Raw genomic sequence first — 288,358 nt, forward strand, 5'->3', positions numbered from 1 at the left:
TGTACCGTTTTCAGTGTGCGGTCAGCGTACAGCATCTTACCTGTACCGTTTTCAGTGTGAGGTCAGCGTACAGCATCTTACCTGTACCGTTTTCAGTGTGCGGTCAGCGTACAGCATCTTACCTGTACCGTTTTCAGTGTGCGGTCAGCATACAGCATCTTACCTGTACCGTTTTCAGTGTGAGGTCAGCATACAGCATCTTAACTGTACCGTTTTCAGTGTGTGGTCAGCGTACAGCATCTTACCTGTACCGTTTTCAGTGTGCGGTCAGCGTACAGCATCTTACCTGTACCGTTTTCAGTGTGTGGTCAGCGTACAGCATCTTACCTGTACCGTTTTCAGTGTGCGGTCAGCGTACAGCATCTTACCTGTACCGTTTTCAGTGTGTGGTCAGCGTACAGCATCTTAACTGTACCGTTTTCAGTGTGCGGTCAGCGTACAGCATCTTACCTGTACCGTTTTCAGTGTGCGGTCAGCGTACAGCATCTTACCTGTACCGTTTTCAGTGTGCGGTCAGCGTACAGCATCTTACCTGTACCGTTTTCAGTGTGTGGTCAGCGTACAGCATCTTACCTGTACCGTTTTCAGTGTGCGGTCAGCGTACAGCATCTTACCTGTACCGTTTTCAGTGTGCGGTCAGCGTACAGCATCTTACCTGTACCGTTTTCAGTGTGTGGTCAGCGTACAGCATCTTAACTGTACCGTTTTCAGTGTGCGGTCAGCGTACAGCATCTTAACTGTACCGTTTTCAGTGTGTGGTCAGCGTACAGCATCTTAACTGTACCGTTTTCAGTGTGCGGTCAGCGTACAGCATCTTACCTGTACCGTTTTCAGTGTGCGGTCAGCGTACAGCATCTTACCTGTACCGTTTTCAGTGTGCGGTCAGCGTACAGCATCTTACCTGTACCGTTTTCAGTGTGCGGTCAGCGTACAGCATCTTACCTGTACCGTTTTCAGTGTGCGGCCTTTATTTCATTTGTGGAAATAAAGATAAACTAAGGCCTGGATTTAATCTGTATCACGGAAGAGCCGCACAATAGCAAAATTTAAAAGCAATGTTTCCACGTTTACGGAGACTGCATTCACGGTATACGCTGCATATGTCGGCTCAACCGGAACTTACCTTTACATTTCAATTGCGCTATAACGCGGATCTTCCGCGATATGGATTGAATCTAGCCCTAGGTTAAAATCATTGGGGTTCAGAGATCCATGCTCACATGATGAATAACCAGTCATTACTGTGAGCCCGTCCTCCCCAGTTAAGGTGCAACCAACCTCCTATGATGTCAGACATAGAAGATTCAGGTCAAACCCAGTCGTCACATTTCCAAGTGGTTTGAACCTTAACATCTACAACATACAGAAAGCCTTGTCAATCAATCAACAGCTTGCCACACATTACAGGAGGTAGGTGGCACCTTAATTGGGCAGAACAGGCTCGTGGTAACGGCTGGAGCAGAATGGGTGGAATGGTGTCAAATAAAATCAAACACATGGTTTCTATATGTTTGATGCCATTCCATTTGCTCCGTTCCGGTCATTATTATGAACTGTTCTCCCCTCAGCAGCCTCCACTGCCATTCAAGTATTCCATTCAAGTATTCCATTCAAGTATTCCATTAATGTATTCCATTCATGTACTCCATTCATGTATTCTATTCATGTACTCCATTCATGGCCACCGGAGTATTTATATGACCCCCCCACCTCTCCATTTGTTTTGACACTGCTGCTACTCGCTGTTATTATCTATGCATAGTCACTTCACCCCACCTACATGTACAAATTACCTCAACTAACCTGTACCCCCGCACATTGACTCGGTACCGGTACCCCCTGTATATAGCCTCATTATCGGTAAATATTTTCTTAACTCTTCTTGAACTGCACTATTGGTTAAGGGCTTGTAAGTAAGCATTTCATGGTAAGATCTACACTTGTCGTATTCGGCGCATTTGACAAATAAAGTTTGATTTGGTTTTGATTTGATTTGATTTGTAAGTATACTGTAAATAAGGTCACAGATGGCCTTTTACAATCTAATCTAATGAAAGTAATCTGAAGAAACAACAGTTTGTAAACAGAGTACACTGAGAATAATACATGTTCTAAAATGATAGGGTCTCAGAGTGAAAGGTTTTGAAACACAGGGTGCCCTAATGAAGCAGTATGGTTGATGGATGGCCTGCCCTATGAGCGCAGTGCTTTCTAAAGGCTGCTCCAACATTTGTCAACGGACATGACGCATGGGGCAACACCTGCTAACGGCCTTACCCATTCATCAGAACATTTTACGAGTGTGTCTCGCTCTCCATTGTGTGTGTGTGCGCGTTGGTGTGTGTTTGTGTGTGTGAGAGCGTGAGTGCATGTAAGGTGTTAAACATGATGCATGCTTCCATGCCACCCATGTCACGCTGTGTGATGACTGAGTGACGCTGGTTTTCTGGTTGCAATGTACAGTATGTGCGTGGCCATAGCGCTACACAGAATAGCCTGTAGCCAAAGGGTTTTGGTTATCGTCCAACCCATCTCAAAGTCTATCCCCAGGGCTGAGAAACAACAGAGGCGTAAAGCATTGCTCAGAAAGATTCACGCAGCCATAGCCTCAACATTTCTCATTGTGCTGCAGTTTTTGCCAGCCCAAGGGCACAGGTGGCCTTAGTGTGGGGATCGATCAGTCATCTGCCGTGGACGGCTGCTCCGAGGGAGAGAGCTTCATAGCTACTGTGTGCTTGCCTTGAGAACATAACATGGGTGGGGTAGGAGACTGGTGATTGATTCATCAGTCATCTAAAAGTATAATGATCAACGTGTTATGCAGCTGACTGATACTGACAACCAAAAGGGGTTTAAAACTAAGACAATGGTTCAGGGAAGTTTAAGTGGGGAGGCAGAGGTTAAAGGCTCTAACTGTCTGGCTCTAACTTTGATCCTGCTGTAGTATTTACAAGAACAAACCCTCCTTGCTCTGGGAATGAGAATTGGGGTTTATTGAGCTGAAAAATCCCTGTTTCACATTCAAAGGCAGGCAGGGAGCTGTCTGGGGTGATTCAGTGACGTGCGGGGTAATGAGAAAGTCATCCATCTATAGCTCACACAGATTGAGTTGCTGCTTGAACACTGGCGAAACACATTGAATGCGACAAATCTTAGTGTTCTGGTATAACGTTTTCACAATGTTCTATTAACGCTGATTCCCCCCTACTGAGACAGACCATATACTTTTGCTTATGCCACTCACCTGTACAGCTTGACGTTGGCCTCTTTCTCCAGCTGAGACCAGAGTTGATAACACTCCTCCATCATGTGGGTGTAGTAGTCCTCGTCATAGGCCTTGCGGATGATGCATGTCTGGCCATGAGAGCTGCCACTAGAGTGCGGAAGGACAAACTGAGAAACAAGAAATTCAGAAACAGAGTTGGAGTTGCCATTTTCATATTCACAGGACATTTTTCCCTAGCCTTTTGGGGACCCTAAAGGCATAGAGAAAATGTTGCTGTTTTAAAGCAAGTTTCCTGCAATTCTACACATTATGCCATGCATGGGGTGGAGAGAAGATTTATCAATGTTATCAATCATGCAATTCTACTCATTGTGCCATGGACTGGAAAGAAACTTTGGCATTTTCACAGGAAATGTTCTGCCATTTTAAACATTTTGCCATGCTAATATGATATCTGAGTGAGTGGCTAACACAATCATTGGGGGGCCCCCTGGAGGTCAGGGCCTCTGTCACGTGCCCTGCATGCCCTGTCAGTAATTTGAACATGATTACTTCAAGTTTAGATAGCTGGCTAGACTAATTTACCAATCTAAAAAAAGGTAGGTGACATGTGTGACTGTCAGTTATTGACAAGAGAAACAAGAGAAAAACTTGTGTCTTCTAATATTTTAACTAATATTTTAACGTTCAACAGTATTTTGAAAACCAACTTTGTCCCCCCCCCACACACACACACACACACAAAAAAATACATATAAAAAATGAAGGAGCCTATGCTTATAGCCGGACCTGCATGTTCACATGGAAGTTTGAAAGATGCTGAAACTATAGCTAGGCCTACTCAGCTGTAGGCCTACATAATTGTCTCGTGAGCTGTCAGTGCTCTAAACAATTGCGGCGCGCTTGTGAACATGGAGAACCATGCGGCGAGGGAAATTCTAAAAACTCTGGATTTTTTTTGCAGACTAAAGGTTTGGTCTAAAATAAAGTAATATTTCAAATACAATGAAAGATCATAATTTCATACAATTTCCAAAATGTATAACTTCCAACTGCCAGAGGAACATATGTTACTTTATAAGAGATGTCAAGTTTGCAACCCTCTTTGTCTTCAGCGTTTTCAGACTGTCAATCCTGTTGGCCAAATACATGTGAAACAGTGGATTCTCACTCATTTTAGATGGATGCAAAGTCAAATATATCGAGGGTTTAGTTAGCTCAGAAAGAGCCATAGATAGCCTATCTAGGATGGTTGATACTGTTCAAGTTGCCATGGTTATATGAGGTCCCCCTTCCCAATTTTCTATGAGGACACCTCCATGCTCCAATTGTCCTTATGGTTACAATAATTGCACTCCATTTATGGGTTAGTGTAAAAGTAAAGATAGTATCTTCCAACTCAACCAACAACCTGCCACAAACAAATTGTGCGTATGTCTTTTTCATTAGCTTACTTAATTCCCAATTTCACAACTTTATTTTTGACATAGAGTCACCTCCTGACCAATTTGGCATCCTAAAATAACAACAAAAAATGTGTTTTATTGCCACATACACCAGATAGGTGCAGTGAAATGTGTTGTTTTACAGGGTCAGCCATAGTGGTATGGCATCCCTGAAGCAACTTACGGTTAAGTGCCTTGCTCAAGGGCACATTAACAGATTTGTCACTTTGTCAGCTTGGGTATTCAAACCAGCGACCTTTAGGTTACTGGCCCAACCGCTAGGCTACGTGCCGCCTGCTATCTGAGAATCATATTTGTAAATGCACACAACCTCCCATTCGGCAGCTTAGAATTGGTCTGGCTGTGACATGTATTGAGAGGAGACTCAAACAGCTCATTGATTTTCCCTCCCTCCCTCCCTCCCCCCTCCCTCCCTCTCTCTCGCTCACACTCCGTGGACAGATGGCGCTTTTCCCTCTGAATGGCTCTCATTCAATCGATCAGCACACAGATAGTTCATCCCCATCAACCCCAGACAGACAGACAGACAGACAGACAGACAGACAGACAGACAGACAGACAGACAGACAGACAGACAGACAGACAGACAGACAGACAGACAGACAGACAGACAGACAGACAGACAGACAGACAGACAGACAGACAGACAGACAGACAGGAGAATAGAGGGACCATAGGGCGGAGGTGAGGCACAATCTCATTTAAATACACAACAGCACCCAGCACATTCTCCCTTGCAAACTCACACCCTGACACTTTTGACCAAAGTATCTTCTTTTCAACACACTTTTTGGAATAAAGACTTTAATTTGAAATATACTAATCTCAATCTCCTGCACTGTAATATGATGAGACCTGTTGAAACTGATATCGATCCCCTCTCATGTTTAAGCGCATGAAGTAGTTAACCTACCGGTGATAAAATAGTCACCAACTCGGTCATGAGTTGGATGGAGTTAGAGCTATTGAGGGTGTTATTAGCCTGTTATTACCATATATCTGCAACCTGTACATTAAGAACAGCTTTAGGAGGTGAAAAGATGGAGGGATGAGTATAGGAGGACAGTGATGGTGTAATAATAAGAGATGGGTGGAGGACGGTGGAGGGCTGACCATAGCAGTGGCTCTGTGTGTAACGGGTGGTTGGGGATGTGGGTGGAGGAGGTGGAGGGCTGACCATAGCAGTGGCTCTGTGTGTAACGGGTGGTTGGGGATGTGGGTGGAGGAGGTGGAGGGCTGACCATAGCAGTGGCTCTGTGTGTAACGGGTGGTTGGGGATGTGGGTGGAGGAGGCGGAGGGGTGACCATAGCAGTGGCTCTGTGTGTAACGGGTGGTTGGGGATGTGGGTGGAGGAGGCGGAGGGGTGACCATAGCAGTGGCTCTGTGTGTAACGGGTGGTTGGGGATGTGGGAGGAGGAGGCGGAGGGGTGACCATAGCAGTGGCTCTGTGTGTAACGGGTGGTTGGGGATGTGGGAGGCGGAGGCGGAGGGGTGACCATAGCAGTGGCTCTGTGTGTAACGGGTGGTTGGGGATGTGGGAGGAGGAGGCGGAGGGGTGACCATAGCAGTGGCTCTGTGTGTAACGGGTGGTTGGGGATGTGGGTGGAGGAGGCGGAGGGGTGACCATAGCAGTGGCTCTGTGTGTAACGGGTGGTTGGGGATGTGGGAGGAGGAGGCGGAGGGCTGACCATAGCAGTGGCTCTGTGTGTAACGGGTGGTTGGGGATGTGGGTGGAGGAGGCGGAGGGGTGACCATAGCAGTGGCTCTGTGTGTAACGGGTGGTTGGGGATGTGGGAGGAGGAGGCGGAGGGGTGACCATAGCAGTGGCTCTGTGTGTAACGGGTGGTTGGGGATGTGGGAGGAGGAGGTGGAGGGCTGACCATAGCAGTGGCTCTGTGTGTAACGGGTGGTTGGGGATGTGGGTGGAGGAGGCGGAGGGGTGACCATAGCAGTGGCTCTGTGTGTAACGGGTGGTTGGGGATGTGGGTGGAGGAGGCGGAGGGGTGACCATAGCAGTGGCTCTGTGTGTAACGGGTGGTTGGGGATGTGGGAGGAGGAGGCGGAGGGGTGACCATAGCAGTGGCTCTGTGTGTAATGGGTGGTTGGGGATGTGGGAGGAGGAGGCGGAGGGGTGACCATAGCAGTGGCTCTGTGTGTAACGGGTGGTTGGGGATGTGGGTGGAGGAGGCAGAGGGGTGACCATAGCAGTGGCTCTGTGTGTAACGGGTGGTTGGGGATGTGGGAGGAGGAGGCGGAGGGGTGACCATAGCAGTGGCTCTGTGTGTAACGGGTGGTTGGGGATGTGGGTGGAGGAGGCGGAGGGGTGACCATAGCAGTGGCTCTGTGTGTAACGGGTGGTTGGGGATGTGGGAGGAGGAGGCGGAGGGGTGACCATAGCAGTGGCTCTGTGTGTAACGGGTGGTTGGGGATGTGGGTGGAGGAGGCGGAGGGGTGACCATAGCAGTGGCTCTGTGTGTAACGGGTGGTTGGGGATGTGGGTGGAGGAGGCGGAGGGGTGACCATAGCAGTGGCTCTGTGTGTAACGGGTGGTTGGGGATGTGGGTGGAGGAGGCAGAGGGCTGACCATAGCAGTGGCTCTGTGTGTAACGGGTGGTTGGGGATGTGGGTGGAGGAGGCGGAGTGGTGACCATAGCAGTGGCTCTGTGTGTAACGGGTGGTTGGGGATGTGGGAGGAGGAGGCGGAGGGGTGACCATAGCAGTGGCTCTGTGTGTAACGGGTGGTTGGGGATGTGGGAGGAGGAGGCGGAGGGGTGACCATAGCAGTGGCTCTGTGTGTAACGGGTGGTTGGGGATGTGGGTGGAGGAGGCGGAGGGGTGACCATAGCAGTGGCTCTGTGTGTAACGGGTGGTTGGGGATGTGGGAGGAGGAGGCGGAGGGGTGACCATAGCAGTGGCTCTGTGTGTAACGGGTGGTTGGGGATGTGGGTGGAGGAGGCGGAGGGGTGACCATAGCAGTGGCTCTGTGTGTAACGGGTGGTTGGGGATGTGGGTGGAGGAGGCGGAGGGGTGACCATAGCAGTGGCTCTGTGTGTAACGGGTGGTTGGGGATGTGGGAGGAGGAGGCGGAGGGGTGACCATAGCAGTGGCTCTGTGTGTAACGGGTGGTTGGGGATGTGGGTGGAGGAGGCGGAGGGGTGACCACAGCAGTGGCTCTGTGTGTAACGGGTGGTTGGGGATGTGGGTGGAGGAGGCGGAGGGGTGACCATAGCAGTGGCTCTGTGTGTAACGGGTGGTTGGGGATGTGGGAGGAGGAGGCGGAGGGGTGACCATAGCAGTGGCTCTGTGTGTAACGGGTGGTTGGGGATGTGGGTGGAGGAGGCGGAGGGGTGACCACAGCAGTGGCTCTGTGTGTAACGGGTGGTTGGGGATGTGGGTGGAGGAGGCGGAGGGGTGACCATAGCAGTGGCTCTATGTGTAACAGGGTTATGGTCTGTGGCATGGACAGTGGGCAGGACAGCAGGCTGAGCAGATGGGTTCTGTGGCACATCGGGCCTGCAGAGGGTCAGCTTGTCACATGCCCCACTGTTCTGCCCTGTCATGCACAGAGGAAATGTGAGCCTCCCCACAGATCTGGGCTGCCATAGCACACTTCATTAACCTGGCAGAGAGCACATCCTTCCTCTTTATGACTGTCACACCCACAGTGGATTGCTGCTAGACTGATAAAAATATTTGATGTTTTCTGATGAGACTTGCTGACATTACAGTATATTTATACAGACTATATTAACCATCTGCATTTAACCCTATTTACACTGTAATCATATTACCATATAGTCAATGTTCAAATGCTAGATTAACTGTTTCTCTGCTATTATTTAATGTTGACGCCTGTGTGTCCTGACCATGTGTACACTGCCTGCTCATCGTGGCATTGCTGGTCGTCATGATTGTTCCCAGCCAGAGAGTAGCTAGACTGCTAAACTCCGCAGTGAGAAACAAACGAGACAGATTGTTGTTTATGACTGGAGAGCCTTACTGGGACACTGAAATCACCATCTGCCGGCAGTGAAAGTTTATTCCCTGCGAGCGCAAGTCAGAGGAGTGCCGCTGAGACACCAGCGAAGCACAGCAGTCCTGCCTCTCCCCCTGCTGTAATATGATGAACAGCATATTACCACTTTACTTTGTAAAGTCTGCTCCTCTTGCTGCTCTGCCTGCAGCTAGCAGCATTTAAAACTGCAATGTCAGGACATTCTATTAACATGTCTCAACATCAGGAACTGTTTGAATGGATAAGGATGATGTTGTTGAAAAAGTTTCAGTGACTCAAGGGAAAAAGATTTGCAGTTAACATTTCTTTGATGTTGGGAGCTACTCTATTACGTAAACTGTTCACATTTTCCACTTAGAACTTTCCAGAGAAAATTTGCAAGTTGTCTTTTTGCAACCTTTACAATTTAGACAAAAAATATCAATACTTTCCAGACTTTTGGGGTTAGCTCTAAATGTTTAATGTTTGGCTACTGTCATGCTTCTAGACTTCTCCCCATTTTTGCTATTTGGTCACCTGGATAGATTGTTGCCCAGACAATGGTGGAAACAAGATGTACTACAGCTCCATATTGGAAAAGGTCAGGCTTGAAAATAACATTCCGCACCAGTCAGAAGCTCAAGTAACATTCTAGCGCTGTTTACCTGGCATTTACTGCCAGCTATTTATTGCAAGTCATGTTTAAATATAAAGTACCTGGTGCATAAATTCATGATTGCCCAGGCCAACATTACAGGAGGAGGCTCAGGTCTGTCTAATGAATAACTGAAGACCCATGAATAATAAATAGCTTGCGCTTTACCCCCTCCGCCTCGCAGACTGAGTATCTTTCAGCTGGTAGCTGTGCCCGTAGAGGTAAGAGAATATAAGCACCAAACGGGGGTAGTTTGTTGTCTTATAGGCTATGTGATGGTACACTATAATGTAGACAGAGCAAATGTTTTAAAATGTCTCCCAGAATACATCTGTTCTGTTTGACCCAAATCATTCCCCCCTTCCCCCTACTTTATGTCTCCATTGGGCTAATGATTCCACTGGAGTGCTCATCTCCTCTCCTCTGTACATGAATGGGTTGAGGATTAGATGGGGAAGGTTCCATCTCTCCATGGCCCTATTGCTGCCAATTGAATTTCTGCTCTTTGGTGCACAGATAGATTTGTGATCACTCAGGGAGAACGGGATTACATTTGCTTCTGGAGTGTGTGTGTGTGTGTGTGTGTGTGTGTGTGTGTGTGTGTGTGTGTGTGTGTGTGTGTGTGTGTGTGTGTGTGTGTGTGTGTGTGTGTGTGTGTGTGTGTGTGTGTGTGTGTGTGTGTGTGTGTGTGTGTGTGTGTGTGTGTGTGTGTGTGCACATGTTAATGTGTGACCTTGCATTTATAAAACCAGTGATCTACCATTATGGAACCTGCCCTGACGCTGATCATGTATATTAGGTAACAGTGATTGTTCTGTAATACTGTTTAAAATGTTCAACCTTTATTCTCTGTCATACACGAGAGGCTGATGATTATGGGCATCAACAGAGACACACACAACTATATTTTGGAATATGTTGTTTGTCCGTTTGGAATATTTATTAAGCCAGCCGTTTCAAACCTGCATTCATGAAACATTTTCTGGAGTAGTGTACACTTCATCATTAAATACCATATCTCTGGGTAGCCTGGGTCTCAACGGGGGAGGTAGGGACAGCTGTCGATATCTCTCCCTCTGGAGCTGCCAGACAAGCAGAGATTCACTAATGAAAAACACGGGGACAAAGCCCAGAATCATCCTACAAAGGATAGTTTAATATTTAGTAACATACATAGGTAATTTCTATTGTTCAATGGAATTGTGTTGAAAATGTCAAGGCTATGTTCATGATACACATTGTGTTGAATTCCCTCTACTTTGAAACCCTTTATCACATAGAAAACAACCTAAAACACTTCATGGTTAATGTCTGTGAAGCTGCTTCCTCATGCAGGCCTAAATCTCTAGTGATATAGTTGACTTGATTCGAGGTTCCAGGGGGTCCACTTAAAAGGCTTCTTGAACATTGTTCCTCGAAACGAGTAAAAACTGTACTCAAAGTACCTTCTGCATGCTGTGGTGGTTTTGCCCCCAGGCTGTGTCCAAGACAGTACAGATGAACTTTGCCCTTTAGCTTTTATTTGGGGATGAGGAATGTCAGTGCAGAGGAGATTTGCTGTAGGCTCTGCAGCGCACTGTGAAAATTTAACTCCTGGTCTGAGAAAGCAGGAAGCTGTGACGATATGTAGAGCAATGAGTCTGTCAGGACTTTACCTGGTAGAATGCACAACAGTCTTGGAGATACTAAGGATACATCATATGAAGCCTGCATCATTTTAAAGAAGTAATATTATATGATGTGTTAAGCTATTTGAAACATCAGTTAGCTATACCTGAAATACAGGAGATTTTGTTAGATTTTTGATCACATAATAATGATACTTTTTTGGCATCTGGGAAGCTTTCAGTTCAAGGAGATTACCGGCTCACCTGAAGAGACTGTCAAAACTGGTGTCCATACAAAATTAAACTTGAAAACGAAAGACAAAGTGTATTTATTTGAAACAAATGAGTTTTGAGAGAGAAGTTGCAGGTTCAGTGGTTTTCATCCTCTACCAACCAATTGACCATTTTTTCTTCTATGTTTTGTTGTTGAACCAGTCAGCATACATAGAAGCGCCATGTGAAACAATTATTCTTTGAGACAGGTGTCGCCATGGTGCAAGGCTCTCCATTCCCCCAAGCTAAATGGTTTCTGCTTCCCGTTGCATTTATCTGGGAGACCAAGCACACGGACGTCGGCAGAGCAAATATCTGGCCAGTGGAGATGTGTCCCGGGGAAGAAGGGTGGAGGTGGTGGAGATGAATGTGGTGGAGGTGGTGGAGATGAATGTGTCCCCAGGGAAGGAGGGTGGTTTAGTTTAGTTTATTAGGATCCCCATTAGCTACTGCACATCAAGTAGCTACTCTTCCTGGGGTCCACATAAAACGTACAAATACATGACAAAGTACAGAACAGTAATAGACAAGAACAACATAAGATATTACATTAAATTCCAAATTAAAAAATTAAATAAGAGTTGGGGGTGGTGGAGATGAATGTGTCCCTGGAGAAGGAGTGTGTAGGTGGGGGTGGTGGAGATGAATGTGTCCCTGGAGAAGGAGTGTGGAGGTGGGGGTGGTGGAGATGAATGTGTCCCTGGAGAAGGAGTGTGGAGGTGGGGGTGGTGGAGATGAATGTGTCCCTGGAGAAGGAGTGTGGAGGTGGGGGTGGTGGAGATGAATGTGTCCCTGGAGAAGGAGTGTGGAGGTGGGGGTGTTGGAGATGAATGTGTCCCTGGAGAATGAGGGTGGAGGTGGGGGTGGTGGAGATGAATGTGTCCCTGGAGAAGGAGGGTGAGGTGGGGGTGTTGGAGATGAATGTGTCCTGGAGAAGGAGGGTGGAGGTGGGAGTGGTGGAGATGAATGTGTCCCTGGAGAAGGAGGGTGGAGGTGGGGGTGGTGGAGATGAATGTGTCCCTGGAGAAGGAGGGTGGAGGTCGGGGTGGTGGAGATGAATGTGTCCTGGAGAAGGAGTGTGGAGGTGGGGGTGGTGGAGATGAATGTGTCCCTGGAGAAGGAGTGTGGAGGTGGGAGTGGTGGCAGGAAGAGAGCCAGAGGATGAGGATCTGTGTCTGAGGCCTTGTGTCTTTCCCTTCTCTTTCCACCTCTGAATCAGAGACAGGGGACTCCAGACAGTTCCTCTCTCTTGACTGATAGTAGTGTGACAACGGGGTTGGTGAGGGGAGTCTTGGTTATGCAGCTCACACCTGGTCAAGGTGCAGTCTGTCTGCCTAACGCTGAGAGAGGGAAGAATTAGTAGAGCTCTTCACTGAGCAGCACGTAGTTGGACTGGTCAAGGTGCAGTCTGTCTGCCTAACGCTGAGAGAGGGAAGAATTAGTAGAGCTCTTCACTGAGCAGCGCGTAGTTGGACTGTTCAAACAGCTAAACATTTTTGACGAATTGAAAACTAGTTGTGGATATAGCATACAAATTGTTAGAATATGTAACTTTAAAGTCTTTATTTTATAATCTATAAATGGATGAATGGATGAACAACATAATAAAAGGAATTGGTACATGATTTGCTATGACCAGAAACATCAACATCTCAAAAACCCTACTGATTCTCACTGTCTCACCTTGATATGTTATGTACATACTTCGTATTCCACTTAGAAAGCTGGCCGTGTCTGTATTGAGGCATAAAGAAAACGAGTTATTTATACCACATAGCATATCATGCCGAATAAAACCTTGATTAGATAGTTTTTTTGTCTCTTTTTTCCTTATTCCCTTGTTGTGCCAGACAGACTGCGCAGCCAGAATACCTTCATCAGGAAGGAAGCGACTGGGATCTATCCTTGGGGCAGAATGGAAATGTATTCAAGGGATGGATGTCTAATAGAGCTGGCAAGGACACTTTTCCTTATTAAGACAAATAGGCCCCTGAAGGTGGAGAGATGCTTTAATATAGGAGGAAGGGAAGAGGGGAGGGAAAGAGGAGTGGGGAGGGGGAGGGGGAGGGGAGGGGAGGAAGGGGGGAGGAATGGAGGGGAGGAGTGGGTAGGGGGTATGGGAGGAAGGGAAGAGTGGAGGAGGGGGAGGGGGGAGGAAGGGAGGTAATGGAGGGAGGGAGGGGAGGAGTGGGTAGGGGGTATGGGAGGAAGGGAAGAGTGGAGGAGGGGGAGGGGGGAGGAAGGGAGGTAATGGAGGGAGGGAGGGGAGGAGTGGGTAGGGGGTATGGGAGGAAGGGAAGAGTGGATGAGGGGGAGGGGGGAGGAAGGGAGGTAATGGAGGGAGGGAGGGGAGGAGTGGGTAGGGGGTATGGGAGGAAGGGAGGAAGGGAAGAGTGGAGGAGGGGGAGGGGGGAGGAAGGGAGGTAATGGAGGGAGGGGAGGTATTTGGTGCCAGTATTACTCCCATTTTGCATTCAATTAAATATAATGAAGCCAATTGGGTGAGTTAATTAGTGTTACTTGCAGGATGAGTATAAGGATCTGATTTATTTATTGGACAATATAACACAAGGCCTACTTTTGTAGTTGGTCACCCAGGCGTTGGTCAACCCTATGATCTAAAAAGCAATTACGTCCAAAACCTTGGATATTTACTGTGATGATTTTCTGTATCCTAGCCTTTTGCAGCCTTTCACCAAAGCACACAATGAAGAGCTTTGGTATGTGATTTGATTTTCTGTATCAATGGCTGCTGTCTACGCTGGGACAGTGAGTGACAGTGTGACTGGCAGACTTTGAGTGGAGAGCGTGGGATTTCAGCAGAACCAGAGCAGAGCAACCTCTAAAGACAGCTAACTCCCTGAGCTCAGAGCTAAACCATGACTGGCACAATGCGATGTTGGGCTTATTAGATTCCTCAAGACATTACACAAATTGACAAAGAGAAAACTATTGTTGTGGAGGAATGAGCATACAGGAAAGGATTGTAGAAACTGCAGTATTTAAATGTATCAGATGGTGTGAAATAAGATTTAACTCTTGCGCATAATTTGAATATAGTTTGAATACAATTATTCATAGTTCCATCTTTTGAGTATAATCCTATTGGTACTATTTGAGTATGTATGAGCATATTTGTTTACAATGTGTGTGTGTATGTGTGTGTGTGTGTGGCTACTGATTTTGTGGGCAAGGCCAGCATTGAGAATGTAAATCTAGTTTCTATGCCAGAGGCTAGTTTGAGACACAGCATAAATGTGTTAGTTTTTGGAGTCTAATGTTGTCTCAGTAAAAACACCATACCATAATCATTCTCATGGTGAGACAATCGATAGCTGAGGGTCGACACATACAAACTAAGACAGTAGCTGCGTCTGAAATGGCCCTCTTTTCCCTATAGCGCTATATAGTGAATAAGTTCCCATTCAAACACAGCCAGTGAGATCAGTTACCCAGAGTACTCGGCTGCTCTGTGTACGCACAGCATGACACTCTCGCTCAGTGCTACATTTAGCAGCACCCTCCGTTGAAATAAAGCAAGGCATACACATTTTACATTACATTTACGTCTTTTAGCAGACACTCTTATCCAAAACAACTAGGGTTAGCTGCCTTGTTTAAGGGCACAGCGACAGATTTGTTTCACCTAGTCAGCTTGTGGATTTGAACCAGTGACCTTTTAGTTACTGGCCCAATGCTCTTAACCGCTAGGCTACCTGACAGCATTGAGACCATAGTCTCTTTCGCAAAGGAGTCCTGCATACACACAATTTACAAAATACACTGAACAAAAGTATAAACGCAACATGCAATAATTTCAACGATTTTACTGAGTTACAGTTCCTATAAGGAAATCAGTCAATTGAAATGTATTCATTGGGCCCTAATCTATGGATTTCAGATGAGTGGGAATACAGATATGCATCTGTTGGTCACAGGTACCTTTAAAAAAAAAGGTAGGGGTGTGGATCAGAAAACCAGTCAGTATCTGGTGTGACCACCATTTCCACTCCTCTTCGTTGGCTGTGCGAAGTTGCTGAATATTAGGAGGAACTGGAACACGCTGTCATGCACATCGATCCAGAGCATCGCACAAATGCTCAATGGGTGACATGTCTGGTGGGTATGCAGGCCATGGAAGAACACAGACATTTTCAGCTTCCAGGAATTGTGTACAGATATTTGCGCCATGGGGTCGTGTATTATCATGCTGAAACATTAGGTGATGGCGGCGGATGAATGGCACGACAATGGGTCTCAGGATCTCGTCACGGTATCTCTGTTCATTCAAATTGCCACCAATAAAATACAATTGTGCTCGTTGTCCGTAGTTTATCCCTGCCCATACCATAATCCCACCACCACCATGGGGCACTCTGTTCACAATGTTGACATCAGCAAACCGCTCGACCACAGAACGCCATACAAGCTGTCTGCCATCTGCCCTGTACAGCTGACAACAGGATTTGTCACGTCCTGACCATAGTTCTTGTGTGTTTTGCTTGTTTAGTGTTGGTCAGGACGTGAGCTGGGTGGGCATTCTGTAACGATGTTCCTCCTCTTCATCCGAAGAGGAGGAGCAGGGATTCGACCAAAACGCAGCGTTGTGAAATGACATGATTTTTAATTAACAAAACAGAAAACACGAACGAACACTTGAATAGTTACAAAACAATAAACGACGTAGACAGACCTGAACGACGAACTCACATGAAACACGAAGAACGCATGAACAGGAAAACTGACTACATAAACCGAACGAACAAACAAAACCGAAACAGTCCCATGTGGCGTAACATAACACAGACACAGGAGACAACCACCCACAACAAACAATGTGAAACAACCTACCTTAATATGACTCTCAATCAGAGGAAACGCCAAACACCTGCCTCTAATTGAGAGCCATACCAGGCAACCCATTAACCCAACATAGAAAACACATAACATAGACTACCCACCCAAAACTCACGCCCTGACCAATTAAACACATACCAAACAACAGAAAACAGGTCAGGAACGTGACACATTCTATGTTCTGTGTCTAGTTTGTCTGTTTCTGTGTTCAGCCTAATATGGTTCTCAATCAGAGGCAGCTGTCAATCGTTGTCCCTGATTGAGAATCATATATAGGTGGCTTGTTTTGTGTTGGGGATTGTGGGTGGTTGTCTTCTGTCTTTGTGTTCTGCACCAGATAGGACTGTTTTCGGTTTTCACATTTCTTGTTTTGTTGTTTGTAGTGTTCTCATATATTCTTTATTAAATCATGTTGAACACTAGCCGCGCTGCGTTTTGGTCCTCTCCTTCATCCCAGGAAGAAAGCCGTTACAGAACCACCCACCAAACTCGGACCAAGCAGCGTGGCTACGGGAAGCAGCGGCAGCAGCAGCAGCAGCAGGAGCTAGCAAGGCAGAGTGGCTGGAAGCCCGAGAGGCTCCCCCAAAAATGTCTTGGGGGGGGAACACGGGGAGTGTGGCTGGGTCAAGTGGGAGACTTGAGCCAGTTCCCCGTGCTTACCATAAGGAGCAGTTGGCTAAATTGAGGTACGAGTCGGAGAATGTGGAGGAGTTATTGGACAGATTGGAGGAAAGTGAAAGGATGGGAGATTATGCCGTCTGCCCAACGCCGTCTGCACTGCTCGTCTGCTCAACGCCGCCTGCACTGCCTGCCTGCCCAGCGCCATCTGAGCCATCCGTCTGCCCAGCGCCATCTGAGCCATCCGTCTGCCCAGCGCCATCTGAGCCATCCGTCTGCCCAGCGCCATCTGAGCCATCCGTCTGCCCAGCGCCATCTGAGCCATCCGTCTGCCCAGCGCCATCTGAGCCATCCGTCTGCCCAGCGCCATCTGAGCCATCCGTCTGCCCAGCGCCATCTGAGCCATCCGTCTGCCCAGCGTCATCTGAGCCGCCCGTCTGTCCCGAGCTGTCAGAGCCGCCCGTCTGTCCCGAGCCATTAGAGCCGCCCGTCTGTCCCGAGCCGTCAGAGCCGTTCGTCAGTCAGGAGCCGCTAGAGCCGTCAGTCAGTCAGGAGCCGCTAGAGCCGTCCGTCAGTCAGGAGCCGCTAGAGCCGCCAGCCAGTCAGGAGCTGCCAGAGCCGCCAGCCAGTCGGGAGCTGCCAGAGCCGCCAGCCAGTCGGGAGCTGCCAGAGCCGCCAGCCAGTCATGAGCTGCCCTCCAGTCATGAGCTGCCCTCCAGTCATGAGCTGCCCTCCAGTCATGAGCTGCCCTCCAGTCATGAGCTGCCTTCCAGTCATGAGCTGCCTTCCAGTCATGAGCTGCCCGCCAGTCATGAGCTGCCCGCCAGTCATGAGCTGCCCGCCAGTCATGAGCTGCCCGCCAGTCATGAGCTGCCCTCCAGTCATGAGCTGCCCTCCAGTCATGAGCTGCCCTCCAGTCATGAGCTGCCCTCCAGTCATGAGCTGCCCCTCAGCCCGGAGCTGCCATTAGTCCGGATCTGCCCTTCAGTCCAGAGCTGCCTCTCTGTCCTGAGCTGCCCTTCAGTCCGGAGCTGCCCTTCAGTCCGGAGTTGCCCCTCTGTCCTGAGCTACCTCTCTGTCCTGAGCTACCTCTCTGTCCTGAGCTACCTCTCTGTCCTGAGCTACCTCTCTGTCCTGAGCTGTCTCCTCTATCTAGGGGGGACCTTTGTGAAGGTTCCTAGACCAGGGTCGGGGGCGAGGGTCGCCACTCAAAGGACGCTAAGGAGGGGGACAAAGACAATGGTGGAGTGGTGTCCTCGTCCTGCGCCGGAGCCGCCACCGCGGACAGATGCCCACCCAGACCCTCCCCTGGAGTTTTAGGGGTGCGTCCGGAGTCCGCACCTCAGTAGGGGGGTACTGTCACGTCCTGACCATAGTTCTTGTGTGTTTTGCTTGTTTAGTGTTGGTCAGGACGTGAGCTGGGTGGGCATTCTATGTTGTGTGTCTAGTTTGTCTGTTTCTGTGTTCAGCCTAATATGGTTCTCAATCAGAGGCAGCTGTCATTCGTTGTCCCTGATTGAGAATCATATATAGGTGGCTTGTTTTGTGTTGGGGATTGTGGGTGGTTGTCTTCTGTCTTTGTGTTCTGCACCAGATAGGACTGTTTTCGGTTTTCACATTTCTTGTTTTGTTGTTTGTAGTGTTCTCATATATTCTTTATTAAATCATGTTGAACACTAGCCGCGCTGCGTTTTGGTCCTCTCCTTCATCCCAGGAAGAAAGCCGTTACAGGATTCATCCGTGAAGTGCACACTTCTTCAGCGTACCAGTTGCCATTGAAGGGGAGCATTTGCCAACTGAAGTCAGTTATGACACCGAATTGCAGTCAGGTCAAGACTCTGGTGTAGGACGACGAGCACGCAAATGAGCTTCCCTGAGACGCTTTTCTTCGGTTGTGCAAACCCACAGTTTCATCAGCTGTCCGGGTGGCTGTTCTCAGACGATCCCACAGGTGAAGAAGCTAGATGTGGCGGTCCTGGGCAGGCGTGGTTACACGTGGTCAGCGGTTGTGAGGCTGGTTGGACATATTGCCAAATTCCCTAAAACAACTATGCACTCCCTCAAAACTTGAGACATCTGGGGCATTGTGTTGTGTGACAAAACTGCACATTTTAGAGGCATTTTATTGGCCCCAGCACAAGGTGCACCTGAGTAATGATCATGCGGTTCAATCAGCTTCTTGATATGCCACACCTGTCAGGTGGATGGATTATCTTGGCAAATGATAAATGCTCACTAAAAGGGATTTAAATACATTTGTGCACAAAATTTGATAGACATAAAGCTTGTTGTGCATATGGAAAACTTCTGGTATCTTTTATTTCAGCTCATGAAACATGGGACCAACACTTTACATATTGCGTTTCTATTTTTGATCAGTATACAATACACACACACACACACCCGCACACACACACACACACACGCACACGCACACACACACACACACACACACACACACACACACACACACACACACACACACACACACACACACACACACACACACACACAAAGCCTGGAAAAACAAATCCAACATGAGGCAAGATATACTTTTTAGCAAGAATCTACTACACATCAAGAGCTTTAGAGATTAAGGTCTTCAAAAATGTCCTTCTATTTAGCCTAAATTGCTAGTTTCATTAACAGGCTTTGAATGGTTATGAATCTGAGGCAGTGTACCCAGTGTATGGTCCCACAAACAGTAAACAGGTTTCAGGAGAAAGGACATTCCCCCAGAAACCGATACACTCCTAGAAGAAACACACAGAAGAATGGCAACCTGCATTACCATTCAATTAATACCAATCCCAATACCTTAGCACTGCAGCATCACAAAACAATTCTATATTATTTCCATAAACCCATCCGTCTACTGTCTCTTTCTCTCTCTCTCTCTCTCTCTCTCTCTCTCTCTCTCTCTCTCTCTCTCTCTCTCTCTCTCTCTCGTGCAGATTTATCTATTTCCAGAGTGCCACATACTAATGAGAAACTCGAAATACTAATACTTTTTCACGAATAACATGAACAACGTATTTACAGTTCTACAAATAGGAGCAACATGATGTTTTCATTGTAATGCTAGTGCTACATTGTGCCTGTTAACAAGACTGTTAGCGTTCACAGTAATTGTGAGTTTGTAATCGATTGAAAACGGGTGTAGTCGATTTGTCAATTGATGTTGCAATCAAAGGTAATGAACTAAACACAGCCATTGTCATATGGAGGTAATTTACACGAGGGTAGTATTACATTATGTATGGTAACGGCACAAACTTTCCATGGTTCTGAATTCAGTTGTTCCAGTTGCTGTCGCTAGGAGCTGTCCGCAGTGCTGAAACGACGGTGGTGCGCTGACTTGAAGAAAGAGAACGGCATACCCAACGATCTATCTATCGATTTAGCGAACGTTGAAATTGAACAGTCTCTGTCTATCAGCTGATAACGACTTGAGAACATAGCTCTCAGTGGAGCGCCCGTGCTGCGCAGTGTGCGATCCCGAGGTCTCACAGCAAGTGGCTTTTGCGGTGCACGAGCAGTCTCTATTTCATTTGAAGGAAAAGTGTTGATCCCAAGGACATTCCTTTCTATTAGCAGAGGACCACTACTGAAAGCAAGTATGAGCGCCGCACGAGATTACATAGTCGTTCTGATGGTTCTCTTTGCAATGATGACTGACATAGGCGCTAAAGGTAAGAATCTCAATAATATAACGGAAGGCTATTTGGTCGCTTATGCACATGTGTATTGCAATGCAATTCTGTTCCCGACCCGCCGGTGTTATGGTGCCACTGTACCCAATTATGTGTGAGCCTTTTTGTTGGTAGGTTATCTGGGAAACTAAAGATGAAGATGTGTTTGTGGGAGGTCAGTCGGCTAGCAGTCGTGTTTCCACCTTTAATGAGGTTTAAATGGTCCCCTCCACCGTTATGGCAATTATTCTAAAAATAATTAATGTGGAGGAGAGGATATAACGTATACATATCGTTCTATTAAAGGCAGATGTTGTAGCCCATTACTTTCTGTAGTATTAGGATATTTTATAGTGTTGGGCGATACAGTAGCCTAGTTGTTGCCTGCAATGAAGAATTCACAACAAGCCATACTAATTGCAATCGGCTATAAGGTTAGTTAAACACATTAATTTAATTTAAAAAAGTTATACATTGACTAGTGATTGTAATTTAGCAAATTCCAAATCCAAACTTTACATAATTGTAAGTATTGTAATAACTGTTAAACAAACTTAGGCTAATAAAGTGTGGTAAATGTATCTTAATTAGTCTCAAAATATCATCCTTTTGAAGTGTATTTTAATCGGTAATTATTATAACCTACATGGATGGAAAATATAATTAATTCTTGCCACACAGTGGGCCAATCATTTTGAATAATTCATGAATAATGTGTCAACTTCTATCTCATGTTTTAAAAAATCTGTTCAAAGGAGATCTAATCATGAAAGAAGATGTATTAGTTTTAAGAACATTGGAATGACATGCACTGACGTGCATTGGTTTTACAGCTGGCTGCACTATACATGCTTTTGATTTGACGACATTCATTTATTAAAGTACTATCTTATCTTATTGAGAATCCTGCTGCGCACTGTACGGGTAGGGGGGTTGGGATAGTTAAAGTGGAATAAATAAACCTATGAAGACAACCAGACAACATTTTCTCGGCCTGCATCTGATAATTCTACCCACATAAATATTTATTAAAAGGTTTGGTCTTGACTTGCACCCATGGTGTACTTCACATGAGTCTCACATAAACATGCATGTCACACAACGTCCATCATGGCGGACCCATCAGACGTTTCTGTCCAATCTGCTGAATTTGTTTTATTCTGATTTGTTCCCATATTTTAGTGACCCTGTGTAAACTATTACATTTCCGTTCATGTCATATCAGAAATGATTGAAATTCAAATTAAAGAATTGTAAAATCCTCATTGAAAATAAATACTGTAGAATATTTAAAAAATTGGTCATTCAATTGAATTGACTTTTGAGGAGATGTTTGATAGAATAGAACAGGAAATTAGCAAAGGAAAAAAACGGAGGGTATCTATGTTGTGGGATGAGATGTCAGACTTTGGAAGAATCATGCACATACAGTATTTACCTGATAAAGTAACACATCAACCAATTATAACCCCAATTTACACAGATTTTTAGATCCAAGTGTTTTACTAATAGGTATTCGATATTCCATAAAACTAATAGCTATTACGGCTTCTTCATGCCTGCGGCTGGGAAAACCTGGCTCCAGAGAGAATGTTGCATCATATTCTGCATTGATCCCAAGTCATCAGCCTGACCTTATGATCTCAGAGGTCCGTGGGCCTCCCTGTCCTTATCAGTCACCTTCTATTGAACCTCTGAAGCTGCACTTTACTGCAGAACAGAAGCACCTGTAAAAGCACTCTAGCTAATGTGAGGCTCCATCAGTCCAGATTGAGCACTGAGCGAGAGGTTCAGTGAGCTAAAAGCAGGAGCCCATATTAAATTGCTAGCATTGTGCTGTGCTAAAAATGGGTGACAAATTGATGAGGAATGGGTGAGTATAGGTTCCCTTGGGTGAGTATAGGTAAATATAGGTTGACTTTAGGTTGGTCAGTAATCCTCCATCTTTTTTGTTGTTGTGTCAATGTCAATGAGTGTACAAAACATTAAGAACACCTGCACTTTCCATGACATAGACTGACCAGGTAAATCCAGGTGAAAGCTATGATCCCTTATTGATGTCACCAGTTAAATCCACTTCCATCAGTGGCGATGAAGGGGAGGAGACAGGTTAAATAAGTATTTGTAAGCCTTGAGACAATTGAGACATGGATTGTGTATGTGTGCCATTCAGAGGGTAAATGGGCAAGACAAAATATTTAAGTGCCTTTGAACGGGGTATAGTACTAGGTGCCAGGCGCACCGGTTTGTGTTTGTCAAGAACGGCAACGCTGCTGGGTTTTTCACGCTCAACAGTTTCCCGTGTGTATCAAGAAGGGTCCACCACCCAAAGGACATCCAGCCAACTTGACATAACTGTGGGAAGCATTGGAGTCAACATGGGCCAGCATCCATGTGGAATGCTTTCGAAACCTTGTAGAGACCATGCTCCGACGAATTAAGGCTGTTCTGAGGGCAAAAGGGGGTGCAACTTAATATTAGGAAGGTGTTCCTAATGTTTTGTACACTGTGTGTGTATACAATCTGTCCATAGATATAATTTATCTCATAGGCTGCATTAATTGAGGGCGGGATGCATAAGCCTGTGTAGTTGTGTGTCATGGGCTCTAATGTCAACATGCTGTTTCAAAGTACATTGTGTGTTTCTACTGGTTTTATGTTGTGTTTTTGAGAATCATAAGGGAGGTGGCCGTTTGTGTCTGTTCACAGCGAGAATGCATACCCCCTACTGCTCCTCTCTGATAATAATGAAAATTACAATACAATCTCAGAGCTATCATTGACACTGCAGAGTGCTGTGTCTGTATTGGCCGTTAGGGGGCGCATGAGGCCATTGATGCTGCCGCTTTTGAGCATCCCCTCTTGGTAATGGTTCTCGGGGTGGACTGTAATCATAATGGGGACAGGAGAGAATCAGTTCCCTCTCCCAGGAACATCCTATTCCTCTCTGCCCCTTATAATGTCCGTGAGAGACGTCTCCCTGTGCTCGGACACCTCCCACAACTCTCTGGCACCACCATGACGTATGAGTGGGGGGACAGTGGACTGGAAAGGGGAGTTTTGATAATGTCTGAGTTTTGGGGTCACGCTCCGTGTTTATTTTCTCTAGATTGAGGCCCTGATTTAAAAAAAATGCCTGGCACTGAACTGGAGGGATGGAGGGCTGGGGGTCTGGAGGACTGGGGGTCTGGAGGACTGGGGGTCTGGAGGGCTGGGGGTCTGGAGGACTGGATGTCTGGAGGGCTGGGGGTCTGGAGGACTGGGGGTCTGGAGGACTGGGGGTCTGGAGGGCTGGGGGTCTGGAGGACTGGATGTCTGGAGGACTGGGGGTCTGGAGGACTGGGGGTCTGGAGGGCTGGGGGTCTGGAGGACTGGATGTCTGGAGGACTGGGGGTCTAGAGGGCTGGGGGTCTGGAGGACTGGGGGTCTGGAGGGCTGGGGGTCTGGAGGACTGGGGGTCTGGAGGGCTGGGGGTCTGGAGGACTGGGGGTCTGGAGGGCCGGGGGTCTGGAGGACTGGGGGTCTGGAGGGCTGGGGGTCTGGAGGACTGGATGTCTGGAGGGCTGGGGGTCTGGAGGGCTGGGGGTCTGGAGGACTTGAGGGCTGGAGGGCTCGGGGTCTGGAGGACTGGGGATCTGGAGGACTGGATGTCTGGAGGGCTGGGGGTCTGTGGGGCTGCAGGGCTGGGGGTCTGGAGGGTTGGAGGTCTGGAGGGCTGGGGGTCTGGAGGACTGGGGGGCTGGGGGGCTGGGGGTCTGCAGAGCTGGGGGTCTGGAGGGTTGGAGGGCTGGAGAGCTAGGGGTCTAGAGGGCTGGAGGGCTGTGGCTCTGGAGGGCTGGGGGTCTGGAGGTCTGAAGAGCTGGAGGGATGTGGGTGTGGAGGGCTGGAGACCATGGGGACTGAAGGGCTGGAGGGTTGGGGGTCTGGAGGTCTGGAGGGCGGGAGGGTTGGGGGTCTGGAGGATTGGGGGTCTGGAGGGCTGGGGGTCTGGAGGGTTGGAGGGCTGGAGGGCTGGGGGTCTGGAGGACTGAAGGGCTGGAGGGATGGGGGGTCTGGAGGGCTGGGGACCTGGGGGACTGAAGGGCTGGAGGGCTGCGGGTCTGGAGGCAACTCCCTGCATTGCCACCTCTGTCATCTACTGACACAGATCTGATGGGAGATCAGCATGGCTATTTGAGATAGAGAGGGAGAGAGAGAGAGAGAGAAAGAGAGGGGAGAGAGAGACACAAACGGCTGGTGCAGGAAGACTGGCAACAGCTAGAACAACATCAAACACATGCACACACACATAGATGAGCACCCTTGGAGTACACACACACACACATGGAAACACACACGCATGTACATAGAAATCAATCCTCCTGTTTTAACTTATTGAATCGATTAGAATAGAACATAGGAAGTATGCATGTAATGTAGTGAATTGAACAAAAGCTCCCGCCTGTAATCCCTGTTCTGTGTGAGCTCAGAGCACAGCTTTAATTTTGCAATGATAAATCACCCCAGACACCCAGAAGTGGGGGGAAGGGTAGGTTTGAGAACGAGCTTGTGTGTATGTGTGTGTAAAAGAAAGAAAATCAGTGTTAGAGATTATACATTTTTCAGATTTGAAGTCATTGTCAATCACTCTGTATTGGAATATCAGAACAAACTACATCAATCTGAAGCCAGGTCTGATGTCCGAGGCTTGGCACAGTGTCCAATTATGAAGCCCTCATTTTTGCTGTCTTTGATGTTTTAGTTTAGCTTCCCATGTCGGAACTCTGAGCTTGACCTGAATATGTCACAATCAGTAATCTCTTCTAATTGTAGTGGTTGTTTTTCTCCATATAACACGCAAACACTTTATCTGTCTGTGTGTGTGTGTATGCACGCAAACACACACACACGCATGCAAAAATAAATCATAATCGAGCTCTGCTCAGCTTTTTTAACTTCCTTCCCCCCTAATTACTGGCTATTAAAAATCAGTGTGAACTCACAATGTGAACTCTGGCCGCAAGTGCTGCAGAAGCCCCTTCTCAGCCATTCCACTGATATTCTCAGAATAAACTCACCATTATGGAGCCCCTGAGATAAGCGATAAACTTACACCCAGCTTCCTTCCTTCCTTCCTTCCTTCCTTCCTTCCTTCCTTCCTTCCTTCCTTCCTTCCTTCCTTCCTTCCTTCCTTCCTTCCTTCCTTCCTTCCTTCCTTCCTTCCTTCCTTCCTTCCTTCCTTCCTTCCTTCCTTCCTTCCTTCCTTCCTTCCTTCCTTCCTTCCTTCCTTCCTTCCTTCCTTTCTCTCTCTCTCTCTCTCTCTCTCTCTCTCTCTCTCTCTCTCTCTCTCTCTCTCCCTCTCCCTCCTCGTTCCTCTCTCCTTTTCCCTGCCTCAGATAAAAAGCTATTTGCTCTGGGTGTCAATGATCCGACGGAATCAGCATTGCTTAATGGCGAAGGAAAGGAAAAGCTGGAAAGAGGGAACATCTCTTTTAATTAAACACCATAGATGCTCTCGAGATCTGATGAAAATTATATAATTTGGGAGAATTGAAAATGTTCAACACATGCTTTTCTATTACGGGTGATTAACCTGTCCCAATGTGCTTCTTGCTGTGCCATCAGAGGCTATTCAGACCGTGTATACCCTCCAAATTGTGGGGAGTTTCCCTTTTGACACACTCAATTGGAAATGAGTGTTATTGTAAAGCAGCCGTTGGTTCCCGTCTCCCGGGGAAGGAAGAGGGCTCCGTCTGATCCCGTCTCCTGGGGAAGGAAGAGGGCTCAGTCTGATCCCGTCACCCGGGGAAGGAAGAGGGCTCCGTCTGATCCCGTCTCCTGGGGAAGGAAGAGGGCTCGGTCTGATCCCGTCACCCGGGGAAGGAAGAGGGCTCCGTCTGATCCCGTCTCCCGGGGAAGGAAGAGGGCTCGGTCTGATCCCGTCTCCCGGGGAAGGAAGAGGGCTCGGTCTGATCCCGTCTCCCGGGGAAGGAAGAGGGCTCAGTCTGATCCCGTCTCCCGGGGAAGGAAGAGGGCTCAGTCTGATCCCGTCTCCCGGGGAAGGAAGAGGGCTCAGTCTGATCCCGTCTCCCGGGGAAGGAAGAGGGCTCCGTCTGATCCCGTCTCCCGGGGAAGGAAGAGGGCTCCGTCTGATCCCGTCTCCCGGGGAAGGAAGAGGGCTCGGTCTGATCCCGTCTCCCGGGGAAGGAAGAGGGCTCGGTCTGATCCCGTCTCCCGGGGAAGGAAGAGGGCTCCGTCTGATCCCGTCTCCCGGGGAAGGAAGAGGGCTCCGTCTGATCCCGTCTCCCGGGGAAGGAAGAGGGCTCGGTCTGATCCCGTCTCCCAGGGAAGGAAGAGGGCTCAGTCTGATCCCGTCTCCCGGGGAAGGAAGAGGGCTCGGTCTGATCCCGTCTCCCGGGGAAGGAAGAGGGCTCGGTCTGATCCCGTCTCCCGGGGAAGGAAGAGGGCTCGGTCTGATCCCGTCTCCCGGGGAAGGAAGAGGGCTCAGTCTGATCCCGTCTCCCGGGGAAGGAAGAGGGCTCAGTCTGATAGAGCTTTTGACACGTCCCAGGCGGTGCGGTGAGGTAGTGAGAGGACGGTGGAACCAAACACTCTTTCTCTTCTCCTCCGTCTTTTCCTCTCTGCATGATATATACCCCAGCTGCTGTCAGTCAAAGCAGGTTTTCTGAAGGCTGTGTTGATCTGGTTTACTATATACCCATCTTTGAATGGAACATTATGTCCCGTTTGTGACAAAAGCCCTCGAGTTATACATCTGAGTAATTCTAAACTCTATCCATTTATGCTCCATTACCGTGAATGCAGCCCCCTGTCATCTTCAAACATAATTTCTGCTCTGGTGTATTTCTACATGGCTTGTACCATCACAAAAAAGAAACAAAATTCTTCCTTTGTTGTCCTGCCTCTCTGTTACATACTGCACAGTACCACCCTGTGTTTCTCCAGTTCTTTCTTTTGTTCTACTTGAACACTCAGTACCGTGGGTCTGGTCTGAAAGACCAGAGCTATAGAACATTAACACTATTTATGTGTGAATGACTGGTGATGTCACATAGCAGTCTTTGGTTTCTCTCCCGGCTAGCTGGCTGCTGAGAGGCTTGGGGACATTTATTACAAATCAATGGCCAATCTAGTCTGCACTCTGGCCCATGTCCTCATGCATTACTCTCCAGGCTGTCTCCATAATGTAAATAAATCCTGCCTCCCATTTGCATTGTGTTGCTTGGGCAACTGACCTGACGCACACAGTCAGTAAGAGACATAACATCATGTGACACACAGTCAGTAAGAGACATAACATCATGTGACACACAGTCAGTAAGAGACATAACATCATGTGACACACAGTCAGTAAGAGACATAACATCATGTGACACACAGTCAGTAAGATACATAACATCATGTGACACACAGTCAGTAAGAGACATAACATCATGTGACACACAGTCAGTAAGAGACATAACATCATGTGACACACAGTCAGTAAGAGTCATAACATCATGTGACACACAGTCAGTAAGAGACATAACATCATGTGACACACAGTCAGTAAGAGACATAACATCATGTGACACACAGTCAGTAAGAGACATAACATCATGCTTGAATTGAAATCCACTAGATACGTTTCCGGAGCTGGACTGTTTTCTTTTTTTAATGTTCTTATTAAGATTAAGTTTGTTGTTTATTTTTTTCACACACTCCTCAGCTGCTGTCCTATTCCCTCCTCCCTCGCTACCTCATCCGTCCTCACCATGAAGCTCGGTCAGTTTCAGCCTCCCTATCTCAGACCTGTGGCTCTATCGATCTGACCACTGAGGAGGAGAGCAAACATTAGTGCAGGGAATCAGTACCAACCCATTCGCTCCCTCTCCTCTCCCTCTCCTCTCATGGATTGGCACACTGTGTACACCTGGCTAATTGGGGCTGGCGTGTGGTGAGCATGCAGAGCTGAGGACCTCTCTGGAACCATTAGGCCCTTGGACAGCTCTCTTCCTCTTCCCCACGTCTGGTTCACACTGCCAACTCCTGTCTGGAGGGCTCTTCATCTAGATGGGCAAACCAGGATCAGGCCAGACCAGACCTGGAGGATATCAGAGCTGGTCGTGTGCTCAGGCAGCAGGTCAACACTTCCATAGTCAGCAGGCCAACACTTCCACAGGCAGCAGGTCAACATTTCCACAGGCAGCAGGTCAACACTTCCACAGGCAGCATTCAACACTTCCACAGGCAGCATTCAACACTTGCCTAACTCGTCTGAAAGTAAACAAGACACTTTGTTTCTTCTCATCAGACATGTTTTGGACCTTCATGTTTTATGCAGGAGGGGTCAAGTAGATAGGGGTGACAGTGCTGTTTGTTTGTTCTTAGTTGGTCAACTCCAGTCATTTTTTTGATTTACTATGTTGACTGTCCCCAATCCATTTGGTGGAATATGGGGCCTCTACCACTTCTACTGTAATTGTAATTTCCTACCATCACACCCACTTCAAACTTGTCTTTAACCATAAAGTCTCTCAGTCCCCATAAAGATCTGATTGATGTGTTGCATCGCCTCCTCCGTTCAGTCGCTTTTGCTTGACTCCAAAGAGTCAGCGATGTTGATGATGGTTGGTTGGTAACCCCTACACCATAACACTCGACATTTCAAATGGAGGTGCAAGCAGAGGGCTTCAACGTAGGCCTATGACTCCTTTCTTGTCTGCACATCCTACTAGCTCTAGCTGGCACGTCCTTCCTCTTCAGGACATAGAGCCACTTCTTCAAAAGTTGTGGGTCCTTGGTCAGCAGATGGTAGTTTACCAAGGGATTTTTTGGGGAGCAAATTCATACAGCCTGGTGCTATACAGTTCATGTTTGAATTACTACTTGTTGTTGCCATCTTCGTTGACCGCACCTAACCTCACTCTCTTCGAGTCACTCTCCGCGCGAAACTCAATACCACAGACAATTTGCTGATACCTGCCAGTGACGCACTGGCGTCAGTGATGACCATGGCAATTTAAAATGGCACTGACCATAGCTTAAATAAACCCTGTTGACGATCAAAATACTAAATATAGAGATGATTTTATGTTAAATGCACATGTTTAGAATTAGTAGATTGAATACATCTCTTTGCTTAGATTTACTTCCTAGTGTTTCCATTCCCCTTTAAGGCATAAAAATCCTATCCAGTCCTCAGTCCTACTCAGTACAACTCAGACATCCATGTCTTATGTATAGGACATCACATTGTTACTAACAGTAGGCCGAAACCCAAAAAGATTGTTAGTTAAAGCTGTTACTAGATAACAAGAGACCTTCCTCCCTCTCCATTCTTTCTTCTCTGAATGAGCATTTTTAATGAGCGTTATTAGGCAGCTCTGTTCATGCCTTTGTGGAGATGCATACAGCTCTGACAGACTTCAACTATAGATGATGTGGAACAGTTTGTGTAAAGTTCCAGTAGTGTTCTGTTGAGGTTATTGTCAGTAGCCCTCTGTTCATTGCCACATATGTACGTACTTTGTAGTCATGCTGTTTCACATGCTGTTTCACAGCTTTTGCTTATTAACAGTTAGCCAAGCCATTATGCTCTCCTTGATGTTGGTATGAAAGCAGAGACTGTCAGGCAAGCTGCTGTGATGAGATGTTGCCATATAAATAGAACAGACTCTTTCTCTCCCCATTTTCTGTTTGCAACTACTGTATGTACATCACAGTCATGAAACATGTTTTTATTGTACATGGTTGTAAATAGTTTAGTGAAAGAAATGGTGAGTTTAAATGCATGCTTTGCGCCTGTGAATTTGATCCTTCACAACTGATATAGTGAACATAACACTGAGGTTGTGAGTGAATGTTGGCCCTGAACCTTTTGAAGGATATTATTTTAGGAGAAATCACTCTGGGCTTATCAAGATTAGCTTTGGTAATGATATAAGTAGAAGAGGAGCATAAATGTCCATTCTCCCGTGCATGTAGAGCAGAACGGTCTGTCTGTCATTAATGAACTGACCATGTGAAGAGCCCCTGTCAGGTATCCTTGGAGCCCTAGTCTGCGGTAATAAAGATGAATAATGTAAATCCTCGGAAACGGCGGCAGATCCCATCGGAATGTATCAGCATCATTGTTATTTACCTTGTTGTCAGGCTGGCTGCAGCGCAGCACAGAGAGGGAAACAGATGGAGATGCATAAGTAAGAGAAATGCTGCAGCTCAGGGTTTAGGTTGTAATCTTACGGCATACACTCTCAGCTCAGGGTTTAGGTTGTAATCTTACGGCATACACTCTCAGCTCAGGGTTTAGGTTGTAATCTTACGGCATACACTCTCAGCTCAGGGTTTAGGTTGTAATCTTACGGCATACACTCTCAGCTCAGGGTTTAGGTTGTAATCTTACGGCATACACTCTCAGCTCAGGTTGTATACAGAATAGTGGGGTTTTATACAGAGGCATTCATAGAGACACCTGAGACTGTACTTTTAGCCTGTTCATTGTGCATAGCTTACCTAATTTAGGTAATGTGAGGTGTATTTCAATGGGTAAAGGTTATTCATTGTAATCTTCCTTTTCAAAGTTTACACAGAAGCCGGCACTGCTAGTTAGGTTGGGAACACTGTGCTGTGATGCATTCCACGTCAATAATAGTGGAATTCAAACAAGTTTTTTCATAGGCATTTCTGAAAGTCAATAAATAGGGATTATTTAGCCAGTGTGCAGGACAAATTAACTCTGCAGGGAAAATGCTATGTCTCGAGTGGCTAGAGGATGTGAGTAAGCCCCCCCCCCCCCCCACACACACAGAGAGAGAAAGAGAGAGAGAGAGAGAGAGAGAGAGAGAGAGCCCTACTACAGTGACAGCCACCTGCATTCATCCACAGAGCACCGAGTTCTATTCCTATGTTGAAAAGCACAAGCTGTGCTCTCTCAACATAAAGACTGAAGCAGCCATTTCAATCAATCTTCCATTTTCGCTGCACCACCTGGACATGGATGGAGCAGAAAGGCAATTGAAACACACTTAGTTCAACCCCAAAACACTTATTAATTTTTAAATGTGGGTATTTGAGGATATTTATATTGCTAAAGCAGGCAGGGAGGCCTGAGGTTGGTTCTTTGGACATGGGTCTATGTGTCTTTCTGCCTTGGTCAAACACCCTGAACAAAAGACAGGGAATCTCTATTTTAGAGTTTGTTTTCTTCCCTGAAAGTAGTAATTTGAGGTATACAATTAATCTACTACTGTAATTGAAAATCACAATGGTGAGGTTGCCTGTTTGGTGGTTTATCCAACCCCCTCAGCAATCTGAAGCTTTTCAGGGCTTTTCATGGTTCTCTCTGTAGCCTGGTTCATTTCCTTCCTGAATATACAGTGCATTCAGACCCCTCCCCCTTTTCTATTTTTTTTAACATTACAGCCTTATTCTAAAAATCCTCATCAATCTACACACAATACCTCATAATGACAAAGAAAAAACAGAAATACCTTATTTACATGCGTATTCAGACCCTTTGCTATGAGACTGAAAATGTAGCTCAGGTGCATCCTGTTTCCATTGATCATCCTTGAGATGTTTCTACAACTTGATTGGAGTGCACCTGTGGTAAATTCAATTGATTGGACATGATTTGGAAAGGGACACACCTGTCTATATAAGGTCCCACAGTTGACAGTGCATGTCAGAGTAAAAACCAAGCCATGAGGTCAAAGGAATTGTCCAATAGAGCTCCGAGACAGGATTGTGTCGAGGCCTGGGGAAGGGTACCAAAACAATCTTAAATGGAAGAAGTTTGGAACCACCAAGACTCTTCCTAGAGCTGGCCGCCCGGCCAAATTGAGGTGACCAAGAACCCGATGGTCACTCTGACAAGGCTCCAGAGTTACTCTGTGGAGATGAGAGAACCTTCCAGAAGAACAACCATCTCTGCAGCACTCCACCAATCAGACCTTTATGGTAGAGTGGCCAGACGAAAGCCACTCTTCAGTAAAAGGCACATGACAGCACGCTTGTAGTTTGCCAAAAGCCACCTAAGGGACTCTAAGACCATGAGAAACAAGATTATCTGATCTGATGAAACTAAGAATTAACTCCTTGGCCTGAATGCCAAGCATCACATCTGGAGGAAACTTGGCACCATCCCTACGGTGAAGCAGGGTGGTGGCAGCATCATTCTTTTGGATGTTTTTCACCGGCAGGGACTGGGAGACTAGGCAGGATCGAGGGAAAGATTAACGGAGCAAAGTACAGAGGAATGCTTGATGAAAACCTGCTCCAGAGCACTCAGGACCTCAGACTAGGGCGACGTTTCCCCTTCAGGAAAACGATCCTAAACAGGAAAACGACCCTAAGTACACAGCCAAGACAACGTAGGAATGGCTTCAGGACAAGTCTCTGAATGTCCTTGAGCGGCCAAGCCAGAGCCCGGACTTGAACCCAATTGAACATCTCTGAAGAGACCTGAAAATATCTGTGCAGCGATGCTCCCCATCCAACCTGTTAGAGCTTGAGAAGATCTGCAGAGAAGAATGGGAGAAACTTCCCAAATACAGGTGTGCCAAGCTTGTAGCGTCATACCCAAGGAGACTCGAGGCTGTAATCGCTGCCAAAGGTGCTTCAACAAAGTCATGAGTAAAGGGTCTGAATACTTATGTAAGTGTGATATTTCAGTTTGCAATTTGCAAAATATCTAAAAACCTGTTTTGGCTTTGTCATTATGGGCTATTGTATGTAGATTGATGAGTAAAAAAAAAATTCAATCCATTTTAGAACAAGGCTGTAATGTAACAAAATGTGGAAAAAGTCAAGGGGTCTGAATACTTTCCGAATGTACTGTACACATCCATCCCATAGGAGACAGCTACTGACATACAATATGAGATATAGATATTGATTACTTAGCACGGGACAAATTGCTGTGCCCCTGTTAACCTCAGACTTCTGGATGTCTCTGTGAAGCCTGTATTTCAGAGAACTGCTCACCCAAAATAAGTGCTATATTTCCTCCAGCTCAGTCACCATCAATGTGGGAAAAACATTTCCTTTGATGTGACAAGCCATTTCAAAGCACATAAGGGAATACAGTGGCTTGCGGAAGTATTCACCCCCTTGGCATTTTTCCTATTTTGTTGCCTTACAACCTGGAATTAAAATAGATATTTTTTTGTGGGGTTTGTATCATTTGATTTACACAACATTGCCTACCACTTTGAAGATGCAAAATAATTTTTATTGTGAAACAAAAAACGGAAAACTTGAGCGTGCATAACTATTCACCCCCCCAACTCAATACTTTGTAGAGACACTTTTGCAGAAATTACAGCTGCAAGTCTCTTGGGATATGTCTCTATAAGCTTGGCACATCTAGCGACTGGGATTTTTGCCCATTCTTCAAGGAAAAACTGCTCTAGTTCCTTCCAGTTGGATGGGTTCCGCTGGTGTACAGCAAGTCATACCACAGATTCTCAATTGGATTGAGGTCTGGGCTTTGACTAGGCCATTCCAAGACATTTCAGGTTTTCCCCTTAAACCACTCGAGTGTTGCTTTAGCAGTATGCTTAGGGTCATTGTCCTGCTGGAAGGTGAATCTCCGTCCCAGTCTCAAATCTCTGGAAGACTGAAACAGGTTTCCCTCAAGAATTTCCCTGTATTTAGTGCCATCCATCATTCCTTCAATTCTGACCAGTTTCCCAGTCCCTGCCGATGGACAAACATCTTTGGTGGGCGGCCCTCTCTTGGCAGGTTTGTTGTGGTGCCATATTCCTTCCATTTTTTAATAATGGTTTTAATGGTGCTCTGTGGGATGTTCAAAGTTTCTGATATTTTTTTATAACTCAACCCTGATCTGTACTTCTCCACAACTTTGTCCCTGATCTGTTTGGAGAGCTCCTTGGTCTTCATGGTGCCGCTTGCTTGGTGGTTCCCCTTGCTTAGGGGTGTTTCAGACTCTGTGACCTTTCAGAACAGGTGTATATATACTGAGATCATGTGACAGATCATGTGACACTTAGATTGCACACAGGTGGACTTCATTTAACTAATTATGTGTCTTCTGAAGGTAATTGGTTCACCAGATCTTATTTAGGGGCTTCATAGCAAAGGGGGTGAATACATATGCACGCACCACTTTTCCGTGTAATTTCTTTTGAAAAAGATTTTTTTCTTCATATTTCTTCACCAATTTTGACTATTTTGTGTATGTCCATTACATGAAATCCACATAAATATCAATTTAAATTAGGTTGTAATGCAACGAAATAGGAAAAACGCCAAGGGGGATGAATACTTTTGCAAGGCACTGTATAATCATCAAAGCACACGACCATCCATTTGAGATAATATCTATGAATAAAATACACAAATCAATCTGTGGTTAAAAGGCAAAGGCATAAACTAGCAGTGCTCTGGGTCTTTAGGACCAATGGAGCTTGCCACCCTTGATCAAAACATCTAACATAACTGTTAGATCTATTAGAATACACAGTTTGAAAATCAATTAAATGAAAGGTAACAGAATCCTTCTTCCTCTTCTGATCCTGGACACCTCTCATCTCCTCTCTGAGTGTAATCACACCATTCAGTTGACCCAGGGATCTCCTCTGGAAACTCAGGGTCTGAACTGTTCAGCTCCCAGGGAAATTGGCCAGCTGCTCACTGCAGCCCTGCAACCCTGCCCGCGGTGGAACCTCAATTAAACAACATGTCCATCCTCAACCCCCAGCATGCTTCATTGTGTCATGGCCACCGCAATGCAATCTACTGCCTCCGCAGTGAGTTGACCGTACTGAAACTGTCCCTAACCTCTGTCAGAAAAGATTGGAGGCTTGTACGAGGGCCTTCTATACTCTGATTTAAAGGGTTCTCGAGTGGAAAAGGTGGAGAGCGTTGGATAGATCGGTCCTCTTGTGTTAAGGCCATGGTTATCGATCTTGACTAGGTCCACTGCATTCGTTGTGCAGAGTCATGGTTTAGCAAGTCACACAGTGAGTCAAGCATGCATGTATGGCTGTCAGGAAACTCTCCTATCCAATCAACTTTTCTGTTAACTTTGGTGCTGGTAATATCTTATTCAATGTTGGAATGCATTTTTTTACTCCCGTAGCTCATGGAAGTGGGTTGACCAGAACTTTTAGATTTAGGTACTTGAAATTAGTGCTTGAAATGTTATTCTAGTGCACAGTCATTTCCCAACAGAAGATGCAGCTTCAGCTGTCAGTGTTTCATTTGTTTTGTGGTGATGGTGGACCCCACCGTGCACCCTGTGATTTAAAAGGCAATCTGATCATCAAACTTACAACATCATCTAAACTTCATTGACAGGTTTAATTGCAAAATCTGATTTCTTGGACTTTAGTCCCCATGACAACACACCTGGGCACAATCGTGCACAGTTATCCTCCTGGGCAAGTGAAGTTAAATCACTGTGGGCGGATACTATTGTTCAGAGGGATAGAAACAACTTCGAAACGACTGACAGGCACCCTCATGCCATGGAGAGAATGAAACAAGGATGTTATTGCTCTAAGGACAAATCCAATCAAATTATATTTGTCAATTGCACTAAATAGAACTGGTGTAGACATTAGTGAAATGCTTTCTACCTAACCTTTTCCAACGATGCAGTAAAAAATATATATATATATTTACACACACAGTACTGTGCAAATCTTTAGGCAGGTGTGAAAAAATGCTGTAAAGTAAGAATGCTTTCAAAAATAGAATGCGTTCAAAATTAATAGATTATATATATCAATTAACAAAATGCAAAGTGAGTGGACAGAAGAAAAATCTACATCAAATCAATATTTGGTGTGACCACCCTTTGCCTTCAAAACAGCATCAATTCTTCTAGGTACACTTGCACACAGTTTTTGAAGGAACTCGGCAGGTAGGTTGGCCCAAACATCATGGAGAACTAAGCACAGCCCCAGGTGCTTCTCTCTCTTCATGTAATCCCAGCCAGACTCGATGTTGTTGAGATCAGGGCTCTGTGGGGCCATTTCATCACTTCCAGGACTCCTTGTTCTTCTTTATGCTGAAGATAGTTCTTAAAGACTTTCGCTGTATTTTTGGGGTTGTTGTCATGCTGCAGAATACATTTGGGGCCAATCAGATGCCTCCCTGATGGTATTGCATGAAGGATAAGTATCTGCCTGTACTTCTCAGCATTGAGGAGACCATTAATTCTGGCCAAATCCCCAACTCCATTTGCAGACATGCAGCCCCATACTTGCAAGGAACCTCCACCGTGCATCACTGTTGCCTGCAGACACTCATTCGTGTACTGCTCTCCAGCCCTTCGGCGAACAAACTCCCTTCTGCTACAGCCAAATATTTCAGATTTGGACTCATCAGTCCAGAGCAACTGCTGCCATTTTCTGCACCCCAGTTCCTGTGTTTTCGTGCATAGTTGAGTCGCTTGGCCTTGTTTCCACGTCGGAGGTGTGGCTTTTTGGCCGCAAGTCTTCCATGATGGCCACTTCTGACCAGACTTCTCCAGACAGTAGATGGGTGTACCAGGGTCCCACTGTTTTCTGCCAGTTCTGAGCTGATGGCACTGCTGGACATCTTCCGATTGCGAAGGGAAGTAAGCATGATTTGTCTTTCATCTGCTGCAGTAAGTTTCCTTGGCCAACCACTGTGTCTACGGTCCTCAACGTTGCCCGTTTCTTTGTGCTTCTTCAAAAGAGCTTGGACATCTGGAAACCCCTGTCAGCCTTGAAATTTCTGCCTGGGAGAGACCTTGCTGATGCAGTAGAACTACCTTGTGTCTTGTTGCTGTGCTCAGTCTTGCCGTGGTGTATGACTTTTGACAGTAAACTGTCTTCAGCAACCTCACCTTGTTAGCTGAGTTTGGCTGTTCCTCACCCAGTTTTATTCCTCCTACACAGCTGTTTCAGTTTCAGTTAATGATTGTGTTTCAACCTACATATTGAATTGATGATCATTAGCACCTGTTTGGTATAATTGTTTAATCATACACCTGACTATATGCCTACAAAATCCTTTGACTTTGTGCAAGTGTACCTACAATAATTTATGCTTTTTTGAAGGCAAAGGGTGGTCACGCCAAATATGGATTTGATTTAGATTTTTCTTCTGTTCACTCACTTTATTAATTAATTAATAATTAACTAAATGCAATCTATTAACATGTCCATTTTTTAAAGCATTCTTTCTTTACAGCATTTTTTCACAACTGCCTAAAATATTTGCACAGTACTGTATATTTTGAATAGTAACTGACACGAGGAATAAAATAAAATACACAAGAATGGAGCTATATACAGGCAGTAGCAGTACCAGATCAACTTTAGAACTGAAATGAAGATGAAACCTTTGTGGCTATCCAAGTTTGCACTGGTCCTGCTGAATAGAGGACATTTCAATGAAATGTGTTGTTGCCAAGTGACTCTGTGTCTCTTCCTTCAGCCTTATTTCATTTTGTGTGGAATTAATAACAGTCTTGCTTTATACCTGTTGTATGGAAAAAGTTGAGACAAAATGTGTTGTGCATCGCATCCACAAGACAGTAGCTGCCAAGCAGTTAATAGGTAGTAACTGATTAAAAAACCAACAGGAATGCAGAATCTCATCCATGATTTACAGCTTAGACAGTCTTGTGCATTCATGCAAGAAATCGGTGCATCAGTCCTTCGAAAAAGGCACGTTTTCATTAATGAGCGAAGGGCTATAGCAATCTCCCTGTGAACAATAAAGCAGGAGCCCTTTGTAAGGAAGGACAGGGGGAGAATAGAAAAGGAAAAAGAGAGAGTGGAATATTTGAAGGAGAAGCGTTGCAGCCACTCTCCTCAGGAATTGCTTCATTCCATCCATGTAATTGTCCTTGGTTCCGTTTGTTGTTGTGGGGATGGAGGACTGTGACATGCACGCACGCACGCACAGACAAGTGTTTAGATTTCAAAAACAACCCTGCCTTTGACCTCCCTCCAACCCACTCTGGGAGCAGGCAGATTACATTGATAGTGTTGTAAAGCTTTCCTTGATTTGCTTTAATTCACAATATGTCCCTCATCTGTGTTTTACTGGGCGCACTGAAAGCTGTCCAGGGAATACAGTGGTGGACCAGTGGCCCTCAGCAACAACACAGCCTGGCTTCAGCTCAATTACCCACAGTTAATTAACAGTCCTCCCACGCCAGTCAGAGCTGTCACTCTGCTGTTGGAACCACTGTGAACACAAGTGACGAATACACTGTTTATGTTCTGTACTGGATGAATGTTTAGGACTTACTATGGATGTGGGATTTTTGAAAGCATAATACTTCTGGACTATTGAACATAATCGATTTGAGGCATTCGTGTGCATCAGTGTACATTAGGCTGGAAATTAAATTAGAAACTGTATGTCTGAGGCATACTTAGTTGGTGAGTTTAAGGTCTGTAGGTAATGTATTGATTTAAAAAGTAAGCATATAAAGCCATCCTTTTCCCCTTCATATTTTTTCCCTCCTTCCCTTTTCATGTGTAGTATCTGGCCCTCTCAGTCCTCTCATCTGCCTCTATTACATGACCTCCTCACCTCTCTCTTCTCCTTTCCTCTGCCCCATTACATGACCTCCTCACCTCTCTCTCTTCTCTCCTCTGCCTCCATTACATTACCTCCTCACTTCTGTCTCCTCTCCTCTGCCTCCATTACATGACCTCCTCATCCCTCTCTCCTCTCATCTGCCTCCATTACATGACCTCCTCACCTCTCTCTCATCTGCCTCCATTACATGACCTCGCTTCTCTCTTCTCCTCTCCTCTGCCTCCATTACAAGATCTCCTCACTTCTGTCTCCTCTCCTCTGCCTCCATTACATTACCTCCTCACTTCTGTCTCCTCTCCTCTGCCTCCATTACATGACCTCCTCACCTCTCTCTCCTCTCCTCTGCCTCCATTACATGACCTCCTCACCTCTCTCTCATCTGCCTCCATTACATGACCTCCTCACTTCTCTCTCCTCTCCTCTGCCTCCATTACATGACCTCCTCACTTCTCTCTCCTCTCCTCTGCCTCCATTACATGACCTCCTCACTTCTCTCTCCTCTCCTCTGCCTCCATTACATGACCTCCTCACTTCTCTCTCCTCTCCTCTGCCTCCATTACATGACCTCCTCACTTCTGCCTCCTCTCGTTTGGCTCCATTATATGACCTCTTCACCTCTCTCTCCTCTCATTTGGCTCCATTACATGACCTCCTCACCTCTGTCTCCTTTCCTCTGCCTTCATTACATGACCTCCTCATCCCTCTCTGCTCACGTTTGGCTCCATTACATAATCTCCTCACCTCTCTCTCCTCTACTCTACTCTGCTTCCGTTATATAACCTCCTCACCTCTCTCTCCTTTCCTTTCCTTTGCCTCCATTACATGACCTCCTCATCCCTCTCTCCTCTCCTCTGCCTCCATTACATAACCTCCTCACCTCTTTCTCCTCTACTCTACTCTGCTTCCGTTACATAACCTCCTCAACTCTCTCTCCTCTCCTGTCCTCTCCTCTTCTCTCCTCTGCCTCCATTACATGACCTCCTCACCTCTCTCTCCAACCTTGATAGAAGAGAATCTACAAGGAAAGGGAATTTGGAGCAGCATTAACCATGGCTTGACCTCTGACCCTGCTACATGCTGTTAAACATTCTACAGTAATGTGCTGTTGCTGTCCAACACACACACACACACACACACACACACACACACACACACACACACACACACACACACACACACACACACACACACACACACACACACACACACACACACACACACACACACACACACACACACACACACACACACACACACCTAACCCTGGGAAGTTCTTCACCTGCTGACCTCAAACAGAGACAGGGATTATCCCAGTCTGTGGGAGGAATGCCAGAGCAGAGAAACAAACTGCTTTTGCTGTAAAACTTTGCTCTAAAATCTCTGATGGTGATATGGAAATACTCGGTATACATATACCAAAATAAATAAATAATCTCATTGTGACGCACTTAAGCGTAGTGGGTGCGGAGTCAGGCACAGGAGGCAGAAAGTACTGAGTAGTGCTTTATTAGGCACAGGGGAAATACGTGCGCGCCAACACTCACGGGCGCAAACAAACACGATACCCAAAACCAGGACCTAACAAGTCCAGAGGGATAACCCCAAAACGAAACACGCTACCAAAACACTACCACACACAAACACAGTGGAAAAAATAAGCCCGCACAAAGAGCAGGCGGGCTGACCAGCTTAAATAGCCCAACTAAACGTAAACAAGAAACAGGTGTTACTAATAAGACAAAACCAACAGAAAAGGAAAAAGGGATCGGTGGCAGCTAGTAGACCGGTGACGACGACCGCCGAGCGCCACCCGAACAGGAAGAGGAGCCACCTTCGGTAGGAGTCGTGACACTCATTCCAATACATTTTTATAGAAAGTTATCTAAAATAGATAAGATATTGCTACCATGGAAAGGTAAATACCTGTCTATTTGTGGAAAAATCCCCCTGATTATTAACTCTTTAGTCATATCCCAGTTGACATATTTGCTTATGGTCTTGCCTACACCAAAATTAAACGGGCCTATTTATACAATGAATATGAATTCGGAGGGCAGAAATGATTAAATATTAAAGCATTAAACCTCTCACCTCTCACTTCAGTTATACAAAAGTTATACTTAAATCCAAACTGGTTCTCTAGCAAATTAGTCTCACTCTATGTTCAAGAAAGGCCTTTTCCCTTTATTCAGATTACAACCTCTCCCTTTATTCAGATTACAATCTCTCACTTTATTCAGATTACAATCTCTCACTTTATTCAGATTACAACCTCTCCCTTTATTCAGATTACAACCTCTCACTTTATTCAGATTACAACCTCTCACTTTATTCAGATTACAACCTCTCCCTTTATTCAGATTACAACCTCTCACTTTATTCAGATTACAACCTCTCACTTTCAGTTATTTACAAAGGAAATCATCTCCCAAATATCGCTATTTTTAAAACAAGACATTGAAAGTTTGTTGCAATCTCAATTTAATCCACCAGAAAAGACAGAACAAATAATACAACAAATCTTGTGGTTAAACTCAAATATACTTATTGATAAAAAAATCATTATCCTTTTTTAAAATTATTATTTAAAAAATAATCTTTGTAAATTATATCATAAATAGGACTGGTGGAGTTGTTACACATGCAGCTAACAAAGACATATGGAAATGTCTGCTACCCAAAATTACAACCAACTAATTGCAGCATTACCGCAAAAATGGAAGACGAAAGTGGAAGGGAGAAAAAGTAAGGAACTTTTCTGTCGGTCCTGCATTAAAGACATAATTGGTTAAAGAAAAGTATTCATTTAAGATTCTTGACGTACCGATTTCATTGCACATGGCTTATGAACTCAAAACGATGCCGGATTCAAAACTTAGAATTTTTCAATTTAAATGATTATACAACATTCTTGCAACCAATAGAATATTATTTATATAGGGGATACAACATTCACAGCTCTGCAGATTTTGTTGCGAAGAGACAGAATCATTAGATCATTTGTTTTGGTACTGTCCATATGTAGCTTGTTTTTGGTCACAGGTCCAGGAATGGCTGAAGAATTGCAACATTTACCTGGAGCTAACTCTGCAGATAGCACTACTGGGCGATCAAAAAAGTCACAGTCAATCGATAAAAATATAATAATACATTTAGCAAAACATTTTATTTTCAATTTACAATCTGTAGAAGCAATGAGAATAGAAAGGTTCAGAACTTTGTGAAACATCACAGCAAAGGTGAAAATATATGGCAAATAGAAATCCAATATGGATTTTGATAAGCGATTGATGGGAGGCGTCGAATGGAGCTGAATGTTGGGACTAAAAACAACTAATAACAACAAGATAACTAATGTAAAACATACTGTGTTCGTAAAATGTATATAGGTTCAGAACTTTTGTGAAAGAGCACAGTTTGAAAGATATGGCTAATAGAAATCAAACCAGATGGACATCAGAAATAGATGGGAGAGGTTGAGGGTAGAGGAAGAACAGGAGTAAAAACAAACAAAATAAAACTATTGTAAAATAGAGTGTGTCCATAAAATGTATATAGTATGTATAAGCTGAAAGTAGAGGCCTAAGCGATGTTGTTCACTAGTTTACTCCAATTAGAGGAGGGGTGGTAGGGTTAGAAAGTGTCACATGTGCTCCCTCTCCGGTCTCTAGGTCACCAGGCTGCTCGTTATGGTGCACACCTGTCACCATCGTTACACGCACCTGCATGTCATCAGACTCACCTGGACTCCATTACTTCCCTGATTACCTGCCTTTTATATGTCAATCCCTTTGGTTCCTTCCCCAGGCATCATTGTTTCTGTTCCAGTGTTAAATCTGTGCGTTGTTTGTTTCGTTAATTTATTAAAATACTCACTCCCTGAACTTGCTTCCTGACTCTCAGCGTACATCGTTACAGAAAGTAATAAAGGAAAACATATTTTTTTAAATATGTTTGTATATCTGTATGTATTTATATGTATACAGTATCAGTCAAAAGTTTGGACACAACCCCTTGAATGAGTAGGTTTCTTTATTTGTACTATTTTCTACATTGTAGAATAATTGTGAAGACATTACAACTATGAAATAACACACATGGAATCATGTAGTAACCACAAAAGTGTTAAACAAATCAAAATATATGTTATATTTGAGATTGTTCAAAGTAGCCACCCTTTGCCTTGACAACTTTGCACACTCTTGGCATTCTCTCAATCAGCTTCACCTGGAATGCTTTTCCAACAGTCTTGAAGAAGTTCCCACATATGCTGAGCACTTGTTGGCTGCTTTTCCTTCACTCTGCAGTCCAACTCATCTCAAACCATCTCAATTGGGTTGAGGTCAGGTGATTGTGGAGGCTAAGTCATCTGATGCAGCACTCCATCACTTTCCTTCTTGGTCAAATAGCCCAGCCTGGAGGTGTGTCGGGACATTGTCCTCTTGAATAACAAATGATAGTCCCACTAAGCGCAATGCAGATGGGGTGGTGTATAGCTGCAGAATACTGTGGTAGCCTTGCTGTTTAAGTGTGCCTTGAATTCTAAATAAATCACCAACAGTGTTACCAGCAAAGCACCCCCACACCATCACACCTCCTCCATGCTTCACGGTGGGAACCACACATGCAGAGATCATCCGTTCACCCACTCTGCATCTCACAGACATGGCGGTTGGAACCAAAAATCTCAAATTTGGACTATCAGAGGCAAGTGTTTTTAACAGAAACCAAAGGAAGTGCGCTGACAGGAACCTCAGTAACCTCTGGGTTTTTCACTTTCTTATGAACTCCAACTGCTTTCACTGATGCTCAGCTATGTTTATTATTCTTCCTCAGTTTCCATCGTGGCAACAACATCTCAAGGATTCTGTAGTACTATTTCAAGGTTTGCTTCATTGCTGCTTTTCGCAATCAAATACAATCTTTGTCAGGGAATGCACTTAAGCCACTGAAAAGTGAGAAACGCTTACTCCTCTAATTCAGTGCACTAGCCTCGGCCTCAAAATGTCTCGTTTATTATTATTGGCCTAGTGCTGAATTAAGGTAGAAATGTCAAGAGGAACCACCCATTGCTGGCTAGTTTGTGTGCAGGTCTGGAGCATGTTTTTTCCAGGGTGTTCTTTAGCTTTTAATAAAAGACTACCAGCTTGTTTCAGGTACCTACTACCTATAAATAAACAAAGCTGTGCTTCTGAATGATTCACACCGTGTCATGATTCACAACATGGTGGTGCAAACATGTTGGTGCAAACATATAACGTCTATGATTACTCCTCATTAGTCTACACTTAGTGACTGACTTTCATTAATATCCTAACCTGCTCATCCTGTCCACTATCATGGTAGATGGTACGCCATAGTTGTATCTCCTATCATAAGACGTATAGCAGAGGCCCCAGTCAGCCCCGTGCTGAAGAGAAGGCAATGCCGTGTTAAAATGACTCACACCCAGATCATATGAAGTAAAAACTGTAATTAGCATGTTTCTCATGGCTCATTGACTCCGTGCTCACTCTGAGGTGGACTCCATTGAAATACGAACTGAATCTACTGAGGCTTTTCTTCAACAGTCTCCATCAGTTCCCCATGAAAGTGTTATTAGGCCCAGGCTCACTGCACTGTCTCGGTCTCACCTGGTTCACTATGGCTGTTACCACCTACACATCATAATGACAATTCCACAGAGACTACAGCCGTATGAGTAAACACTAATCTTTGCCATGACGTTTAATGACACTGCCAGTGCCAACACAGTAGGGTTGTAGCCAACATCTGACTAGCTTTTACATATCTTAGGCCTTCATATTTGGCACTCAATCCCCTCTATTTGCCCGGAGTCCTGCGAAGCACATTATGTTGTATCCTTGAAAAATAAGTCTTTGACCTCAAGAGCACTACCTGGTATTGTAAGAAATCATATTGTTTCCATGGAGATTTAGGGTGATGAAATGTAATGGAAAGCAATAGGGAGGTACAACATCAGACAGACTTCAATGGGAAATGAAGTTCTGACCCGTGATTTCAAAGTGATTCTGCTGATACAGGCTCAGGCTCTCTCTCTAGCTGTTGCATCTGGTGGTTTTCCAGCTAAATCATGCTTCTTGATCTCAGTTTACAGAGAGGAGTAGAGGAGTGGGCTCCTAACAGGAGAGAGCCAGTTGGCTGGGAGATCAAAGGATGCTCCCCCTTAGACAGAGAGCTGAGGAGGCAGTGAGTAGGTGAGGCTGCTGTTTCTCTCTGGGGCTGGTCTAGCTGATGGGCTGGGAGGGAAGGTGGGCTGGGGAGGTGGGGCTAGCTAGGGAGGGTGCTATGTACATATTCATTACGGACACATCCAGTACTAAATGTTTTCTCACCAACTAGGACCTGTTGGAATCACTGTTGAGTCCAGGCCTACCAGCCTCTTTGCTATGAGGGAGACTCTGCCTTCTCTGCTCCTGCTAATTCAGTCCGCTCCAGTTGAATGGACCGTTCTCTCAGTACATAATCAGTTTCTCCAGCAGAACGAGGGAGGGATGAATGTTTTGCTAGGCTGATTCTACCATCCCCTTCTGGCATTACATGTTTTTACTGCTTTAATGGTGTGAATTAGATGTGCTCTGTTTCTGTTTGTCTTCCTTCTTAGGGACTTTCACACCAAATTGTTTTGGACCGGTTTTTCCTAAATCTGGTGTGTTTTCCCCCTCAGTTCGGTTCTATCTGCACTCGGGAGCACACTAAACAGCATACCGTGGTTCACTCAAAAAGGGTGGTCTCGGTCCGATTTCATTCGTACTGTGGTGTGTTTTTTATTTGTTTTATTGTCACACACCGGATAGGTGCAGTGTGTTGTTTTACAGGGTCAGCCATAGTAGTATGGCACCTCTGGAGAAAATTTGGGTTTACATGCCTTGTTCAAGGGCGACAGATTTTACACCTTATCAGCTGGGTATTCAAACCTTTCGGTACTGTCCCAATACGCTAAACGCTAGGCTACCTGCCGCCCTACCAGAACTAGAGCCGCACAGTATAAGGCCTATTGGTTGTTTGACTGTCAGTATGTGATTAAATGCATGCAGTACCATACCTTGATTTCTCTGAAATATTATGTGAGTAGCACGAGCAGCACATTTATGAGTGCATCCGATGCAGATTAGTGGAGACAAGGGCTATACCGCGGAAATAGGCTACTGCCTACTGAATATATTTTTGGAAGACCAACGTGAAAGGAATATGACATTTGTGACACACAAGTTATGCTTCTTGATAATCAATCAATTAGCCTACCCTAGCCCCTGCATATGAAAGGGGGAGAGGAGAAAAGTGAGAGGAAAGGCGTTGGGAAGGAAAGGAGTGAAAGGAGAGGGGAGGAGGAAGGAAAATGTAGGAGAGGAAAGGAGAAGTGAGGGAGAGAAGAAGAGTGAGGGGAGAGGAGGAGGTGGGGGCGAGAGTCTTCTGTAGAGGGGAGACAAGGTGCCTGCTGTGATAAAACAGGAAAGGAACAGTCGGTTAGGACATCTACTTTGTGCATGACTGTAAGGCCTGGGTGTCGGAGTGTGGAGTCAAAGCGCAGGAAACAGCAGGTGCCAATACAAAATGTTCTTTAATGAACACGGACCAACTAGTCCACCCTATTAACACACTGGGTGTACTATATAACCAACCCCAGACACGGGGGAAAGGAACACAGTCCAGAAAACACGTAGCACACAACCAACACCACTACTTACAAACAAACAATCCCGCACAAAGAAACGTGCGGGCCGGCTGACTAATAAGCCCAACTAATTAACCCTAATACAAAACAGGTGAACCCAATAAACACATAGGGAGGGGGAGAAAAGGATCAGTGGCAGCTAATAGGCCGGTGACGACGACCGCCGAACGCCACCCGAACGGGAAGGAGAGCCTGCCTCGGTCGAAGTCGTGACAATGACACAAGTAATTTTTCCAACAATTGTTTACAGACAGATTATTTCACTGTATCACAATTCCAGTGGGTCAGAAGTTTACATACACTAAGTTGACTGTGCCTTTAAACAGCTTGGAAAATTCCATAAAATTATGTCATGGCTTTAGAAGCTTCTGATAGGCTAACTGACATCATTTGAGTCAATTGGAGGTGTACCTGTGGATGTATTTCAAGGCCTACCATCAAACTCATGATGCTTGACATCATGGGAAAATCAAAAGAAATCAGCCAAGACCTCAGAAAAAAATTGTAGACATCCACAAGTCTGGTTCATCCTTGGGAGCAATTTCCAAATGCCTGAAGGTACCACGTTCATCTGTACAAACAATAGTACGCAATCCCAGAACAACAGCAAAGGACCTTGTGAAGATGCTGGAGGAAACAGGTACAAAAGTATCTATATCCACAGTAAAACGAGTCCTATATCGCCGTAACTTCAAAGGCCGCTCAGCAAGGAAGAAGCCACTGCTCCAAAACCACCATAAAAAAGCCAGACTACGATTTGCAACTGCACATGGGGACAAAGATCGTACTTTTTGGAGAAATGTCCTCTGGTCTGATGAAACAAAAATAGAACTGTTTGGCCATAATGACCATTGTTATGTTTGGAGGAAAAAGGGGGAGGCTTGTAAGGATTAAGTCTTTAATCATGAAGATGACGAGAGCGAAAGATGAGTTTGCCCTCCGGTCTCTCTGTCTCTGTCAGGCTGGTATTAACATGAGAGCTTGTCTGTCCGTCTTGTCTGCCTGGTGGTGAATACATTGTTGATTACCTCCCTGACAGTGTCCAGATGCCCTTCATGTTAGATTAAGTCATTAGCACTGTTTTATTGATGTTCTTTTGCATGTCTTGGAGGGAGCTTTGCTTATGGTACAGATAATGATACCAAATAAAAAATAAATAAAAAACATGAGCTGGCACACACCCAGAATAATAGTTTGTGTGGAGGTGCTGACTAACGGCGAATAAACTATAAACTGTCAAAATAAAGAAAGTCGCACACTCCATGTATAATCTCCCAGCAATTTAATGGGTATTTACCAACGTTTCGGCATCACTGACCCTGACGAAGGCACAGTGATGCCGAAAAGTTGGTAAATACCCATTAAATTGCTGGGAGATTATACATGGAGTGTGCGACTTTCTTTATTTTGATAACAAACAATGATACCAACACATCAGTATGCTGCTATGCCATGACTGAAGCCGCCTCAGTTCTCTACAATGAGCTCTGCTTTTGTCGGTCAGCCCACTCCCCTACCACTACACTGTACTGTGAGTTGTTATAACAACTGTGCTCCATTTTAAGTTCCACCCAATCAGACTGGAGAAACACAATTAAAGCGTCTGTCCTGTGTAGTTCAGAGCTTTCCACTAGAAGGTTGTTTACATGCTGTCAGTGGTTTAGGCAGCACTGCTTTCACTCTGCACTTACGCTGAGCTATTTTTAGGGCACAGTAGACAACTTTTTTAGATTTGCTTCTATTGAAGAGATGTTTGCATAGACATCTGGCGTTAGAGTAAGCATTCAGATCACACAATATGTTTTTGTTCTGATTGTGGTGTTTTGTTTATTTGTGTGTCAGATTGGGACAAGAGGGATGTGGGCCGTATGATCTCAAAGCTCCTGCTTCCCGCAGTAGCAGAATGTGGAAGTGGTATACATGTCTACAGTTTCATGATCAGTTCCCTATGATGAGTCCTTGGTTGCGCTGTGGTGTTCTAAGCTCTATCTGTTTGACCAGTGAAGCAAGTCCAGACTGTGGTTGTCTCACTAATGCTATCTAATCGCTGCATGTTTTCACAGACGTCATTAGACTCAATAGCCCAAATAAATCATAAAGAACGTAATTGTGTTTTAATGTGCATCTGGTTGTTTTTACCAACGTTGCAAGAGCTTGTTTTCAAAGGAGCACTCCAGGTTAATCAGTAGCATCTTGATTATGATTAGTCGAGCCACAGTAATGGTGCAACCAGTCACGAGCCATATCTTTATTAATTATGAAACACTTTAGAATTCTCTGGAGAGCAGAAGGGTGTTGGGCGATAGCATCACCCTCCCTCCCCGACATTTGGATGATGCATAGTGAGCCCTCTGCTAGGCAGCAGCCAATACAAAATTATCACTCACATCACAATATCAACACAAGAGGATCTATACCAAATTATTAAACACTATCACATTAACCCTAATAATCAGCTATAATACAACTCTATTTCTTCTTCTTTTTATCAATTAAGTGTTGGTTGAATTTGGAATTCATATTCCCTTCAAAGAGCTAGATTAGAGAAAAGGCCTACAGATTAGTCATCTCCAATCTGATTTAGACCACATTTTTCCCAACGTTTTGACTGGTGTCTAATGGCCTAAAGCAGATTACATAAATTAAACTGATTATTCCTGCAGATGTCAGGAGCTCCAGTATTAATACGAGGGAGGCAGGGAGGGAGACCTCGCTTTGCTCCAGGCAGTAGCACTCCCATCCACTCCCATTAATTGAACAGCCTCTCTTATAAGGTGCTCACATACTGTACAGTGCTATTGATTAGTCCAGTCAAGCACATTAGCAGTGACAGAGGATTGCTGTATCTTCAGTCTCTACCTGTCATTGGGAACCAACTCTGTGTCAGTCAGACAAACGGCCGAGGCGTCAGTCTGTAGGGACCAGACTTCTGTCAGACAGCAACTTTGACTCTAAGGACTAACATTGGCTCTTCTGTTAGTTAGGGAGCATTAAGTCCCTGCAGTAGGGAATCCAGCCCTGAACACGAGCCAATGTTTACGCCAAGTATACTGAGTGTGTGTACTACAGTGTGCGTGTAAATGTGTGTGTACTGTATGTATGTGTGTGTGTGTGTGTGTGTGTGTGTGTGTGTGTGTGTGTGTGTGTGTGTGTGTGTGTGTGTGTGTGTGTGTGTGTGTGTGTGAGAGTGCGTGCGTGCGTGTCTGTCTGTGTGTGTGTATGGCCAAAGTTATTGACCATTTTCAAATGTCTTCCAGGTTTATGGGTACAGATGGGAGGCTCTTTGACGCTGAGCCATCGCTCACTCACCGTTCCATTACGCTGCAGTATGGTGGTGAAATCAACTCTCTCCCCGGGCCTACACTCCCTTCCTCTGGCATGATAGTTCAATCTCCTCTCTCGCTCAAGGTTAGGCTGTTTCATTGGCCTCCCGAGAGCAGGCCTTGACAGCTGATCAGGAAGTGGATTGACACACAGGCAGATAGGTAGGAGAGAGCAGAGCAGAGCAGGTGTCTATAGCTCCAGTACAGGCAGATCTGATCTGTAGTCCATTTCCTCCAGGGGTCATGTGCTTTATGGCTTTGACTACCTGTCCTCGTGTCTTCTTCTCCCACTCTCTCTCAATCACCTCGCTGGCTGCCTCTTCATCTCTACATGTTGTTGCACTTCCTACTATATCTCCAACCCCAATTGGATTTCAGCATTACAAACAGAAGAGATGTTTCTCAGCATCTCCTGAGGATGCTCTCCACAGGACAAAGCAGGAAGATCCTCCATTAAGACACAGATTCACCCCTCTGCATGTGTCCTCATTGTATGTGCTAGACACAGAGATCTGTACGACACTCTTACCCTCAAACACAGAGAGAGAAGAAATCTGTGAGGAAGGTTTATACAAAGGTGATCTACAGGGATAGAACTGAGGTCACAGGAGGCTCTTTCTGCTGGACTATTTATTTGAGGTTGAATATTTCCTTAGGGAATAGTGGCCTAGCTAAGCCCCACATGCCTTCATGGAGCTGGTGGGATGGCTGGGTGGTATTAATGAGATTTAAAGGACTCCTTGGCTTCTGCCTCTGGCCCGGTGTGACTGGACTCCCCCTGGAGAGACCAATGCTACACGCTTGGGTCCACACACTCTTTAATTAAGGGAAATCATTGCACTGCAGACATATCTAGAGGGCTTTACTTAATGCCTTAAACACAGCTAGCTACTAGCTCTGCTGTATTTCACCTAAAGCTGTCTGTCTTTGGATGTGAAAAACCCTGTGAATGGTGTGTGCGTGCGTGCGTGTATGTGTGTGTGCGTAGGTGGCTTAGGAAGAAAGAATGAAGAGTCTCTGGGAAACAGAAGAAAGAATGAAGAGTCTCTGGGAAACAGAAGAAAGAATGAAGAGTCTCTGGGAAACAGAAGAAAGAATGAAGAGTCTCTGGGAAACAGAAGAAAGAATGAAGAGTCTCTGGGAAACAGAAGAAAGAATGAAGAGTCTCTGGGAAACAGAAGAAAGAGTGAAGAGTCTCTGGGAAACAGAAGAAAGAGTGAAGAGTCTCTGGGAAACAGAAGAAAGAGTGAAGAGTCTCTGGGAAACAGAAGAAATAATGAAGAGTCTCTGGGAAACAGAAGAAATAATGAAGAGTCTCTGGGAAACAGAAGAAAGAGTGAAGAGTCTCTGGGAAACAGAAGAAAGAGTGAAGAGTCTCTGGGAAACAGAAGAAAGAGTGAAGAGTCTCTGGGAAACAGAAGAAAGAATGAAGAGTCTCTGGGAAACAGAAGAAAGAATGAAGAGTCTCTGGGAAACAGAAGAAAGAATGAAGAGTCTCTGGGAAACAGAAGAAAGAATGAAGAGTCTCTGGGAAACAGAAGAAAGAGTGAAGAGTCTCTGGGAAACAGAAGAAAGAATGAAGAGTCTCTGGGAAACAGAAGAAAGAATGAAGAGTCTCTGGGAAACAGAAGAAAGAATGAAGAGTCTCTGGGAAACAGAAGAAAGAATGAAGAGTCTCTGGGAAACAGAAGAAAGAATGAAGAGTCTCTGGGAAACAGAAGAAAGAATGAAGAGTCTCTGGGAAACAGAAGAAAGAATGAAGAGTCTCTGGGAAACAGAAGAAAGAATGAAGAGTCTCTGGGAAACAGAAGAAAGAGTGAAGAGTCTCTGGGAAACAGAAGAAAGAGTGAAGAGTCTCTGGGAAACAGAAGAAAGAGTGAAGAGTCTCTGGGAAACAGAAGAAAGAGTGAAGAGTCTCTGGGAAACAGAAGAAAGAATGAAGAGTCTCTGGGAAACAGAAGAAAGAATGAAGAGTCTCTGGGAAACAGAAGAAAGAATGAAGAGTCTCTGGGAAACAGAAGAAAGAATGAAGAGTCTCTGGGAAACAGAAGAAAGAATGAAGAGTCTCTGGGAAACAGAAGAAAGAATGAAGAGTCTCTGGGAAACAGAAGAAAGAATGAAGAGTCTCTGGGAAACAGAAGAAAGAATGAAGAGTCTCTGGGAAACAGAAGAAAGAATGAAGAGTCTCTGGGAAACAGAAGAAAGGTGCAAGAAAAAACTGCATACTGGTTGTGTAAACTCGACCCCTCTCTATCCTCCTGTCTGGGATAAGATAAATAGATGTTTGTGGAAAGGCCTTGGCGAGCGGCGTGGAGGCAGGGGGTGGAAAGTTCTTGGCGAGCGGCGAGCGGCGTGGAGGCAGGGGGTGGAAAGGCCTTGGCAAGTGGCGCGTGGCGTGGCAGCAGCGGGGTGGAAAAGCCTTGGCGAATGACGTGTGGCGTGGAGGGGGTGGAAAGTCCTTGGCAAATAGCGCAAAGCGTGGAGGCAGGGGGTGGAAAGGTCTTGGCGAGTGGTGCAGGCATGGAGGGGGTAGAAAGGCCTTAGCGAATGGCGCGTGGCGTGGAGGCAGGGGGGTAGAAAGGCCTTGTCGAGTGCCGAGCGGCGTGGAGGCAGGGAGGTGGAAAGACCTTGGCGAATGACGCGTGGTGTGGAGGCAGGGGGTGGAAAGGCCTTGTCGAGTGGCGAGCGGCATGAAGGCAGGGAGGTATAAAGGCCTTGGCGAATGACGCATGGTGTGGAGGCAGGGGGTGGAAAGGCCTTGGCGAGTGGCGCGGGCGTGGAGGGGGTGGAAAGTGGGACAGCCTGTTGAAATGTCAGCAGGATAATGTGTTGGTGGCTGTGGAGCACAGATATCTCTTCAGGAGCAGTTTACTACCACTAATCTGGCTGTGGTGAGGAAAGGTCAGCAACACAGGGAGGGATATCTGCTTCCTCCTCCCCCATCTTCCTGCTAACTCCTTCTGAGGAACACATCACTGGAATGATTACTTTAGGATTCACGCCATCTGAATACATAGTTCCAATCCAAGGTTTGGAGATGTGTGTTCAGGTGGATTCTTAAATTGATAAAATGCACCCCCTGTAACGGCTGTCAATGTCGTTCTCCTCCTCGGACGAGGAGGAGCATGGATCGGACCAAGATGCGGAGGGATAAGTGTTCATTATTTAATGACAAAACAACAAAGCACTTCAACATACAAAACAACAAACGTGACAAACCCGAAACAGTCCTGTGTGGCCCAAACGCTGACACAGGAACAAACACCCACAAAACACAAGTGAAACCCAGGCTGCCTTAGTATGATTCTCAATCAGGGACAACGATAGACACCTGTCTCTGATTGAGAATCATACCAGGCGAACACAAAATCCCAACATAGAAATAGAAAACATAGACTGCCCACCCAAAACTCACGCCCTGACCAATAAACACATACAAAACAAGAGAAAACAGGTCAGGAACGTGACATAACCCCCCCCCTTAAGGTGCGAACTCCGGGCGCACCAGCACAAAGTCTAGGGGAGGGTCTGGGTGGGCATCTGACCACGGTGGTGGCTCAGGCTCTGGGCGAGGTCCCCACCCCACCATAGTCACTCCCCGCTTCCGTATCCCCCTCCCAATGACCACCCTCCAACTAAACCCACCTAAATGAAGGGGCAGCATCGGGATAAGGGGCAGCACCGGGATAAGGGGCAGCAGCTCCGGGATAAGGGGCAGCAGCTCCGGGATAAGGGGCAGCAGCTCCGGGCTGAGGGACGGCAGCTCCGGGCTGAGGGACTCTGGCAGGTCCTGGCTGAGGGACTCTGGCAGGTCCTGGCTGAGGGACTCTGGCAGGTCCTGGCTGAGGGACTCTGGCAGGTCCTGGCTGAGGGACTCTGGCAGGTCCTGGCTGGACGGCTCTGGCAGGTCCTGGCTGGCGGCTGGCTCTGGCGGATCCTGGCTGGCGGCTGGCTCTGGCGGATCCTGGCTGGCGGCTGGCTCTGGCGGATCCTGGCTGGCGGCTGGCTCTGGCGGATCCTGGCTGGCGGCTGGCTCTGGCGGATCCTGGCTGGCGGCTGGCTCTGGCGGATCCTGGCTGGCGGAAGGATCTGGCGGATCCTGGCTGGCGGAAGGCTCTGGCGGATCCTGGCTGGCGGAAGGCTCTGGTGGATCCTGGCTGGCGGAAGGCTCTGGCGGATCCTGGCTGGCGGCTGGCTCTGGCGGATCCTGGCTGGCGGAAGGCTCTGGCGGATCCTGGCTGGCGGAAGGCTCTGGCGGATCCTGGCTGGCGGAAGGCTCTGGTGGATCCTGGCTGGCGGAAGGCTCTGGCGGATCCTGGCTGGCTGGCTCCGGCAGCTCCTGACTGGCTGGCAGCTCCTGGCTGGACGGCTCTGGCTGGTCCTGGCTGGACGGCTCTGGCTGGTCCTGGCTGGACGGCTCTGGCTGGTCCTGGCTGGACGGCTCTGGCTGGTCCTGGCTGGACGGCTCTGGCAGGTCCTGGCTGGACGGCTCTGGCTGGTCCTGGCTGGACGGCTCTGAAGGCTCGGGACAGACGGGCAGCGCTGGGCAGGCAGACAGTTCAGACCACGCTGGGCAGGCAGGCAGTTCAGACAGCGCTGGGAAGGCAGACAGTTCGGGCAGCGCTGAGCAGGCAAGCAGCGCAGGCGGCGTTGGGCAGACGGCCGACTCTGACCTGCTGAGGCGCACAGTAGGCCTGGTGCGTGGTGCCGGAACTGGAGGCACTGGGCTGGAGACACGCACCACAGGGAGAGTGCGTGGAGGAGGAACAGGGCTCTGGAAACGCACTGGAAGCCTGGTGCGTGGTGTCGGCACTGATGGTACTGGGCTGGGGTGGGAAGGTGGCGCCGGATCTACCGGACCGTGAAGGAGGACACGCGCTCTTGAGCACCGAGCCTCCCCAACCTTACCAGGTTGAATGGTCCCCGTAGCCCTGCCAGTGCGGCGAGGTGGAATAGCCCGCACTGGGCTATGCAGGCGAACCGGGGACACCACCTGTAAGGCTGGTGCCATGTACGCCGGCCCGAGGAGACGTACTGGAGGCCAGATACGTTGGGCCGGCTTCATGACATCCGGCTCGATGCCCAACCTAGCCCTCCCAGTGCGGCAAGGTGGAATAGCCCGCACTGGGCTAAGCACGCGTACTGGGGACACCGTGCGCTTTACCGCATAACACGGTGTCTGACCAGTACGACGCCCTCTCACTCCACGGTAAGCCCGGGGAGTTGGCTCAGGTAACCAACCCGGCTTCGCCACACTCCCCTTTAGCCCCCCCCCAAGAAATTTTTGGGTGAGCCTCTCGGGCTTCCAGCCGCTGTGCCTTGCTTTAGCCTCATACAACCTCCTCTCCGCTTTCGCTGCCTCCAGCTCCGCTTTGGGGCGGCGACACTCCACTGGCTCTGCCCAGGGTCCTTTACCGTCTAGGATCTCCTCCCAAGTCCATTCCTCTTTTCCCCATTGCTGTTGTTCCTGCCTTCCTTCTCCACTCCGCTTGATCCTGGTTTGGTGGGTGTTTCTGTAACGGCTGTCAATGTCGTTCTCCTCCTCGGACGAGGAGGAGCATGGATCGGACCAAGATGCGGAGGGATAAGTGTTCATTATTTAATGACAAAACAACAAAGCACTTCAACATACAAAACAACAAACGTGACAAACCCGAAACAGTCCTGTGTGGCCCAAACGCTGACACAGGAACAAACACCCACAAAACACAAGTGAAACCCAGGCTGCCTTAGTATGATTCTCAATCAGGGACAACGATAGACACCTGTCTCTGATTGAGAATCATACCAGGCCGAACACAAAATCCCAACATAGAAATAGAAAACATAGACTGCCCACCCAAAACTCACGCCCTGACCAATAAACACATACAAAACAAGAGAAAACAGGTCAGGAACGTGACACCCCCTATGAAAACATATGACTTCCAGGTTTGGGTTGATGTGTATTCAGGAGGATCGGGAAAGATGCTTGGTGATTTCCAGGCATGTTAAGCAGACAGGTCCAGGATGAGGAAAAGTGCTCTCAGAACAGTAGAATGAGATGATGATGCTCCACTGGAGAGGACACACTTAAACCAAGGAATGATTAGAATGGCCAAGCACAGCAGAGAGGCTCAATAAGTTACTGCTCAGTGAAGCAAGCACAGGTTATTTCCAGGCTGGTCTTACTGCTGTGTACTGTACATAATGGGCCAATTTACGAACTGTTTGCACCTGAACAATGTCTTCTGCTTTTTCCAGAGAGAACTGAAGAGAAAAAACAAAGAGAAAACATGACATTTCATTGACACTTTGTCCATAATTTTCTTTGCACCCTTTCCCTGTAATTTTCAACAGGCCTACATCTTTTTGACTGCAGTCTCCCTTGGTCTTATAATAACGATTGGGGACCTATCCATCTGCCACTGTAGCATAATTCAGCTTTTCTTCTCTAGTTTGTATCATCCTGGTTTTTCCGCTTGGACAGCTGCAGCTAGTGTCTTAAATGTAACTGGTCATTATCATTCAGGTCCTAACCATGGGGATGTGGAGGGGATTTGCAGTATCTCTCCCTGGAGGATAACGGTGAAATCCCATTATACCTCCTGTACTTCCTGAGGCAAAATACTCTCCTTCCTAAATGCTTTCCTTTCCCCCCGTTTGATATCAGCTTCCCGGAGCCTGCTGCTGCTGTGGAGAGATACTTTACTGTTGACATTCTACTCTATGTCCATGCTCTCTGGTCTTCCGTTTGAACAGTGTCATAGTAATGATCTGATGCAGCACAAACATCTGTCATCGAACGATGGATCTCAGGGACGGCATCTTCTGTCTGCAAAAAAGTCCCCAGAATCTTCTAAAAGAAGAGAAAATCCAACCCTGTTCTCTGATTTAAAGTTGTCTCTCCATAAATGTCACTTTAATGGGCAGTATTTGTCTCTTTCCTGCCTGACCACCACAGGGTTCATGCTGGCTAATGCTATAAATCCCATTATTGCTCAAGGGAGAGTAGATTGACTTTCTCCACTTTTAACCTCTTAGCTTGTTTTGTTTAGCAAAGGTGCGGAGCAATTTTGAGTATAAATATTACAGATATATACACCACTGCCACCCACCATCTTGAGTTAGTATTGAAATTCACTCCCCTTCTTAAGAGAAACACTTGCTCAGTTGTCAGCTGTTTTTCCCCAAGCTGTCCTCCAGTGTTTAATATGGTATTTGTATTTTATTAGGATCCCCATTAGCTGTTGCAAAAGCAGCAGCTACTCTTCCTGGGGTCCACACAAAACATGAAACATGACATAATACAGGACATTAATAGACAATAATTAAGATAATACGGCACAGTGTGGGAAGTGGGATTCTGATACGGTGAGTACTACCCACAGTCACTTTTAAACAGCACAGATCACAGGCCTGCGTGGAAGTTGTACAGTACATCAGCCTTCCCTCTCTGTTATAGCTCTGGTATATACTTTTGTGGGACAGCATCAGTTTTTCAGATAAATTCCTGCAATGTCCTGGATAAGCATCTGAAGAAAGGCAATGTAGTTCTAATTAGAATAGTGCAGTGAGCTTAAGGCTATTGGCAGACAGACATATTTCCTGCTCTCTTCTTCTGCGAGTTTCAAACCTCAAACAACAGCAGTTATCCTGTCAGATACTGGCTGCAATACACAGTTTGGTCTTAAATGGTGCTCCTCCAACAAAAGAGTGAAACGGCAAGTTATCTGAAAATGACACCTTCCTGTACCTGTGGTTCTACCATTAAGAATGATTGTCAGGATTGCGAGATAGTGGATCTGCCAGTGTTTGGCTTCACATCTCTGTAGATAAAGCCAGTGTAGCTGTGGTACCCTTTCCCAATGATCTGATCCCACAGTAAATACAGCTACACACTACAGTGTACCAAATCTAACCTGATGTTAATCTGTCTGGCTCTGTCTGGCTCTGAGTTTTTGCTGCTCTGGAAAATAGTACTACCTATGCCCAATTTTTGCCCTTCAAAAGTCATATTGCAAGGATGAAGTTGAAATCATATATGATTAAGCTTAAAGCTGTTCTTCAAATCCATTCTTTGGAGCAGATATTCACAAGTATTAATGAATAATTTCCATAACTCCATGTCACTGTGGCTGTAGGCTGTAGACAGGGTTTCTGATAAACACACAAGCGTCTCTCTGTGCTTGTGGTAAACATTAGAGATTAGCTCTATCTTTTAAAGGTCAGTGTTTCTGTGAAGAGAGTAACAGGCTGCAGAGGCTGATTACAACCTGCTGGACAGTACTCTTAACTCTACAATACACACACACTCCTCTTCCTCTCATCTCCTCAACTCAGCACAGAAAGAACCCACTCACGCTACCCCACAGAAGAGCTGAGGAGAGAGGGAGAAAGTGGATGGATTGAGTGGCAAGAGGAGGGCCACGATAGATAGGCGAAAAGGAGCGAAGAAAGACATTTAATTGAAAAGGAATTGAAAGACAGGAATTGGACACTGTGAGCTTTGGAGGAGGGGCTGGGGTGGTGAATTCATCTGTGGCTAGTCTACAGTCGTGGCCAAAAGTTTTGAGAATGACACAAATATTAATTTTCACAAGGTCTGCTGCCTCAGTTTGTATGATGGAATTTGCATATACTCCAGAATGTTATGAAGAGTGATCAGATGAATTGCAATTAATTGCAATAAGTCCCTATTTGCCATGCAAATTAACTGAATCCCCCCCAAAACATTTCCACTGCATTTCAGCCCTGCCACAAAAGGACTAGCTGACATCATGTCAGTGATTCTCTCGTTAACACAGGTGTGAGTGTTGAAGAGGACAAGGCTGGAGATCACTCTGTCATGCTGATTGAGTTCGAATAACAGATTGGAAGCTTCAAAAGGAGGGTGGTGCTTGGAATCATTGTTCTTCCTCTGTCAAACATGGTTACCTGCAAGGAAACACATGCCGTCATCATTGCTTTGCACAAAAAGGGCTTCACAGGCAAGGATATTGCTGCCAGTAAGATTGCACCTAAATCAACCATTTATCGGATCATCAAGAACTTCAAGAAGAGCGGTTCAATTGTTGTGATGAAGGCTTCAAGGCGCCCAAGAAAGTCCAGCAAGCGCCAGGACTGTCTCCTAAAGTTGATTCAGCTGCGGAATCGGGGCACCACCAGTACAGAGCTTGCTCAGGAATGGCAGCAGGCAGGTGTGAGTGCATCTGCACGCACAGTGAGGCGAAGACTTTTGGAGGATGGCCTGGTGTCAAGAAGGGCAGTAGAGAAGCCACTTCTCTCCAGGAAAAACATCAGGGACAGACTGATATTCTGCAAAAGGTACAGGGATTGGACTGCTGTGGACTGGGGGAAAGTCATTTTCTCTGATGAATCCCCTTTCCGATTGTTTGGTGCATCCGGAAAAAAGCTTGTCTAGAGAAGACAAGGTGAGCGCTACCATCAGTCTGTCACGCCCTGACCATAGTTTGCGTTGTATGTTTCTATGTTTTGTTTGGTCAGGGTGTGATATGAGTGGGCATTTTATGTTGTATGTCTAGTTTGTCTGTTTCTATGTGTTTGGCCTGATATGGTTCTCAATCAGAGGCAGGTGTTAGTCGTTGTCTCTGATTGGGAGCCATATTCAGGTAGCCTGTTTTGTCTTTGTGGGTTGTGGGTGATTGTTCCTGTTCCTGTGTTTGTGTTCACTATACGGGACTGTTACGTTTTCGTTCGTTTGTCGGTTTATTGTTTTGTTAGTTCTTTAAGTATTCTTATTAAAATGAATACTTACCACGCTGCATCTTGGTCCTCCGATCCTTCTTACTACTCCTCCTCAGAAGAGGAGGAAGACGAGCGTTACACAGTCCTGTGTCATGCCAACAGTAAAGCATTCTGAGACCATTCATATGTGGGGTTGCTTCTCAGCCAAGGGAGTGGACTCACTCACAATTTTGCCTAAGAACACAGCCATGAATAAAGAATGGTACCAACACATCCTCCGTGAGCAACTTCTCCCAACCATCCAGGAACAGTTTGGTGATGAACAATGCCTTTTCCAGCATGATGACGCACCTTGCCATAAGGCAAAATTGGTAACTAAGTGGCTCGGGGAACAAATCATCAATATTTTGGGTCCATGGCCAGGAAACTCCCCAGACCTTAATCCCATTGAGAACTTGTGGTTCTCAAGAGGTGGGTGGACAAACAAAACCCCACAAATTCTGACAAACTCCAAGCATTGATTATGCAAGAATGGGCTGCCATCAGTCAGGATGTGGCCCAGAAGTTAATTGACAGCATGCCAGTGCGGATTGCAGAGGTCTTGAAAAAGAAGGGTCAACATTGCAAATATTGACTCTTTGCATCAACTTCATGTAATTGTCAATAAAAGCCTTTGACACTTATGAAATGCTTGTAATTATACTTCAGTATTCCATAATAACATCTGACAAAAATATCTAAAGACACTGAAGCAGAAAACTTTGTGGAAATTAATATTTGTGTCATTCTCAAAACTTTTGGCCACAACTGCACACATCAGGAGAAATAAATCTGAAGCTGGAGTGGTTATGAATGAGAGAGGGAGAGATGAGATATGGTGGAGAAACAACAGTTAGTGAACAGCATGGGAGAGCCCGGAGGCGAGTGAGAGGACCCTGTAAGGATATGAGGAGTACTCAGCTCTGAGAGGACCCTGTACGGACATGACGAGTACTCAGCTCTGAGAGGATCCTGTACGGACGCAATGAGTACTCAGCTCTGAGAGAACCCTGTACGGATGTGAGGAGTACTCAGCTCTGAGAGGACCCTGTACGGACGTGAGGAGTACTCATCTCTGAGAGGATCCTGTACGGACGTGAGGAGTACTCAGCTCTGAGAGAACCCTGTACGGACGTGAGGAGTACTCAGCTCTGAGAGGACCCTGTACGGATATGAGGAGTACTCAGCTCTGAGAGGACCCTGTACGGACGTGAGGAGTACTCATCTCTGAGAGAACCCTGTACGGACGTGAGGAGTACTCAGCTCTGAGAGGACCCTGTACGGATATGAGGAGTACTCAGCTCTGAAACTCTTGATCTGCCCTGTGTGTCTTTTTATGTGTCTTTCATTTTTTCTGTTTACTTAAAAGAGAGCACGTTACATAATAAGTTACATAAATGTAAAAAAACATTTTCTTCATGTTGTTCAAGTTCACAGTTTGTAGTAAAGCACTGTATGTCTACTTTAACCAGCCTCTGTGTGATATTCTGTGGTTTACCAGGGTATGTTTGATCCTGGAGTGTTGGGGCTCTTTTCAGTCTGTATCGCTGAAGCGCTACAGATTGCTCAATAGAAATGTAAAGGTCATGTAACGGCTTTCTTCTGTGGACGAAGGATCGGACCAAAGCGCAGCGTGGTTAGTGTTCATCATTTTTAATTAAAGCCAATAAATGTGAACACTACAAAATACAAAACAACAAAATGTGAAAAAAACGAAACAGTTCTGTCTGGTGCAGACACATGAAGACATGAAGACAACCACCCACAAAACCCAACACAAAACAGGCTACCTAAATATGGTTCCCAATCAGAGACAATGACTAACACCTGCCTCTGATTGAGAACCATATCAGGCCAAACATAGAAACGGAAAACTAGACACACAACATAGAATGCCCACTCAGCTCACGTCCTGACCAACACTAAAACAAAGAAAATACAAAAGAACTATGGTCAGAACGTGACAGGTCATTTTTGATTGAGCCGACATGCAGCGTTTGCCGTGAATGCAGTCTTCATTAATGCAGGCACATTGCCTTTAAATTTCAATCACACTGTAACTCTGAACTTCAGAGATACAGAATTAATAGAGCCCTGAGTGCAGTGAGCTGTCCATAATGCTTTATATGTGGAGTTAGTCTCTGGCTGGGCGTCTGATCCTGTAATCCAGAGGGCTGATTAGCTGCTACGTGGAGCACAGGGCAGCTAGCCTCTTTATATTGTTGTTCCATTGGGCCACGTGGGGAGGGAGAGACGTAAGGATGAGAGATGGTCCGGTTGTGCAGCAGGGCCTCCACAACCAGTCTGCCTGTTGGGGAGTGTCTACAACCCATGGATGTCGCCCAACACATCTAGTCTTAGCGATAGATAGAACACCAAGGGCCTCTATTTCAGACCCAGACTAAGCCTGTGCCAAGATTAAAATACATCTGATTTGAAAGTGCTTTTGAGTCCATTAGTAGGTTTCATCTGGGTCTGGGAAACCAGCCACCCAAAATGTTATTTTGTGCTGAGATTCAGTCAAGGTTTGAGCATGGTCAAATAAAGATGTTGGAGCTAACACTGGAAGTAATGGTAGTGATGATGGAGTGGATGGTGGGGCTCGTCACTCACAGGAACGCCTCCATTACCTCTTCAGGGGAGAGAACGAGAGAGAGAGAGAGAGAGAGAGAGGTAATGGTAGTGATGATGGAGTGGATGGTGGGGCCCATCACTCACAGGAATGCCTCCATTACCTTGTCAGGGGAGAGGTCCAAGGCATGGGGTGGCAGATGGAGAGGGGTGCTTCAAATAAACTGCTGATTTTGACTGACTTACCTTGGAGAGAATTACATTCAGAGAGAGACAGAAAGAAAGAGACACAGAAAGAAAGAGAGACAGAAAGAAAGAAAAATAGAATATAGAGAAAGAGAGAGTGATAGAGAAAGAAAGCGAGACAGGAAGACAGAGACAATGGGAGAAACAGAGAGCACACAGACATCCCGTGTTGTGAAACAAATTAGCCTTGACAATTGCATTTAATGGCATTCTTTCTGTGGGAACGGCTCCATTGGCAGGGACGCTGTAGTTCTGGAGCCTTACCAAATGTGAACAGTGCAGTGCATGGTTGGTCAGCAGAGCCATTTGGTTCACTGTAGCAGCCCTCTGCTCTGAGACTATAGGCCTACAGTAAACAGCTGCCAGCAACATTTTAGTGTGTTTAGATCCCCAACAGATTCAGTGTTGAAACCTTCCAATTGGTATTGAGGAGTTCTCTAGTCTACACACCCGCTGGTGAAGTCAACCTCAATATTTTGCCATGTCATAGCTTCTATTTCAGTCTCCCTCAGTCAGTCTGCCCTCATCAATGATGCCTGCTGTATCCACTGGCATAGCAACCCCCCCCCCCCACCCCCCACCCCCAGCCCCCAAAAGGTGGGGTGGCCACAAGCTTTGGAGGCCCCAAACCCCCAGAAACCATATTAACACTTCATAAGGCATTAATTTTTTGTTGAGTTACGGGAAATTAGTTTTAAAACAACACATTTTTCTCTCAGCCTCATGGCAAAATGTGTAGAATAGCAGGAAATTAGCTCACGGATTCTTGAAAGTTGGGACAATCCTTCTCCAGCAAGGAAACTTTATTTTTTATAGTTGAAGAAATGTATTTTGTTGCATTATTTTAGTTTAAAATGAGCATTACGGGGAATATTGTAAGGAAAATATTTGCCTTTGGAATTTTCCAAATATTTTCAATAATATTAATTTACATGTTGGCTCTATGCCTGGAAATGCCTTTGTCCGGAGCAATGGATCCCAATTTCAAAACTATCCAAAAAGGTGTTAACAAAAAACATTTCACCTGTAATAATGGATATTAACTGAAAAATGATCTTATGTAGTTTCATTCAATAGCCCTCTGTGACTTTAAAGAATATCTATTTCAAAACTACAAAACTATGATTCCTAAAAGATGTGTCCAGATATTTAGTCAACTGTCAAATTTGTCTAAAATGATTCCGGAATGACCAGGGTCAGTTACACCATAAAGACCCCTTATTCATGTCCTCATTACATGTAGTACCACAATACCATTTCTAAAGCTATTTGTAAAGTTCTCTCCTTTTTATATATTTAAACAAACAATATTGGAATCACCATGGTCACAAACATAAACTGTCAACTCCATCTGCCTGACAGATTACGTTAGAATATGAACTTTCGTTCATTATGTTACATTGAATGATGTTTTATAAAGCAACTGAGGAGAAACTAAATTGCTACTGTATATACCACTTGAATGAAGAAGTAAAAACATCAACTCTGTCAGATTTTTGTCTAATGTCAACTCCTACAGAGTGCTGAAAGATCTGATAGAATGGTTGTTTTTATTGGGGATTTTCAAATGAAACATTTTCCATATTTTACAAATGTTGGTTTTGAACTTTTATTTTTAGAGGCAAAAATATGTCTCTTTTGAGTATTTGTTGTCAACTCCGTCTTGTCAACTCTGTCACTGACTCTAACCCCCTTAAGATAGATGTTTTTGTCAATATTCACCAAAAATATTTTAAAACTTTTCTGCAACATATGCTTAAACAACAAACTGCATTACACCACTGGCTATATCCTCGGTCTGCCCTGTCCTCCCACTGGGGCTATAGGCAGCACTTATCAACATAATGGACCTCTCCCTACTGTGGTGTCAGCTCTGCTCCCTGCAGACTTATTACCTGCAGGTTCTCCCTGCAGACTATTACCTGCATGTTCTCCCTGCAGACGTATTACCTACACGTTCTCCCTGCAGACGTATTACCTACGCGTTCTCCCTGCAGACGTATTACCTACGCGTTCTCCCTGCAGACGTATTACCTGCGCGTTCTCCCTGCAGACGTATTACCTGCGCGTTCTCCCTGCAGACGTATTACCTACGTGTTCTCCCTGCAGACGTATTACCTGCACGTTCTCCCTGCAGATGTATTACCTGCGCGTTCTCCCTGCAGACGTATTACCTACGCGTTCTCCCTGCAGACTTATTACCTGCACGTTCTCCCTGCAGACGTATTACCTACACGTTCTCCCTGCAGACGTATTACCTACGCGCTCTCCCTGCAGACGTATTACCTACGCGTTCTCCCTGCAGACGTATTACCTGCGCGTTCTCCCTGCAGACGTATTACCTACGTGTTCTCCCTGCAGACTTATTACCTGGTTCTCCCTGCAGACGTATTACCTACGCGTTCTCCCTGCAGACGTATTCCCGGCACGTTCTCCCTGCAGACTTATTACCTGCGCTTTCTCACTGCAGAGGTATTACCTACGCTTTCTCCCTGCAAAAGTATTACCTACGCTTTCTCCCTGCAGACTTATACCTACGCGTTCTCCCTGCAGACTTATTACCTACGCGTTCTCCCTGCAGACGTATTACCTGCGCGTTCTCCCTGCAAACTTATTACCTGCGCGTTCTCCCTGCAGACTTATTACCTACGCGTTCTCCCTGCAGACGTATTACCTGCGCGTTCTCCCTGCAGACGTATTACCTACGCTTTCTCCCTGCAGACTTATTACCTACGCTTTCTCCCTGCAGACTTATTACCTACGCGTTCTCCTGCAGACGTATTACCTACGCGTTCTCCCTGCAGACTTATTACCTGCGCTTTCTCCCTGCAGACTTATTACCTGCGCGTTCTCCCTGCAGACGTATTACCTACACTTTCTCCCAGCAGACTTATTACCTGCGCGTTCTCCCTGCAGACTTATTACCTGAGCGTTCTCCCTGCAGACGTATTACCTGCGCATTCTCCCTGCAGACTTATTACCTGCGCGTTCTCCCTGCAGACTTATTACCTGCGCGTTCTCCCTGCAGACTTATTACCTACGAGTTCTCCCTGCAGACGTATTACCTACGCGATCTCCCTGCAGACGTATTACCTACGCTTTCTCCCTGCAGACGTATTACCTACGCGTTCTCCCTGCAGACTTATTACCTGAGCGTTCTCCCTGCAGACGTATTACCTGCGCGTTCTCCCTGCAGACTTATTACCTGCGCGTTCTCCCTGCAGACTTATTACCTACGAGTTCTCCCTGCAGACGTATTACCTACGCGATCTCCCTGCAGACGTATTACCTACGCTTTCTCCCTGCAGACGTATTACCTACGCGTTCTCCCTGCAGACTTATTATTTGCACATTCTCCCTGCAGACTTATTACCTGCATGTTATATTTTTTAGACCATAACTGCGGTCTTGTCACCAGGGTTATTATTCACTGTGCAGGCTTTTAAAAGTGCTGTCAAACTGTGAATTAGATTCAGTGCCGTAGTCAAAAGACCTCTCCTTAAAACCTTTTCTCAATAGGGGGTGCTGTTTTCACTTTGTAAAAATTTCGTTCCCAAATTAAACTGCCTCGTACTCAATTCTTGCTCGTACAATATGCATATTATTATTACTATTGGATAGAAAACACTCTCTAGTTTCTAAAACCGTTTGAATTATATCTGTGAGTAAAACAGAACTCAAGTTGGAGCAAACTTCCTGTGAGGAAGTGAGAAATCTGAAATCAGGCAGGCTGTTCTGGGGTCAGTTTATTAATTTGCATGTCTTCTATTGGTCGAGATGCACTGCATACGCCTTCCCCTAGATGTCAGCAAATAGTGAGAATTGGAATGGAGTTGCTAGGCAGATCTGAGGCCATATAAAGGGTCTGGGAACGTGGGGTGCACTCTTTTCAACATTCGCCATGACGCAAGACAGACCTCAGGATGGCGTTCTGGAAAGCTCCCGTTATAGGCCTTAGATATATCCGGCTCTGATTTTATTCGATATAGGTGTTAAAGACATCATAATGTTGTTATTTTAAACCGAGTTATATCAGTTTATATCAGTATATTGCGATTTTCGGATATTTCTTTGTGCTGCGTTATAGTGAGTTGGGCACGTCTGGGCCACATGGCTAATGTTTACTGCTATTTCCAAAGTTGAAGGCGACAATCTACAACCGAGCAATGATTCTTTTGGACAAAGGACAACTTGCCCAAGATTCTGATGAAAGCTCATCAAAAAGTAAGAAATATTTATGATGTTAATTCGTTGTTCTGTTGAAAAATGTAAAACTCCTATTCCGCCATTAATTTCGGTGCGGTCTCGCTTTAACGCACGCTGTATGTCGTAGTAACGTTAATTTTAAAAATGTAACACAGCGGTTGCATTAAGAACTAATGTATCTTTCATTTGCTGTCCAACCTGTATTTTTTAGTCAAGTTTATGATTAGTTAATGATTAGATTAGGTGCCTCCCAAGATTTCTCCCGACATTTTGTTGGCAGCTTGGCTACTATTCTCATTGTATAACCACGATTGGTGCCGCTAAATATGCACATTTTCGAACAAACTCTATATGTATTGTGTAATATGATGTTATAGGACTGTCATCTGAAGAAGTTTGAGAAGGTTAGTGAAAAAATGTATATCTTTTGCTGGTTTATTCGTTATCGCTATTGTTGGCTTGAATCAATGCTGTTGTGTGGTTGGCTATTGTAGTAAGCTAATATAATGCTATATTGTGTTTTCGCTGTAAAACACTTAAAAAATCTGAAATATTGGCTGGATTCACAAGATCTTTGTCTTTCATTTGCTGTACGCTGTGTATTTTTCATAAATGTTTTATGATGAGTATTTAGGTAATTCACGTTGGTCTCTGTAGTTATTCTAGTTGCTTTGGTGAGAGTTGTGATGGTGGCTGCAATGTAAAACTATGATTTATACCTGAAATATGCACATTTTTCTAACAAAACATATGCTATACAATAAATATGTTATCAGACTGTCATCTGATGAAGTTGTTTCTTGGTTAGTGACTATTTATATCTTTATTTGGTCGAAATTGTGATAGCTACCTATGCAGGAAAAAAATGGTGGGAAAAAAAAGTTGTGTCTTTTGCTATCGTGGTTAGCTAATAGAAATACATATTGTGTCTTCCCTGTAAAACATTTTAAAAATCAGAAATGATGGCTGGATTCACAAGATGTGTATCTTTCATCTGGTGTCTTGGACTTGTGATTTAATGATATTTAGATGCTAGTATTTACTTGTGACGCTATGCTAGGCTATGCTAGTCATATTTTTTACTGATGGGGGTGCTCCCGGATCCGGGATTGTGATGAAGTAGAAGTTAATATGAGTGTCAACCCTTTGTTTAAACCAGGCAGGTAGAGAGGCTTAAATGGCTGATGTGCAGTACTCAGATGTAGGCTGGATGGATATAGACAGGAGAAAAGAAAGGTGTTGGACCTGTCTCTGTTTGACTTGAACTAATGTAAAAGCGTGACTGCTACAGAGAACTTGAACTGGATGTCAGTGACAGTCTATAAAAGAGGAAATGGCAAGGATTCTACTTTTATATTCTCATTCTCATATTGTCATCTTTTATTCTCATTCATGAGAATGTAGGAGCCCCTTTGGTGTACTACACAACCAGCCTGTCCTCATATCCAGCAGCAGAACTGGGTGTTTTCTTTCTCCATCTCCAGCTCAGAAAAATCCAATACATTTGTTATCAGTTTCACGTTACTCAAGGGCATCTCCCGGTCAGTCTATCTCGCAAATCCATCAGTTTATCAGCCCAACTGCCTCCCAGATCTCTTCTCCTTTAGGCTGCAGAGATCTGCAGAGATCTCCACTCCACCTCAGAAATGATGTATGATCTCCATCACAAGTAGAGATGCTCCCTATTTTTTACACACAATTGATCTGTCCTTTAATTATACAGGTGATCCCATTGAAATTGCTTGTGTTTCAAATCAAATCAAATTCTATACATCACACGCTTCATAAACAACAGGTGTAGACTAACAGTGAAATGCTTACTTACGGGCCATTCCCAACAGTGCAGAGAGAAAGAAAATAGAGAAATAATAGAAAAGTAAGACAGGTAGTAATACAATTAATAATAAATACACAATGAGTAATAATAACTTGGCTATATACACTGGGTACCAGTACCGAGTCGATTTGTGCAGGGGTACAAGATAATTGAGGTAGATATTTAGGAATAAAGTAACTAGGCAATATGATAGATAATAAACAGTAGCAACAGTGTATGTAAGTTTAACAAAATTTATGCAAAAAAGGTCAATGCAGCTAATCTGGGTAGCTGTTTGGTTAACTATGTATCAGTCTTATGGCTTGGGGGTAGAATTTGTTCAGGGTCCTGTTGGTTCCAGACTTGGTGCATCAGTACCGCTTGCCGTGCAGTGGCAGAGAGAACAGTCTACAGTATGACTTGGGCTGCTGGAGTCTTTGATAATTTCTAGGGCCTTCCTCTAACACCGCCTGGTATAGAGGTCCTGAATGGCAGGGAGCTCAGCCCAAGTGATGTACTGGGCTGTATGCATTACCCTCTGTATGCATTACCCTCGGTTAGATGCCAAGCAGTTGCCATACTAAGCAGTGATGCAGCCAGTCAAGAAGCTCTCAATGGTGCAGATGTTATACCTTTTGAAGTATCTGAGGGCCCATGCCAAATATTTTCAGCCTCCTGAGGGGGAAGAGGTGTTCTCTCTTCACTACTGTGTTGATGTGTGTGGACCATGATAGAGCCTTAGTGATGTTGACAGACGAACAGGGTGTTAAAATGGGAGTGTATCAGTTTAGGGGGTACAATATGTTGTGGTACTATATGACAAATAGGGAGCCTGATGGAACATCTGAGGACGTGCGCCACCTGCACCACATCTCTGAGGACATGCACCACCTGCACCTGCACAGCCATTGGCCAGATGCAAATCAACAGCTGCAAGCCACCGTCACCGCCATGCACAGACAGGCTTATTGAATTAAGGCTAAAAGCCGGATGGAATGCAAGCTCCATAATTATAAGCCAAGAATAATCACAGGAGCATAATTGATGTAGTAATTGTGTTTGCTTTCTTAGAGCCAGAAACTAAAGTCGGGTGGCTGAAGTGGGTTCTTGCTGTTGTCAAAACAAACTCACTGGGCAGAGACGTCAGTTCAATGTCTAGTTTTTATTTACTTTTGGTTGTGTTGTCAACTAACATGAATTCAACGTGAAATCAATAAAACATTTCATCATGTCATTGTATTTAGGATAAAAGTTGGAAGAAAAAAATAAGAAATGACCTTACTGTCCCGCCCTGACCTTAGAGATCCTTATTTATTCTCTATGTTTGGTTGGGTCAGGGTGTGACTCGGGGTGGGACAATCTATGCTTTCTATTTCTTTGTTGTTTTGCCGAGTGTGGTTCCCAATCAGAGGCAGCTGTCTATCGTTGTCTCTGATTGGGGATCATATATAAGTTGTGATTTTTTTGTTTGTTTTGAGTGTTTCTTGTAAATAAATATCATGAACACTTTCCACGCTGCGCTTTGGTCCACTCTTCCTTCCACCGACGACGAGCGTTACACTTAACTTACGTTGATTACTTTTTGCAAATCCAATCAGTTTTCCACATTGATTCAACGTCATCAACATGCTAGTTCATTCAATAGCACAAGGCAACATTGGAGGAAAGTCCCCCCAGCATTTTCAGTTATGGTATACAGTCTATCCCCATCCCTTTAAGGTTGTGTGTCTGTCAGTGAAGGTGTGGGTGTGTGTTTTGGGAGATGAGGAGCTGGAGGGGGCAGGCAGGAGTGGTTGTGTGCCCATCTGTGATGGAATCAGTGTGTGTCTGTCTGGTCTCAGTTATCTAGATGTGTCAGACAGACAGCCAGGTGGTGCTGTGGCCTGTCTGTCTGGCAGGCTGCTCTGATAAGACTGCCATGTCTTTCTGTCACAGGATGCTATCACATCACATACAGTTTGATCCCTTAGATACAGTACCAGCCAAAAGTTTGGACACACCTACTCATTCAAGGCTTTTTCTTTATTTTGACTATTTTCTACATTGTAGAATAATAGTGAAGACATCAAAACTATGAAATAACACTTATGGAATCATGTACTAACCAAAAAAGTGTTAAACAAATCAAAATATATTTTATATTTGAGATTCTTCAAAGTAGCCACCCTTTGCCTTGATGAGAGCTTTGCACACTTTTGGCATTCTCTCAACCAGCTTCATGAGATAGTCACCTGGAATACGTCTCAATTAACAGGTGTGCCTTGTTAAAAGTACATTTGTGGAATTTCTTTCCTTCTTAATGCATTTGAACCAATCAGTTGTGTTGTGACAAGGTAAGGGTGGTATACAGAAGATACTGTAAACATATTTGGTAAAAGACCAAGTCCATATTATGGCAAGTACAGCTCAAATAAGCAAAGAGAAACGACAGTCCATCATTACTTTAAGACATGAAGGTCAGTCATTGCGGCAAATTTAAAGAACGCAAAAAAACATCAAGAGCTATGATGAAACTGTCTCTCATGAGGACCACCACAGGAAAGGGTGATACCTCTGCTGCAGAGGATAAGTTTAAACTGTTCTGCCTGCGGTTATGGAACCCCTACCTGTCCCAGACCTGCTGTTTTCAACTCTTAATGATCGGCTATGAAAAGCCAACTGACATTTATTCCTGATTATTATTTGACCATGCTTGTCATTTATGAACATTTTGAACATCTTGGCCATGTTCTGTTATAATCTCCACCTGGCACAGCCAGAAGAGGACTGGCCACCCCTCATAGTCTGGTTCCTCTCTAGGTTTCTTCCTAGGTTTTGGCCTTTCTAGGGAGTTTTTCCTAGCCACCGTGCTTCTACACCTGCATTGCTTGCTGTTTGGGGTTTTAGGCTGGGTTTCTGTACAGCACTTCGAGATATTAGCTGATGTACGAAGGGCTATATAAAATAAACTTGATTGATTGATTGAACTTGATTGATAAGTACATTAGAGATACTCAGATATTGCAGCCCAAATAAATGCTTCACAAAGTTCAAGTAACAGACACATCTCAACATAAACTGTTCAGAGGAGATCGCGTAAATCAGGCCTTCATGGTGGAGTTGCTGCAAGAAACCACTACTAAAGGACACCAATAATAAGAAGAGACTTGCTTGGGCCAAGAAACACCAGCAATGGACATTAGACCAGTGGAAATTGAGATTGAGTCCAAATTTGAGATTTTTGGTTCCAACTGCCATGTCTGTGAGATGCATAGTAGGTGAATGGATGATCTCTGCATGTGTAGTTCCTACCGTGAAGCATGGAGGAGGAGGGTGTGATGGTGTGGGGGTGCTTTGCCGGTGGTACTGTGTGAATGGATGATCTCTGCATGTGTAGTTCCTACCGTGAAGCATGGAGGAGGAGGTGTGATGGTGTGGGGGTACTTTGCCGGTGACACTGTCTGTGATTTATTTAGAATTCAAGGCACACTTAACCAGCATGGCTATCACAGCATTCTGCAGCGATACACCATCCCATCTGGTTTACGCTTAGTGGCACTATCATTTGTTATTCAACAGGACAATGACCCAACACACCTCCAGGCTGTGTAAAGGCTATTTGACCAAGAAGGAGATTGATGACCTGGAGGCCAGATGACCTGGCCTCCACAGTCACCCGACCTCAACCCAATTGAGATGGTTTGGCATGAGTTTGGACCGCAGAGTGAAGGAAAAGCAGCCAACAAGTACTCAGCATATGTGGGAACTTCTTCAAGACTGTTGGAAAAGCATTCCAGGTGAAGCTGGTTGAGAGAATACCAAAAGTGTGCAAAGCTGTCATCAAGACAAAGGGTGGCTGCTTTAAAGAATCTCAAATATAAAATATATTTTGATTTGTTCAACACTTTTTTGCTTACTACATGATTCCATATGTTATTTCATAGTTTTTATGTCTTCACTATCATTCTACAATGTAGAAAATAGTAAAAATAAAGAAAAATCCTTGAATGAGAGAGAGAGATGATGGGGTGATAAATAAAAAGAACACACTACAGACTAATCTGAATGATCTCTTTCAACATGACCCAGTGGGGAAATACAATTAAATTCAGTTGAACTGGGTCTTTAGTTGCAATATCTTATTTACCATACAGGATTCATAATTTAACATAAGCCATGATTCATAATAAATATGATGACTTTCTGACTTTTGAACTTTCTGTTTGAACTGTGAATAAGTATTGATATAGAACATATATAATGAAAACATGTTGTGGTATCTAGTATCGTACATAGCCCACGTTAATGCAAAACTGCTGAGTGCATTCAGGGTCAGCCTGAGAGTGTTCTGCTCTGCAGACCTGTCTGTAGCCCGGGGCTTTGTGAGTTCTGTGTCTACTGCCTTCCCTCCCTCTGTCCTTGTCCATTGAATCTCATTCTGCTCTTTATGCTAATATGCAGAGAACTTTGGTGGTGGAATTTTTAATCATTCTCAGTATGAAATATTTCCCTTTTTATTCAGCTCCAATTCAAACTTTTCTAATCGTGAAAACCCCCATAGGATATAACGCGCAGACAGACAGACTGGAATGTTTGTTTGTTTATCTAATGTTTTGTCCCTTAAGTCAACTTTCCTCCCACACTGCTGTGATTACAACTTGCACTTGGGAAATCAAGAGAAAACCTGCACTCAGGCAAGTAAGACAAACCACAAGAAATAACACGAGACCTGATTGCCTATTTTCCTGTTGAGTGCTCTCGCCGTGGACAGACACCATGTCTAGTTCATCGGTCACTCCTAGCCACAGTGTTTTGTCTAGGTCTGTCCCCTGTGCCAGACAGATCCTTGATGCTGATGTCTCCTCTATTCCACACCACTGAACACACACACACACACACACACACACACACACACACACACACACACACACACACACACACACACACACACACACACACACACACACACACACACACACACACACACACACACACACACACACACACACGTTTTCACACCTGAACGTCTACCAGCACCACATCTCAGTAGGTCCCTCTGTGCTGTGTTTACTGGGCCATGGTCAAAGGTGAAATAGATTGTGACACGCTAGGCCCTCATTTTCTTAGCAACTTTACACACTGAGGGGTGGTTAACAGATTGGAAATATCACAGGAATCATTAATATGTAGGATCTTAATTTGATCACTCTGTTGTTCCAGGACAGGAAATGCAAACTTGTAGTGTATTCAAGGTTTAAAAAGGCAAATAAAGTTATTAATTTCCACTTTAAAATGTCAGACTTTATTTGCCCTGACAACAATTCTATCAACCCTTACAAAAATGTTCATTATAATCCACACTATAATTCACATTTCCTGTTGCTGCAGGGTTATTTTCCTGCTGTGAGAAACTAGTCAAATTTAAAATCCTACACCTGTTCTGTGTAAGGAGCATATCTTACAGACGTCAGTAGAGCTAGTGTAGAGCGCCAGCTACAGGGTAAGTTATGGCCATGTTAACTGTGTTTAAGGAGATTTAGCCTGCCAAATTGTAACTCATTAAAACCACAGTTTTCCTCCATCTCTGTCTGTACTTCACTTCCCTTATTCTAATTTTTCCCTCTCACCATGCCTCCTCTCGTCCACACTCTCTGCTCTCTCTTTCCCTTCTCTCCCTCACTCCTTTCTCCTCTCTGCTGTGATCTGAGAACTCTCTCAACCTGTTGGAATAGAGAGGCCCATCTCTAGGCTTATCTTGCTGTGCCTGAAAGCAGTAAACTCTCAGTACACTGAAGACAGCCAGCCATGTGGAACACCCTTACACCATTCACAGAATAGAGAATAGAGAAGAGATTTGGCTCCAAGGGTTTTGAAGCAGCACGCTCCACACAGAGAACAATGTTATTCCTGTTTACGCTATACTGTCAAATTTAGGTTATCCTGTGTGTTGTCTGTCTTGAAATGTGAGAAATTGATGCGTACTCTACTAACATGTAACCTGTTTAACCAATCTAGATGTTATTCTATGTTAATTTCCACATCGTTTTTTTGTTGCAAGATGCTTAACTTAATTCCACGATTATTATTTTTATTTTTTATTAATGTCACCACAAGCTGCATGGTGGTGATGTGTCTGGTTAGGGTGTGATCCTGTCTGTGGGTAGTGTGTAGAGTGGCTGTGGCAGTCTGGCAGGTGATCCATCAGGGGGCAGAGAGAGACAGAGCCAGCAGCAGCAGTGGTAAGCAGCAGCAGCAGCAGCAGCAGGGTGCTTGATCTTCCCTAACATTGCCAGCCACTGATGGGTCCCTGGTCCCACCGTGTCTCCATACACTGCTCTGCCCCCATACTTCACCATCTAATTACATTGCAGCCTGTCGGCAGCTCATTTGTATCTCAGACTCCCTCCCTCTCTCTCAGGCTCCTCTATGGCTCAGGGTTCCCTTTTTAATGGAAGCAGAACCTAGTGAGCTTCCATTAAGCTCCAGTGAGCTTTCTTTGAATCTCCATCCTCTCTTTCGATCTCTATCCTTAAATATGCCCCTCTTTCTTTCCCTTTACATCATTATTTCTCTCCACCTCTCCCTCCTTCATTACTCTCTGCTTACTCTTGCTATCCTTTACTCTCCTCTTTCACTCTCCTCTCCTTCACGATACTCACCCTCCTCCCTCCATCTCTCTGCCACTCTCCATCTCACTGTCCCCCTTCTATCCTCTTCTGCTTTCTTTCCTCCCGAGCCGCCCGCTTGCTTTCAGAAAGTCTGTCATTGCTGAATGCCTCAGTGTGTTATATGGGTTAAGATGGTGAAACCTGGGCTTGATGGAGACAGAGAGACAGACAGATACAGGTGTAGAGACAGTACAGATACAGACAGACAGGTGCAGAGGCTTATATTACAATAAAGGGGTTAGGACAGGTGCATCTGCTACTGGCTCCAGATATCCCACTGCAGTGCACATGATGGACAGGGCTTCAGAATGGTGAGACTGAATCTGATGGCAATATGAATAGTGAAGTTGGGTGACTGTAACAGTCAGCCTCCGGGCTGGTGGCTCATGTAGTGATTTACTTAGGGGGTCAACTAGAGTATCTTGTCAAGAAAAGGCTTACAGGTTCAATAAACTTGTCTGTCCAACTTTATATCTAAATAGGAACATAAGTATCTCAGTCTCTACAGCAGGGCTCTCCAACCCTGTTCCTGTAGCACAGGGCTCTCCAACCCTGTTCCAGTACCACAGGGCTCTCCAACTCTGTTCCAGTACCACAGGGCTCTCCAACCCTGTTCCTGTAGCACAGGGCTCTCCAACTCTGTTCCAGTACCACAGGGCTCTCCAACCCTGTTCCTGTAGCACAGGGCTCTCCAACTCTGTTCCAGTACCACAGGGCTCTCCAACCCTGTTACAGTACCACAGGGCTCTCCAACCCTGTTCCAGTACCACAGGGCTCTCCAACCCTGTTCCTGTAGGACAGGGCTCTCCAACCCTGTTCCTGTATCACAGGGCTCTCCAACCCTGTTCCAGTACCACAGGGCTCTCCAACCCTGTTCCTGTATCACAGTGCTCTCCAACCCTGTTCCAGTACCACAGGGCTCTCCAACCCTGTTCCAGTACCACAGGGCTCTCCAACCCTGTTCCAGTACCACAGGGCTCTCCAACCCTGTTCCTGTAGGACAGGGTTCTCCAACCCTGTTCCAGTACAATAGGGCTCTCCAACCCTGTTCCAGTACCACAGGGCTCTCCAACCCTGTTCCAGTACCACAGGGCTCTCCAACACTGTTCCTGTACCACAGGGCTCTCCAACCCTGTTCCTGTATCACAGGGCTCTCCAACCCTGTTCCTGTAGCACAGGGCTCTCCAACCCTGTTCCAGTAGCACAAGGCTCTCCAACCCTGTTCCTTTAGCACAGGGTTCACCAACCCTGTTCCTGTAGCACAGGGTTCTCCAACCCTGTTCCAGTACCACAGGGTTCTCCAACCCTGTTCCTGTAGCACAGAGCTCGCCAACCCTGTTCCTGTAGCGCAGGGCTCTCAAACCCTGTTCCTGTAGTGCAGGGCTCTCAAACCCTGTTCTTGTAGAGCTACCCTCCAGTAGGTTTTCACTCCAACCCCAGTTGTAACAAACCTGATTCAGCTTATCAACCAGCTAATTATTAGAAACAGGTGCACTAGAATAGGGTTAGAGCGAAAACATACAGGACGGTAGCTCTCCAGGAACAGGATTGGAGAGAAAACCCACAGGACGGTAGCTCTCCAGGAACAGGATTGGAGAGAAAACCTACAGGACGGTAGCTCTCCAGGAGCAGGATTGGAGAGAAAACCTACAGGACGGTAGCTCTCCAGGAACAGGATTGGAGCGAAAACCTACAGGACGATAGCTCTCCAGGAACAGGATTGGAGAGAAAACCTACAGGACGGTAGCTCTCCAGTAACAGGATTGGAGAGAAAACCTACAGGATGGTACCTCTCCAGGAACAGGATTGGAGAGAAAACCTACAGGATGGTAGCTCTCCAGGAACAGGATTGGAGAAAAAACCTACAGGATGGTAGCTCTCCAGGAACAGGATTGGAGAAAAAACCTACAGGATGGTAGCTCTCCAGGAACAGGGTTGGTGAGAAAACCTACAGGATGGTAGCTCTCCAGGAACAGGATTGGAGAGAAAACCTACAGGACGGTAGCTCTCCAGGAACAGGGTTGGAGAAAAAACCTACAGGACGGTAGCTCTCCAAGAACAGGATTGGAGAAAAAACCTACAGGACGGTAGCTCTCCAGGAACAGGGTTGGAGAAAAAACCTACAGGACGGTAGCTCTCCAGGAACAGGGTTGGAGAAAAATCCTACAGGACGGTAGCTCTCCAGGAACAGGGTTGGAGAAAAATCCTACAGGACGGTAGCTCTCCAGGAACAGGGTTGGAGAGCCCTGCTGCACAATATGTATTCACAGAACCAGACAACAACCATGACTGTGCTGATGAGATGTTGATACATTTCACAGCACGTTAGTTCTTCCATTACGTGCCAGGCAGCCAATGTCTCAAGCCAATGTTTAAAACAGACATGAAAGTGATGAAGCCAGACGCGGCAGCTATTCCTAGTGGCGACAGTACCATTCAGACTATCAACAGCTACAATAATCATCAGTATATTTTCCTTCTCAAATGCCAGATACTGGCTTTATAGTCATTGCTATCCGGGATCCTTGGGACGTCCCTACCCCCCATTGAAGTTGACATTTACAAGGGTTAAGGTACGGGTTATGGTTCAGGTTAGGGTAAGGGTAAGGGTAGGGTAGGGGTTAAGGTTAGGGTTTGGGGTAGGGACGTCCCAAGTGTCCCAGATAGCACACACCCTATTTTTTTAAGACTTAACAAGTATTTATCAGGCAGACAAGCAAACCCATTCCCAAAGAAACCTTTGGCACATCTGTCTTTATTACCAGTTCTGTAGTTGGCTGTGTTGTGTGTTTAGCGAGAGGGGCCTATGTAGTGTGATGTGGGGGATACGTGGAGCTGTATTGACAGACAGCTGCATTATGGTGTTGTTACACTAAATCATTCTGTTCGTACACTGACACTCTCCATCTGTTGGCTGCTTGGCTTTCTTTCAGCTCCACTCATCCTTCAACCAGTCCAGCTCCACACAAACAGGTTAATCAGCAGATTTGGCTATCAAGCTAATTTGTACCTGTGGTCCCTCATCTGGGTTTTGAGAGTAAAGCACCCTGTGTGTATGTGTGCATGCATGCCTGTGTGTGTGTGCATGTATGTGTGTGTGTGCATGTATGTGTGTGTGCATGCCTGTGTGTGTGTGAGAGTGTGTTTGTATCTGCACTGAGACACTGCTGACATTGCCTTGCCATAACTCCACTCTGATCCCAGCCCTGGATGGATGAATCACTCTACTCCACGGCCCTGTTTCCTGAACCAGCCTGTCAGGCCATTGGCATCGGGTTAACTGCAGTGACTGACTAAGTGGTTTTTATGAGCCACAAAATCCCATCTGAGCTAATTGCCTAATTGACCACATAATGGTTTGGACCACTTCTATGGTTTTCAACACCAGCTAATCAGCATTGGCTTTGAATCAGACGCTAATTGATCAGGTGGCTATAATTGTTTAAATTATATATATATACACACATACACATAATATATATTATATATGTACAGTATAATACCGTTCAAAAGTTTGGGGTCACTTAGAAATTTCCTTGTTTTTGTACATTTTAAAATACATCAAATTGATCAGAAATACAGTGTAGACATTGTTAATGTTGTAAATGACTATTGTAGCTGGAAACAGCAGTTTTTTTATGGAATCTACATAGGCGTACAGAGGCCCATTATCAGCAACCATCACTCCTGTGTTCCAATGGCACGTTGTGTTAGCTAATCCAAGTTTATCATTTTAAAAGGCTAAATGATCATTAGAAAACCTTTTTCAATTATGTTAGCACAGCTGAAAACTGAAAACTGCTGATTAAAGAAGCAATACAACTGCCCTTCTTTAGACTAGTTGAGTATCTTGAGCATCAGCATTTGTAGGTTCGATTACAGGCTCAAAATGGCCAGAAACAAAGAACTTTCTTCTGAAACTCATCAGGTAATTCTTGTTCTGAGAAATGAAGGCTATTCCATGTGAGAAATTGCCAAGAAACTGAAGATCTCGTACAACGCTGTGTACTACTCCCTTCACAGAACAGCGCAAATTGGATCTAACCAGAATAGAAAGAGGACTGGGAGGCCCCAGTGCACAACTGAGCAAGAGGACAAGGACATTAGAGTGTCTAGTTTGAGAAACAGACTGGCAGCTTCATGAAATAATACTCGCAAAACACCAGTCTCAGCGTCAACAGTGAAGAGGCGACTCCAGGATGCTGGCCTTCTAGACAGAGTTGCAAAGAAAAAGCCATATCTCAGACTGGCCAATAAAAAGTAAAGATTAAGATGGGCAAAAGAACACAGACACTGGACAGAGGAACTCTGCCTAGAAGGCCAGCATCCCAGAGTCGCCTCTTCACTTTTGACGTTGAGACTGGTGTTTTGCGGGTATTATTTCATGAAGCTGCAATAGTCATTAACAACATTAACATTGTCTACACTATTTCTGATCAATTTGATGTTATTTTAATGGACACAAAAATAAGCTTTTCTTTCAAAAACAAGGACATTTCTAAGTGACCCCAAACTTTTGAACGGTAGTGTATATACAGAACCAGTCAAAAGTTTGGACACATCTACTCATTCAAGGGATTTTCTTCCTTTTGACTATTTTCTACATTGTAGAATAACAGTGATGACATCTAAACTATGAAATAACACATATGGAATCATGTGGTAACTAAAAAAGTGTTAAACAAATGAAAATATGAGATTCTTCAAAGTAGCCACCCTTTGTCTTGATGACAGCTTTGCACACTCTTGGCATTCTCTCCACCAGCTTCATGAGGTAGTCACCTGGAATGTATTTCAATGAACAGTTGTGCCTTGTTTAAAGTTAATTTGTGGCATTTCTTTCCTTCTTAATGCGTTTGAGCCAATCAGTTGGGTTGTGACAAGGTAGGGGTGGTATACAGAAGATAGCCCTATTTGGTAAAAGACCAAATCCATATTATGGCAAGAACAGCTCAAATAAGCAAAGAGAAACAACAGTCCATCATTAACTTATGATATGAAGGTCAGTCAATCAGGAAAATTTTAAGTGCAGTCACAAAAACCATCAAGCACTATGATGAAACTGGCTCTCATGAGGACCTCCATAGGAATAGAAGACCCAGAGTTACCTCTGCTGCAGAGGATAAGTTCATTAGAGTTACCATCCTCAGAAATTGAAGCCCAAATAAATGCTTCACAGAGTTCAAGTAGCAGACACATCTCAACATCAACATCAACTGTTCAGAGCAGATTGCGTGAATCAGGCCTTCATGGTCAAATTGCTGCAAAGAAACCACTAAAGGACACCAATAAGAAGAGACTTGCTTGGGCCAAGAAACACGAGCAATGAGCCCAAATCTGCGATTTTTGGTTCCAACCACCATGTCTTTGTGAGACGCAGAGTAGGTGAATGGATGATCTCCGCATGTGTGGTTCCCACCGTGAAGCATGGAGGTGTGATGGTGTGGGGGTGCTTTGCTGGTAACACTGATTTATTTAGAATTCGATGCACGCTTAACCTGCATGGCTACCACAGCATTCGGCAGCAATATGCCATACCATCTGGTTTGCGCTTAGTGGGACTATCATTTGTTTTTCAACAGGACAATGACCCAACACACCTCCAGGCTGTGTAAGGGCTATTTGACCAAGAAGGAGAGTGATGAGTGCTGCATCAGATGACCTGCTCTCAATAATCATCTGACCTCAACCCAATTGAGATGGGTTGGACCGCAGAGTGAAGGAAAAGCAGCCAACAAGGGCTCTGTAACGGCTTTCTTCTGTGGACGAAGGATCGGACCAAAGCGCAGCGTGGTTAGTGTTCATCATGTTTAATTAAAGCCAATAAACGTGAACACTACAAAATACAAAACAACAAAAATGTGAAAAACCGAAACAGTTCTGTTTGGTGCAGACACACGAAGACATGAAGACAACCACCCACAAAACCCAAAACAGGCTACCTAAATATGGTTCCCAATCAGAGACAATGACTAACACCTGCCTCTGATTGAGAACCATATCAGGCCAAACATAGAAACGGGAAAACTAGACACACAACATAGAATGCCCACTCAGCTCACGTCCTGACCAACACTAAAACAAAGAAAATACAAAAGAACTATGGTCAGAACGTGACAGGCTCAGCATATGTGGGAACTCCTTCAAGACTGTTGGAAAAGCATTCCAGGTGAAACTGGTTGAGAAAATGCCAAGATGTCAAGGGTTGCTACTTTGAAGAATCTCATAAAATACATTTTTATTTGTTGAACACTTTTTTAGTTACTACATGATTCCATGTGTTATTTCATAGTTGTGATGTCTTCACTATTATTCTACAATGTAGAAAATAGTAAAAATAAAGAACAACCCTTGAATCAGTAGGTGTGTCATGTTTAATGATAAGAGACAGGTGCAGGAATATGAAATATGTTTTGTTATTTCTGTACCCAAAAGAGTACGCCCCCCCCCCCCCCCCCCTCCCCACACACACACACACACACACACAAACACACACACACCACAGGGCTGTAACCCAAAGAAAGTGCGAGGTGTAAATCTCTAATAAACACACGGGACGAGACCAGTAATAACAAGTGCACACTAACACGGTAACCGATACAACAGAGCCCAGGTACTCACAAGACCAACGTACATGTAACAATAATCAACAAGGACAATGGGGAACAGAGGACACATAGTATATACACATACTAATCAGGGGGAATGGGAACCAGGTGTGCTTATGAGACAAGACAGTCTGGGGTTGGTGGTAATGATCCAGTTCAGTGACGCCTAGAAGGCCGGTGACGTAGATCTCCGGAGCTGGTGAACGGAATGAGCAGCAGTACCGGGGACAAACAAACCTCATTCAACTCATCGAGGGCTTGATGATTAATATGCAAGTTGAATCAGGTGTGCTTGTCCAGGGTTATAATAAAAATGTGTACTGTGGGGGGTGTACTCGAGGACCAGGGTTGGGACACACTGGGATAGACTGATGAATCACCAATCGCCCTAACTCCTGAGGGAAGTTTTCAGCTCCAGTGGCAGGCAGACAGTTGACTGTGCATGTTCGTCTGCCTGGCTGTATAAGTGACAGAGCAGAGTTTAGTCTCTGAATCCTCCCAGATGATTGCTACACTGTGAGAGCTAGCCTAGCAGGCCCATTCTGTCTGTCTCTCAGTGCTTTGGCACAGCCAGCCAGCGAGAGAAATGAAATGAAAGCGGGTCTGGATTAGAGCTTGTTAAGGGAGAGAAGAGCCTTTAATTGCCCTGGTTTTGTGCAGCTTCACAAAGAACCAACATTGCTAATCTGCAGCTCAGGGGTGAATGTTTGCAGCAAACCAAACAAAGATGTAGACAGGCCTATCAAGTAGAAGAAAAATAACATTTCCTGGAAGAGGATTTAGAAGGAATTGGCATAAAACTGCAGGATTTCAATTAGAGAAGCAGCTGATAGCAGAAAAACAGTTATCTTAAGTATTGCAGGAGGGTGTTAGCATGATATTAAAGCACCTGTTTTTTTGAGGAGTGGAAATGTGTTTGACATTTCTAGAACAGGTTGCTTTAGGTTTTTGGACATAACATATTTGTCTCTCTCTACAGTATTTTCTTAGTGTACAGTATACTGGTAATCTGAATCTGAGAAGATTTTACACTGCATTATTACTTTACTGCCATAGCGATGGCAGATGTTTCAGATAGCCTATTTGTTCCAAGCCTCTCCAGTTGTGATGTGGTGGTCTGGTCATCCAGAACAGTAATCTGTCTTGTCATGCACCGGTGGTATCTCTGCTCTGTCTGCATGCCTGGAAAGAAAAGCAATTGCTCAACTTTCCAACTTCAAACCAAGCTGAGCAAATCAGTCTTACACATTTTAAGGAAAAGGGATAGGGTGGCAGAAACTCTAGAGAAAACCACTTGTTGAAGGGGAAGCATTTGACCAATGTGTCCACTTTATAACATAGAGACCTGGCTGCCACAAGTGCTCAATTTGATGCCTTCCCTGATTTACATCACATTACTGTGTCGGTCTTCTCAGTCAATAGGATTCTGTTTTGTGGCACATTCTTCCTGATAGAGATGTTTCAATATAGTTTACATCTATCCAATCTTGAAATATACACGGGTTGAATCTCAATCAATAGTCTTACCTTGTTTCCCTGTGTCCTCCTCTCACCACCATCCTTCACTGGCTCCCTACTCAAAACATCAGAAGGAAGTAAAGAATATTGCTGCATTGTTAGAGCTAGAAACAAAAGCATGCACCTGCAATAACATCTGCAGAACTGTGTATGCGACCATAAAACTGATTTGATGATTTGAGATAGAAACATTGAAACAAGGCTGCAACAAGGACTCGTAAGAAAAGAGTATGTCCTTGTCCAAGACTGTGTTGCACTTTGTTGCAAGGGAGATAGATATCTGGTATTGGTCCTGTGCTGCTCTCTGCTCCCTCTCCTCCCCCTCCTGGGTATAGTTCACCTCAGCAGAGTTCATCAGTGCTCTCCTCTCAGATCCACAAATCAGTACAGCTCCACTGATTGCAGGTGTCCTTGCATTGATCTAACTGGCTTGGGCTTTGTCCCTAGTCATTAGGGAGATGAGAGAATTACCTTTTCCAATGGTGCCTAGCTGGATGTGATTGGGTGTGTAAAGGACATGGTTTTACAGGACAAGAGGGGAAATGGGCTCTTTGTGAATGTGTTTCTGGCCTCAGCCTCTATTCTCCCCTATTAGGAAGTGTTCTACCATAACCAATCAATATGAGCTATCCCCCAGCCCTATATTGTCTGACTTTTTTTAAGTCAATATTACATTTCAGACATGCTACTGTCCTGGCAGAGAACTGTGTAATTGATTGTTCATACGGTATTATCTACCTACTCCTCATATTCTGAGGGAGGTAAGCAGAGTCTGTTCAGACAGGACAAAGGAACTCCAGAGATTGAAAGAAATCAAATCAAACGGTCGTATTGTGCATGTTGCCATGCAGAACACACTATTTTGACATCTGGTTGATATTTTTTTCACACACCACTTGATTGATTTGCTCAAGGCTTGGAAGCGTCCCATTCTCTTCTCACTTCCTGTTTGCATGTTGAAGCAGTGTCTCGTGCAGCTGCTGTAAATTACCTTTTGTTGTATGTGATAAATTGTGTAAGATGTCAAATATATTCTATGTGCTTCAAAGAAAAACTGCTTATCATATTTTTACAGAATAAGGTTGGAGAGAATTTCTGCTATTTTGAAATATAAACATTTATTTGAATTATCACGTCGCTAAACTGCAGTACACCCCTGTTGTGCTTGTGTGAGTCAAGTGCCCTATATTGCATGTAGCTCTGCGCTGTGTGGAAAGCTTGGTCTGTGTAATGTAAAGGATAACTGGGCTAAAGCACAGTGTCTCTCTTGATTTCACTGCCCACGTAATTAGTCTGCTAGCAGCATATGGCCAGAGTGTTGCCATCTCAATAGATTCATTATCAGGCCCTGTGTTATACTTAAGTGGGCGAAACAATCTAGCAGTAGGACAACAAATCAAAGACATTACATTTGAGACAGAGTTTTCCCTTTCCCTCTTCATCCTTACTAGTTTATACCTCTAGTCCACTTTTAATATGTCCTCCATAATAGGAATGTCATTGGTCAAGATGCTCCTCACAATAAGTGTATGTGTGACTGTGGGGGACGGGGTAGATGTTGAGGAGAACTGCGCTGCTCAGGAGAGGGTGCGAGAGAGAAACCACTGTCTGAACCAGGGGTTGCTACCAAAATTATGTTCCAATAGTTTCTTCTGAACAGAGGCATTATTCTTTTCCTTCCATTCCACTGTTCTGACCAGCAAAATAAAAGTCTGAACAGGTTAGAATTTTTAAAAAGTACCGGTTTATATCGTTCCTTTCTGTTCCTTTCTAAACCTCTGAAATCATGTTTTTTTTAACAATTAGCTCAACATTAAATTACTTCACAAATCACGCAGTGCGTCTAGAGAAGCTTGCTATGGAGCGGGCAAGCTACAGCTTAGTGAGTCGTTTACAGACATGATGGAAAGATAAGTGTACGGTGCGACTGGAATTTTGCGGGTTGGGAGAGAGTGAGAGAGGGTTAGCTTTAAGCGGTGGGCATCTTGTGATGACATGCATTATCTGAATTAGGCTCAAAGAATTATACCTACGGAGGAATGGATTCTATGGAGGAACTTTGAATGTCTTTGAACTGCAGAGTTGGCTTAATGTTGGACCAGAGAATCTAGCTAGCTAACAAGCGTGTGTGTGCAGTGGCACCAGAATTAAAATCCATCTTACCTTTTTGTAGTTAATAAATCCAATGTGAAATGTGATAACTATAGTATCCTTAACTAGCATTGAAAAAGTGAATCCATTCTCTCCCTATCTTCTGAATCACGCTTGTAACGTCAGGCTACAGCTATGCTTCGGAGGGTAGGCTACACACACACACACTAGCAAAGATTTTCAGCTGGAAGGAAAACACTGGAAGAAGTTTCTGATCGACAGAGGGAGGGCTTTGCATAGGTGCTTTCTCGTGTTTTTTTGTGGGACTGGAACAAAAATAATCAGAACGTAAAAGAACGTTATTAACTGGTTCTCATGCTTTTAAAATAACAGTTCTGTTCCAGAACAGTAGATATCACTTTCGTTCCAGGTTCTGATTCTGTTGCTGGAAAAATGTAGTTATTTTCTGGTTTTCGGTTCTGTTCCCTAGACTGGTTCCAACCAGTTGATTTATGGCACACTGTGTACTAGTGTTGATTCAAGAGTGAGAGCTTTAAGATCCTCACCCAGGCCCAGACCCAAGGGAGACCCAGGCTACTCAGATGAAAAGGACACCATGGTGCTCAATTATTCATGGTACAGTGTAGAGATGATTTAGCCAACTTGCAGTGTGTGTGTGTGTGTGTGTGTGTGTGTGTGTGTGTGTGTGTGTGTGTGTGTGTGCGTGCGTGCACCCATGTGTGCGTGTAATGTAGTTTCTAATAGTACCTGCATAACACCAGTTTCAATGTCAACAGTGAAGAGGCGACTCCGGGATGCTGGCCTTCTAGGCAGAGTTCCTCTGTTCTTTTGCCCATCTTAATCTTTTCTTTTTATTGGCCAGTCTGAGATATAGCTTTTTCTTTGCAACTCCGCCTAGAAGGCCAGCATCCCGTAGTTGCCTCTTCACTGTTGACGTTGAGACTGGTGTTTTGAGGGTACTATTTAATGAAGCTGCCAGTTGAGGACTTGTGAGGCGTCTTTTTCTCAAACTACACACTCTAATGTACTTATCTTCTTGCTCAGTTGTGCACTCCTCTTTCTATTCTGGTTAGATCCATTTTGCGCTGTTCTGTGAAGGGAGTAGTACACAGCGTTGTACGATATCTTCAGTTATTGGCAATTTCTCGCATGGAATAGCCTTCAGCTCTCAGAACAAGAATAGACTGACGAGTTTCAGAAGAAAGTTCTTTGTTTCTGGCCATTTTGAGCCTGTAATCGAACCCACAAATTCTGATGCTCAAGAGACTCAACTAGCCTAAAGAAGGCCAGTTGTATTGCTTCTTTAATCAGAACAACAGTTTTCAGCTGTGCTAACAATTGCAAAAGGGTTTTCTAATGATCAATTAGCCTTTTAAAATGATAAACTCGGATTAACTAACACAACGTGCCATTGGAACACAGGAGTGACGGTTGCTGATAATGGGCCTCTGTACAAGCAGAGGACCATAGTCCCTATGCCCAAGAACACGAAGGCAACCTGCCTAAATGACTACAGACCCGTAGCACTCACGTCCATAGCCATGAAGCGCTTTGAAAGGCTGGTAATGGCTCACATCAACACCATTATCCCAGAAACCCTAGACCCACTCCAATTTGCATAACACCCAAACAGATCCACAGATGATGCAATCTCTATTGCACTCCACACTGCCCTTTCCCACCTGGACAAAAGGAACACCTATGTGAGAAGGCTATTCATTGACTACAGCTCAGCGGTCAACACCATAGTACCCTCAAAGCTCATCACTAAGCTACGGATCATGGGACTAAACACCTCCCTTGGCAACTGGATCCTGGACTTCCTGACGGGCTGCCCCAAGGTGGTGAGGGTAGGTAGCAACACATCTGCCACGCTGATCCTCAACACTGGAGCCCCTCCTTTACGCTGCTGCTACTCTCTGTTTATCATATATGCATAGTCACTTTAACTATACATTCATGTACATACTACCTCAAATAGTCCCTAAATTCTATCAGCATATCGATTGTGCTACCAGGGCTGGTAAAACCCTGGATCATTTTTATTCTAACTTCCGCGATGCATATAAGGCCCTCCCCCGCCCTCCTTTCGGAAAAGCTGACCACGACTCCATTTTGTTGCTTCCAGCCTACAAACAGAAACTAAAACAAGAAGCTCCAGCGCTCAGGTCTGTTCAACGCTGGTCCGACCAATCTGACTCCACGCTTCAAGACTGCTTCGATCACGTGGATTGGGATATGTTCCGCATTGCGTCCAACAACAACATTGACGAATATGCTGATTCGGTGAGCGAGTTCATTAGAAAGTGCATCGGCGACATAATACCCACAGCAACGATTAAAACCTTCCCAAACCAGAAACCGTGGGTTGATGGCAGCATTCGCGTCAAACTGAAAGCTTTTAACCAGGGCAAGGTGACCGGAAACATGACCGAATACAAACAGTGTAGCTATTCCCTCCGCAAGGCAATCAAACAAGCTAAGTGCCAGTATAGAGACAAAGTAGAGTCGCAATTCAACAGCTCAGACACAAGAGGTATGTGGCAGGGTCTACAGTCAATCACGGATTACAAAAAGAAAACCAGCCCCGTCGCGGACCAGGATGTCTTGCTCCCAGACAGACTTAATAACTTTTTTGCTCGCTTTGAGGACAATACAGTGCCACTGACACGGCCCGCTACCAAAACCTGCGGGCTCTCCTTCACTGCAGCCGAGGTGAGTAAAACATTTAAACGTGTTAACCCTCGCAAGGCTGCAGGCCCAGACGGCATTCCCAGCCGCGTCCTCAGAGCATGCGCAGACCAGCTGGCTGGTGTCTTTACGGACATATTCAATCAATCCTTATCCCAGTCTGCTGTTCCCACATGCTTCAAGAGGGCCACCATTGTTCCTCTTCCCAAGAAAGCTAAGGTAACTGAGCTAAACGACTACCGCCCCGTGGCACTCACTTCCGTCATCATGAAGTGCTTTGAGAGACTAGTCAAGGACCATATCACCTCCACCCTACCTGACACCCTAGACCCACTCCAATTTGCTTACCGACCCAATAGGTCCACAGACGACGCAATCGCAACCACACTGCACACTGCCCTAACCCATCTGGACAAGAGGAATACCTATGTGAGAATGCTGTTCATCGACTGCAGCTCAGCATTTAACACCATAGTACCCTCCAAACTCGTCATCAAGCTCGAGACCCTGGGTCTCGACCCCGCCCTGTGCAACTGGGTACTGGACTTCCTGACGGGCCGCCCCCAGGTGGTGAGGGTAGGTAACAACATCTCCACCCCGCTGATCCTCAACACTGGGGCCCCACAAGGGTGCGTTCTGAGCCCTCTCCTGTACTCCCTGTTCACCCACGACTGCGTGGCCATGCACGCCTCCAACTCAATCATCAAGTTTGCGGACGACACTACAGTGGTAGGCTTGATTACCAACAATGACGAGACGGCCTACAGGGAGGAGGTGAGGGCCCTCGGAGTGTGGTGTCAGGAAAATAACCTCACACTCAACGTCAACAAAACAAAGGAGATGATTGTGGACTTCAGGAAACAGTAGAGGGAGCACCCCCCTATCCACATTGGGTAGTAGTGGAGAGGGTAGTAAGTTTTAAGTTCCTCGGTGTACACATCACGGACAAACTGAATTGGTCCACCCACAGACAACGTTGTGAAGAAGGCGCAGCAGCGCCTCTTCAACCTCAGGAGGCTGAAGAAATTCAGCTTGTCACCAAAAGCACTCACAAACTTCTACAGATGCACAATCGAGAGCATCCTGTCGGGCTGTATCACCGCCTGGTACGGCAACTGCTCCGCCCACAACCATAAGGCTCTCCAGAGGGTAGTGAGGTCTGCACAACGCATCACCGGGGGCAAACTACCTGCCCTCCAGGACACCTACACCACCCGATGTCACAGGAAGGCCATAAAGATCATCATGGACAACAACCACCCGAGCCACTGCCTGTTCACCCCGCTATCATCCAGAAGGCGAGGTCAGTACAGGTGCATCAAAGCAGGGACCGAGAGACTGAAAAACAGCTTCTCAAGGCCATCAGACTGTTAAACAGCCACCACTAACATTTAGTGCCCGCTGCCAACATACTGACTCAACTCCAGCCACTTTAATAATGGGAATTGATGGAAATGTATGTAAAAATGTATCACTAGCCACTTTAAACAATGCCACTTAATATAATGTTTACATACCCTACATTACTCATCTCATATGTATATGTATATACTGTACTCTATATCATCTACTGCATCTTGCCATCTTTATGTAATACATGTATCACTAGCCACTTTAAACTATGCCACTTTATGTTTATATACCCTACATTACTCATCTCATATGTATATACTGTACTTTATACCATCTACTGCATCTTGCCTATGCCGTTCTGTACCATCACTCATTCATATATCTTCATGTACATATTCTTTATCCTTTTACACTTGTTTGTATAAGGTAGTAGTTGTGGAATTGTTAGGTTAGATTACTCGTTGGTTATTACTGCATTGTCGGAACTAGAAGCACAAGCATTTCGCTACACTCGCATTAACATCTGCTAACCATGTGTATGTGACAAATAAAATTTGATTTGATTTGATTTGGCCCGACAAACCAGTGCCCCCGCACATTGGCTAACCGGGCTACAATCTACATTGTGTCCCGCCACCCACCACCCGCCAACCCCTCTTTTACTCTACTGCTACTCTCTGTTTATCATATATCCATAGTCACTTTAACTGTACATTCATGTACATACTACCTCAATCAGCCTGACTAACTGGTGCCTGTATGTAGCATGCCTACTGTTATAGCCTCGCTACTGTATATAGCCTCGCTACTGTTATTTTTCACTGTCTTTTTACTGTTGTTTTTATTTCTTTACTTACCTATTGTTCACCTAATACCTTTTTTGCACTGTTGGTTAGAGCCTGTAAGTAAGCATTTCACTGTAAAGTCTACACCTGTTGTATTCGGCGCACGTGACAAATAAACTTTGATTTGATTTGTACGCCTATGTAGATATTCCTTTAAAAATCAGCTGTTTCCAGCTACAATAGTCATTTACAACAGTAACAATGTCTACACTGTATTTCGGATCAATTTGATGTTTTTTTTAATGGACAAAAAATGTGCTTTTCTTTCAAAAACATGGATATTTCTAAAAGACCCTAAACTTTTGAACGGTAGTATATACAGTATATATACTAACATTGTGAAGAGAGGAACCATTCCAGGCTCCTGGTAGGCTGCTGTAGGATGTCAGGCTCCTAGTAGGCTGTGGTAGGATGACAGGCCCCTGGTAAGCTGCAGTAGGATGAAAGGCTCTTGGTAGGCTGCAGTAGGATGACAGGCTCCTGGAGTGCTCTAGATTACATCTGAAGGTGCATAAGGGGGAGATCCATTTAATTTCCCACATTTGACATAGGCCATCATATAGGCTCATTAAAGCAGCTAAAGAATTCATATTTACTAATTGATGAGGAGGAGTAGAAACCATTGAAATAAGCAATCACAGAAAATCTCTTTGGGCTTCACTGCCCTGTGTTTTCAGAAGGGACTCTTATCAAAACCTACAGCATGTTACAGCGCGACGCTTATCTGCTTTAAACAGTTTTGGGATATTATCTTTCCTGTGTGACACAAAATGTACCTGGTATTTATGTGCTCTGTGTGTGTTGTTCCAGGCTCCTATTCTGAGGATGGGACGTCCGTCACACAGAGGGGACATTCTGAGAGTGGTGGCCCCAGCCTGTACCCCACCACACGGGACACTGACAGAGAGGTCAGAGAGGTCAGGTCCCTGGTGACAACCGCCCCGACCCTGAACGCCCACAACCACCACCCTCTCTACAAGGGCTTCCTCTTACAGGAGTCCCTCCAAGGACAAAGGCATTTCTTTGAGGACAGTGGGGGTGTGGAGACCCACCCCGCTATGCCACCCTCAGGTCCCCACTATGCCAGGGACCCCTCCTCCACTCACACGGTGCCACACAAGGACGCGCTAGTTTTCTCCGGTGTTGCCTCAACCACTACCGCTGTTGCAACAGCCATGTCACCGTTGGCAACAAAGGGCAGCGTTGCTCCAGAGGGGCGTGTCTCTGTGAATCAGAGAGTGGCGTTGACCAATGGCAGGGGAGGAAGGACAGAGGAAGCTGATGCCATGGATACCCTGACCACTCCTGTCATGCACACCTCCGCTCCCTCTCCCCGCTCAAACACCCCCAACATGGCTGCTCCTATGGGTGACATGTACTCTGAGGTCCCCACTGCATCCACCATGACTCCCCCAGCCTTGACCACTTTAGTGGAGCAAGATGCAGGGAAGTCAGAGGAACACAACATGAGCCACGCCAGTGATGGGATAGAGATTGGGACATCGGCAGTATCTGGTGCTGTGGATGAGGAGACCACTTCGACCACTATAACCACAACCACCAACATCACCACCATGCACCACCCAGGTAATGTAACACAGCCAGGCTACACATTTGTAATGATCACCTACTCTTACCCAGAGACATACAGATACAATATCCTGCAATACACCTAACAGCAGTTTCCGTGATTCTGTCTTCATTGTGAAGGTATAATGAACAGCAAGCTCAGATTCTCATTATGCAGTCCTAGAGATAATCCTGGGCCTTGGTGGGTTGTAAAGTGACTGTGTTTCACCATTTCCAACAGAGCAGCCCTGTGTCTGTCTGTCTGAGACACCAGTGTGCTCACTCTCAATCCTCTTTGTTTGCAGCTCACATATCTAAACAACCAATGGGCTTAAATTAATTATAACATCAGTATTCCTCCTCCTCTCACACTCAATCAAGTGCTCCTGAAATGGAGTGGAAACCAGATTGCAAACATGAGATACTGAGACACATTTGTGTTATGGTGGGAGTGAAGAAGGAGAACTTTCAGCCTGGTCTCATAGACTAGACATAACATAGTAAATGCAAATACAGGACACTCAAATTATTATGTTAGGTTTGGTATGGTTACATAAGACAGAAGGTTGCTTAAGGCAAAAAAACAAGAGGGTGACTGGTTGGGACGGATGGGTTGACATTTAACGTGAACGTCTAGCAACCCAAAGGTTGTGTGTTCGAATCTCATCACTGACAACTTTAGCATTTTAACTAATTAGCAACTTTGCAACTACTTACTACTTTTTAGCTACTTTGTTAGCTAACCCTTCCCCTAACTTTAACCCTAACCCCTAACCCTAACCCCTGGCCTAGCAAACGTTAGCCACCTAGCTAACATTAGCTTTAGCCATCTAGGTAACGTTAGCCACAATAAATTGGAATTGGTATTGCAAATTCATAACATTATTGTGCGAATTGCAATTCCTAACATATCATACAAATGGATGATGGACAACCACAAATGAATACATACTATACTGAACATAACATATCATACTAAATGGAGGAAGACAGATTTACATTTACTATGTTATATCTACCCCTGAGTCCAGTTTGGAATCTTAGAGTGGAACGCTCCAGACGCAGGCTCTGCATAATTTGTGCTTTACCCACTGGGACCCCTTAATAAGGGGTCCCATAACTGAAGAAACGTGCGACCCGGGGATGTGTGTGCTTTGGGGACCTTTAACAGAATGTGACTGCCAGAACGGGTGTTGTATGTGGAGGATGAGGGCTACATATGAAGCACACACACAAGCACACAAGCACACAGTAACGTCCTGTGTCATCCCTCTCTCTGGAGGAAACTCAAAGATAGAAATTAAACAAGGCAGTCGAACAGAAAGACCTCAAGGCAACCAGAAAATAGTCTGTGGTCATTCCCTCCACCTGATCTGTCCCTCGAGCACACAACCAAAGAGGAGAGAGAGAGGGCCCCACACTATTAAAGTGGGGGGTGCTGGTGTGAGTGAGAGAGAGAGAGCGCTAATGGGACCAGCGAGGGTTCTTTTGGAGTGAGGGGGTGTCTTACTTACTTAGGCACATCTCTCCTTTGGAGCATAGGCCATCGACAAAACCTCTCCAACGCACTCTGCTCTGGGCAGTCTTCTCCAGATCGTTCCCCCCATGCCGGTTAGTTAGGGGTTGTCACTGGTCCTCAATGTTTTTTCTGTATTTTCTGTATTTTCTGTCCTTGCAGCTCCCTGCATCTTCAACTTGACATCACCAGAGGGCTACATAGAGACGCCCCAGCCATCCAGCTCTCATTACTACTCCTCTGTGGACTGCACCTACACCGTCACGGTCTACATGGGCTATGGAGTAGAGATACAGGTCAGACCGCCACTATTATTGCCAGAAGAGTATTCATTGTGTCCATCAAAAGCAGTGATTGTCTATAAAAAGATGGTAGATTAAACATGGCAACACACAAGACTGGCACATCCTGTTGAGAAATTACATTAGATATCCAAATGCAACATCCAAAATGGGCATTTGGCTCATTGGCAATAGCACACTAGTTCTTCAAAATGATGATGGCCACTCAGTCGCCAAGGTCTTTACTGTCATTCTGCAGCGACTGACCTTTGGAAGCTGACACAGTGATTTGAACAGGGAATCTGCCTCCACCTGAACCGCCTCATTCACATGATTAACTCTCCAGCTACACTTCCTGCTCTCATAAAATATACAATAGCCATTACCCCTCTGACCATCCAGATGTTTGGCCTAATATATTTTGGATGAAAATGGATATGTATCACAAGTCATTCTCAATGATGCATCCCAGCTGCTTCCTGTCTTCAGCGAAAGAGGAGAAAATGAGGAGGAGGAGGGTGGAGAGAGGTGAACATTCCTCCTCTCCTCTGTTCCTCCTCTTATTGCCTGCCTGTGCTTTTTATCACCCGGGACAGCAGCACATGTATATATCCATCTTCTCTCTCATTGTCTTTAATTATTCTAAGTGATTTAGATTTAGAGCTTCTTCTCTTCATCAATTACTTATGGATTATGTTTGTCTACGGGACTCTTTTAATGCCTTCCTGCTAAAATGTCTCCACAGATCCTCTTAACTTGATTAAAGAGATCTTACCCTCGGGTTGATTGACTAAATAGTATGGGATTTATACAATGTTTGGATCACGCCTTTACACCCGCTATACCCCTCTACACCTAGTCTACACCCCTCTACACCCCCGTACATCCCGCTACACCCTTCTACACCCATCTACACCATACAGCCCCTCTACACCACACTATAGCTCACCACACTGAATCTACATCATTCTATACCCTTCTACATGCAATCTACACCCCTCTACAGCCCTCTACAGCTCTCTACAGTCTTTTACAGTCCTCTACAATCCTGTACAGCCCTCTACAACTCTCTCCACCCAGTCTACACCCCTCTAAACCCATCTACATGCCTCTAAACCATTCTACACCACTCTACACCCCTCTACAGATCTCTACACAACCATACACCCCTCTCCTTCCCTCTACACCTCCCTACAGCCTACTACACCCATCTACACTCGTCTACACTCATCTACACCCCTCTATACCATTCTACACCCCTCTAAACCCAGTCTACACCCCCTACACCCTTCTAAACCCCCTTACACCTGAGCCCTCTACAACCCTCTACACCACTCTATATCCATCTACACCCCTTTACACCCCTCTACGGCTTTCTACACCTCTCTACACCCCTTACACCCCCAGCGCTCTACACCTCTCTACAACCGTCTACACCTAGTCTACACCCAGTCTACACCCATCTACACCCTTTAGACCCAACAGCCCTCTACACACCTCTACACCCCTCTACACACCTCTACAGCTCTCTACACCCCTCTACAGCCCTCTACAGCCCTCTACAGCCCTCTACACCCCTCTACAACAGCCTACTAAACCCCCCAACCCTCTACAACCCTCTAAACCGCTCTACACCCAGTCTACACCTGTCTACAGCGTCGAAGCCCTCCCTTCACCACAAACCCACACACCCTCTACACCCCATACAGCCTACTACACCCCCAGCCCTCTAAACCCCTTTACACCCCTTTACAGCTTTCTAAACCCCCCTACACCTCTCTACACCACTCTACAGCCCTCTAAACCACCATACACCTCTCTACACCCCTGTACACCTCTATACACCACTCTACAGCCCTCTAAACCACCCTACTCCTCTCACCTCCCCCCTACACACCTGTACACCTCTCTACAGCCCTCTAAACCACCCTACACCTCTCTACTCCCCCCTACACCCCTGTAAATCTCTCTACACCACTCTACAGCCCTCTAAACCACCCTACTCCTCTCACCTCCCCCCTACACCCCTGTACACCTCTCTACCACTCTACAGCCCTCTAAACCACCCTACACCTCTCTACACCCCCTACAGCCCTGTACACCTCTCTACACCACTCTACAGCCCTCTAAACCACCCTACACCTCTCTACATCCCCTACACCCCTGTACACCACTCTACAGCCCTCTAAACCACCCTACACCTCTCTACTCCCCCCTACACCCTTGTACACCTCTCTACACCACTCTACAGCCCTCTAAACCACCCTACACCTCTCTACTCCCTCCTACACCCCTGTACACTTCTCTACACCACTCTGCAGCCCTCTAAACCACCCTACACCTCTCTACGCACCCCTACAGCCTACCCAACCCAGTCTACATCCCTCTACACCCATCTGCACTCGTCTACACCCCTCTAAACCATTCTACACCCCTCTAAACCCAGTCTACACCCACCCATCTACACCCCTCTACACCTCCAGCCCTCTACAACCGTCTACACACCTCTAAAACCCTCTACAACCCTCTACACCCCTCTACACCTCCCTACACCTCCAGCCCTCTACACCCGTCTACACACCTCTACAACCCCCTACATTCTACTAAACCCCACAACCCTCTACAACCCTGTACACCTCTTTTCACCCATCTACACCAGTCTACACCCCTCTGCACACACCCCTACACCCCACTACACCCCCCAGCCCTCTAAACCCTTCTACACCCATCTACACCAAGTCTACACCCCTCGACATCCCAATATACCCACCTACACCCCGCTACACCCCCCCCATCTCTCTACACCCTTCTACACCCCTTTACAGCCCTCTACATGCCTCTTCACCTAGTCTACACTCCTCTACAGCATTCTACACCCATCTACTCCCCACTACACCCCACTAGACACCCTACACCCCTCTGCATCCCCCACATCCTCCAGCCCTCTACACCCTTCTACACCCCTTTACAACCCTCTACACACATTTACACCCCTCTACACCAAGTCTACACCCCAATACACCCCCAGCACTCTATACCCTCTCCACCCCTCGCCACCCAGTCTATACCCCTCCACAGCCCTCTTCACCTCAATACACCCCCATACACCCTACACCGCCTTACACCTCCCTATACCCCCTAGCCTTCTACACCCATCCACACCCCTCTACAGGCCTCGACACCCCCTACAACCCACTACAACCCCCCAGCAATGTATACTGGTCTACACCCTCTATAACCAGTCTACACTCCTCTACACCTCTCTACACCCCCCCCCCCCCTACACCCAATATATGCCGCTTTACAGCTCTCTACACCCCCATAGACCTCTCTATACCCCCCAGCCCTATAAACCTGTATACACCCCTCTACACCCAGTCTACACCCAGTCTACAACACAACGCCTCTCCCCTATTTGACCTAGATAGGTCACACAACGCCTCTCCCCCCTACCCCCACTACACCTCCTCTACACCCCACTACACCACCCTCTACACCCCTCTTCACCCCCTACCCCCACTACACCTCCTCTACACCCCACTACACTGCCCTCTACACACCCTTACCCACACTACACCTCCTTTACACCCCACTACACCTCCTCTACACCCCCTACACCCACCCCCCTACACCCCCCTACACCCCTCTACACTCCCTACACCCCACTACACCCCTATATACCATACACCCCTCTACAATCAGTCTACAAGTGTCTACACCCCTCTAAACCCAGTCTACAAGTGTCTACACCCCTTTAAACCCAGTCTACACCTGTCTACAAGTGTCTACACCCCTTTACACCCAGTCTACAAGTGTCTACACCCGTCTAAACCCAGTCTACAAGTGTCTACACCCCTCTAAACCCCTGTCTACACCCGTCTACAAGTGTCTACACCTGTCTATACCCCCTTTATACCCCTCTACGTCCCCCTACAACCCCTACACCCCACTACACCTCCTCTACACACCTCTACACCCCCTGAACCTACACCTCACTACACCCAGTCTATACCCCTTTACACCCTTCTACACCCAGTCAACACCCCTCTACACCCTACACCACTCTAAACCCCTATACAACCAGTATACGCCATCCACAGCCCTCTACACCCATCTACACCATTCTACACCACTAAACACCCCCCTACACCCAGCTGTCAACACCCCCCTACACCTCTCTACACCCCCAGCCCCCTACACCTCTATACAGCCCTTTACACCCAGTCTACTCCCCTCTACACCCCCCTACATCATACTATACCCCTCTACACCCCATTACATTCCCATACACCCTATAGCCCTACACCCCCCTGCACCCCTTTACAACCCCTTACACCTCCTTAATACCCCTCCAAACCCCCTGACCCAACACTCAACGACACATAGTCTATACCCCTCTACACCCCTTTACACCATACACCCCTCTACACCCCCTACATCATAAACTCATCTACACCTCTATACACCCAGTCTATACCCCTCTACACCCCTCTACACCCAGTTTATACCCCTCTACACCCCTCTACACCCAGTCTATACCCCTCTATATCCCTCAACAACCCTATACACCCGCTACAACCCTCTACACCTAGTCTACACCCCTTTACATCCCCCTAGCCCTCTACATCCCTCTACACTCTACACCCAGTGTACACCCCTCTACAGCACTATACACCCCCTTACACCCACCCCTCTACACCCAGTCTATACCCACATTACAGCCCTCTACACCACCCTACACCCCTATACCCACAGTCTACTGCCCTCTACACCCCTTTACACCCCTCTTCACCCCACTACACCCAGTCTACACCCCTCTATACCCCTCTACACCATCTATACCCCTCTATACCCCTCTACATCCCTCTACACCCCTCTACATCATATAGCCCTCTACCCCTCTATACACCAAGTCTATACCCCTCTACACCCCGCTACAACCCTCTACACCCAGTCTACATCCCTTTATACCCCCCTACACCCCCAAGCCTCCTACAACCCTCTACACTACACCCAGTGTACACCCCTATACAGCCCTCCACTGCCATCTACACCCCAAACACCACCCTACACCCAGTCTACAGCCCTCTACAACCCCCTACTCTCTACACCTCCTACAACCCACTTCACCAACCAGCCCTTTACACCCCTCTGCACCCAGTTTACTCCCAACTACACCCCACTACATCATACTATACCCCTCTACATCCCCATACACCCCTCTACACCCCCCTACCCCCACTACACCTCCTCTACACCCCTCTTCACCCCCCTACCCCCACTACACCACCCTCTACACCCCTCTTCACCCCCCTACCCCCACTACACCACCCTCTACACCCCTCTTCACCCCCCTACCCCACTAAACCTCCTCTACACCCCACTACACCTCCTTTACACCCCTCTTCACCCCCTACCCCCACTACACCTCCTCTACACCCCACTACACCACCCTCTACACCCCTCTTCACCCCCCCTACCCCCACTACACCACTCTCTACACCCCTCTTCACCCCCTACCCCCACTACACCACCCTCTACAGCCCTCTTCACCCCCTGCCCCACTACACCTCCTCTACACCCCACTACACTTCCTCTACACCCCTATTCACCCCCTACCCCCACTACACCTCCTCTACACCCCACTACACCTCCTCTACACCCCTATTCACCCCCTACCCCACTACACCTCCTCTACACCCCCCTACACCCACCTGTCTACACCCCCCTACACCCCTCTACACTCCCTACACCCCTATACACCATACACCCCTCTACAATCAGTCTACAAGTGTCTACACCCCTCTAAACCCAGTCTACAAGTGTCTACACCCCTCTAAACCCAGTCTACACCTGTCTACAAGTGTCTACACCCCTTTAAACCCAGTCTACAAGTGTCTACACCCGTCTAAACCCAGTCTACAAGTGTCTACACCCCTCTAAACCCCTGTATACAGCCCTTTACACCCAGTCTACTCCTCTCTACACCCCCCTACATCATACTATACCCCTCTACACCCCATTACATTCCCATACACCCTATAGCCCTACACCCCCCTGCATCCCTTTACAACCCCTTACACCTCCTTAATACCCCTCCAAACCCCCTGACCCAACACTCAACGACACAGAGTCTATACCCCTCTACACCCCTTTACACCATACACCCCTCTACACCCCCTACATCATAAACTCATCTACACCTCTATACACCCAGTCTATACCCCTCTACACCCCTCTACACCCAGTTTATACCCCTCTACACCCCTCTACACCCAGTCTATACCCCTCTATATCCCTCAACAACCCTATACACCCGCTACAACCCTCTACACCTAGTCTACACCCCTTTACATCCCCCTAGCCCTCTACATCCCTCTACACTCTACACCCAGTGTACACCCCTCTACAGCACTATACACCCCCTTACACCCACCCCTCTACACCCAGTCTACACCCAGTCTACAACACAACGCCTCTCCCCTATTTGACCTAGATAGGTCACACAACGCCTCTCCCCCCTACCCCCACTACACCTCCTCTACACCCCACTACACCACCCTCTACACCCCTCTTCACCCCCTACCCCCACTACACCTCCTCTACACCCCACTACACTGCCCTCTACACACCCTTACCCACACTACACCTCCTTTACACCCCACTACACCTCCTCTACACCCCCCTACACCCACCTGTCTACACCCCCCTACACCCCTCTACACTCCCTACACCCCACTACACCCCTATACACCATACACCCCTCTACAATCAGTCTACAAGTGTCTACACCCCTCTAAACCCAGTCTACAAGTGTCTACACCCCTCTAAACCCAGTCTACACCTGTCTACAAGTGTCTACACCCCTTTAAACCCAGTCTACAAGTGTCTACACCCGTCTAAACCCAGTCTACAAGTGTCTACACCCCTCTAAACCCCTGTCTACACCCGTCTACAAGTGTCTACACCCGTCTATACCCCCTTTATACCCCCCTATGTCCCCCTACAACCCCTACACCCCACTACACCTCCTCTACACACCTCTACACCCCCTGAACCTACACCTCACTACACCCAGTCTATACCCCTTTACACCCTTCTACACCCAGTCAACACCCCTCTACACCCTACACCACTCTAAACCCCTATACAACCAGTATACGCCATCCACAGCCCTCTACACCCATCTACACCATTCTACACCACTAAACACCCCCCTACACCCAGCTGTCAACACCCCCCTACACCTCTCTACACCCCCAGCCCCCTACACCTCTATACAGCCCTTTACACCCAGTCTACTCCCCTCTACACCCCTCTACATCATACTATACCTCTCTACACCCCATTACATTCCCATACACCCTATAGCCCTACACCCCCCTGCACCCTTTACAACCCCTTACACCTCCTTAATACCCCTCCAAACCCCCTGACCCAACACTCAACGACACAGAGTCTATACCCCTCTACACCCCTTTACACCATACACCCCTCTAGACCCCCTACATCATAAACTCATCTACACCTCTATACACCCAGTCTATACCCCTCTACACCCATCTACACCCAGTTTATACCCCTCTACACCCCTCTACACCCAGTCTATACCCCTCTATATCCCTCAACAACCCTATACACCCGCTACAACCCTCTACACCTAGTCTACACCCCTTTACATCCCCCTAGCCCTCTACATCCCTCTACACTCTACACCCAGTGTACACACCTCTACAGCACTATACACCCCCTTACACCCACCCCTCTACACCCAGTCTATACCCACATTACAGCCCTCTACACCACCCTACACCCCTATACACACAGTCTACTGCCCTCTACACCCCTTTACACCCCTCTTCACCCCACTACACCCAGTCTACATCCCTCTACACCCCTCTACATCATATAGCCCTCTACCCCTCTATACACCAAGTCTATACCCCTCTACACCCAGTCTACATCCCTTTATACCCCCCTACGCCCCCAAGCCTCCTACAACCCTCTACACTACACCCAGTGTACACCCCTATACAGCCCTCCACTGCCGTCTACACCCCAAACACCACCCTACACCCAGTCTACAGCCCTCTACAACCCCCTACTCTCTACACCCCCTACAACCCACTTCACCAACCAGCCCTTTACACCCCTCTGCACCCAGTTTACTCCCAACTACACCCCACTACATCATACTATACCCCTCTACATCCCCATACACCCCTCTACACCCCCCTACCCCCACTACACCTCCTCTACACCCCACTACACCTCCTCTACACCCCTCTTCACCCCCCTACCCCCACTACACCACCCTCTACACCCCTCTTCACCCCCCTACCCCCACTACACCACCCTCTACACCCCTCTTCACCCCCCTACCCCACTAAACCTCCTCTACACCCCACTACACCTCCTTTACACCCCACTACACCTCCTCTACACCCCTATTCACCCCCTACCCCCACTACACCTCCTCTACACCCCACTACACCACCCTATATACCCCTCTTCACCCCCCTACCCCACTACACCACCCTCTACACCCCTCCTCACCCTCCTACCCCCACTACACCACCCTCTACACCCCACTACACCTCCTCTACACCCCACTACACCTCCTCTACACCCCTATTCACCCCCTACCCCCACTACACCTCCTCTACACCCCACTACACCACCCTATATACCCCTCTTCACCCCCCTACCCCACTACACCACCCTCTACACCCCTCTTCACCCCCTACCCCCACTACACCTCCTCTACACCCCACTACACTGCCCTCTACAACCCCCCACCCCGACTACACCTCCTCTACACCCCACTACACCACCCTCTATACCCATATACATCACCCTACACCCCTCCACACTCCCTACACCCCACTACACCCCCCAGCCCTCTACACCCCTATACACCCCCTACATCCCTCTACACCAAGTGTACACCCCTCTACACTCATCTACACCATACACCCCTCTACAATCAGTCTACACCCATTTACAACCCTCTACACCCAGTGCTGGTTCTACCCTTTTGGGGGCCCTAAGCGAGATTTGGTTGGGGGCCCACCCCAAACCTCGTGGGCAAAGCATTTTAGTGACCAACACTCTCTTGACGACGGAGAGAAATGTTTTAAAGTGAATTTCCTGAATTCTTTTCCAGTTTTACCCCACTACATCCCCATACACCCTTTAGCCCTCTACACCCCCCTACACCCCTTTAAATCCCTCTTCACTGCTCTACACCCCATTACACCTTCTCTACACCCCCTGACCCGATACCCCACTAGACCCAGTCTATACCCCTCTAAACCCCTCTACATCCCTCTACATCCCTTTACATCATATACCCCTCTACACCACTATACACTGAATCTATACCCCTCTACACACGGTCTACACCCCTTTACAAACATCTAAACCCATCTACAGCCCTCTACAGCCCCCTTACACCCCTCTACACCCCCACTAAATCCAGTTTATACCTCTCTACACCCCACTACAACCCTCTACACCCCCAGCCCTCTACACACCTCTAAACCCCTCTACAGCCCTCCACCACCCTCTACACCCATATACACCACTCTAACCCCCTACACCCACCCGTCTACACCCAGTCTACACCCCTCGACAGCCCTATACACCCCCTACACTCTACACCCCTATACACCCATCTGCCCCCCTCTACACCCAGTCTACTCCCCACTACATCATATCCCTCTACACCCCTCTTCACCCCTTTACAACCCCCGTCACCCCACTACACCTCCTCTACACCCCTCTACACCCGCTGACCCTACACACCACTACACCTAGTCTATACCCCTCTACACCATACACCCCTCTACACCATACACCCCTATACAATCAGTCTACACCTATTTACAACCCTCTACACCAAGTGCCGGCTCTATCCTGTTGGGGGCCCTTCCCAAACCTCATGGGCAAACAATTTTGAGAGCCCCCCCCCCTTGACGGCGGAGAGGAATGTATGTTTTAAAGTGCATTTCCTGCTATTTTTTTCCACCATAGGGTGGGGAGAATTGTTTTCTATTTTTACCACTATACCCCTCTACATCAAGTCTACACCCCGCTACACCCCACTAAATCCAGTATAAACCTCTCTACACCCCACTACAACCCTCTACACCCAGTCTACACCTCTATACACCCCTATACACCCCCCTACCCACCCATCGACACCCCTCTAAACCAGTCTACAGCCCTCTATGACCCCCTACACCCCTAATAACACATCTACACCTCTCTACACCCAGTCTATTCCCCTCTACACACACTACATCCCCATATACCCTATAGCCCTCTACACCCCTTTACACCCCTCTTCACCCCACTACACCTCCTCTATACCCCTCTACACCCCCGGACCCTACACCCCACTACACCCAATCTATACCCCTCTACACCCCCTACATCCCTCTACACCCCCTACACCCCTTTACAACCCCCTACACCCCTCTTCACCCCTCTACACCCAATACACCCCCTGACCCTACACCCCACTACACCCAGTCTATACCCCACTACACCCAGTCTAAACCCCCTACATCCCTCTACACCCTTCTACACCACCCCACACCCCTCTACCTTATACACCCCTCTACATCATATACCCCTCTACATCACTATACACCGAGTCTATACCCCTCTACACACAGTTTACCCCCCTTTACACCATCTACAACCCTCTACACCCCTCTACACCCTACATCCCTCTACACCCCTCTACATCATATACCCCTCTACACCACTATACACTGAGTCTATACCCATCTGCACACAGTCTACCCCCCTTTACACCCATCTACACCCCCCCCCCCCCCCCCCCCCCCACACACACACATCCACATCATACACCCCTCTACACCAAACACCACTCTACAATCAGTCTACACCCATTTACAACACTCTACACCCAGGGCAGGCTCTACACTTTTGGGGGCACTAAGTGAGATTTGTTTTGGGGCCCCTCCCAAACCTTGTGGGCAAAGTATTTTAGTGACCCCACCCAATCAGGACGGTGAAAGGAAATGTATGTTTTAGAGTTTAAAAAATCCAGTTTTACAGCTAATTTCCTGCAGTTCTACACATTTTGCCATGACTTATGCCATGTTAATGATATCTGAGTGAGAGGGACTAACAAAATCAATAGGGGCCCCCTGGAGGTCAGGGCCCCTGGACACTTGCCCTGCGTGACTGGTTGGTATTCGGCCATGATGACTACAAGTTTAGATAACTGATGAGACTAATTTACCAATCACATGTTTTTTATCTGACATGGCATATTGAGTGACTGTCAGTGACTGACGTAAGAAAATAAAAATTGCTGTTGCACAACCAAATGTTGAACTTGCACCTTATGTATTCTACTTTTCTAACTCTCTTTTTTTGTTGTTGGGTTGGGGGCCCCTTAGTAGCCTGGGACCCTAATCGACCACTTATGTCGCTTATGCCTGGAGCTGCCACACCCCTCTATAGCCCAATACACCCCTCTATACCCCTCTGCACTTCAGCTGGTATCAAGTCTACTGCCGCTCCCTCTCTCTGGCGCTCGTTGTCGCCAGTTTACTCATTATTATACACACCTGCCACCATCGTTACGCGCTCCTGCGCCTTATGAGACTCACCTGGACTCCATCACCTTCCTGATTACCTCCCCCATATCTGTCACTCCCCTTGGTTCTTTCCTCAGGTGTTATTGACTCTGTTTCTATTTCATGTCAGTACAGAACAAGAAACACAAAAACATACAATGTTCTGTACTATGTTCTGTTTATTATTAATTTTGCGCTCCCTGTACTTGCTTCCCGACTTCCAGCGTACACATTACAGGTGGCTTAATGGTCAGATAGTCGATTTGTGTCATCGCGTTCCTTAAAGACTGGGTTGATAATTCTTCTTATCTGGAAATCTTTTGGATTAATCTACTTCAAAGGACTTCTCTAGGCCAGGGGGCTTTATAGAATGAGGGTCTGAACAACTCCAGTTTATCATCCACTTTAGAGTAAGGATTTAAACATTTGCCTTCATGTAGGGCTCAGAAGATCAAGACTGATGTGGATTATTCCTTGGGCAGAATTTGTTTATTTTCTGTGTTGAATTGTCCTGCTTTGTGGTCTATGTCCATCACCTGCCTAGTGCACTGCTCCATCAGAACATTGGGTCTTCAGTATTGACTGCTCCAACACTGCCTCAGAGTGGAGGAAGGGAGGGATGTAGAGAGAGTGAGAGAGAGAGATTTGCTTAAAAAGTGTTTCCAGTTCTGAAACTCCCCAAGTCCATATAGTATTTCACCCCCACCTCAACAAGTCCACATAGTATACCACCCTCAACTCCACCAAGTCCATATAGTATTTCACCCTCAACTCCACCAAGTCCATATAGTATTTCACCCTCAACTCCACCAATTCCGTATAGTATTTCACCCTTAACTCCACCAAGTCCATGTAGTATTTCACCCTCAACTCCACCAAGTCCATGTAGTATTTCACCCTCAACTCCACCAAGTCCATATAGTATACCACCGACACAACTCCACCAAGTCAATGTAGTATACCACCCTCAACTCCACCATGTCCACATAGTATACCACCCTCAACTCCACCAAGTCCATATAGTATACCACCCTCACAACCACCAAGTCCATAATGTATTTCACCCTCACAACTCCACCAAGTCAATGTAGTATACCACCCTCAACTCCACCAAGTCAATGTAGTATACCACCCTCAACTCCACCAAGTCAATGTAGTATACCACCCTCAACTCCACCATGTCCATATACACTGCTCAAAAAAATAAAGGGAACACTTAAACAACACAATGTAACTCCAAGTCAATCACACTTCTGTGAAATCAAACTGTCCACTTAGGAAGCAACACTGATTGACAATAAATTTCACATGCTGTTGTGCAAATGGAATAGACAACAGGTGGAAATTATAGGCAATTAGCAAGACACCCCCAATAAAGGAGTGGTTCTGCAGGTGGTGACCACAGACCACTTCTCAGTTCCTATGCTTCCTGGCTGATGTTTTGGTCACTTTTGAATGCTGGCGGTGCTTTCACTCTAGTGGTAGCATGAGACGGAGTCTACAACCCACACAAGTGGCTCATCAAATGGCACATCAATGCGAGCTGTGGCAAGAAGGTTTGCTGTGTCTGTCAGCGTAGTGTCCAGAGCATGGAGGCGCTACCAGGAGACAGGCAAGTACATCAGGAGACATGGAGGAGGCCGTAGGAGGGCAACAACCCAGCAGCAGGACCGCTACCTCCGCCTTTGTGCAAGGAGGAGCAGGAGGAGCACTGCCAGAGCCCTGCAAAATGACCTCCAGCAGGCCACACATGTGCATGTGTCTGCTCAAACGGTCAGAAACAGACTCCATGAGGGTGGTATGAGGGCCCGATGTCCACAGGTGGGGGTTGTGCTTACAGCCCAAAACCGTGCAGGACGTTTGGCATTTGCCAGAGAACACCAAGATTGGCAAATTCGCCACTGGCGCCCTGTGCTCTTCACAGATGAAAGCAGGTTCACACTGAGCACATGTGACAGACGTGACAGAGTCTGGAGACGCCGTGGAGAACGTTCTGCTGCCTGCAACATCCTCCAGCATGACCGGTTTGGCGGTGGGTCAGTCATGGTGTGGGGTGTCATTTCTTTGGGGGCCGCACAACCCTCCATGTGCTCGCCAGAGGTAGCCTGACTGCCATTAGGTACCGAGATGAGATCCTCAGACCCCTTGTGAGACCATATGCTGGTGCGGTTGGCCCTGGGTTCCTCCTAATGCAAGACAATGCTAGACCTCATGTGGCTGGAGTGTGTCAGCAGTTCCTGCAAGAGGAAGGCATTGATGCTATGGACTGGCCCGCCCGTTCCCCAGACCTGAATCCAATTGAGCACATCTGGGACATCATGTCTCGCTCCATCCACCAACGCCACGTTGCACCACAGACTGTCCAGGAGTTGGCGGATGCTTTAGTCCAGGTCTGGGAGGAGATCCCTCAGGAGACCATCCGCCACCTCATCAGGAGCATGCCCAGGCGTTGTAGGGAGGTCATACAGGCACATGGAGGCCACACACACTACTGAGCCTCATTTTGACTTGTTTTAAGGACATTACATCAAAGTTGGACCAGCCTGTAGTGTGGTTTTCCACTTTAATTTTGAGTGTGACTCCAAATCCAGACCTCCATGGGTTGATAAATTTGATTTCCATTGATCATTTTTGTGTGATTTTGTTGTCAGCATATTCAACTATGTAAAGAAAAAAGTATTTAATAAGAATGTTTCATTCATTCAGATCTAGGATGTGTTATTTTAGTGTTCCCTTTATTTTTTTGAGCAGTGTAGTATACCACCCTCAACTCCACCAAGTCCATATAGTATTCCACCCTCAACTCCACTAAGTCAATATAGTATTTCACCCTCAACTCCACCAATTCCATATAGTATTTCACCCTCAACTCCACCAAGTCCATATAGTATTTCACCTTCAACTCCACCAAGTCCATATAGTATTTCACCCTCAACTCCATCAAGTCCATATAGTATACCACCGACACAACTCCACCAAGTCAATGTAGTATACCACCCTCAACTCCACCATGTCCATATAGTATTTCACCCTCAACTCCACCAAGTCCATTTACTATACCACCCTCAACTCCACCATGTCCATATAGTATTTCACCCTCAACTCCACCATGTCCATATAGTATACCACCCTCAACTCCACCAAGTCCATATAGTATACCACCCTCACAACTCCACCAAGTCCATAATGTATTTCACCCTCACAACTCCACCAAGTCCATATAGTATTTCACCCTCAACTCCACCAAGTCAATGTAGTATACCACCCTCAACTCCACCAAGTCCATATAGTATTTCACCCACAACTCCCATCAAGTCCATATAGTATTTCACCCTCACAACTCCACCAAGTCCATATAGTATTTCACCTTCAACTCCACCAAGTCCATTTACTATACCACCCTCAACTCCACCAAGTCCATATAGTATTTCACCCTCAACTCCACCAAGTCCATATAGTATACCACCCACACAACTCCACCAAGTCTATATAGTATACCACCCACACAACTCCACCAAGTCTATATAGTATACCACTCACACAACTCCACCAAGTCCATATAGTATTTCACCCTCAACTCCACCAAGTCCATATAGTATACCACCCTCAACTCCACCATGTCCATATAGTATTTCACCCTCAACTCCACCATGTCCATATAGTATACCACCCTCAACTCCACCAAGTCCATATAGTATACCACCCTCACAACTCCACCAAGTCCATAATGTATTTCACCCTCACAACTCCACCAAGTCCATATAGTATTTCACCCTCAACTCCACCAAGTCAATGTAGTATACCACCCTCAACTCCACCAAGTCCATATAGTATTTCACCCACAACTCCCATCAAGTCCATATAGTATTTCACCCTCACAACTCCACCAAGTCCATATAGTATTTCACCCTCAACTCCACCAAGTCCATATAGTATTTCACCCTCATCTCCACCAAGTCCATATAGTATTTCACCCTCAACTCAACAAGTCCATATAGTATTTCACCCTCATCTCCACCAAGTCCATATAGTATTTCACCCTCAACTCCACCAAGTCCATGTAGTATTTCACCCTCAACTCAACAAGTCCATATAGTATTTCACCCTCATCTCCACCAAGTCCATATAGTATTTCACCCTCATCTCCACCAAGTCCATGTAGTATTTCACCCTCAACTCAACAAGTCCATATAGTATTTCACCCTCAACTCAACAAGTCCATATAGTATTTCACCCTCATCTCCACCAAGTCCATATAGTATTTCACCCTCATCTCCACCAAGTCCATATAGTATTTCACCCTCATCTCCACCAAGTCCATGTAGTATTTCACCCTCAACTCCACCAAGTCCATATAGTATTTCACCCTCAACTCCACCAAGTCCATATAGTATACCACCCACACAACTCCACCAAGTCTATATAGTATACCACTCACACAACTCCACCAAGTCCATATAGTATTTCACCCTCAACTCCACCAAGTCCATATAGTATACCACCCACACAACTCCACCAAGTCTATATAGTATTTCACCTTCACAACTCCACCAAGTCCGTATAGTATTTCACTCTTAACTCCACCAAGTCCATATGGTATTTCACCCTCAATTCCACCAAGTCCATATAGTGTACCACCCTCAACTCCACCAACTCCATATAGTATTTCACCCTCACAACTCCACCAAACCATTATAGTATACCATCCTCACTCCACACTAAGGCAAGCCCCATCATGTCTACCATGTGCCGATTTCCTGTTTCATAATAGCATATTGTGGTTAAAAGTCAGAGACCCCTCTGTTAACTACCCAACAGTGGTAGTTGTCATGTGAAGGTAGGATAGTCCGCAGTGATTAACTTTACGCTGTAGGTCCAAGCCTGTGGCAGTTCGTAGATTAGTGCACTGCAGACCAAACTAAAATATTCTCATTTCCAAACCAAGTACTGCATTTCATATGAGAGTCCAGCCCACTAGTTATGTCCACTCTAGCAGTGTGTAGGTGGTGGGACAGGATCTTTAAGCAGCTCACTGAAGCCATGGTGGGTAGTACTGCAGACTATTGACTGATGGGTCAATATTCCCAACTACTCTGGCTTAAGTGGACCTCGGTACAGTTCAATAAAATACAGTTCTATCTGCAGTCTCTGTCTGGGTTGATGGCAGAGATTGATTAGGATGTATCTGTCAGTGCTTTAATAAAGGGTGGCACAATCTGTCAGTTCAATATCCGGTAAGTTTCACCCTGATACTTTTTGGAGGACTGAGGAAGAGTGCTTCACTAAAGAGTGACTGTCTGGGATGATATGAACTATCTAAATATGTGGAAATATTGACAACTAGGCTACAACAAAATTGCTAGGAAATATATACATGTTCAAACACAGTCGTTTCTCCATTTTCTTTCTGTGTGAGTCGAGGATATGTTTCTCTTATATGTAAATCATTCTCCACTGTGCACACGCTTCGTAGTGAAATGACATACAGTTTGTGCGCCACAGACTGCAGAAGATTACATAAACCTGGGAGCAGAGGGTAATGGATTTACCAACCTCAGCCATGAGCCATCAACAGCTGGAACATGTAGGTTACATTATGCCTGTAAATCATTATTACCATAAACATGATGTGTGTCCTGAACCTTTGACTCATTTATTAGGTTACTGTGTGCCAGAGGGAGGAGGCATGCAGTGTTCAGTCACCTGGATGGCGCCGACAGAGATGGACGCCTCGCTTCGCGTTCTTAGGAAACTATGCAGTATTTTGTTTTTTTTATGTATTATTTCTTACAGTGTTACCCCAGGAAATCTTAAGTGTTATTACATACAGCTGGGAAGAACTATTGGATATAAGAGCAACGTCAACTTACCAACATTATGGCCCGGTCAAAATAAAACATAATAAAAAGTACATTTGAATGACACTAAGTGGCAGTGCAGGTGTTTGTACACATGCATATACACACTCTCATGCAAATAAACACATACAAGAACACACACATACATGTAATAGTGCCAGACATGCACACAAACATATACAGTTGGCATTGCTGTTATGATTTTAGTTGTCCTTGATGTCCTTTGTTTTAAATGTATTATTTTGTTTTATATTTTTTTCTGCATTGTTGTTTGCTGTTTTCTGTCTTTTCCTTTTTTTCTCTTTAGTTAATTCTCTTGGTTGTTGATGCATTGGGGGGGGTCTTGGAGGTGGGGAATGGAATTAATTGTATTTTCTATTTTCAATTTTTCTTCCTGGGGGAGGACTGTGGGAGGGGTCTCAAATGGTTGCGGGACAGCTATTGGGGAACTGTGGGGGGGATCTTGGAGGGTTCGGCTTCACGTTTTTTGGCCTGGTGGTAGATCGGTCAACGTGCCCTTGAGCAGGGCATTGACCCTGGATGCTTCTATGTGTCGCTCTGAATGGGAATCTGTTGGATGACTGATATTGTATGTTTCGAATATTCAATAAAAAAAAGATATATAATAAAAAAAAAACATGAACAGGAAAAAGACTTTCCCGAAGCGGATCCTCTGTTTGGACCACCACCCAGGACAATGGACCGTATCCCAGTAGGCGACCCAAAACAACGGCGCCGCAGAAGGGGCAGACGGAGCGGTCTTCTGGTCAGGCTCCGTAGACGGGCACATCGCTCACCGCTCCTGAGTATACTACTCGCCAATGTCCAGTCTCTTGACAACAAGGTAGACAAAATTCGAGCAAGGATTGCCTTCCAGAGAGACATCAGAGATTGTAACATTCTCTGTTTCACGGAAACATGACTCACTCGGGATACCTCATCAGTCGGTACAGCCACCCGGTTTCTTCAGGCATCGCACCGACAGAAACAAACATCCCTCTGGTAAGAAGAAGGGCAGGAGTGTATGCCTTATGATTAACGAGTCGTGGTGTGATCATAACAACATACAGGATCTCAAGTCCTTTTGTTCACCAGACCTAGAATTCCTTACAATCAAATGCCGACCGCATTATCTACCGAGAGTATTCTCTTCGATTATAATCACAGCCGTGTATATCCCCCCCAAGCAGACACCTCGAAGGCCCTGAAAGAACTTCATTGAACTCTATGTAAACTGGAAACCACATATCCGAAGGCTGCATTTATTGTAGCTGGGGATTTTAATAAGGCTAATCTGAAAACAAGGCTCCCTAAATTTTATCAGCATATAGAATGCGCGACCCGGGCTGGCAAAATTCTGGATCATTGCTACTCTAATTTCCGCGACCCATACAAAGCCCCCCTTGCCCTCCTTTCGGCAAATCTGACCACGACTCCATTTTGTTGCTTCCAGCCTATAGACAGAAACTAAAACAGGAAACGCCCGTGCTCAGGTCTGTTCAACGCTGGTCCGACCAATCTGATTCCACGCTTCCACGCTTCCACGCTTCCAAGATTGCGTGGACTGGGATATGTTCCGGATAGCCTCAGACAATAACATTGATGTATATGCTGATTCGGTGAGTGAGTTTATTAGCAAGTGCATCGGTGATGTTGTACCCACGATGACTATTAAAACCTTCCCCAACCAGAAACTGGGGGTTGATGGCAGCATTCGCGCAAAACTGAAAGCTCGAACCACTGCTTTTAATCATGGCAAGGCAACCGGAAACATGACCGAATACAAACAGTGTAGCTATTCCCTCCGCAAGGCAATCAAACAAGCTAAGCATCAGTATAGAGACAAAGTAGAGTCGCAATTCAACGGCTCAGATACGAGACGTACTGTATGTGGCAGGGTCTACAGTCAATCACGGATTACAAAAAGAAAACCAGCCCCGTCGCGGACACCGACGTCTTGCTCCCAGACAAACTAAACAACTTCTTTGCTCGCTTTGAGGCCATTACAGTTCCACTGACACGGTCCGCTACCAAAACCTGCGGGCTCTCCTTCACCGCAGCCAACGTGAGTAAAACATTTAAACGTGTTAACCCTCGCAAGGGTTAATAGCTCAGAGCATGCGCAGACCAGCTGGCTGTACTCCCTGTTCACCCATGACTGCGTGGCCATGCACGCCTCCAACTCAATCATCAAGTTTGCAGACGACACTAGAGTGGTGGGCTTGATTACCAACAACGACGAGACGGCCTACAGGGAGGAGGTGAGGGCCCTCGGAGTGTGGTATCAGGAAGTTAACCTCACACTCAATGTCAACAAAACAAAGGAGATGATAGTGGACTTCAGGAAACAGCAGAGGGAGCAGCCCCCCATCCACATCGACGGGACAGTAGTGGAGAAGGTGTAAAGTTTTTTAAGTTCCTCGGCGTACACATCACGGACAAACTGAAATGGTCCACCCACACAGACAGCGTGGTGAAGAAGGCGCAACAGCGCCTCTTCAACCTCAAGAGGCTGAAGAAATTTGGCTTGTCACCAAAAACACTCACAACTTTTACAGATGCACAATCAAGAGCATCCTGCCCACAAGCGTAAGGCTCTCCAGAGGGTAGTGAGGTCTGCACAATGCATCACCGGGGGCAAACTACCTGCCCTCCAGAACACCTACACCACCCGATGTCACAGGAAGGCCAAAAAGATCATCAAGGACAACAACCACCCGATCCACTGCCTGTTCACCCCGCTATCATCCAGAAGGCGAGGTCAGTACAGACGCATCAAAGCTGGGACCGAGAGACTGAAAAACAGCTTCTATCTCAAGGCCATCAGACTGTTAAACAGCCATCACTAACATTGAGTGGCTGCTGCCAGCATACTGACTCAAATCTTTAGCCACTTTAATAATAAAAAATTGGATGTAATAAATGTTTCACTAGTCACTTTAAACAATGCCACTTTATATAATGTTTACATACCCTACAATACTCATCTCATATGCTGTGCTCTATACCATCTACTGCATCTTGCCTATGCCATTCGGCCATCGCCCATCCATATATTTATATGTACGTATTCTTATTCATTCCTTTACACTTGTGTGTATAAGGTAGTTGTTGTGAAATTGTTAGATTACTTGCTAGATAATACTGCACGGTCAGAACTAGAAGCACAAGCATTTCGCTACACTCGCTTTAACATCTGCTAACCATGTGTATGTGATCAATAAAATTGGACTTGATTTGATTTGACCTGCAACATGTTAATGGCACAGTGGCTCCCTCTCTGACTGAACCCTGATAGAGTTCAGTCTGTAGCCCGCAGGGCTTTAGCTGTGCTTAGCCAGTCTCACTGACTCCCAGTACACTAGAGCACACGGCTCAGACCTTTTACTGCTGGAGGGACAAGAATCAATACCCTGGCCCACTCCACTCTGATCTCCTGATAGATAGTCCACAACTCAATCATAACTAGGGAGCTGGAGGCAAGTGAAAACAAGGGCCTGTTAATGACCTGTCCTCATCTGTGGGAGAGAGTGCGCCCGCACATTGGCTATCTGCATTGTGTCCCACCCACCACCCGCCAACTCCCTCTTTTACGCTGCTGCTACTCTCTGTTTATCATATATGCATAGTCACTTTAACCATATCTACATGTACATACTACCTCAATCAGCCTGACTAACCAGTGTCTGTATGTAGCCTCGCTACTTTTATAGCCTCGCTACTGTATATAGCCTGTCTTTTTACTGTTGTTTTATTTCTTTACCTACCTATTGTTCACCTAATACCTTTTTTGCACTATTGGTTAGAGCCTGTAAGTAAGCATTTCACTTTAAGGTCTACACCTGTTGTATTCGGCGCATGTGACAAATAAACTTTGATTTGATTTGAGTGTAACCAACTTCATATAGCCCCCCAGAAGAAAGGCACACGGACACCCACACTTCAGGTTGACTTGGTTTTTATCTGCAGTAAAATATATAAAACAGTGATGACAGGCATTGACAGGACGGTCACAGTCACACGTTCACTGCTCTCAGAATATCTCTCTCAGACTGAAGAGCAGGCAGACCAACTTTCCAAATAGGGGAGAAGCACTTAAAACCCACTAGTTGTTCTTTCAAGGAAAATAATACAAAAATGGTAAGTCTGAAGACCTCTCATATTGCCAACCTTATTACAATGGCATCAAATATTTGTATACGACAACACATAATGAAAGGAAACTTTATTTATATCACACCTTTTTCTGAAGTGAATGGTTTCACCCACTACTCTGCCCGTGAACTGTGGAGTTATTTGATATCTACATTGCGCGCAGTGCGAGCGAGGTTGAAGGAAACTCTACATTTTCGCTTTGTCACAAGAGCAGTATCTTCAGCAATGAGAGCTCACCAGTAATATGTACTGTACATTAACCTAGTAGCATGTGTGTATCAAACTTGTATCTATATCTCTGAAATAAGATGACTTTCCACTCCCAAATGGCTCTGATGTTTCAGCTCAGGCAGAAGAAGCTGTCAAACAGCTACCTCCACATCCTATAACATGTCATTTCCACTTTTCTCCAGCTTCTGGAGAAGCTGGTGTCACAGAGGCATCTTCTCTCCGATCCTCTCTCCTCCTTCACAATCACCAGCTCTCTCTGTACCAGGCCTCTCCTCCTCTCTCCTCTCCTCTCCTCTCCCCTCCTCTCTCTGGACCAGGCCTCTCTCCTCTCCTCTCCTCTCCTCTCCTCTCCTCTCCTCTCCTCTCCTCTCCTCTCCTCTCCTCTCCTCTCCTCTCCTCTCCTCTCCTCTCCTCTCCTCTCCTCTCCTCTCCTCTCCTCTCCTCTCCTCTCCTCTCCTCTCCTCCTCTCTCTGGACCAGGCCTCTCCTCCTCTCTCCCCCCCCCCTCCCCCCTCTCTCTGGACCAGGCCTCTCTTCCACTCACCTCTCCTCTCTCTGGACCAGACCTCTACTCCTCTCTCCCCTCCTCTCCTCTCTCTGGACCAGGCCTTTCCTCTCCTCTCTTCTCTCTGGACCAGACCTCCCCTCCTCTCTCCTCTCCCCTTCTCTCTCTGGACCAGGCCTCTCCTCCTCTCTCCTTTCCCCTCTTCTCTCTGGACCAGGCCTCTCCTCCTCGCTCATCTCCCTTCCTCTCTCTGGATCAGGCCCTTGTGTTTTTCTTTCCTCACAGTGAATGTTCTCCTGTTGTAGGTTGCACTGGGAGAAGCGCAATTAGCAGATTCCACATGGGCTCTGTGAACACAACACTGGGGGAAAGAGAAGCAAGGAGATGCACTTAGTGGCAGTGAGAGAGCACAGCTCTCTCTAATCTCATTGTACTTGTTTGTCTTGTCAGCACTACTGAGCACCGGTACTGTGCATCACCTGGGTGATAGTGTAAATAACTTGCCATGACAACGTCGACTTTTGTTTTCTCACTGCTCTTCCCTCACTGAGACAAGAGAGGGTTGAACACCTCAATCTGGAGTCTGTTTCAGCCCAACGGCATCCCAGCACTAGGGCTCCCGAGTGGCGCAGCGGTCTAAGGCACTGAATTTCAGTGCTAGAGGTGTCACTACAGACCCTGGTTTGATTCCAGGCTGTATCACAACCGGCCGTGATTGGGAGTCCCATAGGGCGGCGCACAATTGTCCCAGCGTTGTCCGGGTTACGGTTTGGCCGGGGTAGGCCAAATTAAAAAGTCTCCCGGACACCAGGTTTGTGAACTTGAGCTGTCTGGCTAAGACAACAAAGGTCCGTACAAGACCGTAATGTCCTCTGACTCAGAGTGAAGTGCTGGTTATTTTCAGTGTTATTCATTTTTATCCCTAACACTGAACTCAGCGGGACAAGTGGCAGGAATGGCAGCCATGTTAGTTCACATCCTGAGTTTCCTCTCATTTCGTGATGCGCACCTGCTGTCTCCAGGCAGACACTGACAGGATCAGGCAATAGATGAGACCGCTGACCTCTATCTGGGACAGCTCCAACATGGTGACCCTCACAACACCACAGCCACTCTCTGGAAGTGGCTACAGTCACACCTGCTGCCACACAGGAAAATCTCCAGTGCCATGGCTGATAGTCAGAGAGTCATGGAGGGAGTGTGAAAGGAAAGAAAGAAGAGAGGGAGGGAGGGAAAGTCCATTACTCATCTCTCCTTCTGCCTTGTCCTCAGTTTGCCTCTTTTGTACCTTGCTATTGTTGGGAGAGGATTTGAAGTTCACCAATGTGGCGGAGGCAGGGTTTTTAGATGTGGAGAGTGCAGTGCAGCACTTTAGAATCCTTTCTGGTGTTTTTTTTTAAAGATGCATTTTTTCCTCTGAGATTGAGAGACAGAACAAGGAGGACAGAGAGAGAGAGAGAAAGCAAAGAATGGAGGGAGAGAGATGGAGAATTGGATGAATGAGAATCGGGAAGCAAAGTTGGCTTCCAGAGTGTTTCAGTTGGATGACTAACAGGATCAGTATAACACAATGTTAGTAAACATTGTGTAGGCTCCTCCTCTTAGGAGTTGTTATATTGTTCAATCAGTGTTAATGTTAATTCAGCTCATCGTGACAATGAGATTTAGAATCAGCAGCTATTAACCTCAGTAAAACAGGTCAGAAATGAGAATAAGTGGACAGCTAATTTTTTTCTGATGCTCTACTCAATTCAATTTAATTCAAGGGGCTTTATTGGCATGGGAAACACATGTTAACATTGCCAAAGCAAGTGAGGTAGATAATATACATAAGTGAAATAAACAATAAAAATGAACAGTAAACATTACACTCACAGAAGTTCCAAAAGAATAAAGACATTACGAATGTCATTTTATGTATATATACAGTGTTGTAAAGATGTACAAATGGTTACTCTCTACCCTCTAAATAATAGTGTAGAGGAGATGCAGCTTTAGCACTACTTACACTTTATACAACTGGATCCTGGACTTCTTGACGGGCAGCCCCCAGGTGGTAAGGGTAGGCAACAACCCGTCTGCCACGCTGATCCTCAACACTGGGGCCCCTTAGGGGTGTGTACTTAGTCCCCTCCTGTACTCCCTTCTGTACTCCCAAACATGACTCCAACACCATCATTAAGTTTGCTGATGATACAACAGTGGTAGGCCTGATCACCGACAACGATGAGACAGCCTATGGGGAGGAAGTCAGAGAACTGGCGGTGTGGTGCCAGGACAACAACCTCTCCCTCAATGTGAGCAAGACAAAGGAGCTGATCGTGGACTACAGGAAAAGGCGGGCCGAACAGGCCCCCATTAACATCAACGGGGCTGTAGTGGAGCGGGTCGAGAGTTTCAAGTCCTTGGTGTCCACATCACCAACAAACTATCACTGTCCAAACATACCAAGACAGTCGTGGAGAGAGCACGACAACACCTTTTCCCCTCAGGAGACTGGAGAGATTTGGCATGGGTCCCCAGATCCTCAAAAAGTTCTACAGCTGCACCATCGAGAACATACTGACCGGTTGCATCACCGACTGGTATGGCAACTGCTTGGCATCTGACCGTAAGGCACTACAGAGGGTAGTGCGTATGGCCCAGTACACCACTGGGGCCAAGCTTCCTGACATCCAGGACCTATATAATAATCAGGTGTCAGATGAAAGTCCATAAAATTGTCTGAGACTCCAGTCACCCAAGTCATAAACTGTTTTCTCTGCTACAGTATGGGAAGCGGTACAGGAGAGCCAAGTCTAGGACCAAAAGGCACCTTAACAGCTTCTACCCCAAAGCCATAAGACTGCTGAACAATCAGTCAAATGACCACCGGACTATTACATTGACTGCCCCCATTTGTTTTGTACACTGCTGCTACTCGCTGTTTATTATCTATGCATAGTCACTTCACCCCTACCTACATGTACAAATTACCTCTAACCTCTATCCCCGCACACTGACTTAGTAACGGTACCCCCTGTATATAGCCTCGTTATTGTTATGTTATTATGTTACTTTTTATAATTTTTTACTTTAGTTTACTTGGTAAATATTTTCTTAACTCTTCTTGAACTGCATTGTTGGTTAAGGACTTGTAAGTCAGCATTTCATGGTTAGGTCTACACTTGTTGTATTCGGCGCATGTGACAAATAAAGTTTGCTAGACATCGATTACGTTAAACAACATTTGCCACTGAAGTGCTGCAACACTGAATATAAAGTGTTCCATGTTCCTGATAGAGTGAGCTCCAAAACATGTTTTGTTGTGTCACTATCCCAATGCTTTTGGAGCTCACTGTATATAATTAATAGGCATCTCACAGTATATCTCAACATGTTTTTCATTTCCCTCCATATAACCTTACTCTTGTTTTCATGTTGTTTCTGGCTTTTCCTTGCCCTACAATTTTTTCTCCCTTCTCTACCATTTCCCTGCTTTATTCAGGTGAGCTGCATAAACCAATTTTCTGACAGGTGCGTAGGGATTGTGGCGATAATGAAATTGAAATGGCTGAGGTGAATGTTAAATGAGAAGTGCAGGCGGGGAAAGCGTGTGAATGTTCCATCTCTTATGAGGATGAGTGAAGCTGAGCCTGTGTTTTTTTTTTACCCTCATTGCTCTTAACCTGATCTGTGGGATCGGAAAGGCAAGCTGATAGGATACATTCAGTATGTTTTTAGCATGTTCTACAAGTGTTGAACATGGACCTGAGTCTTTCGAGGCCAATGGATTTTTTCTCTACATTTTCTCTTTTGATCTCAGTACATAGTTTGGTGCCTGCTGTCCAGTTTGCTTCCACATACTGTAATCTCTTCTCTCTGTAGACTCAGCTCTTCACCTTCAGCCGACCTTGGCTCAGCAGGAACAACCTCCACAGATCTGCATTCAACCGGCCCCTCAAGCCAGGATTACTCAGGTGTTCAAGTAGAAACAGGCTTTCAGGAAGAAAGACTCAGCTCAGGGTGACACTGTCCAATTTCCTCCGGAAGAACTTAACTAGTCTTACTGCTTCTCTCTTACCATTCAGTGGCCTCAGGTCTCATGTAATAGCAGCTTTTGTTTGTGACTGACTTGCCAGAACCTTTCAAGGACAGGCATATCAATGCACACAGGAAACCACACAGTCTCCCTTTTCAGTGTGTGTGCCAGGATTTGTACCTGTGTGATCTACACAAATTTGTGTTTTTTTGTGTATGGTATTATGTGTGTTGTATATTGTATGTACATTGTCTATCAGTGTGTTTTGTGTCTGCAGTGTTGGCCCAGGTGTCACTGTGTCAGGTGGCCCAGACAGACAGACAGATCTCTCAGCCTCCCTCAATATTAACCAGCAGAACCATAACTCTCCATGTATGGCCCTGGTGCACTCACTGTGGGGGCCAGGGGACGACTGTCTCTTTATCTCTCCTCTCTCCTCTCCTCCTCATGGCCCATTTCTCCTGTCTGGAACAGATGTTAGTGCTGGTGCTCTATCCCTTCCCTACCCCCAACTGAATCATTCTCTATAATTAGCTAGCAGCCCACATACTGTAGTACCCTCACAGACACTCACACAACGTACACCTAATTAGTGGAGATTTCTCCTTTATTCTCTCTCTTTTATGTCTCCCTCCTCCCCCTATTCCTTCATACCTCTGTAGAGGTAGAAGGGGAATCTCTGGAGAGGAGGACTGGTTTGCTGCAGGGAGAGATACAGAAAGCTCACTGTCGACTGCATACGTCTCCTCCCCCACACGCGCTCCAAAATCTGTTGTTTATTTTATGAGGAAGTGTCACATGAATGATTTAGTTTTCATGTGTTGCTTTTACATACAATAGTTAGCAGCACAGTTGGTTTTGATTGGGACATATTTTATTATTCTGGTGGAGGAGCTGAATTCATATTGTAGTAATTCCCCTTGAAGGGATTATGATGCTTTTAACCTTAATGTGCTGTTGACCTCCTGTTTGCATATTAACGAAACAAACCACGCCCGTATTGTCAGACAGATGTGTGTTGATCCAGGATTAGATCAGTGTGAGGTAGACAGTCGGGACTAATGCCAACACAAATTGGATTATCCCCAACAGTATTCTGGAAGTATTTCATTGTCATGGGGCTTACAGTATAATGTGATTAGGTCGTGATGCCCTTTGTTGAATGGGACTATTATCCAATGCTTTAGCTATGAGTTCATTCATTCATAACACTACATTAACTTGTTGATGTGCATTATATATGTGTTTAAATTGACAAGTGTTGCTAGGGTAGCACTGTCCTCATAAGAGCTTATATAATCACAGAAGCTTTATATAGTTACATGTTTAGTAAACATATGTCAGACGAATACTCATCCTTTCGTGCACACTTAGAGGCCCCACAGAGTGCCCCTTGCACCCACACAGTGCCCCTTGCACCCACACAGTGCACCTCTCACCTCTAACCCTTTCTCTTTTATGTGGTCTCTCATTCACGTCAGGGCAGTTTGGTGTTTTCTGTTCTTCTGTTTTTCATTTTTCTCATCCTTCTATCTGACATGTCTATTGCCCCTGTGGTACAGAGCTTTCACAGGTCAGGCCTGGAACCACCTTCTCTGTCACCACGTTCTCCAATCATACACTGGAATTCCAGCTGATGGATTCTGCCCTACATGTTCATTATCTGTAATTTAATATGTTTCCATCCACACTTTCTCTGAGGTGGGCTGCCCGAAATAATGACTTTTTTCCCTTCCTGGGGGGAGGTACTGTAGTTGATATGATTTCATATGGAGTGACATGGAGGCATATCTCTTAAGTGTTTTTATATGAGAGTAAACTCAGTGAAGTGACATGGAGGCATATCTCTTAGGTGCCATCGTATGATGATAAAAGCTCAGTGAAGGAGGCAGGCGGCTTCATCTCACCACATTTCTCTGTCACCCTGTTTACAAGTCTATGTACCTGTATGTATTGATGTGTGTCCTTTACTGAACTGGTCTCCTCTGTGTGTTTGTCCATGCAGGTGATGAACGTGAGCCTGTGGGAGGGGGAGCAGGTGACGTTTGAGGACCTGGGGGGCGGGGAGCCCTCTGTTCTGGCCAACGAGTCTATACTGTTGAAGGGCCTGGTGGTACGCAGCTGGAGCAACCACATCACCATCCACTTCCACAGCCAGAGACAGACCCAGCCTGGGTCCTTCCTGCTCAGATACCAAGGTAAGACCCGAGGGCAACCAAACACCACAGCACTAGCACAGTCACCAACCAAGCACCACAGCACTAGCACAGCCACCAACCAAACACCACAGCACTTGCACAGCCACCAACCAAGCACCACAGCACTAGCACAGCCACCAACCAAACACCACAGCACTTGCACAGCCACCAACCAAGCACCACAGCACTAGCACAGCCACCAACCAAACACCACAGCACTTGCACAGCCACCAACCAAACAACACAGCACATCGACCTAATCAAATACTGCACAACAACTAACCAAGTTTCAGAATGTGAGTTGCAATCCATATGAGGTGATCATATAGACAGGGCCTGAGAGGTTGAATTCTCCTCTCCTCTCCTCTCCTCTCCTCTCCTCTCCTCTCCTCTCCTCTCCTCTCCTCTCCTCTCCTCTCCTCTCCTCTCCTCTCCTCTCCTCTCCTCTCCTCTCCTCTCCTCTCCTCTCCTCTCCTCTCCTCTCCTCTCCTCTCCCCTCCTCCATTAGCCTCCTCCAGTACACTGGTGCTCACCCTCCCATTATACCTTGTCAACATAATGTGCTCATGTTAGCCACAAAATGACAACAGCTGTCAATTGGCAGCATAATCAGGTGGGGAAATTGCTGTGATGATGCTCTTCTAATTGTCATTTACTAGAGATTGCAGAAGGAGACTGCATGCAGTTATGAGCCGTGTTGCTTAGACATGGTGGTAAAATAGAAAAACTACAAATATTATTTTCCAGATTCTTTTGTTTTTGTGAGCTAATGAACTGTGGCAGGTTTGTAAATGGGGTAGTGCCATTCTGAACAATGCCTAGATTACAGGTTGAATAAGAATTGCATTTCCCACTCATCCATCCCTCTCTGAATCATGCTATGCCCCCCTTCTGGCTTGCTCTCTCCCTCTCTCTCTCCTTTGTGAGGTGTGTGGGTGGTGTTCACCACCCAGTGAGGGGGACCTTCAGGGCTTTCTGTGGCAGGCTTCTGCTGCTCTATTAAATAACATGGCAATCATACGGCAGGGCACGGAACAGCACCACTGATAATAACTTTCTGCTTCTTTACAAAACTTCCAATTACCTCACACAGTGGTCCCCTCCTCCTCCGCTCCACCTGTTTGATATTCTCTGAGCAGCGCGTCATGCTGATCTGTGCTGGCAATGAGGGTGGCCTATAACTTTGATGATATTTTCCCCTGTCTCTGACATACAGTATGGTGCATTCTGTAGCGGACAGCGACACTGGAAATAAATAACCTCGGGGAGAGTAATTTGACGAAATCTGGCATGTTCATAGACGGAATCTCTCTTTTATTTTTTCTCTGTCTCTATCTCCCCCTCTCTCTCTTTCTCTCTCTCACTCCCTCCCTTCGTCTCTCTAGCAATGTTAATAACTGTTAATAAAAAAAATATGGTTCTGGGGGCATGCTGAATAATTTGCATATCATTTGGTCACCTTAATCACGAGTGCATTAAATCTCAATGAAACACTGCCTGGAAACAAATTGAGATCCCATTAGGATACATCAAATTTAAGTTATGAATCCAGCAATCAACTAGTCAGCCATCTTTCTGCATACCTGTGGCAGAACAAGAGTTATCCTACTACACCAAGACAGTGCTTCGTTAGAGGAATTGTTTGCTCAAAATACAAATATTAATGATTTCCCACATACTTTCGCCATTTCAGGTTTTTTATTTTGGTATAGGCTATAGCTCTGTTTGCGAAGCATTGATCTTCTAATTACTTTGGAGTCACTTTGAGGATTTCTTCATGCTTTTAAGAGCTTACTACAATGTTCCCTTTTGGCTTCCATACATTTCTGGTCCAAGGACGCAAAAATAATCAATCTGGTATCTTCTGGTCTTTTGATGTGTTCAGAAAGATCTGTAATTTGATATTTTAACACCAACACATTGATGTCTATGTTAATAAAATGTTATCTCAAAGTAAGCTAAGAGTCTGATTATCTACCAGGTGACATAAGCTGGAGATGGAGAGCGGTAACATTTTCATTTATACCCCATGACAGTTTTATGTGTATTGAGATGATTGCTCTGATATTACAATCTTTTTGCTCTGCAAGATCACCTTGTCCCGTAATGAGGTGTGGAGAATGTGATCAGACAAGCAGTGAGCAGGAGACTGATTTGTTTTAAAGATGGACGCTGGGCAATCGGAAAGTGTCTGTCATTAAATCCTGCATAATCATCTCCTCTGGCTGAGGTGGCCGGTAATGAAATCAACACTGTTTTCATAGATTATTCCTGAGGGCAGATAGATCAAACAGTGATTTTGAGGGAACTAAAGAGCAAATTGTGTTTATTATTGCGGGTGATAAAAACATTTGCTCAGTATTTATGAAGCAAACATATATAAATGAGTTCTGTATTGGTATTTTACATTTAAATCGATAATCCTAGGAGAATTGTAATGCCTGCTCTCCTGCCTTGTCTTATCTATTTGTACCTTAAATACCTCTCTCTCTCTCCCTCTCTTTCTTTCTCGTGTCAGGTATATACAATCAGTGGTGGTGTGTATTTCTCTTCATGTACAGAACCAGTCAAAAGTTTGGACACACCTACTCAGTCAAGGGTTTTTCTTTCTTTTTATTATTTTCTACATTGTAGAATAATAGTGAAGACATCAAAACTATGAAACAACACATATGGAATCATGTAGTAACCAAAAAAGTGTTAAACAAATCAAAATATATGTTATATTTGAGATTCTTCAAGGTAGCCACCCTTTGCCTTGATAACAGCTTTGCACACTCTTGGCATTCTCTCAGTCAGATTCACCAGGAATGCTTTTCAAACAGTCTTGAAGGAGTTTCCACAAATGCTGAGCACTTATTGGCTGCTTTTTTATTTTTATTTTTATTTCACCTTTATTTAACCAGATAAGCTAGCTGAGAACAAGTTCTCATTTATAACTGCGACCTGGCCAAGATAAAGCAAAGCTTTGCGACACAAACAACAACACAGAGTTACACATAACACAATAGAAAAAAAAGTATATTTACAGTGTGTGCAAATGGCGTGAGGAGGTAAGGCAATAAATAGGCCATAGTACCGAAGTAATTACAATTGAAAACTGAACACTGGAGTGATAGATGTGCAGATGATGTGTGCAAGTAGAAATACTGGTGTGCAAAAGAGCAAAAAAGTAAATAAAAACAATATGGAGATGAGGTAGGTAGATTGGATGGGTTATTTACAGATGGGCTGTGTACGGCTGCAGCGATAGGTTAGCTGCTCAGATAGCTGATGTTTAAAGTTAGTGAGGAAGATATAAGTCTGCAACTTCAGCAATTTTTGCAATTCGTTCCAGTCATTGGCAGCAGAGAACTGGAAGGAAAGGCGGCCAAAGGAGGTGTTGGCTTTGGGGATGACCAACGAGATATACCTGCTGGAGCGCGTGCTACGGGTGGGTGTTGTTATCGTGACCAGCGAGCTGAGATAAGGCAGAGCTTTACCTAGCATAGACATATAGATGACCTGGAGCCAGTGGGTCTGGCGACGAATATGTAGCGAGGGCCAGCTGACGAGAGCGTACAGGTCGCAGTGGTGGGTGGTATATCTGGCTTTGGTGACAAAACGGATGGCACTGTGATAGACTGTATCCAGTTTGCTGAGTAGAGTGTTGGAGGCAATTTTTTAAATGACATCGCTGAAGTCGAGGATCGGTAGGATAGTCAGTTTTACAAGGGTATGTTTGACGGAGTGAGTAAAGGAGGCTTTGTTGTGAATTAGGAAGCTGATTCTAGATTTAATTTTGGATTGGAGATGTTTAATATGAGTCTGGAAGGAGTGTTTACAGTCTAGCCAGACACCTAGGTATTTGTAGTTGTCCACACATTCTAAGTCAGAACCGTCCAGAGTAGTGATGCTAGTCGGGCGGACGGGTGCGGGCAGCGATCGGTTAAAACGCATGCATTTGGTTTTACTAGCGTTTAAGAACAGTTGGAGGCTACGGAAGGAGTGTTGTATAGCATTGAAGGTCGTTTGGAGGTTAGTTAACACAGTGTCCAAAGAAGGGCCAGATGTATACAGAATGGTGTCGCCTGCGTAGAGGTTGATAAGGGAATCACCCGCAGCAAGAGCGACATCGTTGATATATATAGAGAAAAGAGTCGGCCCGAGAATTGAACCCTGTGGTACCCCCATAGAGACTGCCAGAGGTCCGGACAACAGGCCCTCTGCATTGACACACTGAACTCTATCTGAGAAGTAGTTGGTGAACCAGGCGAGGCAGTCATTTGAGAAACCAAGGCTGTTGAGTCTGCCGATAAGAATACGGTGATTGACAGAGTCAAAAGCCTTGACCAGGTCGATGAAGACGGCTGCACAGTACTGTCTTTTATCGATGGCGGTTATGATATCGTTTAGTACCTTGATATCGTTTAACGTGGCTGAGGTGCACCCGTGACCAGCTCGGAAACCGGATTGCACAGCGGAGAAGGTACGGTGGGATTCGAAATGGTCAGGGATCTGTTTATTAACTTGGCTTTTGAAGACTTTAGAAAGGCAGGGCAGGTTGGATATAGGTCTGTAACAGTTTGGGTATAGAGTGTCACCCCCTTTGAAGAGGGGGATGACCGCGGCAGCTTTCCAATCTTTAGGGATCTCGGATGATACGAAAGAGAGGTTGAACAGACTGGTAATAGGGGTTGTAACAATGGCGGAGGATAATTTTAGAAAGAGAGGGTCCAGATTGTCTAGCCCAGCTGATTTATACAGGTCCAGGTTTTGCAGCTCTTTCAGTACATCTGTTATCTGGATTTGGGTGAAGGAAAAGCTGGGGAGGCTTGAGCAAGAAGCTGTGGGGGGTGCAGAGCTGTTGGCTTGGGTTTGGGTAGTCAGGAGGAAAGCATGGCCAGCCGTAGAGAAATGCTCGATTATCGTGGATTTATTGGTGGTGACAGTGTTTCCTAGCCTCTGTGCAGTGGGCAGCTGGGAGGAGGTGCTCTTATTCTCTATGGACTTTACAGTGTCCCAGAACGTTTTGGAGTTAGAGATGTTCCTCCTCCTCCATGTTTCATATTGGGAACCACACATGCAGAGATCATCTGTTAAACCTACTCTGCGTCTCACAAAGACACGGCGGTTGGAACCCAAAATCTCAAATTTGGACTCATCAGACCAAAGGATAGATTTCCACCGGTCTAATGTCCATTTCTCATATTTCTTGTCTCAAGCAAGTCTCTTCCTATTATTGGTGTCCTTTTGTAGTGGTGTCTTTGCAGCAATTCGACCATGAAGGCCTGATTCACACAGTCTCCTCTTGAGGTGTGTCTGTTACTTGAACTCTGTGAAGCATTTATTTGGGCTGCAATTTCTGAGGCTGGTAACGCTAATGAACTTATCCTCTGCAGCAGAGGTAACTCTAGGTCTTCCTTTCCTGTGGCAGTCCACATGAGAGCCAGTTTTGTGACTGCACTTTTGCAACTGCACTTTCAAAGTTCTTGAAATGTTTCTGATTGACTGACCATGTCTTAAAGTTATGAAAATATATTTGGATTTCTTTAACAATTGTTTGGTTACTACATGATTCCATATGTGTTATTTCATAGTTTTGATGTCTTTACTATTATTCTACAATGTAGAAAATATTAAAAATAATGAAAAACCCTTGAATGAGTAGGTGTGTCCAAACTTTTGACTGGTACTGTAGTTTGCTCTACTTCATCATACACCATTATAACTGTATGTTAGTCATCTAGTGTAGCAGGCCAGTTCTGAGAGTCTATTTCTGGTACAGTGTACTGTAGCTCTATTGGCATGGAAACACACTGATGGATATCAAAGCTTCAGCTACCATCTCCCATTTGGCCAGCAGTCATAAGAGCAGTAATTGCGAGCAGATAGATTTCAAGCAGCAGGTAATGATATGGTAATATCACCATCATCTATCAGTGGAGAGAGTCTTTATTTACCAGCTGCTCTGGGACAAAGATCAATGAAACAAGAGCAAAACAATAATCAAATGGAGGAAAACAATCTCCACACAGATTTTGGATAAAGTTGTCACGTAGCTAGGAGTGGTGGGTGTGGAGTCAGGCGCAGAGAGCAGAGGTTTAGGGAAAACCGTATTTATTACGATAAGTATGGTCACGCCAAAAACAACAGGCGAAATAATGACCGACCCAAACAGGACACCAAACAGTCCGAAAAATAACAAAACACAACCATCCACAAACAGAACAGAGAACAAGCCCGCACAAAAGCAGGCGGGCATAGAAGGCATAAATAGCCCTGAAACAAGCCCCAAACAAGAAACAGGTGAAACCAATACAGACATAACCAACAGAAAAAGAAAAGGGAATCGGTGGCAGCTAGTAGACCGGTCACGACGACCGCCGAGCGCCGCCCGAACAGGAAGAGGAGCCACCTTCGGCGGAGGTCGTGACAAAAGTTGATCAGTGATCAAGACCTTGTTTCAACACCTCCCCTTGGCAGGTGTTTAGTAACAACGAAACTTACCAAAACACTTGTTTCCTTTCCTTGTCTTCTTTTCTTTATAACCATTATCTGAGAGTATTGGGGCATCGTCATCATTATCATCAAGTGCTTTGCCAGGTGGTTAGTAGAAGTTAGACACCTAAGAGAGTTAGAGAGATGAAGATGGAGGAGAGTGAGAATGAGAGACAGAAATAGGTAGAGGGACTGTGTGCGTGAGCGAGTGCCATGCGTGTATACACAAGTTAGAGTAGAGGGCAGTCGACAGAAACATGTCCTTCCCCAGGCTCCCCTCACCTTGGTGACGTCTCACTACTGACAGCCACATCTGTCTGTGTCGTCCCCTCGTCTCAGAGCTCCACAGGCTGCCCCCTGGTGTACCACTCCAGCTCCATATCACTCTCTGTCTCTCACACACTTGTTTATCAGCCCCTCCATCGCTTCCCCACTGAGACAGTACCTCTGATGGTGCAGAGACTGGGCCAGATCAGGGCCAACCCAAGAACCATCCACACACATACTACATATGCAGTGCATTCGGAAAATATTCAGAGCCCTTGACTTTTTTCCCCTCATCAATCTACACACAATATCCCATAATGACAAAGAAAAAAACGTTTTTAGAATTGTTTGAAAATGTATTAAAAATAAAATCTGAAACATCACTTTTACTCAGTACTTTGTTGAAGCACCTTTGGCAGTGATTACAGCCTCAAGTCTTCTTGGGTATGACGCTACAAGCTTGGCACACCTGTATTTGGGGAGTTTCTCCCATTCTTCTCTGCAGATGCTCTCAAGCTCTGTCAGGTTGGATGGGGACTGTCGCTGCACAGCTGTTTTCAGGTCTCTCCAGAGATGTTAGATTGAGTTCAAGTTCGGGCTCTGGCTGGGCCACTCAAGGACATTCAGAGACTTGTCCTGAAGCCACGCCTGTGTTGTCTTGGCTGTGTGCTTAGGGTTGTTGTCCTGTTGGAAGGTGAACCTTCGCCCCAGTCTGAGGTCCTGAGTGCTCTGGAGCAGGTTTTCATTAAAGATCTCTCTGTACTTTGCTCCGTTCGCCTTTTCCTCGATCCTGAGTGATCTCCCAGTCATTACCTCTGAAAAACCTCCTCACAGCATGATGCTGCCACCACCATGCTTCACCCTAGGGATGGTGCCAGGTTTCCTCCAGACGTGACACTTGACATTCAGGCAAAAGAGTTCAATCTTGGTTTCATCAGACCAGATAGTCCTTTAGGTGCCTTTTGGCAAGTTCCAAGCAGGCTGTCATGTGTCTTTTACTGAGGAGTGGCTTCCGTCTGGCCACTTTGGTGGAGTGCTGCAGAAATGGTTGTCCTTTTGAAAGGCTCTCCCATCTCCACAGAGAAACTCTGGAGCTCTGTCCGAGTGACCGATCAGTTTCTTGATCACCTCCCCGACCAAGGCCCTTCTCCCCCGATAGCTCAGTTTGGCTGGGCAGCCAGCTCTAGGAAGAATCTTGGCGTTTCCAAACTTCTTCCATTTAAGAATGATGGAGGCCACTGTGTTCTTGGGGACCTTCAATGCTTTTTTGGTACCCTTCCCCAGATCTTTGCCTCAACACAATCCTGTCTCGGAGCTCTACGGACAATTCCTTCAACCTCATGGGTTGGTTTTTTGCTCTGACATGCACTCTCAACTGTGGGACCTTGTATAGACAGGTGTGTGCTTTCCAAATCATGTCTAATCAATTGCCACTGGTGGACTCCAATCAAGTTGTAGAAACATCACAAGGATGATCAATGGAAACAGGATGCACCAGAGCTCAATTTCGAGTCTCATTGCAAAGGGTCTAAATTCTTATGTAAATAAGGTATTTCTGTTTTTTATTTTTAATACATTTTATAAAATGTCTAAACCTGTTTTCACTTGGTCATTATGGGGTATTGTGTGTAAGTTGATGAGGGAAAAAAAATATTTCATCAATTTTAGAATAAGGCTGTAACGTAAGAAAATGTGGAAAAGGGGAAGGTGTCTGAATACTTTCTGAATGCTCTGTACAGTGTATGGATTTAGCACTAAATAACACACATCTCATTTTCTGATTGAAAATGAATGTGACTGTAGCCCAGACAGATCAGATCAGTATTACCAGTATAGCTTGTGTGATTTAATGTGGAAAACAATATTTGTTTCACCCGTCTCTCTCCCCTACACCACATTCCCCAGTGTTCCTCAGTCTCCTGTCAAATGCTGCTGTTAGTCTGCCTGCATGGCATTAGGTCTCTGCTGCCTCTCCTTTCAACAAATACATCTAAATGATTCCACAGATGAAATATGGAGAAGGGCGGAGTGCTTGCCCAAACGGTCAATAGTGACTTAACTCAGCTTAGAAATGTATGCCCAATTTCAGCGATACAGCGGTTATAGTTTTGGCACGCCCTCTAAGACGACACGGTTTTCATAAATACTGTAATATGTTTGAACCCACTATCTCTGCTAACAGATCAATGTAAAAAAAAATCACTGTAATTCAGAACAAACCGTGAAGCTTCCAACAATTGACAAGATGCTCACAGCAATCTTCCATAGAAAATGTGGGTCCTGAGACAAAACCAGTTGAGAACCTCTCTAGAAGATTAAAGGTTAAAAATGGACCCTTTTCAATAAGTACAAGGCCTTCAGGTCCAGACTCCATTGCTGTTGAACCCTGAATAGCAGTGTCGATGCAGAACTATAATGATTGTGTTGATGATTACTTGTGGTGGAGTAGGGAATCCATTGTAGTGTATATGATTAGAACTGTAAAGTATTGTATGAACAGGAGAGCATTTTAGATTGACATGAGTCAGTAGCAGACATAGTAGTGTGGCTGATGTGTGAGTGGTGACAGAGAGAGCAGTGGGATTGAATTGGAGTGTATCTCTGTCATACTCCTTTGTCCCTTGTGGCCGTCTTCAGACACACTTCACATCACAGCCACCAGGCGTGCAGTACGTTAGACAAGCGTCCCCCGACACCCTGTCAGACAAACACGTCAGAAATGCTGCCACTGAATGACGCAAGATTAAGACCCACTGACCCTCAACACTACTCCTCATCCTCCTCCTCCTCTTCTGATATTTGTACTCTTGTCTAGTCAGCCTCCTCCTCTCCCTCTCTCCCTCCCTCTCCCTCTCTCCCTTTCCCTCCCTCTCTCTCTTTCCCTCCCTCTCTCTCTCTTTCTCTCTACTTTTACACTGTCTGGTAACCTACCAGTCTGGTTGATAATCATTCTCTTGTAGAAAGAACCCCATGTTTCACTTAATCCTTTTTTAATGAAAACCAGTAAAGTGGTGGCAAATTGATTTCAAACTTCCACTGATATAATGATCTTTTTCAAATTCACTTTGTCCTCGCCCAGTTAACAGTGATCCATCTCCTTATTATTCAACTATTGTTGAGAAGTAATTACAGCCAGAGGATTTAATTTGAACATAATTGTAGAACAGAATAGATTCTTACTAAATTCAGTTACCAACACATTAGTATTTAATAAGAAGGGAAATAGCATGGAATGCAATGGTAGCAAACATAATTAAGTATTCTAAAGAGCAGGTCAAGCATAAACAAGGCAAGGACTGATAAGAACCAAACCCTGCTTAACAGCAATAAACTGGGCTTGTCTGTGAATAAACAGCAGTGTAATAATGAATGAACTACCGTTAGGATTATTAAAGTAATTTTGTTTTGTAAGGTAAAGGTAAAGGTAAAAAAATGCACCAAATTCCAAAGTACCATCAAACTGCTAACTCTATAGCTCTAATGTGTAAGGTACCTATAAAATATAACAAAAAATAAGCAAAAGAGTCACAGAGAAAAGTTAATGGGAATGTTTGTCATTGCAGTTCCCTATCAGGGTTGATTAACAGGCCATGTGCATCCAGATCCTGGTCTCCATATTTCCACAGCAGAGCAGAAGTGAAGACATTAACATGTCAGCCACACATTATTATGCTTAGCATAATCACCACCCCACTCAGAGAGGTAGCATGACCGATTCTCCTCTACTGCCTTTCATGTGTTTGCATCCTAATGATTCTGTCCCTACAGATTAGTCTGTGATGATGGGATGTTTTAAGTCTATTAGTGGTAGTGAACCATCCAGGCCACCTCAGAATAACCCAAACCAATGGCTAATCATCCAGCTTATCTTAAAATAAACCAAATTTAGGGCTAATTTGGTTACATTTTCTGTGTAAGACTTTGGTAGATGCCCAGTGAGCATGGAGCAAACCTCAATCAAACCCCACATTTCACAGAACCACACCATCCATGTGTCCAGTCAGTCCGTATTTCAGTCATTCCAAGTGAACCTCCTGAAGTTTTGCTGTACTTGGGCCTTTCCCTCTCTCTCTTCGGGCCTTTTCTTTATAGACCCCACATCACAATCTCATTAGCATTAGCATTAGCAAAGCCATATAAAAACTGAGGAACATGGGTTTTTAACTGCAATGGCAACCAAAAGTCTATTCACTTTTAATGAAGTTATTATATTTGCTGGCAGTTAGCTCCTATAGCAGCTCCATGGTGCTCTGCTGTAGTGAGACATTTCATGGATTCATATTATTACACCATTCGCCCATTACCGAGAGAGCATCACAGCATGCTGTAAATTTAATGAAGCAAGAGCTTTTTATTGCCTTTGTGCTTTAGGCACCTGAGGTTTGAGTGGGAATAAGAGGTGTGTGGGTTGCTACTGTAGTATTTCCATGGGAACGAGGTAGACTTGTTTGTCTATGAAGTCTCTATTTCTTTGTTTTCATGTCTGAATGACAAACCAGGCTACAACGTAACACGGAACCAAAACCGGCTGCGCGTGTGCGCCATCGTGCGCCATCGTGCGCCATCGTGCATAAATGTATTTTGTCCTCCCACACCAAACGCGATCACGACACGCAGGTTAAAATATCAAAACAAACTCTGAACCAATTATATTAATTTGGGGACAGGTCAAAAAGCATTTAACATTTATGGAAATTTAGCTTGCTAGCTTGCACTTGCTAGTTGATTTGTCTTATTTAGCTAGCTTGCTGTTGCTAGCTAATTTGTCCTGGGAATTAAACATTGAGTTGTTATTTTACCTGAAATGCACAAGGTCCTCTACTCCGCCAATTAATTCACACATAAAACGGTCAACCGAATCGTTTCTAGTCAGCTCTCCTCCTTCCAGGCTTTTTCTTCTCTTGACTTTATATTGCGATTGGCAACTTTCATAAATTAGATGCATTACCGGCACTGACCTCGTTCGTCTTTCAGTCACCCAAGTGGGTATAACCAATGAGGAGATGGCACGTGGGTACCTGCTTCTATAAACCAATTAGGAGATGGGAGAGGCAGGACTTGCAGCGTGATCTACGTCAGAAATAGAACTGACTTCTATTTTAGCCCTTGGCAACGCAGACGCTCATTGGCGCACGCGTGCAGTGTGGGTGCAATAATTGAATAACATGTATGTCTAAATGTATTTTGCAACACTTGTGCACGCGACGCGAGCGGTGTAGTCAGCCTGTTAAACGTAGGAGTATGAAGCTATGAAATCTAAAAAAAAAGATTTCTGTTGGTGCCTAAAACTTTCTGTCTGCTCTTTAACATGATTTTAAGTGTACATAAATATGGTACACTATTTCCCAAAATGGGAATATGGCATAGAAATGCATGCAATTTGCCAGGTAAATTAAATGTCATTCTCGCAGGTGTTTTCTCCTTTCCATGATGGGCAGAAGGACGCCCCTTCCACACCACCACATCATTCATATCCCTTAGGTGCCTTCAGACATACAGTCACAGGTCTGAAAGGTCATTTTATCCTTCCTTTGCTTTCGCTGCTCCGTGGGGTTAATGTGAGGCAGCGTTTAATCCAATCTAAACACTGAAACAGATTTCCCATATACCCCTGTCTTCTCTCCTCAGTGACCCTGTCACACATGGTTATTCTCAATGAGGCCTGATGAGCCTGGCTGCAAATGAATCCCCTCTGTGTTTCATAATTAATGCCCGTGGATGGTGTGGAGGAGGATGCATCTTCCATTAGGTCATGTAAAATACAGGAGTTTTAATAGACCATTAGTCTCTGTTAGTGAGTTAGCGCTTTAGCGTTATAAAATGTTCTTATATTTATACTTGAACTTTGTCGTAAGATCTTTCCCGACAGTGTGCTTATTTTGGATTCATAAAAGATACTGAGCATAAAAAACCTTGCTTACGCAGGTTCTAAGAGGCCCATTTGTAACTTACACAGCTGTGATCTATAAATCTAAAATTAACTTAAAATTGACGGCACCTGAACGTGCCTTACAATCAGCGATTTCCCCTTATAGAATGCTAGCACAAATGAGGGATTAGTCAGGAATAACCATGGACTAAAAGAGAAAAGCTAACTTTTTGGAAGACGAGATCACTTGTGGCAGGATGCGGCTGAATGATGGCTGTGATATACCCGACCTGTCACTCATTCCCTCTGGGATGTCCCAGTAGCGAGGAATCCCAGAGTGGACAGTACTTGGACATATACGGGTATGGCATGATTACAGCGTGTCTTCCTTTCCAGATTAGGGGCTAAATCTGCTCACAAATCTAACAGAACATTTATTGGGAGACAATAGCGACTTATAAACAATGAATCATCATTTGAAGAAAGTCTCTGAAAACTCTCTCCCTTCTACAAGCACGGTTTCAATGTCTTCCAATAACGCAAGAACAGCCATGGTTACTTTTTTCTAATTTGACACACTATTTATAGAACATCACATCCTGTTTTTAATTCAAAACACTTTGCGTCTTGCAATTCATTCCTCACACCTTTAATTGATCATTCCTAACTGCAATACCCCTACATAACCAGCAGGAAAATCACTTACGTCAAGTCTAGACTTTGCATAGAGATAAGATTATTTCCACGTCAAAGTAAGGTTTTATAAATAACTACTTATATGTGGTTTTCTGCATAAGTCATACTTAAGATAAAAAATGATCGTACGTCCGTTTTAAAAATGAGGCCCCAGGCCTCTCTCTGATTGCAGGCAGAGCGAAATGGCTAGGGGACTGTGGTGACCTCTGTGATGGCAAACTGCCACCCATTCTGCATTTCTTCTGTGCTACGAAACGAGAGTGTGTTTGGAATCAGTAATAAGGCTGGGTGCTTAGCAGCATCTTCAATGTTTGGTTTGGTAGGGTGAACACGGATTGTGAACATGTTTAAGTTCTGGCAGAGCAGGTACCTGAGCAGGAAAAACTAGCCTGAGAATTCTGCTAACACTTCATTACAACTAGGTTGTGAGAAGGTTGGTAATGTCTTTACCTAGTCACTAGCTTACTAATTCACTGGCCTTGTAGTTAGAGTGTCCGGCCTGGCACTGGAAGGTTGTGAGTTCAAAACCTGGCTGAGTCTTACCAAAGACTGTAAAATAATGGGACCTGATGCATCTTGACTTTGGCACTCAGCATTAAGGAGATACTGTTGATTGGGGGTAAGGCCCTGTGATAGACTAGCATCCTGTACATCATGCTGCCTCACACTACAGAAACAGGAGCTAGGTGCCTGCACTATTAGCTGTTCTGGCTTGTACAAGCCGAGGGCCTGGGACTATAAGGTTCTATTTACATTTTTTATAAAAATTGAGTTAATAACATATCCTTGTTCTGTTCAAAGTATAGTATATAGTACTCTAAATAACCCAATTCATGTTGTTAAGTTCAAAAGAATACAAGATAAACATTTCTGACACCATTCAAACCAATGAGGGTTCAGAACTTTAAATCCAATTATGTCAGAATCATATTTTTGCAGATAGAACCTTATAGTCCAAAGCTCTCGTAGTGACAAAGTTTTACAGACAACACTGTAAAGTCACAATTTTGGTAAAAACGTGGTGACGTTTTTTGGCTATATTTGGTTCCTCTGTCCCTGTGTGGTGTCCTAAATGTGGACTGAGCTCTACAGCCCGGTATGCACTCTATCATATCTCTCCGGGGGGAGTTGAGGGCCTCTCAGAATATAAACATGGCCATTGAATCTGCTAGTGCTACTTAGCCGCCAGCTAATCTCCCAAGCCAGTTGTTCCAACGGCATCGTTACCAGTCTGAACCCATCTCATTTTATGGCCTCTATAACACAGTAGGAGGAGAAGGCTGTGTAGACAGTGGAGAGGAGGAGGCTGTGTAGACAGTGGAGAGAAGGAGGCAGGCTGCCAGTGTGATTTAGTACCTGGAGGATCAGCTCCACGTTAGGCCAGCCTCCAGTGCACCCTCTTTATTAGTCTAATTGAAACAGAAACGGCGGGGTGATAATGCTATAACTTCACCCCCATGCCTTCGCCCCTGAGCCAGAACCCGTTGCGCTGATACGCCCGCCGCAGCCTGCAATAAACCATAAATAAAATGGAGAGCAGAGGGGACTGGGCCATGCTCATTGGCTCCGAGGAGCACTTTAACTTTCAAATTGCATGCACCAGTAAGATTAGACAGCAGTCAGCAGCAGGCCTCTTCTCTATCTCTGCATGGCCCACTCTTTCTGGCCTTTTCTCGCAATTGGTTTTTAAGTGAGGGAAGACCCAGCCAGTAAGGCCCAAGACGATAGACCTGGACCCATGTTTTATACTCAGAGGAGCTCCTGTGAAACGCAGTGTGACTTAAACCAAATGGTCTGAACTGTACAGTATGTGTCATCATCTGCTCTATGGGTACCCTGTTACAGGCATCATCTCCTCTATGGGTGCCCTGTTACAGGCTTCATCTCCTCTTTGGGTACCCTGTTACAGGCAACATCTCCTCTATGGGTACCCTGTTACAGTCATCACCTCCTCTATGGGTACCCTGTTACAGGCAACATCACCTCTATGGGTACCCTGTTACAGTCATCACCTACTCTATGGGTAACCTGTTACAGGCATCACCTCTTCTATGGGTACCCTGCTACAGGCATCACGTCCTCTATGGTACCCTGTTACAGGCATCAGCTCCTCTATGGGTACCCTGTTACAGGCATCACCTCCTCTATGGGTACCCTGTTACAGTCATCCCATCCTCTATGGGTACCCTGTTACAGACATCCCCTCCTCTATGGGTACCCTGTTACAGTCATCACCTCCTCTATGGGTACTCTGTTACAGGCATCATCTCCTCTATGGGTACCCTGTTACAGGCATCACCTCCTCTATGGGGACTCTATTACAAGCATCATCTCCTCTATGGGTACCCTGTTACAGGCATCATCTCCTCTATGGGTACCCTGTTACAGTCATCACCTCCTCTATAGGTACCATATTACAGGAGTCATCTCCTCTATGGGTACCCTGTTACAGGCATCATCTGCTCTATGGGTACCCTGTTACAGGCATCACCTCCTCTGTGGGTACCCTGTTACAGGAGTCATCTCCTCTATAGGTACGCTGTTACAGGCATCACCTCCTCTATAAATACCCTGTTACAGGCAACATATCCTCTATGGGTACCCTGTTACAGGCATCATCTCCTCTATGGGTGCCATGTTACAGGCATTATCTCCTCTATGGGTACCCTGTTACAGGAGTCATCTTCTCTATGGGTACCCTGTTACAGGCATCACCTCCTCTATGCATACCCTGTTACAGGCAACATCTCCTCTATGGGTACCCTGTTACAGGCATCATCTCCTCTATGGGTGCCCTGTTACAGGCATCATCTCCTCTATGGGTACCCTGTTACAGGAGTCATCTCCGCTATGGGTACCCTGTTACATGCAACATCTCCTCTATGGGTACCCTGTTACAGGCATCATCTCCTCTATGGGTCACGTGTTACAGGCATCATCTCCTCTATGGGTACCCTGTTACAGGAGTCATCTCCTCTATGGGTACCCTGTTACAGGCATCACCTCCTCTATGCATACCCTGTTACAGGCAACATCTCCTCTATGGGTACCCTGTTACAGGCATCATCTCCTCTATGGGTGCCCTGTTACAGGCATCATCTCCTCTATGGGTACCCTGTTACAGGAGTCATCTCCGCTATGGGTACCCTGTTACATGCAACATCTCCTCTATGGGTACCCTGTTACAGGCATCATCTCCTCTATGGGTACCCTGTTAAAGGCAACATCTCCTCTATGGGTACCCTGTTACAGGCATCACCTCCTCTATGGGTACCCTGTTACAGTCATCACCTCCTCTATGGGTACCCTGTTACAGTCATCACCTCCTCTATGGGTACCCTCTTACAGTCATCAACTCCTCTATGGGTACTCTGTTACAGGCTTCATCTCCTCTATGGGTACCCTGTTACTGGCATCACCTCCTCTATGGGGACTATATTACAAGCATCATCTCCTCTATGGGTACCCTGTTACAGGCATCATCTCCTCTATGGTTACCCTGTTACAGGCATCACCTCCTCTATGAGTACCCTGTTACAGGCGTCACCTCCTCTATGGGTACCCTGTTACAGTCATCCCATCTTCTATGGGTACCATGTTACAGTCATCACCTCCTCTATGGGTACCCTGTTACAGGCAACATCTCCTCTATGGGTACCCTGTTACAGGCATCCCCTCCTCTATGGGTACCCTGTTACAGGCATCACCTCCTCTATGGGTACCCTGTTACAGGCATCATGTCCTCTATGGTACCCTGTTACAGGCATCATCTCCTCTATGGGTACCCTGTTACAGTCATCACCTCCTCTATGGGTACCCTGTTACAGTCATCACCTCCTCTATAGGTACCCTGTTACAGGAGTCATCTCCTCTATGGGTACCCTGTTACAGGCATCACCTCCTCTATGGGTACCCTGTTACAGGAGTCATCTCCTCTATGGGTACCCTGTTACAGGCATCACCTCCTCTATGCATACCCTGTTACAGGCAACATCTCCTCTATGGGTACCCTGTTACAGAAATCATCTCCTCTATGGGTGCCCTGTTACAGGCTTCATCTCCTATATGGGTACCCTGTTACAGGAGTCATCTCCTCTATGGGTACCCTGTTACGGGCATCGCCTCCTCTGTGGGTACCCTGTTACAGGAGTCATCTCCTCTATAGGTACCCTGTTACAGGCATCACCTCCTCTATGCATACCCTGTTACAGATAACATCTCCTCTATGGGTACCCTGTTACAGGCATCATCTCCTCTATGGGTGCCCTGTTACAGGCTTCATCTCCTATATGGGTACCCTGTTACAGGAGTCATCTCCTCTGTGGGTACCCTGTTACAGGCATCATCTCCTCTATGAGTACCCTGTTACAGGCAACATCTCCTCTATGGGTACCCTGTTACAGGCAACATCTCCTCTATGGGTACCCTGTTACAGGCATCATCTCCTCTATGGGTACCCTGTTACAGGCACCATCTCCTCTATGGGTACCCTGTTACAGGCAACATCTCCTCTATGGGTACCCTGTTACAGGCATCATCTCCTCTATGGGTACCCTGTTACAGGCAACATCTCCTCTATGGGTACCCTGTTACAGGCATCATCTCCTCTATGGGTACCCAGTTACAGGCATCATCTCCTCTATGGGTACCCTGTTACAGGCATCATCTCCTCTATGGGTACCCTGTTACGGGCATCACCTCCTCTTTGGGTACCCTGTTACAGGAGTCTTCTCCTCTATAGGTACATTGTTACAGGCATCACATCCTCTATGCATACCCTGTTACAGGCAACATCTCCTCTATGGGTACCCTGTTACAGGCATCATCTCCTCTATGGGTGCCATGTTACAGGCATCATCTCCTCTATGGGTACCCTGTTACAGGAGTCATCTCCGCTATGGGTACCTTGTTACAGGCAACATCTCCTCTATGGGTACCCTATTACAGGCATCATCTCCTCTATAGGTGCCCTGTTACAGGCATCATCTCCTCTATTGGTACCCTGTTACAGGAGTCATCTCCTCTATAGGTACCCTGTTACAGGCATCACCTCCTCTATGCAAACCCTGTTACAGGCAACATCTCCTCTATGGGTACCCTGTTACAGGCATCATCTCCTCTATGGGTCACATGTTACAGGCATCATCTCCTCTATGGGTACCCTGTTACAGGAGTCATCTCCTCTATGGGTACCCTGTTACATGCATCATCTCCTCTATGGGTACCCTGTTAAAGGCAACATCTCCTCTATGGGTACCCTGTTACAGACATCATCTCCTCTGTGGGTACCCTGTTACAGACATCATCTCCTCTATGGGTACCCTGTTACAGGCATCACCTCCTCTATGGGTACCCTGTTACAGTCATCACCTCCTCTATGGGTACCCTGTTACAGTCATCACCTCCTCTATGGGTACCCTCTTACAGTCATCAACTCCTCTATGGGTACTCTGTTACAGGCTTCATCTCCTCTATGGGTAACCTGTTACTGGCATCACCTCCTCTATGGGGACTATATTACAAGCATCATCTCCTCTATGGGTACCCTGTTACAAGCATCACCTCCTCTATGGGTACCCTGTTACAGGCATCACGTCCTCTATGGCACCCTGTTACAGGCATCATCTCCTCTATGGGTACCCTGTTACAGGCGTCACCTCCTCTATGGGTACCCTGTTACAGTCATCCCATCTTCTATGGGTACCATGTTACAGTCATCACCTCCTCTATGGGTACCCTGTTACAGGCATCATCTCCTCTATGGGTGCCCTGTTACAGGCATCATCTCCTCTATGGGTACCCTGTTACAGTCATCACCTCCTCTATAGGTACCCTGTTACAGGAGTCATCTCCTCTATGGGTACCCTGTTACAGGCATCACCTCCTCTATGGGTACCCTGTTACAGGCATCACCTCCTCTATGCATACCCTGTTACAGGCAACATCTCCTCTATGGGGACCCTGTTACAGGCATCATCTCCTCTATGGGTGCCCTGTTACAGGCTTCATCTCCTATATGGGTACCCTGTTACAGGAGTCATCTCCTCTATGGGTACCCTGTTACGGGCATCGCCTCCTCTGTGGGTACCCTGTTACAGGAGTCATCTCCTCTATAGGTACCCTGTTACAGGCATCACCTCCTCTATGCATACCCTGTTACAGGCAACATCTCCTCTATGGGTACCCTGTTACAGGAGTCATCTCCGCTATGGGTACCTTGTTACAGGCAACATCTCCTCTATGGGTACCCTGTTACAGGCATCATCTCCTCTATGGGTGCCCTGTTACAGGCATCATCTCCTCTATGGGTACCCTGTTACAGGAGTCATCTCCTCTATGGGTACCCTGTTACAGGCATCATCTCCTCTATGGGTACCCTGTTACAGGAGTCATCTCCTCTATGGGTACCCTGTTACAGACATCATCTCCTCTATGGGTACCCTGTAACAGGCATCATCTCCTCTATGGGTACCCTGTTACAGGAGTCATCTCCTCTATGGGTACCCTGTTACAGGCATCATCTCCTCTATGGGTACCCTGTTACAGGCATCATCTCCTCTATGGGTACCCTGTTACAGGAGTCATCTCCTCTATGGGTACCCTGTTACAGGCATCATCTCCTCTATGGGTACCCTGTTACAGGAGTCATCTCCTCTATGGGTACCCTGTTACAGGCATCATCTCCTCTATGGGTACCCTGTTACAGGCATCATCTCCTCTATGGGTACCCTGTTACAGGAGTCATCTCCTCTATGGGTACCCTAATTACAGGAGTCATCTCCTCTATGCATACCCTGTTACAGGCAACATCTCCTCTATGGGTACCCTGTTATAGGAGTCATCTCCTCTATAGCAGGTAGCCCAGCGGTTTAGAGCGTTGTGCCAGAAACCGAAAGGTTGCTGGTTCTAATCCCAGAGCCGACCAGGTGAAAAGCATCTGTCAATGTGCCCTTGAGCAAGGCAGTTAACCCTTATTGCTCCTGTAAGTCGCTCTAGATAAGAGCATCTGCTAAATTACAAAAATGTACCTTGTTATTGGCTTATTAGTGTCACCTGCTAAAGCCACTAGCTATATCAACATCTCTCCACTTAGTGAAAACACTTATCTCCTGGTTGTTGGGTGACACACAATAGACACACAATGGACACAGAAACATGTCAGACAGAGAGAAATTTCCCTAGAGAAATCCTGTACCCAGCTCACCACAACACCACAGGGTTTTAATTTCTAGGAGGAAATATTTGGGGTTGGACAACAACATAAGAGTTGGTTAAGTTAAAAGCTACCCCACTTTGGTTAAAATTAGAAAATAATTTAATATTGTATTTTGAGACAGGAAAAAGAGACATCAAAATAACAATTTTGCAGTTGCAAGGCTATTTATCTTTGAGAAAAGACCATAATAACGCTGCTGTGATGACACTTTCATCTTGTATTTAAAACTGAAGTTCACAGAGTAGATGAGAGCCTGGTAAGCCTTGATATTTACTGCTGAGACTGACGCTCATAACACCTAGCTGGGTGAATGATGATAGAAGATGGTTTCGGAAGTCATCACTGGTGACTAGATAAATACTAGTCTGAATACTGCTCTAATAGGAAACACAGTCAGATGCCTGCTGGTTCTCTTATCTCTATGTGTGCTTGAGGAATCACAGAGTGAAGCAAACATCTTCCTGAGTGTGTGTGTGTGTGGTTGACAGGGCTGAGCCAGGTCAATGGATATGATTTATCACCCTATTTAAGCCCTGTACATCAGTGAAAGCTGGTGGCATGAGCCTGTCCTCTTCTAGCTCCTCCGACCAGCCTCCACTGCTGTAATATTTTCTCTACTGAGGAGAGGCAACGTCTCCTTGAGACAGAATCAATGGTGGAGTGCTGCACTGCCTTCCAACAGGCTAACAATGAAGCTGCAACAATTACAGCCAGACACACAAACATATCTCTGTAAATAGCTGGGGATGAGGGGAAAAACACTAACAGTTGTTTGTTAAAGATCCACTGTGGGTCATTCTTGGTATACAGACAGGACAGTACTCCCGGTCCCTATTACATGTTCACAGATAAAAAAAAAAAAAAAAAAAAAAAAAAAAAAAGTACTGTTATTGATCTAGGTCCCTCAGTGGATATTCAGCCAAGCAATGCATTCTGTTGAGCATGATAAAGCATTAGGAAGCCATACTGTATGTGTGTGTAGTGTGTCATGAATGTACCTGTATGGAGAGGCAGAGAGGAGGGCAGAAAGACCTGTTTTATGGCCTCCATTAGGCATATGACCAGACCAATCCATCATGCTGAGACACTAAGGTTATGCTCTGGAATAACACAGGTCCTATAGACATGTACTGTACTCTGGTAGGATAGGGTCTATGACCTGTCAGTGTTCATCCTCACATCTCTCTCTCTATATACTTTAGGTTTGGTTCCCCTCCCTCTAAAAGTCTTTATGATGAACAAGAAAGTGTTTTCTGTACTTACACTTTTATTTTGAGTCAGCGTGGATGCTGTTAGTCGCAGTTTGTGTCCAACTCTCATTCGCTCTCTCTCATCCTCCCTCTCCCCACTCCCTGTCTCTCTCTCTTCTCCTCCCCTCCCTCACTCTCTCTCTCTTCTCCACCCTCTCCCCCCTCCCTCTCTCTCGTCCCACAGCCTTTGTGTTGAGCTGTACCTTTCCCCAGCGGCCGGCCTGTGGGGATGTGTCTGTGAGCAGCCTCCACTCTGGGGGAGAGGCCTACTTCTACTGTCTGACTGGGTACCATCTGCAGGGAACCAACACACTGACCTGCCTCAACGCCAGCACCCCCTACTGGAGCGGCACGGAGCCGCAGTGCCACGGTGAGGGCTGGGGGCAGCTAGCTACACACCGCTCACCCCCAAATACAACAATGGGACCAGTAGACATTGCTATGCACACACACTTTCTCCACAGTTATTGAACATATTAATAGACACAAACACTTTTCTCTTCTCAACCCTTATCACATAGCCTTTCAAAAACAAATTCACATGTGATTTGTCTTGTAACTATTCCTACCAGAGCATCAACACAGTTCTTCCCTCTGCAACAAGTGAGGCGTGTAACCACATGAATACGTTGTCCTCGCTGGAGCAATTAGACCACTAGAATGATCTCACACGCACTCAGCTTGGTGTTGCTCAAAAGTGAATTGGGGTTTAATCATTGTGAGCTGCAGGGTCTGTTGCACTGGGGTGGTGAATGTTAAACAGCCAGCCCTATTCAGTCAGGCCTCTCCTAAGAAGTAAAGCACTAAACAAAACAAGACACGTTGTTGTTGTTCTCAGCCGAAACAAGGACTGCGTCATATTTTCTCTTCCAAGAAGTTCACCTCTTGATTCTGCTTGTATTCGTCTTGCATAACAAGCACAGATTCAGACAGGGTTCAATCCCTGGTGGAGGAACGTTTAGAAGCAGACAGTTTAGATGCAGGATCAGATGAGCACCAGTGATGAATCGTGAGTGAATGTTTTAGTCCTGGGTTGGAACAATGGGTCTCTACATTGTTTTAACACTGAATGGAGAGCAGGGAGGCTCCCTCCTTGCGTTGGGCATCGTCAAGGCATAGTTTAGAAAATGTGTGGAGAGAGTATAAGGATTCTCTCTCCTACCATTTATACAGTGTGTGTGTGTGTGGGTGGGTGTGCCTGCGTGCCAGACAGTGGTCCCAGAGCCCACAGCACGGTGTCTGCCAGGGTCTGATTACTGATGGCAGGGCAGAGTGCCACAGAGCAGGTTAAGGCTGAAGCTGCTGCTCTGCTTTAATTAAACCTTGTGTCTACCTAGCTTACCTTCACCTCGTCTGTTGTGATACACTGTTACCAATACCAGACCCACTCTCTCTTTTATTTATTTACACAAACTCAAATCTTGCTCTTACTCACCACCTCGACTCATTGTGTTCTCCGGATTTATCTCTAGTCATGGTTTCCCAAGGTACAGTATTCTCTGTCGTGACACATTCTGTTTGACTGAGATTTAAGCAAATTATTTTCCCAGACTAAAAAATGTCTCTCTCCCTCCTCCTCCCATCCCACCCTTCTCCTTTCCTCTCCTCCCATCCCACCCTTCTCCTTTCCTCTCCTCCCATCCCATCCTTCTTCTTTTCTGTCCTCTCTTCCCATCCCATCCTTCTTCGGTACTCTCCTCCCATCCCATCCTTCTTCTCTCCCTCCTCTTCCCATTCCATCCTTCTTCTCTCCTCTCCTCCCATCCATTCTTCTCCTCCCATCCCACCTTTCTCTCCTCTCATCCCACCCCTCTTCTCTCCTCTCATCCCATTTTTCTTCTCTCATCTATCTCATCTTCCTTCTCTCCTCCCATTCCTACTTCATGGGCATCCCAGCTGCCTGTGGTGGCATTGTCCGGAATGCCACGGTCGGCCGCATTGTGTCGCCCGGTTTCCCTGGCAACTACAGCAACAACCTGACGTGCCATTGGCTTCTGGAGGCCCCAGAGGGACAGCGAGTGCACGTCCACTTTGAGAAGATGGCCCTGGCAGAGGACGATGACAGGTGGGGTGTTGGTCATGGGGTTCAATTCACTACAGTGTTCAGTCAGACCTGGATTCAAATAGTAGTAATTTTGTTCCAAGTATTTTGAGCTTTGATTAAGCTCCTCTGAAGGATGGGACTAAAAACAAACAAAGGATAGGCTAATTGACATCATCTGATAGACTAATTGGTATCATTTGAGTCAATTGGAGGTGTACCTGTGGATTTATTTCAAGGCCTACCTTCAAACTCAGTGCCTCTTTGCTTGACACCATGGGAAAATCTAAATAAATCAGCCAAGACCTGCACAAGTCTGGCTCATCCTTGGGACCAATTTCCAAATGCCTGAAGGTACCATGTTCATCTGTACAAACAATAGTGCGCAAGTATAAACACCATGGGACCACGCAGCCATCATACCTCCCAGGAAGGAGACTCGTTTTGTCTCCTAAATATGAACGTACTTTGGTGGGAAAAGTGCAAATCAATCCCAGAACAACAGCAAAGGACCTTGTGAAGATGCTGGAGGAAACAGGTACAAAAGTATCTATATTCACAGTAAAACGAGTCCTATATCGACATAACCTGAAAGGCCACTCAGCAAGGAAGAAGCCACTGCTCCAAAACCGCCATAAAAAAGCCAGACTACGGTTTGCAACTGCACATGGGGACAAAGATCGTACTTTTTAGAGAAATGTCCTCTGGTCTGATGAAACAAAAATAGAACTGTTTGGTCATAATGACCATCGTTATGTTTAGAGGAAAAAGGGGGAGGCTTGCAAGCCAAAGAACACCATCCCAACCATGGAGCACGGGGGTGGCAGCATCATGTTGTGGGGTGCTTTGCTGCAGGAGGGACTGGTGCACTTCACAAAATAGATGGCATCATGAGGAGGAAAATTATGTGGATATATTGAAGCAACATCTCAAAACATCAGTCAGGAAGTTGAAGCTTGGTCGCAAATGGGTCTTCCAAATGGACAATGACCCTAAGCATACTTCCAAAGTTGTGCCAAAATGGCATAAGAACAACAAAGTCAAGGTATTGGAGTGGCCATCACAAAGCCCTGACCTCAATCCCATAGAAAATTTGTGGGCAGAACTGAAAAAGCGTGTGCGAGCAAGGAGTCCTACAAACCTGACTCAGTTACACCAGCTCTGTCAGGAGGAATGGGCCAAAATTCACCCAACTTATTGTGGGAGGCTTGTGGAAGGCTACCTGAACTGTTTGACCCAAGTTAAACAGTTTAAAGGCAATGCTACCAAATACTAATTGAGTGTATGTAAACTTCTGACCCACTTTACCACGGTAATGAGAACAATCTCATTCCTCTATAAAAGCTGAAATAAATCATTCTATCTACTATTATTCTGACATTTCACATTCTTAAAATAAAGTGGTGATCCTAACTGACCCAAGACATGAAATCTTTACTAGGATTAAATGCCAGGAATTGTGAAAAACTGAGTTTAAATGTATTTGGCTAAGGTGTATGTAAACTTCCGACTTCAACTGTATATATATATACTGTATATATAACGTACCAGTCAAAGGTATGGACACACCTACTCATTCTATGGTTTTTCTTTATTTTTACTATTTTCTACATTGTAGAATATTTCATAGTTTTGTGTGATTTCATAGTGTGTTATTTCATAGTTTTGATGTCTTCACTATTATTATACAATGTAAAAAACACTTGAATGAGTAGGTGCACTTACAGGGCTATTCCATTTTTTCTATTGCACCAGGCCAACTGAATAAAGTACAAAACTTTAAAAGAAAGCAAATACTATCTGGACCCAGGTCTGCTACAGTGTTCTGACCTTATTGTTCTACTCCAGTACACTATCCAGGTCTAAATGTTCACTTGAGTACAATAATCACTCAACAAGCAGTCAACAGCCCATCAGAGTCCTACTGCTGTCTCTGTGACAGTTGGACCTGATTCTCACCGCAGGCTCATGATTCTGTTGTCACACGTCATATTACCAGTCCATTCCTCTGATACACTTCCAGGCATTGTCTCATCATCTGAAGTAGAGATTCAATGGAACATCTGTGTCTCTGTGTCAGAATGGAAATCCAATTTTGAGAAAATAGTTTAAGAGGAAGGTAGAAAGAGAGAGAGAAAGAGAAAGAAATACTGAAATACTGAAATAATTGGAAACATTTCACTTGAATCCCCTTCTTACTTTATTTTTTGACTGTCATTGTGAAACTATACAGAACAGAAATATATACGCAACATGTACAGTGTTTGTCCCATGTTTCATGAGCTGAAATAAAAGATCCCAGAAATGTTATTTATGCACAAAAAGCTTATTTTGCTCAGATTTTGTGCACAAATTTGTTTACATCCCTGTTAGTGACGATTTCTTCTTTGCCAAGATAATCCATCCACCTGACAGGTGTGGCATATCAAGAAGCTGATTAAACAGCATGATCATTACACAGGTCGGCCTTGTGTTGGGGGCGATAAAAGGCCACTCTAAAATGTGCAGTTTTGTCACACACCACAATAACACAGATGTCTCAAGTTTTGAGGGTGCCTGCAATTGCCATGCTGACTGCAGGAATGTCCACCACAGCTGTTGCCAGATAATTTTATTATAATTTCTCCACCATAAGTCGCATCCAATGTTGTTTTAGAGAATTTGGCAGTATGTCCAACCGGTCGCAGACCACGTGTATGGCGTCGTATGGGTGAGCGGTTTGCTGATGTCAACATTGTTAACAGAGTGCCCCATGGTGGCGGTGGGGTTATGGTATGGACAGGCATAAACTACGGACAATGAACACAATTGCATTTTATCAATGGCAATTTGAATGCACAGAGATCCCGTGACGAGATCCTGAGGCCCATTGTCACACCATTCATCCACCACCATCACCTCATGTTTCAGCATGATAATGCACAGCCCCATGTCACAAGGATCTGTACACAATTTCTGAAAGCTGACAATGTCCGAGTTCCTCCATGGCCTGCATACTCACCATACATGTCAGCCATTGAGAATGTTTGGGATGCTCTGGATCGACGTATACGACAGCATGTACCAGTTCCCGCCAACATCCAGCAACTTCGCACAGCCATTGAAGAGGAGTGGGACAACATTCCACAGGCCAGAATCAACAGCCTGATCAACTGAATATATTTCAATTTACTGATTTCCTTATATGAACTGTAACTCAGTATAATCTTTGAAAATGTTAGCATTTATATTTATTTTCCTTATTGGAATCATAACGCTATGGGACTGCACCTATAAGCTGTTGTGAATGTTCGTAAGGCAATATAACACTTCACAAGAGGGTGCTTCAAATTAATTAATTGAATTGACTAGGACATGCTTATTTGAGTTGAGATAATGTTGTTTTTATGAGTGGTAGACGCTGTGTCTGGAGACAATAACAAATGGACTTTTAATGAGGTCAGTAGGCTAGCTCCTCAGCTGTACTGAAATATATCATTGGCCTTATATGCAGGTCAAGCCCGATGCTGTACTACCGTATCACATTCCTTCCTGTTGCTTCATCTCTTTAGGAACGTGCCCACTATGCATATTACGAGGTCTTAGAAATCCAACCAGGTACTGATGTGTTTTAATTTCTCTCTTTCAGGCTTCTGATCAAAAATGGGAAAAACATTGATTCTCCTCCGCTGTATGACTCATATGAGGTGGAGTACCTGCCCAACGAGGGCCTGGTGAGCACCTCCAGATCCCTCTTCATAGAGCTCACCACTGATGGTGCAGGCACCTCCACCGGCATCGCCATCAGATACCAAGGTAGACACATCCCCAAGGGAGCTAACGCAAGTCTTCAGGTCTCGGTTACCCCTAGCCCCCCCTTTGACCTTCTCCATCTCACAGAGACCCATCCAGGTCATGGCACCAATGTTACTGACTGGGGTAGAAGGCAGGTTCCCTGTGTGCCACAAGACTAGGCATGGGTATCTAACACAAGTCTTCAGGTCTTTAGAAAGGGTACTTGGCTATGAAAAGCCAAATGACATTTACTCCTGAGGTAATGACCTGTTGCACCCTCTACAACCACTGTAATTATTATTTGACCCTGCTGGTCATCTATGAATGTTTGAACATCTTCAACAACAATCTGGCCTTAATGGGCATGTACTCTTATAATCTCCACCCGCCACAGCCAGAAGAGGACTGGCCACCCCTCAGAGCCTGGTTCCTATCTAGGTTTCTTCCTAGGTTCCTGTCTTTCTAGGGAGTCTTCACTAGCCACCGTGTTTCTACATCTGCATTGCTTGCTGTTTGGAGCTTTAAGCTGGGTTTCTGTATAGCACTTTGTGACATCTGCTGATGTAAAAAGGGCTTTATAAATACATTTCATTGATTTGAGTGATACCCAAGGATACTCAAACTCCCCTCACATACAGTCCAGCAGTGTAAAATTAGTGGAGATAAAAACTGTTGTTTAAGAAATGCATCACACAGACCCCTCCAGGCACTGGTGTGGAGAAAAGACACTGCCTCAGGCCCTCTCCTCTTCTTTCCCTCCTATAAATAATTGGAATGGAAATAAGTGAAACATAACATAACAATTGAAGTCCTCTGCTCTGACCAGTTTAGCTTCAAACTCTCAAATGTTAAATTTTTCTCTACGCTCATCCCCAGTCATCCTCTCTACTTATGTGGCAACTCATATGTGGATTTTCAAAGGGCTATTCAGAGCTTGGAGTCAGAGCCACATCACAGGTTCTGGAGTCATTATCCAATCAGATCAATTGAATCTGTATTGGGCTTCAATTTACTGTAGCAAATGGGATTACGCTGTAAGAGAGCAGCGCTGCTTATTCTAATGGACCGTGTGTGGGTTGTCTTTAACATGATTAGCCTGTTCAATCTGACACCATGTATAACTGCTTTAATAGTGCTCCTCTCTTCCTGAAACCATTACATGTCAGTCAGTGGGTTGAAGCAGCAGACCACCAATTAAATGTACCTCTGGGTCTGCTCCGTCTCTGATAGGCAGCGAGCTAACGGGCGGCTCGCTGTCTGCAAAGTCAATGGCCCACTGCCTATGGCACACATGGGGCTCAGTGACACAGTCTGGCCTTTTTTCTGTGGTTTATCCACATATCCTCTCTTTCACAGCGTTTGCAGTGGGCCACTGCTACGAGCCATTCGTCAAGTACGGTAACTTCACCAGTAATGACAGCACGTGGGCAGTGGGGACGGTGGTAGAGTTCACCTGTGACCCTGGCTACACCCTGGAGCAGGGCTCTGTCATCATTGAGTGCATGGACCACAACAACCCCCAGTGGAATGAGACTGAGCCCGCCTGCAGAGGTATGCTGTGTGTTTTTGTTCTGTGTAGGAAATGAGCCATATGATATTGTTGCACAGAGTATTTTTGCTTACTGTGTGTGTGTGTTACAGCTGTTTGCAGTGGAGAGATGACTGACTCTGCTGGAGTGGTCCTCTCTCCTAACTGGCCAGAGGCCTACGATAGCGGCCAGGACTGCATCTGGGGGATTCACGTGGAGGAAGACAGGAGGCTCATGCTAGACATCCAAGTGTACGTATCTTAATTATCTATTACGTTCTACACTATAGATTCTCCTGAACATCAGATATAAAATTTTATGCAGACGCAGAAAAAGGATGTTAGCTATGGGAACCCTTTAAAACAACGTCCTGGCTGCACATCCCCTTCCCATAGCAGTTCAAGTTGAGGACGCTCCACCACAGAATAGCTCTAACCTTTGTAAGAATCTTGACCCTCACACAAGCTCTACAGCAGATCTCTGCACTCAGATCATTAGGAGAAGCTTTACTGCTGATGTACAAACACAGCCCCGACTTCAAACAGAAACTGCCAGTGCAAAAAACTACCCCGCTGTGACTGGTTAAACAAATCAAAAGAGAAAAGGTCTGAAGATAAAATAATATGTTGCTCTTGGATGGGACACATAAGTAGCAGCAGACAAAGGTTAATTACCAACTGGAAAGGAAACTAATTATTTCACAGGGGTTCGGACAGAGGTGGTGTGTGTGTGTTCTGCTGAATCAGATAGGTTGACTTGAGCAGAGCAGGGGAGAGGAGCGAGTGTTTTCCTTGATAGTGATGTCAGGTGAAGGCTGGGAACAGAAGACCCTGCTGTGTCAGACCCTGATAGATTAACCATGCGTACAATCATTTGGCTTCCTTAATTAAGAACTGGCTCATTTGCATATGTTGTCTCTCTTGCTCTTTTCTCTTCTCTCTCTCTTCGGAACGCCTCAACTGTGGTTGTACATTCTGAAGCATTGTAATAAATGGCATCCTCCATGTTTGGTACAAGAAGCTGTCAAAATAATAAATTTCCTATTAATTTAGAGGGGACGCGATTTGGGCAGATATGACTTTCAGGGACAGTGGTGAAGAGCGTTCAGCTCAACCTTGGAGCGTTGATGAGAATTTAGCCTGAGTGTGCATGTGAGTGAGACAGAGAGAAGGCTATCTAAGGATAATCTACAGGATTTCCTCCCCATTTCCCCATGTGAACGTCCATACCAGCACACACTGAAAGGTGAACAAGGGGAAATATGAGAACCTAACATCTGCAATCTCAGTTTAACGACATCACTCAAACCACTGTTATCCTTCAGTATATCCTCGAAGAAAGCATTCAGTCTCTGATCATAGTGATGAAACCAGGGTTGCACAAAAAGTGATTGTGCTTGGAGCCCAGTCACTGATAATCTGAACACACAGACTCTCGTGCCATGAACCTGCATATACCATGCCTGATGCCTCCCTCTTGTCCCACTAGTCACGCCAGCATTCTGAAACACCATTGCACAGTGTGCCTTCCTAAAGCTCGTTACCAGGGTTTAGGAACACTTTACCACGGTAATGAGAACAATCTCATTCCTCTATAGTCATTCATCACTGCCCAGCGTCCTGTTCACCGCTCCCAAAATCACACAGGACCAGGGATCCTAATGACGGCTGGTACACTCATTCAGGGGAACTACTAATGACGACTGGTAAATTCGGACCAACTAGGAGTACTAGCTAGGCGCTCGTTAAGAGCTCAGGTGCAGGAGATGGGGCTGTGAATGACATGCAGGTGTGGAGGATGGTACACCGGGGGTGTAGTTCAGCAGCCTAAGTTCAGATGCTCCAAATGTTGACGGAGTGCTCCAACGCCTAAATAGTGTTTAGGAGTGTATGGGAATGAGAATAAGCTGTGCCCCTGCCTTGATGAACTTTGATTATTAGAAATACACATTCTGAATAAACACCTGCACACAAACACGCATGCATGTGACCTTCGCCAGTTCTAGTTAATATGCATGCATACATTTACGTACACACACATACTGGAATAGTTTGAAAGTTAAATAGGATTTGAAAGACAGTGATTCTGGTCGTTTCCATTAAAGTGTGCTTTGCCTTTGGTGAGAATTTAGTGAAAAGAGCGACAGGATATTTTATGCATCGATGCATCAAATATTAGTTACAGCACTTATCTTGATTAGGTTTGTCTCCCAGGGCTAGAAGTTGGCAGGAGAACTCATTGGCTTATTCCATCACTAGTATCGCTGATAAGTGTGTTGACTCTGAGCCTGCTAGTCTGGATACTGTACGTTAGCCTAGCACTGAGAGTTGAGTTGGAGTGAAGGGCAGTGGATCTGGATCCCCGTCCAGCCAAGATCTCACAAGCCAGAGAGGAGAGAACTAGAAGCGAGATTTTCCATCAGAATGTTCATTCAGGTTTGGGAACTAAGAGGTGCAGTTGTGAGATAAAAGGAGAATGGTCTAATGACCATTGGGGAGCCATCATGACACCCAAATGACTGTGTTTAGTCTAATTGTGATTTGTATTGAGGGGTATTAATTTTGCTCAAACTAGTTTGAAACTTGTACTGGACATAAATGTCAAGTTCTCTCAGTGGTGGAGAAAAGCAAATGCGGGTACAGATGAGGAGTTGTCTGAGATAATGCATTGTGAAGGAACATGGTGGCAGGCATGTGGGCCTGTGAGCCGAGTCAATCAGAGCCTGTGTTTAAATTACACTAAATCAAATCACTGCCACACAATAGAAAGCATGATTGATTTTCTCTGCAGATACGGCAGCACAGCTATGCAAAGGCTTGTTTAACTCGATCACAACTAATTTTATGCAAGCTGATACAATTTCTCAATCTGTCCCGCTCTGTTGAGGTGAGATGCATTTTCAATAGTCAATGAATTACTGCAGATTTAGCTTTTTCTAGAGTTGCAATACAGATGCATCAGCAGAAAATATCCACTGGTTGAATCAACATAGTTTCCACATCATTTCAATGAAATTTAACCAAAGTGGAATAGTTGTTGAATTGACGTCTGAGCCCAGTGGGTAGGCTAAGCTGTGCGGATATTTCATTAGTCTGAAACACCTGATCTTTGCCAAGACGTGTGTGCATCATATGTTTAATATCTTGAAACTGAACTCCGTTCACAGAGTGTAAACAAGTTGACAAGACAGACATTTTTACACTCTGTTATTCATGTCATACAATACACTACTGATACACGACTGCATTACAGCACCAACTCTCTTTATCGCTCAAATTTTTCTGGATTTTCCTGGATTCTGTTAAACTCCAAAGTGATTAATAGTACAATTGCTTGCCTTGTAATGAGTTTTATCAGGAGCCATTTGTGATTAATTAGAGACAGGAAAGAGTTACGTGTCACTTCCCTATTCTGGCGGAGAGTCATTTCCTCTCTAATTCACATCCCGTCCTGGTGCTTAAGGAGAGGGCTCTGTCTCAGGTGACACATTTAAAACAATAGTAAAAAAAATGTAAGCGACAAATTACCACATGGTTTTTCACTTTCTTGTCAGTAGAGCTATGGTGCTCCAAAGTAAATGGAAAAGTAAAACAGAACGTCTCAAAGCAAGAAAAGTATTTTAGTGAGGGTGCTTTCAAGTTTTTAAAACAGATACAGGAAACAATGACAAAGAAACTATAGGACAAATGAGCTAGTAATGTAAGAGTGTGCGTGAAGGCCAATTCATTGTGCACGGTGAAATACATTTTCCTTCTTGGTGCTCCAGCCTCAATATAGGGAAGAACGACCTGCTGACATTCTATGATGGAGATGACCTGACTGCTAAGGTACTGGGCCAGTACGGAGGCTCACGGCCACACTTCAAAATCTACACCTCCATGGCCGACGTCACCATCCAGTTCCAGTCTGACCCGGCAACCAACATCTACGGCTACGGCAACGGCTTTGTGGTGCACTTCTTTGGTAAGACCCCGGAGTGAGTTACGAGATTGTGTGAACAGAGAGTTGAAGCGATAGACGGCCAGTGAAGAGGGGAGATGAGTAAGGAGGAGGAAAGTTCTAGAGGGTTCAGGAGGAGACACTCTTCCATGGTCAGAGGGGCCCCTTCCATCAGCACGGTCGTCACGAAACCGGAGCAGAGCCAACCCATAAAGCAGACATCTGATAAGATGCAGCGAGAGAGAGAAGAGTGAGTGAAAGAGAGAAGAGGAAGGGAGAGAGAGAGAGAGAGAGAGAGAGAGAGAGAGAGAGAGAGAGAGAGAGAGAGAGAGAGAGAGAGAGAGAGAGAGGTGGTTTTGTAGTCTGTTCATGCCTCTAACTGAGAGGGAAAGCAAGGCCCAGCCAAGTGGTGCAGCTGTCTGGTATTGTGCCCGTCAGAGGCCCAAACACAATTACTGCGTGTGTTTGTCTACATTAGCCTCATCTGCAGGGTGCCCTGCCCTCTCTGGCTTCTGCTGTGGCTAGAACAGGGACAACCATGCTGCCTGGCAGATAGACTTCCCCATGCATGGTACTTTTCACACTAGATTGAAATTCCAACAGAATGGATGTCCTCTATTGAGTTTGTCCTGAGGTTCATTCATTTGAATGCAAAACCACACCACTCCAGCTCTGTGCGCTCTGTAAAGTAGGTGCCTTTTTTTCTCGCTCTCTTTCTCTCTCCCTCCTTCGTGGATACAGAGGTACCTCGTAACGACACGTGTCCGGAGCTCCCAGAGATCACCAATGGATGGAAGAGCACCTCCCACCCCGAGCTGGTCCATGGCACGGTGGTCACCTACCAGTGCTACCCAGGCTTCCAGCTGGTGGGCACAGAGCTGCTCATGTGCCAGTGGGACCTGACCTGGAGCGGAGACCTACCCAGCTGTGAGAGAGGTGAATACCACACACACACACGCCACACACACACGCGCATACAAAAGGTGCATTGTAGGTGTGAGAGGCAGTTTCAGTTAAGGACAGGCTAAAGCAGAGGCTGATGGGTAAAAACATTCACTGCTTTCCTGAAAACACAACCCTTTTTCTCTATAAACCGACGTACCAGTGAGTTGAATAGGCTCTGTGTTCCAGCTCCTCCACACATTACTCCTGTTTTATCCAGATGACCTGGATGCTGCAGAGTAGAGACAGGATAGTGTGACAGAGTGTCCTTGGTCCTGATCCCATCCCACACAGTGACAGGCACGGCATCACTGACCAGTAACAGGACACAGGGGTTTGGAGCCTCATTTGGACGTCTGTCACATAAACATTATTACCACACTGACCCCTATCCTACTGGGCCCAGGATTGGGTTTGTGGTTTGCTGCTGTGAGAGACTGAGACACAGAGATGATCTCTTTATTCTCCAGCTCAGTGGGTTTATGTGTCTGAAGAGTTTACTTAGAAAAAGGCACCACTCTGGCCGCATCGGATAACCACAAATAAGCAGTGACAAATACTAATAATATAATTAAATTAAATTGTATTCACTGCACATGAGTAAGCTCTGATTTTTTCTCTGTCTGTCTGTCTGTCTGTCTGTCTGTCTGTCTGTCTGTCTGTCTGTCTGTCTGTCTGTCTGTCTGTCTGTCTGTCTGTCTGTCTGTCTGTCTGTCTGTCTGTCTGTCTGTCTGTCTGTCTGTCTGTCTGTCTGTCTGTCTGTCTGTCTGTCTGTCTGTCTGTCTGTCTGTCTGTCTGTCTGTCTGTCTGTCTGTGTGTGTGTGTGTGTCAGTGCTGTTGTGTGCCGACCCAGGTACTGTGGAGCACAGTCGCAGGGTGATGTCCGGCCCGCGTTTCACTGTAGGCTCCACAGTCCAGTACATCTGCAACAAGGGAAACACCCTCTCTGGAAACAGCCTGCTCTCCTGCTACAACCACGGCTCCTCCGGACCTAAGTGGAGTGAGAGGCTACCCAAATGTGTCTGTATGTACCCCCTGGACTTCAGCCTGATAACACATCTCCATCATACACACTTCCCAGCTAGCACATGGTTCCTTGGACGTTGTGGGAACATACATTTTTGATTTCCCATTGGTTCTGGGAATGACGTTGGTAAAACTGAACGTTTTTTAAACGTTCTGAGAACGAAAGTGAAAATTTTGCCTGTTCTGGGAACATACATTTTAGGTTGCAGGGAGATTCTGAGAACGTTTTGCTATGGTTCCCTAAAAGTTTTCCTGGGAGGTTTTATTATCTTAGATTTGCAGTTTTATAAACTGTTCTTCATCCTGTAAGCATTACATGTCAACGCAGGAATTTTGATAGTGCACATTTTGATGGGCTCCCGAGTGGCGCAGCGATCTAAGGCACTGCATCTCAGTGCTAGAGGCGTCACTACAGACCCTGGTTTGATTCCAGGCTGTATCACAACCGTCCGTGATTGGGAGTCCAATAGGGCGGCGAACAATTTGCCCAGCGTCGTCCAGGTTTGGCCGGGGTAGGCCGTCATTGTAAATAAGAATTTGTTCTTAACTGACTTGTCTAGTTAAATAAAGGTTAAATAAATACAAATTAAACAGGGCTGCGGGCTAGAAGGTTGAGGGTTCGCAGGTCACAAGTATTTCGCTAAAAGTTGTCTGTGTTTAAACATCTACTATTGTACAGAAAGTGAATAGCTTAATCAATTGATAGTGACAGAATTAGATTACTTCTTAAGCAAAGTTTGCCATTATCTTTAATAAAAAGGTAGGCCTATGGCATACCCTCTCATACCCCCTCAATTCGAGTCTTTGTTTTAACTTAGCCTACCTCCGTGTCAGTGAAGGGCTGTTATTTAAAGAGTGCATGGTGGGTGGAGGAATTGACTGACACATCTATGGATATAGCAGCCTATTCAGTTTGAGCCTAATGTCGTCTGACAAACAGGTTGGCCTACCTCTTATTTCTTAACTAGGAAGAAATAGGATCCAACACAAAGCCCTCTTGTTGTTAGTAAAGTCTAATTAAAATGAAGACTGTTTAAATGAATTATGCCTACTCAAATTTGCCTACTTTCAGCACCATGAGCTGTCCATTTCCAATTCATTGTGCTGCGGCTGCTGCTTCAAGTTTCAGCACCAAGTTGTAAGTTACTTGAATCTGGCTTATTGTGAAGTCAATACCGCTCATAAACACATCTTGGGCAAGAAACATTGTTTTTCAATTATGGTAGTAGGAAGCTATCAAAGTTGATCTCCGGCCCTCGCGCTCTCCTTCTCAAACTGAACAGAACATAGGCTATAGGCTAGTCTGTGCGCAAGCTGTGCAGCAATCTTACAAATACAGCTTTGCTCTGTGCTTCTCTGAGCATGCACTTCGTAGCCTATATGCTATGGATAATTTGATTGAGACCACACTAAATAGTCCATAGGCATAATTGATATTGCGCGCCCAGCGGAGAATCAGAGATGAGGGCACGCATCGATATATAGCCTAATAAGCAACTAATTCTACAACCCTGAGAAATATTGAAATTTCATCAATTACAAAGTACATGATCGTCCCCTGGACTAGATTTAAAAAATACTGAAATTGAAAAAGCATGACCCTCCCCCATTTTCCTCCAGGTAACCATTCTGTACATTTCTGTCAGTCCCTTTAAGCATTAATCATTGTTTTATTGCGGCATGGTGTCAGTGAGATTCAAACCTATGATCTTCTGTTCTCTATCCATGGAATTAGTACTACGTCACCAGGATGGAGCTAGCATGCCATGTTTTATTTTACTTATACAAGAATTTGTTCTTAACTGACTTGTTAAATAAAGGTTAAATAAAAATAAAAAATAAAAATAAATACAAAGCTGTTCATTTTAGTTTATTCAAACAGACCCCATGTCAAAGGAAACAAGTACTTCATTAAAAGTGCAATATGCAGGAATTGCAGCGCCATTTACTGGTTGCCAAAATTCGAATAATTCGCCCAATTTCAGTTTAGGTGACAAAACAAGCCCTCAGAGTGTAGAGAATCATTGTACCAACTGTATTTTCAGTTGTTTGAAGCTGGTGTACAAAACCTAAAGTAAATGCAAAAATGAAACTTAAGAATGGGAAGTTAAAAACAGGTTAAATACAAAAATGTAAAAGCATAGAAATAGCGCACATAGAACTGACCTACCGCTTTTAGACATGCTTCCAATAAGAATGACAGATCTATAACTCACATTTCTATATACATTTGGTCAGGTCGCCCCCAAAAAGTTACATTGTTTTTGCATATTTTACTTTCGATTTTGTACATCTGCTTCAAACAACTGAAAATACAGTATTTTTCGTAATTGAAAATATATTTCACAGAGGTTTAGATGGTACGAGGATTCTCTACACGATACATTGCTTGTTTTGTCACAAAAACTGAAATTATGCAAAATATTAGAATTTTAACAACCAGGAATTGGCCGTGTGATTTCTGGATATTCACCTTTAACATTCTCTGAACGTTCTGAGAACATGACTTTAAATAGAACCATGAGGAAACCTGTAGAAAATGTTGGGCTGAAGTACTGAAATTCCCACAGAAGAAAGTTGTTTCTTAACGTTTTCTGAACGTTCTGAGAACATTACTTTAAATAGAACCATGAGGAAAAGCTATGCTGAAATACAGAAATTTCCACCTGGTTTTTAGAATGTTATGTGCAAGCTGGGTATCCTGCACCATTCCCAGAATATTGTGGGAAGGTTGTATAACCATAGGACAACCACGCTCTCACCAAGCTCTAAGAAACATATGGTTCTCAGAACGTTATATACTAGCTAGATTGGCAGTTTTACTAGCTGTTTAGAAAATTAAATGATATGATGACTGTGTGTGTGTGTCTGCGTGTGTGTCCTGTCCTCTCCTCTCTCAGCAGTGAACTATGAGCCTTGCAGGAACCCTGGCACCCCGTCTTACAGCACCCAGATCTCAGAGAAGCCTCTCTACCAGGCCGGGGAGACGCTGAGCTTCTCCTGCCTCAGAGGCCATGAGCTGCTAGGGGAGCCTGTCCTCCGCTGTGTCCCTGGACACCCTTCACAGTGGAGCAGCCTGCCCCCTGTCTGTAGAGGTAGGAACTGCGAACATGTACTCCCCTTTGTGTAGTTCACACAGGCTTAGTTCACAGTAGTTTATGATGAACAATATATATGTCTGTATGTTTTTACATCTGTGTTCTGATGTTTTTCATTTATTTACAGCCTCCTCAATTGAGTTTATAAGTGAACGCAGGTTAGGTGGTAAGTGTCGTCATATTTGCACAGTAATTGTTAGATCTTTCAAATTAATACATCAAATCAAGACCTAATAATAAAACGCAATACAATACTTCACAGCAACTTCAAGTGTGCTACATTGAAGAATGCATCTTTAGGTTATCATAGCAGTTGAGTGTGTCCCTGTTGATTCCTCTACCACCAGTTGCCAGTGCCGACTACAGCATGGAGGGAGCCAACATAGCTCTAACAGTCTTTATACCAGTGGCCCTCATCATGGTCTTCATCATCGGAATCTACCTTTACTTCTCTAAGTAGGTCTAGTATGCATACTTTATATAGATAAACAAAATACTTTGAAAGTATGAAAGCTATCATCATCCATAGTACCTACTGTAGTAGTCTAACCAGTGCTTGACTTGGACTGAAATAAGTTCTGGTACTCGTTTTGGGTGCCGGTACTGTTTATATTTAGGTGTAGGAGCTCCACAATGCTTTTTAACTAATATGCTATAAGAAGAACAGAAGCTCAAGCAGTAGAACATTTCATGTGCCGGTACTCCACACCGGTGAACTTTTGCCCAAGTCAAGCACTGAGTCTAACCAATAGCTATAGACCCAACAGGCTCTGTAATAATGTTGTAAGTATACTATGCTGCCCTTATGACACTATGTCTGTGTTCTCTAGGGTTCAGCGGAAGCCTATGTGTCTTCCCATGTCCACCTCCTTACCATATGACCACATCCCAGGAGAGTCCACCTTCGACAACTCCCTCTACGAAACAGAGACTACAGTACGTTATGTTATAGAGATATTCACTGGTTCTTTAAGATGCCTGTTGGAATTAGTAAGCCCCCAAAAAGATTGAATTCAGGCACTGTCATTTGTGTATGAGATGATGCACTTAAAGCACCATCTGGTTTGCCATATTGCAGGTTCATTCACCAAATTGAATTCCCCGTTAAGTGACGTTATAGAAATAGGATTGAGGGGTGTAAAGCTATACTCCATTCACCTTCAGTCATTGATAAAGGCCATTTCATTACACCTGATACAGACAAAAGGTTGCCAAGTAAATTTGACATTATTTGACAGAGTGCTATGACATGGTTTTCAGACATGGGTTCAAATAGTATTTGAAATATGTCAAATATTTTACCCAAGTCTGATGCTTTCATGCTATAAATAACGAGTGTTTGTCTGTCTGTCTATCTGTCTGTCTCTTTTTCTGTACTTCCTTGACTGCACTCCTGAAGAACAACGAGGTGAGCCCAAGCGCTAGACTACAACCTGCTTATTAAGCCTCCAGTGTGTCTGTCAGTCAGTCTTCATCAATTCCACACTCTGATTCTGCAGCCTGAACCTATTACACAGTGTGAGCTTATTAAACTAAAGCCCACAGTAGGTTGAGCACATTTAAAAATGGGTCAGGAGGAGAGGCAAACCTCTCAAATCAAATAAAAAATATAATCAAAGTTTATTGGTTGCATACACAGTTTTACAGATGTTATCGCAGGTGCAGCGAAAGGCTTATGTTTCTAGCTCCAACAATATTTAGCATTACAATACAATACACACACAATCTAAAAGTGAAAACAATTACTAGAACGAACAAGAAATTAAGACATATCAGAATGGGCAATGTCAGAGTCTGGAATATAAATAAATATATACTGGATGTATGTGAATGTTGTGTATAGACAATGATGTGTATAGACAATTCAAAGTCATTGTCTCCTCTCAGGAGAAAATGGAAAAGCCTCGCAGTTTGGGCTGACCACCTCCACACACTAAATGTATCTCTGTGATATCCCTATCATAGTCTACAAACAGATGTCTGTTATCACATGGCTCGTTCACAAAAAGAGGAATGGCGTTTGTGATCATAGTAGAAATATGGTCTACTGTACTTCTGTCTCCCTATACCTTCTTGTGACAAGCTTGTCCCTAATTCAGAACTCTGTCCTCATTTCACAGGACACAAGAGAGTATGAGGTTTCCATCTAGAGGCACGACTATGTGTTTCAGCATCGACAGGTCTGGTCTCAAGCCGGTTTGCCTAGTGGAAGTTTGTCTACACTCCACTGTCCGATAACACACACCGCTCTTTACTTGCCTCCACCTTTTCCTCTGTCTGCTGAACATATCTCTGCCCAGCCCACAGTGGAAATTGGCCATCACTGCAAAGACTTGAAAACATGATTATTTTTGTAGAGCTTCAACAGAAATGGCCTAACAGCAGTGTTTGTACAGTTTGTATCCTGATATGATCAAACTCTAAAGATGTCAGTCCAATGTGGAACCTCACAAATGGGAAATGATGTATCTAGTCCGAAAAATGTATCTAGTCCGAAAAATGTATGTAGTCCGAAAAATAAAATGTGTAAATACAACAGGATATGTTTTTCACACAGCTTGTAGGGCATTTTTATTTTGAGAGAAGGCAAAACACAATAGAGCTAGATTATTCAAGTGATGATTGGAGGGATATCATAATTACTTGATGGACTCTTAAAGCTTTCAAATACACTGGACAATTAAAACATATTTTCATTTTTTTGTACAGTATCTCCAAATTGCAAAGATGACCCTCTCAAAAACATGTAAACACACCTCTTTTTTTAATGCAACCTCCTATGATTAAAAACATCAGAATGTGCCTTAAATTAAAGGCCCTTTTTAAGCAATGTTCATATCATGTATATTTCTGATACGTCATTAGTTCAGCTTAGATTATTACATTGTTGATTTCATATGGATCATAAAATAGAGATATAGTAATGCAAAGAAAAAGTTATTTAATTTCTTCTCATTCACGTTTTTGTTCACAATTGTATGTATGTCTTCAAAATGCTGATTAAAAGGTATTCATTAATGATATTGGATTGGCAAACATCTGAAAAGTCCATGGCAAAGTGTGTTCTAGTGCCATTTGTTTTGTGATGAAAACCAGGGAAGGTTAAGCTTAAGAAGTCAGTTTTGTGGATTGGGGAATTCTTAAAAACTGATGCAATGTATTTGTCAAAAATAATATAGCTGATTCTGTAGGAGAACGCATCACCATTCAAACTCTATTTTTATCATTGTCACATTATAATATTTATTCATACAAACAGGTATGATGACAATATTATAATTCTATAATCTAGTTTTGATGCATTGTATATATACTGATTAAGCCACTTCATGAACAAAACACGTCCTCAATAAAGTTACTATTCAGAAAAAAATTGGACACCATCTTATTAATTCATTTATTAAGGATTACTGGTTCACTTCAAGATGCAATTTACCGTTTTGCCCGCTGAGTCGTTCATCTGAATTTGCCCTGATAAGTATACATGAATAAAGCAGAGCTGAAAGAAGCAAGAACTTCCTTGAAAGAAGTGGAGAAAACTGCATAACACTGAGAAAGAAGTTGAGAAAACGGCATAATACTGAGAAAGAAGTTGAGAAAACGGCATAACACTGAGAAAGAAGTTGAGAAAACGGCATAACACTGAGAAAGAAGTGGAGAAAACGGCATAACACTGAGAAAGAAGTTGAGAAAACGGCATAACACTGAGAAAGAAGTTGAGAAAACGGCATAACACTGAGAAAGAAGTGGAGAAAACGGCATAACACTGAGAAAGAAGTTGAGAAAACGGCATAACACTGAGAAAGAAGTGGAGAAAACGGCATAACACTGAGAAAGAAGTGGAGAAAACGGCATAACACTGAGAAAGAAGTGGAGAAAACGGCATAACACTGAGAAAGAAGTTGAGAAAACGGCATAACACTGAGAAAGAAGTTGAGAAAACGGCATAACACTGAGAAAGAAGTGGAGAAAACGGCATAACACTGAGAAAGAAGTGGAGAAAACGGCATAACACTGAGAAAGAAGTGGAGAAAACGGCATAACACTGAGAAAGAAGTTGAGAAAACGGCATAACACTGAGAAAGAAGTTGAGAAAACGGCATAACACTGAGAAAGAAGTGGAGAAAACGGCATAACACTGAGAAAGAAGTTGAGAAAACGGCATAACACTGAGAAAGAAGTTGAGAAAACGGCATAACAGAGCACACTGGAGGAAGTTTTTGTCAGATGACCTATGCTCCTTAATGAGTCAAAGTAAGTAAAGTATACATGAATGGAGCTACCTCTGACAGTGTAGAGCAGGGCGGCCCAACCCTCTTCCTGGAGATCTACAGTCCTGTTGGTTTTCAGTCCAACCCTAATTTAACACAACTGATTAAACTAATTAGCTGCTCAACAAGACTTTAACTAGCTGAATCAGATATGCTAAATTAGGGTTGGACCGAAAACCTACAGGACAGTAGATCTCCAGGAAGAGGGTTGGGCAGCCCTGGTGTAGAGGGTTTGGGGTTGGAGCTGTAGCAGACTCGTGTCTGGTGTAGGGGTGTAGTGTACTAGTTTGTAGTTCAGAGTGTAACAGACTTACGCACGGTGTAGTGTACTAGTGTGTAGTTCAGAGTGTAACAGACTTACGCCCGGTGTAGTGTACTAGTGTGTAGTTCAGAGTGTAACAGACTTAAGCCCAGTGTAGTGTACTAGTGTGTAGTTTAGCAGACTTAAGCCCAGTGTAGCGGTGAAGGGGTGGTCTTCCCGTATAGGCTACATAAATGTATACTGTTCCCTATACATTATATTTGCCCATATAGACCCTTATACCAACCCTGGGTAAGATTACCAGTGTAGACAAGACCATCAACATGCACTGTGGTCTGGTACCATCTATAGTCAGGTAATGTATGTATGAACAATAGTCTAACATTTTCTGATATCAGCAGACATTTGTAACAGACAGCGATTGGGAATAACTGGCAGATATATTAATAACTGCTGGGGAAACTGACTCGCTGTATACTTGTGGCTCACACTATTGTCTTGTCATGTTGCACCAGCACCATCTACTGGTCAGCAAAAATACTGCAACCAGGGAGCGGTTTAACTTGAAAGATTGAGAATGAGTTAAGTCTAGAAAATGTTGTGGACTCTGTTCGTAACAAATTATTTTGGGGGGCACAGAAACCAGTATTGCTATTAGATGTTTCCTGATCTGTGAGAAAATAAGCAGAATGTTGATCCAGTTTTGTCTTGTTCCACCGTTTTCCTCTGCCACTGAACTTCCACTTCTAACCAAATATAGTTAGGCGAGGAAGCATCGATATAGATTAAACATTTGACAAAAGAGCAGACACACTGGCACCCGGTTTACTAAAATTGGGTGGGACTGGACAAAAAGTGCTTATGGTAAAATATGCTGACAAATACTCCCCAAAAAAGACAACATTATGTACAGTACTACCTATCCTCATTCATTCAAACTCAAATGTTGTAGCCTAATAGCAAATGGCGGCGTTTACGAAATAAAATGAATAATACTGCCATCAGGCGGCCGGTTGGGCAAAACTTTGATCCATCTGTCCAGCTAGATGGAGGGCACCATAACGTAGGCTACATTGAAATGAGGAGTGTAGTGTTGCTCGTAAGCTTCGTTGGTGGTCATTCATCAATAGGGGAGATAGCTCGTTGAAGCGGGAACATGATGCAAGCTAGGCAAACGGCGGTGTAGTTAACTTAGCTAATAGCTAATGTTAGCTATCTGTTATTTCACAATTTAGCAGCTCTAACTAATATGAATAACCTTCGCTAGCCAGGTGATGGCTATCTACCAAAAAACGGGATGAAATCCGCAACCAAAGATTGTCTTTGAGGGCTTCTCTAGCGGCATGACGTTGGTATTCCTTTCTGACGTCGTCGTCTCAAGTTACCACAGTCACAAAGTTGTAATTATGGCTAAACACCGCCCTTTTCTACAATGTATCTTCTTAAAATGCCAATTTATACATAACCTTAACCACACTGCTAACCTTATGCCTAACCGTAAATTTAAATTAAGACTAAAAAGGACATTTTAGTTTTCATGAATTTTTACGATATACCCAATGCTGATTTTGTGGCTGTGTTGACTAGTGACAAGCGTTTCTCTGCTGTGGCGGCCATGGTTTTCAACAATCTTGAAATGCGCATGCTCAAACGTAATTTCGTTCGCGGTTGCGCCAACTCGGATAGGATGTTGCCACTAGCAGCATTGATGCATAGGCTTTTTCAGAACAAAAATACATTTCTTGGGGGATCCTGTACTGTTGGAAGAATAACAACAACGCATTTTGCAACCCTTGATTGGGAGGAACACTTAACGTTGCGAACATTTTACATTTTGTGTATTCTGACTGTTGACAATGCAAAGTGGAAGCGAGCGGGTTTGCAGAATTTTCAAGCGTCTAATTTCAGCTAGTAGGAGCAGTAGGAGCAAAAACAAGAACCATGGCTAGGCCTCGCAGATACATTCACAGTCGTTCAGCAACCTGACAACAAGACCGTTTAGAATAGGCTCAAAGTTGAGGTTTGTGAGAAACCCGTAACATTCGTGAGATTCTTGCCAGCAGTTAGCAAGCAAACATGGCTTAATGGATGGTGTTGTTAATTAACGTTAGCTAGCTACAGTTGACTAAATAGATAACTAGCTATCAGTCTAGTGTGTGCCTATATCACATTCAGATAAAGCAGCTAGCTAGCGGTTGCCAACTTGCATACGAGGTCGCTACGTACGGCTAGTTAACTGTTAACCTTGGCTGATTCCGTTATTCCCTACGATATACAGTAATAGACAGAGAAAGACAATTTTTTGTCAAACTTGCGTGTGTGTGTGGGGGGGGGGTCGACTGTCACTGCCAGTGGGACTGGGCGTGGAACGACACTACTAGCTAGCTACAGTAGCTGGTTCCATAGGATTCTTTGCAAGAAGTCGTCGACTGCTGGTTGAATGTGGGACAAAATGGAGACTCCAACGATTGTGTACGACTTGGATACCTCTGGGGGTTTAATGGAGGTGAGGCATGTCACCACACACAACGTTACTTATGTCCGTTAAAATGCAGCCATTTAATTAAGTTTGTTAGATATCTAACTAGCCAGAAAAATTGACATGTTAGCAGATACTGTAACAAGATGGAAGCAAATAACGTTAGCTAACTATAGTTTGAGGCAGTAATTTTGTCCTAACGCCGCGTTGGCTAGGATGAAGTTGAAGACAAAACACCTATCTGCTAGCTAGTTTATGGGAAACACTGTGCTATTACTCTAGTTATAGCGAAACGAACATTTTAAACCATATTTTAGTTGCCTTGACTAGACGTTACAGTAAAGGCCCTAGCTTCCAGCAGGAGGCGATTTATAGTCTACTGTCATAACTAACTAGTATAAAAAAGATATGTTACTGACATGATACTGAATCATACTGTTTTTTAGCTTTATTCGTTTGATGTGCTAGCAACCAAGTAAACAAGCCTAAATTGGGAGTAATTCGATCCAGATTTCTGACATGTTCAACTTGTTACAGCAAATTCAAACACTGCTCGCACCACCCAAGTCAGAGGATGGCGAAAAGAGGAGTCGGAGGAGTGAAAGGGACGTTCGGAGAAAGAGCAGGGCCACCAACCACGATACCTGTGATAGTTGTCATGAGGGAGGGGACCTTCTGTGTTGTGACCATTGTCCAGCCGCCTTCCATCTACAATGCTGGTATGTGTGAAAAGTATCCCACTACCGTTTGCTTGGGAAGGATCATGCATGGTTTACTGGATTCAGAATGACTGCGGCTCTCCTGTCTAGACAGTCCATCATCTTTACAGAACCATGCCGCTGTGCAAAATGCCACACATTAGTTTCGTTAAGGGGGGGGGGGGGTTCCAACCATACTATGAAGATGATTGTGACACAGCAACCAGGACTTGGTTAAAATTTGCCGCCGAATGGTTGCAACCAGCCCCCGCCTCGGTCTGCATGTCTCCAGGCATCGTCACTCACTCGCTCTAACTGAGAGCGCTGGGAAACGCTGGCAAAAAATGTAGTCGAGGCTGCTCTTCGCTCGTGTGCCTCTGTTTACAATATGGCGACCTCCCTTGAAAAAAAAAACGTTTTATTTCAGCGCCATTTTACTGACATTTCTCTGGGCTTTAACAGGAATATAATTATGATAATTCAGCTGATCAAACGCGGTTATAACACGATTTGAGATGAGCATATTATTCTTTGTATTTCGGGGACTCATCCATTCAGGTATTTGCACCACACAGCTGTGCAAGATCTGGCTATCAATCATGTTGTTTGGTAGCTACAGTTCAGTGCAGGTTTTGGTTGGTAGCTAGGCTACAGTGCAAGGCTTTCCACCTACAATACTGAGGATAATCTCGGTCTTTGCAAATTGAACATTTGCATATCCCCTTGGGTAGTCATTGACTGTGAAATTTGACATGTGATTTAAATTACATACTACAATCACCTTGACAACTGCCTATGCAGTAGCTGCATATTTGAGTATTTTCTAGATTAGAAACATCTGAAAGCATTCAAACAATTCATTATGATGGCAGCCTGTATAAACTGGGTGATATAATGTAGGTTATGAGCATCACAGCCAGGTGTTGTGTTTGAGACCACCTAAAGCGAGACTAATTGAAGGCCATGGTTGTAATTGTGTGAAATCGCCAAGATGATAACAGTTCAAAATGTTCTTTGTTCAAATTTAAAGAACATATTGATTCTTTAGACATTCAGAATGGTGAAACTAAATGCATGCTGAGGGCAAATGGAGAGCCACTCTGCATATTACCAGTAACCCATGTCTATAATAGATAAAAATACAAAAGTATGTTACAACTTCCCCTGGTCTCCCCTTACTAACAGTAAGCATGCCACTTTCAAATAATTTCCCTCACTCTTCCCTCCTAAGGAAATTCTGACGAGCGTGACAAAGTTGAAAATATAGGACACTAATGTTACCAGTAAAGTAGGAAGCCCAGGTTTCAATAGGCAATAAGAAATTGATGTGAAAGGAGTGTCTGTATTTGGCCTGGCGAAGTGGCTTTATGCGTTGACTGAATGGGAGTTGGTAATTTAGGAGTTTTTTTTTTACTCTACTGGTCTCGAAGAAATTGAGTCCTCATTGTCAGAGACCGAGTAAAAATGTATCTGACACCGGTCTCGAATACAACATGGTTGTGGGCCATATTAGTAGTGCTTACTTTTCCAGGCGTTAGTGATTTAAAACTTAAAGTAAAAACTGTGTTCAATATTGACTGTCTTCTCTTGTTTGGGCATGCCAGGCAGTGTCACATTAATCCCACTAGATGGAGACAGGCATTTGGAAAAGAAGCCATTCTAACAGTAAACACTCAAGCCTGAAAGTAGGGTTTGGCATTCAGTGTTAAAATGTGTATTTTGGTGTGCTTTACACATTGTTGTCATATTTCAAAACAGACCTATTCCAGCACAGGTCAATTACATCATCACTTCTCTACACCCCTATTATAGCCTATGCCTCAAAAGTGCATATTTTATATTTATTTAACTAGGCAAGTCGGTTAAGAACAAATTCTTATTTACAATGACGGCCAAACCCGGACAACGCTGGGCCAATTGGGAGTCCTATAGGGTCGCGCACAATCACGGCCCGTTGTGATACACCATTGGTCAGAGCATCCAGGCTGTATTGTGAGTTTGGCATTAGGCCTTATAAAGCTTACATGGCAATTGATCCACAGTTTACCTATAAATGAAATAACTGGAGCATGAAGGTCCTTTTTTATTGCTGTTTCTTTGTGGTTCCCACAGTAACCCACCATTGAGTGAAGAAATGCTGCCCCCTGGTGACTGGATGTGTCATCGCTGCAATGTCCGTAGAAAGGTGAGTGTTCAAGAATATGTGATGATGCTCACAACAGAGAGATGTTTTTATGCTTCAGATGTATTAGCCTGTTAAGACCTGTTTTCAATGTATCAATACGATTCCAACTATTTAAACAACCCTAGTGGTGGGGAATACTGTCTGATCCTTGCTGGTCCCTGACTCTGCTATTTGACTGTCACCCCCAGAAGCGGGAGCAGAAGGCTGAGCGGACAAATGGCCTGCTGGAGAGGGAGAGGCTCCTCTCCAAGCGCTCCTCCCCTGCAGCTGAACTGGAGCGGGGCACCACCACTATTACCACCACCACGCTGCGTCTGGACAGGCTGCCCCCCGGGGTCGGAGCAGCTGGACCCGGCCTGCGGGTGGCTGCCGTGCATCTCGAGCGTCTGGAGCGCCTTGAGCGGCGGGCCAGCAGCCGTCCTGGCACTCCCACTTCCAACACCTCTTCCACGGACACGGACACCCCCTCGGAGGAGCAGAACGAGGCAGACGAGGAGATGGCCAAGGCAGAGGAGGAGGTGGAGGCCCAGAGCTCAGAATCTGAGCAAGCCACCACCACCCCTACCCCCACACCACGGCTCCTCAAGAGGCCCTTCCAGCTGCTCATCGCCGCCGCCATGGAGCGGAACCCCTCGCAGTTCCAGCTGCCCAACGAACTCACCTGCACCACAGCACTGCCAGGCAGCAGTAAACGGAGGAGGAAAGAGGAGCTGATCATGAAGACTTTCAGAAGGCCACAGCATGAGATGGACCCCAACGGCCTCGTTCCTCTGCCAGTCAGGGTGTGCTTCTCCTGCACCAGGTATGACCTATCCTACCAATAATTAGTCAATCAAACCCACAATTTTGTCATTACACAATTATATCAACTAGGGCTGTTATGGTGACCGTATTACTGCCACACCGGCGGTCACGAGTCATAACGGCAGTCAAATTCCACATTTCCGTTTAGTCACGATAATTGGGCATCTCCAAGCTCTAATGCTGCTGATGGTCATTAGTAGCCTACCAAACTTGCTAACTGCCTGGTACTCAGCACTCTATTTTCCCTTTAATCACTCTGACATCAATGCAAATGTATTAAAAAATCGAATCAAACACTTTGTGATAGCTCATGTTACACAACATTTCTATAGGCTATGGAATTGTGATGAGAAAACAGAGTGATGGGCTCTATTAAAAAGAGCTTTCTGCTTTCTATTATTTCATATATGTAAAGAAAAGATTAAATCAAGAAGAGTGTCATGGGTGACCATTAGCCTATCACTTGTGAATCATGCCCGGCTTGTGTGCAGTAAGGCAAGATAGCCAAGAAGCAACGCGTGCCTTTTTTGCAACTTTTCCAAATCCTATTCGCACACCTCAAGTAGCCTAGCCCATAGGCCTATGTTTTTTGATAAGGTTTGTATCACAACTAAAGTGGCCAAATAACTTTTAAAAATTTAAGCACATTAATCCGCTTTACAATGGGTGTAGATCCTAACTGGCATACATACGCAGCGCGTGTGTTTTGAGTTTAGGGAAGATCATTTTCACCATAAATGCATCTTTATAATATAAGCATTACATACATAATTGCATTTGTGGTCACTTTTGCTAATGGTGTTTTCCCGCTAATGGAATATTTGCACTTACTGCAGTGTGTGCATTGCTGTGCTTATCTGGAGAAATAGCCTAATAGTTTATCAACATTTTAAGCTAAACGTTCTGATCTGTTGCATCAGCCTCTCTGTGTAAAAAAAAAACAGTTTTTGTATTAATTTGGGCTCTATCGCATAACACATCTGTCCCAGACTAAGTTTGGAATATTTCTTTCTTGCACAGAATACAGTGCCTTGCAAAAGTATTCATCCCCCTTGGCATTTTTCCTATTTTGTTGCATTACAACCTGTAATTTAAATACATTTTTATTTGGATTTCATGTAATGGACATAGGGCTGGGCGACATGGCCAAACTCTCATATAACGATTCATATCCCGATATAGCACATTTTCTGTAAATTCAATGAATAAATAGTTTATATATGATGTCCAGATGTAAAGGCTTATTTCTTATTACATGTTGAATTATACTCAACAAATAAATGGTAGTTACTCATTTGATTATTTATTTGATTAATTACCTTCAGAAGTCACATAATTAGATTGCACACAGTGGACTTTATTTAACTAAGTGTCACATGAGGCAAGCAGAGGGGCACCGCCAGGCAAGCAGAGGGGCACCGCCAGGCAAGCAGAGGGGCACCGCCAGGCAAGCAGAGGGGCACCGCCAGGCAAGCAGAGGGGCACCGGCAGAACCCATCCATCTTGAAGGAGCTGGAGCAGTTTTGCCTTGAAGAATGGGCAAAAATCCTAGTGGCTAGATGTGCCAAGCTTATAGAGACATACCCCAAGAGACTTGCAGCTGTAATTGCAGCAAAAGGTGGCTCTACAAAGTATTGCCTTTGGGGGCGTGAATAGTTATGCATGCTCAAGTTCAGTTTCTTTGTCTTATTTCTTGTTTCACTATAAAAAAAATATTTTGCATCTTCAAAGTGGTAGGCATGTTATGTAAATGATACAAACCCCCAAAAATCTATTTTAATTCCAGGTTGTAAGGCAACAAAATAGGAAAAATGGCAAGGGGGTGAATACTTTCGCAAGCCACTCTAGAATAGGTCAACTTTTGTACTATGGGGGATAGTGTTTTTGCTTTATGTTGGCTGAGGAAAGTAAATGTGGACAGTTCTTCCAATATCTTCAATATGCACCTCGGAATTGGATAAAGACACGCACAGTTGCATCCCCAATGTGTCTGTCTTCACTTGTAGCCTGTGAGAAATACCCAATCACGTGGCGGAGAGCAATATGAGGTGCTTCAGAACTCCCACCCGGGAGAAGGGAATTATAATTATTATGTTCAGCCCAAGGACAAATCGGCCACTGGCCACAAAGGCATGGATTTTTTTAAGGGGCGTTACGGCCACTCAAAGGGGTCCTGCCGGCCTTGTCAAATTGTGAATGAGAGACTGATGAAGTGTGTACAGCCTATGCAAAAAAACAAAGCAGAGCTCATGCCTTTCCTGCAACTTTTTTCAAATCATCATTAGTCGCATCATGCAGCCTTAGAATGTATTAACAATCAAACATGTAGCCCAACATTTGTTTTCGCAACGAAAGTTACATAAATAACTCTAAATTAAGTATATAGGAGTACCTGTTTCTTTGTTAACTGCTAAACACAGTTAACTGCTAAACACAGTCTTCATACAATGTGCGTACTCACTCATTGTTTGGAGAAAATATCCTTTCTATTTTATTCATGTTCAATTGTAGTCTTCATACAATAAAATAATGCCACATAATTGTAAGCAAATCTTGTCTGCTAAATGGACAACTCAGAGTATGCTATTCTGTTCTTCTGAAATAGACTACATTCTCTTCATATCATGTTTCTTTAGACCCGTCTAAAATAATAATGGATTTATTCAATTTGTTTAAATGTAGATGTTCCAAAGTTCTGCATCAGTGGATGGCAGGCTATGCGTGGAAGCCAGGAGATGCTAAATGTGTTTTTGTTAATTAACTGTGAATTACTGTGAGACCCTCAGTTATTTGCTTGACAATCGCGGCTGATGAAATTTCATGACCGCCACAGCCCTAATATCAACACACCTTTGGGACTCTAGTTGGTTGGCTGACTTTGCTAGTCCATGCTTACTGCCTCCTCTTTGTCCTCCTCTCTATCGTCCTCCTGTCTATTCTATAGGAGCTGCAGAATGGCGCCCCTGGTTCAGTGTGACTATTGCCCCCTGCTCTTCCACATGGACTGCCTGGACCCCCCACTTACTGCCATGCCCACAGGCAGGTGGATGTGCCCCAACCATATGGAGCACTTGGTGGTAAGAGGAGCAGCCCCCCCCCCCCCCCCCCCCCCGCATCCTTATGCATGGAACTGGGTTTGTGTTTTGGCAGGCCTAAACAATAAGGATATGGTGATTTTTAGACAGGAATGGCTCTGTAAATGGAATAGGGTTTGTAGTTCTTTGGGCGATATCAAGCTTCACTGAAATGCGATAATATTGTGATATCTCTCAACCCTGGTATGTAGAAGTTGTTCCATTACTGACATGACCTGTTCTCCAGCTGAGCTTTAGAGTCTGTAGACTTGTTACAAGTGCATAGGGTGTCAAGCTAGTGGTTGATTCAGGGATATACGTCGCTTTGTTCTTGACATGGCCTCCTGTCCTGTTCTCCAGCTGAACCAGAGGAGCCTGTCCCTTACCAGCCGCTGCCAGCTCTTAGACCAGTTCCAGGATAGGATATCCCAGCATGCCGTCAAGGTGGGCTTCCTGCGACGGGTCCACCGACAGAACCCCCCTGTCCGCAGCGGTGTCCACCACAAAACGAAGGCGCTCAAGGTAGCTTATGCCCGCTGAGTCTGTCCCAGAGTAAAATATAATGTTATGAAATCGGTTTTTGCTAGTCTTCAATTTGAAATGGTGATGAAAAGACAGATTTTCAACAAAGTATTGGTTTGTCAACTAAGCTGCTTCAGCTTCACCACATATCCAAATCTTTTTCCTCTTTAAGAATTAGAGGAACCACAGTGGGAGTTCACTCCTGTAAATAATGTGTGTTTGTTCCTCCAGGTGCCTGACGCTATTAAGTCCCAGTACAAGAACCCCCCGGCCATTTTGGCTCCTGCAGGGGTGCGTAACGGGGAGCTGATCTGTAATGGTGTCCCATCCCAGGACTGCTCCCCTCAGCATTTTACCAGCCAGGCGGAGCAACAGGAGGTAGGTATGGCAGAAACACACACACACAAGTATCTGTCTACTACTCTGCGATTCAGTGGTTCCTTTGGGCTGTACCTGAGAAACATCTAAAGCACTTAGATTTTTTTGTGATAAACAAATCAATGGGATCTGGCCCAGCGAGGAGACAATGGTCCAGACATGATGGGGATTAACTGCCAATTATTGAAAGTGTAATAACTGTAAATGTATTTATTTGAGTTACTGGATTGGTGAAGGTGCTTGTTCTTGTCACCAAACTGTTTTTTTTCTTTGTCGTTCAGTGGCTTCGAGACGTCATCTCGCTGCAGTGCAGCATCATGCGACATTTATCTGGCAAGCAGAAGTCCTCGTCAGACTGGCACTCTGAACAGACAAACAAGGAACAGAAAGACATTAAGCCCTGTGTAGCCCTAGAGGAGAACAGCTCTCTGCCCCTTGCAGAAAGGACAGCTTCAGCCCTGCCTGCCCCCTGCTCTAAGCCCTGCAGTACATCTGATGGCCCCCAGGGGGCCCAGGTACTGAAGGGTCTCTCGCAAGGCCAGGAGAGCTGCAGCTGCCCGGTGAGGCCCTGTCAGAACTGTCTGAAGTGCAGGAAACCCAACGGGCCCCTGACTGAGCAGCCTGTGCAAGCCAACGGACCGGTAGTGTGTAACACTGCCTCTGACGCCTGCAAACAGACAGAGCTCCAGCTGCACAGACTCACCCCACCAGCCCCACTCCCAACCTCTGCTCTGGGGCTGCCAAACCACCTGAGAGGAGGGGTGGAGGTTAAAACTGGGAAGGGCAGCCACCTAGAGTCTTGCACCCAGAAAGGTTGTCCACCTTCCTCTTTGACGTGTGCAGCCACAGGGCAGGACATAAAGAGCCAGGCCCACGGGACTCCTCCAGGCATGGCAGGGACTCAGGCCAACCCTCTGAGCTGCTGCAGTGAGCTGAAGCTCTGCCCCACCCCCACCCCAGGTGTCCATGTCTTCACCCCACCCAGAGCCATCAAAGACTCCAGCACAGCAAGACAGCCTACCACCACACCTCCCGGTTTCTCCCCAGGGACAGATCTTAAGGGCAGCTCCATGTTCCCCAGCTCTCTCTTCCCCTTAATAGCAGACCTGTCTGGTGGCATGAAGGCTGTGATGGAAGGGGATGGAGGTAAGTAGCTACCTCAACACCATTCTACCTGTACCACTGTTCATAATTAGGGCTAGGTGATGAGCACCTCTCTCTGTCCAGTTTAAAAATGGGTACTTTATTCAACAACAATAAAGTTAAAATATTGCATTATTGTTTTGGCCATGCTGGTCTTCAAAAATAGTGATGATTAAATGGCCTGTAATTCTGCTGACAGATGATGGCTGTGATACAGGATTGCTTCACGTGAAGTCTATGATGACGTTGAAACATGCTGATGTTGTTCATACAGAGATCGAACTGAGTAAACTGGATGAGGAGTTGGTCAAACTCCTGGCCTGGCAGAGGATACAGCAGCTGTTCCCCCACAAAGCACCCCCAGTCCCCCAAGGCAGCTGTGTAACCGCTTCCCCTCTTCCCACCACCACCGTCGCCCTCAAACCTCAATCTCCCGCGCCGTGCACAGAGGGTAAGCCCCCTTAACCTGACGTGTGGCAGTTTAATTTGTGCCATAGGAATGTTATAAAATGTCATCCCTCAACATTCTGTCCCCATCACAGAAGAACAGAAGGTGCAGGCGAGAGCAACGTTCTATCCACTCATGGGGAAGGGAGGAGCCATCAACATGTCTTATAGGACCCTGTACATAGGAGCTGGTAAGGACCGCCCATGTTGTTACAAAATACTGTGATCTTTACTCAACATGGAACAAAGTCTCATCAGTCTTTCTCTCTCTGACAACCCACTGTAGGTGCTGACATGGATGTGTGCCTTACAAACTATGGTCATTGTAATTATGTATCTGGAAAACACGCCTGCATCTTTTACGACGGGGTAGGTTGTCTGTCCTGTTCGAGACGCAAAGTATTCGAGACACAAAGTAAATATTTTTCCCATTGCTATGACCTGATCTGTGAGTACTATTTGAAATAACAGTAGCACTACAGACATGACTGATGGTTTGTACCTGTGTGTAGAACACCAAGCACTACGAGCTGCTCAACTACAGTGAGCATGGGACCACGGTGGACAATGTGCTCTACTCCTGTGACTTCTCTGAGAAGACTTTGCCCAGCCCGGCCAGTGGCCTGGTGTCCAAAGTGCAGGGCATTGTCCGTAAGTAACACACACACACTCGCAATTTAGCTGAGTTTGAACCCCCCCCCCCCCCCCCCCCCTATACCTCCTTTGTGCAACATGTGGGTGGGTGTATGCCCCATCACCTTAAACCTGTAGAGTCTTAGTGTGTGTGTGGTTTGACCAACCCTGTGTGTCTATAGGAGACTTGAGTGATGGTGCCCTCTTTCTTCAGGCCGCTGTAAGATGAGAGAGCAGCAGGAGGAGGGGACCGAGGCTGGGCACAGGACTGGTCTGATGCCATTGGGGGGAGTGATGAGCTGCCAGCCCCAGGGAGGACCCAGGCTCTCCTGCAACTGCAAAGCCAGCAGTTCCAGCCTGATCGGTGGCAGTGGGGCCGGCTGGGAGGGCACAGCGCTGCTCCACCATGGCAGCTACATCAAACTGGGCTGCATGCAGTTTGTCTTCAGCATTGTTGAGTTCGCCAGTAAGCAGCCCAAAGAAGAGGGAACCACTGGCACTGCCAATACCACCCCCGCCAATACCACCCCCAACCAAGAGGGGGCAAACAAACAGACTATCAAACTCCACCAATTGCAACTCTGTGCCAAAGCCCAAACTCTCCCTTTCTCATCTATTCCCAGTCAAACCTAAGGGAAGCCTAAGGGGAGCCGGTTGTTACACAGGGAAAATATATATTTTAATTTATTTTGTTTATACATTTGCATGAAATTAAGTATTATCTCAAATCTGTTTATTTAGATTGACTGACTGAAAAGTATTTGTCACTTATTTTTGCCAGTCTAGTTATACATACATATACAGTACCAGTCAAAAGTTTGGACACCTCATTACAGGGTTTTTCTTTATTTGTACTATTTTCTACATTGTAGAATAATAGTGAAGACATCAAAACTATGAAATAGCACATGGAATCATGTAGTAACCAAAAAAAGTGTTAAACAAATTTGAAATTCCTCAAAGTAGCCATCCTTTGCCTTGATGACAGCTTTGCACACACTTGGCGTTCTCTCAACCAGCTTCATGAGGTAGTCACCTGGAATGCATTTCAATTAACAGGTGTGCTTTGTTAAACATTAGTTTGTGGAGTTTCTTTCCATCTCAATGCGTTTGAGCCAATCAGTTGTGTTGTAACAGGGTAAAGGGGGTATACAGAAGATAGCCCTATTTGGTAAAAGACCAAGTCTATATTATGGCAAGAACAGCTGAAATAAGCAAAGAAAAACGACAGTCCATCATTATTTTAAGACATGAAAGTCAGTCAATCCAGAAATCTCAAGAACTTTGAAAGTTTCTTCAAGTGCATTGGCTCTCATGAGGACCGCCACAGGAAAGGAGGACCCAGAGTTGGGAGAGTCTGCTGTAGAGGATAAGTTCATTAGAGTTACCAGCCTCAGAAATTGCAGCCCAAATAAATGCTTTGGAGTTCAAGTAACAGACACATCTCAACATCAACTGTTCAGAGGAGATTGCATGAATCAGGCCTCCATGGTTGAATTGCCATGAAGAAACCACTACTGAAGGACACCAATAAGAAGAGACTTGCTTGGGCCCAGAAACATGGCCATTAGACCAGTGTAAATCTGTCCTTTGGTCTTAGTCCAAATGTAAGATTTTTGGTTCCAACCGCTGTGTCTTTGTGAGAAGCAGAGCAGGTGAATGGATGATGAAGCATGGAGGTGGTGTGGTGCTTTGCTGGTGACACTGTCAGTAATTTATTTAGAATTGAAGGCACACTTAACCAGCATGGCTACCACAGCATTCGACAGCAATACGCCATCCCATCTGTTTTGCGCTTAGTGGGACTATCATTTGTTTTTCAACAGGACAATGACCAACACACCTCCAGACTGTTTAAGGGCTATTTGACCAAGGAGAGTGATGGAGTGCTGCATCAGATGACCTGGCCTCCACAATCACCCGACCTCAACCCAATTGAGATGAGTTGGTGCGCAGAGTGAAGGAAAAGCAGCCAACAAGTGCTCAACATATGTTGGAACTCCAAGACTGTTGGTTCTCCATGAAGCTGGTTGAGAGAATGCCAAGAGCATGCAAAGCTGTCATCAAGACCAAGGGTGGCTGCTTTTTGAAGAGTCTAAAATATTTTTTTATTTGTTTAATAATTATTTTGGTTACTACATGATTCCATATGTGTTATTCCATAGTTTTGATGTCTTCACTATTATTCTACAATGTTGAAAATAGAAAAACAATTCAGAAAAACCCTTGAATGAATAGGTGTGTCCAAACCTATGACTGGTACATTAACATTTTCTTATTTTTCAGACGGCTCATGTAGCCCAAACATTTTATTTTGTGATATTGAAGTTGTAGTACTCACACAATATTTGTTGCTACGTTTGCACCACAGGTAGCTAGCACACTTACATGCTTATACACACATTTGTATGTACAGTATATTAATGTAAATAGGATTGATTCGGTGCTTTTCAGTTGGATATCCTGTACATCAGTCTAGGCTGGTGGGAGGAGCTATAGGAGGATGGGCTCGTTGTACTGGCTAGAAAAGATTTAAATGGAGTCAAGCGTGGTTTACATATGTTTGTTTGATACCGTTCCATTGATTCCATTCTAGCCATTACAATGATCCCGTCCTCCTATAGCTCCCCCACTAGCCTACACTGATGGACATAAACCATTGTGGTCGGTTTGTATAGTGTACAGTACCTCCCATGGACTCCTTTTGTGATATTTGGTAGTTTTGCAGAAAAGTTTGTTAAACACCTGTTCAGAGTCCTGTGTCCTCCATGCTGAATGGTGTAAATGGTGTCGGATTGTTTTAGCTCTCGTTTTAACACTCTTGTACTCTGTAAATAAGCGTTCTTTGTCTGTTTCTTCCTGTCAAAACAATGTAAATATAGAACGATTTTTTTTAAGAACAAACTTAAAAATGCCTCCTTGTCCTGTTTTTTGTATTACTTTGATACATGGGGTCAATGATCTAAAATGCTTTTCTTTCAGTAATGCATCGTGTTGTGAGTGAACTATCCAGAAGGTGGTGGTCGTGTACAGCTATGCCAAAGCTAACAGTTGCAATATATGTAGGTCTAATGGTAAAACAATCTTTCTGGTATTTGACTATTTTTAACTGTTCCATGGCCCTTGCCCTGAGAGAGTAGAGACTCTGGTTTATCCAGTTGCGCAATCACTACAAACTCGAACCATCTTGTAGCTGATAAGAGGGCTGTGATATTTTCACAGGAGATCTCCCATGAGTCCAAATTAGCTTGCAAAGGTGTTTTCACACGGGAGACAAGGATGGCTACCTTTTTGCTTGTTGTCGGTGTAGTAGTCGGGATTGCATTTATTTACCACAGTGTTGTGGTTAAAGGACAAAGATGCAAAAGCAAAACTGCATGGGAAAACTCATTGTAAATGGTAAGTCATTTTTCAGTGATTTCAATTTCATTAGTGTTGGAATTTAAAGACCAAAGAGTTTAAAAAATATGTTTTTTGATCTTCCCTCCTGCATAAATTAAAGACTAATATCATAAACTTATATTATTCACCCTTACATGTTCTTTAATTGTTTATGCCCACTTACTCCAGGAAGTAACACAGGCATAGGGAAGATGACTGCACTAGATCTGGCCAGGAGAGGTGCTAGAGTCATCCTGGCCTGCCGCAGCAAACAGAGCTGAGGCCGCGCTCGCTGACATCAAGAGGGAGAGGAGAATGAACACTCTTTGACCATATAACAATAATGACCAGTAGTTTATGGCTAGTAATTTTTGTTTTAGGATTTATTAATTATGATTTGTGTGTATGAAAATAATACAGTGACATAAATGTGTCCTGTGAGAGCAGTGAGGTGGTGTTCATGCATCTGGATCTGGGCAGTCTGAAGTCTGTTCGCTCCTTTGCTGAAACCTTCCTAAAGACTGAGCGCAGATTGGACCTGCTCATCAACAATGCAGGTGTGGCTTGTACTGGTTGTTTGCAGCAACGCTACGACCAGCTTTCAATACACGTGATCTTATACCACACTATCACAACATGACATTGCTTTTAGTCATGTACAGACAGCCTTTTCCAGAGGGACTTGAAGTTAGTGCTTAATGAAGTTTCACAAGAGCCTGTGTACAGAGACTGAACATGCAGCCATGGTGTTGTAGGCTACACATTATGCTCCAGCCAAAAGAGCTTGCTGGACTGCTTTCTCAACTGCCCAAGCCCGCCAACCATGGCACGTGTAACACCTGTCCAATATTACCCATGTAATATCCCAATTCTGACACCAGTGTAACATCTTTGGAAGTGAGGCAGCTGGTATCATTTTTGGAAACTAAAATGTTAATATTTTCCTCCCTGTTGCCTCAGGCATTTACATGCCAGGCACCACAGAGGATGGCTTGGGGATGATGTTTGGTGTCAACCACATCGGTCACTTCCTGCTGACCAACCTGTTTCTGGACCGTTTGAATAAGTGCGGTCAGAGTCGAGTGGTCAACGTGGCGTCCGTGGGTCATAACTTCGGCACCATTGACTTCAACTGTTTGAACTCTCACAAGGAGGTGGGAGTTGGTGATTCGTTCATGGATGTCTTCACCACATACTGCAACAGCAAGCTGTGTAATGTTCTCTTCACCCATGAGCTAGCCAAGAGATTACACGGTACAAACGTTACCTGCTACACCCTCCACCCAGGTCAGTACACTACACCTCCGTATGTATGAAAGATTGTGCCCAAGTATAGATTGGAACGGCTTGTCCTGTATTGATCTGTTGAAATGCAGTATTTATTTTTGCATCCCCAGGTGGCTGAACAGTAAATGTATTGGCATGCAAAGTTTTAACCTACAGGGACATGTTTATTTTGTTTTTCAGGGTCCATCAACTCTGAGCTGACTCGTGACATCAACAAGGTGGCCATGATGCTGATGAAGCCTTTTTTTCATGTTATTTTTCAAGGACACTGTGGCGGGGTCTCAGACCACCCTGTACTGTGCCCTGCAGGAGGGCCCGGAGCCCCTCTCTGGATGCTGCTTCTCCAACTGTACAGTCAGGAACCTCTATCCAAAGGCCAGAGATGATGCGGTGGCCAAGAAGCTATGGGAAGTCAGTGAGAGTCTGAGTGGGCTATCATCTTATGAAACTCACTCTGACTCAGCAGTTTTAACTAACCAATATCCTGTCTTTTTTCAAAACAAAACTGTACTTTTTTGGGGTATGCTTTATAAAATGTACGTACAAAGTATTCAGATTTTTCCCACATTTTGTTACGTTACATCCTAATTTTTTGCCAATGTATTATCGTCCTTATGGGGGTACTGTGTGTAGAGGAAATGTAGGAAAAGTCAAGGCATCTGAATGCTTTCTGAATGCATCGTTTCTGAATGAAGCGCTTGCTTTTTCTTACCTAACATTGATTTATGGGACATTTAATTATGGACATGTTTATATTCATATTTCTTACAATACAGTAAGTAAACCTAAACCGTTAAGAATGTTTGCTCTAGATTGTTTTATGATGCCTCAAACTGTACAATTCATAGCTTCTGCCTAAGTATCCTCCTACCAATTTGTCAGCCTAAATTAGAATTTAAAGGCAGCACTTATGCCTGCCCTGCAGAAATAGAGAGATTTGAGCGTGAAAGCGTCAGTAGAAGAATCCAAACAAAGCAAAGAAGGAAAAAAAACTAAAATGTGCCTGTGCAGTCCAAGGGGGTGGGGTTTAGGCTTTCTCGGAACTCAACAGGAAGTAGAGCTCTTTGCGCAATAGAGTAACCATGAGAATAAGTGTGCAGTAAGGAATTCTGGAGTAAGCAGTGTGTTCTGTTAATTCTCTTTACTGAGTGTTGCACAGGATCTGAGCTCAATGGCTGTGTTTCTTCTTTTGGCTGGAGTGGTAGTGGTGGGCTATGTGATTTTTCATAATATCTTTGTCAAAGGGGCAGTATGCAAGAGCAATGTGAAACTGCATGGGAAAACTGTAATTGTAACAGGTGAGCCTGTTTTTGTCTGCTTTCTGTGTTTCCCTTCATTGACACAGGAGGAAAGTTCATGGCACTGTTATGTAATAATGTTGTGTAGATTTAATGTTCTTTGCCTATACATAATTTAATATATATAGCGTTCTTAAATTAATTGAACTTTGTTTATTATTTCATAGTTTTTAAAAACGTTTTCCCTGGTTATAAAACTCAAATCACTCTTTCTGCGGCAAGCTGTAGGGGAGACTGGGGGCAATTGTAACACCTTGAATTTCTCCAAACAGAAACAAACGAGTGATGAAACTCTCTCAGTAAAGAGTTTAGTTCTAGTTCTCTCCCTGCTTGAAGACTTTCAGGCAAATATCTCACTATTTGTTAGGGGTAAAGTGTTTTTTTCCCCACCAACTGTATTTTTCTTGTACTGTCCTGAGCGTTAATGTTTAAGTATTCAAACTAGCATAGTGATGAAAATGATCTGTTAGATAAATATTGACATGTTTGACGTGTCACAATTGTTGTCTCTTGCTAGGCACATGAGGTGTTGTCATGGTTGGGGGCAATTGTAACTCGGTGTTAAAATGATCATGATCCAAACAACCAAATGATGGAGAAAAAAAAAGTGATTTAACTTTAGGATTTTAAAAATTATTCGAAACTAACATTAAATAGCTTTGGTGTAGAGTGGTAAATATGTTGTAAACAGATATCATTTGGGCACAATCAGACTATTCAGATGTTATGAGAGGAACTGAATGGCCATCCACAAATAGGGGTGTTACTGTAAGTATTGGTTATGTACTTAGAAATAATTGTTTGTTGCAAAATCATTAGATACTATATGTCTATAATATAATCATTCATAAACAATGTATTTGAAGTTAATGGAGTTTATTTGGTTTATTTTTTTGGTGTTACATTTCACCCTAGCTACTATTACAATTGCCCCTAGCACGGTGGCAAATGTAACATCCCGACTTTGCAGATTAAAATCAAGATTGTAATCTGACCGTTTTATGTACAGACCTATAAATTATATGAATGTTTAGGAGACTGATGTAAGTTCTTATATCAAAAAATGACTTGCATAGTTCAAGTGGTCTCTGAGCAATAAAGTAAAATACGTTTATTTTTTTATATATATATATATATATATATTTTTTTTTTTGACTATTTCTCCCGGTCTCCCCTACATTGCATTAATCCTACTAATACTAATTCTCCAGGAAGTAACACAGGCATAGGGAAGATGACAGCGCTAGATCTGGCCAGGAGAGGTGCCAGGGTAATCCTGGCCTGCCGCAACAAACAGAGAGCGGAGGCCGCTCTCGCTAGCATCAAGAGGGTGAGGAGAGATTCAACAATCTCTGACCCAATTTACATTAGCAGATTTTGTTATTATATCACAACCCTCATGTGGTCGCTGTGAAAAGAGGCATTTTGGAAAATGTTCAATGAAATTTGGACAGAGTAACAAAGAAATGTGTGTCCTGTAGGAGAGTGGGAGCAATGAGGTGGTGTTCATGCATCTGGATCTGGGCAGTCTGAAGTCTGTTCGCTCCTTTGCTGAAACCTTCCTAAAGACTGAGCGCAGATTGGACCTGCTCATCAACAATGCAGGTAAAGGAGGCTTGAGGAGGTGTTGTTGGACCTCTCTCTCTCTGGGTGTATCTCAATGGTCCTAAACGGCTTCCTTTCCCTCTACTCTATCCTTTATTTGCACTGACATGACAGGAGAAAGCAATACACCTGTCCTGTTCCTTTGCATCAATGCAGGATGAAGGAAAGGCTGTGAGGAGATGAGGCTACTAAAGACTATTAAGATGCACCCTGAACTCCCATCAACCTCCCATAGAAGTAATTATGGATGAATAATGGCTAGTTTCCATATTTCCTCTCAGGTATTTACATGCAGGGCAGCACAGAAGACGGCTTGGGGATGATGTTTGGTGTCAACTACATTGGTCACTTCCTGTTGACCAACCTGCTTCTGGACCGTCTGAAGGAGTGTGGTCCGAGTCGAGTGGTCAACGTGGCGTCCTTGGGCCATAATTTTGGCAAAATTGATTTCAACTGCTTGAGCACTCACAAGGAGTTAGGTGTTGGCAAGTCTGCCACGGATGTCTTTAACATCTATTGCAACAGCAAGCTGTGTAACGTTGTCTTCACCCATGAGCTGGCCAAGAGACTGAAGGACACAAACGTTACCTGCTACAGCCTCCACCCTGGTCAGTTCTGCTAAGTCAGGCGTCCAATTTAATTTGACCATGTATATAACTTTTGAATGTAATGGTATCTGCAGTTTTCAAGTTAGTTCTTGGTTGAATTTAAAGTAGAATAAGATGACTAATGTTCCAGTCCAAGCTCTTCTCTGTCCTGGCACCCCAATGGTGGAACAAGCCTCCCCCTAATGTCAGGACAGTGGACTCCCTGGCCATCTTCCGACAAAGTCTAAAAACCTATCTCTTTAAGTGATATGTTATTGTCTCACCTAGCTATCTTAAGATGAATGCACTAATGTAAGTTGCTCTGGATAAGAGCTTCTGCTAATTGACTAAAATATATATATTTTTTTTTTATGGATGAATAACTCAACTCTAGTGCTTGTGTCTTTTTCTCCTAGGTATAATCGAAACTGAGCTGGGCCGTTATGCCAACTCTGTATTTTTAATGCTGTTGAAGCCCATCTCCATGTTGTTCTTCAAGAACTCTGTGGCGGGGTCTCAGACCACCCTGCACTGTGCCCTGCAGGAGGGCCTGGAGCCCCTCTCTGGACGCTACTTCTCTAACTGTACAGTGAGGAACCTCTATCCTAAGGCCAGAGATGACGCGGTGGCCAAGAAGCTATGGGAAGTCAGTGAGAGTCTGTGTGGACTCCTGTGAAAGCCTCCCCATGTGACTCAAGCTCTCCTCAGTGTGCAAGATGATTTTTGACATTTGAGTGGACTTGCCCTTTAAATCAATCAACAGTGTCAAAGAAATTCTAAAAGTGCTTACTCCGTGTGATTAGTATATAGGACTGATCTTGTGCATTAACTTCTTAAGTTCTTACCATAGGTTACTTAGGGTGTTCCACTCTGCCCTAGTAGATATATCTGGAACATAATTAAACGACCCACCCAAAACTGTGCATGTTGGAATCAATTCAATCATGAAGTTGCAAACAGGATGAAGAAGCATAGGCCTACTGGGCAATTCAAGACTTATGGAAATAAAGTATGTGTGCCTCAATGAGGCTGTTGTGTATTCATTGCTTGTATAATAATTGTGCCAGCACTGAACAGTGCATCCATTCATATTTTAGATAATGTAATCCCGTGGTTATAGATCATGTGCATATGGCCGAGGAGCTGATGCTGTTTGTTGCCTTGATCATGTGCATTTGAATAGAAAACCAGGGGTGGAAAGAGTACAGATATATCTCACTCAAGTAGAAGTACTGTTACTTCAATACAATTTTTACTCAAGTAGAAGTCAAATGAATGGTGTAAAAAAACTACTCAAGTAAAAAGTAGCTCTTTTAATAAGTACTCCAAGTAAAATGAATTGAGTTACTTTTAAAATATAAACATTGACCTTGATAATTATCTAACTTTGCTAAGGTTACCTGATTATTGTTACACATATTTTCCTTGCATTCAATTGAAAAGGGAATAGAGGCAATGAATGTAGAGTAGGAACTCAATTAATTTATTTCTGAATTATAACAAGTCACATTTGTATGTAAAATTATTAACATTTGAATATAAACATTCAAAGCAATTAAAATGTATTGATACATTTTTTTTAAACTATACAAAATAAAGTGCATAAACAAAGTTTCCAGACTTCAATATATTTCAGTCTCCAGAAATAAACATGTCTAATTCTTTCAACCATTCAGTCCCTCTCTCATCCTTCTATTACTTGTTACTTGTCAATGGGACCAGCTGACATTCACTCACTCACCCTTTCACCCTAACTCACTGCACAAACTCCCTCTTTCACTCACTCCCTCACCCTAACTCACTGCACAAACTCCCTCTTTCACTCACTCCCTCTTTCACTCACTCGTCATCAGTGGTGGAAAGAGTACTGAAATATCCTACTCAAGTAAATGTACAGGTACTTTAATACAATTTTACTCAAGTAGAAGTCAAATTACTGACTTTGAAAACTACTTAAAAAAGTACAAGTACTCAGAAAAACTGTTCAATTACAGTAACGAGAGTAGTTGCAATTAGTTACTTTACACCTCTGTAAAAAACATAGGCTTGCAAAATATGTAATAATGTATGAATAATTTGTGATTGAGAGGCCTAAAGAGGAAGTAAACTACTACAGTGCCAACAAATGGTTTAGATTAGATTTACAGTGGTCACCAAACCATTCTTAGTCGATCACCAAACATTTCTTACGAAAAAGGCTTGCGTTCTCATTTGTTTTATTCGTTTCGCGCTGTAAATGTAGTTGCACTTGATTCAGCAGCGCTAACGCCGGGAAGGCAGTGTTCCCATGTTGAACCATTTCATGTGTCTCAAGGTATAACTCCGTCTACCCGGCAGGCTCAGAGAGCAAATCAAGTGCACTTATTGTCTACCGCTCGCCAAACAGTTGGCTCAGATCACCGTGTCTGCAGTTTCCTTGCGCCATTGACTAGAGAGACTCAACGAATAGAGCAAATAGCTTTTGTTTTAATGAGTAAATTCATGTTTAAATTGTTAGCACTGTCAACACTTTGTTCAACAGTTTTATAAGCCATAAAATGCGCGTTTCGATAAACTTTCGGGGTTATTTGTCTTTTTTAATATCGAGGAACAGTACACTTTCTCTGGTCATAACAACATTAATTGCTGCATGAGGCTAAATGTATGCAGTGCGAGTTGAGTCATCAGCTGGAACTGGAAGACTGTCCCATTTCCTCAGTTGAGGGAGGAAGAGAGGATGGACGGTGAGTCGGGTGAGGTGCAGCTTCACGGCTGCTCCCTCCTTCCCCCCTGACTGACCATCAGATGCAGGCCATCTGTACAGTAATTTATTTGTATTTTTATTACGCTCACTCGGCTGTGCCTCGCAAGTAATACCACATATTATATATTACTAGTGTGATCATATAGGCCTACCTACATTTTTTAAATTTCAAAATGTCCTGAGAAGAACAACATTGGCAGGGCAATTCAAGCGTAGTTCATATGTAGTGATCATGTATTGCCATGTTTTTTAAATTCATGTTTAATTAAAAAAAAATCTGAGATGTTGATCTCGGATTCCATTTTCACGGTGAAAGTGATCTATGCCCTCAATATGGAGCCGATTTTCATGCAGATTACAAAAACGACATCTGGTGGAATATTTCCGTACTGCAGATATAAATGAAACCCGGAAGCTTTTGAGGGCGTAATAAAAACAAAAACAACACATGCAGTATGTTAGCCAGCTGAACTTTGATAGCTTTCAAACTAAATTACATTCCCGAATTCAGAAACAACGCTCGGTACTGTAATAATGTCGGTTTTGCTGTCTATTCTGGCAGTAGGGATTGCGTTGTATTTGATACTTTATTACAATGTGATCAGAGGATCAAGATGCACGAGCTCTGTGACACTTAAAGGAAAGACTGCTATTGTAACAGGTTAGTTAGGCACATTTTGTTGCCTTACTATGTGATGTGGACTGATTTAGTGTGCGCACGTTTTAAGTGCGTTCATGCTGAAGACCTTTACATTAAAATGTGTTTTGTTGTTCCCTAGGGAGCAACACTGGTATTGGAAAGGCTACTGCTTTGGATTTGGCCAAGAGAGGTGCCAGGGTCATCCTTGCCTGCCGCAGCAAACAGAAAGCTGAGGCTGCTGTCTATGATATCAGAAGGGTTAGAGGAGCCTTATTGATAACATAATAATCGAAATATTATGTTGTGGCATAGCCATCTCAATACATACTGATCAGGGATTTGTTTGCCCTGTGTGAAAATGTATGTTGTTGGAAATCCACTGTTAGATTCCTGCTCTGTTCTGTAGGAGAGTGGGAGCAATGAGGTGGTGTTCATGCAGCTGGATCTGGGGAGTCTGAAGTCTGTTCGCTCCTTTGCCGAAACTTTCCTGAAGACTGAACTCCGACTGGACCTACTCATCAACAATGCAGGTATGGCAGAGAAAGAGGGAATGTAAACATTCATTCCCAATTCATAAAACACACTTTCTCTATTCAGTGAACCCTATTGAATCAAATGTGACACATCTCTTCTTACCCTATGGATAAAATAATACACACATTTTAAGACAAATATAGAAATACTTGGACATTATGTGTAGCCTTACTCCCTGTTTCTGGTCTCACTGTCTGTCACCTTGTATTTGCCTAGTCACTTTTACACCTACCTACATGTACATACTGAATTACCTCAACCTCATCATACCCCTGCACATTGACTCAGTACTGGTACTCCTTGTAAATAGACTCGTTATTGTTATTTTGTGTTACTATTTCCTTTTTTTTTTAGCAAATATTTTTCTTAATTTTTAATTCTACATTGTTGGGAATGGGCTCGTAAGTAAGCATTTCAAGGTACTCTCTATACCTGTTCTATTCAGCTAATGTGACCAATACAATTTGATTTGTTTCAGGAATGCTGGGGCCTGGCTACACTGAGGATGGGTTCGGCATGGTGTTTGGGGTCAACCACTTAGGCCACTTCCTGTTGACCTGCTTGCTGCTGGACCGGCTGAAGGAGTGTGGTCCGAGTCGTGTTGTCAACGTGTCGGCTCTCCTACACCGGCTAGGCTTTGTCGACTTTGCCCTGCTGGGTACCCACAAGGACCTGGTGCCAGGCCAGTCCACCTGGCATAACTTCAGGGCCTACTGCCACAGCAAGCTGTGCAACGTGCTCTTCACCCGGGAGCTGGCCAACCGCCTGGAGGGGACCAGCGTTACCACCTACAGCCTCCACCCAGGTCAGTAGCTCTCCACCTACAGCCTTCACCCAGGTCAGTAGCTCTCCACTTACAGCCTCCACCCAGGTCAGTAGCTCTCCACCTACAGCCTCCACCCAGGTCAGTAGCTCTCCACCTACAGTCTCCACCCAGGTCAGTAGCTCTCCACCTACAGCCTCCACCCAGGTCAGTAGCTCTCCACCTACAGCCTCCACCCAGGTCAGTAGCTCTCCACCTACAGCCTCCACCCAGGTCAGTAGCTCTCCACCTACAGCCTTCACCCAGGTCAGTAGCTCTCCACTTACAGCCTCCACCCAGGTCAGTAGCTCTCCACCTACAGCCTCCACCCAGGTCAGTAGCTCTCCACCTACAGTCTCCACCCAGGTCAGTAGCTCTCCACCTACAGCCTCCACCCAGGTCAGTACCTCTCCAACTACAGCCTTCACCCAGGTCAGTAGCTCTCCACCTACAGCCTTCACCCAGGTCAGTAGCTCTCCACTTACAGCCTCCACCCAGGTCAGTAGCTCTCCACCTACAGTCTATACCCAGGTCAGTAGCTCCCCACCTACAGCCTCCACCCAGGTCAGTAGCTCTCCACCTACAGCCTCCACCCAGGTCAGTAGCTCTCCACCTACAGCCTCCACCCAGGTCAGTAGCTCTTCACTTACAGCCTCCATCCAGGTCAGTAGCTCTCCACCTACAGCCTCCACCCAGGTCAGTAGCTCTCCACCTACAGTCTCCACCCAGGTCAGTAGCTCTTCACTTACAGCCTCCATCCAGGTCAGTAGCTCTCCACCTACAGCCTCCACCCAGGTCAGTAGCTCTCCACCTACAGCCTCCATCCAGGTCAGTAGCTCTCCACCTACAGCCTCCACCCAGGTCAGTAGCTCTCCACCTACAGCCTCCACCCAGGTCAGTAGCTCTCCACCTACAGCCTCCATCCAGGTCAGTAGCTCTCCACCTACAGCCTCCACCCAGGTCAGTAGCTCTCTACTTACAGCCTCCATCCAGGTCAGTAGCTCTCCACCTACAGCCTCCATCCAGGTCAGTAGCTCTCCACCTACAGCCTCCACCTAGGTCAGTAGCTCTCCACCTACAGCCTTCACCCAGGTCAGTAGCTCTCCACCTACAGCCTCCACCCAGGTCAGTAGCTCTCCACCTACAGCCTTCACCCAGGTCAGTAGCTCTCCACCTACAGCCTCCACCCAGGTCAGTAGCTCTCCACCTACAGCCTCCACCCAGGTCAGTAGCTCTCCACCTACAGCCTTCACCCAGGTCAGTAGCTCTCCACCTACAGCCTCCACCCAGGTCAGTAGCTCTCCACCTACAGCCTCCATCCAGGTCAGTAGCTCTCCACCTACAGTCTCCACCCAGGTCAGTAGCTCTTCACTTACAGCCTCCATCCAGGTCAGTAGCTCTCCACCTACAGCCTCCATCCAGGTCAGTAGCTCTCCACCTACAGCCTCCATCCAGGTCAGTAGCTCTCCACCTACAGCCTCCACCCAGGTCAGTAGCTCTCCACCTACAGCCTCCACCCAGGTCAGTTGCTCCGTCTTGGAGAACCTAGAAGGGATCCTTCTTACTTTGTTTTACATTTGAGCTTTTCTGTAATCTATATGCAGACTGTTTGATGTTTCAGATGGCTAGTATGTGTCAAGTGTCTATTGTATAGTGTGTTTTTACACAGCAGTACTGCATTTGCAAAACATTGCAGACAATGTGGTTTATTCTATTCCATCCTATCCCATACTAAATTACCATTTGTCATTTAGGGGTCATTCACACTGAGTTTGGTCGCAACCTGAAACTATGGCAGAGGCTCTTTCTGGAGCCCATCTCTAAGCTTTTCTTCATGGATGCTGAGAGGGGAGCCCAGACCACCCTACACTGTGCCCTCCAAGAGGGGATCGAGCCGCTGAGTGGACGCTACTTCTCTTCCTGTGCACTACAGGAAGTAGGCGCCAAGGGGCGGGACGATGCTTTGGCTAGGAAGCTGTGGGAGGTGAGTGAGAGGCTATCCAACCTATCCTGAGAGACTCTGATTCTAGCCATGGCAAAAATATACTGACAAGATATTGAACTCTCCACTCTAACAATGTTAATCAATGTACGTGAAAGACTCTCGCTCTCGCTCTCTCTCTCTCTTTCTCTCTCTCTCTCTCTGACTAATGCCTTGTTATCATCAATGATGCCTTGTAACTTATGATTTTGCTTTGTATATTGGAATTAATTTCTTTCTCAATGTTATTAAATACTTACGTTCAGTTTCTAATGACCATTTCTTGATCTTAGTCAACAATGTCAGTTAATAGACTTTGTTAATAAACAAATGACAGTTGGAGTACGATGCCAGGTGATGAATATAGTTCATATAATGTCCTCCTACACCACTACTTCACATTTGTATTTTTGCACGGATGGAAGGAATTGAGGAGTCCTCGCTCTCGCTTTGCCTATTCGGTCCCAGTGTCCTTTAACAGCACAGAGGGATAACACTTCAAGTGAACAAAGTCACTTTCCGATGAATGATGTGCCTTTTTGAAGGATGCCTTACTACAGGTCCGAAGATGGACTTATACGACGTGCTTATTGTCTCACAATTTTCAGGGGAGGAATGTTTTCTGAAGAAGAAGAAGAAAGCGCTGTACTGATATATGTTTATACTTGTGTGGTTTTAATGAGAAAGATTTACACTGGTTTTGTGGCACAATCTCATAGATTAGGGATTGATGACTAATGACTGAACTTTCCCACAGTTGTCAGCCAGGTCATTCATAACATTCACTGTGACTGGGTAGCTACACTTACATACTCAACATGAACTTGCAGAAACTGAAGGAACTGGCAGTCATTCTGCTCTGTCATTATGACACGTCATGTGTTCAGCACAGGGTAAGCAAAAGATAGGAGTACTACTTGGGTTGGGTTCCATATAGATGATAAGGATGAACTTTCTTCAGAGGTTACTTATTAAACAAACACAAATGTTATGTATACATTTCTGTTGAAACGCATGTGGTAACTTTTACAGGCTTTATCTAATCTTTAGCTTTCCATTAACTATGTGAATTGTGAAGATACAGTATGTTACACATTTCTTTTTTGAAATACTTTTTGTTTTTTGTTTTTAGATCACAACAGAATATATTACACATTTCAATCTATCAATGATATACATACAAAAATTATAATCTACCAACAATTTTATAGAATGGCAAATAGTCTTTCTGCTTCTGAATTAAAATATAGTATGTGTGTATGTCTGTTTGTTGTACAATGAACAGGTAGGTGTTCATGCCTCTGTGTGGCTGTCATGTTTTCCTTGTACACCAGGGGTCAGTAGCATATCACTGCTCTTGTAGAAACTGCAATTTACCAAGCTGTTCCTTCCTTGCAGTTGTTGCTTGGAGCAAGGTTGTCGAGGACCTTGACCTATGGATTATGTTCATTATGAACACTGATTATTAACACTGGTACACTTGAAAGCGAGGTCAGTTTTGTACGTTAAGAGCTTCGCTCATGTAATTACTCGGGAGGACAGTCTCTGGTGCAGGCTTCAACTTTAACCTCTGTTATGTGTGGGGAGACATGCAACTACTATCGATTTCGCTCGCTCGCTCGCTTTCTCAGGTGAATATAGTGGGGGACGACAGACTGGCACAGTGGACTATAGGACAGTGATGAACTTCCTGTCCTGTTCTGTTCACCTCAGATCCAATAGTTATCAAGCCCCTCTCTACAGCTGCTGTACTATACTATCTCAGTCCACCGAAGAATTAACACAAGTAGGCAGTTCCTGAACACATTTCTAATTTTTTTAGTCCTAATTTCTAGTGATATCATGCTCTCGCTCCCATTCAGTGGCATTCTTTTTCAATTGTAATTATTTGAATCAGGTATTTAAGTGCCAAGCTGTAACAAACACCTGCCTGCCCAGTAGCTCTCCAGGACTGGAGCTGGAGACCCCTGTCCTACACTCTGCTTTCCTGTAACAGAGTGGTCTGTCTGTAATATTATTCCTCCTAGTCTCAGATCTGTAGCTAGTTGATAGGTATTCTATATTTGATAGGTATTCTATAGTTGATAGGTATTCTGTCACCCTCTGCCCTCCATGGGTTGAGAAACGAGGCATTGATGACCTGCTCTGTTCTTGCTGTTTACTGTGGACATACTCCCAAGCAGAGGCCAGGCGGCAGTACAGTACTTAGTGACTGGATTAGTGCTTCAATTAGCTAGCTATCAATTAACATAGAGGGCCCTGATTGATTTACATACTACAGGCCTGATTTACTGAGTGCATCTGTTATTTTCAGAAGACAATACAACATAAAATGCATTACAAAAAGATGACAATGGTGGAGAGAAGACAACTTTATGTTTTGGTGTAAAAAAACATGTATTTTTTCTCTTGCTCTTGTCTTTTGAAAATAACTGATGGAAACCTTGCACAGGGTGCTCAGCAAATCTATAAACACAAAGACAGGAGGTACTGTTATATCTGGGGAGTGGTGGATGTGTGGTGTGGTCTGTTCTATGGCAGAGCATTCAGGATGGAAAGAGTAGGATGAGGAAGAGTAGTGGACGGCCCCTGGATCCCTGAACCGTGGCATCCACATCACTCGGTATGTGCGCCGTGGCAACTCAGAGCAGTGGTTTCCTCGGCAACTGCAGGGGCCACATTGAAGTGACAAAAGACTGAGTTCTTGACATGCATGCGTGCTACTGCCTGCCTTTTATAAGTTCCTCAGATCTACCATGGATGGATGCCTTATGCTGAGGCAATGTGTTACTCTGGCTGTTGTTCTGCCGCATATGCTTTATATTTAACACACCTCAGAACCTAGACGTCCAATTGTTTATGTTAAGAGATGATGCTAGCATCATGCCATGTCAGGGACGCGTATTAGACCCAACTGAACCCATTGAACCCTTATGATCGCCTTCTTTGGGCATTATGCATACTATAAAATGTATAGAGAGAGTACAATATTGGTTTGTGTGAGTATGTAACATTTTGTGTGTGCATGTCTGGTTTATCAATGTTTTTAAGCTTTTTAGTTATTTTTAAGACTTGTGTGTGATCGAGGGAGAGATGTTGTGATGTAAAATTAATGGGAGTGTATGGTACTGGGAGCAGGGGGTGTGGACTTGGTACTGCTGGTAACTGTCAGGTAGGAGAGGAGCTCTGGTGATGGTGCCTGGCCTCGGTTGGTGGTTTGGAGCAACACTGGATTGTGGGTGGCAACAAAAGAGTGTTGGTTTATTCAAATTCAGACCTCTCTTCCTCAGGAAATGTGCATCCTTTCACACACCCTTCCAGCCCAGCCTTTATCTGTAACAGAGGAAGTCGATAGATAGAATCATCCTCTTGTGTCTTGTTATTTTCTAATCTGCTAATCTGTGATTAACGATGTTTACAAATATGATGCGCCGCAAAGTGTCAGAATCGCTGCTCACACCTTTCTCTGTCATATATAACCCCCCCCCCCCATTCTCTGAGGAGGCCTACTGCTGTACACCGCGTCACATCGCTCCACTGAGAGTTTCTAAACACCAATGGTGGGAAATAAAGTAGGGATTCCTTTAACTAGTAATTGAAATGGAGACATTATCAGTAATACGAATAGAGATCATAGAGGTCTGATTCTTTGTGAAGTTGATAAGTAAAAAGTAAAGTTGGCATCACACCAAGATCCCTAATGTGTTTTTAATAGTCACCAGTGTTTTGAGATTGTACTTTAGCTAGACTTGATCAGAGTTTGTATCTGAGTTTGTATATCGTGTAAAAGTGTCCCTGTTCTGTTCACGTTGTAATTAGCATAGCTCTTTCCCACTGTGTCTGGAAATCAACGAGAAACAGACGTGGCGAGAAGAAATGTTGCTTTCATAAAAGCTTCATAAACATACATTCAATCACACCACTTAGGTAAATGAACCCATTTCCCATTTTCTGCAATTTGCAGTAATCTAATGAGGTAAAATGTGGCTTGCTGCGCGGGACTGCCAGGGTAAAGGCAGCCTACCAGGGAGGTTATTGCTGTAAAAGCTATCAATTAGGCAGAAACTATAGCATTTTGCAATTGGGTTACTAATTGGCAATTAGATACTCTGAAATAAGTGCATTGTCTTGTTTTACTTGTGTGATTTACTATGAGCTATTGAGGGTATTTACTAAAGGTGAACAGTCAATGCCATTGCAGGGCTGATTGTCCTTCAATGTGGTGTTCTCTTGCTTTTCAAATGGAAAAGGGAAAACTGGAATCCCTGTTCTACACTAAGGCTAGCCTATTTAGTTGGCTTGCTAAAGAAGAGAGGTCAGAGATACCTCAGTCATCAGGGCATACTGCATATGATGGAGGACAGCATTAAGAAGCTGAATCCCCTTGTTGTGCGTCTGTGTGTGCAATCCGAAGACAAATTCCAATATCTCTCTAACATGGACACTAAAAGCTTTTGGATTGAACTGGGTTTAATTGTATACTGATATCTGTCTGTATTTCTTGCCGGCAGGCAGGTTGAATTGTATATCTGTATGTGTTTCTTGCTGGCAGGCCAGATGAATTGTTATTTTACTGCAGTCACTCTGTATTGTTCCCTACTCATCCACTTGACATACAACACAATAGTATAGATATACAGTGCATTCGGACAGTATTCAGACCCCTTGCCTTTTTCCACATTTTGTTATGTTACAGCCTTATTCTAAAATGGATTCAATAAAAGCATTTCCTCATCATTCTACACACAATGACAAAGTGAAAACAGGTTTTTAGATTTTGTATAAAAAATAAAATCAGAACTACCTTATTTACATAAGTATTCAGACCCTTTGCTATGAGACTCAAAATTGAGCTCAGGTGCATCCTGTTTCCATTGATCATCCTTGAGATGTTTCTACAACTTGATTGGTGTCCACCTGAGGTAAATTCAATTGATTGGACTTGATTTGGAAAGGCACACACCTGTATGTGCAGTTGAAGTCGGAGATTACATACACTTAGGTTGGAGTCATTAAAACTTGTTTTTCAACCACTCCACAAAATTCTTGTTAACAAACTATAGTTTTGGCAAGTCGGTTAGGACATCTACTTTGTGCATGACACAAGTAATTTTTCCAACAATTGTTTACAGACAGATTATTTCACTTATAATTCACTGTATCACAATTCCAGTGGGTCAGATGTTTACATACACTTAGTTGACTGTGCCTTTAAACAGCTTGGAAAATTCCAGAAAAAAAGATGTCATGGCTTTAGAAGCTTCTGATAGGCTAATTGACATAATTTGAGTCAATTGGAGGTGTACCTGTTGATGTATGTCAAGGCCTACCTTCAAACTCAGTGCCTCTTTGCTTGACATCATGGGGAATCTAAATAAATCAGCCAAGACGTCAGAATTTTTTTTGTAGACTTCCACAAGTCTGGTTCATCCTTGGGAGCAATTTCCAAACGCCTGAAGGTACCACGTTCATCTGTACAAACAATAGTATGCAAGTATAAACACCATGGGACCACGCAGCCGTCATACCGCTCAAGAAGGAGAGGCGTTCTGTCTCCTAGAGATGAATGTACTTTGGTGAGAAAAGTGCAAATGAATCCCAGAACAACAGCGAAGGACCTTGTGAAGATGCTGGAGGAAACAGGTACAAAAGTATCTATATCCACGTAAAACGAGTCCTATATCGACATAACCTGAAAGGCCGCTCAGCAAGGAAGAAGCCACTGCTCCAAAACCGCCATTAAAAAAGCCAGACTACGGTTTGCAACTGCACATGGGGACAAAGATCGTACTTTTTGGAGAAATGTCCTCATCTGATGTTTGGAGGAAAAAGGGGGAGGCTTGCAAGCCGAAGAACACCATCCCATCCGTGAAGCACGGGGTGGCAGCATCATGTTGTGGGGGTGCTTTGCTGTAGGAGGGACTGGTGCACTTCACAAAATAGATGGCATCATGAGGTAGGAACATTGTGGATATATTGAAGCAACATCTCAAAACATCAGTCAAGAAGTTGATGCTTGGTCGAAAATGGGTCTTCCAAATGGACAATGACCCCAAGCATACTTCCAAAGTTGTGGCAAAATGGCTTAAGGACAACAAAGTCAAGGTATTGGAGTGGCCATCACAAAGCCCTGACCTCAATTCCATAGAAAATGTGTGGGCAGAACTGAAAAAGCATGTGCTAGCAAGGAGGCCTACAAACCTGACTCAGTTACACCAGCTCTGTCAGGAGGAATGGGCCAAAATTCACCCAACTTATTCTGGGAAGCTTGTGGAAGGTTATCCAAAACGTTTGACTCAAGTTAAACAATTTTAAAGGCAATGCTACCAAATACTAATTGAGTTTATGTAAACTTATGAACCACTGGGAATGTGATGAAAGAAATAAAAGCTGAAATAAATCATTCTCTCTACTATTATTCTGACATTTCACATTCTTAAAATAAAGTTGTGATCCTAACTGACCTAAGACAGGGATTTCTTACTAAGATTAAATGTCAGGAATTGTGAAAAACTGAGTTTAAATGTATTTGGCTAAGGTGTATGTAAACTTCCAACTTCAACTGTATATACGGTCCCACAGTTGACAGTGCATGTCTGAGCAAAAACCGAGCCATGAGGTCGAAGGAATTGTCCGTGGAACGCCGAGACAGGATTGTGTCGAGGCACAGATCTGGGGAAGTGTACCAAAAAATGTCTGCAGCATTGATGGTCCCCAAAAACCCAATGGCCTCCATCATTTACTAAGAATTTGTTGTTAACTGACTTGCTTAGTTAAATAAAAATGAAAATCATTCTTAAATGGAAGAAGTTTGGAACCACGAAGACGCTTCTTAGAGCTGGCCGTCCGGCCAAACAGCAATGGGGGAAAAGGGCCTTGGTCAGGGAGGTGACCAAGAACCCGATGGTCACTTTAACAGAACTCCAGAGTTCAGACAACTATCTCTGCAGCACTCCACCAATCAGGCCTTTATGGTAGAGTGGCCAGACAGAAGCCACTCCTCGTTAAAAGGCACATGACAGCCTGCTTGGAGTTGGCCAAAAGGCACCTAAAGGACTCTGACCATGAGAAACAAGATTCTCTGGTCTGATGAAACCAAGATTGAACTCTTTGACCTGAATGCCAAGTGTCACATCTGGAGGAAGCATCATGCTGTGGGGATGTTTTTCAGCAGCAAGACTGGAAGACTAGTCAGGATCGAGGGAAAAATGAATGAAGCAAAGTACAGAGAGATCCTCGATGAAAATCTGCTCCAGAGCGCTCAGGACCTCAGACGGGGAAGAAGGTTCACCTTCCAACAGGACAATGACCCTAAGCAAACAGCCAAGACAACACAGGAGTGGCTTCAGCATAAGTCTCTGAGTGGCCCAGCCAGAACCCAGACATGAACCCAATCGAACATCTCTGGAGAGACCTGAAAATATCTGTACAGCGACGCTCCCCATCCAACCTGACAGAGCTTGAGAGGATCTGCAGAGAAGAATGTGAGAAACTCCCCAAGTACAGGTGTGCCAAGCTTGTAGCGTCATACCCAAGAAGACTCAAGGCTGTAATCGTTGACGAAGGTGCTGCTTCAACAAATTACTGAGTACAGGGTCTGAATACTTATGTAAAATGTGCTATTTTTTGTTTTTTTAAACATTTGCTAAAGTTCCTAAAAAAACAGATTTTGCTTTGTCATTATGGGGTATTGTGATATCTATTCAATCCGTTTTAGAATAAGGCTGAAACTTAACAAAATGTGGAAAAGGTCAAGGGATCTGAATACTTTCTGCATGCACTGTATGTAGTACTACACACTGTGGCTGGACCACAGAACACCAAGAGTTAGAGTGAGTCATAATAATATAGGCACATGATCCCCAGTTAGGCCACAGTAGAAGTTGACCTCTTGCCATGGACGAAAGCCACTCTGCATTGAATATGTGTTTGTGTCCGTCTAAAAGCACAGCCTACATTGCTAGAAGGGTTTTCTTTTCTTTCCCGAAGTTGTTCTAGTTTGGTGAAAAGGTTTAAATATGAATAGACAGACTTGAGATACTTTTCCTCTGAGTCCTTTATGCACCAACACCATTTATATGTGTAATGTTCAGCAGTGTTGTTGTTTTGTGAAAGGGTCCACTTAAGTCGCTTCTACAGACGGTCTTTCTACTGAAAGACAATGAAAGAATTTCAATTACGTGACGTAAATAACTTCGACTGGAGTGGGGTGAGTGAACGGGCCTCTTTTGACAGCTCAAGGCTGCTGTGTTTGTGTGTATTCCATTGGAAATTGATAGAGAAATTCTGAAGGAAGCATCGGTATCGATCAGGCTCTAATTGCACCTCTCTCTGGCTCGCTGAAGAAAAGCCTCCATCCTGGCAGGCCAGCACGGCTCAAAGCCAACCGTCATCTGTGCAATTAACACCAAGCTATGTTCACAATGCACTGAATGAACGTCTCAGCAGCAGACGCTTGTGTGTGTTTACCGCAGCAGCGCAGGAATCTGGGATATCTCAGTAACGCATGTTTGTTTGCAGAAGGTCATTGTTAGTTATTTTGTGAAAAAGAGGGTCGTGGTTGGGGGGAGGGGATACGCAGAGAGATGTCTAAAAACCACACAACCTCCAAAGAAGACTTTAAACATTAGCTGAGTGTTGCCTTGAAAACACAACCTGACAGCACAAGGTTTTTCCCAGGAGGTGCTCAGACATTTAATTACCGACAACGGTTAACTAACTCTCCTTGGCTCGGAGAGACTGAGACAGCCAAGGCAAACGTTTACTCATGTAAAAATGTAAAAATAAATCAATCAAAAAACGGTCCCTCTTCGGAAAACACACAATAAGTAATGTCTCTTAAACCTTTTAATTTGCAGCTAATTGGCTGTAATTGCTGCAGCTGCTGTGGTCTCACTGGCTGGATCACCACACCGCTGCTGCTGCCCCTCAGTTTATCCACAAGTGCTTTTCTGTGGAGATTCATTCACCGGCGGAACACTGCTATGCCTGTCTCTTACATTTGTCAGGCCTATCTCGTTAGGAGGAACGTCCTCGACCATATGTGACGAGGGGGCTGGAGCGAAGGGTGGAGGGGGGTTGAGAGAGGGACTGCAGCTGAGTGACCTGACGTCCATGATGTCTGTTTGGGGGTCTAGAGTGCCCCTCAGGTGGGGTTTTGTAAATCTGATTAACTCTGAGACCTGTTTACAGAAACAACTATATAGGAGTAGTATGAGACTGGCGACCACAGCAGCTGATGCATCGAGTCTCTACGCCCACTCTCACCTGCTGCCCCAGAGACACAGTAATGCTCTTCATGTCTTATTGGAAAACGCATCTGGTTCATCCCTGAAATAAAAGATCAGGTGGTTTGAAATGATTAGATCTGCATTCTTTGTGGCTTGATTAAAGTGTGTGAGAGGGAGGACGTGGCACAGTTTGTGTCTACGCTCATGTCCTTTACTGAACATCTGTCTGTCTGTTGGGCTGTACTCAACAAGTGAGGGGGAGGGAGGTGCACTCCCGCACCCACTACCTCCCTCTCACGCCAACCCTGCTGGCTGCTGGGAAGGGAACAGGCAGCAGACAGGACAGAGTGATCAATATCGGTCACTGGCTATTGATCGGGTCCTTATTGATCGGGATGGGCAGCGGGAGGCCAGGGGAAGGGAAGTCTGCTGATCCTCGTCCCAGCAATTGTTTAGGGTCACTGACAAATTCAATTGCCTATCAGGGACCGATCATGGGAACAAACGTCTGCTGTCGATACATGGGCTGTGCCCTGTGGTAGCTGTCACTCAGTATCACCCCCGCTTTGAGCATGGGGGCTTGGTCAGTAGGCCAGGGTGGGTGTTAGGGGGGACATACTCATGTCCAGAAGTGATCCAGTCAGATTTTGAACATGTACAGTGCCTTCAGAAAGTATTCATACCCCTTGACTTATTCCACATTTTGTTGTGTTACAGCCTGAATTCAAAATGAATTAAATAATTTGTTTTCTCTCACCAATACCCCATAATGACAAAGTGAAAACATGTTTTTAGACATTTTTGCAAATGTATTGAAAATTAAATACAGAAATATCTCATTTACATAAGTATTCACACCATTGAATCAATACATGTTAGAATCACCTATGGCAGTATTTCTGGGTAAGTCTCTAAGAGCTTTGCACCCCTGGATTGTACAATATTTGCCCATTATTCTTTTCAAAATTCTTCAAGCTCTGTCAAATTGGTCGTTGATCATTGCTAGACAACCGTTTTTAAATCTTGCCATAGATTTTCAAGCAGATTTAAGTCAAAACTGTAACTCGGCCACTCAGGAACATCCAATGTCTTCTTAGTAAGCAACTCCATTGTAGATTTGGCCTTGTGTTTTAGGTTATTGTTCTGCTGAAAGGTGAATTAATCTCCCAGTTTCTCGTAGAAGCAGACTGAACCAGGTTTTCCTCTAGGATTTTGCACTTAGCTACATTCCGTTTATTTTTTATCCTGAAAAACTCCCCAGTCCTTAATGATTACTAGCATACCCATAACATGATGCAGCCACCACCACTGCTTGAAAATATGGAGAGTGGTACTCAGTAATGTGTTGAATTGGATTTGCCCCAAACATAACACTTTGTATTCAGGACAAACAGTTAATTGCTTTGCCACATTTTTTCAGTAGAACTTTAGTGCCTTGTTGCAAACAGGATGCATGTTTTGAAATATTTGTATTCTGTACAGGTTTCCTTCTTTTCACTATGTCAATTAGGTTAGTATTGTGGAGTAACTACAATGTTGTTGATCCATCCTCAGTTTTCTCCTCTCACAGACATTAAACTCTGTAACTATTTAAAAATCACTATTGGCCTTATGGTGAAATCCCTAAGCGGTTTCTCTGGCACCTGAGTTAGGAAGGGCGCCTGTATCTTTGTAGTGACTGGATGTATTGATACATCATCCAAAGTGTAATGAATAACTTCACCATGCTCAAAGGGATATTCAATGTCTGCTTTTTTTTATTTTTAAAAACGTCCCTGGCCTTTGTGGTTTAACCTGTGTTTGAAATTCACTGCTCGACTGAGGGACCTTACAGATAATTGTATGTGTGGGGTACAGAGATGAGGTAGTAATTCAAAAATCATGTTAAACACTATTATTGCACACAGAGAGAGTCAGTCCATGAAACTTATTCTGTGACTGATTTTTACTCCTGAACTTATTTAGGCTTGCCAGAACAAAGGGGTTGAGTACTTATTGACTCAAGACATTTCAGCTTTTTATTTTTTATTAATTTGTAAAAATATCTAAAAACATAATTTCACTTTGATCGTGTGTGTGTGTGTGTGTGTGTGTGTGTGTGTGTGTGTGTGTGTGTGTGTGTGTGTGTGTGTGTGTGTGTGTGTGTGTGTGTGTGTGTGTGTGTGTGTGTGTGTGTGGGCCAGTGATACAAAATCTGAATTTAATCTATTTTAAATTCACGCTGTAACACAACAAAATGTGGAAAAAGTCCAAGGGTGTGAATACTGTACTTTCTGAAGGCACTGTAGGCTACAGCTGTGTGCAGACTGGAAAACACGAAGGGGTCAAACCTCTTGCTTGTAAACTCATGGATTTAGATTTTGTTGGTTGAAGCACAAGTTGTACAGTAATATCAGCGGTGACTTTCCTGAGCTGTAGCATAACATCTCCTGGGTCCAAACAGGGCAGGTAATCACACGTAGTTACAGCATTTAAAACCCCCACCAGATTGACCTCTCAACTCGTCATGCACCTCTTTCTCCACCAAACCTCCTACATGTAATACTCTGTACATCCCTGACCTTTTTTTTTCCAATTCTGTGATTGTCAGAATGGGAAGGACTGTGTTTTGTATTGTAAACTGCTCAAGCTTCTAGTAAGGATTCTGCAATAGAAAGCACAGGACTCAGCAGCGAAACCACTCATGTGCAGTCAGTTTTATTTTAGGTCATATTGATGATTAGTTTGTCTTCTGTGTCGTCACTTGATGGGTCTACTGTCACGTGACTGGCATACGTCTGACTGTTGCCGTTGATGTTTGTCCAACCTAGTGTATGGATCTCAAACATATTGGACACCTCTACATTGCACATCTATGTTTACACAGTGGAACCCTATGGAACCCTATGGGCTCTTGTCAAAAAGGCTGTGTTTACACAGGCTGCCCAATTCTGATCTTTTCCCCAATTATTAGCAAAAAAGCTGATCTGATTGGTTAAAAGACCAATTAGTGGAAAAAGGTCAGAATTAGGCTGCCTGTGTAAACACAACCATGGTATTATAGTATACAGGGAGTAGGGTGTCATCAGGGACACAGTGACGTTTATATGACTTCTATGTCTCGTCCCCAGCTGGGCTGACTGTCCTGTATCCTCTGCCAGCGGAGAGCGGCAGGCAGACAAACGGATAGTAACTTCGTGGCTCGGAATTAAGTGTGACTCGGGGCACTTCGTTAACTAATTACTGAAAACAGAAGCCCTCGTTTTTTGCACCTCCCCCCACCCCCTTTCTCACACACCCAAACATCCCATCAACATCCCCTCCCTCCCCTCCCGCCTTGTGCTTTTGATAAGGCTTGCACCCTTGTCAACAAACGCGTATTTAATTAGTGTTGATTGTTGTTAGCGTGTTCAATAGTTATTAATTAGGCCGGGGAGGGGCCCCAGCTCGTCTTGATTGCATGCCTGGAGCTGTGTGACACATTGTGCCGTTTCACACTCCACAGTGACAGAGACATACGCTACCAACGCTGTGAAAATAGAAAAGAGAGGGAAGGAGGAAATGAGAGGGGGTCATTTTCAAGGATTAGTGTGCTTAGTCTAGCACCTAGCTATGTAAACCGGGGGAGCTATAGGAGGACAGGTTCATTGTAATGGCTGGAATGGAACAATATCAAACATATGGAAATCACATGTCTGATTGTAAACAGAAAGAATGTTGCATTATTGAGGGCAAGGGCATGATGCTGGAACATAAATTCATCCCAGTTATTTGTAGAAAAAGGCACTTGCCACCATCTACAACCTAGGCTCCACAATCTACAGTCACAGTCATTTCATTTATCTGGCTATTTTGGCAAGTTTATCTCTCGAAATATCAACTTATATAAAAAAGTAATAAACTACTACGAAAATCTAACCACCATCAGAATCTGATAACAACAAAAAAGCTAACTACTGTATGTTTGTTCTTGGTTGAGATCATGAATTTGAACACAGCAGTCAATTCAACTTAATTCTTAAGGTCCGATGCAGTCATTTGTTATCTCGATATGAATCCATTTATGTGTAACAATTAAGACAAGGTAACTTCTAAAGTATTATAATTTTTTTGGAATTGTCTGTGATTGGTCCTAATTGGAGGGACCTAATGGGAGGGATATGTAACCCGGATATGTAACCTGTTATTGGCAGAGAAGTTTGAAACTATTGGTCTTTTAACTTACACTGCCATGTGATGTCGCCAGTCAGGCCAAAACTCCACCCTTGCAAAACGAGCAGAAATTTCAGGCTGCCTTTTCAAACAGCTCTTACACTGAAAGGGTATTATCATAAATTTCACATTTCACAGTATTATTGCAACCTCATAGTGTGGAAATATACACTGAGTGTACAAAACATTAAGAACACCTGCTCTTTCTATGACATATACTGACCAGGTGAATCCAGGTTGAAGCTATGATCCCTTATTGATGTCACTTGTTAAATCCACTTCAATCAGTGTAGATGAAGGGGAGGAGACAGGTTAAATAAGGATTTTTAATCCTTGAGACCATTGAGACATGTATGTCTGCCATTCAGAGGGTGAATGGACAAGACAAACGATTTAAGTGCCTTTGAACAGAGTATGGTAGTAGGTGTCAGGCGCACCGGTTTGTGTCAAGAACTGCAATGCTGCTGAGTTTTTCACGCTCAACAGTTTCTCGTGTGTATCAAGAATGGTCAACCACTAAAGGACATTCAGTCAACTTGACACAACTGTGGGAAGCATTGGAGTCAACATGGCCCAGCATCCCTGTGGAAACGCTTTCGACACCCTGTAGAGTCCATGCCCTGAAGCTGTTCTGTTGGCAAAAGGGGGAGTCCCAGTCCTCTACCAGGCTGGGTCAAAAATAATTCTAAGCAATCTAATCTTCACATAAGGTGGCACTGCTCTACATAACATTCCATTTCTCTCTGGATGTTTGTTTATGAACACATGCATCTATATGTATATGATGAGGTAGCTCCACAGATGTCATGTGTGTTTATGTATATGATGAGGTAGCTCCACAGATGTCATGTGTGTTTATGTATATGATGAGGTAGCTCCACAGATATCATGTGTGTTTATGTATATGATGAGGTAGCTCCACAGATATCATGTGTGTTTATGTATACGATGTGGTAGCTCCACAGATAGACGACTGGGCAAAAAATATAATTTCCATTCTGTGTGCCTCAGGAATTGTCTCGGGGTTCATTCTAAACTTCTGCAGTAGGGTGCATTTCCTGCTGTTCAGCTGAGCATATACCCTCATTCGGAGGCGGTGAGCAGCTCTGCCTATTAAAATGTAAATTCCCTCTCGGTGCAGTGGTGGCAGCAGCAGCAGGCCCAGACTGTGGAACTCAGTGGGGGAGGAGGGGAGACCTGGGTGGGGGTGTGATGGGGGTACAGGCGTGATCTATATTTCTATATTTCACTCTTTTGCTCTACTCTTCAGATAGGCAGGTTGACTGTTGAATGTAAAGCTGCCATAGCCAGTCTTCATTACAACATGGCTGATAGACAGGTGACTCTTTATAGTGCATTCGTAAAGTATTCAGGACCCTTGACTCTTTCCACATTCTGTTACGTTACAGACTTATTCTAAAATGGATTAAATTAACATGTTTTTTCATCAATCTTCACTCAATACTCCATAAAGCGAAAACAGATTTTTAGAAATACCTTATTTACTTAAGTATTCAAACTCTTTGATATGAGACTCAAAATTGAGCTCAGGTGCATCCTGTTTCCATTGATCATCCTTGAGTTGTTTCTACAACTTGATTAGAGTGCACCTGTGGTAAATTCAATTGATTGGACATGATTTTTAAAGGCACACACCTGTCTATATAAGTTCCCACAGTTTACAGTGCATGTCAGAGCAAAAACCAAGCCATGAGGTCGAATGAATTGTCCGTAGAGCTCCAAGACAGGAAGCTGCCAGTGTGTTGTGAATATTGGAATATATTTTTGTATTTTCAAATTTTATTTCATGTTTTGTGCTTCAGGTGCTTCATTGAACTCAATGCCTTGCACGTTTTGTATTAGATTGAGGCACCTGAAGTTTTCCATGCATTCGGGAAATAGTATGATGCCTCATACCAGTCACTAGATGGAGCTGTGAACCTATAGGACCCGGTAGAGAAATTTTGCATTGGCTGTTATTTTCAGAGCGGGGATCTCTATGCCCCTATAGACAAGAAGAGAATACATTATAGCGCTTTTATACACACAGAAAAAGTGTTAAATATAATGCTTTAGGGTGTTTCTGGACATATGATTGCATTTATTTCTGTGATGACAAAACACATTGTGTTTCCAACACACAACTATTTTCGACATTCATGACTCATTTAAGCATATGAAATACCTTTCAAAATTACTGTTGTATTATCATTTTTTATTTATATGATGTAGTGTACATGGTGTAATGCTGCTTAATTCTTTTCTATGTGTCAGTGGTTCTCCTCCAGTGTCTCAGTGGTTCTCCTCCACAGTGTCTCAGTGGTTCTCCTCCACAGTCTGTCTGGTTATTCTCCACAGTGTCTCAGTGGTTCTCCTCCACAGTGTCTCAGTGGTTCTCCTCCACAGTGTCTCAGTGGTTCTCCTCCACAGTGTCTCAGTGGTTCTCCTCCACAGTGTCTCAGTGGTTCTCCTCCACAGTGTCTCAGTGGTTCTCCTCCACAGTGTGTTAGTTGTTCTCCTCCACCGTGTCTCAGTGGTTCTCCTCCACCGTGTCTCAGTGGTTCTCCTCCACCGTGTCTCAGTGGTTCTCCTCCTCAGTGTCTCCGTGGTTCTCCTCCACAGTGTATCAGTGGTTCTCCTCCACAGTGTGTCAGTGGTTCTCCTCCACAGTGTCTCAGTGGTTCTCCTCCACAGTATCTAAGTGGTTCTCCTCCACAGTGTGTCAGTGGTTCTCCTCCACAGTGTGTCAGTGGTTCTCCTCCACAGTGTCTCAGTGGTTCTCACCCACAGTGTGTCAGTGGTTCTCCTCCACCGTGTGTCAGTGGTTCTCCTCCACAGTGTCTCAGTGGTTCTCCTCCACCGTGTCTCAGTGGTTCTCCTCCACAGTGTCTCAGTGGTTCTCCTCCACAGTGTATCAGTGGTTCTCCTCCACAGTGTGTCAGTGGTTCTCCTCCACAGTGTCTCAGTGGTTCTCACCCACAGTGTGTCAGTGGTTCTCCTCCACCGTGTGTCAGTGGTTCTCCTCCACAGTGTCTCTGTGGTTCTCCTCCACAGTGTCTCTGTGGTTCTCCTCCACAGTGTCTCTGTGGTTCTCCTCCACAGTGTGTCGGTGGTTTTCCTCCACAGTGTGTCAGTGGTTCTCTTCCACAGTGTCTGTGGTTCTCTGTGGTTCTTCTCCACAGTGTGTCTGTGGTTCTCCTCCACAGTATCTGTGGTTCTCTGTGGTTCTCCTCCACAGTGTGTCTCTCTGTGTCCAGTGAGGAGTAATGGAATTAATGAACCAGGCCAGCTCTTAAACATCCTGACACCCGGCCCACTTTGATTTGACTGTTGTTGCTGCCTTCAGCCTAGAGTTGCACATCTGCCAGCTGACAGTGCTGCAGAACTGCTGGAGTAGTCACTGGGTTTTGAGCACCAGTCTACAGCACACAACATAGCTAGCCAGTGTATCATGCTCCTCTGCTGCATTTTGTGCTTTGCTCAATTCATTTAGTAGAAAGATGGTTGCACTCAAATAGTAGCCGTGTAGGACACAGACAAATCAGATCAAATTGTATTTGTCGCGTACACAGACTTGCAGATGTTATTGCAGGTGCAGCAAAATGCTTGTGTTTCTAGCTCTAACAGTGCAGTACTACCTAGCAATACAAATACAAAAAATAACAATACACACATAATCAAGAAAAATTAAGAAATATCAGAATGAGAAATATCAGAGACCAGAATATATACAGTACCAGTCAAAAGTTTGGACACACTTACTCATTCAAGGATTTTTCTTTATTTTTTACTATTTTCTACATTGTAGAATAATAGTGGAGACATTAAAACTATGAAATAACACTTATGGAATCATGTAGTAACCAAAAAAGTGTTAAACAAATCAAAATATATTTTAGATTTTCCAAGTAGCCACCCTTTGCTTTGATGACAGCTTTGCACACGCTTGGCATTCTCAACCAGCTTCTTGAGGTAGTCACCTGGAATGATTCCATATGTGTTATTTCATAGTTTTGATGTCTTCACTGTTATTCTACAAAATCAAGAAAAACCCTTGAATGAGTAGGTGTGTCCAAACTTTTGACAGCCATTTTCAGGTCTCTCCAGATATGTTCGATTGGTTCAAGTCCAGGCTCTGGCTGTACCACTCAAGGACATTCAGAGACTTGTCCTGAAGCCACTCCTGCGTTGTCTTGGCTGTGTGCTTAGGGTTGTTGTCCTGTTGGAAGGTGAACCTTCACTCAAGTCTGTGGTCCTGAGTGCTCTGGAGCAGGTTTTCATCAAGGATCTCTCTGTACTTTGCTCCGTTCATTGTTCCCTCGATCCTGACTAGTCTCCTAGTCCCTGCTGCTGAAAAACATCCCCACAGCATGATGCTGCCACCACCATGCTTCGAAGTAGGGATGGTGCCAGGTTACCTCCAGATGTGACGTTTGGCGTTCAGGCCAAAGTGTTCAAACTTGATTTCATCAGACCATAGAGTCTTGTTTCTCATGGTCTGATAGTCTTTAGATGCTTTTTGGCAATCTCCAAGTGGGCTCTCATGTGCCTTTTTTACTTAAGAGTGGCTTCCGTATGGCTACTCTACCATAAAGGCATGATTGGTGGAGTGCTGCAGAGATTGTTGTCCTTCTGGAAGGTTCTCCCATCTCCACAGAGGAATTCTAGAGCTCTGTCAGATTGACCATCGGGTTTTTGGTGACCTCCATGAACAAGGCCCATCTTCCCTGATTGCTCAGTTTGGCCGGGCGACCAGCTCTAGGTAGCATCTTGGTGGTTTCAAAGTTCTTCCATTTAAGAATGATGGAGGCCATTGTATTCTTGGGGACCTTCAATGCTGCAGAATTATTTTCTTACACTTCCCCAGATCTGTGTCTCGACGCAATTCTGTCTCAGAGCTCTTTGGACAATTCCTGTGACCTCATGGCTTGGTTTTTGCTCTGACATGCACTGTCAACTGTGGGACCTTTTATATAGACAGGCTTGTGCCTTTCCAAATCATGTTCAATCAATTGAATTTACCGCAGGTGGACTCCAATCAAGTTGTAGAAACAATTCAGAGATGATCAATGGAAACAGGATGCACCTGAGCTCAACTTCGAGTCTCATAGCAAAGGGTCTGAATACTTATGTAAATAAGATATTTCTGTTTTTTATTTTTAATACATTTGCAAAAAGAATCTAACATCCTGTTTTCTCTTTGTCATTATGGGGTATTGTGTGTAGATTGCTAAGGAAATGTAATACATTTTAGAATAAGGCTGTATATACACAGTGGCATCGGACAGTAGTCAGACCCTTGACTTTTTCCACATTTTGTTAAAGAAATGATGGACTGTCGTTTCTCTCTGCTTATTTCAGCTCTTGTTACCTTAATAGGGACTTGGTCTTTTACCAAATATGGCTGTCTTCTGTATACCACCCCTACCTTGTCACAATACAAGTGGTTGGCTCAAATGCATTAAGAAGGACTGAAATGCAACAAATTAACTTTTAACAAGGCACACCTGTTAATTTGAATGCATTTCAGGTTACCTCATGAAGCTGGTTGAGAGAATGCCACGAGTGTGCAAAGCTGTCATCAAGGTAAAGGGTGGCTACTTTGAAGAATCTCAAATATAAAATATATTTTGGTTTGTTTAACATGTTTTGGGTACTACATGATTCCATGTGTGTTATTTTGTAGTTTTGATGTCTTCACTATTATTCTACAATGTAGAAAATATTAAAATAAGGAAAAACCCTTGAATGAGTAGGTGTCCAAACTTTTGACTGGTACTGTACCTTTTTAATGGTGTGTTTTGTATATAAACATTAATAAAGTGACAAGTGTTCAATGACTAGAATACTGTACATATAAAGTGGGTAAAACCATATGTAATCATTAATAAAGTGACCATTGTTCAATGTACGTAGGTCAGCAGTCTGTAAGGTGCAGGATAGAGCACCGGGTGGTAGCTGGCTAGGACAGTGACTAAGGCTAGTGGTGACTGTTAAACAGTCTGATGGCCTGGAGGTAGAAGCTGTTTCTCAGTCTCTCGGTCTGGCTTTAATGTACCTGTACTGTCTCCTCCTTCTAGATGGTAGGGGGTGAATAGGCTGTGGCTCGGGTGACTGAGGTCCTTGATGACAGCAAGCATGTCAGGGTTTAGTAATATGCTGAAATGGGCAGTATGTGTGTGTTAGGGGATCAGTGGCTATGGTATTCACTTGTCATGCTCTGCTGTCCATTGTTTTACAATAAGTAGCATTGATTTAGCAGTTACTAGCTGATTTATGCATGGCAAAGGACAATGTAATGTCTCCTATGCCTCCTGCTCTTTGAGTGCTGCTGAACGTGACAGTCCTCACTGTGACAATGGCTTCTTTGTTAAGGACATCCTCTTACCATTTTAACCAATGCATACTCCAAAGCCTGATGATGTCTTGGATGGGAATATCACTAATCCAACTAACAGACCTATTTTCAGAACATTTTCTGTTAAATTAAAATTTATGAAGGCTACAAGGTGCAACAAATCCAGTTCTATACAGTTTTAACTAAATCTGCCACTTTGTGTGGTCTTAGTCACCATTAACTGTTTATTTAAACTCACCATAATGTGATAATGTGAATAATGTGAAAGATCTGTGTGAGAATGGCTTTTTCAATGGTGATTAGCCTCCACTGACAGGCCATATGGTCTCCTATAGCAGCCATGCTGTACTTGAGAGGGACGCATGGTCTGATTGGTGAACATGTTTTCTTAGGGTTATTCAGTGTGGGCATTCAATAAGCAGAGAAATTACTCTGGTCAGTCAAATTCTTATCATTTCTGTGCACTGCAGATGTAGTATCAGAGACACAGCAGTTGTAGACAATAGACATAACTGCTTCTTGGAGTGGGTTTTGAAACGCCCAAGCCCCATCACCAGAGGTAAGTGCCCCACAAAATGCTGTGCATCCCTCTCAAAATGAAATGGTTTTTGCCCTTTCAGGGAGACGGAGGAGTTCAAAATTGTTTGCCTGTCTTCTCCGGCAAAAATAATTCAGGGTCCAGCCAATTGACAGACCCATTGCAATTTAAAAGACGCCTCAAAACATCTTTTAAGTAATAAGAAGTAGTTTTAGAAATGGCAGTTAGACTAGGCCTATTTCGAAAGGGCCTCCATTCTGTGTGAAATGGTGCATTCAGCAGACAGGCGAACATACCGACCAAAAAAAGAGAGGCTGAATGATTCTCAGGCCTTTTGAACCTGGAGTTCAAATATCATTGTGAGAGCGTCTCTCCGAGTGGTAGTCACCAAATTCTGCTGTTATTGCTGATTGAAAAACCACAAGGACCCTCATAAAAGCACTGCTTGTGCCCTAGAAAAATGATATAAAATACTCCTCTGTCCTTTCTGTCAAAATGTTGTGTTTCACATTTGCAGTTCACTGCACCCAGACTCACAACACAATTATTTCATATAAAAAAGAGAACTGGGACTTTATGGACAAAGCCATTTGATTTAAAATGACAGATACTAAGGCACCATCTATACACTCCTGAAGGACCTTGAATCATATTTTTGTACGATGAACCTTTTCGACCACCTTTTGGTCAACATTCTTTTGTTGGTGTAGTAATTTGTGTGTTGTAATTTATGGGTCATCCAGTATATTGATTGTGTTGTCTGGTATGGGACAGGTTTTTCATGGACTACTACCATTATGTTAAAGTGCCCCTCCACACCCCAGATGTTGATCATCAGTTTACACTGATCAGAATGTTTTGTACAGATTTGTGTAGTGTCTCCCAGTCCAGCACTTTGTCGAGGCCACTGTTCTGGCCAATCATTTTATCAAATTGAAATTGAAATGTCATATTTCAGAAAAATAGCCTTAATCCTTGCATGAAAATCACAGTTAAGAGAAACCAGGAGTATCGCTAACAATGTTCAACTGTTCCCAGTGTAGTTGGAGAAGTGTTTGTGGTTGAAGTTGGTTTGAGGTGGATGCAGAATAAGCCTTGTTTCCCATTATGAGCTTTTCCTCGACCCGTTCCCTTAATAATGCTGTGTGTGGGGTGGGATACTGTCAATAATCCACACCCCCCCCCCCCCCCCCCCCCACACACACACACACGCTCATGCTCCTTCCTGAGTGGCGCAGCGGTCTAAGGCACTGCATCTCAGTGCTAGAGGCGTCACTACAGACCCTGGTTCGATTCCAGGCTGTATTACAACCGGCTGTGATTGGGAGTCCCATACGGCGGAGCACAATTGGCCCAGCATCGTCCGGGTTTGGGTTTGGCCGGGGTAGGCCGTCATTGTAAGTAAGAATTTGTTCTTAACTGATTTGCCTAGTTAAATGAAGGTTAAAAAAATAATAATTTAAAATAAAATCCCTACCCTCACCACATTCCTCCCGAATGAGGTAAGACTCCTGGTCGCTCTGCGCAGTTAAACACGTTGTGATTTATTGTGCTTTAATTTGGACGCCCCCTCCATTGTTTTGCGGCACGACGTGCAGGGCTGCCCCGCTGACAGTAATTTCTGTCGGTTGGTGTTGATTCTGCCTGAGCTAATGGCACTCTCTTTCTACTCCCCTGTTAAGCCTGAATACGACAACCGATGATGTGTTTGTGTGTATGCGGCTGTGTGTGTGTGTTTGTGTGGTAGTAGGAAATAAACAGCAGTTCCTATTTACCCTGCCAATTTCACTTGACGGCGCTCAGCGAGGCGTATTGAAATGAACCGGGCCCCTGTCTAATATGTGTGAAAGGCTGGGGGCCGGCGGTGGCAGAGATAGATTGTAGCAGGCAATTATGCCGGTCCGGCTTCTGATTAGAGAGCGGCCAACTCGCCGTCCTCTCCCCCAGCCAGCCTTACTGCTGCCTCTTATCGTGATGAGGGCGCAGATTGGGCCAGACATTGTTTGATTGCTTTCAGACATGTTTTCTAAATCCAACCGCCACAGAGCAGCGGCGGCTAGCCAGACCATTTCCTCACACACTGCCTGCCTTCTTGGCTGGCTCACTGTAATGTAACCCACCCACATTGTTCTACTCCTCCTGACCACTCTGTTTATTCTGGTTCTCTGTTCTCCTCTTTGTTGGTGTCTTTCTCTTTGACTGCCTATAGTCTCTCTCTCTTTCTCTCTAGCTCTCTCTCGCTCGCTCTCAATTCAATTCAATTCAAGGGGCTTTTTTGGCATGGGAAACATATGTTAACATTGCCTAAGCAAGTGAAGTAGATAATATACAAAAGTGAATTAAACAATAAAAATTAACAGTAAACATTACACTCAGAAGTTACAAAAGAATGAAGACATTACAAATGTCATATGTGTGTATATACAGTGTTGTAACGATGTGCAAATGGTTAAAGTACAAAAGGGAAAATAAATAAACATAAATATGGGTTGTATTTACAATGGTGTTTGTTCCTCACAGGTTGCCATTTTCTTGTGGGAACAGGTCACAAATCTTGCTGCTATGATGGCACACTGTGGTATTTCATCCAGTAGATATGGGAGTTTATCATAATTGGGTTTGTTTTCAAATTCTTTGTGGATCTGTGTAATCTGAGGGAAATATGTGTCTCTAATATGGTAATACATTTGGCAGGAGGTAAGCAAGTGCAGCTCAGTTTCCACCTCATTTTTTGGGCAGTGTGCACGTAGCCTGTCTTCTCTTGAGAACCAGGTCTGCCTGTGGCGGTCTTTCTCAATAGCAAGGCCATGCTCACTGAGTGTCCAGATGGAATTTGTATTTGTGTTCCTGGCGACTGGACCTTTTTTGGAATACCGTTATTTTGGTCTTACTGAGATTTACTGTCAGGGCTCCGGTCTGGCAGAATCTGTGCAGAAGATCTAGGTGCTGCTGTAGGCCCTCCTTGGTTGGTGACAGAAGCACCAGGCTAGCTTTTTCAAACAGAAATTTGCATCCTGTAGCTCTAACTCCAAAAAGTTTTGGGACACTGTAAAGTTCATGGAGAATAAGAGCACCTCCTCCCAGCTGCCCACTGCACTGAGGCTAGGAAACACTGTCACCACCGATAAATCCACGATAATCGAGAATTTCAATAAGCAGTTTTCTAAGGCTGGCCATGCATTCCACCTGGCTACCCCTACCCCGGCCAACAGCTCTATGCCCCCTGCAGCAACTTGCCCAATCCCCCCCACTTCTCCTTCACCCAAATCCAGACAGCTGATGTTCTGAAAGAGCTGGTAAACCTGGACCCGTACAAATCAGCTGGGCTAGACAATCTGGACCCTCTCTTTCTAAAATTATCCGCCGCCATTGTTGCAACCCCTATTACCAGTCTGTTCAACCTCTTTCGTATCATCCGAGATCCCTAAAGATTGGAAAGCTGCCGCGGTTATCCCCCTCTTCAAAGGGGGTGACACTCTAGACCCAAACTGTTATAGACCTATATCCATCCTGTCCTGCTTTTCTAAAGTCTTCGACAGCCAAGTTAATAAACAGATCACTGACCACTTCGAATCCCACTGTACCTTCTCTGCTGTGCAATCCGGTTTCCGAGCTGGTCACGGGTGTACCTCAGCCACGCTCAAGGTACTAAACGATATCATAACCGCCATCGATAAAAGACAGTACTGTGCAGCCGTCTTCATCGACCTGGCCAAGGCTTTCGACTCCGTCAATCACCGTATTCTTATCGGCAGACTCAACAGCCTTGGTTTCTCAAATGACTGCCTCGCCTGGTTCACTAACTACTTCTCAGACAGAGTTCAGTGTGTCAAATCGGAGGGTCCGGACCTCTGGCAGTCTCTATGGGGGTACCACAGGGTTCAATTTTCGGGCCGACTCTTTTCTCTGTATATATCAATGATGTCACTCTTGCTGTGGGTGATTCCCTGATCCACCTCTACGCAGACGACACCATTCTGTATACAACTAACCCTTCTTTGGACACTGTGTTAACTAACCTCCAAATGAGCTTCAATGCCATACAACACTCCTTCCGTGGCCTCCAACTGCTCTTAAACGCTAGTAAAACCAAATGCATGCTTTTCAACCGTTCGCTGCCCGTACCCGTCCGCCCGAATAGCATCACTAGTCTGGACGGTTCTGACTTAGAATATGTTGACAACTACAAATACCTAGGTGTCTGGCTAGACTGTAAACTCTCCTTCCAGACTCATATTAAACATATCCAAAATTAAATCTAGAATCGGCTTCCTATTTCGCAACAAAGCCTCCTTCATTCAGGCCGCCAAACATACCCTCGTAAAACTGACTATCCTACCGATCCTCGACTTCGGCGATGTCATTTACAAAATAGCTTTCAATACTCTACTCAGCAAATTGGATGCAGTCTATCACAGTGCCATCCGTTTTGTCACCAAAGCCCCTTATACCACCCACCACTGCGACCTGTATGCTCTAGTCGGCTGGCCCTTGCTACATATTGGTTGCCAGACCCACTGACTCCAGGTCATCTATAAGTCTATGCTAGGTATAGCTCCGCCTTATCTCACCTCACTGGTCACGATAACAACACCTACCAGTAGCACGCGCTCCAGCAGGTATATCTCACTGGTCATCCCCAAAGCCAACACCTCCTTTGGCCGCCTTTCCTTCCAGTTCTCTGCTGCTAATGACTGGAACGAATTGCAAAAATCGCTGAAGCTGGAGACTTATATTTCCCTCACTAACTTTAAACATCAGCTATCTGAGCAGCTAACCGATCGCTGCAGCTGTACATAAATTGCCCACCCAATCTACCTACCTCATCCCCATATTGTTTTTATTTACTTTTCTGCTCTTTTGCACACCAGTATTTCTACTTGCACATCATCATCTGCTCATCTATCACTCCAGTGTTAATTTGCTAAATTGTAATTACTCCGCTACTATGGCCTTTATTGCCTTACCTCCTCACGCCATTTGCACACACTGTATATAGATGTTCTTTTTTTTCTATTGTTTTATTAACTGTACGCTTGTTTATTCCATGTGTAACTCTGTGTTGTTGTTTGTGTCGCACTGCTTTGCTTTATCTTGGCCAGGTCGCAGTTGTAAATGAGAACTTGTTCTCAACTAGCCTACATGGTTAAATAAAGGTGAAATATATATATTTTTAAAGATCATCAGTAGACATTTGACTTAAGATTCTAGTAGAGTGAGGCCGGGTGCTGCAGACTGTTCTAGTGCCCTCGCCATTTCATTGATATATCTATGTTGAAGAGGGTGGGGCTAAAGCTGCATCCCTGTCTCACCCCACAGTGAAGAAATGTGGGAAGAAATGTGTGTTTTTTGCCTATTTTAACCACACACTTGTTGTTTGTGTACATGGATTTTATAATGTCGTATGCAACACCACTTTCCATCAATTTGTATAGCAGACCCTCATGCCAAATTTAGTCTAAGGCTTTTTTGAAATCAACAAAGCATGAGAAGACTTTGCCTTTGTTTTGGTTTGTTTGTTTGTCAAATTAGGGTGTGCAAGGTGAATACGTGGTCTGTCGTACGATAATTTGTTAAAAAACAATTTGACATTTGCTCAGTACATTGTTTTCACTGAGGAAATGTACGAGTCTGCTGTTAATGATAATCCAGAGCATTTTCCCAAGGTTGCTGTTGACGCATATCCCACGGTAGTTATTGGGGTCAAATTTGTCTCCACCTTTGTTGATTGGGGTGATCAGTCCTTGGTTACAAATATTGGGGAAGATGCCAGAGCTAAGGATGATGTTAAAGAGTTTTAGTATAGCCAATTGGAATTTGTTGTCTGATATTTTATCATTTCAGTGAGGATACCATCAGCACCACAGGCCTTTTTGGGTTGGAGGGCTTTTATTTTGTCCTGTAGTTTATTCAAGGTAATTTGAGAATCCAGTGGGTTCTGGTAGTCTTTAATAGTTGATTCTAACATTTGTATTTGATCATGTATATGTTTTTTTGCTGTTCTTCGTGTTGCTGTTTGTTTAGTGTTTTCCAATTTTCCGAGAAGTGGTTAGAGTATGGATTCTTCAATTACATTGAGCTGATTTCTTAGGTGCTGTTCTTTCTTTTTCCATAGTGTATTTCTGTATTGTTTTAGTGGTTCACCATAGTGAAGGCGTAGACTCAGGTTTTCTGGGTCTCCTATGTTTTTGGTTGGACATGTTTCTCAATTTCTTTCTTAGTGTCACACCCTGTTATTCTCTATGTTGGTTAGGTCGTGTTGTGACTAGGGTGGGTCATCTAGGCAATTATATATCTATGTTGGCTTGGAATGATTCCCAATCAGAGGCAGCTGTTTATCGTTGTCTCTGATTGGGGATCATATTTAGGCAACCATTTCCCCGTTGTGCTTTGTGCAATTACAAATGTAATTGTCTGCATCATTTCCAATCCCCCATATTCACCCATTTTTGGGTGAATATATATATCCATACACGCATGCATACATATACACATATATACATACACATACCTATATAGACATACATACTTTTTTAAAGAATATACCTTTATTATTATTCCCCGCAAACCCTACCACGATCCCTCAATTGGAGTAAACTAATACACACTTCTGCTTTTACCTTCAATTTATACATCTTATACACATTTTACAGACACAGTCTACTTTACAATAGTTCTCTCTTGTTTGTTCTTAGTCCTTCCTCTATTTCTGATGTCCATCCAGCTAGATTTTTTTCTATTTGTAACTGTGCTTTTTCACAAAAGTTCCGAACCTATATACATTTTACAGATCCCGTATGTTTTACATTGTTTATCTTGTTATTAGTCCCACCCTTCAGCTCCATTCAACCCTTCCCATCTATCTCTCAACATCATCCATTTCGGATTTCTATTTGACATATATTTTTCAACTGTGCTGTGATGCTTCACAAAATAATTGAACCTTTCTATTCTCATAGCTTCTACAGATTGTAAATTAAAAAAAAACATTTTTGCTAAAATAATTATTATATTATTGATTGATTGACTATGGCTTTTCAAATCACCCAGTATTGCTATCTGTAGCGTTAGTTCTAGGCAAATGTTGCAATTCTTCAGCTATTCCTGGATCTGTGACCAAAAACGAGCTACATATGGACAATACCAAAATAAATGATCTAATGACTCTGCCTCCTCACAGCAGAATCTGCAGAGCTGGGAAGATTGTATCCCCCATATATATAACATTCTATTAGTTGCAAGAATTTTGTATAGTAATTTAAATTAAAAAATTAGAAGTTTTGAATCCGGCGTTGTTTTGCGTATCAATTCATAAACCATGTGCCATGGAATGGGTACATCGAAAATCTCTTCCCAACTATTTTGCAATTTATATGGCACAGCTGTCAGTTTTTTGGTCCTTAAATGAAATTGGTATATGTTTTTATTTATCACACTTTTCTTTAACCATTTATGTTCTTTAATACAGGGCCGACATACCCCTTCTACTTGCCTCTTCCATTTTTGTGGTAATGCTGCAATTAATTGGTTGTAATTTTGGGTAGAGCAGACATTTCAATATGTCTGTGTTAGCTGCATGTGTAACAACTCCACCAGTCCTATTTATGATATCATTCACTAAAATTATACCTTTTTTAAACATTTCTTCGATAAATACTTTAAAAAAAAATCAATTAGTATATTTGAATTTAACCACAATATTTGTTGTACTATTTGTTCCGTCCTTTCAGGTGGATTAAACTGAAATTGCAACCAACTTTCTAAGGCTTGTTTAAAAAATAAAGATATTTTGGAGATTATTTCCTTTTCAAACAACCGAAAGTGAGCAGGTGTAATCTGAATAAAGGGAAAAAGGCCCTTCTTGAACATAGGATGACACAGTCGTACCAATTTACTAGAGAACCAGTTTGGATTTAAGTATAACTTTTGTTTGACTGATGCCTGTAGTGAGAGGTCTAATGCTTTAATATTTAATCATTTCTGCCCTCCGAATTCATATTCGTTACATAAATAGGCCCTTTTAATTTTATCTGGCTTGCCGTTCCAAATAAAATTGAATATTTTTTGTTCATTTAATTTAAAAAGCAGGTCACTAGGTGTAGGCAAAACCATAAGCAAATAGGTAAACTGTGATATGACTAAAGAGTTAATCAGGGTGATTTTTCCACAAATAGACAGGTATTTTCCTTTCCATGGTAGCAAGATCTTATCTATTTTTGCTAACTTTCTATAAAAATTTATTGGAATGAGATCATTTCTTTCTTTTGTGATTTGTATACCGAGTATGTCCACATCTCCGTCAGACCATTTAATTGGTCAACTACATGGTAATGTAAAATGTGCATTTTTTTGTGATCCAATACGTAATATGTTGCATTTATCATAATTTGGTTTATATCCAGAGAGGATAGCAAAAGTATCTAGATCCTCTAAGAGGCCGTGGAGAGACTCTAATCGTGACACTTAGGTATTTGCATTCTTCATCAAACCATTTGTCATTGTTGTCCATTTTCTTCAGTTTTCTGTAAGACATTTTTAGATTTGACAAGGATGCTTAGAGGTCAAATATACTGGTAAGATGTTCTACTGCCAAGTTTACATCTTTGCTATTACAGTGGAACGTTTTGTACAGGAAGTTGTCTAAAAGGGATTGAATTTGTTGTTGCCTAATTGTTTTTCGGTATGTTCTCTCTCTCTCTCTCTCTCTCTCTCTCTCTCTCTCGCTGTCTCGCTCTCTTTCTCTCGCTGTCTCGCTCTCTTTCTCTCGCTGTCTCGCTCTCTTTCGCTCTCTCTCTCTCTCTCGCTGTCTCGCTCTCTTTCTCTTTCTTTCTCTCGCTGTCTCGCTCTCTTTCTCTCGCAGTCTCGCTCTCTTTCGCTCTCTCTCTCTCGCTGTCTCGCTCTCTTTCTCTCTCGCTCTCTCTCTCTCGTTGTCTCGCTCTCTTTCTCTCTCGCTCTCTTTCGCTCTCTTTCTCTCGCTGTCTCGCTCTCTCTCTCTCTCTCTCTCTCTCTCTCTCTCTCTCTCTCTCTCTCTCTCTCTCTCTCTCTCTCTCTCTCTCTCTCTCTCTCTCTCTCTCTCTCTCTCTCTCTCTCTCTCTCTCTCTCTCTCTCTCTCTCTCTCTCTCTCTCTCTCTCTCTCTCTCTCTCTCTCTCTCTCTCTCTCTCTCTCTCACTTCCCCTACTCTTGTCTCCCTTTGAACACCCTGATTTGAAATATCAATAGGACATTGAATGACCAATGATGCAGAGCATTGCTGTGTCTTTTTATAGACGAAGACTTCAGTAAACACTCCCTGTCATCACTATATGCCCTGAGTGATGCACATAACACAGTAGTCTATGTGCTGTAGAATGAAACGGGACTCATGCAGCAGTGCTTTCTTATATCTGTGAATTTTACCTCTCATTTCTCTCTGTCCATATGTGTGTGTGTGTGTGTGTGTAACCAATGCACAGCTTATTTGAATGTGACCTTTTGCAAGTGTTAGTAATGCGGTGTGGTTCTGTGGAACTGTGCTTTCTTGGTGGTTCCTGAGCCTGTCCACCACTTTATCTCTCGCCTCGGGGGAGCCAACTGCCGATGTCTTCAGTGTCCTATTACATCATAAAAAAGCGTCAGTTATTAAGAGCGTTAGAATAACATTCAGGGGAAAATGACTTTGAAATGGGAAACTTTATTTTTTCCTCCCCGCACCGCATATTTGATTTACCCCTCAATAGTATTTCACTTTGATATCGTTTTCCACATAAAACAAACCTTTTTGCTGGAAGCAAGCTGCTGTCTGCTGAAGTGTGTCGGCTATAAGAGAAACCATATCACCGTGGCTCTGGAGCCTTTCCTACAGAAATGGATACGCTGTCATCAGCATTAAGGAAACGGCCAGATGATAAGTCTAGTATTTTGTTTGTGTGTGTGTGTGTGTGTGTGTGTGCCCCTGTATTTGTTTGTGTGTGTTTTATGTGTATGTGTGCATTCAGCTGAAGAGGCCATTGATAGCTCGTCTGGTGCTGTAGATTGGTGCTCAAAACCCAGTGACTACTCCAGCAGTTCTGCAGCACTGTCAGCTGGCAGATGTGCAACTCTAGGCTGAAGGCAGCAACAACAGTCAATCAAAGTGGGCCGAGTGTCAGGATGTTTAAGAGCTGGCCTGGTTCATTAATTCCATTACTCCTCACTGGACACAGAGAGACACACTGTGGAGGAGAACCACAGAGACACTGGAGGAGAACCACTGACACACTGTGGAGGAGAGACACTGGAGGAGAACCACTGACACACTGTGGAGGAGAACCACTGAGACACTGTGGAGGAGAACCACAGAGAACCACAGACACACTGTGGAGGAGAACCACAGAGAACCACAGACACACTGTGGAGGAGAATCACAGACAACCACAGACACTATGGAGGAGAACCACAGCGAACCACAGCCACTATAGAGGAGAACCACATAGAACCACAGACACACTGTGGAGGAGAACCACAGAGAATCACCGACTCACTGTGGAGGAGAACCACAGACGCACTGTGGAGGAGAACCACAGATGCACTGTGAAGGAGAACCACATACACTATGGAGGAGAACCACAGAGAACCACCGACACACTGTGGAGGAGAACCACAGATGCACTGTGGAGGGGAACCAAATACACTATGGAGGAGAACCACATACACTATGGAGGAGAACCACATACACTATGGAGGAGAACCACATACACTATGGAGGAGAACCACAGAGAATCACAGACTCACTGTGGAGGAGGACCACAGAGAACCACCGACACTATGGAGGAGAACCACAGAGAACCACGACACTATGGAGGAGAACCACAGAGAACCACCGACGCACCGTGGAGGAAAACCACATACACTATGGAGGAGAACCACAGAGAACCACAGACACACTGTGGAGGAGAACCACAGAGAACCACTGACACTATGGAGGAGAACCACAGAGAACCACAGACGCGCTGTAGAGGAGAACCACAGAGAACAACATACACTATGGAGGAGAACCACAGAGAACCACAGACACACTGTGGAGGAGAACCACAGAGATCCACATACACTGTGGAGGAGAACCACAGATGCACTGTGGAGGAGAACCACATACACTATGGAGGAGAACCACATACACTATGGAGGAGAACCACATACACTATGGAGGAGAACCACAGAGAATCACAGACACACTGTGGAAATTACAATGTGTTATACTGTAGTTATCTACACAAATCACAATGTGTTATACTGTAGTTATCTACACAAATCACAATGTGTTATACTGTAGTTATCTACACATCACACCACGTTATACTGTAGTTATCTACACAAATCACAATGTGTTATACTGTAGTTATCTACACAAATCACACCACGTTATACTGTAGTTATCTACACAAATCACAATGTGTTATACTGTAGTTATCTACACAAATCACAATGTGTTATACTGTAGTTATCTACACAAATCACACCGTGTTATACTGTAGTTATCTACACAAATCACAATGTGTTATACTGTAGTTATCTACACAAATCACAATGTGTTATACTGTAGTTATCTACACAAATCACAATGTGTTATACTGTAGTTATCTACACAAATCACACCGTGTTATACTGTAGTTATCTACACAAATCACACCACGTTATACTGTAGTTATCTACACAAATCACAATGTGTTATACTGTAGTTATCTACACAAATCACAATGCGTTATATTGTAGTTATCTACACAAATCACACCACGTTATACTGTAGTTATCTACACAAATCACAATGTGTTATACTGTAGTTATCTACACAAATCACAATGTGTTATATTATAGTTATCTACACAAATCACAATGTGTTATACTGTAGTTATCTACACATCACACCACGTTATACTGTAGTTATCTACACAAATCACAATGTGTTATACTGTAGTTATCTACACAAATCACACCGTGTTATACTGTAGTTATATACACAAATCACAATGTGGTTTACTGTAGTTATCTACACAAATCACACCGTGTTATACTGTAGTTATCTACACAAATCACAATGTGTTATACTGTAGTTATCTACACAAATCACCGTGTTATACTGTAGTTATCTACACAAATCACAATGTGTTATACTGTAGTTATCTACACAAATCACACCGTGTTATACTGTAGTTATCTACACAAATCACAATGTGTTATACTGTAGTTATCTACACAAATCACACCGTGTTATACTGTAGTTATCTACACAAATCACACCGTGTTATTCTGTAGTTATCTACACAAATCACACCGTGTTATACTGTAGTTATCTACACAAATCACACCGTGTTATACTGTAGTTATCTACACAAATCACACCGTGTTATTCTGTAGTTATCGACACAAATCACACCGTGTTATACTGTAGTTATCTACACAAATCACCGTGTTATACTGTAGTTATCTACACAAATCACACCGTGTTATACTGTAGTTATCTACACAAATCACACCGTGTTATTCTGTAGTTATCTACACAAATCACACCGTGTTATACTGTAGTTATCTACACAAATCACACCGTGTTATTCTGTAGTTATCTACACAAATCACACCGTGTTATACTGTAGTTATCTACACAAATCACACCGTGTTATTCTGTAGTTATCTACACAAATCACACCGTGTTATTCTGTAGTTATCTACACAAATCACACCGTGTTATTCTGTAGTTATCTACACAAATCACACCGTGTTATACTGTAGTTATCTACACAAATCACAATGTGTTATACTGTAGTTATCTACACAAATCACCGTGTTATACTGTAGTTATCTACACAAATCACACCGTGTTATACTGTAGTTATCGACACAAATCAAACCGTGTTATACTGTAGTTATCTACACAAATCACACCGTGTTATTCTGTAGTTATCTACACAAATCACACCGTGTTATTCTGTAGTTATCGACACAAATCAAACCGTGTTATACTGTAGTTATCTACACAAATCACACCGTGTTATTCTGTAGTTATCTACACAAATCACACCGTGTTATACTGTAGTTATCTACACAAATCACAATGTGTTATACTGTAGTTATCTACACATCACCCTGTTATACTGTAGTTATCTACACAAATCACACCGTGTTATACTGTAGTTATCTACACAAATCACACCGTGTTATACTGTAGTTATCTACACAAATCACAATGTGTTATACTGTAGTTATCTACACAAATCACACCGTGTTATACTGTAGTTATCTACACAAATCACACCGTGTTATACTGTAGTTATCTACACAAATCACACCGTGTTATACTGTAGTTATCTACACAAATCACAATGTGTTATACTGTAGTTATCTACACAAATCACACCGTGTTATACTGTAGTTATCTACACAAATCACAATGTGTTATACTGTAGTTATCTACACAAATCACAATGTGTTATACTGTAGTTATCTACACAAATCACACCGTGTTATACTGTAGTTATCTACACAAATCACAATGTGTTATTCTGTAGTTATCTACACAAATCACACCGTGTTATTCTGTAGTTATCTACACAAATCACACCGTGTTATTCTGTAGTTATCTACACAAATCACACCGTGTTATTCTGTAGTTATCTACACAAATCACACCGTGTTATACTGTAGTTATCTACACAAATCACACCGTGTTATTCTGTAGTTATCTACACAAATCACACCGTGTTATACTGTAGTTATCTACACAAATCACAATGTGTTATACTGTAGTTATCTACACAAATCACACCGTGTTATTCTGTAGTTATCTACACAAATCACACCGTGTTATTCTGTAGTTATCGACACAAATCAAACCGTGTTATACTGTAGTTATCTACACAAATCACACCGTGTTATTCTGTAGTTATCTACACAAATCACACCGTGTTATTCTGTAGTTATCGACACAAATCACACCGTGTTATACTGTAGTTATCTACACAAATCACAATGTGTTATACTGTAGTTATCTACACAAATCACACCGTGTTATACTGTAGTTATCTACACAAATCACAATGTGTTATACTGTAGTTATCTACACATCACCCTGTTATACTGTAGTTATCTACACAAATCACACCGTGTTATACTGTAGTTATCTACACAAATCACACCGTGTTATACTGTAGTTATCTACACAAATCACAATGTGTTATACTGTAGTTATCTACACAAATCACACCGTGTTATACTGTAGTTATCTACACAAATCACACCGTGTTATACTGTAGTTATCTACACAAATCACACCGTGTTATACTGTAGTTATCTACACAAATCACAATGTGTTATACTGTAGTTATCTACACAAATCACACCGTGTTATACTGTAGTTATCTACACAAATCACAATGTGTTATACTGTAGTTATCTACACAAATCACAATGTGTTATACTGTAGTTATCTACACAAATCACACCGTGTTATTCTGTAGTTATCTACACAAATCACACCGTGTTATACTGTAGTTATCTACACAAATCACACCGTGTTATTCTGTAGTTATCTACACAAATCACACCGTGTTATTCTGTAGTTATCTACACAAATCACACCGTGTTATACTGTAGTTATCTACACAAATCACACCGTGTTATACTGTAGTTATCTACACAAATCACACCGTGTTATACTGTAGTTATCTACACAAATCACACCGTGTTATTCTGTAGTTATCTACACAAATCACACCGTGTTATTCTATAGTTATCGACACAAATCACACCGTGTTATTCTGTAGTTATCTACACAAATCACACCGTGTTATTCTGTAGTTATCTACACAAATCACACCGTGTTATTCTGTAGTTATCTACACAAATCACACCGTGTTATTCTGTAGTTATCTACACAAATCACACCGTGTTATTCTGTAGTTATCTACACAAATCACACCGTGTTATTCTGTAGTTATCTACACAAATCACAATGTGTTATACTGTAGTTATCGACACAAATCACACCGTGTTATTCTGTAGTTATCTACACAAATCACACCGTGTTATTCTGTAGTTATCTACACAAATCACACCACGTTATACTGTAGTTATCTACACAAATCACACCGTGTTATTCTGTAGTTATCTACACAAATCACACCACGTTATACTGTAGTTATCTACACAAATCACCGTGTTATACTGTAGTTATCTACACAAATCACACCGTGTTATTCTGTAGTTATCGACACAAATCACACCGTGTTATACTGTAGTTATCTACACAAATCACACCGTGTTATACTGTAGTTATCTACACAAATCACACCGTGTTATTCTGTAGTTATCTACACAAATCACACCGTGTTATACTGTAGTTATCTACACAAATCACAATGTGTTATACTGTAGTTATCTACACATCACCCTGTTATACTGTAGTTATCTACACAAATCATACTGTAGTTATTTACACATCACACTGTGATCCTGTGTGCTTGGGGGAGATAGCACGCTTCACAGCTATAGAGGGAGAGTGAAATCCTATATCGCTTTGTAAGTTGTATGTTATCATTTTCTAAATGCCATTTCAAGTTGCACCATCGGCTTGGGGAAAAATATAACGCTTCAATGGGGCAGCCCAGCCTGTAATAAAAGCCTGGTAAACTTAGTATTTAAGGAGCACCACCTCTGAGGAAGCTGTGTTCACTTATCCCAGCTGTGTGTTCACAGGCCCCCCAAGTTAATCCCAAGCAATTTCTCTGCGCCACTTGTGCCACTGATAAAGAAAGCCGGAGCATTCAAATGGGATGGTCCCCGACGGCATGAGGTTCTCAGTGGATTGGGCTGCAGTCAGGCCTGCATTGTGGAGGGACTCGGACCCTGTCTCTACCCCACAACACCCACCCGCTCTCCCTATCCCTCTGATACAGCCTAAAATACAGCGCAGGCAGATTCCCCAGACTGCCCGGCTACTGTTTATCATGACAAAGTGGAATGTTCATGGGTAACTAACTCCCTGTGATGTAGACTAGTTAGTTAAACTCACACCTGTGCTAAAGTCATTAGCCTTGAGATAATTCAAGTGGTCATAATCTTAACGGCTGCTTAGGGCTTTTTTGGAATCTAGTCCCCTTTTTCAATTTCACAGCTTGGTTCACCGATTTGAAGGGCACTTAATGCGTTCGACGTGGAAGTTGCAGCATTCCTTTTTTTGAATTTAAGAAGAAGACAGGGGGGTTGAAGGGTTACAGTGTAAATCTAAAATGAAATCAAGCTGGCCTAGCACATGCCTCAGGTTGATAGTTCCCCTGTTCTCTAGATGGGCCAATATAGGGACCTGCCTGGGCATTCATAGACTTCTTTATATTGATCTATTTTACCAGAGGACAGGGGGGTTCAGAATCACCAGCTGGTTTGGGAGAGGCAGGCAAGCAGTTTGGTTCAAGGCGAAGGTTTTAAGAGCACACAGAATAGTATCTTTCACAGGCACATACTGCAACAATCAGCCATGGAGGGGTGACGAACGGAGCAGGGCAGTGTGGCGTGGTGCAACCAGACAGGAACAGTATAACATCACTTCAGCAGGCCACTTTAATACCCCCTGTAATAAACACCAATAGTCTGATAGTGCCTTTCCTCCCACTACAGACACATAAAAGTCACCAATGAGTGCCTCCAGCCACTGCAGGAAATGTATTTGTCCTTTCCCTCTCTTTTAAAAATAAATGGGCCTCCTTTTTCTAATGCGGCTAGAATCTTCAACTCTTGTTGGGTTGGATGAGACCGAGTTTTCTCTTGCTTTTGTTTTCTGAATTGAAGGCTGCCTGCTTTCTCCATTCCACTATAATACTCTGTCCTTGATCTGTTGCTGATAGCACATTCTGTCCATTGATGACAGCTTTATAATATTACCATTGCAACACTACTTCTGCCAATGCCCTGTTTTGGTGGCTCATGTCCATGGACAGGGTCTTCAAGCTCAATATTTTTTATTTTATATGAAGGATTGTGTTGCCTTGAAGGATGGAGCTGAATTAATCTGTTGAGTAAACAGCTACACAGATTACAACTAGAAGACCCAGCCTTGGTTTCAATGAAATTCAATTAGCAGGAGACACAGGGTTTCTTGTGGTGGCCATTGATTGGCATTTTGTGAGGGTCACTGGTTCATGTATTTAAGCTACTGTAGCTCCCGTCTCACTAGCCCGGTAATTAACACACTGCAAACAATCAAACACCGCATCATATTAAATTCACATTGAGGGGATTTCTTAACATTTTTGGAAGGTTTCGACATCTGGCACCACCAATGTTAAAAGTCAACCTCGGCTATAAGTTACATGTATTTAAGAAGCCATTGATTTCTCCGTATTGTATTTGTGCTCATAGTAGAAAATATATATACATAAATAATTAGTGGGTAAGAGAAAACATTATACACCTTATTGTGACTCAGTCTAGTGCGTTCATCTAGTGACTGCGCGAGATTGAGTCCTTGACGCTTTCTGTTCAGAATGCATGCCCAACCACCATGCCTTCATGATTACGTATGAATGACCAACTCTGTTGTATTGTGGATGACGGCCATGGGGTGGATGAGAGGGTGACCCAGACATGCCTCCTCCCTGGCCCCTCATGCATCCCCTCGAATGGGGCTAGGGTAGCTGAAGGTGGTGGGTGTCACTCCCAGACACCTGGGTTGGCATGTTGGGAGGCCAGGAGGCCCCTAATGGCCTGTTTTAGAGGCAACACTGATCGGCCACTTAAAGGGAAATGAGCCAGCTCTTTTAAAAGATAATGGTAATAGCACATCGATTGATGCTTGGGCTATACGCGTCGCAGTGATTATCTGAAGCCGGAGTAACACGCTCTGTTGTTGGTCTCGTTTGACAACACACCCCTAATTATACTCCCCCACATCTTACCTCTGTCACCTGTCTGTTGAGAGCACAGAAAAACACAGATATTCACACTATTCACGCTCACACAAATTAATTCAGTGTCACACAACAAAAATCCTAATATTTTTTGACTGGAATCAACATCCATATTGCCTCTCATAGGCAGCACCTATTGTCAAAACAACTACGGTAGTATTAGATGACGTGAACGTATTTGTATCATTCATGCACATTTTGACTGAACATACAATATGTTTGCATATTGCATGAGGAAATCCCTGACTAGTCAGCAGCAGCCCAGCAGACCACAGCAGACCAGTCCTTCAGAAGGAGGGAGACCTGGCATCTGTTTTAGAATAATCTGCATGACTAAAGGTTGCTGTGCTTTTCTTTTTTCTAGCCTCCTTCCCTCCCTCCCTCCACCCACCCTTACTCCCTCCACCCTTACTCCCTGCTGGCTGGCGTGGTTTTGACAGAGGACCCCACCTGAATGACATTTACAAATTACCCAGTCGAGAGTGCTCCATCCTCTGACCCGTGGGCCTCTATTCAGCACCCAGAGAGATTCGCCAGCATTTTGTCATATAATTACTGCAAATCCCCTGAAAGTACCCACTCCCTCCCTTTTCCACACGCGCGCACACAGCCGAATGTTAATGTGTGATGAGCTTCAGTCCAAATGACTGTAACCTCGACAAGATGGTGGGATGCAGAGCAGCATCAGTTACAGAGAGAAGGAATCACATCGAAGTGTAAGATAGGAGACTGATGTGTCTGTGACGTGTGTGTGTGTTTGTGTGTGTGTGTGTGTCTGTGTGTGTGTGTGTGTCAGCATGAGCGCCCTGGACTTGATTGTTATTTTTTAACAGAGACACATACAGTATGAGTTGCATTAGTAATTGGTCGTTTACAAATATATAGAATCATTTCCCCATATTCCCTCAAATGGTATATAATTTCTGTTTTCAAAACAAGTTTTCTTGTTATTAATTTTATTCATCCTTCATCATAAGACAACATTTTTCCACATTAAGGCTTTCTGTGTCCAGGTCTGGACAAACTTGCAGTATCCTGAAGCTGCTGCAACGATTGGTTACAGTTTCTCTCCCTCCCCTCCCTCACCCTCACTGTGTGTGCTTGGCAGCATATGCACCAGCGTGTTTGGTTGTTGGTGGTGTGTCTGTCCCTTGATTGCACACTAGAAGAAAGAAATGAAAAGGATAATCTAATTGAACAACTTTAAAGCGTACTGGCTGTTTCATGTAGTCCTTTGGAACGGACGTAATTTGAGCTCTGTTAACCACCCAAGCGTGTCTGTGCTGAAGGTCAGCCGTCTGCCGTCAGGAACATGCAGAAAATGTAAAATGAGTCGCTCTGCCTCTCCTCTCCTTCCCTCTCCGCCTTCCTCACTCCCACTCTGCCTCCCACTCTGCCTCCCTCTCTGCCTCCCTCTCTGCATCCCTATTTGCCTCCCTCTGCCTCCTCTCTGCCTCCTCTCTCCCTCTCTGCCTCCCTCTCTGCATCCCTCTCTCTCTCCCCCTCTCTGCCTTCCTCTCTCCCTCTCTGCCTCCCTCTCTGCCTCCTCTCTCCCTCTCTGCATCCCTCTCTGCCTTCCTTTCTCACTTTCTGCCCCCGGTCTCTCCCTTTCTGCCTCCCCTCTCTCCCTCTCTGCATCCCTCTCTACCTTCCTCTCTCCCTCTCTGCCTTCCTCTCCCCCTCTCTGCCTTCCCCTCTCCCTCTCTGCCTCCCTCTCTCTCCCCCTCTCTGCCTTCCTCTCTCCCTCTCTGCCTCCCACTCTGCCTCCCTCTCTGCCTCCCTCTCTGCATCCCTATTTGCCTCCCTCTGCCTCCTCTCTGCCTCCTCTCTCCCTCTCTGCCTCCCTCTCTGCATCCCTCTCTCTCTCCCCCTCTCTGCCTTCCTCTCTCCCTCTCTGCCTCCCTCTCTGCCTCCTCTCTCCCTCTCTGCATCCCTCTCTGCCTTCCTTTCTCACTTTCTGCCCCCGGTCTCTCCCTTTCTGCCTCCCCTCTCTCCCTCTCTGCATCCCTCTCTACCTTCCTCTCTCCCTCTCTGCCTTCCTCTCCCCCTCTCTGCCTTCCCCTCTCCCTCTCTGCCTCCCTCTCTCCCTCCCTCTCTGCCTTCCTTTCTCCCTCTCTGCCCCCCCTCTCTCCCTTTCTGCACCCCCTCCCTCCGTCTCTGGATTCCTCTCTTCCTCTGCCGCCCTCTCTCCCTATCTGCCTCCCTCTCTACCTTCCTCTCTCCCTCTTTCCTTCTCTGCATCCCTCTCTGCCGCCCTCTCTGCAATCCTCTCTCCCTCTGCCACCCTTTCTCCCTCTCTGCCTTCCTCTCTGCCAACTCTCTCCTTCCTTTCCCCCTCTCTGCCTCCCTCTCTGCCTTCCTCTCTGCCAACTCTCTCCTTCCACTCTCCCTCTCTGCCTTCCTCTCTCACTCTCTCGTTCTCTGCCTCCCTCTCTCCCTCTCTGCCTCCTCTCTCTCTCCCTCCCTCTCTTCCTCCCTGCCTTCCTCTCTCCATATCTGCCTCCCTCTCTGCCTCCTCTCTCATTCTCTGCCTCCCCTCTACCTCTCTGCATCCCTCTCTGCCTTCCTTTATCCCCTTCTGCACCCCTTCTCTCCCTTTCTGCCCCCCCTCTCCCTCTAGGTGCCTTCCTCTCTCCCTCTCTGCCTCTCTCTCTGCCTCCCTCTCTGCCTCCCTCTCTCCCTCTCTGCATCCCTCTCTGCCTTCCTTTCTCCCCTTCTGCCCCCCCTCTCTCCCTTTATTCCCCCCTCTCTCCCTCTCTGCCTTCCTCTCGCCCTCTCTGCCTTCCTCTCTCCCTCTCTCCCGTCCTCTTTCCCGCCCTCTCTGCATTCCTCTCTCCCTCTGCCTCCCTCTCTGCCTCTCTGCCTCCCTCTCTGCCTCCTCTCTCCTTCTCTGCCTCCTCTCTCCTTCCTCTCTCTCTCTGCCTTCCTCTCTCCCTCTCTCCTTCTCTGCCTCCCTCTCTGCCTCCTTTCTCCCTCTCTGCCTCCCTTTCTGCCCCCGGTCTCTCCCTTTCTGCCCCTCGGTCTCTCCCTCTCTGCCTTCCTCTCTCCCTCTCTGCCTTCCTCTCTCCCTATCTGCCTCCCTCTCTGCCTCATCTCTCCCTCTCTACCTCCCTCTCCCCTTCTCTGCCTCCCTCTCTCGCTCTCTGCCTCCTCTCTCCCTCTCTGCATCCCTCTCTGCCTTCCTTTCTCCCTTTCTGCCCCCTTCTCTCCCTTTCTGCCTCCTCTCTCTCCCTCTCTGCCTCCTCTCTCCCTCTCTGCATCCCTCTCTGCCTTCCTTTCTCCCTTTCTGCCCCACCTCTCTGCATCCCTCTCTGCATCCCTCTCTGCAGCCCTCTCTGCAGCCCTTTCCCCCCCCCCTCTCCCTTTCTGCCCCGCTCTCTTCCTCTCTGCCTTTCTCTCTCACTCCCTCTCTCCTTCTCTGCCTCCCTCTCTCACTCTCTGCCTCCTTTCTCCCTCTCTGCCTCCCTTTCTCCATATCTGCCCCCGGTCTCTACCTTTCTGCCCCCCTCTCCCTCTCTGCCTTCCTCTCTCCTTCTCTGCCTCCTTCCCTCTCTCTGCATCCCTCCCTCTCTGCTTTCCTCTCTGCATCCCTCTCTGCCGCCCTCTCTGTCTTCTCTCTCCCTCTCTGCCTTCCTCTCTGCCTCCCTGCCTTCCTCGCTCCCTGTCTGCCTCCCTCTCTGCCTCCCCTCTCCCTCTCTGCCCCCCTCTCTCCTTCTCTGCCTCCCTCTCTACCTCACTGCAGCCCTCTCTGCCTTCTTTTCTCCCTTTCTGCCCCCTTCTCTCCCTTTCTGCCCCCCCTCTCCCTCTAGCTGCCTTCCTCTCTCCCTCTCTGCCTCTCTCTCTGCCTCCCTCTCTCTGCCTTCCTCTCTCCCTCTCTGCCTCCTCTCTCCATCTCTGCCTCGCTCTCTGCCCCCCTCTCTCCTTTTCTGCCCCCCTCTCTCCCTTTATGCCCTCCCTCTCTCCCTCTAGCTGCCTTCCTCTCTCCCTCTCTGCCTCTCTCTCTGCCTCCCTCTCTCTCTCTCTGCCTTCCTCTCTCCCTCTCTGCCTCCTCTCTCCATCTCTGCCTCCCTCTCTGCCCCCCTCTCTCCTTTTCTGCCCCCCTCTCTCCCTTTATGCCCTCCCTCTCTCTCTCTAACTTCCTCTCTGCCTCTCTGCCTTCCCGTCTCCCTCTCTGCGTCCCTCTCTCCCTCTCTGCGTCCCTCTCTGCATTCCTATCTCCCTCTCTGCCGCCCTCTCTCCCTCTCTGCCGCCCTCTCTCCCTCTCTGCCGCCCTCTCTCCCTCTCTGCCGCCCTCTCTCCCTCTCTGCCTCCCTCTCTGCCTCCTCTCTCCTTCCTCTCTCACTCTCTGCCTTCCTCTCTCCCTCTCTCCCTTTCTGCACCCCATCTCTCCCTCTCTGCCTTCCTCTCTCCCTCTCTGCCTTCCTCTCTCCCTCTCTGCATCCCTCTCTGCATCCTTCTCTGCCGCCCTCTCTGCCGCCCTCTCTCCCTCTCTGCCTCTCTCTCCTTCTCTGCCTCCCTCTCTCCCTCTCTGCCTCCCCTCTCCCTCTCTGCATACCTCTCTGACTTCCTTTATCCCTTTCTGCCCCCCTCTCCCTCTAGCTGCCTTCCTCTCTCTCTCTCTGCCTCCCTCTCTGCCTCCCCCCTCTCTCCCTCTCTGCATCCTTCTCTGCATCCCTCTCTGCCGTCTTCTCTGCCTCTTCTCTCCCTCTCTGCCTTCCTCTCTGCCTCCCTCTCTCCCTCCCTCCCTTCATCTCTTCCTATCTGCCTCCCTCTCTCCCTCTCTGCCTCCCCTCTGAATTCCTTTCTCCCTTTCTGCCCCCCTTCTCTCCCTCTAGCTGCCTTCTTCTTTCCCTCTCTGCCTCCCTCTCTGCCTCCCTCCCTCTCTGCTTTCCTCTCTGCCTCTCTCTCTGCCTCCCTCGCTCCCTCTCTGCATCCCTCTCTGCCTCCCTCTCTGCATTCCTCTCTCCCTCTCTGCCTCCATCTCTGCCTCTCTGCCTCCTTCTATGCCTTCTTCTCTCCCTCTCTGCCTCCTTTTCTGCCATCCTCTCTCCCTCTCTGCCTTCCTCTCTCCCTCTCTCCCTCCCTCTCTGCCTCCTTTTCTGCCATCCTCTCTCCCTCTCTCCCTCCCTCTCTGCCTTCCTCTCTGCATCCCTCTCTCCCTCTCTGCCCCCTCTCTGCCTCTCTCTCTGCCTTCCTCTCTCCCTCTCTGCCTTCCTCTTTGCCTCTCTGCCTCTCTCTCTCCCTCTCTGCCTCCTCTCTCCCTCTCTGCCTCCTTTTATGCCTCTCTGCCTTCCTCTCTGCCTCCCTCTATGCCTCCCTCTCTCCATCTGCCTTCCTCTCTCCCTCTCTCCCTCCCTCTCTGCCTCCTTTTCCGCCTTCCTCTCTCCCTCTCTGCCTTCCTTACTCCCTCTCTACCTCTCTGCCTCCCTCTCTCCCTATCTATCCTCCTCTCTCCTTATCTCTCCTCTGCTGCATGCTCACCATCCAAGCGCAAATAGATATTTACACATTCACAGGCTCAAATGTCTTAGCAGTCTTATTTTTCCTCGTATTCCTTGAATTTATTGGAAGCAAGCAATGTTTGGAGTTTGAAAGACCTCTAGTTTATTGGATGTACTCAATGGGATATGGCGCCCTCCAAGGAACACAATACTGTATTGATGCTATATGGCACCTTAAGACGACTTGATATAATGTAGTGCATTCTATGGGCTGGGAGTGAGAGATTATTCATCTCTGCAGAGCCAGACCTACAGAAGGGGAAGTGAAGCCTGAAGTGTTTGTTCAACGTGAAGGCAATGAGAATAGGACAGAGAGCGGGTGATTCCCTGCCCTTGATATGCAGGGTGAGTCATGGGTGTTTACTGGAGCAATGCATCACCTTAGCTCTCTCCCTTTCTATTTCTCTCTCTCTTACTCTCTCTGATTCTTTCTCCCTTTCTCTTTGGGCTGCAAGTCCATCCAGCGTCCCTCTAAATGAGATTCTCCCCCAAACAGAGTAAACGAGGTCTGCCAGTGAGACAGGTATTCAGAATGGAGGGTTCTCGTCTCAGCTTGGACCGCCTCTCAAATAATAAAACTCTCCTCTCTCCTCCATAAGCATCTAGTCTATCTCAGAGAGATAGAAAGGGAAGGAGGGAGCTAGGAGGGAGAGAGAGGTGGCCTGCTTCAGAATTGACAACCACCTCCCTCACTTGGGTGCTGATGGAGTCAGAGTGTCAGGGTCGTCTTCTTCATGCCTGTTTCATTTCATTATCTCCTCAGCATATACATGGTTTAGAGGAGTGCAGGGAGAGAGTAGCAGTTAGTTGGCTCTCATGTCTTTCTCAGACAGTCTGTATTTAGAAGTTTTTACACTTTTGAAGTGCAAAACCTTAGATCATGGATTCGCTGTAAGATGTTTCGGTCTTGGTTGCAAATTCACAGAACAGCTCACAATCTCATAAGAGCCTGTGAACTCCTTTTTATCTCCAACTTTAATTTGGCAATATTGTTTGAATGCGTTTTTTTCCCCAACTCAGATTTATGAGTAACTCTTTGATCTATTTATGTTCTGCTTAAACATGCTCTGTTTCTTAAAGATCAAATACAAGCTGCACTGCTAAGGAACTCCATTATTTGTTTTTACATCAAAAGTTTCATTAATTATTCCATTAGAGAGAGAGAGAGAGAGAGAGCTGTCTCCAATGCTTGGCGATATTCTTCTTTCCTCCAGCCCATCTGAAGAAAGGAGAGAGAAAGGTGTGTGGAGGACATGCTAGTTAAGGTGCAGGAGAGGGAAGAAAGAGAAGGAGGGATGAAAAGGGGAGGAACATCTAATATGAAAATGTAAATGGGGTGTGTGGAGGGGGTAACGGGGGTGTAGAGCAGCGAGCAGTTTCTCCAGCTGGCCTAATCTTGCCTCCGCGCGGCGGGACCCAGATAGCGATTGCTAACAGGAGGCTGGCGCTGGGGATCCTTTGAAATGCAGAGCAGTGCGATGTGTAAATTGGAGGCACGGCGATGGAGCCGCCAGATGACACGTGGAGCCGCGACCCTCGCGCCTGATCAGGGCCAAGCGCGCCAAAGGTAAATGTTGCACATCAGACAATTTCATTTTCAGCACAGAGGGGACGAAGCCACACTGACAGGATCTTTTCAAATGATAATGCCCTTTTTTGAGGCATATCATCACTTAGATTTGTTCTTTCTGTCTCTCGTCTCAACATGGAAACGTATGCCTGAACAACAACTTTAGTTGGGCATACGATTTGTTTCCTTATATCCCAAACTCTTCCCTCAGCTCCAACGAGACATTTAGTTAAGGTGGTTTGAAAAATAATCTGTAATATAATTCCTCTTTACATATTTCCTTGGTTTAAATACAGATTCATCCACAACTGTGCATACTTTGTTTGCATCCCACAATACTTTGTTCCACTAGGAAGCCACGCTCACTGTGGCCCCGGTGTGCAGACGTGGTTGTTTTGGTGGCTTACAGAACAGAGCCCACTACTCCACAGTGTATTTCCTGAAACCACTCTCTAAGTCAGTCTATTTCATGGCAGCTCATGTTCTAACATGTGTTCCCAGAGTGCACAGCGTTTCATTGTATTTCACACTGGCTTACGTCCTCCTCACACGTGCCACATCTGACAGTAACAGTCATGAAACTGCCTCATATTGAGCAGGCCATGAAATATTATCCTGTGATTTTCCCCCGGCTTATGTAATTCACTCGTCTGGAATCTGAAGACGCCGTGATGGACACTCTAATCTATTGCTATGAATGACTGAATTAATCCTTTCATAGTGGGGAGGGTCTTTGGTACCGCAGCTCAACTGCTCTGATTGGACGGTGAGGCCTCACAAAAGAGCAAAAGCCCCTGCTACTCCACCTCACAAGTCCCCACTGCAAAATTGGCATTGAAATGAAAGCATAAGACTAACTGGCATCAAATGGTAACCTTATTGTAGTTGGTGAAACAGAAAAATTACTTTCTGGAGCAAGAGAAAGCATGCAAGTTAGTCTTTGCTGTCCTGCAAAAACTTGAGCCAAATGTGTGTGTGTGTGTGTGTGTGTGTGTTGTCTTGGGAGCCCTGGCTTTGACCTGTGCAGCACCACAGCTAAGCTAACCCACCTCTCACCCTCAGACCCCTTCATTCCACCACCAACCCACCCGCCCACAGTCGCATATTGATGGTAAGTGACACTGTGATTGTGTGGGGCTCGGCCATGCTCAGATCAGGGTGTCACTTCTGCCTAGCCTGATTGCCACTTTCTCGGCGCGGCGCGGAGGAGTTATATTGAGGGAGAAAAGGTCAGAAGCCATTGGTCATCTGCTCCCCTCTCTCCCAAATGACTTGTCCTCTCAGAGGGGAATGAAAACGGACAGGGCCGGCCGGGCAGCCCGAGTGGGCTGTGATCCAGGACCCAGCCCAGGAGAGGAATGCAAAGAAGGAATGGAAGGAAAGAGGGGGAGGTAGGAGAGGAGAGGGAGGGCAGCTCAGAGGGTAAGGGATAGGAGGGGGGCTTGAGTTGTGTGTGGATGGGGAGAGAGCATAGAGCTCTGGGATGGAGCAGTAGAGGGCATCCATATGAAGGTCAAGATGGCGGAGACAGACCCCAGGACAGGTGGTATAGAAATATTAGAAGATCCAGAGCCACTTGTTTTGATCAAACAGTGCGGCTAAGATTCCTTAGGCTGCATCTATCTTCAGTACTGGAGAACTCACATTTCCTTTGGGGAATGCAAGAACCTACACATCATCTGATAACTGAGTATAGTGTTCCTACTGAACCAACTTGTGTGTTTGTGTGTATATGTTTAGACCAAGGGGGTTTGTCTTGGTGTGTGTGAGGAGCACAGCTATTTACATCTCCCTCCTTTAGGTGGCGCTGTATGTCAGCGCTCTCACCCCGAGCACACAACCCGCTCAACCACGCGTCATCACATACAGTCAGTGAGACCCCTACCTGCCTGCATGCCACTGTGCTGCCCCTGGGACTGACTGGCTGCTCGCCTGCCTACCTGCCTGCATGCCACTGTGCTGCCCCTGGGACTGACTGCCCGCCTGCCTACCTGCATGCCTGCATGCCACTGTGCTGGCCCTGGGACTGACTGGCTGCCTACCTGCCTGCATGCCACTGTGCTGCCCCTCGGACTGACTGGCTGCCCGCCTGCCTACCTGCCTGCATGCCACTGTGCTGCCCCTGGGACTGACTTGCTGCCCGCCTGCCTACCTGCCTGCATGCCACTGTGCTTGCCCTGGGACTGACTGGCTGCCCGCCTGCCTATCTGCCTGCATGCCTCTGTGCTGCCCCTGGGACTGACTGGCTGGTTGCCTGCCTGCCTGACTGCGAGCCTGCCTCTGTGCTACCTCTGGGACTGACTGGTTGACTGTCTGCCTGCGAGCCTATCTGCCTCGGTGCTGCCCCTGGAACTGACTGACTGGCTGCCCGCCTATGAGCCTGCCTGCCTCTGTGCTGCCTGTCAGTCTGCCTGTGTGCCTGGCTGGCGCGGAACAGTACAGGGTTATAGAATGGGACGATTTACAATTAAACTAAAACGGGCTCCTCTTTCTGCGACCCAGCCAGTCTCTGCTCCAGGGCAATTAACCTGCTTATACACTGGGCTACTGCCTCCCCCCTCTCCCCACCGCCGCCCCCCTCCTCTCTCTGAGCTCATAGCCTCAGGACATGGGAGAGCCATGGATTAGAGGATATTAGCCAGGATAGTTTAACGTAATGAACCATCAGATGACGACCATTAAAAATGATTTGCGACATCGGCACTCACGGCGTGAGATCAGTACTGAACCTGCGTTTTGCCTCTGCTTGATTTCTGTCCCATTTTGCTAACACTATTGTCTAGTTTCAGATCCGTTTTGTTGAAGATAAAACAATGAGATGAATGCTGAAAGGTTGCAGGTTTTTATGGCTCCCAATGGTGATTTGTTGAAATGGGTTGAGTTTATGATATATTGTTCCGTCCTCCCAGAGAATAATTTACACACACACACACACACACACACACACACACACACACACACACACACACACACACACACACACACACACACTCACACACACACACACACACACACACACACACACACACACACACACACACACACACACACACACACACACACACACACACACACACACACACACACACACACACACACGCCTGCTCTTTGGCTGTCCTTATGTGGGCTTTGTCTTCTGCCTTTCTCTCTCTCTGTCTGCGAGTGTCATGCCTGTGAATCTAAAGACAGGAGTGCAGCCTCTCGGGTCTCTGTAGAGCTCACTCAATCTCCCAGTATCTCGCCCAGAAACAGACTGCTGCACCAGATTGAATTTTCTCTCCAATCTCACAGGATGAGACGAGACGTCACGAGGGGACGCTCCTCTCCTCCTACACCAACCAGGCGCATGCCGGTCCACAGATCCATTCCTCTGATATGTATTCCTTCACATCAGAAAAGAGAGGATGGAAGAATGCAGGGAGGCACTCTGGATTTGCTTTGAATTTACATTGAATCAACAGAGGGAGTTGTCTAGTAATAAACAAAGGAAAGCCATCCAATACAAAAGAATGCATCTGGAACACAAGGAACATGTAGATTATGGTTTATCCAAGTAAGCTATAAAATGCAGACTCTCCTGGTGTAACGGAAGGTTCATTGTGTTCTTGTTGTTACAGTATTTACTTGTGTGTTTTCCTCCTTGTCATTCTGGTCACCACAGTAGCAGCTCGGTTTATGAATGTGTGGGCGTGAGCGTACATCTGTGTGTGTCCGTGGGTGTATGTTCAGTAAGCAGGATAGGAGAATAAATATTTACCATCTGTGTTTTTCCATCCATCCGTCCCTCCCACCCCCTTTCTCTCCACGCAAGATTCCAATGCCTTTTATCAGTGCTGGAGTTCAGCCATGGGCTTTTTTAATTTTCTGCTTTTGTGTTTTTAGCCGAGATTGACAGGCCGCTCCCTCCCTGGAGCATTGTTCTATTAATCTGTTTAATATGCTACAGAAACACTTGAGTGCTGGAACAGGCAGCCTGCTAATGGAATCGCAGCAGGTAAAGCAGGCTAGCATATCTGACAGCGGAGACGAAGGAGGAGGAGGGCAACCGGCCGTGTTACCGGGACTCTGTGTGGCACGGCGGCACCGGTCGGCCTGTCGGAGTGGGTGTCGCCACCCCTGAACCCCCCCCCCCCCTCCATTGTGACCTATGGAGACAGACAGACGGACGGACAGATGGACCAACTCCCCCCCCCATCCCTGCTCCCACCTCCTGTGTGGTCCCGTGTTGTGAAAAAGCCACCCATGTCCTTCCATCGCATATTGTTTTGCCTTGGAGTCTTACGCAAGCTGTGTGCTTTGTGTTGTTAGTCTTTGTCATGCATAGCCCATTGTACAGTAATACTCCAGTTTCAGCAGATTTGTATGGTGGTTTTAAGATAGTCTTTCTGTCATTAGTATTAGACAGAGCTTCTAAAAGTGGCCATCAAAGGAAAGCCTTTGTGTGATCAAATTGCTTCTCCCAAAATACAGTGAAGCTGTTTGAAAGGCTGCTCTTTTTATGAATCAAATCAAATTTTATTTGCCACATGCACCGAATACAACAGGTGTAGACTTTACTGTGAAATGCTTACTTACAAGCCCTTTGCCAATAATGTAGAGTTAAAAAGTAACAAAAATTTGCTAAGTAATTTTAAAAGGAAATAGGAACACAATAAAATAACAATAACAAGGCTATATACAAGTAGTACCGATGCCGAGTCAATGTGCAGGGGTACAAGGTAGTTGAGGTGATTGAGGTAATATGTACATGTAGGTAGGGGTAAAAGTGACTTGGCAATCAGGATAGATAATAAACAGAGTAGCAGCAGTGAGTGTGAAGAGTGTGTGAGTGAAGAGTGTGTTTGTGAGTGTGTGTGGCGTTGATATTTGTGTGTGTGTGTGTGTGTGTGTGTGTGTGTGTGTGTGTGTGTGTGTGTGTGTGTGTGTGTGTGTGTGTGTGTGTGTGTGTGTGTGTGTGTGTGTGTGTGTGTGTGTGTTGGAGTGTCAATGTGGTATGTGTGGGTAGAGTCTAGTGTGTGTTCATTGAACCAGTGCAAAAAAAAAAGGGGGTCAATGCAAATAGACCGGCTTGCCATTTGATTAACTGTTCAGCATGTCTGTGTGTGTGTCTGTCTGTCTGCAGAGTGTATGTGTATTGTGTTACCAGTGTGGTAGAGTTGTTGTAAATGGCAGGCTCAGGCCCCCTGCTGAGAGAACGGGTTGTGCTTTAATTAACACTGTGTTAATGGTGGCACAGCGAGCTGTCGCAGGTTGAAAACGATGATCTGGAAATGCCCGGCACTGTCCTGTCACGGAGAGATAACGTGGACCGCTTCTCCGTCCGTCCGACTGTCAAGCCTTTCCGACATCCCCCTCCTGCTCCCTGTTGTAACTAGGCTGGACACAGAAGAACAGTGGACTCATTTGAACCCTACTTGCTTCTATCCTGAAGAATAGACTTGTGGGTAATAACATGCAAAGAGCTTCATTGTGACTCCCAGGAGATAATGCTGGCCTCCTGGGAATGTCTTCTTCAATACAGTATAGTGGTGTTATAGACTAACCTCTGTCTGTTCCCTTCATGGGACTTAGTCACTGGAATAATGCAGTCATCCAGTCATACAGGTTTATGTTTAGGCTTTTGATCAGATGGGGGGGTGTATCACAATGGTATTTGCTGTTGAAAAACAATGTAGGCATATAACATATACTATATATACAAAAGTATGTGGACACCCCTTCAAATTAGTGGATTTGGCAATTTCAGCCACACCTGTTGCTGACAGGTGTATAAAATTGATTGAGCACATAGCCAAGCAATCTCCATAGACAAACATTGGCAGTAGAATGGCCTCACTGAAGAGCTCAGTGACTTTCAACGTGGCACCGTCATAGAATGCCACCTTTCCAACCAGTCAGTTCATCAAATGTCTGCCCTGCTAGAGCTGCCCCGGTCAACTGTAAGTGCTGTTACTGTGAAGTGGAAACGTCTAGGAGCAACAACGGCTCAGCATCGAAGTGGTAGCCCCAACAAGCTCACAGAACGGACTGCGGAGTGCTGAAGCGCCCAGTGCGTAAAAATTGTCTGTCCTTGGTTGCATCACTCACTACCAAGTTCCAAACTGCCGCTGGAAGCAACGTCAGCACAACAACTGTTCATCTGGAGCTTCATGAAATGGGTTTCTATGGCACAGCAGCCTCACACAAGTCTAAGATCACCATGCGCAATGCCAAGCGTCAGCTGGAGTGGTGTAAAGCTTGCCACGATTGGACTCTGGAGCAGTGGAAACACCTTCTCTGGAGTGATGAATCACACTTCACCATCTGGCAGTCCGACGAACTAATCTGGGTTTGGCAGATGCCAGGAGAATGCTACTTGCCCAAATACATAGTGCTAACTGTAAAGTTTGGTGGAGGAAGAATAATGGTCTGGGGCTGCTTTTCATGGTTTGGGCTAGGCCCCTTAGTTCCAGTGAAGAGATCTTAACGCTACAGCATACAATGACATTCTAGATGGTTCTGCGCTTCCAACTTTGTGGCAACAGTTTGGGGAAGGCCTTTTCCTGTTTCAGCATGACAATACCTCCGTGCACAAAGCGAGGTCGGTGTGGAAGAACTTGACTAGCCTGCACAGAGCCCTGACCTCAACCCCATTAAACACATTTGGGATGAATTGGAAAGCTGACTGCTCACCAGGCCTAATCGCCCAACATCAGAGCCCGACCTCACTAATACACTTGTGGCTGAATGGAAACTAGTCCCCACAGCAATGTTCCAACATCCAGTGGAAAGCCTTCCCTGAAGAGTGGAGGCTGTTATAGCAGCACAGGGGGGACCAACTTCATATTAATGCCCATGATTTTGGAATGAGATGTTCGACAAGCAGTTGTCCACATACTTTTGATCATGTAGTGTATATGCTGGATGGTTGAGGATACGTCAGTAAGAGCAGAGATATTTTAGTAGGGGATTTGTCCTTTTCACTTTTCCCCAGCTCTCTGACGTAAAGGCCTTAGTTTGCCTCTGAATGAACAAAGAGCCGTTAAAATGATTTCCCGGCTCATCCCCTGCTTTGAGATGTCTCCTACAGCATGTCCAGTGTGCTATACAGTACGTGTTAACGCTGTGATTGATTTGGGAGGCGCAAAATTACAGAAGCACTTAACATCAGCCGGCATAGACAACGAAAGCTTCCTTAACCCTCCACTCCAACTTTTAATGGGGTAATCTCGACTCGGACGCCAGAACTAATCCGTTTCCAACCCCCGCCTCCCCCAGCAGCTCACCTCTCGTTTCCCCCAAGCCCCTACGGACAGTGTTTTGGAGCCGCCCAGCACATATCCGACCGACGTGGGAAAACATCATGGCATGCAGCGCTCCGACAGCGTTCACCTCACCCCCCACCTTTTTGTTTTTACCAGCTAGCACTATCATACACAACCTACCTCTTTACACCTCCCTCCCTCCCTCCTCCATAACGGAAGCTGTATCTCTGAAAATAAGTAGCATGCCAAAAAACGAAAAGACGAGGCTCCTTAATGAAATGAGATCCCAGGGAAGCCGGAGCCAGTGTATAGTGAGGAGCAGGACTCGGATCAAAGCGAGCCACCGGTAATTAGAATACATGCTGAAGAGGAGCCCGTGAGAAGAGAAATCAGCATTTTGCAGGGAAAGAATTACCTGTTGAGCCGTTAAATAAATTAGAGACGTCTTGGGGAAGAGACGGGTCGAGCTTTGCGAAATCATACTTAGTCAGTCGCTCGGCTCTCCCAAGGCAAAAAATATATATATATCTTTAATATTTCTATTTTGGTTCTTTATCTTATCGCCTCTAGGACAACTATCTCTGTTTTCAGTATCCTACCTTTTTCAATATCTTTTGTTTCCATCTTATTTTTAAGTCTTTCGAACACAAGCTCTGTAGGTAGCAGGGTTGATGACGACTTCAGAAAGTTTTACATTTCTTCATACTTGCAGTTTTTGTCATCTTTTCAAAATGCAGTTCATTTTTTTAGCATAGGAGCACACCAGCGGCGGTTGGTGCCGCTGAAGATGAGGGAGGAGGATTTTTTTTATGAGAATGGCTTTATTTCTATTACAGCATATTGAATGAATGTCTTTCATATTCCATTCACCCAGTTCAATGTAACAACGGTTTAGGCTACTACATTGACACATTCAATACCGCCTTGCACACTCTTGCCTGCATCTAGCTGATCTAGGGTGTAATCATTAGTCCAACAGTTGCAAACAAGAGTTTCTATTGGACAAATTCAGGTATGTTTGTCCCGATTTCGTTATGTGTCCTTCTGTTTAAGAAACGTTTTTCAACAGAATTGGCGGAATAAATACACCCCTGATCACACGTAAACACAGTTCATTTTCTTAACAGCCACGTTGTATTCCTTCTCGCATCTATGCGCTCTCCTCCTCTCACCCTTTCCATTCATTTGTGGACTAAAAAACTTTCATCGTTGTCACCATATTAGCTAAAGTAACGTCATAGTCAACATAGTTAATAGAACTAATGCGTCAGTAAACCCCCTTCAATCATGCAGTATAGTCAGTAAGCAGTTTAGCAGTTACACCAACGGGCCCGGGTGACAATAAATTAGTAAAACCAAAAGCTTACCTTGACATGGAAGAGTTCCAGGGTTGTGTTGGATAGTTATAGCCAGCTAACTAACATAGCATCCCTCTGTTCGAGTCAGGTGTTTGAGTATGCTAAACTAGCTAGCTGCATTTGCTAGCTTAGAAAGTGAAAGTGAGAGAAAAATGACGAAATATAGCGATCTCCCCCTCTGCTTCTCCATTTTTGAATAAATTAATTTGTTCAAAACTGTTCAACTATTGTCTTTCTCTTTGAGTCAACTACTCATCCCATTTCATGCACTGCAGTGCTAGCTAGCTGTAGCTGATGCCTTTAGTACTACATTCATTCTAATGATACTTTGATTGGGTGAACAAGCTGTCAGTTCATTCTGCAACAACTCTGATAGGTTGGAGGACGTCCTATGGAATTTGTCATAATTACTGTGTAAGTCTATGGAAGGGGGTGAGAACCATGAGCCTCCTAGGTTTTGTATTGAAGTCAATGTACCCAGATGAGGACGGACGCAAGCTGTCCTCTGGCTACACCATGGTGCTACCCTACAGAGTGCTGTTGAGGCTACTGTAGACCTTCATTGCAAAACAGTGTGTTTTATTAAATTATTTGGTGACGTGAATATGTTTAGTATAGTTTTATCTAAAAAGGATAACTTTTTTGTTTCATTTAAAAAAAATGAAATTCACTGAGGAGGATAGTCCTCCCCTTCCTCCTCTGAGGAGCCTCCTCTGGAGCACAAGTGTATCTGTCACGTTCCTGACCTTGTTTTCCTTTTGTATAGTTGTGTTTAGTGGGTCAGGACGTGAGCTGGGTGGGCAGTCTGTGTTTGTTCTATGTTTAGTGTCAGGTTTAATTGACCTTGTATGGCTCTCAATCAGAGGCAGGTGTTTTACGTTTTCCTCTGATTGAGAACCATATATAGGGAGGTTGTTTCACATTGTTTGTTGTGGGTGGTTGTCTTCCGTGTCTGTATGTATGTTCGTACCACACGGGACTGTAGCGTTGGTTTGTAGTCTGTACCTGTTTCGTGCGTTCTTCGTTATATGTAAGTTCACATGTTTTAGGTCAGTCTACGTTCGTTTGTTGTTTTGTAATTTTCCAAGTGTTTTTCGTGTTCGTCTTTGACTTCAGTTAATAAATCATTATGTCATCATACCTCGCTGCACATTGGTCTTCCGATCCCTCTCTCCTCTCCTCGTCCGAGGAGGAGGAAGAGCTAGAGATTCGTTACAGTATCTTCAGTTTCTGTGTCTCTCTCACACACACACACACACACACACAAAGTATTTTGTTCTTGTAAGGGGATATGAAGGTAATATGACGACCATTGCAGAGTTGCTGTTGTGAATTGACTTGTGCATGTCTCCTGGGCGGTGTGCTGCTGTCTGCAATGCTACCCATCATCATACGCTTGTGCGACAGCTGCCCTTGTAATGGGGAAAGTGCCAATGTAGCAGATACAACCTTTTGATTTAGACACTAAAGGTAGCGAACAGCAAAAGCATTGAAGCATGAAGGTAAATTCCTATAATTCACTGCTGAAAGGTTAGCCGGTGGCAGACCTCCTCCTCTCCAGTGTTCGTTAACAACAAATGTCACCTGATTGAAATAAGCACAGCTATATGAGTGTGTGTGTGTGTGAGAGAGACCGTGTGTGGGTGTCGTTGTGCCTTTTGCTTTGAAACTGATATATACTGTGTTTTTTCAGTGGATCTAATAGCAGTGTAAATCTACAGGGCATCTCATTGCTACAAGAGCTGTTCTTCATCAGGCCAACATGGGCCCTCCCTGCCTCTTTCTCATACATCTCCATGGTAGATATAGCTGTAGTTGCAATTGTAGTTTTGGGAAATGACACCCATCAATTACACCTACCTCTACTTAATCACCCTCCCGGATCCGGGATCCTCCTCATCAGAAACGCTGACTAGCCTAGCCTAGCCTAGCGCCACATGGAATATCATATAATAGAATTTAATGAAATCACAAGTCCAATACAGCAAATGAAAGATAAACATCTTGTGAATCCAGCCAACATGTCCGATTTTTAAAATGTTTTACAGCGAAAACACAACATATATTTATGTTAGCTCACCACAATAGCGCAACACACAACGGCCTTTTTTCACCGCAAAAATAGCTTTCACAAAACCCACAAATAGAGATAAAATTAATCACTAACCTTTGAACAACTTCATCAGATGACAGTCTTATAACATCATGTTATACAATACATTTATGTTTTGTTCGAAAATGTGCATATTTATAGCTATAAATCCTGGTTTTACATTGCAGCCATAGTCACAAATGGCACCAAAACAGCCAGAATAATTACAGAGAGCAACGTGAAATACAGAAATACTCATCATAAAACTTTTATGAAAAATACATGTTGTACAGCAAATGAAAGATAAACATCTTATGAATCCAGCCAACATGTCCGATTTTTAAAATGTTTTACAGCGAAAACACAACATATATTTATGTTAGCTCACCACAATAGCCCAAAACACCACGCCATTTTTTCACTGCAAAGATAGCTTTCGCAAAACCCACAAATAGAGATAAAATTAATCACTAACCTTTGAACAACTTCATCAGATGACAGTCTTATAACATCATGTTATACAATACATTTATGTTTTGTTCGAAAATGTGCATATTTATAGCTACAAATCCTGGTTTTACATTGTGAACATGGCGCAAAAATGCTCCAAATTGTCCGGAGAAATTTTGGAGAGTCACGTAATCTAACAGAAAAACTCATCATAAACTTTGCTGAAAAATACATGTTGGACATATCATTAAATATACACTGGTTCTTAATGCAACCGCTGTGTTAGATTTTTAAAAATAACTTTAGTAAAAAGCACAGCATACAATAATCTGAGACAGCGCTCAGCCATTCTCCGCCATGTTGGAGTCAACATATTCAACAAAAATACGAAATAACATCATAACTATTCTCTTACCTTTGATGAACTTTCATCAGAATGCAGTGCCAGGAGTCCTAGTTCCACAATAAATCGTTGTTTTGTTTTAGAATGTCCATTTTTTCTGTCGAATTAGCAACTTTGGCTAGCATAGTGGGGCTCACGTGTCCATGAAAGTTTGACGCATGGAACGAAATATTCCAAAAGTCATAATAAAAGTCGAATAAACTGGTCAAACTCAGTTGAAAATCCATCTTTAGGATGTTTTTCTCGTATGTATCCAATAATTGCATTTCTTCGTGTCTACCTAACGCATTGCAGAAAACGATATGGTGCACCCAGGTGCGCAGCAAAATACTGCCAATATGGCTGACCTGTCACTCCAAAAGCTCTCATTCGGTCCCACATCAGGCTAGACACCTCACGTTCTACTGCCTGTTGACATCTAGTGGAAGGCGTATGAAGTGCATACATATCCATAAATACAAGGCAATTGAATAGGCGCAGCCCTTCACAGAGACCCATTTCAGAATTTCCACTTCCTGTTTGGAAGTTTGCCTGCCAAATGAGTTCTGTTTTACTCACAGATATAATTCAAACAGTTTTAGAAACTTCAGAGTGTTTTCTATCCAATAGTAATAATAATATGCATATCATATGATCTAGAACAGAGTACGAGGCCGTTTAATTTGGGCACTATTTTTTCCCAAAGTGGAAATGGCACCCCCTATTAAGAAGAAGTTATTAATAATACTGTACATTGTTTAGTGTGTAGTAGGTCCCACACCAGTGGTAATATTATACTGTATAGTAATCGATAGGAACTGCCTTTTGTCAATGTCCTATTCACTCGCTCACACACAATTGGATTTACAACATACATTTTAACATGACAGCACTTTGGTTCATTACGGTTCATGAGTTATTCGCTAATTTGCTCCATGAAATGTGTAGCCACTTTGAGTGAGCAGGGTTGTCAGGAGTACAAATGTGTAGCCACTTCGAGTGAGCAGGGTTGTCAGGAGTACAAATGTGTAGCCACTTCGAGTGAGCAGGGTTGTCAGGAGTACGCTAAATGTGTTGCCAATACAGTACATAATGCATAGACAATCCCAATACCTTCAGTAGGGAACATAGGAACATAGGAACTTACTGACCCTGATCCTTATTCTCTGACTCTTCCTTTCTTAACTGTTATATTCAAAGCCCCAGGCTCCTCTGACCACTCCAACACTGTGTTGTGTTCAGGGTATGACACAACGTACTACAGGCTGTGTGTGTCTTGTGGTGTTTGGAGACGCAGTCTGTCAGGGCCTCTGCTTTTGGAGGCCTGCTTCGACCTGCTCTGACAAGGCCTGTGGTATATTTACACCTGGCCTGAGCCACAACTTTATCAACCTCTGGCCTGAGTACACGGCTGCCCCAGACTCCCCCAGTCTTTCCTCATCTCCCCCTTACTTACCACTACCTCCGTGCCTCTCTGTGCCTGCAAAGAATCATCATATAGTTCTGTTGATTACTCATCATTCAAGCATCCAATACGGTCAGGGGAGGATCCGGTCCGTGGATGGGATGTGGTGATATCCCTGTTCCTTTTCCGCACTTAGAATAGAGTCATAAAACCATACATGCAGCTGTGTAAAGAGAGATGGAGGGAGAGCGAGTAGGAGAGTGTGTGTGTGTGTGTGTGAGAGAGAGTGAGTGTTGAAGAAGGAGATGGCAGCTTATAGTTGATGTACTGCTCCTCATGTTCATGCTGGGGCCTTTCTTCTTTTCTCTGTCTGATGAATTGGAGGCAGAGAGACTATCACTTCTCTCCTGCTGCTGTCTCAGGCCACAAACCAACACACTCTGATTCACTGCTCTGTCCTCTTTCCTCTCCTGGCTTTTAATTTTTTAATTTAATTAGGCAAGTCAGTTAAGAACACATTCTTATTTACAATGACAGCCTAGGAACAGTGGTTTAACTGCCTTGTTCAGGGGCAGAACAACAAATGTTTACCTTGTGAGCTCGGGGATTCGATCTAGCAACCTTTCGGTTACTGGCCCAAGGCTCTAACCACTAAGCTACCTGCTGCCCCAAAAGCTCTGGCTATAAAGCTCTGGCTACTGAGCCCTAATGATTTTTGGCTACTTGTTCTTATCATATTCATTATTGTTGTTTCTTCATGTGAGCTGGAAGATGTAATGTAATGTACTATACAAAATAAAAAATGCATCAGTTGGTGACCCTGTGTGTGTATGTGTGTGTTTGTCCAGTATTCACACAGTACCTCTCCCAACGAGGGAGCAGCTTAGTGCCCATTGAAGGTCAGTGAGGTGAGTGGTTCAGTCCCTGATTGGAGGTCTGCTCCACAGCAGAGCCAGCCACCGTAGCTGTAGCCCACGGCAAGGCAAAATCCTGCTGCCTGACAGGAAATTACAGCAGGGATCTGGAACAGCCACACAGTCTCAATTTCATTCGCAAGTCTCTCTTTTTTGCTCTCTCTCACACTCAAATATACACACACACACACACACACACACACACACACACACACACACACACACACACACACACACACACACACACACACACACACACACACACACACACACACACACACACACACACACACACACACACACACACACACACACACACACACACACACGTGCATAAAGGCTCACACTGTGTGCTTTTACAGCAATGCTGTGCGCACGCAGGCACGATTGCACACGCGCACACACACATTCTGCACACTGTCACTGAACCACACTTCCACACTCTCTACACACACAGTCTCAAAACACACACTCTCTACATACACAGCCTCAATGCACAGTCTCTACACACAGCCTCAATGCACAGCCTCTACACACACAGTCTCAAAACACATACTCTCTACATACACAGCCTCAATGCACAGCCTCTACACACACAGTCTCAAAACACACACTCTCTACACACACAGCCTCAATGCACAGCCTCTACACACACAGCCTCAATGCATAGTCTCTACACACACAGCCTCAATGCACAGTCTCTACACACACAGCCTCAATGCACAGTCTCTACATACACACCCTCAATGCACAGTCTCTACACACACAGCCTCAAAACACAGCCTCAATGCACAGTCTCTACACACACAGCCTCAATGCACACTCTCTACACACACTGCCTCAATGCACAGCCTCTACACACACAGCCTCAATGCATAGTCTCTACACACACACCCTCAATGCACAGTCTCTACACACACAGCCTCAATGCACAGTCTCTACATACACACCCTCAATGCACAGTCTCTACACACACAGCCTCAAAACACAGCCTCAATGCACAGTCTCTACACACACAGCCTCAATGCACAGTCTCTACACACACAGCCTCAATGCACCGTCTCTACACACACCCTCAATGCGCAGTCTCTACACACACACCCTCAATGCACAGTCTCTACACACACACCCTCAATGCGCAGTCTCTACACACACACCCTCAATGCAGTCTCTACACACACACCCTCAATGCAGTCTCTACACACACACCCTCAATGCGCAGTCTCTACACACACACCCTCAATGCGCAGTCTCTACACACACACCCTCAATGCGCAGTCTCTACACACACACCCTCAATGCAGTCTCTACACACACACCCTCAATGCACCGTCTCTCCACACACACCATCAATGCAGTCTCTACACACACACCCTCAATGCACCGTCTCTACACACACCCTCAATGCGCAGTCTCTACACACACACCCTCAATGCAGTCTCTACACACACAGCCTCAATGCACAGTCTCTACACACACACCCTCAATGCACAGTCTCTACACACACACCCTCAATGCACAGTCTCTACACACACAGCCTCAAAACACAGCCTCAATGCACAGTCTCTACACACACACCCTCAATGCACAGTCTCTACACACACAGCCTCAAAACACAGCCTCAATGCACAGTCTCTACACACACACCCTCAATGCACAGTCTCTACACACACAGCCTCAAAACACAGCCTCAATGCACAGTCTCTACACACACACCCTCAATGCACAGTCTACACACACACCCTCAATGCGCAGTCTCTACACACACAGCCTCAATGCACAGTCTCTACACACACACCCTCAATGCACAGTCTCTACACACACACCCTCAATGCGCAGTCTCTACACACACACCCTCAATGCACCGTCTCTACACACACCCTCAATGCAGTCTCTACACACACGGCCTCAATGCACCGTCTCCACACACAGCCTCAATGCGCAGCCTCTACACACACACCCTCAATGCGCAGTCTCTACACACACACCCTCAATGTGCAGTCTCTACACACACACCCTCAATGCGCAGTCTACACACACACCCTCAATGCACAGTCTCTACACACACAGCCTCAATGCACAGTCTCTACACACACAGCCTCAATGCAGTCTCTACACACACACCCTCAATGCACAGTCTCTACACACACACCCTCAATGCACAGTCTCTACACACACACACCCTCAATGCGCAGTCTCTACACACACACCCTCAATGCAGTCTCTACACACACAGCCTCAATGCACAGTCTCTACACACACAGCCTCAATGCAGTCTCTACACACACAGCCTCAATGCACAGTCTCTACACACACGGCCTCAATGCACAGGCTCTATACACACAGCCTCAATGTACAGTCTTGATGCACTGTTTATTCCATGCTTATGGAACACTGCCTCCCAAACTGTGACACCTTCGAGAGCCTTTTGTTTGTCAGCCAGAAAACTTTCCCCTGGCAAAATCATGTTCCCTCATTCTGCGTCTCTCTACCACAGCCCACTGCTTATCTTTGTCTCACATGTTTAAGAGGGGCCTTGCAGCTTAGTGGCTTCCTTTTGAATACACTGATATTAAAGGGAGGGATGCAGAGAGAGGGAAGAAGACTACTTTTTCCATTTACCCTGCTTGAACCCTCTGTCTTGTTAGAAGGTACACCGTGGTACATCCACCATCACACACACAATCTACACTCTCCCCCCTGAAACACACACACACACACACACACACACACACACACACAGACACACACACACACACACACACACACACACACACACACACACACACACACACACACACACACACACACACACACACACACACACACACACACACACACACACATGGGACATTAATCCCCCAATCTGCATAGACGCTGGGCACCTCAGGGGCCAGGGGCTGCCGAGCCTCGCCACCGTGCCATGTGATCTCACATTGTTTTGTGAAAATTGCAGCCTCTGATGATGGGAATCTCATTCCCTGTAGAGAGAGGAGGAGGATGAGGAGGGGAAGAAAGTGGGGCAACCTCAGCAGCCGGCCCACAGCCCACCATGCTGATGTGTACCCGCTCCGCACGCCACCGCTCACACAGCGGGAAGAAGTGGGGACGACAAATCGCTCAAGCCCTGAAATGATGCTGGTTATTTAAGATGGCGGAGGACGCACAGTTTTTCCTCAGCGGCATCTAATTTGCATTGCGTGCCGAAATACATGAACCGGGTCTGTTAAGTGGAGGTCTTCACCAGTATTTAGATTTGATGTTTTGCGAATGGGCTGGGGTAGGGGGCTGTCATTGTTTTTTATTTGCTTGATATCAAAACAGTGGGTTTCCAATCAATGGAACCTGTGGTTTATTTGGGCTGAAATGATATGTTTTATTGGGGTGTCTGCATCTCTGTGTAATTCGCCATCTTTATTGTGGCCCACCGAGTAGCCGCCTTGCTTGATTTTACAGTACATTTGTCGTTGGACCAATACTACGGAATAAAATGAATATAAATACAGGCATATATTCACTCATTTACCACATTCTGGAATTATAGTCTATCATTGTAATGTATCTAGTATTTGTATGATTATATGACTTTGATGAGAATTAGTACTCTATCTATTATTAAATCCATATTTTCTGTTGTGTTACAGATGCAGGTCTGAGGTCCTGTATCGAATTAGGTAAGGTATGTCACACATTGAATTTCCAGAGGAACAGAGAGAATAATAGAACAATATTAGAAGAGAGAGAGAGAGAGCGAGGGAGCGAGAGAGAGAGAGACCCCACAGCTCTGTATTTTTTCACCAGAGGCTGGGAGAAGTTGTCAGGCAGTGTGTGTGAGCCAGAGATGATAATGTGGCATGACACTTCTGAAATGAGACACTGGTTACCATGGCAAAGAGGCAGGAGGGACAGTCCCTCAAGAGGCCCAAATAAAACAAGCTGTAAATAATGTTTGATTAGAATTTAGATGATGGAACCATTTGGGACAGGCCTTGTCTTCTGCAATTCTTCATCAGGCTGCCTTTCCCTGGCAATACACAAATATTATATTTTTCTCCTTTTGCTTTCTCTTGCTCACTTACACTCACTCACTCACTCACTCACTCACTCACTCACTCACTCACTCACTCACTCACTCACTCACTCACTCACTCACTCACTCACTCACTCACTCACTCACTCACTCACTCTTTGAGCAGTCTGTTCTGCTCAAAGAGTCTAGCTCTGGGAGATTTCAGCCGGCTGGGGGGAGACAATGCGGAACAGAAGGTTAGGAGATGGAGGCGGTTGGAGAGGAAAGGTAGGAAGGAAAGGGGAGGAAGAGGGGGGAGAGACCCTGTAGTGTTTACTCATCACCGTGAGGCTCGGTCCACATCTCCTCTCATCCCCATCCCAACCCCCCAGTGTTTTACCAAGAGCTTAGCGCTGGGGAGAGTTCTGTGTGCCGTATGGTAAGTAGAACATTAGAGCACATGGTTGGCTCACCACCCCCATGTTTGCCCTGTACGGACGTGTGCTTTTTTTAATTTAAAACTTCCATAAGTTATTTGCCTAGCAGCTGCTGTGAGCATCTCTTCACCCCCCCCCTATCTCCTGCTATGGTTTCAGCCTATTGAACTTGTAGTGTGGGTATAGGCCCACTGACAAGTCCGTCTGCTGCAAGCTACCCACATCACACTGCATCCACAAAAACTGAAGAACCAGATCAGTCCAGTTCAACATTCTATTCCACACTAACTACAAGGAACCCAGCGGAGAACAATGATCGCACGGAGTAAAGAATGCACCAAAGCCAGAGAGCCATGTTTTAATGCCCCTGTCTGTATTCTCTAATTATGCGACAGCCAACATCTCCTCATATCTCCTCTTCCTCTTCCTCTCCTCTCCCACTCCTCTCTTCTCCCCCATTTCTATCGCTCCCCTTCAACCCCAGCCGGTAATGAACTGCTTACCAAGCCTGAACTAATCAGGGCTGACTGCTCTCTGTCACTGTCAATTACACAGCAGACAAGCTTTCCCTCTCCTCTCCTCCTCCCTTCTTCCCCCTCTCCCTTCAGAAAGGGCTGGTACCGACTCGACTCCCCGGCTATAAATGTAAAAGTAACGTGTGAAATGGGGAACAGAATGGGATCCACCCAACACCCGACGACAGTAGCCCCCCTTCGATTCTCCTCGTTGGTCAAAGCTTGCGCTCGCCTGTCATAGACCTTACAAACAAATCGAGGGAGTGGGAAATGTATATTTATTACATGACAGTAAGTATGGCCGCTAAGGCTGTGTGTTGATATGGCTGAAATTCTTCTTTGAGGTGTCTTGGTATCAAAATAAGCCTGGGAAAAAAGTTACTATAGTGTATGAATTGGCATGACTGTGTGAATTTGAAGTGTGTGAAAGCCTCTGTGGTCTTGGTGTATTGGTGTACTGACAAGAAGAGGTGGACTGTTGACCCAACTTGTGTGTGAGTGTAGTGGCATACTCTGTGGTCTGTGAGCGTGTGTAAACTCACAGCAGCCTGTAGCAGCTGGTCCCAGCTGTGTCCCTTTATAACCATCCACTCCCCCCTCTTCTGTTTGACCAATCAATGGGCAATGACCGACATCATCAGTAATCACAACAGTGTGTGTGCGTCTGTGTGTTTGTGTACTGTATTGCATGCTTAACCGATACTTACACGTCCATGGTATTCTCAGGCAGATGAGCATGGCCCCTACTCTATCCACCCGCAGCTTAAATGTCCTGAGAATAAAACATGTCTTTTTTCTGTGCTTCTAGCCATGGTATTTAAAGTAATTAACCTTAATTTGCCCAAAAAAGAGACAAATCTTTATTAGACCGTTGCCTCATAAGTAGCGGTGCCGTCGACCGGCGTCCATCTCCCTACGCTCCTAATGTGGTCCTCACTTAATCAAAATTCATCCATCAGATCTCAGTGTTGAATCATCTTTTAATTGGAAGTTACATTCTGGTTAATAGTTTTATAATTCACAGGCTGTAATAGTTTCACCGCTGGGATCTGCTCCATTTTCACCGCCGATGTGACACCATCTCTCCTCTTCTTCCCTCTCCCATCCTTCCTCCTCGCCACCCCCCCACACACACAATATGCAACACGACCCTCCTCTCTCTGACTGTACCAGTCTGTAGCATCACCAACCAACCCTCACTTTTAATAGCCAGTAATAAATTAGATCAAACTGTGGAATAGCAGCCTCCTGGCAGCCAGCCCGAGAGTCACGGACCTCTGACTCTGAGTGTCACAGCCCTATATTTAGCCACACATAGATGAGCTTATGATTATCCATGTACTAAAGGGCTCCGCCATTACTATACATCGAGTCAACATTTTTCAAAGCACCTTTGGGTTTGGATAGACAGTATAGCTCTATTGTACCATAGATACCGCTGAGCCATATAGATGGGTGTCAACAAAATTGATGCATGCGCAACTTGGGGACAAAACAGATGAGGTTGGCTAACAATCAAAGGAATACTGACAACATTTAATTCATATTTCTTATTGAAAATAGAAATACATTTTCACAACAAGTGTCTCTCAAATGCATCGTTACAGTTGTTGGTTGGTTAGCTAGCTAGCAAATGTTTGACAAATTAGCATAAACATGACATAAGTCAAAAGACCTGAAGACATGGTATCAAGAACAAGATGCTAGCTGAAGCGAGCCTCATACGATTCCCCACATTGCAGCTTCTTGTCATTGCTGCTAGCTATCTGACCGTTCAGATTCATAACAACACAAAGCATTTAGCCTCCGAGATGGGCGAGCATCATTATAGGGACGTTGTCAACTCACCAGTCTATAGTGTCCCTTTCAGTATTTCACCTCCCATTGGGCTCAAACAAACAAATAACGCTAGCTATTGTATGTGAGCGTCTCTTCTTCAGCTGGAGACTATAATGTGACTTATCACTAAACATCGTGCCTTCCTTTTACAATGATATTGTTGTTATGTAAAGTGCTATCCGGAGCCTGGTGGCTCAACTCTACAACATGTCCTTGCTTTCACAAACACATACTTTAACGTATACTATTCTAACTAACTTTTTAAATGTTTCAGTATTTTTATTGTTATGAAATTCACTGAGGAGGATGGTTCTCCCCTTCCTCCTCAGAGGAGCCTCCACTGACTGTAAAGTATACTATTCTTGAACAAAGTGCTAGCCGAAGCCTTTCTCAACTGTCCACCCTTTTGAGGTGATGTGTATCATCGGCACGCATCATTCTATATGTACAGTTGATAGCTGACACTGTGGACGCATGTTTTGAGCAGCAGAACAGTTAGCTTCCATTGTAAATGCAACTCTTATACCAGACAATATGCCTAGCCGAGGTTGAAATAACCGTCTATTCCTCAGTATCCCTCCAACAACTTCAGTTCTGTGATCTGAAAGCCAGTGGTGTGATAGACAGAATAAATAGGAGGAGAGAAGAGGCAGCAGAGGATGGTGTGGAGTTGAAGGACAACATGGAGGTAGAGAGACATTGGAGGGCCAGGAAAGGCTTGTGGCTGCCTGTGTTTCCCTGTAGCCATTCATACTAGACGCTTTTAGAAAAAGTCACATGCACACAAACACACACACACACACACATGGGATGGATGGGTGGGTGTAGGTGTGAGGGATAGACAGACAGACGTCTACATGCTTTAGACAGGGCGTAGGAACAGTTATTTTGTCCCTTCCATTCCTCTCTATTCTTCCTACTCTCTCTGGAGCTGCCTGATTTGTTATTGATTGGTGAGATAGTACTGGCCCTGGTGCTGCATCTCACGCCAGATGTTCAAGGCTGGCACACGCACGCACACACACACACACACACACACACACACACACACCACACACCTCTCTTTCTCTCTTATTTATATCTTAATTAACTCAGTGATAATAGAAGGCCAGTTAAAGATGTGTTGGGTATTGCAAAGTAGATTTTCTGTTTGTTATTTTGTAAATATGTGTCAGTATATATTGTATATTTTCTGTATGAACTCGTTAGGATGTCATTTTCGTGTGTGTGTGTACTTTTGTGACCCCCCCCGCACGCTTCTCCCCCAGTAAGGGTGCTGCACCCCCCTCGTCTCGTGCGCTGTAGGGTAATCTCTTACAGAAGGCAGAGAGAGGCAGTGGAGGGTGGAAATTAGGTTTTCAGCCCCGCTCCCTCCCTTGTCGTTCCTGCCTTCCCCCCACAGCCTCGCTTTTGTACCCAGTGCCCCTTGTGCGCTCCACATCTATTCTTCTACCTCTCTCTTTCTCTCTACCTCTGTTCATTCAGTCCTACCTATCTGTGTCGCTGCCTTCCGCTCTCTCACATCCAGAGAGGAAATAGACGCCTGAGATAATTTTCTTACCCTGCTTTCCTTTTGTCTTTTTTCTCTGGTAAAGAAGTTGATTTATTTTAGAGTGTGTGTTTGAGTGGTGACCTCTTACCCTCAATGGGCTGAAACGGATAACTGAAAAGCTAGCGATGCCCATCCTCAAGTGCTGCTGAGATATAGACTCAAGTAGTGGGGGACACAATAGACTGTAACACCCCCCTCACCACTACCCACCTCCCTTACCCCCAGTCTCATTCACGTGTCCACACATTAGAATAGTTCACCAGGTACCCCTGCCTCGCAGGTAGTAATGAGACTCCGTTCCAAAGGCTGGCTTCCACACCAAGGTTCCTTCTTGAATAGCCCACACGAAGTGTAGCAACGTGGACTATGTATGTCTGGGTGTGCTGTATCACTCATTGAAATTCAATCTCCCCTGCTTTTAATGTTCTTTTTTTTGTGGACCAAAGGTGATATCGAAAAGATTGCATTAACGTTTCTTTCCTTTCTGTCTCCGTATTCAATTCAATGAGCTCCCTACTGGTTTTACTTTTTTAATGTTGACCAATCGGTAAATTGAAACCAAGCACAGGGACATAGAAATGGACGCTGAGAAGACTTGACCCCCATTCAGTGGTGTTTCAGATAGCCTTGGTTCTGCAAAGAACAATAGGACAATGTTGACTGTATTCAAAAGAGGCGAGAGACTCTCAGCAGACCTCTCAATTTGTACTATTATTATCTCGATGTACTATTATTATCTCGTACTATTATTATCTCGATGTACCATTATTTGGATATTATACGGTACTGTAGGACATTAGTGGATTGGCTGTTTTTAGCATTCAGTTGAAAGTGATATTAAGGTTGAGCTATGTTCGCTCTACAGTTACAGGTCCTATGTCATGGCAGACGTCTGTGTCATGGTATGGTTCTTGCTTCAGGCTCACAGACAGACTCACATCAGTGAGCTGTCACCACGGCCTGCCACAGCCAGGGCATGACAGAGGAGACACGCTCTCCCTCTCCTTTTGCTTCATTTCTCTTTCCGTCCCGTCATCCAGGCATCTTCCATCTATTCATTCCCTTCATCAGTGGCTCTCTATAGCTCTGTCCATCTCACCCATCTCTCTCTCTTTCTCTCTCTCTCTCTCTCTCTCTCCCTCTCTCTTTTTCCCTCTCTCTTTCTCCTTCTTGCTTCCTCTCTGCCGTGCAGTGTGGTGAGTGCTGACAGGCCTGGCAGAGACAAAGTGCTGACGTCCAGCTTAAAAGTGACCGTCCCTGTCCTGCAGCCCCACAGCTGGGGAGCCAAGAATCCATCACCCACACCATGCACAGCCAGCAGACAGGAGAGAGAGGGGGCAGGCCTTCTTTGTAAATGAAAGGAGAGGTATTGGAGACCTGAGAGAGGGGAAAATAATGAAAAAGGGGATGAGAGAGAGAGGGAGAAAGAGAGAGGGAGTGAGGAAAGGAGAGGGAGAGCAGTGCAGGCTGGGTTGTCTCCGGAACCGAGGGGGGGGCATTAATCATTATTGGCGCACACCTCCGTCCCTGACGCACCCTGACGGCCCTTCCACCCCTGACATAAATCATAATTCCTCCACAATAGATCCCTTCTCCACCATGCCGGGGAAAAGTGTGCTGCTCCTATCGATTTTTCCCTTTTCTCCCTCTTCCTTCTCCTTCGCCACCCCTACCCCCCATAACCCTCCCCCTACTGCCTCCCCCCTCACTGCCATCTGCACTGCTGTGTCATTATGAAACATAACTGATCTGAAATTCATAGAATACTGAATAAAGTTTACGAGGCGCTCTACTGTATTCACTCCTTCCCCCTGCCTCCTGCCTTCCCCACTCTTGATGCATGAGAAGTAAGAGCATAGAAAAAGAAAACTAATGATATAAAAATGACAAATCGCAGTGCTATTACAGCTCTATTGATTTGTTTTAGAACAGTCACTGAAGGAGATTAGAAATGGAACAAAAAAGGAGCTGGAGAGATGGGGGCGACAGGGATAGCGGGAGAAAATGAGGGCACCATCGAGAGGTTGAGAAAAAGGATAGGGAGATTTTGAGAAAGAGAATAAGAGGATTGGGAGAAATGGGACAGAGAGAATAAAGAGGAAAAGGTAACAGAAAAAAAAGGTCAACTATCTCTTGTTGCTATGTCCTTAGCGATGTGTCTGTTTCAGTGCCATTGTGAGTCTATCTCAGACAGAACCACGTCACTACAATACTGTCAGTCTCACAGCCTTCAGACTGGTTGTGGTCTCAATGACCCTTGAACTCACACCTCTCTGTGACCCTTCCTTCTTACTAAAGAATATTGGATTTAGCTGCAAGGATTCCCAATTGCCACAAATGGCCCCCTACTCCCTACTCCATTCACTAATGGATAGACAGAAGGTCTTCTTTTACATTATTATTTTTAAATAATGTAGCCAATAGGGCCTCCTGAGTGGCACAGCGGTCTAAGGCACTGCATCGCAGTGTTGCGGCATCACTACAGCCTGTGGTTCGATCCCATTTTTGACATTGTAGAATAATAGTGAAGACATCAAAACTATGAAATAACACATATGAAATCATGGAGAAACCAAAAAAGTGTTAAACAATTCTTCAGAGTAGCCACCCTTTGCCTTGTTGACAGCTTTGCACACTCTTGGCATTCTCTCAACCGCCTTCATGAGGTAATCACCTAGAATGCTTTTCCAGCAGTCTTGAAGGAGTTCCCACATATGCTGAGCACTTGTTGGATGCTTTTCCTTCACTCAGGGCTCCAACTCATCCGAAACCATCTCAATTGGGTTGAGGTCATGTGATTGTGAAGGCCAGATCATCTGATGCAGCACTCCATCACTCTCCTTCTTGATCACAAAGCCCTTACACAGCCTGGAGGTGTGTTTTGGGTCATTGTCCTGTTGAAAAATCGATGATAGTGCCACTAAGCGCAAACCAGATGGGATAGCGTATCGCTGCAGAATGCTGTGGAACCATGCTGGCTAAGTGTGCCTTGAATTCTAAATAAATCCCTGACGGTGTCACCAGCAAAGCACCTCAACACCATCACACTTCCTCCTCCATGCTTCACTTTGGGAACCACACATGCAGAGGTCATCCGTTCACCTACTCTGCGTCTCACAAAGACACAGCGGTTGGAACCAAAAATCTCAAATTTGGACTCATCAGACCAAAGGACAGATTTCCACTGGTCTAATGTCCATTGCTTCTGTTTCTTGCCCCAAGCAAGTCTCTTATTTTTATTGGTGTCCTTTAGTAGTGGTTTCTTTGCAGCAATTTGACCATGAAGGCCTGATTCACACAGTCTCCTCAAACAGTTGAGATGTGTCTATTACTTGAACTCTGTGAATCATTTATTTGAGCTGCAATCTGAGGTGCAGTTAATTGCCGATTTCTGAGGCTGGTAACTCTAATGAACTTGTCCTCTGCAGCAGAGGTAACTATGGGTCTTCCTTTCCTGAGGCGATCCTCATGAGAGCCAGTTTCATCATAGTGCTTTATGGTTTTTGTGACTGCACTTGAAGTAACGTTCAAAGTTGTTGACATTTTTGGGATTGACTGACCTTCATGTCTTAAAGTAAGGATGTACTGTCATTTCTCTTTGCTTATTTAAGCTGTTCTTGCCATAATATGCATAATATTTTACCCAAATAGGACCATCTTGCCATAATATTGCCATAATATTTTACCCAAATAGGGCCATCTTCTGTATACCAACCCTACCTTGTCACAACACAACTGATTGGCTCAAACGCATTAAGAAGGAAAGAAATTCCACAAATGAACTTTTAACAAGGCACACCTGTTAATTGAAATACATTCCGGGTGACTACCTCATGAAGCTGGTTGAGAGAATACCAAAAGTGTGCAACGCTGTCATCAAGGTAAAGGGTGGCTACTTTGAAGAATCAAAAACATATTTTGATTTGTTTAACACTTTTTGGTTACTACATGATTACATGTGTTATTTCATAGTGTTGATGTCTTCACTATTATTTTACAATGTAGAAAATAGTAAAAATATAGAAAAACCCTAGAATGTGTAGGTGTGTCCAAACCTTTGACCAGTAATGCATGTATATACAGTGGGGCAAAAAAGTATTTAGTCAGCCACCAATTGTGCAAGTTCTCCCACTTAAAAAGATGAGAGAGGCCTGTAATTTTCATCATAGGTACACTTCAACTATGACAGACAAAATGAGGGGAAAAAATCCAGAAAATCACATTGTAGGATTTTTAATGAATTTATTTGCAAATTATGGTGGAAAATAAGTATTTGGTCACCTACAAACAAGCAAGATTTCTGGCTCTCACAGACCTGTAACTTCTTCTTTAAGAGGCTCCTCTGTCCTCCACTCGTTACCTGTATTAATGGCACCTGTTTGAACTTGTTATCAGTATAAAAGACACCTGTCCACAACCTCAAACAGTCACACTCCAAACTCCACTATGGCCAAGACCAAAGAGCTGTCAAAGGACACCAGAAACAAAATTGTAGACCTGCACCAGGCTGGGAAGACTGAATCTGCAATAGGTAAGCAGCTTGGTTTGAAGAAATCAACTGTGGGAGCAATTATTAGGAAATGGAAGACATACAAGACCACTGATAATCTCCCTCGATCTGGGGCTCCACGCAAGATCTCACCCCGTGGGGTCAAAATGATCACAAGAACGGTGAGCAAAAATCCCAGAACCACACGGGGGGACCTAGTGAATGACCTGCAGAGAGCTGGGACCAAAGTAACAAAGCCTACCATCAGTAACACACTACGCCGCCAGGGACTCAAATCCTGCAGTGCCAGACGTGTCCCCCTGCTTAAGCCAGTACATGTCCAGGCCCGTCTGAAGTTTGCTAGAGAGCATTTGGATGATCCAGAAGAAGATTGGGAGAATGTCATATGGTCAGATGAAACCAAAATATAACTTTTTGGTAAAAACTCAACTCGTCGTGTTTGGAGGACAAAAAATGCTGAGTTGCATCCAAAGAACACCATACCTACTGTGAAGCATGGGGGTGGAAACATCATGCTTTGGGGCTGTTTTTCTGCAAAGGGACCAGGACGACTGATCCGTGTAAAGGAAAGAATGAATGGGGCCATGTATCGTGAGATTTTGAGTGAAAACCTCCTTCCATCAGCAAGGGCATTGAAGATGAAACGTGGCTGTGTCTTTCAGCATGACAATGATCCCAAACACACCGCCCGGGCAACGAAGGAGTGGCTTCGTAAGAAGCATTTCAAGGTCCTGGAGTGGCCTAGCCAGTCTCCAGATCTCAACCCCATAGAAAATCTTTGGAAGGAGTTGAAAGTCCGTGTTGCCCAGCAACAACCCCAAAACATCACTGCTCTAGAGGAGATCTGCATGGAGGAATGGGCCAAAATACCAGCAACAGTGTGTGAAAACCTTGTGAAGACTTACAGAAAACGTTTGACCTCTGTCATTGCCAACAAAGGGTATATAACAAAGTATTGAGATAAACTTTTGTTATTGACGAAATACTTATTTTCCACCATAATTTGCAAATAAATTCATTAAAAATCCTACAATGTGATTTTCTGGAATTTTTTATCTCATTTTGTCTGTCATAGTTGAAGGGTACCTATGATGATATTTACAGGCCTCTCTCATCTTTTTAAGTGGGAGAACTTGCACAATTGGTGGCTGACTAAATACTTTTTTGCCCCACTGTATATGTACAGTATATACATATATTATTAATTTTATTGTGTTATAATGTGCGTTTTTGTTGTTGCAAAAACCTTATGTTATTAGTTTTGTTTCATGATCTTATCGTCCTTTGTCAGCAAGGGGTCCGTTGTGAACAGAAAGTCTCAGAAATCTCCTTTAAAACTCCCTTGATAGTTATAAAGGAGAAAAACAACCTCAACTTGTTTGTTAATCCTCTTGCTTTCAACACCTCCCCTCTTCCACCTTTTAATTTCAACCCTGACTAAGTGTTCCCTTCACCTGGCCGTACATTAGCTGTGTGTGGCCGAAGCGGGGAGTTGACAGGTGGGAGCTGGGGCGTCATGCTCCCCAAAAATCCTGAGATCCTGAGCAAGGCCCCCCGGTCCGTAATTTGGAGAATTTAGCTTTTTTAAACACCTGAAACTGATTTTTCCTGCAATCTAGAGCCATAATCGTTATGCTTTATTATTCTGCAAATCTATGCATACCTCTTGAGCTGTCTATATCCTCCTGACTGATAGTTCTTTTTTTAAAGAAACTAAATATGCTTCTTTACATCTCTGCTAAAATCTGTGTCTTATTCAGTACATTTAGTTATTGCTTGCTTTTCTAAAGTCTACCAATCTTACCAGCAGGCATGCCAGCTAAGATAGTTAGACAAGCTAGCTATATTTTAACTTGATTGATAACTGGACAAATCTGAGGGGGCACATCCCCCCTATGGGCATGACGTCTCTGGGTGTGAGTGTGTGTGAGAGGGAGCTGGTCGGATGGAGCTGGTCGCCACTCAGAGGGAGCTGGTCGCCGGTCAGAGGGAGTGGTTGGATGTGGGTGGCAATGGGATACTAGAACCGGCCGGGATTAGAGTCAGGGTGAAGGGATATTAATGTAAAGCGGAGGGGACTTTTTCTCAGCACCGTCCAATTACTCAGCACCCTGTCACTGCTATCCGGGCCTAAACAACAGAGGAGGAAAGGATTAATTGCCTTGGACTCTGCCCCCATTACAGTCCCAATTATGGAAACATATTGGCTCCCAGCACTGCTGCAGCCACTGCTGTGCAGGGAGATTGTGTGAAATGTTCAAACCAGTTTCAGAGGTCAGGACACGGGAGGCTGGGATAAGGGGCTGGGTTGGGGAAAAGGGGTGTGTGGGAAGTGGGTCACATAGGTCCCCCCCCCCCCCCGTGCTGGTGTCGATGTCTGTGGTGCATTTTGTGCATATGTCAATCACCCCTGTTCTTTGTGTTGTGTAGACCTGTACTCTAGTTGTTGTGGTTGTAGGGGATTGAAGGCGCCAGGCAAGGTTGAATGTTGCTTTGACCACAAACAATGAAATATAGACATTCTGGCTGTGGTACTGAGAATTTCATCAGTTAGAAGTGACACGGACCATTGTGGGAGTGGAAGCACCAATGATCCCATAGCTGGCCTCGTGATAAAAGCTCCTGTGTAGACTGTCCTGTCCTAGTGGACACCACAGTCAGGCTGTGTAATGCATATTGATCCCCTGTGTTGTGTCCTGTAGATATAAGGTTCCCTCAGCTATAATAGGCATCCTCTCTCTCTGCCATTACTCTCCTGGCTGTTTCTCCTGTACACTATATTGACACCTGCAACTGTCAATAGTTCTGACAGCTCCTCAAAAACACAGGAGTTCATCCCCAAGACTAGATCTAGAAAAAGAGTAGAGCGTCATTCAAAAGGGTAGTTGATGTTATAGTTAGCCATCTTTATTTGGGAAATGAGGTGACAGTTGTAGATTTAAAATGAGTGAAAGAAGAAATGTAGGCCAGATGTATAGTAGGGATGGACACAGGGTAGTTGTCCATGGAACAGTGTTGGGACTCCTCACTTCTGAGGGATGCACCTCCTTGAGCCAAACAGCATCTTACCTGCTTCCCTGGACTTCAATGGGTAGTGTAACTTTGTCAATGTTTTTTTTTTACATAAAGAGCACGTTCAACTTAATAAAAAATTGTTTTCCTGTCTCAGTTTCCCTATATTATTAAATTGAGAGTTCAGTCAACAGGGTTGACCTTAAAATGAGGGACAGACATTTCATGTAATTCGATGAATCTCTAATCACATGAAATAAATAATTATCTTCAGAAATTACTTTGTCAAAGCAACAAAATAACTAGGGCTTTACAATGATGGTGAAAAGCTCAAGAAATGTTGGGGTTAAGTGGGTTATCACTATATATAGTATTATCGCTGTAGTGTTATTAGCACTACATATATGTGACTCTATTTTAGATCATGATAAATACATAAATAAAATAATAATCACTTGTTTTAGAAATGGTGTTTGTTTAAACATCGAATGTATGTTTTTTAAATTAAGATATCACCTATGGTTTACGTGTAAGTGCAAATCTATACTGTAAGCAATATGCAGTTAGAGAGAGATCCAGAATTCAAACATCATACCAATACTGAAGGGTTGGGTTAAATGCGGAAGACACATTTCAGTTGAAGGCATTCAGTTGTACAACTGACTAGGTATCCTCCTTTCCCCTTTCCCCCTAATGTGTATGACTGAAGCCCATATGATTTGATTATGTAAGTTGAAAGGCTCAGCCCTTGCAGGTGGCTGGGTTAACCTGTGGCTGGGACAGACACAGGTGCTGAGTGATATGAGTGATGATGCTTCCATTTCTGCTCAGGCCAAAATGCAAATCCCTGAGCATGTTGAAATTCCGTGTGTGTGTGCGTGCATTTGGTTAGTCTGTGTTTTGTTCATGATATGTTTTGATAGGATTTCTAGCCAAATAAAATGACTCGCTGTAAACTCAACATACAATGGTGCCGCATTCATCACTGCCCAGAGGTGTGTGTATGTAAATAACAACACGTGACTTAGGAAGAACACAGGACAGAGAAGTTTGGCTAAAATCACTTTTACATGTAGGTGTTGTACCATCGGGTTGGACCCAGCCTTCTAATGGAGAGAACACCACAAATATCACGAGGCAAGTTCTGAGTTACTAAAACAACTAGGGTAGGTTATTTTACATTTTAACATGTTCGGCTAAACATTTGACTTCTCTTCATGTTTCCATTCAGACTTTCTGAGAGAATGTACAATGTTTTGACTGACATAACGGTACCTACGTATATCTAATTATGTTATGTGTTCGGGTCAGCATCAACTGGCATTGGAATATGTTAAATTAAGTATAAATTATGTATATTTCCAATATATAATATATCATGTAATCTCCCCTTTCTCTCATATCTCAGTGGGCTCGGATATTGTTCCACAACGATGAATGACTCTTCAGTAAACCACACTTACCTTGACAACTGGGATGCTTGCTTGGACCAGTTCTATGTTGTGACAGTGCTAAGCTTTGCTACCCAGGCCCCGTGCTTCCTCCTGGGTACACCAGCTCTGGTCTGGTGCCTCTGGCTCTCTCTGAGTGGAAGTCTCTCTGGAGGTCTCAAACCCACCCAGGTCTTCCCTATTAACCTGTTTGCAGTGGAGCTGGTGTTCTGTGTCGAGGTTCTCCTTGAGGTGTTCAACTACCTATTTATCCGGAAAGCTATAATGTTATGGCGGGGTGTGTCTATCTTCTACAACCTCTCCCGGACCTGCAGGCCCCTGTTCCAGAGCTGTATCTGTATTGAGCGCTACCTGGCGGTGGCCCAACCTGTGGCTTTCTTCAAGTACAGGCTCCGGAGGTACAGGGTGGCGTGTTCAGCCATGGTCTGGGTGTTGTCCCTCACTTATGCATGTTTTGTTATAATTTTAATGGGTAATAAAGAAACTGAAGCTTATGTGCTCATTAGTGTGTATTGCCTTGGCGTGGCCGTCATTTCTCTCTGCTGCTTCTTCATCCTGCATGTGCTGAAGCAGACTGGTCCAGGAGAAGTAGAGGGGTGCAGAGGGGGAGAGAAGAAACAGGGGACGACAGACCCACATAAGATGAGAGTTTTTTGGATCGTCTTAACCAACCTGGTGATCATCTTGGCAAGCTCCATCCCGGTGGTTGTTGGTTGGGCCGCTCTGTCATCCAGTCTTGAAATCACATGCAATGTCTTCCCCATGTTAATGATCATGAACATCTTCAGTGTCCTGGTCTCACCCCTGCTGCACATCTACAGAGAGGGAAGGATGCCATGCCGGAGAGGGCCAGAGACATGTTAGACTTACAGTTATGGGTACTAAAAGTATAGGTTTTTGTGACAAACTATGGCTAGGAGACGATAGAGCGTTGTTAAATACGCATTGAATTAAAAATGTCCTGTCAATCCCGCGGCGCAGCCTAACTTCTTAGTGCCAGCAACTGTAATTTAAACATACATAGACACTGCAAAGACGTAGAAGATTTAGTGTAATTTTCTATTTGGCAAATAGTTTTTGTTTTATTTTAATTTGGTGGCATGTAGCAATAGCATTTTATGAGATATAGCTCATTAGCATTAGAGTTGTGGTGAAAAGGGCAATCTGCAGTTCAAACAGTAACAAAGCGGATTCCACACCACTGTTTGGTATAAAGCTTAGGGATGGGACTGGAGAAACTTTTAAATGTTGAGGCTATACATTGTTTGTTTACATTTATGTTGTTTACCAACAAGATCTTATTTTTGGTCCTGATAGTTTACGACAGTTGAACTAAGCTGATGAGGCATTTACAAGTTATATTTTTTAAGAATCAGTGGGTATATATCATTAATTTAAAAGTCCAATAACTAATGTAGCATTCACAGATTGCTTATTTTACTAAAGCTGCATCCCTTGTTTAGCATGTATTGTGAATATTGGTTTGTTTTATAAATTATACAATTTGTATTAGGATGGGGTTGCTAGATAAGAGGTTAGGCCGATTTAATTTAGCATCAGTATTACGTAATGGATTGTTTTCTTCATATTATATTGTAATTTTAATTTAGGGTTCTTGTCTGTCACTAAGATTACGTAATGTTATTCAAATACAGTTGAAGTAGGAAGTTTACATACACCTTAGCCAAATACATTTAAACTCAGTTTTTCATAATTCTTGACATTTAATCCTAGTAAAAATTCCCTGTCTTAGGTCAGTTAGGATCACCACTTTATTTTAAGAATGTGAAATGTCAGAATAATAGTAGAGAGAATGATTTATTTCAGCTTTTATTTCTTTCATCACATTCCCAGTGGGTCAGAAGTTTACATACACTCAATAAGTATTTGGTAGCATTGCCTTTAAATTGTTTAACTTGGGTCAAACATTTTGGGTAGCCTTCCACAAGCTTCCCACAATAAGGTGGGTGAATTTTGGCCAATTCCTCCTTTCAGAGCTGGTGTAACTGAGTTAGGTTTGTAGGGCTCCTTGCTCGCACATGCTTTTTCAGTTCTGCCCACAAATGTTCTATAGGATTGAGGTCAGGGTTTTGTGATGGCCACTCCAATACCTTGACTTTGTTGTCCTTAAGCCATTTTGCCACAACTTTGGAAGTATGCTTGGGGTCATTGTCCATTTGGAAGATCCATTTGCGACCAAGCTTTAACTTCCTGACTGATATATTGAGATGTTGCTTCAATATATCCACATAATTTTCCTTCTCATGATGCCATCTATTTTGTGAAGTGCACCAGTCCCTCCTGCAGCAAAGCACCCCCACAACATGATGCTGCCATCCCCGTGTGTCACGACTTCCACCGAAGGTGGCTCCTCTCCCTGTTCGGGCGGCCTACTAGCTGCCACCGATCCATTTTTCCTTTTCGTTTGTGTGTCTGTTTTTGTTATCACCTGTGTCTGATTAGTTAATTTCGGTGGGTTTATTAACCTCCGCTGCCTGCTAGTTTTTGTGCAGGATTATTTTGCTGTGTTAGCTCTGTTAGGGGTGCGTGTTTGCACCACAGGGTTTTTTTCTCTCCCAGTCGTTGTACCGTTGGTACTGTATTAGGAGTAGAGGTTTCTCCTCCGTGTGTTTCGTTATTGTCCCCGCCTGTTGTTGGTGGGTTGGGACTTATAATAAACGACTGTGCCAACTGGAATTCCTTGCTCTCCTGCTCCTGACTCCTGCACCTACCTCTTCCTAGGAGGCACCTAACAGAATCCCGCACCAATATTAAATGTAGTCAGCAGGAGCTGACGCGCTCTCCACTTCCATGGAGGAGCGTGTGCAACCCCACACCACCGTTCTCCCCCGTCTGGCGACCGCCATGGATCAAGTGATGGCGAAGATGGAGAGATCGTCGCCACCAGCCACACTCCAACCAGCACCAGCACCTTCTCTGACGTCGTCCGGCCCCAGCGTTATTCGGCTCGCGCTCCCGAGGGAGTACGATGGGACGGCTGCCGGGTGCAAGGGGTTCCTGCTCCAACTGGAGCTCTACCTGGGAACCGCTCACCCGGCTCCTTCGGGAAGTGAGAGTGTGAACGCCCTCATCTCCTGCCTGTCAGGCAAAGCTCTGGAGTGGGCCAATGTGGTCTGGGATGGACCAGACTCAGCGAGGGACCACTACCCAGAGTTGAACGTCTGTTCCATTTACGGCAGGAGACGAGGAGCGCACAAGACTTCTCTCTGGAGTTCAGGACCTTGGCCACCGGCGCAGGGTGGAACGACAGGGCCCTGATTGACCACTATCGTTGCAGTTTACGGGAGGACGTCCGCAGGGAGCTAGCATGCAGAGACGCCACCCTCACCCTGGACCAGCTAGTGGACATATCCATAAGGTTGGACAACTTGCTGGCTACACGCGGGCGTCCGGATCGGGTTATATTGGTTCCACCCCCCAGCGCCTCCTCGCCAATCCCCATGGAGTTAGGGGATGCTGCAGCGAGGGCGATCGGAGAAGGAGCCCCTTCCTGCACTAGGTGTGGTCGGAGAGGGCACACTGCCGACCGGTGCTGGAGGGACTCATCTGGGAGTCGAGGTGGCAGGCAGAGCACTGTTCGGAAACCCCAGGTGAGTCAGCACCAGGCTCACCCAGACTCGGTTGGAGGCGCGCTGTGTTAAGAAGCAGTGCGGCTTGGTTGGGTTGTGCTTCGGAGGAGGCATGGCTTTCGACCTTCGTCTCTCCCAAATGGCCTCGTACTCTGTTCTAGATCATACAATATGCATATTATTATTACTATTGGATAGAAAACACTCTGAAGTTTCTAAAACTGTTTGAATTATATATGTGAGTAAAACAGAACTCATTTGGCAGCAAACTTCCAAACAGGAAGTGAAAAATCTGAAAACGAGGCTCTGTGTCAGGGCTTGCCTATTCAATTGGCTTTTATTTATCGATATGTATGCACTTCATACGCCTTCCACTAGATGTCAACAGGCAGTAGAAGGTTGAATGGGGTGTCTAGCTTGATGGGAGGCCGAATAAGAGCTTTTGGAGTGGCAGGTCCGGTATTTTGTCAGTTTTCGACAGCGCGCGGGGGAACTCGATATTGTCTTCTGAAAAGCGTTCGGTATACACGGCGAATTGCTCCGGCTCTGATTTTATTTGATACATATGAGAAAAACATCATAAAGTAGGATTTTTCAACCGAGTTTGATCAGTTTATTCAACGTTTATTGGGACTTTTGGAATTTTTCGTTCCAGGCGCAAACATTTCTTGGACACGTGAGCTCCACATGGCTAGCCAAAGTTGCTAATTCGACAGAAGAAATGGACATTCTAAAACCAAACAACGATTTATTCTGGAAATAGGACTCCTTGCACAACATTCTGATGGAAGCTCAAGAAAGGTAAGAGAATATTTATCATGTTATTTCGTATTTTTGTTGTAAATGTTGGCTCCAACAAGGCGGAGAATATGTGAGCGCTGTCTCACAATACTGCATGCTGTATGTTCTACTAAAGTTATTTAAAAAAATCTAACACAGCGGTTGCATTAAGAACCAGTGTATCTTTCATTTGCTGTACAACATGTATTTTTTAGTAAAGTTTATGATGAGTTCTTTGATTAGATTAGGTGACTGTCCAAAATATCTCCGGAGATTTTGGTGAATTGTTGCTACGTATTCACAATGTATAACCACGATTTGCAGCTCTAAATATGCACATTTTCGAACAAAACATAAATGTATTGTATAACATGATGTTATAAGACTGTCATCTGATGAAGTTGTTCAAAGGTTAGTGATTAATTTTATATCTATTGCTGGTTTTTGCGAAAGCTATGTTTGCGGTGGATAAATGGCGTTGTGTGTTTGGCTATTGTGATGAGCTAATATAATTCTATATTGTGTTTTCGCTGTAAAACACTTTAAAAAATCGGAAATATTGGCTGGATTCACAAGATGTTTATCTTTCATTTGCTGTACACCATGTATTTTTCATAAATGTTTTATGATGAGTATTTATATATTTCACGTTGCTCTCTGTAATTATTCTGGCTGCTTTGGTGCTATTTGTGATGGTGGTTGTATAACGTGATGTTATAAGACTGTCATCTATGAAGTTGTTCAAGGTTAGTGATTAATTGTATCTCTATTTGTGGGTTTTGTGAAAGCTACCTATGCGGTGGAAACATTGTGAAAATATGCCGTTGTGTGTTTGGCTATTGTGGTTAGCTAATATAAATACATATTGTGTTTTCGCTGTAAAACATTTTAAAAATCGGAAATGATTGCTGGATTCACAAGATGTTTATCTTTCATTTGCTGTATTGGACTTGTGATTTCATGAAAATTATATTATATGATATCCCTGTCCCGTTAGGCTAGGCTATGCTAGTCAGCTTTTTTGATGAGGATGCTCCCGGATCCGGGATGGGTATCACCTCCAGGTAAACGCTGCGCTTCCCAGGAGTCACGTGTATCCCCTGTCACAGGAGGAGACGGTGGCTATGGAAACATATGTCTCTGAATCTCTGAGGCAGGGGTACATTCGGCCCTCCACGTCACCCGCCTCCTCGAGTTTCTTTTTTGTGAAGGAGGGAGGTCTGCGTCAGTGCATTGACTATAGAGGTCTAAATTGTATTATGGTGGGGTACAGTTACCCGCTACCTCTCATCGCTACGGCGATTGAGTCATTTCACGGAGCACGCTTCTTCACAAAACTGGATCTCAGCGTATAACTTGGTGCATATCCGGGAGGGGATGAGTGGAAGACAGCGTTTAGTACCACATCCGGCCATTATGAGTACCTCGTCATGCCGTATGGGTTGAAGAATGCCCCAGCCGTCTTCCAATCCTTTGTAGACGAGATTCTCAGGGACCTGCACGGGCAGGGTGTGGTGGCTTATATAGATGACATTCTGATATATTCCGCCACACGCACCGCACATGTGTCTCTGGTGCGCAGAGTACTTGTGCGACGGTTGGAGCATGACCTATGCGTCAAGGCTGAGAAATGCGTGTTCTCCCAACAGGCCATCCCCTTCCTGGGTTATTGCATTTCCACATCAGGGTTGGTGATGGAGTGTGACCGCATTGCAGCCGTGCGTAATTGGCCGACTCCCACCACGGTAAAGGAGGGGCAGCAGTTTTTAGGGTTTGCCAATTACTACCGGAGGTTTATCCGGGGTTTTGGGCAGGTGGCTGCTCCCATTACCTCACTGCTGAAGGGGGGACCGGTGCGTCTGTGGTGGTCGGCTGAGGCGGACAGAGCGTTTTGTCGCTTGAGGACTCTGTTTAACGAGGCTCCCGTGTTGGCTCATCCGGATCCCTCTTTGGCATTCATAGTGGAGGTGGACGCATCCGAGGCTGAGATTGGAGCCGTGCTCTCACAGCGCTCGGGCACGCCACTGAAGCTCCGCCCCTGCGCTTTCTTTTCGAGGAAGCTCAGCCCGGCGGAGCGAATCTATGACGTGGGGGACCGGGAGTTGCTGGCTGTTGTAAAAGCTCTGAAGGTGTGGAGACATTGGCTTGAGGGGGCTCAACACCCTTTCCTCATCTAGACTGACCACCGTAATCTGGAGTACATCCGGGCGGCGAGGAGACTGAACCCTCGCCAGGCAAGGGGGGCCATGTTTTTCACCCGATTCAGATTTACGATATCGTATAGACCAGGGTCCCAGAACGCTAAGGCAGACGCACTGTCCCGTCTTTATGATACAGAGGAGCGGTCCATCGATCCCAAACCCATACTTCCGGCCTCTTGTCTGGTGGCACCGGTTGTATGGGAGGTGGACGCGGACATTGAGCGGGCATCTTGGTCAGAGCCTACTCCACCTCAGTGTCCAGCTGGACGGAAGTACGTCCCGCTTGGTGTTCGCGACAGGTTGATTCGGTGGGCTCACACGTTACCCTCCTCTGGTCATCCAGGTATCGATAGGACGGTGCGATGCCTTAGGGGGAAGTACTGGTGGGCCACTTTAGCTAAGGACGTGAGGGTTTATGTCTCTTCCTGTTTGGTGTGCGCTCAGTGCAAGGCTCCTAGGCACCTGCCCAGAGGGAAGTTACAACCCCTCCCCGTTCCACAGCGGCCTTGGTCACACCTGTCGGTGGACTTCCTGACCGATCTCAGGGCAACACCACTATCCTGGTTGTGGTGGATCAGTTTTCTAAGTCCTGTCGTCTCCTCCCTTTGCCCCTTCTCCCTACGGCCCTACAAACTGCGGAGGCCCTGTTTACACACGTTTTCCGGCACTACGGGGTGCCTGAGGACAAGGTTTCTGATCGGGATCCCCAGTTCACGTCCCGGGTTTGGAGGGCGTTCATGGAGTGTCTGGGGGTCTCGGTCGGCCTGACCTCTGGTTTTCACCCGAGCGTAATGGGCAGGTGGAGAGAGTTAATCAGGATGTGGGTAGGTTTCTGCGGTCGTATTGCCAGGACCGGCCAGGGGAGTGGGCGAGGTACGTTCCATGGGCAGAGATGGCCCAGAACTCACTCCGCCACTCCTCAACTAACCTTTCGCCCTTTCAGTGCGTGTTGGGGTATCAGCCGGTCCTGGTATCGTGGCATCCGAGCCAGACCAAGGCTCCTGCGGTGGAGGAATGGGGGAAGCGCTCGAGGGAGACCTGGGAGGCCGTCCACAGGCACCTGAAACGAGCCGAAGGGCTGCAGAAAGCGAGCGCTGACCGCCACGACTGTGAGACACCAGGGGACCGGGTCTGGCTCTCGAGCCGAAATCTGCCCCTCCGCCTGCCCTGCCGGAAGCTGGGTCCGCGGTTTGTGGGGCCATTTAAAGTCCTGAGGAGAATAAACAAATTGTGTTATAGGTTACAGCTCCCCCTTATTACCGTATTAACCCCTCATTTCATATGTCTCTCCTCAGGCCGATGGTAGCTGGTCCGCTTCAAGAAGCTGAGGTGCGGGAGTCCCTCCGCCCCACCTGGACATCGAGGGGGCTCCGGCGTACGCAGTGCGATCCATACTGGATTCCAGTCGTCGGGTGAGGGGCCTGCAGTACCTCGTGGATTGGGAGGGGTACGGTCTGGAGGAGAGATACTGGGTGCCGGTGGAGGACGTCTTGGATCCATCTCTGCTGAGTGAGTTTCACGGCCTCCATCCGGATCGCCCTGCGCCTCGTCCTCCGGGTCGTCCTCGAGGCCGGCGTCGGCACGCTGCGGGAGCCGCGCGTCAGGAGGGGGGTACTGTCACGACTTCCATCAAAGGTGGCTCCTCTCCCTGTTCGTGCGGTGCTCGGCGGTCGTCGTCGCCGCCCTACTAGCTGCCACCGATCCATTTTTCCTTTTCGTTTGTGTTTGTCTGTTTTTGTTATCACCTGTGTCTGATTAGTTAATTTCGGTGGGTTTATTAACTTCTTGACGCACGGATCCCTTTAGCGGGATCATTTTCGTAAACAACCGCTGAATTGCAGAGTGCCAAATTTAAAAAAAAATACTAAAAAAATTTATAATCATGAAATCACAAGTGAAATATACCAAAACACAGTTTAGCTTGTTGTTAATCCACCGTGTCAGATTTAAAAAAATATGCTTTACAGCGAAAGCAATCCAAGCATTTGTGAGTTTATCAATCACTAGACAAAACAGTAAGAACAGCTAGCCGCAAATTAGCTTGGTCACGAAAGTCAGAAAAGCAATAAAATGAATCGCTTACCTTTGATGATCTTCGGATGTTTGCACTCACGAGACTCCCAGTTACACAATAAATGTTATTTTTGTTTAATAAAGATTATTTTTATAACCAAAATCCGGCATTTGGTTTGCGCGTTATGTTCAGAAAACCACAGGCTCGTTCTGGTCCTGAAGGGCAGACGAAAATTCCAAAAAGTATCCGTAATGTTCGTAGAAACATGTCAAACGTTTTTTATAATCAATCCTCAGGTTGTTTTTAACCTGTTTGGGCTGCAGGGGCAGTATTGAGTAGCCAGATAAAAGGTGCCCATTTCAAACGGCCTCGTACTCAATTCTTGCTCGTACAATATGCATATTATTATTACTATTGGATAGAAAACACTCTCTAGTTTCTAAAACCGTTTGAATTATATCTGTGAGTCAAACAGAACTCATTTGGCACAAACTTCCTGACCAGGAAGTGGAAAGTCTGAAATCGAGGCTCTGTTCTACTTCCTGCCTATAAATGGGCATGATACGTATTAGTATACATGCACTTCATAGACCTTCCCCTGGATGTCAAGAGGCGGTGAGAGAAGAAATGTAGTGTTTATCTTGGTCTGAAGTGGAATACAAGCTCTTTGTATGACGTGTCCCCCATTTCCTGCTTTCTGGAGAGCGCGAGGAGGTACCTGGATTTGCCTTCTGTTTAGCTGCCGTTATAGGCGACTACCATATCATCGTAAAGTATGTTTTTTCAATATAGTTTAATCAGATTATTGAAATTTTTTTGGGAGTTTTGCCGTGTTCCGTTCTCTGACTTTGTTGACGATGGAGAGATTCGTGCCACTTGGCTAGTGTGCTTGCTAAATCGAGAGGGAAAGTGGCCGTTCTAAATCCAAACAACGATTGTTCCCGACAAAGGACCCCTTGTCCAACATTCTGATGAAAGATCACCAAAAGTAAGAAACATTTTATGATGCTATTTCATATATCTGTCGTACATGTGAATTAGTCGTCGGCGCCCAACTTTTGGGTACTCTAGCTATACCGAAGCTGGATGTCGTAATGAAGTTATTTTTTAGAATTCTAACACTGCGATTTCATTAAGAACTAATGGATCTATCATTTCCTATACAACATGTATTTTTTAGTTATGTTTATGAATAGCTATTTGGTCAGAATATGTGTGTCAGAAAAAATGTCAGAAAAATATCCGAACGTTGTGGGAAATAGTAGCTACGTTAGCAGAATGTATAACCACTGATTTCAGCTCTAAATATGCACATTTTCGAACAAAACATAAGTGTATGTATAACCTGATGTTATAGGACTGTCATCTGATGAAGAATATCAAGGTTAGTCAAAAATTATATATCTTTTACTGGTTTGTTACGATCGCTAACCTTTTGCTACTGGGAAATGGCATGTGTTTCTGGCTATTGTGGTAAGCTAATATAACGCTATATTGTGTTTTCGCTGTAAAACACTTAATAAATCGGAAATATTGGCTGGAATCACAAGATGCCTGTCTTTCATTTGCTGTACACTATGTATTTTTCAGAAATGTTTTATGATGAGTAATTAGGTATTTGACGTTGGTGTCTGTAATTATTATGGCTGCTTTCGGTGCAATTTCTGATTATAGCTGCAATGTAAACTATGATTTATACCTGAAATATGCACATTTTTCGAACAAAACATAGATTTATTGTATAACATGTTATAAGACTGTCATCTGATGAAGTTGTTTCTTGGTTAGTTTGGTTGGTTCTTGGTTAGTTAGGTTGGCTTTGTGCATGCTACCTGTGCTGTGAAAAATGTCTGTCCTTTTTTGTATTTGGTGGTGAGCTAACATAAATATACGTGCTGTTTTCGCTGTAAAACATTTTAAAAATCGGACATGTTGGCTGGATTCACAAGATGTGTACCTTTCATTTGCTGTATTGGACTTGTTAACCTGTTGAGGACAGAGGGCGCTGTTTTCACTTTGGGGGAAAATCGTGCCCAATTTAAACGGCCTCGTACTCAATTCTTGCTCGTACAATATGCATATTATTATTACTATTGGATAGAAAACACTCTCTAGTTTCTAAAACCGTTTGAATTATATCTGTGAGTAAAACAGAACTCCTTTTGCAGCAAACTTCCTGACAGGAAGTGGAAAATCTGAAATCGATGCACTGTTCTAGGGCCTGCCTATTAATGGGCTTCATATATATCAGTATACATGCACTCCATACGTCTTCCACTAGATGTCGACAGGCAGTGAGAGAAGAAATGGAGTGTGTAACTTGATCTGGGGTCGAATAATAGCTCTCGGCATGACGTGTCACCAGTTTCCTGTTTTCTGGAGAGGGCGTGAAGGGACCTGGATTTGCCTTCTGATAAGCTGTCGTTGTGGACGACTAATATCTCCGGCTTTGATTTTATTTGATACATGTGACAATATCATCGTAAAGTATGTTTTTTCAATATAGTTTTATTAGATTATTGAAATTTATTCGGGACGTTAGGCGTGTTGCGTTGTGTGCCTTTGTTCAGGAAGGAGAGCTTAGCGCCACTTTGCTAGCTTTCCGTGCTAATTGACTGGAGAAGAGGACATTCTAAATCCAAACAACGATTGTTCCCGACAAAGGACCCCTTGTACAACATTCTGATGAAAGATCATCAAAAGTAGAACCCATTTTATGATGCTATTTCATATATCTGTCGAACATGTTGTACTAGTCGTTTGTGCCCAGATTTTGGGTACTCTCTCGCTATACCTAAGCTGGATGTCGTAATGAAGTTATTTTTAGAATTGTAACACGGCGATTGCATTAAGAACTAGTGTATCTATCATTTCCTATACAACATGTATTTTCTAGTAACGTTTATGAATAGTTATTTGGTCAGAATAGTTGGAGTGTCATAAAAATATCCGCACATTCTGGGAAAAAGATGCTACGTTAGCACAATGTATAACCACTGATTTCAGCTCTAAATATGCACATTTTCGAACAAAACATAAGTGTATGTATAACCTGATGTTATAGGACTGTCATCTGATGAAGGTTTAGGAAGGTTAGTGAAAATTTATATCTTTTGCTGGTTTATTCCCTATCGCTAACGTGCCTATTGCTATCGCTAACGTGCCTTGATGAATGAATGCGGTAGTGTGGTAGGCTATTGTAGTAAGCTAATGTTTACTACAATAGTGTTCGCTGTAAAACACTTAAAAAATTGGAAATATTGGCTGGATTCACAAGATGTTTGTCTTTCATTTGCTGTACACCATCGATTTTTCAGAAATGTTTTATGATGAGTATTTAGGTATTTGACGTTGGTGTCTGTAATTACTCTGGCTGCTTCGGTTCTATTTCTGACAGTAGCTGTGATGGTAGCTGCAATGTAAAACTGATTTATACCTCAAATATGCACATTTTTCGAACAAAACATAGATTTATTGTATAACATGTTATAAGACTGTCATCTGATGAAGTTGTTCCTTGGTTAGTTTGGTTGGTTCTTGGTTAGTTAGGTTGGCTTTGTGCATGCTACCTGTGCTGTGAAAAATGTCTGTCCTTTTTTGTATTTGGTGGTGAGCTAACATAAATATATGTGGTGTTTTTGCTGTAAAACATTTAAAAAATCGGACATGTTGACTGGATTCACAAGATGTGTATCTTTCATTTGCTGTATTGGACTTGTTAATGTGTGAAAGTTAAATATTTCAAAAATATATATTTTGAATTTCGCGCTCTGCCTTTTCAGTGGAATGTGGGAGGAGTTCCGCTAGCGGAACGCCGGTGCCAGACAGGTTAACTTCACTAGTGTAGGGTAGGCAGCATTCGGAATTTTGGATGAAATGCATGCCCAAATTAAACTGCCTGCTTCTCGGGGCCCAGAAGATATGATATGCATATAACTGGTAGATGTGGATAGAAAACACTCTAAAGTTTCCAAAACTGTTAAAATAGTGTCTGTGAGTATAACAGAACTGATTTGGTCGGCGAAAACCTGAGAAAACTCCATTCAGGAAGTAGTTTAATGGGGGGTTTTGTAGTCTTCTATTCAATGCCATTACAGTATCCATTGACTTAGGACTCTAATTGCAGTTTCTATGCCTTCCACTAGATGTCAACAGTCTTTAGAAATTGTTTCAGGCTTGTATTCTGAAAAATTAAGAAGTAAGAGCAGTCTGAATGAGTGGACCCTAAAGTGTCACAGAGCTTTTTCATGCGCGAGACCGATAGAGTGCGTTTCTTGTTTACCTTTTAAATTGACTAAGTTATTGTCCGGTTGAAATATTATCGATTATTTAGGCTAAAAACAACCTGAGGTTTGAATATAAACATCGTTTGCCATGTTTCTATGAACTTTACGGATACAATTAGGATTTTTTTGTCTTCCCGTTTTGACTGCGTTTGAGCCTGTGGATTACTGAAGAAAACGCGCAAACAAAACTGAAGTTTTTGGATATAAAGAGACTTTATTGAACAAAAGGAACATTTATTGAGTAAATTAATGTCTGCTGAGTTCATCAAAGGTAAGGGATTAATTTTATCTCTATTTCTGACATGTGTAACTGTTCTACTTGGCTGGCTACTGTTTGTAATGATTTGTCTAGTGGGCTACGTTCTCAAATAATCGTAAGGTATGCTTTCGCCGTAAATATTTTTTTTTAATCTGACACAGTGGTTGGATTCACAAGAAGTTAATCTTTAAACCTATGTAAAATATGTTTTGTTTTCTGAATTTTTATAATGAGTATTTCTGTATTTGAATTTGGCGCCCAGCAGTTTCACTGGCTGTTGAAGAGGTGGGACGCTACCGTCTCACGTGCCCAAGAGAGGTCAACCTCTTTCAGCTAGGGGGCACTATTTTTATGTTTGGAAAAATAACGTTCCCAAGGTAAACGGACTATTTCTCAGGCCCAGATGCTAGAATATACATATAATTGACAGATTATGATAGAAAACACTGATTTTGCAGGCGAAAATCGGAGTAAAACCAACCCAGAACTGCCTTTTATTTGGAAAAATCCCTGTTCCATTGCTTGCCCATCCTCCATTTGAAGAGGTATCAACCAGATTCATTTTCCAATGGCTTCCTCAGGCTGTGACCAGCCTTTAGACATAGTTTCAAGCTTTTATTTTGAAAAATGAGCGAGATTTATCAAAACGCGTCAGGTGTCCTTTGATTAGTTCATGCGCCCGAGAGTTGTAGCTCGGCATTTTCTTTCTCTGTAGTATTGAATAGTTTACCGTCCGGTTTAAATATTATCGATTATGTATGTTAATCTTATGGCTGCAGCCCGAGGCCGCCCACAATATGACAACAGCCAGCTCAAGTGCAGGGCGCGAAATTCAAAATATATATTTTTTAAATATTTAACTTTCACACATTAACCTCCGCTGCCTGCTAGTCTTTGTGCGGGATTATTTTGCTCTGTTAGCTCTGTTAGGGGTGCGTGTTTGCACCACAGGGATTTTTTCCTCACAGTTGTTGTACCGTTGGTACTGTATTAGGAGTAGAGGTTTCTCCTCCGTGTGTTTCGTGATTTTCCCCGCCTGTTGTTGGTGGGTTGGGACTTATAATAAACGACTGTGCCAACTGGAATTCCTTGCTCTCCTGCGGACAAAAATATAAGTACAACATGCAACAATTTCAAAGAGTTACAGTTCATAATGAAATCAGCTATTTAAATAAATTCACTAGGCTCTAATCTATGGATTTCACATGACTGGGCAGGGGCGCAGCCATGGGAGGGCATAGGCCCACTTGGGAGCCAGACCCACCCAATGGGGAGCCAGGCACAGACAGAATTCGTTTTTCCCCACAAAAGGGCCTTATTACAGACATAAATAATTTATTTTGGTGTGTATGGAAAATGACTGGGATCTTTTATTTTAGCTCATGAAACATGGGACCAACACTTTACATGTTGCATTTATATTTTTGTTCAGTGTATGTATGCCCAAATATTAGCCAGATAAATCTGCACAGAGCACCCATTAGAGAGCTGAAACGAGTTTTCTCACCTTGGAGGGCAGTGGTAGAAACCTGGGTAATTCTATAGTCTGAAGAATGTATGGTGAGTGAAGGTTATTAAACTTGGTGTCCAGTCTCCCTTCCCCAGTAGATTGGTGTCTGGATCTAAAGCAGGAGAAAGACCTTATGAGATAGGTGAGATCTTTTTAGAGCCACATCAGGAAATCACTGGGTATTTTCTAATCAGGGAGGGAAATGGGCCTGGAGGAACTGATGGAGTGGGATGCACCGTAGAGAAGAAGCACAGGGGGAACATACAGGGCATCTTGGAGCCGGCACCTTGACGGATGCACACTTCATGAATTCTGAATTAAATTGTCCCTTGATGAATCTGGAATGTGTTTCTCCTGTTCCAGAGCAATAGGAATCCAATAAGACTCCAGCGCCGTACAAATAAAGCCATACATTCCCCCGGACCTGGCAATGAGCCTTGGGTGAGGAAAAATGACTGCAGCACTGGGAAGTAGCAGGAGAGCGAGAGAGAGAGAGGGGGGAGGGAGGGGAGAGAAAGAGGTGGAGAGGGAGGGGGGCGCAAGACGAGGGGAGAGGAGACAAAATGGAAAAAGAGGTCCTGATATCAGGAGGGAGCGTGGTAAAGAGAGAGAGAGGGAGTGAGCGCAGGATAGAGAAGGTCTGATGTGAAGAGGAGGAAAAGCAATGGGAGAGAGAGTGAGATAGATAGTGAGCGAAGGAGGTAGAGATAGAGAGGGACTTTAAATGAAGGAGAAGAGCGAGCACGTGGCCAGGGTTCCTGTAGCATATTAGCCTTGTCCTTTAGACTGGAAGGGAACATATTGGTCAGACCCAATCCCCTGGTGGCGTGGGCCCCAGCAGCTAGGAGCCTGGAGCTCATCAGCCAGACAGACAAACCAGCCAGGGGCCCAGAGTAAATCACAACTCCACTCTCAGGGCCCAATTTCCCCAGAGTAGACCAGCCAGACCCACTCAAATCAGCCACCTCTCCCACCCGCCAGTCTGTCCGCTCGTTCACACACTCGCACTGACGAGCTTTCTCTACTCCTACCCCTATACCGCTGTCTCTGCCTCTGCCTGAGCCTCTGTCTCAGCCTCTGTCTCAGCGTCTGTCTCTGCTTCTGTCTCTGCTTCTGTCTCTGCTTCTGTCTCAGCCTCTGTCTCTGTCTATGCCTGAGACTTTGCCTCAGCCCTGTCTCAGTCTCTGTCTTTGCTTCTGTCTCAGTCTCTGCTTCTGCCTCTGCTTCTGTCTCTGCCTGAGACTTTGTCTCTGCCTTTGTCTCAGCCTCTGTCTCTGCTTCTGTCTCAGCCTCTGCTTCTGTCTCAGCCTCTGTCTGCTTCTGTCTCAGCCTGAGCCTCTGTCTCAGCCTGAGCCTCTGTCTCAGCTTCTGTCTCAGCCTCTGTCTCAGCCTGTCTCAACCTCTCTCATACTCTGAGTCTCTGCCTCTCCCTGAGCCTCTGTCTCAGCCTCTGTCTCTGCTTCTGCTTCTGTCTCTGCACCCGTCTCTGCCTGAGACTCAGTCTCAGCCTCTGTCTCAGCTCTGTTTTTGCTACTGTCTCTGCCTCTGCTTCTGTCTCTGCCTCTGCTTCTGTCTCTGCCTCTGCTTCTGTCTCTGCCTGAGCCTTTGTCTTTGTCTCAGCCTCTGTCTCTGCTTCTGTCTCAGCCTCTGCTTCTGTCTCTGCCTGAGCCTTTGTCTCAGACTCTGCTTCTGCCTCAGCCTCTGCTTCTGTCTCTGCCTGAGCCTTTGTCTTTGTCTCATCCTCTGTCTCTGCTTCTGTCTTTGCTTCTGTCTCTGCCTGAGCCTTTGTCTCAGCCTCTCCACTCCAAAAGAGCAATTTTACTCAACTTAGACAGTTTAGATGTGGAACCTACTCAGTGTTGTTGTTCGCTTTTTTAGATGCCACGTGTACTGAAACCCTGGAGGCATTACAGCAGAACTGATACAGCTTGATGAAGTGCACAAAAACCATGAAAGATCTTTAAATAATTTGCTGCATGACATTAGTAGAGTGAAGTGACCAAAGTATTTCCTTTGGATAGGAAATGTTCACGACAATCAACATAGTAATTTCTCATCAAGATTAGTAAGAGACAGGGCCTCCCGAGTGGCACAACGGTCTAAGGCACTGCATCGTAGTGCTTGAGGCATCACTACAGCCCCGGGTTCGATCCCAGGCTGTGTCACAGCCGGCCGTGACCAGGAGACTCATGAGGCGGCATACAATTGGCCCAGCGTCATCCGGGTTAGGGGAGGGTTTGGCCGGCCGGGATTTCCATGTCTCATCACGCTCCAGTGACTCCTTGTGGCAGGCCGGGCACCTGCAAGCTGACTTCGGTCGCCAGCTGGACAGTGTTTCCACATTGGTGCACCTGGCTTCCGGGTTAAGTGAGCAGGGTGTCAAGAAGCAGTGCGGCTTGGCAGGGTCGTGTTTCGGAGGACGCATGGCTCTTGACCTTCGCCTCTCCTGAGTCCGTAGGGGAGTTGCAGCGATGGGACAAGACTGTAACTACCAATTTGTCTATCACAAAAAAAAGATTAGTAAGAGACTATACTGTATTTTGATTATTGTATTGTATTGGGCCAGTCTGGGCAGGGCGGGAAGGCCTCGCTTGGCAGCTGGCTGTAGCAGTGACTAAGCACCCTCAGCCCCACCCTCCCCCTCACCTCTCTTCACCGTGCATACTCTAATGTGAATAATTTTTCTCCTCAGAGTCCCCTGTTAATAAATGGAGTGCCATTTCACACAATGACAAAGTCAAGCCCGTATTGATTAACTCTCATCATCGACTCACGTCTGCTTCCCTGATTTATGATTGGCTGTTATTTTTACATTAGCTGTCAAATTTATCTTGTGTCTCCCCCGGCCGGGGTCAGGCTGGGCTCGGCAAAACAGTAAACATTCTCACCGTAGGCTAGACCCTAGACCACACTCCTGCAGGGATGTTAACCTTACTGCAGGGAGAGAGGAGAGGACACCTGTCTAGGTAGCAAGTTTGGGAAAGAAAGCATCTACTGGCTTACAAGACCAGGGTTGTGGGTTTGATTATTTTCATTTCATAGTGTTGGAGTTTGCCATTCGATTAAACCAAGGACATGGAGAAAAATAAGAACCTCTGCAAATGCAGACATACTTTGCATACATGGTTTTTTTGTGTTTTTTTTTTTACATTGAAGGTGACCGTAAACAAATGATTGTTAATGGATGTTATTGAATAACATTTTAATGCAGAGAATCATACGGTCCCATCAACTTTACAAGGTCAGGTTCCATTTGAATGTTAAACATTTGCTTATATTGCATTGAATTTATCCTCTATTGCTTCTATTTTGCTGATAGTCATTAATTTGGATCTTTTATGTTTGATTTGTTTGGACATATGCTCACGGCTTTCAAACGGCAGAACACTTAACGACCCAATGTTTCTGAACAAGAGATAACAGCACAACCTTCAATTGCAGCACGCCAATTTCATTTGCAATTTCCCAAGATATGGAACATTAATATAATTTGAATAATTTCAACTCAAGGACCAAGTTTTTTTTCTCTCTTCCCTGTAAGGTGAAAATGAGACACTTTAAATTGACAGCCAGATAGACACCTATGTTAAATATATCCATGCCTTCTCTGTCTATTTATGAATCAAGGTTTCAAAATAAAATTGGACATCAGCGCTCCTCTACGATCAGCTATGACTTTAAACACAGTGTCCGGCTTCTTCAATTTAGAAGGCTGCTATTTGGCCCCCCTCCCCTAGCCAACTGGATCTGGAGAATGTCAAGTTACATGGCTGTAAGTGATGGTAACCTCCCTCCCTTTGGTACTGTTTCTCCCCCCTCAGACCTCCTGGCTCTTTACCCAGGATGGTTGAAGTGATAATAACAGGAGTGAGTGAGAGGCGTGCAGCGGGTGAAGGAGGGTCCTTGGCTGTAATGGCGGGGCTGTCTGCCTCCGGCAGACCCAGCGGCTTGGGGGTTCATTGAGATTCCATTAGGGCTTGTAGGGAGAGAGGTTTCACCCATACGGGGATCACTACAAATTGGCTCTGTCATAGTAGACCTTTTTTTAAATTTATTTTTTTAGATGTGAAGTAAATTAAACATGTAATCACACAGGAAGCGGGTTGTTGCCAGGGCCCTTCACTAGGCTACCTTTAGCGTGGTGGTAACCAGAGATGACATGCAAACCCTATTTTCTGCCCCCTCTTTGCACCGCCATTTCTCCATCACTATCGGGCATCTTTTAACTCTTCATGTGCCTGGCTATGCAACGAGGGCACACCTCATCTACTGACCTTTGACCTCAGACCTAGTGCCAGGATGTGGCATTGGACTCTGCTATGCTCCCCTACACTCTCAGAAAAAAGTTGCTATCTAGAACCTAAAGGGTTCTTTGGCTGTCCCCATAGGAGAACCCTTGGAAGAACCCTTTTTGGGTTCTACCACAGAGGGTTGTATATACAGTGCATTCTGAAAGTATTCAGACCCCTCCACATTTTGTTATGTTACAGCCTTATTCTAAAATGGATCAAATCATTTTTTCCCCCTCATCAGTCTACACACAATACCCCATAATGACAAAGCGAAAACCTTTTATTTTTACATTTTTGAAAATGGATTATCCTTGAGATCTTTCTGTAACTTGATTGGAGTCCACCTGTTTTAAATTGAATTGATTGGACGTTATTTGGAAAGGCACACACAAAACAAGCTGATGAGACCAAGATTGAACTCTTTGACTTGAATGCCAAGCGTAACGTCTGGAGGAAACCAGGCACCGCTCATCACCTGGCCAATACCATCCCTACTGTGAAGCATGGTGGTGGCAGCATCATGCCGTGGGGATGTTTTTTAGCGGCAGGGACTGGGAGACTAGTCCGGATCGAGAGGAAAAATGAACGGAGCAAACCTGCTCAAGAGTGTTCAGGACCTCAGACTGGGGTGAAGGTTCACCTTCCAATAGGACCCAACTCCGCTAAGCACACAGCCAAGACAACGCAGGAGTGGCTTCGGGACAAGTCTCTGAATGTCCTTGAGTGGCCCGGACTTGCGACACTCCCCATCCAACCTGACAGAGCTTGAGAGGATCTGCAGAGAATTGTAGAAACTCAAATACAGGTGTGCCAAACTTGTAGCGTCATACCCAAGAAGACTCAAG

The 288,358-nt window shown here is 44.9% G+C and overlaps 5 protein-coding genes and 1 pseudogene across 6 annotated transcripts; 5 read left to right on the plus strand and 1 right to left on the minus strand.

Moving 5' to 3' along the window:
- Positions 1 to 3,240: 3,240 nt before the first annotated feature.
- Positions 3,241 to 8,253, minus strand: LOC120018504 (extensin-like). Its single transcript, XM_038961733.1, has 2 exons — positions 5,870 to 8,253; positions 3,241 to 3,373 (listed from the first exon to the last, which is right to left on the minus strand). The coding sequence occupies exons 1-2, from the start codon at positions 8,251 to 8,253 to the stop codon at positions 3,241 to 3,243; spliced, it is 2,517 nt and encodes an 838-aa protein (XP_038817661.1).
- Positions 8,254 to 20,068: 11,815 nt separating this feature from the next.
- LOC120018123 (seizure protein 6 homolog) lies at positions 20,069 to 163,719 on the plus strand. 2 transcript variants are annotated; one of them, XM_038961125.1, is made up of 18 exons: positions 20,069 to 20,389; positions 91,092 to 91,868; positions 93,529 to 93,662; positions 122,040 to 122,232; positions 144,195 to 144,380; positions 145,907 to 146,075; positions 149,680 to 149,846; positions 151,182 to 151,376; positions 151,467 to 151,605; positions 155,121 to 155,317; positions 156,035 to 156,229; positions 157,068 to 157,259; positions 160,162 to 160,356; positions 160,487 to 160,525; positions 160,707 to 160,815; positions 161,190 to 161,295; positions 161,759 to 161,767; positions 162,480 to 163,719. In XM_038961125.1, exons 1-18 carry the CDS (start codon positions 20,317 to 20,319, stop codon positions 162,507 to 162,509), a joined length of 3,105 nt encoding a protein of 1,034 aa, XP_038817053.1. In that variant the 5' UTR covers positions 20,069 to 20,316; the 3' UTR covers positions 162,510 to 163,719. The 2 variants fall into 2 exon arrangements, with proteins under 2 accessions (XP_038817053.1, XP_038817054.1); XM_038961126.1 differs by having other exon boundaries at positions 160,165 to 160,356.
- A 2,854-nt stretch (positions 163,720 to 166,573) lies between these two features.
- On the plus strand, positions 166,574 to 178,126 carry LOC120018125 (PHD finger protein 12-like). The gene is made up of 13 exons (XM_038961127.1): positions 166,574 to 167,398; positions 167,909 to 168,090; positions 170,182 to 170,254; positions 170,443 to 171,056; positions 174,003 to 174,135; positions 174,493 to 174,654; positions 174,886 to 175,032; positions 175,314 to 176,178; positions 176,450 to 176,626; positions 176,718 to 176,813; positions 176,909 to 176,991; positions 177,135 to 177,273; positions 177,470 to 178,126. Exons 1-13 carry the CDS (start codon positions 167,333 to 167,335, stop codon positions 177,886 to 177,888), a joined length of 3,156 nt encoding a protein of 1,051 aa, XP_038817055.1. The 5' UTR covers positions 166,574 to 167,332; the 3' UTR covers positions 177,889 to 178,126.
- Positions 178,127 to 180,534: 2,408 nt separating this feature from the next.
- On the plus strand, positions 180,535 to 182,697 carry LOC120018838 (annotated as a pseudogene).
- Positions 182,698 to 182,977: 280 nt separating this feature from the next.
- Positions 182,978 to 187,024, plus strand: LOC120018126 (dehydrogenase/reductase SDR family member 13-like). Its single transcript, XM_038961128.1, has 5 exons — positions 182,978 to 183,221; positions 184,433 to 184,551; positions 184,703 to 184,826; positions 185,108 to 185,434; positions 185,830 to 187,024. The coding sequence occupies exons 1-5, from the start codon at positions 183,095 to 183,097 to the stop codon at positions 186,087 to 186,089; spliced, it is 957 nt and encodes a 318-aa protein (XP_038817056.1). The 5' UTR covers positions 182,978 to 183,094; the 3' UTR covers positions 186,090 to 187,024.
- A 1,547-nt stretch (positions 187,025 to 188,571) lies between these two features.
- Positions 188,572 to 192,383, plus strand: LOC120018127 (dehydrogenase/reductase SDR family member 13-like). The gene is made up of 5 exons (XM_038961130.1): positions 188,572 to 188,817; positions 188,936 to 189,054; positions 189,203 to 189,326; positions 189,809 to 190,135; positions 191,887 to 192,383. The coding sequence occupies exons 1-5, from the start codon at positions 188,691 to 188,693 to the stop codon at positions 192,144 to 192,146; spliced, it is 957 nt and encodes a 318-aa protein (XP_038817058.1). The 5' UTR covers positions 188,572 to 188,690; the 3' UTR covers positions 192,147 to 192,383.
- Positions 192,384 to 288,358: the final 95,975 nt, after the last annotated feature.

Source organism: Salvelinus namaycush, chromosome 23 (genome assembly GCF_016432855.1).
Source record: "Salvelinus namaycush isolate Seneca chromosome 23, SaNama_1.0, whole genome shotgun sequence".
Lineage (NCBI taxonomy): Eukaryota > Metazoa > Chordata > Actinopteri > Salmoniformes > Salmonidae > Salvelinus > Salvelinus namaycush.

Coding starts and splice junctions, on each gene's coding strand:
- LOC120018127 (XM_038961130.1), top strand. CDS start 188,691: ATGTCGGTTTTGCTGTCTATTCTGGCAGTAGGGATTGCGTTGTATTTG. Junction 188,818..188,935: donor AAAGACTGCTATTGTAACAG/GTTAGTTAGGCA, acceptor GTTGTTCCCTAG/GGAGCAACACTGGTATTGGA. Junction 189,055..189,202: donor CTGTCTATGATATCAGAAGG/GTTAGAGGAGCC, acceptor TCTGTTCTGTAG/GAGAGTGGGAGCAATGAGGT.
- LOC120018126 (XM_038961128.1), top strand. CDS start 183,095: ATGGCTGTGTTTCTTCTTTTGGCTGGAGTGGTAGTGGTGGGCTATGTG. Junction 183,222..184,432: donor GAAAACTGTAATTGTAACAG/GTGAGCCTGTTT, acceptor CTAATTCTCCAG/GAAGTAACACAGGCATAGGG. Junction 184,827..185,107: donor CCTGCTCATCAACAATGCAG/GTAAAGGAGGCT, acceptor ATTTCCTCTCAG/GTATTTACATGCAGGGCAGC.
- LOC120018504 (XM_038961733.1), bottom strand. CDS start 8,253: ATGACAGGGCAGAACAGTGGGGCATGTGACAAGCTGACCCTCTGCAGG. Junction 3,374..5,869: donor CACACAGAGCCACTGCTATG/GTCAGCCCTCCA, acceptor TCCGCACTCTAG/TGGCAGCTCTCATGGCCAGA.
- LOC120018125 (XM_038961127.1), top strand. CDS start 167,333: ATGTGGGACAAAATGGAGACTCCAACGATTGTGTACGACTTGGATACC. Junction 174,136..174,492: donor ACCATATGGAGCACTTGGTG/GTAAGAGGAGCA, acceptor CCTGTTCTCCAG/CTGAACCAGAGGAGCCTGTC. Junction 176,179..176,449: donor TGTGATGGAAGGGGATGGAG/GTAAGTAGCTAC, acceptor TTGTTCATACAG/AGATCGAACTGAGTAAACTG.
- LOC120018123 (XM_038961125.1), top strand. CDS start 20,317: ATGAGCGCCGCACGAGATTACATAGTCGTTCTGATGGTTCTCTTTGCA. Junction 144,381..145,906: donor CACGGAGCCGCAGTGCCACG/GTGAGGGCTGGG, acceptor TGGGCATCCCAG/CTGCCTGTGGTGGCATTGTC. Junction 160,357..160,486: donor CCTGCCCCCTGTCTGTAGAG/GTAGGAACTGCG, acceptor ATTTATTTACAG/CCTCCTCAATTGAGTTTATA.